Source organism: Natator depressus, chromosome 6 (genome assembly GCF_965152275.1).
Source record: "Natator depressus isolate rNatDep1 chromosome 6, rNatDep2.hap1, whole genome shotgun sequence".
Taxonomy (NCBI): Eukaryota; Metazoa; Chordata; order Testudines; family Cheloniidae; genus Natator; species Natator depressus.
In genome coordinates this window covers 124389252-124627283 of record NC_134239.1, presented here as the reverse complement: position 1 = coordinate 124627283, position 238032 = coordinate 124389252, and the positions used below count along the sequence as shown (strand labels likewise).

The 238032-nt window shown below is 47.5% G+C and overlaps 3 protein-coding genes and 1 long non-coding RNA gene across 9 annotated transcripts; 2 read left to right on the top strand and 2 right to left on the bottom strand.

Moving 5' to 3' along the window:
- The first annotated feature begins 53194 nt into the window (after positions 1–53194).
- Positions 53195–139427, top strand: GNG2 (G protein subunit gamma 2). Of its 6 annotated transcripts, none has more exons than XM_074956521.1 (6): positions 53195–53404; positions 105535–105653; positions 108633–108775; positions 129681–129745; positions 132196–132311; positions 135965–139427. In XM_074956521.1, exons 5-6 carry the CDS (start codon positions 132225–132227, stop codon positions 136091–136093), a joined length of 216 nt encoding a protein of 71 aa, XP_074812622.1. In that variant the 5' UTR covers positions 53195–53404; positions 105535–105653; positions 108633–108775; positions 129681–129745; positions 132196–132224; the 3' UTR covers positions 136094–139427. The 6 variants fall into 6 exon arrangements, with proteins under 6 accessions (XP_074812622.1, XP_074812621.1, XP_074812625.1 ...); XM_074956522.1 differs by lacking the exon at positions 53195–53404 and adding an exon at positions 102876–102899; XM_074956520.1 differs by lacking the exons at positions 105535–105653; positions 108633–108775.
- Positions 139428–155237: 15810 nt separating this feature from the next.
- Positions 155238–177432, top strand: RTRAF (RNA transcription, translation and transport factor). Its single transcript, XM_074956519.1, has 8 exons — positions 155238–155409; positions 158883–159007; positions 161109–161208; positions 162187–162273; positions 165611–165699; positions 169762–169830; positions 176160–176208; positions 177076–177432. Exons 1-8 carry the CDS (start codon positions 155349–155351, stop codon positions 177228–177230), a joined length of 735 nt encoding a protein of 244 aa, XP_074812620.1. The 5' UTR covers positions 155238–155348; the 3' UTR covers positions 177231–177432.
- LOC141989620 (uncharacterized) lies at positions 156458–171448 on the bottom strand. The gene is made up of 3 exons (XR_012640015.1): positions 171401–171448; positions 156842–156972; positions 156458–156665 (listed from the first exon to the last, which is right to left on the bottom strand). It is a non-coding gene; the product is annotated as an uncharacterized LOC141989620 (long non-coding RNA).
- Positions 176276–230832, bottom strand: NID2 (nidogen 2). The gene is made up of 21 exons (XM_074956518.1): positions 230606–230832; positions 229338–229649; positions 213554–213786; positions 209536–210251; positions 207109–207258; positions 206773–207018; positions 205201–205401; positions 203681–203911; positions 198135–198278; positions 194672–194800; positions 191789–191932; positions 189723–189842; positions 188306–188548; positions 186385–186606; positions 185562–185731; positions 183673–183802; positions 182779–182950; positions 181637–181794; positions 179401–179524; positions 178427–178539; positions 176276–178330 (listed from the first exon to the last, which is right to left on the bottom strand). Exons 1-21 carry the CDS (start codon positions 230813–230815, stop codon positions 178320–178322), a joined length of 4179 nt encoding a protein of 1392 aa, XP_074812619.1. The 5' UTR covers positions 230816–230832; the 3' UTR covers positions 176276–178319.
- Positions 230833–238032: the final 7200 nt, after the last annotated feature.

The window sequence follows — 238032 nt, the reverse complement described above, 5'->3', positions numbered from 1 at the left end:
TTTTTTTTTATTTCTATTTACTTGTATTTCTATTAAAAGTCTTTTTGTAAGAAAACTGAATGCTTTTTCATTGTTCTCAGATCCAAGGGTCTGGGTCTGTAGTCACCTAGGCAAATTGGTGAGGCTTTTTACCAAACCTTGTCCAGGAAGTGGGGTGCAAGGTTTTGGGAAGTATTTTGGGGGGAAAGACGTGTCCAAACAGCTCTTCCCCAGTAACCAGTATTTGTTTGGTGGTGGTAGCGGCCAATCCAAGGACAAAAGGGTGGAATATTTTGTACCTTGGGGAAGTTTTGACCTAAGCTGGTAAAGATAAGCTTAGGAGGTTTTTCATGCAGGTCCCCACATCTGTACCCTAGAGTTCAGAGTGGGGGAGGAACCTTGACAAGATTCCACGGAATTCCACCAGCGGGCGTATCCTCCTCCAGGGAAACCTGCAGGAGGAGGGCTGAGGGCAGCCCCCCCTTTCAGGTCCCCCTCTTCAGTGGGCCAGCATTCCTCCCTCCCTGCAATGACCCACAGCTCTGTCCCCAGACTGCTGATCCTCACAGACTGGCAGGCAGGCAGGCCTGTATGAACCAGGCCCCCCAGCCTCCATGCCTTACCCAGGGTCGTCACATCTCCCCCTCCACCTCTTGACGCAGCCTCAGTGGATCTGATTGCCTCCCTGGCTGTGTCTGGATCCTGCACCCTCCACACAGCGAGGCCTTAGAGCTGCATTACTTTTCCTTAGGAAAAGGTAGGGTTGCCAGTTGTCTGACCGATCCCCTCCCTCCGCCCCACTGCGCCCTGATTGACCCCGGCCTGACTTCTCCGACGCAACACTCGGCAAAGGTTGGAACGATGGAGATCTTGTATTAAGAGTCTATGTAGGACAGAAAAATGAATATGATCCTGTTGTAGGGAATTCCTTGCACTGTTTTTTTATTTTATTTTGTTTTTTAACTTCTTCTGCCATGTAAAGAAGATAGTTTGTAAGAAATGATTATGCTGCATCTGGTGATGTCCAATAACTGAAAACTTGGCACCTACCTGTATATTCACGTGTGCGCACAAAAAAGCAACCTGATTTTCAGAGGGTTTTGTGGGTGCTCGGCACCCCTGAAAATCGACTTCGCTTTCTTAAGGTGCCCAACGGGGATGCCTGATTTTAGGTAGGGAGGTTTGAAAGGTTTTACCTCGATCCTTCTTGATAAATTATTAGGTTTCAATAGACCTTTATTGATTCTGTTGTAATGTTGTTTTTGGTTATCCCTGGAAAAAGTTTAAACATCTAGCTTGCGTTTATGCAAAGAGCGTTGCACAGATCAGATCCAATCAAACCATCAAATCTCACCATCGTTTTCTGCTGTGCGATGTTACCAGGCTCTAATCCCATTACAAGTCAATGGGGGAGGTAACGGGAAATCAGGAAAAGCTCAACACAGTTGTACATTGAAAGCGAGAGAGTGGGACAGGGGAGTGTCAAAAGGCTGCAGAGTTTGCTCACTAGGCTCCATTTCGGAGCCACAGCCCAAGCGCTGTGCCCCGATCGGGCAGGCTCCACGTCCGCTCCTCCCAGCCTGTGTCTGCAGGAAGCAGATGAGTCCTGGGGGAGGGGGAAGGGGAGAGGAGTGGAGTGAGCAGGGGCGGGGCCTCGGGGAAAAGGCGGGGCAGGGCAAGGGTGTTCAGTTTTCAGCAATTAGAAAGTTGACAACCCTAAGAAAAGACCACTGGCCATCTTCTCTGTGGACTCCCTGGCCCATCCCCCATGAGGATCCTGACCACAGAGAGCTGTCCAAAGAGTCACACTATAGAAGCAGGTGCTAATCCCTTCTAAAAAGAGGGGCAAAGTGGAGGAGGCGTAATCCATAAATCAAGGGCATGGGCTGGCCATTTGATCCTGCCGCTGCCCAGGGGGCTGGACTTGATGATTTCTCAAGGTCCCTTCCACCCTACAGTTCTGTGATTAACCCACTTACAAATTGCAAGGTCCACAAGCCAGGTTCTCTGAGGCAACAATCCAATTCTGGCCCCTGCGCCTTCCTGAAGCAGGGGGTTTTCATGTGCAATAACCATTTGTGTTTAAAAATAAACCAAAGATCCTAAATAATTAACTCTGTGTGCATGTATGTACCTGACAAGATTTAGGCTTTTATACCCCAATAGAGCTGTGTGAGTAATTATTAATAATGATTTGTGTTCTGTCAAAATTTGGGCATTTAATGTTCGCCTCGTAGAAAAAGGCATGATCATTCCCCTCTATTCAGCATTGGTGAGGCCTCGTCTGGAGTACTGTGTCCAGTTTTGGGCCCCACACTACAAGAAGGATGTGGAAAAATTGGAGAGAGTCCAGCAGAGGACAAGAAAAATGATTAGGGGGCTGGAGCACATGACTTATGAGGAGATGCTGAGGGAACTGGGATTGTTTAGTCTGCAGGAGAGAAGAATAAGGGGGATTTGATAGCTACTTTCAACTACCTGAAGGGGGGGTTCCAAGGAGGATGGATCTAGACTGTTCTCAGTGGTAGAAGATGACAGAACGAGGAGTAATGGTCTCAAGTTGCAGTGGGGGAGGATATTAGGAAAAACTTTTTCACTAGGAGGGTGGTGAAACACTGGAATGCGTTACCTAGGGAGGTGGTGGAATCTCCTTCCGTAGAGGTTTTTAAGGCCCAGCTTGACATAGCCCTGGCTGGGATGATTTAGTTGGGGACTGGTCCTGCTTTGAGAGGGGGTTGGACTAGATGGCCTTCTGAGGTCCCTTCCAACCCTGAGATTCTATGATTCAATGATTTGTATTACTGCAGTGCCCAAGAGCTCTATCTACCAGGGCCCAATGGCAATTCTAGAGTGGGGGGAATTAGTTTTGGGTTGACTCAAGAACAATTTTTTAAGCTATTTTTGGTGAATCAAAACATCAGCAAACATTGTTCAGAGTCGTACAAAACACTTTGTGCTTTTTTCCTTTTTAATTTTATTTTAAATGAAATTGGTCATTTAGAAAGGAGCAGGCGTTTCAAATCAGCATCGAAATGTTGCATGTAGAAGACGTTGACTTGAAATGGGTTCACTTTTTGGAAAATTTGTTTTGAGTGGTTGGTTTCGAGGGGGGGGGAGCGGGGGCATTGGTTTTGTTTTTTTGTTTGCCTTTTTTACTGAATCAAGTTGCTGCAATTGACATGACTTCAGGAAATGTTTGACGATCCAAAGCTGCATTTTTTTCACCGAAAATGTTTTGTTTGAAAAATATCACCAAGCTCTACACCCAAACACAAGCCTCTCCTTTTCCTCCCCCCGGCCTCCAAAAATCCTGGAGTTCTTACTCATCCCAAACTCCCCTGACTTGGAGGGGAGTTGCACGGCCACTTAGAACCTACACACACCGACTAAGAGTGGCAAAAGCAACGAGTGATTTAGGGAGCCTCCATTGTTTTGGGGCCCAGGCTGAGCCCTGACGTCAATGGGTGTTTGGTATGAACGAAGACCACGGAGCTAGAGCAAAGAGAGCTATGTGGCGTGTCACTGATTTAGGGGGGCATACTTTTAAAAAGTCATTCCAGCTCCTGGATATCAGCAGTTCCACTGTATTCCCTCTTCTGAGCATAGGAGCTATGGCTGGAAGGAGCAAATCTTCTAATGCCTGAATAATCACATGGGTAAAATCCAGTGTGGTTATTGCTACAGAGGCCGGCACCGACACACAGTCAATAGAGGAGGCTTGGGGATGCGGAGGCAAGCGTATGCAACAGGACCGCTACTTTTCATGCTGATGGTAACATCCCCTTGGAAATGACAACCAGCGGCTCAGACTCTTCAGCTCAGTCCCTCCGCCTGACGCTTGGATCACCTTGGCGACGGCGTAACCGGGTCCGCCTCCCAGCAGAGCGGTGGGGAGGCACCAGTACCCAAGTCCAGGCGCTGCGGAGGAGTTCTGCTGTGACTTCGAAGCAGTGCACTGGCCACGAGTGGCAAAAGTGACTAGTGATTTTTGTGGCCCGAATGGTCAGACTTCGGGTGCTCAGTATTTTCAGCAGCTCAGGCCTCTCCATGGTCAAAAACTTGGTGTCATACATATAAAGGGAAGGGTAACCACCTTCCTGTATACAGGGCTATAAAATCCCTCCTGGCCAGAGGAAAAACCCTTCCACCTGTAAAGGGTTAAGAAGCTAGGATAACCTCGCTGGCACCTGACCCAAAATGACCAATGAGGGGACAAGATACTTTCAAATCTGAAGGGGGAGGAACAAAGGGTCTGTCTCTGTGTGATGCTTTTGCCGGGAACAGATCAGGAATGCAGCCTTACAACTCCTGTTAAGTTAGTAAGTAATCTAGCTAGAAATGGGTTAGATTTCCTTTTGTTTAATGGCTGGTAAAATAAGATGTGCTGGATGGAATGGATATTCCTGTTTTTGTGTCTTTTTGTAACTTAAGGTTCTGCCTAGAGGGATTCTCTATGTTTTGAATCTGATTACCCTGTAAGGTATTTACCATCCTGATTTCACAGAGGTGATTCTTTTACCTTTTCTTTAATTAAAATTCTTCTTTTAAGAACCTAATTGCTTTTTCATTGTTCTTAAGATCCAAGGGTTTGGGTCTGTGTTCACCTGTACAAATTGGGGAGGATTCTTATCAAGCCTTCCCCAGGAAAGGGAGTGTAGGGCTTGGGGCGATATTTTGGGGGAAGACGTCTCCAAGTGGGCTCTTTCCCTGTTCTTTGTATAAGATGCTTGGTGGTGGCAGCATACTGTTCAAGGACAAGGCAAAGTTTGTACCTCGGGGAAGTTTTTATCCTAAACTGGTATGAATAAGCTTAGGGGGTCTTTCATGCAGGTCCCCACATCTGTACCCTAGAGTTCAGAGTGGGGAAGGAACCTTGACACTTGGCCACCCTCATTTCTAAAAACCATGTAGGTCAGCTTCAGCATTGGTCACGTGAGCCCTTCCATCACACAGAAGTCAATGGACATAGCACTGGAGAAATGGGGGAAAGCCGAAATGTGAAGCACACTATGTGCCATTGGGTTAGTCGATTGGTCTCCAAGCCCTTCAGCCCTATGTAAAGCTGCCATGCATGTGATAGTATCAGCGTATTGCAGCTGGGTTAACAGTACTCCTGGCTCCTGAACAAAGCATTTGCTTGCTTAATGAGCCCTTGACTCTGTGTGATATCAATAACTCTGTGCTGTGAACGGCCAGGCCTTAATAGGGCATCTGTGTGAAATGGAAACAAGTGAAGGAATTGTACCATTGAATTTCCTGGCTGATGCATGTGACAGGCCAGCTCTAAAGAAGGGGTATGTGTGGACAGATATGGTGCATATGTGGAGGTGATACATTTTTAGCACCAGAAGGTAGTCCAAGCAATAATAATAAATACCACTAGCTCTTTTCATCAGGAGATCCCAAAGTATTTCACAGTCGTGAATGTACTTATCCTCACAACTCCCCGGTCAGGCAGGGCTCTTACCCCCATTGTACAGATGGGGAACTGAAGCACAGACGGACTAAGTGACTTGCCCAAGGTCACACCAGAAGTCTGTGGCAGAGAAGGGAATTGAACCCAGTGCTCCCTTTGATAGCTTCACCTGCGCTCTGCCCATTAATCCCTCTCCTCTGGACTTAGTCTAACACTCCAGCTCCCTGACCAGCTCAGACCCCTGCCTTTGTGGGCTGTGTTGACTTTGACTTTGATCCTTACAGCTGAGTCAATAAGGTTAAGTTCCTGTTTAAACAACAGCCAGGTCTGAGAGTGTCCTGCTGTCCCTCTTCAACATGTAACTAATGTTGTGGTTTTAGAGTGAATGATCTATACATGATCGATAGGCCAAAGTCCTGTAGCAAAGACTAGCTGTATTGCACGCCAGCTGGGACAACCACCGCGTAAGCTGAGTTAAGAAAGGAGAGAATGTAGAAAAACAGAAGGAGCAGTAGAAACAAGGATGCACCTGGGGCCATGTTAGGAGAGGACGGGAAGATGCTGTCCCGTGGGGGTGTGGAGAGAGAACTGTATAGCAGCCTGGATTAAACAGCAGGTGGTCGGGGCGGTGGCAGGGGGTGGGGGGGTTATTCTTCAGGTTCTGTTTTTCCCCTGAACGGGGAGAGCGGCCCATCTGGCAAGAAGGCTGCCCGCACCCCAGGCAGCCAGCGCTCCATGGGGATTCAGCTCTCCAGTTACTCGGCCCGAAGGCCATTTTGTACCTCTTGGGCCAGATCCTCCCTGCTGAAGTCAGGAGAGATCTGCTGATTGGTATCCACTGCGGATCTGGGCCCCAAAGTTACTGTCTGGCTCTTGCAGCTTCTCCTACTGGCGGGTGGCCAGCAGCAGGCGAGACTCGGCCAGAAGCCCTAGCCCTGGTGTGGGAGTTGTGCTGATGTGTGGCCATTAACAAAAGTGCCTCTGGGAGCCCTTTCCCTCCATGCACCGCAAACCAGCAGATGGAGTCCCTGTAACTTGATCCAGCAGGGGCCACAGGTGGGAGGACAGCATCTGGCCCTTTAATGGCATCACTGTGGTTCACCACATCACTGTATCCTCTGCACCCTGGAGATTCCCTTGGGCCTGTTTTCCTGGTGAGCCTGCCGGGGCTGTGCTGTCAGAGCAGCTCTCCAGGCTGGTTCCTGCGCTCCACTTGTGAGCATTAACCCCTCGTCTCCTGTGCAAGCGGGGTTAGGAAACCCCCACCCTCTGTGCTGTGAGCGCAGTTCCCCGCTCCGCAAGGGGGAGCGTTTGGATTTCAGAGCCGGGCTGAAATTCCAGGCACTCCGGCTGTTGTTTGTTGCCTCTGCTGCTGGGTAGCGTTCCCCTGAGATCATTTTTGTCATTCACGCACGTCAGCGCACAACGTGGTCGGGTGTGAGGGACTCTGGCTGGGTCTCACCTTGTGGCCTTGACCACAAGGGTCTAATAAAGGTGGAAGATGCAAAAGCCAAACTGGGGAGGAAGGCGTGGGAACCTGCCTTTGATAAGACAATCCATAGCACTAAATCGTCGTCCCACTCACAAGGAGGCAGGGCTGGCTGCAGGGAGCCACTTCACCATTGCGCCCTTCCTGTGCTGGGGGCTGGAAAAGAGCAGGGAGAAGAAAGGAGCCACCTTTGTGCGTCCCAACGTCAGGGCCCGTGCAGCCATGACACACCTCCCAGCTTAGAGCAGCTCCCGGGCTGCTCTACATTGAGGTGTCTTGCAGAAGCCAGCTGTGGGCCATTATGCCAGGACAGAACAGCTGGAGTGGTGCTTCAGCCACAGCGTCTCATCCCCAGTATGTCCTCTTCCAATCCTGGCCTGACCGCTGCACCAGGGCCTGCAAGTTGTCTATGCTGGAAGCAGGAACCTCGCTAGGACAGAGGGATTCTGTCATGTCCACCCTCTTTGACGCCCCCTTCGTTCTCCAACTTGTGGCAAACCTTGCCATGGTCTGTTTCACCTGGGCATACCTGAGAGAGCCCATCTGCCTGTCCTTTTCTGTCCTCCCCTTCCACCAGCCACACACTCTTCTCCCCTTCCCTCCTCCTTTTGCTAGTCTCTTCCCCCACCCCCGCCTGCTCATTGCCATTTGGAATGTGTTGGGGGCTAGACACGGCTTTGGGGCTGGGTTCTCTCCTAGGGCCCTGCTGATTATATACAGCTTATGGCCTAGAAATCAGCATTTGGCAAAAGGTTGCAGAGGGGAGTGAAGCAAAGGGAATCAATGAGTGCGAGCACCTACATACCTGCTTGCAAATCAGCTGGTGTGTAACTGAGGGCAGAATCTGGGCCAAACATTGTCTATTTATTTCCCTATTCTTCATTTACAAAGAGACCAAGGCCCTTTTCCTACCTTCCTTTGTAAGTCCTGAGGTGATTGAATACATCCCCGAGATCTCTCATTCTCATTCGTGCGGTGGGGTAGAGGAGTGCAGAGGGGCAACCCAGCACCTGGCCTTTTCCTTTGGTTATAGATTTAAAAGCATTTGATTGAGACGGGTTGGGGGTGGGCCCCTTCTGCAGGGCTTGGCTTGCCGGGCCCCAGACCAGGGTGTATCTACACTGCGAAGACAAACCTGGGGCACCGACTCTGAGCCGGGGTCAATTGACTTGGGCTTACAGGGCTAACAATAGCAGCGTAGACGTTCCTGCTCGGGCTGGAGCCTGGGCTCTGGAACCCAGCCAGGGGAGAGGCACCCTCAGGCCGCTTTGCTCTGCTCAAGGTGGAGCCAGACTCGGCACAGCACGCTTCACAATGAGTGCCTGGTACGTGTGCCTTGCCAGCCCTTTACGCTGCCGTCACACAAAAGAGGGGCTTTGCAGGTTCGTTGCTCTAAAGAGCTGCCCTGGGGTGAAATCAATTAGGCCAGGTTCTGATCTCACTTTCAGGCATTTGACAGCACTATGACTCCTGATTTCACTCCCAAGCGAACCCATAGAGATGAGCCGCCCTCCCTGTATCACCGATTGCTGTGAGACAGCTGATCCCACCCCAGCCATAGGGATAGAAGGGTAGCAATGGGCTTTAGCATGTTCTTCATTATTTGCATTGCCCCTGCCCCGTTGCGCTAGGTGCTGTACAAACATAGCACAAAGAGATAGGCCCTGCCCCCTGGAGTTTACAATGTAAGTACAAGATGAACCAACAGGTGGATACAAACAGACAGTGGGGGAGGGACAAGGTAACAGGGAGATACAACTGATCTGTCTGATAAGCAATGACCCTAAAGCTTATTTATCTGGGGCAGGGAAGATCAGCTCGCAGTAGGACAGAGACTCTTACACCATTGCCCTCCCCTCTCCGCCCCTGCCGGTGTAGAAAGGGGAGGTGGCCAATAGACCCTTCCGCTACACCAATCCATGGCTGTAATTTTGGCCCCTTGTGGCCTTTAGCAGCCAGTGTAAATCACTGCAGCGGCTCTCAACTTTTCCAGGCTACCATCCCCCTTTCAGGAGTCTGATTTGTCTTGTGGACCCCCAAGTTTCACCACCCTTAAAAACGACTTGCTTACACAATCAGTGATAAGTGTCACAGCACCCTTGTGTTGAACAATGGCTGACTTTCTCGTGGCTACCATAAAATTCTTAAACGAAGCAATTGGAATAGAAATACTGCACTTACATTTATTTCAGTGGAGAGTATGTAGAGCAGTACAAACAAGTCACTGTATGACATTTTAGTTTGTACTGACTTGGCTAGCCCTTTTTATGTCGCCCGTTGTAAAACTAGGCAAACAGCTTGATGAGGTGCTGTACCCCCCGGAAGACCTCTGCAAACCCCGGGTTGAGAACCAGTGAGTTAGAGAAATTCTCAGGCTGCTGTAACTCTATGCCGAGGGATCAGCCCTACAAATGTGTGGCAGGGGGCTCCGGGGAGTGCAAAGAGGAGTACATAGGCGACCGTCCCGGTCCCGGCTGACTTGCTGTCCTGCTGTAGCTGAGAACCTGGCCCCAGGTATTGGTAACAATTGACTAAGACTTACCATTAGAAAGAGGATACGTGGAGAGTGTTTTGGAACACTGGAGTAGAGTTAAGGTTGTTTCCACAAATGTAGTTATGAATTTCCAGGTTTTCAAACCTTCCACCGCACCAAAGCCCAGCCATAGGCCGGGAGCTCTAGGCTGTCATGGCAGCTCATGCGTTCCATCAGAAGACTCTGGTTTCAGTTGCTTATGACTTTGCCAAACCTTAGCAAACAGCACGAGAGCGGCGCAGTCCCGGCTCTGGAGCTGGAAGGGTTAACCGAGGGTCTCACACAGGGCTTGCCAAGGAACCCAGCCCCCAGTGCGACTGTCAGAAGAGTGAGCACGCAGGCCTGTGTTAGCACTAGGGGCTGAGAAGCCCTTTCTCCTGCCTGTTTTGCCTCCTCTCCCTTTACAGCTGCAGCCTGGTTTTCCTTTGCCCAGCCCTCCCGTCACCCAATCTGTCATCCAGCGTTCCTTGCTGGGCCACACGGGGTAGCTCCATTGACTTTCATGAAGTTCCACCCTTTTTTTAGCAGCAGCTGATTTGGCCTCTTTATCCCAATCCTGCTGGGGCCTGGGAGTGGGAGCAGTGCAGCTGACCGTGCCCAGGGAGCAGAAGAACTGCCCTGCAGTGGAGAAGCTGCTCAGAGGCCATGGGGATGGGCACCGATATCGGGCAGGAGAAGCGTCTCTCCAACTCTCCAGGCCTCCCTCTGGTCTGCGGCAGCATTTCAGTTACTGAGCCCTTCCCCGGGGGTGGATCTGTGTAGAACTAATGGGGCGAGGCAGATCGCGGAGCGGTACAAGGATTAGTGTTACTCTCAGTCTTGAACCCGGACACCAGGCCATCTTTAAGGTGCAGCCAGCTGCCTCCCTCTCCGTTCTGATTCCTCAAGGAGCCGGTGATCCTCTAAGAACCGGCTGTGCCCCCACAATCAGAGAGACTCCTTCTACTTCCATGGGTGTGGCTGCACTGGTCCTTTTATCTGCCTCTGTGATGTCACAATGCCCCAGGATGCACTGGGCTATACAGAAACCCCACCCCCTTAACGCCAGCTGGGGCAGGTTAGGCTCAGAGGCTGCTGAAGTGGGAGCTGGAGCTTTTCCTTCCCAGCTGATCCAGGCTTAGAGGGTCAAGGGCTCAGGGGGACGACGTTGGGCTGAGACAGGTAAGAGGGAGGGGGCGCTGGCTGGGGATTCAAGAGACCTGGGTTCAGGTCCCTGCTCTGCCCAGGCTCCCTGTGTCACCCTGGCCAATCGCTGGGGTGCTCAGTGCCGCAGGTCTCCAGCTAACAGCACAGCCGGCTCCCATGGGTGCCATCAGGATAAAATCCACTGTGGAATGGGTGGCCCTCGGCCGACATGCCCGTGAGGACCAGGAGAAACCTAGAGAAATCAAGAGAAACCAAGGATTCCTACGCTGACCCAAGTGCAGCTTGAGCAGTGGGTCTGGTTTTCATTACACTGTGGTGCAGGCACTTCTCTCTCAGGGCCTAAAGTTTTATTCAGCCTCCTCTCTGGGCTGGGAAAGGACACGCACGAGGCTTTTCAAATAGAAAACCCCACCGTCACACCTCAGGGCCCTTCAGCCTGCAAGCCTCCAAGGTTTAGCCCCAGCACAAGAAGCTGGGCTGTCCCAATGTTTCAATGACACAAGAACAGCCACCCTGGGTCAGTCCATCTAGCCCACTGCCCTGTCTCCTGACAACGGCCAATGCCGGGTGCTTCTGAGGGAAGGAACAGGACAGGGCAAGTATCAAGTGATCCACCCTGTTGTCCAGTTCCAACTTCTGGCTGTCCAAGGTTTAGGGACACCAGCGCACGGGGTTGCGTCCCTGACCATCTTGGCTATAGCCATTGATGGACCTCTCCCCCATGAACTTATCCAATTCTAATGCCCACACTCAAACCTGGGCCCTGTTCTTCTCTGGCCATCTCCTTTTCTGACTGACCCCAGATGCTGCTTTCTTCAACCTGGCCTTTCAGAATTAAATCAAGGCAATTACCTAGCTCTCTTTTCTGTCAAATTGTGAAGGCCACCCAACTGGTTCCCACATATCCTCATTCTCTGTTGCTCACAGGAAAGACACGGCGGTGGGACAGGAACTAGACAGCAAAAATGCTGCAGTGTAAATAACCACAACGCGGGGGAGCAGGGGCACAAGACAAGATGATCTTTCGTACTCTAGTCATATCACATACACGCATTTAACCATGCCACTAAGACTTATAAACTACAGAAGCCGGCCCTAGTGTATCCAGCCTCGCACAGCACCAGACAAACCCCCCATAGCCAAGCCGGGAAGTGACACCGCTGAACACATTCTGCTGATGTTGATCATGCCACAAAGGCCACCTGGGACTGTGGCGCCTACTCAGAGTTCTTGCTAATATTGGATCCCTTCCATTGCAAGCTGACCGCTTCCACCTTCCCCTAAGGGGAGAGAGAGAAAGAGGACTCCGATGCCATCTTGTGGTACTAGATGATCACAACCGTCCAGTGCTGCTCAGTTCTGGGCATCTGTCGTACAAACAATAGCAAGAAATAACGAAAGTCAGCGAGAAGGGCAGGACACTGGGACTCCGAAAACCTGAGTTCTGTTCGCAGCTCTGCTGTGTGACCTTTGCCAAATCGATTCCCCACTCTCTCTCTCCTCCTGCTGTTTGTGCCTTTAGACTGTATTTTGCTCAGGGCTAAGACTCTCTCTGTGTCCAACACCTCGCCCAGTAGGGCCTTGATCTTGGCTGAAAGGAGGCAGCGAGCAGAGAGCCTGGTAGGGTGACCAGATGTCCCGATTTTATAGGGACAGTCCGGATATTTGGGGCTTTTTCTTATATAGGCTCCTATTACCCCCCACTCCCTGTCCCGATTTTTCACACTTGCTATCTGGTCACCCTAGAGCCTGGCATTTCACTACTGCTTAGACTGCAAGGTAAGTCTGAAATGAAAATGAAAATGAAGTGTGAGTTAGTATGGGAAATATGTAAATGTCAGAGTCAAGTGAGGCAGGAGCGGGAGAGGTGTGTCTAAAAGCAATCCGGCCCTTGCAAAGGACGTGACGTGGTTTGTTTGTGCTCCTCACCCCAAATCTGGGAACATCCCCCTCCATTCTGGTCCCCAAATTTGGCGGGGATGTCTTTAAGCACCAAATCCTGTGGCATTTGCTGCTGGCCCATCCCCCCGGGTGCTAGGGTAGTGGCTGCACGGAGAGCCTGGCGCCATCATAGAGCTAGGAACAGGGTCTTAGGGGCAGAAGACTGGGAAGGCAAAGATAAGCTGCCATCAGCAGCACGGCTCACTCTGCCAGCTGAGCTGGGGGGAGAGTGTATTGGGGGGGAGGGGGGCTGCATCTGATTGAGCAGCTAGAGGCTAGGGACTTGATTTGCAGAGGTGCTGAGCCGCCATGGCTCCGATTGACCACGACCGCAATTGTGCGCGCTCAGCACCCTTCCCAATCTCTCCCCCCGCCCCTGGCTGCTGCATGACGGGTATTTCTGGACTAGCCAGGGACTGCCTCTTGGCTGAAATGCCTGCCCTTTGCAAAGATGCTGGGAATGGTAATTCTTTGTGACAACATTGCTCAGGCCACTGCTGGGTGCTCCTCCTACTCCAGCACGGGTAGAAATTCAGGCCTAATTCTCATTGGTCAGAAGGTCCAAACAGACTTATTAAAGTGAGATAAGATGTAGTCCTCCTCCTCCTCCTCCGGGTAGAAGTGACCAGCATTCTCGGAATGCGTCAGGGCAGCTGCTAAACGCTACCAGAGATGGCAACTAGCAATCTGCACTGTGTACACACCGTTTCATGCATCGTGCCATTCCTTGCAATGGGTGATCTGCCTGGGGAAGGAGAGGAGGTGTGGGCCCTCGATTTCTAACCTCCTGTAGACCTGCCGTGACATGTAATGGGCCAAATCCTGTCTTCATTCTCATTCTGTTTTAATATTTATATTGCCCTGGGCTGCTGCCACTGGCACAAAAACCAAACGGAGAATCAAGGAGCTGTAACCAGTTGGGAGAGCTCCACCTTCCCCTTAGCCCACTGAAGACTGCACAGCAAAGAATCTGGGCTTCTGCTTGCAAAGACTAATTGGACCAGGGCACATCACCCGAGGACACCAGCCAGCGGGCTATGATTTTGATCCAAGTTCCCTGTTGTCCCTCCCTACAAAGTGGGGATGAAGGACAATCTTGCTCCATAGTGGTGGTTGTTTTTTTTCTGATCTGCTTTGAGGTGGTAAAGACTTTGGAGCAATTGCTAATGTTTAAAATGTTTTCTTTGAGCATAAATATGTCTTGAGGAGATTGGCATTGATTATCCTCTCCAACGAGGGCAAGAGATTGTGACAGCAGCATTAGGGGGCCTCAAATGCAGCAGCCAGGAGCATTATCATGGGCCGATGACAGTTCTCCATACTGCTCTATGAAATCCTCCCAGGCTTATGTGTGGAGGGAAGTTGTCTGTTTTTCCATGAGTAGCATGTGAAGTCACCGGTCTGTGCTGAGCCCTCTTCACTGTTCCCTAATATGGGAGGAGACCCGGTGTCTTCACTTGAAACCTGCATTTGTGATGCATGTAAAACACAAACCAGCAAAACACAGAATGGCCAGTGAGTTCTTGGAACGTATTTGGGTCAAAGTTTTGTTTCAGAAAGTAGCGGAAGTAACCAGGGGGACAGCCATTTTAGACTCAATTCTGACCAATAGGGGGGAATTGGGTGCGAATCTGAAGGTGGAAGGCAATTCAGTTGAAACTGATTATGAAATGGTAGATGTCATGATTCTAAGGAAAGGCCGGAGTGAAAGAAGCAAAATAAGGACAATGGACTTAACCCCCCCCCCCCACCAGATTTTAACAAACTCAGATTGCGGGTAGGTCAAGTCCATGGAAAGAAGAAAATCGAAGGGGAAAAGGAGTTCAGGGGAGCTGGCAGTTTCTCGGAGACAATATTAAAGGAATCACAGCAAATTATCCCAATGTGAAGGACAGATGGGAAGAATAGTAAGAGGGCAAAATGGCTCCATCAGGAGCTCTTTAACCACCTGGAAATCAAAAAGGAATCCTACAAAAAGGGGAAACATGGATGCATTGCTAAGAAGGGGTACAAAAGATTAGCACACGCATGCAGGGACAAAATCAGAAAGGCTAAGGCACAGAATGAGTTACACCTAGCAAGGGGCAAAAAAGCAGTAAGAAAAGATGTTATAAATACATTAGGAGCAAGAGAAAGATGAAGGAAAGTGTAGGACCTCTGCGTGGCAAGGAAGGCAAGCTAAGAACAGATGGTCTCAAGAAAGCTGAGGTGTTTGATGCCTATTTTGCTTCAGTCTTCCCTGTAAGAAAGTAAATTGTGACCAGAAAATTAACAAAATGAATATTAACAACAGGGGGGGGGGGGAAGGGCACCAGCCACCACAGGGAAAGAACAGGTTAAAGAACATTTAGAAATGTTAGCTGTATTCAAGTCAGCAGGGCCTGATGAAATTTATCCTAGAATCCTGAAGGAACTAGCTCGAGCTAGTCGTTAGTGATTATCTTTGAAATCTCATAGAGGCTGGCTGAAGTCCCAGAGGACTGGAGAAGGGCAAACATAGTATCTATCTTTAAAAAGGGGAACAAAGAAGACCCCAGGAACTATAGACCAGTTAGCCTAACTTTGATACCTGGAAAGACATGGGAATGAATTCTTAAGCTATCAGTTTGTAAGCACTTGGATGATAATAGGGTTATAAGGAATAGCCAGCATGGATTTGTCAAGAACAAATCATGCCAGCCCAATCCAATTGCCTTCTCTGATGGAGTTACTGGCCTAGTGGGTAAGGGGAGGCAGTACATGTGATAGACCTTGATTTTAGTGAGGCTTTTGACACAGTCCCACATGACATTCTCATAAGCAAAGTAAGGAAATGTGGTCTAGATGAAATTACTATCAGGTAGGAAGACTGTACTCAAGGAGTAGTTATCAGTGGTTTGCTGTCAGACAGGGGGACATATCTAGTGGGCCCCACAAGCGTCTGTCTTGGGTCTGGTACTATTCAATATTTTCATGAATGACTTGGATAATGGGGTGGAGAGCACGCTTATAAAATTTGTGATTAACACCAAACTGGGCAGGGTTGCAAGTGTAACACCGACAGACCCCAGTTGGCGGCGGGCAGGATCGAACCGGGGACCTCTGGAGCTTAGTGCATGAGCCTCTACAGCAAGAACTAAAAGGAAACTGTCTGTTAGCTAAGGCTGTAGAGCAGACTCATAATTTCTCTCTCTCTAAGTGGTCTTGGTGCCACTAGATGGGACAGAACGCCACACCCAGGAGGTGTGTGGGTTACACAAGCACTTTGAAGGGTAGGATAAGCATTCAAAATGACCTTGACAAATGGGAGAATTGGTCTGAAATCAACGAGATGAAAGTCAATATAGACAAGTGCAAAGTACTTCACATAGGAAAGAAAAATTAAATGCACAATTACAAAATGGGGAATAACTGGCCAGGTGGTAGAACTGCTGAGAAGAAGCTGGGGCATATAGTGGACCACCAGTTGAACATGAGTTAACAATGTGATGCAGTTGCAAAAAAAAAAAAAAAAACCACAAAAAACCTAGTAGCATTCTGGGGTGTATTAACAGGAATGCTGTCTGTCAGACACAGGAGGTAATTGTCTGCTCTGCTTGATATTTGTGAGACCTCAGCTGAAGTATGGGGTCCATTTCTGGGCAGCACACTTTAAGAAAGACGTGGACAAATTGGAGAGAGTCCAGAGGAGAGCAACAATAATGATAAAAGGTTTAGAAAACGGGACCTCTGAGGAAAGGCTAAAAAAACCTGGGCCTGTTTAGTCTTGAGAAAAGAACATGGGGGAACCAGATAACAGTCGTCCAATATGTTAAGGGCTGTTACAAAGAGGAGAGTGATCAATTGTTCTCCATGTCCACTGAAGGTAGGACAAGAAGTAATGGGCTTAATCTGCAACAAGGGAAATTTGGGGTTAGATATTAGGAAAAACTTTCTAACTATAATAATAGTTAAATACTGGGATAGGCTTCCAAGGGAGGTTGTGAATTCCCCATCATTGGAGGGTTTTAAGAACAGGTTACACTAAGACCTGTCAGGGGTGGCCTCAGTAGAGGTGCAGGGACTGGACTAACCTCTGAAGGTCCTTTCCAACCCTACATTTCTATGATTCTGTGTAATATTCAATCTGAGGGTTTGTCTACACTACCTCACGGGGTCGATCTAAGATACGCAACTTCAGCTATATGAATAGCGTAACTGAAGTCGACGTATTTAGATCTACCTACCGTGGTGTCTTCACTGCGGTAAGTCGACAGCTGACACTATCCCATCAACTCTGCTTGCGCTTCGCGTTCTGGTGGCGTACCAGAGTCGACAGGAGACCGCTCAGAGGTAGATTTATTGTGTCTATACTAGACTCGATAAATTGACCCCTGCTGGATCGATCGCTGCCTGCCCATCTGGCGGCTGGTGTAGACAAGCCCTGAGTATGTGCAGAGGAAAGGGAGTCTTATCTGGAGTATGCTGGCTATTTAAGCTTCCAAGAGTAATGCCTCTATATGTGTTTCCTGGCCCCAGCAATGCAGCCCCAACCAGCATTCCACTCTGACTGTGGTTGGGCAAGCCTGGGTATTTTGGCTGTTCTTTTTCCTGAATGTTCTTGCCTCCATCCTCACTCGGTGTGCCCAGGCATCTAACAGAGAGATGGATGGTCAGTTTCAGCTAGCTTTATAGGCCATAGGAATTGCTGTATTGGGTTGCCCCATAGTCCATCTAGTCCAGTGTCCTGTCTCCAATGACGGCTGGTACCAGATGCCCCAGATGAAGTAGCAAGAAACCCCACCGTAGGCAAGTTTGGGATACTTGGGCACGTCAATGTGGGATTATGGTCCGCTGCTTGGTAGAGTCTTTGACTGGCATCCTTTTTATTTTTTCTAAGTCAAAATAAAATATAATAATTCTTTTCAGCGGGCGGGGTGGGGAGGTGTATATTCAGACATTCAACCTCAGATTTTCTCCGTTTGCACTAAACTGAAGTGTCCTGCTGACGGCCGGCACCTTCTCCCATTTGAGGGGAGGAAGGATGCTCTTCATGTTAAACCACAGGGCCAGACAAGCTAGACCATGGGGGTTGCATGGCTAGCTCTCTGGGACCTGGGGCACGTGGCAGAGGCCCAGGCTTTCCGACGTGGCCGATGCTTCCATTTTTGCACGCCTGGCTGGAGACATGCACAGCAGAATTAGAAAACAACGGGTACAGGCTGCAAAAACAGACCCACAGCAGCCAGTCTCAGAGTCCAGCTCACCTGATTCGCGAGCTCATGTGGCTCACACTGTAATAGCTGTGTAGACGCTGGGGCTGGAGCCCGCGCTCTGAAACCCGGTGCGGTGAGGGAGGGGATCAGAGCCCGTGCTCTGAAACCCGGCACGGTGGGGGAAGGGCTCAGAGCCCAGGCTCCAGCTCAAGCTGAATGTCTGCACTCCTTTTAGCCCCGTAGCCTGAGCCCAAGTCAGTTGACCCAGGCTCTGAGACTCATTGCCGGTGGTTGGGGGTTTTTTTTGCTGTGTAGTCGGACCCAAAGAGTCTTGTGCACATCCGTGAAACGCCCAGGCAGGGTTCCAGCCGTTGCACCGTCCTCCGGTTAAAAGGGGAGGGTGATTTAAACCCACAGAACTGGCCACTTGAAACATGTGACTAGAAATGTCACTGTGCTGGTTTTATTCCCTAATCGCAGGATGCAAAGCTCCCTCTGAGAGGGAGAGCAACTCCCCGTGCTCATTGCTAGGGTTCTGTCCTACGTCTGCTCAAATCCAATGCAGATGGCATGCACGAAGCGTTGCCCAAGTTGACAGCCTCTGACAGGCCTGATTAGACGCATGAGAACCATTATGCAGGCGGGGGAGTAATGGAAGCTGCAGCAGCGAGCTATTAGCCAGAGTTTCAGACTGATTAACCCACGACCTGGTAGCGTGCGATGGCAAGGAAACCTCCAAAAATAGCCCCAGCAAGCCACTGGGAAATGGGGCTGGAGCCATGCGGGAAGGTTCGCGCTGAGATCTCTGCGTTGGAACATGATCAGGTTGGATCTGGCCTGGGGTTCACAATAGGTTTAAGAAGGCGAGAGAGAGTAGATTAAACTCCGGAAGTTGGCGGGGGTGGGGTGGGGGCGCGGCAGGAAGAGTGTGAATTTAGCATCACGAGAGCCTGTCAGGGATCTCTCCCCATCAGATGCTACATGGAAAGTGCATTCACACAAGTCTAGTCCTTCCGGAGCGCACGACCGCCGTGTTACACGCACAAAATTCTCTGTTACTCACCCACTCTAGGGACACCCACCCTTACCCTGTTCCTAAGAGGTCAGGCATAACTTTACATTCTAGGACACCCACCCTTACCCTCTTCCTAGGGCTCAGGCGTAACCCTCTTAATTTAGGCATTTAACTTTACCTCTCCGTGGGCGCCGGGCTCTACTCCTCCAAGCTCTGGGTAAACACCCCTTCCCTCTGGACTCAAAGCAAACACCAATTCCCTCTGGACTCAGGGCTTAATCTTTTGCGGGTTTACGGGGTCTTTTACCAGTGAAAGAGCCTTACCCACTAATATCCTACTTAACCTCTATTTAGTAACAATCACCAAAACAGAATGCACACTCTACACATACAGTGCTCACCACTCCCAGTAAGACAGATGAACTTTTCTTGATGTCCAGTCAGGATCAGGTCATCTGGGGGTCTCCAGTTTCTGCACGGTGTCAGTGGCAGAGCGTTGAGGTCTGGCAGCTCTGAGCTTGGGTCTGTGTCCTGGAGCTGGTTCCCAAAGAACTTCCTTTGGGACCCCCGTTTATCTAGTGAAACTTGAGTCCTGCTTAGCTCTACCTTAACCAATCATTTTACTAACCAATCCTAACATACTGAAACAAAATTCGCTAACCAATCCTACCCCACCACCTTAATTGATTTACACCTAGCAAAATTAATTATGTAGCAGACAGAAACAATGAAAGAACCAGACAGAGACCACACAGACAGACAATAGGGAAGTGGGGACCATAATGACAAAATGATAAAGAAATGAAGATTTCACACCCACAACTGTTGATAAGTAGTTTCTTGCCAGACAGAATGCTATCAGACAGAGTTTTGTTTAAACATCTTAAGATCCGTTTCTTTATCTGGTGATAGTGGGTGCTATTAGGACAGGATCTCCTTCTGAACAGCCGGATCTTATAGTGTTTTAATGTCATTTAGCTGGAACGTGAGGATGCGACTTCCTGCTTCTGAGCTAAGGGCTGCTGCTCTCCTAACATGGCTGCAGACAAAGGCCTTAGGCCTTACAATATGGCTACAGGAAAAGGCCTTATCGTTACAGCTGTCAATCTAGCAATGACAGGCTCTCCCCCCTCCCACCAAGGGCTTCTGACTATTTCTCCCCTTTCAGAGTCCTAAGTGAAGCAAACGAGCAATCCCAGGGCAGCGAAAGAGATTAAACAAAAAGGCGAAGAAGACAAAACAAGCCCGCAGGCAAGTCTAGCCAGGATATTTGGCCTCTTGTTCTTCAGAAGGGCCCTGGACGGGTCATGGCCTCCCCAAAGCTTTCTGGGGCTCCAGTGTTAGCCTGAAACAGATTTTAAGGTGTATACTTTGAGGCCGCTCAGAAGATGGGCTAATCTGCAGGCCCTTCCCGCTCCCATACCCGGGGTAGTTAAGAATAAAATCAACAGGGTAAGGTGCAAATACAGCAAGATTTATTAGACCAACGTGGTCTTAAAAGCAGACGCCTTGTTACAAAGCTAAATAATATAAGCACAGATAATAGCAAAAGCACAAGTAATAACAAATGGCTTGGTTATTAACAGCAGATGCTAATGGACTTGTAGTCCGGAGCCCACAAACCTGATACACTGGGATAACCAAAAGACAATAAAAGGAAACTACAGTACCAGGTCTCTCCTTGTCCTGGGCTCGAACCCCGATCGTCCAAGGGATGAACCCCGACTGTCCCACGGAACGAACCCCGACACCGCAACGAGGACGGTTCTGGAATCCTGGACAGAGCCAATGAAGACTGGAAACGCTGGACCACGGGAACGCAGGAACGGGATGCGATGATCACGAGGTACGTGGCTTGTCTTCTGTCTTCCGTGCCCTGCGCGTCGTCCTGAGCGGTAGTGGGCGGACTCGCCGGTGGAAATGGAAACAGGTGCGTGCAGTGTACGACACCGCTGGAACCCGACCCCTTACGCTATGCTCCTGGCCTAGCTGGACTCCTTCCACCGACTGGTAACGTGGGAGACGCTGGCTGCCACAAGGCTGGACAGCCCCGAGCAGCAGTGCGGCTCCCACCTAAATAGTCTGCGGTTGCTGGGCAGGCCACGCAGTCACATGATCCTAACCGCTCCCTGCCTTTCCCGCTCTAATTCGAAAAAGGCAAAGGGCGGGGCGGGAAGCTCTCCATGAAGGAGGGCGTCCAAAATGGAGTCCAACTTGTTGATTTTACAGAACAAGATGGAGGCTACAGGAGAAACATACCAAAACAAAGATTTTACCTCAACACCAGGACAAGCTCTACGAGTCAGTCTCCTCCCCATTTTTGGGGACAGAGGATCTGTGTTCCCTCTTCCTCAGAGAAGAACAGGGAAGCTCAGAAACCTGCTCCCTCTCCAGGGCTGCTCCTGGCACTACTGAGCGGTGCTTCCTCCTTTAAACTCCTCTTCCAGTCCTGGCATGACTTGCAGGTGCAGCAGGGTGAGGCAACTCCAGCCCAAAGCAGCTCCTGACTCTCTTCCATGCTGGTGTGGGTTTATACACCCCGTCCCAGAGCCATCATCATTCCCTGGCCCAGGAGCCAGGCTGCAACCCGCTGTCAGTGATCCCTGGGATACCAGAAGCACGTCGGCCTTCCGCTCGCATGACAACAAAACACTTGGAGGAGGGGACGATCTCCCCGCACGCCCGTTCAGCACTCGGCTTCACACTCTGCAGCCATGTATTTAAGCTGTCCTCGTTTCCATTGTCTCGCCAGGAGTTTCAATGCAGCTGGGGAATGCAATTACTAACCAGTAAGGAAATGCAACCATTATGCATGTACAGTGACTGTGATGCTGGCAGGCCAGGGGCTAGCTCATGCCAAGGTCTCAGCTGGACACTGACAGATACACAGCTGCAATCTGCCTGTGGGTTAATAGTGGTACAATAGGTGTTAGAATGATAAGGAAGGTGTAACGAGGCTGGTTCTGGTGGGACCCAACTGAGGGTGCCAATTCAGGACAAATTGCTTCAAGCAGGGCAGTTACAGCCCAGGGCTGGGGTTTCTATGCGTACCAAGGCAAACCAAACCAGCCAGACAGAGAAGACTTTGGTTTTACCCCACTGGCTAACCACAAGTCACACAAGCAATTCCCCTAGACATTCCAGTTTCCCAATATCACCACCAGTGCTGCTCGTTATGGGGACAGATGGTTATGAAAACCAACACCCCAGTAAAAGAAAAACGGTTCTCTCGATCCTACAGGACCAAGCCCCAGATCCAGGTCAATATACAAATCAGCTCTTACCCACAAATCACGCTGCTGCCAATCCTTTAGAATCTAAAATCTAAAGGTTTATTCATGAAAGGAAAAAGATACAGATGAGAGCTAGAATTGGTTAAATGGAATCAATTACATACAGTCATGGCAAAGTTCTTGGTTCAGGCTTGCAGCAGTGATAGAATAAACTGCAGGTTCAAATCAAGTCTCTGGAGAACATCCACAGCTGGGATGGGTCATCAGTCCTTTGTTCAGAGCTTCAGCGTAGCAAAGTCCCTCCAGAGGTCAGAAGCAGGATTGAAGACAAGACGGAGGAGCTGCAGCAGCTTTTTATATTCTCTTGCCATGTGGTCTTTGCTTTCTTTGTCCCAAAGACAAGCTGCCCATCCCATGGCCTGGAAAAACCTCAGGGTTCTCTCCATAGGTATGTCCCTGCATGCCTTGCTGAGTCACAAGGCCTATCTGCCTTCTCTCAATGGGTCAGTTGTGTAGCTGATGGTCCTTAATGGGCCATCCAGCAGGCTAGACAGAGCTGACACCAACTTGTCTGGGGTGTCATCCAGAAGCATAGCATAAGTTTGAAATACAGACAGTATAGAGCCAATACTTATAACTTTAAATACAAAAATGATACAGGCATAGAGATAGCATATTCATAACCAGCCAACCATAACTTTGTCTTAGACACCTTATTTGACCCCCTTTATACAAGATTTGGTGCCACTACAGGACCTTGGTTGCAACAATGTTCTGTACAGTCCCAGTTCAAGTCAATAACATCATAGAATCGTTCAGTGTCTGGACTCTGTCAGATACTTGTGCGTTGGTGCCTGTGTTAAATCTTACTTGTTAATATCTGTGCTCCATATTGTAATGTAATATTGGAGCGGGTGTTATGTGACTGTACAAATCACCAGAAAAGAGAGGGACATTAATTAGTGGGAGGAGTTGCTCATCTACAGAAAGCATCACACCCTTCCTGAAAGACAAGACCCCTTAATACCAGACGGGCTACCGCTGGATCTTACAACTGGAAAAGCGCTACATCTGAATGGAGAAACCATCAACAACACGACTAAAGACCCTTATTGTTGCTGTGCTCTCTTCTCCATGTAGAGGAGTCATGTGAGTGGACTGCTGCCATCATCTGAGTGTGCAGCTCAGCGCACGTCAGGAGGGAGATAAAAACTCCAGACCAATGGCCCAAACGATCTCAGTGTTGCTTGGACTCTGGGTGGGCAGGGTGTTTCTAGGCATAAGCAAGAGATCCCCAGCTGCTTAGCCTGGGGTAGCCCTAAAGGAAAAATAGAGCTTGCTGATTATAGATGCCTACATTACCTTCTGAAATCTAAGGCCCGGTCTACACTACAGACCTTAATCGATAGAACTACATCGCTCAGGGGTGTGAAAAATCCACACTCCCAAACAACTTCGTTATACTGACCTAACCCCCCATGTAGACATTGCTATGTCAGCGGGAAAGCTTCTCCTGTTGCCGTAGCTACCGCCTCTCGCGGAGGTGGGTTAACTAGGCCAATGGGAGAGCTCTGTCAGCTAAGGGCATCTTCATTAAAGCATTACAGTGGCGCAGCTACATCAGTGCAGTGTTTGAAGTGCAGACTTGCTCTAAGACTGTAACTCATTCATGTGTCTATATTTGCTGCTTTAACCCTGTAAATAATGCTCCAATTTCCTTTTCCTAGGTACTATAGGATTGGCTTCAAGCCTTGTCTTTGGTGTGAGACCTAAAGTGCAATTGACCTGGGGTAAGTGACCTGTCTTTTGCGATCAGGACTCATCTGAATATTGCTGTGATTCTTGGTGTAAGAGCCCAGCTATCTCAGAGCTATGCTCACCTGGGGAGTAAGACAGACCCATGTACCCCAGGGGAGTGTCTGAGTCTCTGTATTAAGGCCATTAAAGGGCCTGAGGAGTTTGCCCTTGGTACAGTGGGTTGGTGAAATCGAAGTTTAGAACTCACACCCACTGTGGGGCTTGTGCCCTGGTTTTTAACAGCCTGCCCCAAGGTTGGTACTCATGCTTTTGTGTCACCATTGGGAGCATCACAGGATGGGTACATGTGGGCACCTCCCTGAGAGAACTGCTTCTCGCGATGCTAATATTGACCAGTGCTGTGGAACAGCAGTTTTGGACAATGAAACAGGGGGAACCCTCTGACCATATGTCTTGGTCCCAGTTTCAGGACATACAGTGCTACCATGAGAATGAATGGGCTACTTCTCAATGCATGGGCATATGATTATTTCCTAACCCAGAACTCACCACTGGCCTAAATTGTGTATCCCAGAGGAGGTCGAAGCAGGTTACAATTCATTATGTGTATTGCAGTAGCACTCACGAGCCCAGGGCTCCCTTGTGCCAGGCGCTGCACAGACGCAATGAAAATATGGCCCCTGCTCCCCTGCTTGTGGGGATACAGACAAACATTTTGAGCAATGGTGTTTCTTCTAGGAAAAGCCCATGTTACAATACAACTCCTCCTGTGTCCATTGACAATACCAGGGAGGTCAGGACTGCTGCGTACTCATGCTTATGACTAGATGCCGCCCGTGAACTCGTGTGGTGTGGGGAAAGGGTCCTTGTGACTACAGAAAGGAGCAGGCAGACACAAAGGCCGCCAGGATGCTGAGTGCAGTATTGAGCCCTAGAGAGTATAGAATATAATGTCACTGATATCTTGTGGCTGTCACGGACCATAAAAGGGGAGTTGGTGCTTTTAAGCCAGTTCCATTGGCATCCTTGTTGGCAGTTCCAGTAGGTGCATGGACTCAGTAGGCCATGAAATCTGAGCTACTCATGCACCCCTAGAGATGGTCTCTCTGGAACAAGATCAAGGTACACTGGGGAGGTGGCGGGGGGGCAGCCTGCGTTGCTTTTGTCACATGGCACCCCTTTTGTAGATGAGCGTAGGACTAAAGGCTGGGATTGTCCCAGGAGCCCAAGGGAGTTAGGCACCCTACTCCTATTGAATCCAGTGGGATTTGGGCACTCACCACCTGTAGACTTCATTCACCCTCCCAGCCGCCGTCTCCCGGCCTGCTCAGCTGGTACCTGCTGGGATTTAGTATTGACAGGACTGTGAAATGATCAGGGAGCAGACGATGCGGAGGTAGCAAGGACGGTGAGAAGTGCTGGCGTTCCCCAGCTGGCGTCAGCGGAGCATGTGACGCACGGAAGGAGCTCATATTGCACTTGTCTTCTGCAGAGACCGAGGCCCCGGAACGGCGCCTAGACGGTCCCCATGGCGCTGTGCTCCGTGGACTCTAACGAGCCGACAGATTTCCAAAAGATGTCCCCCTTCCTGCCTGAGCAGAAGGCTGGCAATGGACCCTCAGCAGTCTATGTCACGGCCCTTGACACCAGCCCTCTTGAGAGTGTCCCGGGAGTCTCGGGATATTTTGTGGCTTTTCTGGATGCCCCAGCTCCCGGAGTCGTAGGTGAGAAGCTTGGCTTTCATTTAAAAATCTGAGTTTCTAGAACGCCTCGTTCTAGTGAAAAGCTTGAAACCCTGAGCCCAAAGGCTCACTAAAGAAGCCAATTGAAAGAACCCTCAATTTATTCTCATTGTTTAAATAGCATTGTGAAGCCAGTGCCGTGGCGTTCACGTTTGGACCTGGCCACATTGCCATGGAGGGTCTAACCTCTTTCCAGGGTGTGCTCTCCTCTCGAGGGATCCTTTCCTCCCCAAAGGCTTTTATCGCTGTGTCCGTGCCCCTCTGTGTAGTCCTGTGCACCTGTACAAAGCGGTGTGAAGTGCTAGGATATCAGGATAATAGTGTATACCAAGAGATGGAACGTCTATGGCCCCATCCCCATCGTACCTGCATGCCTCAGCCTTTGCTGTATTTACCCTCCCACCACCTCTGTGAGGGAGGGAAGTAAGAATTATTATTCCCCTTTTACTGAGAGGCAAAGTGGCTGGCCTTAGGTCACACAGGGAGTCTGTGGCACAGCAAGGACTTGACCCCAAGTCTCCCAAGACCTCAGCTAGAGCCCTAACCATTGGGCCATCTTTCTTCTCGCTTGCACTGCTATTAACACCTGCCCAGCGTGCAGAGCAAAGGAGAACCTGTTTGTCACAGCTCCAGTCGAGCCCCCTCTTGGCCACTCACTAGACGGCTGTGAGGGGATCCTGCTGTTGAGTCCCCGGGTGTTTCAAGCCCATAGAGCCCAGGCCCTGATGCTGCCTTAGGGCCTGCAAGCACTCACAGGGTGCAGATTTTCTATCTGGCACCCTTCCTATGAGCTTAGACCATGCAGCCTACTGCCTAGCTGCTGGACCCAAACTTCCCCTGTATCTTATGCCCACGCTCTCTCTGAACTCCAGGTGTGCACCATACTGGCTGCAGTTTAAGGCTCTCAGGGGCACAGGATAAGGTGGAGCACTTAACGCATTCAGACTTTGCGCTGGATGCTAACCCGTTATTGCTCTTTCTTTAATAGCACAACAAATACAGAAACCTATCCAAGTGTGATAATAAACTCTACGCACACTTCCCTGCCTCAGTTTCCTCACCACTCCAGGGCACTCTTCTGGCTGGGGTCAGGGTCATGTGGAGCTGTCCAGGGTCCTTCGTTTTGCAGTGCATGGCTTGGAGCCTTCTTCCCTCGGCTCACCTACTCTGACCTTGGCCAGTCTGTTCCCTTCCCCTGGCCTGCCCAAACTTCCTGTGTGGCTCCTTGTTGACCCATTCCCCATGAGTCCTTGTATAACCTCCTGCTTGGTCACCTCTGTCCTGCTGAGAGAATATCCACTCACTCCATTTCTCGCCCTTCTTCAGACACGAGGAGAAAGCCTCTGCTCCCAGCTTGAGCAAAGACATTGTCCCAGGGACCTTGAATAGACAGTCGAGTTCTGATGACCCACCGCTGTCCCTGGGCTGGGAGATACAAGCTTAAAGTCTTGACAGCAATGTCGGATGCACAGAGCCAGAGAGGCCTTCCATCCTACAGCAGTTTCATAATAGCAACTTCAACGTATCAACCAGATAAGTTATACAGAGAGACTCCCCAAAACCATTACACTGTCCCAGAGTACCCAGAAGGTAGAAATAAGAAAAAACAGCAAAGGGACTACAGTTAATCTCTGCAAACAACAGCCCAGTGCTTGCGCTGGTAAAGAACAGTAACTGGTTACCAAGGGCTTGATCCAAGGCCCATGAAAACCCTTCCATTGAATCAACTAGACTTTGGATTAGCCCCCACGTGCAGGTGCCCACTGCAGAAACATCACTTTATAAGGGTTCAGGAAAGGGATAGTCAACTATTTTTTGTGGCGGTCCAAATTTCTTGGTCAAGGGAGAATCAAGGTCCAGACTCCAGAGAAAATAATTCAAAACATAATAAGTAAATAAAAAGATTTTGGGGTCTGTTCAAAAGCGTCTGGGAGTCCGGATTTGGCCTGCAGTCCACCTATTGACTACCCCTGTGGGAAGTGGAAGGGGGTGGCATTGTGGGCATCCCATAGTTATTTGGCTAATCAAATGAGACCAATCAGCCAATGCCCCATCTCTTTTCTTTGGCGTTGGCTTCCCCTCCGGAGCGTGCTTCCTGGTTTTATTTCTTCTTTTCTTGCTTTCTTTTGTTTTTCTTCTTCCTGCATCTGGCAGGAGTCAAATGCACTTGAATGGCCATCCAAAAATATCTACTTTCCGGAGGAGATTCCAGGTTCTCTTCCTATTGTCTGCCTGAAACACCTGGCACGTCACTTGGCCTTGTGAATGAATGCCAGGAGCAGAAGCAGCATTTGAATAGGTAAGGGTGAGTCATGGGCCAGCTGAGCTTCCAATAGCTCTGCAGGACAAAGGGAGAATTTGGGCAAGAGGGGGGACCAGTAGGTGGCAGGATAGGAAGAGCCAATGGATGGATGGGGTTGTAGGATCATCTGTTTACAGCAGGTATGGGGAAGGTTTGAAGTCACACACTTGGGCATGCCGGAAGAAGTGATTCTACCCATCTCCTCAGCTTCCTGCAGCTGTGGTTCTCATGAGGCCATCAAAGGTCTTGTTTCAATTTGGGAGCCAGGACAAGTTCATGCAAATCTGTCTCCCAGTACTGGTGAGGTTATGTCTGCAGTCTGCTGTCCCAACCATAAAGGAAGCATCCGTGCCTGCTCGAAGGAACAGTGGCAGTCTAACATAGACAGTCCAGACACAGGCCTAGTTTCAGATGCTCCCTCTGCTTTCTGGGGTGGGCGTCCATGTGGTTGTTGGGCATGCAGGGAGCAGGAAGGAGTTCTGAGAGCAAGGCGTGGCGTGGCAGGAGGACTCAAGACATGGGTGGGAGGAAGAGGCAAAGGAGGTGTTGAAGAGGTCTGTGTGGGAGGAGGGACATGGGAGTGGGGGCAGAGATGTCCTGGGGTTCAAAGGTGAGCGGGAGAGGGTAGAACCTGAGGCAAAAGGCAAGAGAGATGGGGGGTGGGGTTGGATTTGCAAACACTTCTTTTTTTCCTGATTTTTTTTTTGACCCCAAAATTGCAATTTGGACAACGTTGCCCAGCCCCCAATGGAGGGATTTGGAAGCAAGTGCGAGCGGGCAACAAGAGAATGGAGATGGGGGAGATACTGGAGATACTGTGCAGTAAGAGGATGACCGAGGGCTGCAGAGAAATGTGGGGATGGCTGGATTGGAGATCACCAAAGGGTGGAGCACCAAAGGGTGGTCCACTGGATTGGAGATCACCCAAAGGGTGGAGGGATGAATGGTGGGGGGGATGGGAGATGTTTCTACAGATACAGCAGCACCCTGAAGCTGAGAGATCAGTGTTCAAGCCCTCGTGTGGCTCCCAGGATGCACCATGCATCTCGGTCAGAGGGGACGAGACCCATGGTGTATCGGAGTGATGTAGTCAGTGAGCTCAGCCCATCAAGGAGCGGGACTACAACTCCCACAAGCCAGTGCAGACCCCCGCAGGAAAAGGTGGTATAATGCTGACTATTTCAGTTCACGCTGAATGGAGATTTCGTTTCAGTTTTTCCCAATGGAAAAATCAAAACATGTTGGAAATGACACATTCTATTGGCTGGAAAATGCCCGACCCGCTCTAACCCCAGCAAAGGGACCCAGCGAAGGACTACGTGCTGTGTGCGGCTGCCCGGGCATGGGCCTGTTATTTTGATATAAAGGCACATAACACGTAATGCAGAATGCCTGGGCACCAACGAGAGAGAGACCGACTGAGCCTCCTCTGGCTGGGAGTGTTTAACTGGATCAAAATACAGACACTAGACACCTGGTCCGCTTTGCCCAGGATTCTCCACTGGCCCATCCTCTTGTTTGGGATGCAGTGATTCAAACATCAGACCCAACTGCCTCTCAGATACCGAAACCTGCATGTGACCAGCATCCGCAGGGACTCTGGCACCTCCCCAGTCTAAACAACCAGGATCTTTTGCAATGGACAAGGCGGCTCTGAAATAAGATTCCCTTATGGCCTGGACTGGGTTTGAAGTATTCAGGTGCCTTTTCTGCCTCCTGTTGCCTTGTTCTGGTCCTCCTCAGGTCACTTTGCATACAGCTGCCCCTGCTGTGAGGAGATTCAGGCTGAGGCCTGTTGACTGGCTGCGGCCTGCTGCTAGCCAGCAGGGTAACATTTGCCAAGTGCTGGATAATGAGAGAAGATCAAAGGAGGTGGATGTAAATGTTATTCACGCCAGGGTACAACAAGCACTCACAGAATCAAGGTCCAGAAGGAGATTTGCCTCCCTGGTTCAAGGGGGAGGACTGAGTGGATTCGAACAGTAATTGACTGATGGGTCAATTCCTCTCCTTGTAGCAGTTCATCACAGGTGAGCTTAGCTGAGGCCACCTGGGAACCCAAGACTTTGCCATTTCAGTTCTTTCTGTAACCCCAGTTGTTGGCGGGTGGGATCGAACCTGGGACCTCTGAAGCTTAGTGCATGAGCCTCTACCGCATGAGCTAAAAGCCATATAGCCCTTAGCTAAGTCTGTAGAGCAGACTCATTAATCTCTCGCTAAGTGGTCTTGGTGCCACTAGATGGGACAGAACACCACAGCCAGGAGGTGTGTGGGTTACATTTCCACTTTCTCATCCCGCCAGCCTTCTGACTGACAATCGACTGTAGGAAACAGCTACTGGCAAGTGGCCAGCGTCACCCACTCCAGATCCAAATGTCTTTAGAATTCAGGGGTGCTCCAGGCCTGGCGATTTGCTTTGAGCCCATCTCCAGTTGCTACTTATGTTCTTCTTCATCCTCATCCTCATCATGCCCTTTGACTACTACTCTCTCTTCGTCCCTGGCCTTGTCGCCAGCCACGGTGCCCCCTCCTCCCACCCACCCCAAGTCCATTGACAATGCTGCTGCCAGGATCCAAGCCCTGGCTCATTGCTCTGGCCACATCACCTATGTCCTTCCTCTGGCTCCTCCTCATCAGCTAGAGCAAACACAGGCTCTGTGTCTACGAAACTCTTATCATTCAACCCCACCTTCTCCATACCGTCTACTAGTTTACTAAGCTGTCGATGCTGGCCTTTGTTCTGCCCATGATGGTGGCCTCAACCACCTGCCTGTCCACTTCTCCTCTAGCACCTTTCTGACGATCTCCCTCCCCCACAAAACCGCCACAGATATGGGGGGAAGCCCTGTCAGGATCCATAAAGCTGCCACTGTCACGAAGCCTGGGCCCCTCCCCGTCTGCCATTGGCAAGGCAGGGGGTGAGCCGTGACCCCTCTGCTAAACTTTGTTTTAGCTTTCCCCTGGCCTCCCATCCAGCCCACCCAGTTGGTCTGTTTCACGCCCCTGTTGTGGCCAAGCTGATGTGTAGCCTGTGAGCTCGCTGAGACAAGGACTGTTGGCTTTGTTCCATGTCAGCACCAGGCACAAAGGGGGCTTGACCCTTGATTGGGATCTTGGCGCTCTCTCGTAAGACAATACACAGTCCAGTGGAGAGCATGTGCCGTTTAGCAACTCTAGTTACCAGGATGCAAACGTGACAGCAGTTGACTTTCCTACCCTGCCCTTTAATGGGGTTGAGTGGAAGCTGGAGCGTTCCGCAATAGGATCTTTCTGTTCCTTCATCTACATTTGTGCAATTCTAAGACTACAAACAAATCCACTCTGCAAAACAGAGGCTGATTAGAAACGCCCCCCACCACCCCACCCCTCTGGATGTACAATTGACCCCCTGGGAATTCTGTAACCCACTGGTGTTAAGGACGATCCCCCCCACCGCCCCAGGACTGCCATGCTGAGCTTCATAGAATGATGTGCACCTCATTTACGATTTCCTAAAACAATTGCCGCTGACGAGCTTTCCTTTTGTGCCCCAAGACTAGAACTGGCCCCAAGAAGAGCTGTGCCCAAAGACGGACAGTTGAGGCACTAGCCGTTACAGGTGGGCTTCAGGGGTTGGCATACGGCCCACAGTAGTTCCTTGCTATTTGCCCGTGCAACAGGAAATACCGAGTGTAGCTAATTGCATCACTCAGGAGGCAAAGGCAGGAGGAGAGAGAGAGAGAAACAGACTCAGAGGGTTTTTTTAATTGTTGTTTGTTACTAAGAATATCCTCCAGATTTTATTATAGTCAGATGAAAACTTAGATGGTTTCAAATTATGATCAGATAGTTCCCTGCGCACAGACCTTCAGCCCTGCTCTGCCTCCTTTTCCCAACCACCGGGAGCCACCTCTGAGGGCTGGGGAAAAGAAAGGTAGGTTAGGGTGTTTCAAAGAGCTCAGCAATGGCCCAATTCTGCTCCCAGTGAAGCCGGTGGTAACCCTCCCATTGACCTCAGTGGTGGCAGAGGTAGGTAGGCCAGTGCTGAATGCTTCTGAAAATCCCCACCATGCAAGGAATGGCTCTAGCCCTAGCCCAGACAGTTCTGCGCTCACCAGCATCGCACGCTGCTGCCCAGCCAAAGGGGGGCACTACACAGCATTCTGACTTAGAAGTGGCCTGACACGGCCCTCGTGTGAAGCACTGGGAGCATCAATGTTCAAGGACCTTCTCTTGGGCTCCACGGCCCTAGGAAAATGGTCCATTGTTCACCGCCATGGTGCCCAAGAGCTCAGTCCCCTGCCAGCTGAAGTCGAAGGGAATCTTTCTATTGACTTCAGTGGAGGCTGTGGATCTGGCCTATAGTTCCCTCCTCCCCCCTCCCCGCCCCGCTGGGCCAAGAGACGTATGATGGTGATAGAGCGAGTCTTTGAAAATGTGCATTGAGGTCTGTGACCAGGTCATCTGACCCTTAAGGTGAGTCCTCTCCATCCCATGGCATGGCTCTTTAAGAGGTGGAGGTGGTCTGATACACAAGGCCTGAGGAGATATGGGCATAGAGGTCCTGGGCAGATGTAGCATTTAGATGGACTCCTGTTACTGTACCTTGGAGTCTTGCAGAGAGGGTGAGGCAGGGCTTCCCTCTCACCCTCCGTCGTATCAGGACAGATGCCTGTAGACACTCATGGGAGTAAGGGGACAGCTGCAGGGCCCTGCGTTAGCTGGGAGAAGCCGGAAGCCGGGGAAGGTCTGGTTACTGAACCCACCCAACCTGAGGGTAGAAGGATGGATTGGGGAAAGGGCCAGCTGCACGTGCTTCTACAGCTGTCTTAAAGTACAACACCTGCTATGGAAGGAGAGTTAGGAGGCCCCTGTCTTAAGGAGAGGGGCAAAAGTCCCGTGTGAAACGCAGCCCAGCTCCAGGAGAAGGGCTGGGACCTCCTGAACAGGGGCGGCAACTCGCCAGGATTCTTATATGGACCTAGAGTGGGTGTGAACTGGAGTTTCCCTCTGCAGAATGAGTGAATAAACCAGTCCCCAACGGGGACTGTATACAGTGTGCCTGCAGGGCCACAGCAGGCCACAAGGGGGGATAAAATCCTCGGCTTGTCCTATACAGTCAGCCTTTAATGATCCCTGATTGTGCTGTCCTGAGTAGCACTGCACGGTCTGCAGTGTCTTGTTGAGAATCTTTTAACCCCCCCTCTGGGTATACAGAGGTGTGATTTGCAGCTTGTGTAGACACAAACCGTGCTACCTTTGATCCAGCTAGCCTGGCTAAAAATAGCCGTGAAGATGCAATAGTGTGGACTGTATTCGCCCACCTGGTACTCCTGAGTTCGAACTCCCATCACTAGCCCATGCTGAAGCCCATGCTGCTGTATCTTCACCGCTATATTTAGCGAGCGAGCGAGCTAGATCAAAGCTGGCCCGGGTACCTCTCCACATGCTGCAGTCACACCTCTGGTTGCAGCGGCTAGTGCTGTATAAGGGTGTGGGCAATTCTAAGGGTCACCCTTCCCCTGGTCACGCAGCAGGAGCTCTGTGAACGCTGCCCAGAGCAGAGAGCTGGCTACAGCCAGGGACAGGCTTTCGCTTGGGTGCTGTTATGTGGCCGCAAAGTTACAAATGACATTAAAAATATTTGTTTAACACAAGCGCTCCTTGCATGGACACTGTGACAGGGTGGATTAGGCCCAGAGGTAGGTTAGGCTGGAGGCCTCAGGGTCCTGCCACACTTGTCTCGGGTAAGCAGCAGTGGAGAGGTCCTCCAAGCAGGCTAGAGGGGCTGCAGGGGAAACAGCCAATCAGGACCCAGGAGGGCACTATAAAAAGGATCTACAGAGCTGGGGAGAGGGAGCAGTTCTTTGTTAGAACTGGTGGAGGCTGGATGGTTGATGGAACTGTGGCACAATGGCCAGCCCAATGCTTATAGGGACCAGGGAAGCAAGGAAGAGCTCCTGGCTGGCTACTGGGCCTCAGGTTAGAAGAGCCCGGCGCTGAGGGTAAGACATTGGTAAGGGCTGGGGCCGCAACGAAGTGGCTCAGGGAACTGAAGACAGTTTTACTAAAGCAGTGAGTGGCTGCTATTCTTAGGGTTCCTGGGCTGGGACCTGGAGTAGTGGATGACCCAGGGTTCCCCCCCACCCCCCCGCATAGGTCACTGGGGAAAGGCCTACAATTGGATGTCAGTAAACCCCCAGAAGGGGACTGAACTGTCAGGAGGCCCAGCTGAAGACTGAGGCCAAAACAAACTAAGAGGGCAAAACCACTGCGTACAGGAAGGAAGCTCTGGTGGTACAGCCCAATGGCAGGGCTGGGACTGTTTAAAGACTGTGGACACACCCAACCTGGGGGGGGGCATTTGTGCGAGGTGGGTGCCAACCCCATTACAGACACCATGAGCCAGACACCCTCCCAGCTCCTCTTCATCCCACATGGCCACTTTAGCTCTTTGCTTTAGCTCTGTGACTATTTGTAATATCCCCTTGGCCTGGCCTGGCCAAATCATCATGGAAAATTTGCCAGGTCAGCCACAAAATCTATACATTCACCCTTCACTGTAATGAGAAAACTGTTACTTTACTCTCAATGATCCCCCTCGGCAAATGGGTGAGTGGAATTCTGCACAGCTGCTTGATCAGGCTGTGCTACGGGGAGGTGCTTCATGGAACAAATGCCAGCTCCAAACCCTGTGACACAGAGGCACATTGGTGGTTCACTACTCTGTGTTAGCAACTCTGCTCAAGTCTGACAAACTCACTGCACCTAACACACTGTTGTCGTGATATATACCCAAAAGGTGACATGTAATATCTCACTGGAAAGCTAATAACTCACTGATCATTAATATTTTTGGGTGGTGTATGTACAGGGTGTGTACAAAGAGTTATGGATAAAGTATGTTTGGTAAGCAAGACCTAAGTCCAGTCTGTCCTGGACAAAGGAATGTGTATTTGCTTGTCTGGCCAGGCTGGCTGGCAGACAGAGACAAGGAAGGTACGTTTACATGTAAGGTAAACAAAGCTAACAAGCAGGAGAGAAAACAGCCTGGCTTCTGTATCCCAGCTGGAGAGAAAAACTTCATCTGGGGATACGCCTCAGAAGAATACATTGCAAATGTTTACTGGGCTATAATGAGAGGGGGGGCTGAACCTCAAATGATAAGCAACTGAATCAGCTGCTTGTATGCAATATCACTGTATTATAAAAGTGTATCAAATAAGGTTGTTTTCTGCGATGCACCGGTGATTCATCTCATTGTGAAATATCTCTGTTAACACTGTATGAGGAATTATGGATACTCACTGATATTCTGCTTTAAAGTCTGACCAAACACAAGGAGAAACATGTTAGCTGCTTTCACTCCTGTCTGGGAGCAATCCAACATCTCCAGTGTAAATTAAATATCATGGGATCACAAAAATGGAAATCCCATTTACACATGAATCAGCAGGGTGATGGGAAGTCAACAGGAAGGGGAGAACAGCAGGAAATCTTCCTTCCTCTGATAACAAGGTGAATAAACTTTGGGCAATATAAGCAGAAATAGAAAAGTATTTTGGTATCCATCACGTGGGAGATTCAAAGGGCCAGAGCTCTTCAAATCACAGAACACTGGATAAGTATCTAACAGTAGCAAATGCCAGGTGCTTCAGAGGGAATGAACAGAACAGACAATCATTGAGTGATGCATCCTCTGTTGCCCATTTCCAGCTTCCAGCAATCAGAAGCTAGGAACACTTCAGAGCATGGTTTTTGCATCTGTGCCCATCCTGGCTAATAGCCATTGATGGACCTTCCTCCATGAATTTATTCTTCAGCCAAGGGGGCTGAAGTCTCTGGGAAATGAATATAGGTGAGAAACCTGCTTAGGAAAAGCAAAAATTTTCAGAACTTGCAGAAATTAAGTTTTAGTCTTAGAAGTTCTGTTTGCTTGTCACCCTTTCTGTCTTTATTCTTTATACTAGGTATCCCTTAATCCTATGTCCTTTTGTTAAATATACTTTTACTATTAAATGAGTTTTTGGTGCTTGAAATAAGAGTGTGTGTTTGATGCCAGTTAAATTGATGAGCCTGCAGTGTGTGGTCTCTTTAAAGGAAAAAGAAACTCAATAACTTCTGAGAGTGTTCCAGGAGAGGGCTGGACACTGCAGGGGGATATCTCTGGGGAACTTGGGAATTGGGGTTCACGATTTGTTACCCAAAAGGCAAGGTTTAGGCTGGCAGAACCCTGAAAAGTTTGCTGGTAAGGCAGACAGGCTGGTGTCACACTGCTGAGCAGTAGCAAAACTCCCCCTTGCTGAGGCATAGGGATAACACTGTTACTCACAGTTCTGGGTGCCTCAGCAGATTGTCACATTGGCAGACAGCGTTGGGGAAATTCGGGCCTGGGAGGGGATTGGGATCACCCTGCAAGGAGTAACTGGGCAGTGGAAGCGAAGGTGGGACCTGCATACGTGTATGCTGGCGGTCGGTGCCCAGGCTGTGAACCTCAGTAGCCTAGCATTGGAGGCTGAGTTTCAGGGCAGGTAGTGACACCCCCCTCCCCTTCCTGGTCTGCAGTGAAGACATGCTCTGGGCACTGCGAGACTATTGCCTGGGACCTGGGTCACACCTGGTGTGAATCAGCAGTAAAGCTGTTGAACTCAGTGAAGGTCTACTGGTGAAAAATCTGAGTAAGATCAGAAGCAGGCCCTACTCTTGATGTGAGCTGTGGTTTCTGTTTGGGCTAATATGTCAGTGTACATTTGTTTGGGGTAGGTCGTGTGCCCTATAAAACCAGGACTGGCTAGGAGCTCTTCTTTGACCTTGCTTTGCTATTACAACCACAGAGCATGGTGAACGTAGAACGTATTACTTTGTTCTTAGAAATAGAAAAGAATTCTAGCTCCGAACTGATTTGGCAGGGGTGGGGAGCAATTAACCCAGCAGGAAAAGATTTGTATAACTGTTGCTTCAAATACCCTGAGGACCCCTTTCCAGGTTCTGCAACTGGCAGCTGACACCGAAACCTGTTGGAAACTGAACCACCGAAACTGCAGTTAGAATTGGTATCATTTGGTATAGCAAGTCCCCGGTGACTCCTTCCACTACCGATACCTTTAACTTATGAGAAAATGTGTTGAAGTATTCTTGATTTCTCCAGACCACTGCATAGTTCTTCCCTTGCTGCTTTGCTTATTTTAGCTGCCAGTGGCATGATGGCAAAGGACTCGCCCATATAAAGCAGAAGATGAGGCTAGCCACTTCAGGCCAGTAAAGCATAAACTGAAAGCATGTGGGCATGCTCAGTTAAGAACAAAAGTTCTCTGAAGATAAATGTAAAAACGTCATTGGAGTAAGGAAACCACAGAGCAGAACTCCTATGACAGCAATGTCCAATACGTTCGCCACTAGCCACATGTGGCTAATAGGCTATTGAATTGTGGCTAATGCATGTGGCTTTTTTATAATGTGGCTAATAAGAAAAATTAAAAACCACAAGTCTGGCTAGCAGTGTGGCTAGCATCGAATTTCTATTGGACACTGCTGGGGACTAGAGAACTGAAGCAAGACTTGTCTCAGCCTCCGCTTGTGTTTGAATCTTAAACAAAGAGCTTTTCTCCCAACTGGCTGTCAGGAGTTTGAAGTACATAGAAGTTAAACAAACTCTTTGGTTTTTGTTACCCCCAAACGCCTTCCCACTCTCCGTTGTTCAAGCTTCAGTCTCTTGTACGTGTGATGTCAAAATTCCATAGAGACTCTTGGCAAAATCACAGTAAATTGGACTGGCTTTTTCTACCGTGGCAACAAGCAGCCCTCACCCACTCTTAAAGAAAACACTACAATTTCTATATACATCATAAAGAAACCAGTGGTTTGAAATAGAGCTGGGCAAAATTAAGAGGCGGGGAGCTGGGAATTTTACAATTTTTAAATTCCCCCCCCTTTCCAAAATTTAAATATTTATAGCTAGCTGAAGTTTTTCAAATTTTAGAGGTGGTTTTAGAAGTGGAACAGAATTCCTGAAAAACTCATCAACATTATTCCTGATTTTCTTTATAAAATTTTGAAATTTCATCAAAAACTTTAAATTTTCTTCCCAGCTCTGTTTCAAACACAACTTCCCCCCTTAGAAGCATTTCCATTTTTTTCAGCTTTTAAAAATTAGATTTCTAAAGAACACAACGCTTATAGTGGATAGTTTTCTCCTGCAAAACTACAGTAAGTGTGGAGTATAAGATATATTTTTGTAATGATGTGACATCATTAGTAGAGACAAGGGTTAAAGCTGGTTTCTACTGCAAGGGGTTTTATGATAGTGTTAATACAAAAATAATTCCAGTCCTGATGTTTTGCTGTAGAAGGATGATAGAAAAATAGTTTTTATATACATGTTCCTTTGACCCACTCAGCTGCACTCTGCCCACTAGTTTCTCTCCTCCAGGATTTATTCTGGTGTTCCCAGTCACTGAGCAGCTTCAACCACTTAAGATATTTAAAAACAAGCTGCCACAAAAATATTTTCTCCTCTCAAATGATTCTATGCTTCACCCCAGGGTGCTCTTGGTATTTCTGCAAAGAGACTAACAAATCCATGGCTGCCCTGAAGAGTCTCTGGATAAGATGGTTCAGGGAGAGTTCTCCTTGGGTATTCATTTCAACAGTGCCCCAAGTGTGTCTGACCATGGCACCTGGTACTAATCTAGTAACCCCCGGGGTACAGCTGAAATGATGTGCAATGCTATTGGAATCTGAAGATGCATGTATAACTGTAGTCATGGATTCCTGTGACGGGTCATTGTCGCAGCCTGGTCCAAGCCCCCTCTCTGTTCGAACACCAGACTGTTGTGATCGGATCCTGGTTCCCCCTGGGGTTCCACCTGGAACTGGGGTACCACTGAGCCCCCTGAACCACCAGCCTGGACCCTCTCTCACATTGTACTGCTGTGACAAGCTGCAAAGCCCTCCAAGCTTGCACTTTCACCAGCATTCACACAGGTAGGGACACACCCTGCTGCAGTTACATGCAGGCTCTCTAATCGCCAGCCTCCCAGCCTAGGACCCCAGAGCAGGACCATCCTGCCCTGGTCAAATCTGGCCAGTACATGGGTTTAATACCAAGTCCACCTGTATGTGAAGAGGACCATGCACACTTGTGGTAACCAAGCTGAGATTTTTCCCAGACACCTTAGTCAAATGCACACTGGTTTGGATTAAAACATAAAATAAATTAGATTTTCAGTGATTATAAGTGATAGGAAACAGATCAAAGCAGATTACCTAGTAAATAAACACAAACCACAAACTGAGCTTAACATACTAGATAGGTAGGATATGAATTAGCAAATTCTCACCCTGAGTGATAAACAGGCTGGCAGATTCTTAAGTCACAAGCTGCTTTTGCTTTGCAGCTTGGGTTTCCCAGGTTTACATACACAGGATACCATCACTTCCCCCTCGTTCAGTCTTTGTTCCTCAGGTGTTTCCAGGTGTGGTGGTGTTGGGAGAGTGAGGTCCCATCATGATATTTCCCCTTTTTATATCATCTTCCCACTTGTTGGAAAGCTCTTTTGCTGTGACCTGGGTCAAACAGTTCCCATGGCGCAGTGCTATCTCAGAGAGGTTTCTGTTGCCCACAGTTCCTGGGGAATCCTGGTGCTTGTGGCATTTCCTCAATGAGCCATTCACATTGTTTGACCTTTTGACTGTCGTACCTGAAAGGCTGTGTGTGGGTGTGTTCAACCTCACTACATGTTTCAGTATCACATACGTAGCCTAACTTCACGTACGCCGATAGCACACCCAATCCAATGGGATATTACTGTCTAGCAGATCAAGACTTTTAGAATGATACCTCACAAGGCACACTTTGTTCAAAACACTTCCTAATTACGTGGCAGTGGTGAACAGACGTCCTGTTTTTAAAGGGATAGACCTGTATTTAAGCCCTCCTGCAGGTGTTCTCACGTTTTCTTAAACAGGCAAATTGTCCCATATTTTATCTCTCCCCCCACATCAATACTGGTGGGTCCTGCTGCCAGCTGGATCCCTGTTTGCCAGCTGCCCGCCCACCAGTGGTAAGTGGGGATATCCAGTGGCCAGCGATGGGGGTGGGTGTGCAAGGCTGGTGGCGGGGCGAAGATGCAGTGCGTGGGGGCCAGATGCTCCCCCTGCTGGCTCATCAGCACAGCCAAGGCTGCGTGCTGGCTCTCAGCATTTCTGGCCAGCACTGGCTGGACTCTGCAGCAGCCGGTGAGTGCGGGCAGGTGCCAGGTGGCGAATGGTTACCTGTTGCCTCTGCTGCCATCCATCGTCCCTTTATGTTCTCCCCTGCACTGTCCTCTCCCTGCTTTGCCCCTTTGCCCCCCAGCACCACTGCTCCTGCATTACCTACCCCGCCCCACAGCAGAGTGCGTCCCGTTCCCAGCGCTGTGTGGAGAACCAGCCGCTGGTCAGAGCGCTCAGCTCACCAACAGCCTAGCCGGCAGCTCCTTCCTTCCCCCACTGCCTCTGGCTGGGCTGGTGCCCTAGGAAAGCCCCAAACCCTCCGGCCTGGGGTGCTGGCCAGGAAGAGTCAAGCCTTGCATGTGCCAAAGTCCTGCACCGTGCTGGCATGGGGAAGGCTCTCTGTCCCTCAGCTAAGCTCTGGGGTGGGGGTGGGGATGGGGGAGGAAGCAATTTCCAGCCTCTTCATGCCCCGAAACTGCAGGCTCCGCAGCAGCCCCCGCAGCAGGGGCTTAGCACCCTCTTTAACTGCCTCCCGCCCTGCCCTGGGTCCTGCCCCCAGAGAGCATGGGGCTGCTGCGTCCCCTAGGCACTTTCCCCTGCTGAGCCACCTCTTTGGCCAGGTTCCCTGAAGCCCCTGCAATCAGGTTCCCTGGTGCACAAGGCATCCTTAGGGCTTAACTCCTTCCTGCCCATGCTGTAGACAGAGGTGGCTGGGCTATGTTGGTGGCCTACAGCAGCCTGGAGGTGTTAGCTGTCTTTCAGCACTGTGCGGGCAGGAAGGGACAAGTGAGGAGGGCGGGTGCGGGAGGAGAGAATAGATGAGCTGTAGCGGCCCAGGAGCCAGCAAACAGAGCTGTAAACAGGGGAGTTTGTAAGGGGAGTTTGTACTGTGGTGCTTGTTTGGGGTTTGTTTTGGTGTGGTTCCTGTTTCCCAGATTAACACGATTTAGGGGGGAAAACTGAGGAATTCTGAGGGGAGACTGGGTGAGGAAAGTGGTCAGTGGAAGCATGTGACTAAAAGAACCCAGCAGAGGAAAAGATGGGCTAGTGAAGAGAAATAGAGCTCAAGAATAGGTTTGTAGAGTTGGAAAATGAAGAAGGGGCTCAGCAGGTAGTCACTGAAGGTGGAAGGGCAAGGAAGAAAAGAAGAGCGGCTAGTCCTATAGGAAAAGGAGAAGAGTCAATGGAGACTACACCAAAAATGAGCCCCAGGAGGATACAGGATGGGTTGAAGATTACAAGGGAGAATAGGAATGGAAAGAACTTGCAGCCAGAGGGAACAGAGGATAGACTGGAGAATAGCACCGTCACCAGGAAAAGGCAGAGCTATGTGATCAGGGACTCTTTACTGAGAAGAATAGACAGGCCTGTAACCAGAGCTGATCCAGAGAATAGAAGGGTGTACTGTCTTCCAGGTGCTAAGATATGGGATGTCAACCTGAGGTTGAAAAGGATCCTAAAGGGAGCGGGAAAGAATCCCCTAATTATCCTTCATGTGGGAACAAATGATATGGCTAGATTCTCGCTGGAAAGTATTCAGGGAGACTATGCTAGGCTGGGGAAGACGCTTAAGGAAATCGAGGCTCAGGTGATCTTCAGTGGGATTCTGGCTGTTCCTAGAGAAGGGCAACAAAGGTGACAAGATTATGACTATCAACAGATGGCTTAGGCAATGGTGCTATAAGGAGGTCTTTGGGATGTATGGCCACTGGGAGGCATTCATGGACAGAGGACAGATCTCTCGGGATGGACTTCATCTGAGTAGGGAAGGAAATAGACTTCTAGGATGGAGGCTGGCACAACTGATTAAGAGAGCTTTAAACTAGGAATCTGGGGGAGATGGTTGGGAGATTTTAGCATTGAGAGGGAAGAAAACGAAGTAAGAAAGGATACAGCCGTGAGTAGGAGAATGGATATAGGGAGGAAGGGCAGTGTGGATACCAGTCTAATAGGTTATACTGGCTGTAGAATGACTGTGCCTAATTGGGTACAGAATGTGAGCGAGGCCAAACAGCAAAAATGAAGATGTTTGTACACCAATGCGAGGAGCCTAGGTAACAAAATGGAGGAACTAGAGCTACTGGTGCAGGAAGTGAAACCAGATATTATAGGGATAACAGAAACATGGTGGAATAGTAGTCATGACTGGACTACGGGTATTGAAGGGTATGTGCTATTTAGGAAAGACAGAAATAAAGGTAAAGGTGGTGGAGTAGCATTGTATATCAATGATGAGGTAGAATGTCTTATCCATTCCATCGCTTCTTATTTCTTTACAGAGTCCGTCTGGGCAAAAATTAAATTGGGGAAGAAAACTATTAGAGCCTCCCCTGGGATAGTGCTTGGGGTGTGCTATAGACCGCCGGGATCTAATTTAGATATGGATAGAGCCCTCTTTCATGTTTTTAATGAAGTAAATACTAATGGAAACTGCGTGATCATGGGAGACTTTAACTTCCCAGATATAGACTGGAGGACAAGTGCTAGTAATAATAATAGGGCTCAGATTTTCCTAGATGCGATAGCTGATGGATTCCTTCATCAAGTAGTTGCTGAACCGACTAGAGGGGATGCCATTTTAGATTTGGTTTTGGTGAGTAGTGAGGACCTCAGAAGAAATGCTTGTAGGGGACAGTCTTGGCTCAAGTGATCATGAGCTAATTCAGTTCAAACTGAACGGAAGGATTAACAAAAATAAATCTGCAACTAGGATTTTTGATTTCAAAAGGGCTGACTTTCAAAAATTAAGGAAATTAGTTAGGGAAATGGATTGGACTGAAGAACTTATGGATCTAAAGGCAGAGGAGGCCTGGGATTACTTTAAATCAAAGCTGCAGAAGCTATCAGAAGCCTGCATCCCAAGAAAGGGGAAAAAATTCATAGGCAGGAGTTGTAGACCAAGCTGGATGAGCAAGCATCTCAGAGGTGATTAAGAAAAAGCAGACAGCATACAGGGAGTGGAAGATGGGAGGGATCAACAAGGAAAGCTACCTTACTGAGGTCAGAACATGTAGGGATAAAGTGAGACAGGCTGAAAGTCAAGTAGAGTTGGACCTTGCAAAGGGAACTAAAACCAATTAGTAAAAGGTTCTATAGCCATATAAATAAGTAGAAAACAGAGAAAGAAGAAGTGGGACCGCTAAACACTGAGGATGGAGTGGAGGTCAAGGATAATCTAGGCATGGCCCAATATCTAAACAAATACTTTGCCTCAGTCTTTAATAAGGCTAAAGAGGATCTTAGCGATAATGGTAGCATGACAAATGGGAATGAGGATATGGAGGTAGATATTACCACATCTGAGGTAGAAGCGAAACTCGAACAGCTTAATGGGACTAAATCGGGGGGCCCAGATAATCTTCATCCAAGAATATTAAAGGAATTGGCACATGAAATTGCAAGCCCATTAGCAAGAATTTTTAATTGAATCTGTAAACTCAGGGGCTGCACCGTATGATTGGAGAATTGCTAGCATAGTTCCTATTTTTAAGAAAGGAGGAAAAAAAAGTGATCCAGGTAACTACAGACCTGTTAGTTTGACATCTGTAGTACGCAAGGTCTTGGGGGCGGGGGGGGAAATTGAAGGTAGTTAAGGACATTGAGGTCAATGGTAAATGGGACAAAATACAACGTGGTTTTACAAAAGGTAGATCTTGCCAAACCAACCTGATCTCCTCCTTTGAGAAAGTAACAGATTTTTTTTAGACAAAGGAAATGCAGTGGATCTAATTTACCTAGATTTCAGTAAGGCGTTTGATACCGTGCCACATGGGGAATTATTAGTTAAATTGGAAAAGATGGGGATCAATATGAAAATTGAAAGCTGGATAAGGAATTGGTTAAAGGGGAGACTACAAGGGGTCCTACTGAAAGGTGAACTGTCAGGCTGGAGGGAGGTTACCAGTGGAGTTCCTCAAGGATCGGTTTTGGGACCAATCTTATTTAATATTTTTATTACTGACCTTGGCACAAAAAGTGGGAGTGTGCTAATAAAGTTTGCGGATGATACAAAGCTGGGAGGTATTGCCAGTTTAGAGAGAGACTGGGATATCACACAGGAAGATTTGGATGACCTTGTAAACTGGAGTAATAGGATGAAATTTAATAGTGAGAAGTGCAAGGTCATGCATGTAGGGATTAATAACAGGAATTTTAGTTATAAGCTGGGGACGCATCAATTAGAAGTAACGGAGGAGGAGAAGGACCTTGGAGTATTGGTTGATCATAGGATGACTATGAGCCACCAATGTGATATGGCCGTGAAAAAAGCTAATGTGGTCTTGGGATGCATCAGGCGAGGTATTTCCAGTAGAGATAAGGAGGTTTTAGTACCGTTATACAAGGCACTGGTGAGACCTCACCTGGAATACTGTGTACAGTTCTGGTCTCCCATGTTTTAAGAAGGATGAATTCAAACTGGAACAGGTACAGAGAAGGGCTACTAGGATGATCCGAGGAATGGAAAACCTGTCTTATGAAAGGAGACTCAAGGAGCTTGGCTTGTTTAGCCTAACCAAAAGAAGGTTGAGGGGAGATATGATTGCTCTCTCTAAATATATCAGAGGGATAAATACCGGATAGGGAGAGGAATTATTTAAGCTCGGTACCAATGTGGACACAAGAACAAATGGATATAAACTGGCCATCAGGAAGTTTAGACTTGAAATTAGACAAAGGTTTCTAACCATCAGAGGAGTGAAGTTTTGGAATAGCCTTCCAAGGGAAGCAATGGGGACAAAAGACCTATCTGGCTTTAAGATTAGACTCGATAAGTTTATGGAGGAGCTGGTATGATGGGATAACAACATTATTTTGGCAATTAATTGATTTTTAAATATTCATGGTAAATAGGCCCAATGGCCTGTGATGGGATGTTAGATGGGGTGGGATCTGAGTTACTACAGAGAATTCTTTCCTGGGTATCTGGCTGGTGAGTCTTGCCCATATGCTCAGGGTTTAGCTGATCGCCATATTTGGGGTCGGGAAGGAATTTTCCTCCAGGGCAGATTAGAAGAGGCCCTGGAGGTTTTTCGCCTTCCTCTGCAGCGTGGGGCACGGGTCACTTGCTGGAGGATTCTTTGCTCCTTGAAGTCTTTAAACCACGATTTAAGGAGTTCAGTAGCTCAGACATAGTTGAGAGGTTTTTCGCAGGAGTAGGTGGGTGAGATTCTGTGGCCCTTATTGTGCAGGAGGTCAGACTAGATGATCATAATGGTCCCTTCTATGAATCTAAGACACGGGCCAGGTCATCCCTTCCCCAACTCCCCTTTCCCTCCCGCACAGTGCCGAAAGGCTGCTGCTGGCCACATCCTGGTGTGAACCCTGGCAGAAATCTGAGGAAACGGGGCATGTGACCTTGCGCATGCACACACCCACACCCAAACCCATATCCCTGCATGTGTTGCCTTGGGAAGACATGGTACGAGGAGAGGTGGGTCCATCCCGGAAGGCAGAGAGCACTGGGAAGGGAGGGTCATGTTGCTCAGTCACACACACACACACACACACCCTCCGCTCCCGTGTGAGAGAGGTGTATGGGAGTGTGTGCGCGCGGGGGGGGGCGGGGCGTAGGGGTGTGTTTGTCACCCCTCCCCCTGTGAACCCTAAAGCCTTAAAGCTAAGAAGGTAATAAAAAGAACCCGACTAGGCAGTATTTCTTTTTAACAGGGGCTCGGTCAGCTTAATGTTCATTTGAAGGTTTGTACTGCATAGTTCTGATTGCCGTTGAACTCACTTGAATAGGAGTAATTTTACCAGTGTCCCATATTCAGCATAGGGAAATATGGTCACCCTATGAATAAGAAGGTTGCCAGGGTGTCACAATGGGTAGTGGTTGAACACTGGTCGTAGCTCTGGATCTCTCAGACACACTCCCAGGTGTGGCCCCTGTGTCCAACACCTTCCTTGGGCAGTGGGACCCTGCAGTCCAGCTGCCTAGACCCTGGAACCAGAACCAGGGCCCTCCCTGGCCTCCTGTTGCTTAGTGCGTATTCCCAAAGCCCACCTGGCTGTGGGAGCTCTGGTTTGCCAGTTAACCCCTTCAGGGACAATGTGGCGGTAAAGCCAGGAACATGGGCTTAGCAAAGGAATTTCTTAGCCACAGACACTTTACTCTCAGAGCACAAGAGAGTCACTGATCTATGGAAACCAATAAACAGTCCTGAATGCCATCCCCCCCTTGCCAGTCCCAGTTAAGCCAGCCTAACCCCTGGTGTAGACAGCCCTAGGTTGCTGAAAGAATTCTGTTTCTCTAGCTGCTGCCTGTCAGGGAGGGGGATTACCTGTGCTGATGGGAGAACCCCCTCCTCTCAGTACAGGTAGCATCTACACTGAAGTGCAGCCAAGTCCCTGAGTCCCATTTGACCCTCCCTGGTGTTTAAAGACCGAACCAGTTGGACTCAATTGAGAGTTATCTGCGATGACTAGAGCTGAAATCTCACCAGTAGAGTGATTTCAAAGCAGCTCTCGTAACTGGCTGGGATTCTGGCATCGGAGGTGCTGTTCCTCCATTGGCTTTGGTTAGATTATTGGCATCTGCTAATGCTGTTGAGTAGGGCGCTGAGAAAGCGTTTATGAAAGTCCTCTGTGCAGCAGTTATATGTAGCCAGCCTTTGACCTCCTGATGGCCAGCAACGGTCGTCACGCTCGGTCCATTAAATGTTGTAACAAATCCAGTTACAAAATTCTCAGTTGGTACCAGGCCTCGTGGCAACGTTGGGGATGGCCTACAGCTCCTCCGGCTTCAGAAGCACAAGCCCCTCCCTCCTGGGCTAATGAAGAGTATCCATTAGGGGTTGGCAGTACAGGACCTATGACACAGATGAGCTGTGTGCGTGTGCACTGAATTAAAAATGAAAATTTGTGAATCCTTTCAACTGCAATTAAAATGAAGCCCGACACGATCAGATGAAAGGAAAAATCACGAGAGCCACATTGTGGCTATAAGTAAAGTGGATGTTCAAGACTTCCAGTTTGGTGGAATTAGTCACCAAAAAAAAGGCATCTGTGTAATTCTCCTGTTATCTGTCCAATATGCCTGGCAAAAGGTATTCCCCCCCTCCTATGCAGGCTCATGATCATTGAAAAGGACCTCCACTCCCCGTCTGGGACAGAAAAAGATTTACAGTGAAAATGTTTTTCCCCTCTCTTGGGTGTGAGGAAATAGAATTACAGGTTGTTGGAGAGGTTTTTTGTTTGTTTGTTTTTGTGGATTTTTTTGTTTTTTAATTACTGCCTGCCTTGTGTTGCACAAAGGCTGACATCATCCACTGTATTTGCATGGCAACATAGGAAATCAGTCATTCAGTGTTGCCTTGGTAACTAGAGGGGAAACCCATGTTATCACAGTCCATTGCATCCTTTCCAGGAAATCTACAGAAATTCTAGATGAATGCAAGAAGCAAAAGGGAGGGGAAGCTCAAAAGTTCTTATGACATGCCCTAGCAAGACAAGCTGATTGTAGCCTGTGTTTATGCAAGAGTTAATCAATGGTATTGCAAATGATAGCTCTCCATCAAAGGTTTGTCTCCTAAACCCATGACGCAATATCAGGCCCAGATGGTCTAATTTCGAATACTCCGTTACAACATTTCGAACTGAATTGAAAAGGGGCCTGTTTCCGGTCCATGCTCAGGCAAAGGCACAGGATGCAAAAGTCACAGCAGCCGTGTGTGTAACCCCAGCAGTGCAGCAGATAGAGAATAAAAACAATGGTGTAACTTTTCATACCACCAGTGACTGACTTCAATGGCACGACAATGATTTTCCCCACAGGTGGAGGATATGGTCCTGTGAGCGTTGAAAAACGCTATGAATCTAAGACACGGACCAGGTCATCCCTTCCCCAACTCCCCTTTCTCTCCCGCACAGTGCCGAACTTTTCCATTAGACCAACTACAAAATCAGTCCCCTGCCACATTGCTACTTGTTCTTTATTCAGATCTGTGCTCGTATGAGATGTCTGTTTGCTGGTCGGTGAGAATTTCCAGAAATCATGGAAGGAAAGTCTTGTGGTTAAGGAGATGGAGTGGGAGTAGACCAGGGTTCGATTCCTGTCTCTGTCTCTTGTATTCCTTTGTGCACACTATTTAACGTCCCTCGACCGCCATGTCCCCATCTGTAAGAGTGGGATGATTACGCTCACCCACTTCCGTGAGGCTTTATGAGCCTTCTTCCATTAAGCTTGTAAAGTGCTTTGAGGTCCATGAGGGAAAAGCTCTAACAGAAAAGCTAAATGTTGCCATTATTTCATTAAGATTGTACATAAGGTGGATAGATGTATTCCAACAGCTCTGTGGCATAGGTCTGAGAAGGATGCTTTAGATAGATGTGTGTTGTACTAACAATTACTAAATGATACATGATGTTCATCACAACCCAACTAAAAGACGCTAACTAGAAGGGCATCTCCTTGAGCTCCGTCTCCGCGGGTGATCCTGTGTAGCAAGCTGTGGCTGCGTGCATGCATACCGGCTGTCAACAAGGATCGTGTGTTTGATCTGCTGTACCAAACGGCCCAGGGCCCTGCTACTTATGATCAAGGAGCGATTGTTAGCTGTGAGTAAGCAGGAGGTTGATGTAGCCCCAGTGGGTAGCCACTCGTGATAGACATGCACTAAACCAGTGCATTACACTGGGCTATTTTGAGTGTGTATAAACTGAAGCCATTAGCTTGGTTACAGAGGTAGGCTCTGACCCCGGTGGGAGACGTTGCTGTGTGTCCTCAGAGACCCAGGCTCAAGCTTAAGGGTCAACTCTTGGTGATACAGGATACTGGTCATGGGTCCACCCGTGCATCCAGGCTTAGAAAGTCCCCTTATTAGTAAACATCCCTCCAAATGATTTCATGCAGCTAAACAGTCCCCACGGCTCTCAGAGCGCCTCTGAAAATCAGGCTCAAAGTGTCCCAAATGAGGCCCCCCCCAAACCAGTGACCACTTCTGAACATTGCTGTCTCTTTATCCTGCTAATAAAGGGTGTCTCTTCTAAAATGCATATTATCGTTATAGATGGGTGTTGCCAGAGCACCTAGAGGTCCTGACCAGGACTCCGTTGTGCTAAGCACTATGCACTTGATCAGGGGGATGGAGCAGCTTCCAGATGAGGAGCGATTAAAAAGACCGGGCCTGGTCAGCTTAGAGAGAGGACTAAGGAGGGATATGACCAAGGTCTATACAATCATGAATGGGCAGGGGGGAGAAAGTGAACAAGGAAGTGGTGTTTACCCTTTCACATAACACAAAAACAAGGGGTCAGCCACAGAAATTAATAGGCAGCAGGTTTAAAACAAACAAAAGGAAGTTGTTTGTTTTTCACACAGTCAACTGTGGAACTCATTGCCAAGGGACACTGTGAAGGCCAAAGTTATAACTGGGATAGATTAATCAATTAGCCAAGATGGTCAAGGATGCAACCCCCATTCTCTGGGTGCCCCTAAAACTCTGCCAGAAGTTGGGACGGGATGGATCACTTGATAATTGCCATGTTCAGTTCATTCCCTCTGAAGCATCTGGCATTGGCTACTGTTGGAAGACAGGATATTGGCCTAGATGGACAATTGGTTTGACTCAGTATGGCCATATACTTTTACATTCATATAAAAGGAGTCTCTGACTCAAAGAGCTCTGGTTCTTGCTAACAGCTCTGTGGTCTCCCACATTCTTTGGGGCCAGTACCCCTGGGTTTAGAGAGGATTCATGATACTTTTCAGTAGATTGAAGATTTCAAATCCCTCATATCATTCCTTCTCTTTGCAATCTTTTCTGCTAGTCAGAAACACAATCAGCTCCGTTAAGCTGCTTGAGCCAATCCAGACAATGAGCCCATTAAAATATTACAGCTTTCATTAAGAATTTTAATAAAGCAGCAGCATGTAAAATGCCACCTGATTCCACGGAGATTCTTGCTTCACAGCCCCCGGGGGCATGTCTACACTGCAGCAGGGAGCGAGCTGCCCAGCCTGGGTAGTCAGACTCACACTAACGGGGCTCAAACTAACTCAATAAAACCAGCAGTGTGGACCTTGCCGCACTGGCAGAGGGTCAGGCTGGCCACCCACACTTGGACCCACCCGACCCCCTGGTGAGCTGGTATTTAGCAGCTCAGACTAGCATTTTGAACTTGCCAAACCTGCCAAAATCCAGCAAAAATCAAAACGTTTTACATCTATAAAGCATTTCATTCCATCTTCAGTGTGTATAGTTTCCTGCAAAGAACAATTGTAGACATCTTTTGCTCTCTGTGCCTGTAATTTTGCAGGTGCAAATAATTATCCTGGTGTGCAATTTAGGCTATTTACACCTACAAATCAGATATTTAAAAGTCTCTAATCAGGTGCTGACAGCTAAGTGAGCTAAATTGTGTCTGGTTATTTTTGGGTGCAAATACTGGGTGCAAAAAGGAAGCCATCTTTTTAAAAAAAAAGAAAAAAAAAAACCAGCAATAAACCCTATCTCAGTGCTTCCCTATGGTAGTTTTCTTCCCAAATGTTCCCCTTTAAAGCTTTCAGACTTGTTACAGGACATTTTAGATTAAATGACTAGAAACAGAGTTATATTTGTTCTTATAACATCAAAGAAAATACGAGGGACCAAATATTCAAATAGCCTCCTTACAGATGTAGTGTCACCACCCAAGGCAGTGCAGCTAAGTGGACGGTGCACTGGACTGGGGCTGAGAAGATCTGGGTTCTATTCCCAGCTCGGCAATGCTAGGGGAGAGGGAGATGGGGACAAACCTGCCCGGCCTGCAGTTACCTCATTCATGAGGATTCACTGCTCCATTTGGAAAGGTTTGCTTAGAAGCAAAACACTTTATCTCCTACAGGCAGCATGGTGGTGGGTCAGGGCCAGCACTGTGAAGGGGGTGGGGACTGGTGGAGCAGGCTGACAGGGTGTATGGGGGGGGAGCAGGGCTGCAGTATGTTTGGGGGGGTCAGGCCCGAGAGGTGGGGGAGCAGAGTGGGGACAGTGCAGGGGGGGAGATAGCAGTGTGTGTGTGGGGGGTCAGGCTACCAAATTGGGGGGGAGGGGGAAAGCAGTGTGTGTAGAGGGGAGACCAGCAGGTGGGGAAGTGGGGGGTCAGCATGGGGGGTAGTAGTATGTGGGGGGGGGCCAGCATGAGGTGGGAGTGGTAGTGTGGGTACAGGATGGGGAGGAGATGGAGGTGGGGGCAGTGTGTGTAGGGGGTCAGGCCAGAGGGATATCCATGGGGCAGAGTGGAGCGGGGGGCAGTGTATGTAGGGGTCAGGCCGGCCTGGGGGGGATATCAGCGGGGCAGAGTGTGTTGGGGCTCAGACTGGGGGATACAGGGTGCAGTGTGTTGGGGGTCAGGCTGTGGGATGCTGGGGGGCAGTGTGTAGCGGCAGCTGGGGGATATGGGGGGACAGGCTGGCCTGGGGGGGATATCGGTGGGGCAGAGTGTGTTGGGGGGTCAGGCTAGGGGATACGGGGACAGTGTGTGTAGGGGATGAGGCAGAGGGGGAGTGTGTGTAGGGACAGCTGGGGGATACGGGGGCACAGCGGGGGGTGGCAATGTGTGTAGGGGGTGCGGCCAGGGAGGATATCCGTGGGGTGGGGGGGGCAGTGTGTGTAGGGGGTGCGGCGGGGGGATATCTGTCGGGCAGAGGGGGACAGTGTGTGTAGGGACAGCTAGGGGATATGGACGGGCAGCTGGGGGGTGGCAGTGTGTGTAGCGGGTGCAGCTGGAAGGGATATCCATGGGGCAGAAGGGGGGCAGTGTGTGTAGGGGGTGCGGCTGGGGAGGGATATCCGTGGGGCAGAGGGGAGGGGGTGGCAGTGTGTGTGTAAGGTTGCGGCCAGGGGGGGATATCCGTAGGGCAGCGGGGCTTGTGGCAGTGTGTGCAGGGGTTGCAGCCGCGGGGGATATCCGTGGGGCAGCGGGGGGGGGGGGGTGGCAGTGTGTGGAGGGGTGAGGCTGGGAGGGGATATCCGTGGGGCAGAGGGGAGGGGGTGGCAGTGTGTGTAGGGGTGAGGCGGGGGGGATATCCATGGGGCAGTGTGTGTAGGGGGTGCAGCCGGGGGAGATATCCGTGGGGCAGAGGGGGGGTGGCAGTGTGTGTAGGGGTTGCGGCCGGGGGGGGGGGATATCCATGGGGCAGAGGAGGGGGTGGCAGTGTGTGTAGGGGGTGCGGCCGGGGGCTGGGGGGGTGGTGGCAGTGTTTGTGTAGGGTTGAGGCGGGGGAATATCCGTGGGGCAGCGGGGGGGGTGGTGGTGGCAGTGTGTGGAGGGGTGAGGCTGGGAGGGGATATCCGTGGGGCCGTGTGTGGAGGAGTGAGGCGGGGGGAATATCCGTGGGGCAGTGGTGTGCAGGTGTTGCGGCCGGGGAGATATCCGTGGGGCAGCGGGGGGTGTGGCAGTGTGTGTAGGGGTGAGGCGGGGGGGATATCCGTGGGGCAGTGTGTGGAGGGGTGAGGCGGGGGGGGATATCCGTGGGGCAAAGAGGGGGTGGCAGTGTGTGGAGGGGTGAGGCGGGGGGGATATCCGTGGGGCAGTGTGTGCAGGTGTTGCGGCCGGGGAGATATCCGTGGGGCAGTGAGGGGGATGGTGGCAGTGTGTGGAGGGGTGAGGCTGGGAGGGGGTGGCAGTGTGTATGGAGTGCGGCGGGGGGGGGGATATCCGTGGGGCAGCGGGGGGTGGGGCAGTGTGTGTAGGGGTGAGGCGGGGGGGATATCCGTGGGGCAGTGTGTGTAGGGGTGCGGCCGGGGACTGGGGGGGGGGTGGCAGTGTGTGTGTAGGGCTGAGGCGGGGGGATATCCGTGGGGCAGCGGGGGGGGGGGGTGGCAGCGTGTGGAGGGGTGAGGCTGGGAGGGGATATCCGTGGGGCAGGGGGGGCAGTGTGTGACCGGGGGGGGGATATCCGTGGGGCAGGGGGGGCAGTGTGTGACCGGGGGGGGATATCCGTGGGGCCGTGTGTGGAGGGGGTGTGGCCGGGGGGGGATATCCGTGGGGCAGAGGAGGGGGTGGCAGTGTGTGGAGGGGGTGCGGCCGGGGGCGGGGGGGTGGCAGTGTGTGGAGGAGTGAGGCGGGGGGGATATCCGTGGGGCATCGGGGGGGGTGGCAGTGTGTGTGTGGCCGGGGGGGGATATCCGTGGGGCAGCGGGGCTGGCAGTGCGTGTAGGGGTGCGGGGGGGGCAGCGGGGCGCGCCGGCTCTGCGGGGGCCGAAGCTGCGGGCACCGGCCGACTGGGGGCCCGCGGGCGGGGAGCGGCCCGTGGGCGGAGGCGGCTGCGCGGGGCCGGGCCGGGGCGGGGGCCGCAGCGGGCGCGGGGCTAGTGCGGAGCCAGCGGCTGGGAGGAGGAAGTCGGAGCCGCGCTGCTTCCTGTCCCCGGGAGGATGATCGCAGACAAGGCTGGGTGGGGACGCCGCTGAGCCCGCCGCCCCTCCCGGAGAAGGCGAGCTCCAGCTGTTCCCCTCGGGCGAGCTCCAGCTGTTCCCCCTCGGGCGAGCCGCGGACGGCGCTGGAAGGTAAAAGCACCGATCTCAGGGCGGCTCCGGCCCCGACTGCTGCTGCTGCTGGCTAGCGAGGGGGGCGGGCTGGGCGAGTCTCAGCCGCCGGGTCCTTTTGTTAAACCAACCCATTTACACCGGGGCAGGCAAGCGGCGCGACGCTGTTTCCACCCAGTTCCCCGCGAGCCGGAGCCGGGCGGCGCGTGTGCATCGCTCCCCGTGAGCCGGCGCGGGGGCTTGGTACGGTCGCTCGTTTAAACCGCCTGCTCACACACGCTATACGGTTGTGGAGTGAGGCTGCCGCTGGAGGATGTGAATTGCAATCATCACGGGTAAAAGCGTGCGCGGAAATTGCTTTGCTTGACAGCCATAGGTGCAACTGGGCTCGAGAGATCCGGCTTGCGTGGCTGCAGTTTGCAAACGGTCTGGTCTTAGGGACTGAGGATCACAGGAAAGTGGCCGCTAGACATGCATACCCTGCTCAGATAGCCACGGAAACCGCCCACGCTCCGCTGGTAGGTGTTAGGTATATTTGAAGTTGTTTACTCTAAAGCAAAGGAAGAAACGGATTCGTTCGAACCCGTAACCGTGCGTTGGTTTCAGCTGGAAATGCTCCGCTTTTGGAAGCATTTGCAGAGTGTTCACTTCAGCTTTCTCGACAAAATGGGCCGTGGCATTCAACCTGATGATGGTGAGATGGAGCACCAAAAAGTAGAAGTGCAGATTGCTGGTCACTTAGCAGAATGGTGGCCAATAAACAAGGTGCAGAATGCTTTCCCCTGGAGAGATCCTATGTTAAGTCCGTTTTAATTTTAAAATACCAGTGTCTCGTACTCCCCTTTGCAGTGCCATTCACAAATCGGAATACAGGGAAGGGACTGTTTTGGGAATTCAGATTGTAAAAATTTTGCATGGAAAAACAGATTGGGGATTAGACTGTCCATAAAAATGGGACCTTTTACAAAGAGTCCAGTCTCCTCAACAAAGATTTAATTTAGAATTTTTGATCCTCAGTTAATCAGTTGATTTGCCATTGTAGGAAAAGCTTTTTCATGGATGAATGCGATCTAGTGTTCCATTTATTTATTTGTTTGGGGAAGGGAAGGGGAGGGGAGGAATTTTCATTTAACTGAAATCAACCTTCCTCCCCGAAATAGTCAGTATAAAACCAAACTCCAGCATTTCAATCATACATAAATGTCTAATTCCCAATCTCTTTGGATTAGAATCTTTCCACCCCTTAAAGTTTATCATTTTATACCAAAGATGGAATACCAAAGTATTATCCACACCCTCACTCCACCGCCTCATACAGAAGCAGTTGGACAAAGCACAAAGGAGCATCTGTACAAAGGATCTGAGTTCAGATTATTTTTATTACTGGGATTTAACAGGAAATACTGGCGATCTGTAACTGTTTAATGAGGAGTAACCATGGCAGAGGAGTATTTTGTCTACATTGCTGTTAGAAATATATGCAAAACTATATAAATGATATACAGATGCAGGTGGAAACGAACTTGGGAAACTTAATTCCCTGGGTTTGTTTTTCAAATAAGGGAGTCGATGGAGGAGAATCCCTTGAAATATAAGTCTTTCTTGCTACCTTGATTGAAAACGGCTTTGTGTATACAAAAATCCCCATCTCTCTCACACCACCCCCAAGATATTATTAAAGTTAGAGAATAATCAACTAAAAGGTAATGATCCTTAACTTGTAGGACAGAAGTAATTTTCATACTGTGATACCTGTTGTATTTAGCTCACTGTAGTCAATTAAAATTCAGTTTGTTTCCATATTTTATTTAAGGAGTCAGAGACTGGCATAAAACTGATTTTCTGGCCAACTCCCAGTCAGGATCCTCCCACTGCTCTCCCTAAGACAACACCGAAGCACAGCTTGTAGTTCTCTGCCCAGTAAACAAACCTCTGAATTGTCAGATAGCTTGGACCAGAAGATTAACCTGTATTTCTATGCTGTATAAGGGAAAAGGTTTCCATGTATACTGGCAGCATGATATGTCCAGTGCAATAATGGGTTTTATTTTTGGTTGTTTTGGGGTTTTTTTTTTGCTTATAGTTTGGCTGTATTAACTGGATTTCACTGAATACATTTTGAGACTGAAATTTTTAATCCTCTTTTCTGCCATATGGCCAGTGGATGAACTGAAATATGACTCCATTAATTATCCCATAGAAAGCACTAGGGTGAAGCGCTTGTTTTTTAAATTGCCTGCATCTCCTGAGTAGATATGGTGTGTTAGAAGCACTCAGTGCAAAAGCCTGTCTCTAATGCTGTAAAAGAGCCACGCGGAGATTCTTGATCAGTTTAATTTAAGGCAGTAATCTGAATGCAGGCCCCATGTGCTGTTGAAGCACTTATTCAGAGGATTATAATAGGTCTTTTCTAATACACCACAAATCTTTTGATTATAGCATTTCTCAATTCAGCACAGCATTGTGGTTGGTACCGTCCGTTCCCTACCCCATTGTTCACCATGAATATCGACATAAATCAGTACCACTAGGCTGCTGATCTATTCTGCCTCAGTCATGGTACTGTTTGGATGAGATTCCTCCCCACCACCCCGCCCGGAACCAAGAAGGGACCAAAATATATTAGTTTTTTTGTTTTGCTTTTGTTATGTTTTCCTCAGAAAATAAACTTCCCCTCCCCCCCCCCCCTTTTAAAGCTGGCCTTAAGAAGAGCTCTGTGTCAGTTTGAAAGCTTCTCTCTTTCACCAACAGAAGTTGGTCCAATAAAAGATTACCTCACCCACGTTGTTGCTCTAATCTCCTGGAACAAACATGGCTACAACAACACTGCAAACTACATAAGGAGTCATGTCTACATACTAAACATATTTTTTTCTTCTCATTACAGTATTAGTTACTGTACCAGGAGCCTATCAGAAACAAGTGTGGAACCGATGAGTGTTTCCAGAATGGGGGATCAGGTCATGGGATCCCGTGTCCTGTTGGTTCTTTAATATATTTTTTCCCTTGCACAGATGCATTTTCTGTTTTTGCTTTAGGCAAGGAGGGGATGGAAGAAAGGGCAGGCAGGGTGTCCTGATTTAGGGAGGGCGTTCTGGGTATAAGGAGCATCCTGGAATATGGTGCATCCATATCGCGTGGGAGTGGAAGGAGGGCATTCAGAGTGTGGGAGGAGTTGGCAATTGTAGTGCATGGGTGGGGGGATAGTGGGAAACCGGGCTGGAGAGTTAGGGAGGAGCCAGGCTGTGCACAGCCTTGGAAAAGGATTTGAACTGGATACAGAATGATCCATTTTCTTTACTGGGGCTGCTAATTGCTTTTAAATGCTGCATGAGGAAGGTTTCTAAGCAGCATTCAGGAACGACTTGGCTGGCACTGTGAGTTTCTTGCTGGACTGCTTCTCTCCAAGGCATGCTTCCTGACGCTGTGCTTTTCCATCCCAGTTATCCTTGTGACTGAGTGTTAAAGGAGGGAGTGTCCACTTTACTTGCAGGAGTTGCAGTGTGTACCTTCTGCTTGTGTTCGCCAGTGGTGTATTTAATTTCCCATATCTGCCAACTCAGCCTCCCCCTATGTGATGGGGATGTGTCTTCAGGCAATGCACAGGAGGTGAGAAATATTTGTGGTCCTGTCTCTTTGTTTGGGAAGCCTTTTCCCTACTCCTTTGGGGGTAGTGTAGGTGCTGTACACCCAGGGGTAGATGGCAATCCTATCATAGAATCATAGAATATCAGGGTTGGAAGGGATCTCAGGAGGTCATCTAATCCAATCGCCTGCTCAAAGCAGGACCAATCCTCAATTTTTGCCCCAGATCCCTAAATGGCCCCCTCAAGGATTGAGCTCACAACCCTGGATTTAGCAGGCCAATGCTCAAACCACTGAGCTATCCCTCCCCCCTATGGAAGGTGGTATGGTGTATCTCTTGAGCAGGAGTGATGAACAGAGCGAGTTCAACCAGAAAATGTCTGGGACTATAAGCAGTACGGAATTGAGGACCCCCCCCCCCCCCCAAAAAAAAAGTCCTGGATTTTGCTGCCTGCAGCTTGGGAACTAATCTTGAAACGTGGGAGAGCAGGTGTAGCAGTGAGGTTGTTTCCATACCCTAGTGAGAGTCTGGTGTGGTACCTCTAGGGAATCCCGCTGGCACAGCTCTTACTCCCCAATCTCACCGGGGCCAGCAATTTATTCGGAACATATTGAGACTAGCTCTCCAGACGCAGAACAAGCAGCAGAAATCGGCTCACCTGAGATCTTGGCATGAGCAAGCACTGCCCTAGTGGGCTGCTGCTGCAGCGTGCGCGTTCCAAGTTCAGGGAGTCTGGGAGCCTCCACCCCATGCCAGCTGGAAGCTCCAGGGAGGGGTCAGTCCTGGTTAATGAAAACCTCTGTCCCATTAGAAAGCGACTGTAAAACACAGTTCAGACCAGACAGGGCTGCACTTAAAGTGCTGCTCTGTCTCAGGCAGTCTGCAGAGACATACGTTAAAGGAAACCTTGGGAGCTGCCTTGGCTTCCCATTCAACTGAAGTAACTAACTTCAGATGGGCTCAGCCAGTGCCCAGGCATCCATCTCGGTGCCTTCTCTAGCCATCTGTTTCTCATGCTGGCCTTTGAGAAATTGGCTCGGAACTGGACTTCGATTTCAGGGAAAGTTATAAACCTAGTTTCCTCCCTGTTGTTGAATACTTCGGTGTGTGCGTTTCCTGGTGGCACGGCACTACCTCTGGGTGTGTGTGTGACGATGCGAGGAGCCAATACCATCTTAACCTCTTCTGGATGATGAGTCAGATTCTGCCCTCGCTTACACGCCCATGCCACCGCAATGTGGCCAAAATCTGGCAAATCTCTCCCCCGGTGGGGGAACCTGGGGTACTGTAGGGTCACCATATCTGCTCTTAGGCCAACCACTCTGCCCACTCAGCTGCTAGCCTAGGATGTGTGGTCAGAAGATAGAGGGGCGGTCAGGCCTCCCCTTCACTCCAGTGATCCCCAGCCATCATAACCGCTCCTTGAGGTCCCCACCCACTGGTGCAGGTTAGAGTAGCCTAACCCATAGCCGGGGACTGGCCTGGTGAAGGGCAACCCCTGCTTATGCAAACCCTCTTCTCAGCTGCACCGAGAACTCCTTGGCCAGAGCTTAGGATCTAGCTCAGTACCTTTATCTGCTTGGCTTCTGGCCAGTGAGCTGGCTTACCATGAAGAGTGAGCAGAATCCACAGGGTTTTTTGTTTGCGAGTTATTTGCCTAGAAGGAATCAGCCAGTTAGCTGCCAAGAAAAGGCTGATTTCAAAGATGTGGAAGATGTAATGCAGAGGAAGAAGCATTAGCCATTCCGGCTGGATTCAGGCCAGGGTGACGTTCTGCTCTCGTTTTGAAAGGTGATGATGTTAGGCTGTGAGAGAAGAAAAGGGTTGGTTTGTTTTCTGGCAAGCTCTAAATCCTACTTGGTCCTGCAGTAACTTAAGATCAGCAGAGCTTTCCATAGTGTGTGTCTAGGTGAATGATTCATGATTTCTGCTCTGTATTTCCTAATTTGCCAATGAAATCTGCTTTCCGTAGATGACAGCTGACAATGAGCCTTGGTTCTTGTTAGCAGAGGACAGTAATTGGCAGATGCATTGGAGAACAGCTGACTCTAGCCTTGGGGAAGATAGAATTAGAAGCGAGTAAAATGGACTGAGTGCCGGGTGAACAGAGCTTTGAGCTTCCACCGAACAGTGCTGAAAAGAGGCTAGTGAGAGCCAGTGTGAGCATAAGCCAAGCCAAGTGGCCTGGAGGATGCTCCTTGCATGCTGGGGGCTGGGTTCTCAGGGCTGCTGAGGCCCTAAGCAGTGGAAAGTGGCTTTAAAGCAACCAGAGATGGCCTCTGGAGCATTTGCTCTGTGCAGGGGAACGCTGCTTGCCAAAAGCTGGCAGAGTCCGTGCAGCTGTTTTGTGCACCCCGTTCACTCCTCATACTGGGTGGGAGGAGGGGATGGTTTTGGGAGCAGGGAGGGGAACTCTGCTAGCCCTGATCCTCCACTGGCATAAGTTAGAGCTGCTGACCTGCAACTTTAACTTGTGCCTAGGCCCTTTGGCTCAGGGTTAGAGAACTGTAACCAGGTTCCTTCTGGGTTTGCCCTCTACTTGGCTGAGTTTGTTTGGGGCGGAGAATCTGCCCCATCAGGTTAGAATTCCTTCCATTGTATTCTCTAATCCACTAGCAAACATCATGTCCTTGCTTCTCTTGCTTGTTTTAGTTCTACCTTTTAAAATAGGGCCACGAGATTGCAAACTGTTTGCAACAGAAGCACATATGTTATCTCTAAACAATTGACAAAGTCCCATTAATTGGATTATGGTGTTGGGACTTGCATGGATTTATTTTAGATGGCTGAAGGGTTGTTTTTTCTCTGCTCACACCAAGAGGAAGGCAGACCCAGATTCTGTCTCCAAAGATCACAGCAGCTGTGTTCCACGATAACTGAGGGGACAGTATTCCTGCAAGGCGCGTGCGTGTGTGCGTGCGTGCGTGCCGTCTTCAGCCTAAAAACGGTGTTTCAGAGGCAAAGCTTTTTTTCTTTTTAAAAATCCATGAGTCATTTTAAGAGACAACCACCTCCAGTACATGTGGTTACCATAGTAATTAGGCCTGGCAAGATGGCGGATTGTGCGATGTTAAATCCCTGTTGAAATCTCCCACCAGGAGAGACCTGTAGTTGTGTGGACTCTAGGAGAGACCTTCAAGAGTTTTGGGGCCCGATCCTGTATGCCCCACCCAGGTGAAAGTCCCCAAGGAAGGTAGTGGGAGTTTTGCCTTTTGTGAAGAGCGCAAAACTAGACCTGAATGGTTTGTAAATTTTGCCCTCGACTCCACAGCTGCAAAAGCCACCGTTGCCTGAGGTCTCCTCGCACACAGGACCCTGGAGCTGGTTGTCCAAGGTTTTCAAGAAGACAAGCCCCCTTTCATCCCCCGCCTCTCGGGAGAGCGTCTGTTACTAAGGGAGTTGAAACGCTGAAGCAAGGAGACAGGCTGGGGGAGCGGGTTCCTCTTCTTCAGAGGGCAGATGGGAGGTGGTGTCTCGGCATCCTTGTGGCTCTCCAGTCATGAGTGCAGCGGGGCAGGGCCTGTGTGCTATGCTCTGGCTCTTCCCTCCCTGTTCCAGAGCAGCATGTTGGTCAGCGGGTGAGGCTGATGGGGGGGGGGGGGGGGACTTTGTTTCTAAGCCACAAAGCTGGGAAATCTGGAAGTGCAATGCCTTGATGCCTGTGGGACACCGCAGCGAATGTCCAGAAGATTGGAAGGGGGTCGGGGCTACCCTGCCTGTATCCACCCACCCCAGACACAACCTCACGTCGGAGGGATTTTCCCTCCAATACTGCTGCTTGCTGCCACCCTCACTTTGAACGTTTTTCAGGGCTATTCCCTGAGCTTGGTTAAAAAGCCAAAACAATACGCGGACACGGTGCCTCGGGCCCGACTGCAATTCTCCCGCCATGGCTAATGCTCATTCTTTTACTTCTGTTTCTTTCGCTATATCCTTATGGGGTCCGTTTCACTTCCTTGTTTCCACTTGTCTCATCTTTTTACTTTTTGCTGATTGGCTTATCAGTTCGGTGAAGCTTGCTTTGATGTATCCCCCCCTCCCCTTTCTAAAACCTCGTCAGATGTTTTCTCATTACTGGCTTCTGCTTCAGTGTGTTGCTTTGCTGAAGTGCAGGCAAATCGGATTTTGAAGTCCTCCTCCCTCTACTGGCTCTCCTAAGATGGACAAGAACTTGCGTTGTAGCGATGGAGGGAGACGTACTTTAATGCGTTGAATGTAGGCAAAGAATGGCTCCTTCGCAGAGTGGATCTGTGTAGGCTAGAACTCTCATACACCTAGTCCATGGGCTGGATCCCTGGCCTGTTTGATGTCTGTATGTGGCTTGCATTGTGTCCAATTCTGGGGAATCTAAGCTTTCATTTTAAAACCCCCGCTATTTTTAATCATCAGCATTGTGAAGAAAGTTCCTGTTTGAATGTCACTGGTACAGTGTTCTCTGCCAGATTTGGAAGATACCTCTCAAAGCCCGTGTTTCAGGCTGTGAGCTCCTCACTAGCACTAATCGCATGAACTTGAAAAATTAATTCCAGGTGAGGAAGACTAAAATTTCATTTGCCACAGGAAGGCCATGATCTCTGGGCAAGCGTCTCATTGACATCAGTGGGAGATCTGCTGGGGATTTAGGATATAGCTCTAAATTGATACCCCTGCTCATGGGCCATAGTTAAACATGGGATTTGACCCTCTCCCCTGAAAGAGTTTGACAGCACTCATGTAAATGTCACTGTTTCAAATGATTACAAATATGATGCACTGGCAAGGAGGGGGGGCATTATAATGGAGTGGGGAACAGTTCCATTTCGGCTGCATCTTGCACCCTGCCTTCAGCTCGACTTTTGCAGACGGAGCACCACTCACTGAAGGAAACATTCCAGCACTTACAAACAGCCGGCCAGCTTTCAGCTCTTAGCCTAACTTATAGCAGGAAGCAGGAGGTTAGGTAAAAGTTTAAACTCACATGAGCTTCGATGGAAGCAGGAGTAGCAATAGGCGTCTGGGAGTTACTTATGTTGTTCAGACCCTTTCCTCTTTTCTAGCTGCTGCTGTTTCTTCTTTTTGGTTCCTTATTCATGTCCGTTTCTTCTTGTCCCCATCTACAATAACAGCTGGAGGAGTCCTAGGGAAACGGTGAGATGTCACCGGTGAATGCTGAGGCCAGATCTAATGAGCATGCAGCGCTTTGGGTGTAGAACCTGTGACTGAGGGGGGGCCCCTGAGAATTTGGATGTTTGAAATCTAGCCCTGTCACCTCCGCGGAGAGCAAGGCCTGACAGCTTAAACACACAATTGCTTCCCTCCCAAGGGCAACGCACAGGATGCCCCTTAAAGTGGCCATCTTGCAGCAGCAGATGTACGTACAAATCTAATTCACTGGCAGAAGTCCGAGGGGGAACTACTGCTTCGCAGGCAAGTGCTCTGTGGCTGTGCTAAAGCAACAATGATTGGGGTTCAAGTCGGTCAAGACAGCTCCAGCCAGAATCTGTGCTCTGCCAGCCAAAATGTGCTTTTATTTAAGACCAAGAAACGTAATACTCAACGTGGGAGGAAAGTTAAGTTTGTGCAACATTGTGGTGAGCAAAGCATCAGTAAATACAGTGTTACGGTTCCCACGCCAGCCGTAACCGGGGCCTTGTGTTGCTTCATATGCTGTTAACTTGCCTGGCTTTATGTAAAATATGACTATTAATGCAAATACTATATATACCCAGGGGAACCAGGTGATGGTTGCTGTGGGAACCAAGACTTTGAATTTCCTGACTGGTGTGCAGAAAACCTCACTCATCATTTTGCATTAACAGTTTATGGCGCTTACCTTTTCTAAAGGCCAATCTGTGATGAGTGATGTGAACTTCAAATGTATGCACCAAACACTTATTGCAACTCTTAATTGACTGCAGCTAGGGTCTGGCTCCAGCTGCATAGGGGGTCTGATCCATTGAAATCCTTGGGAGCATTTCCATGGACTTTGATGGGCTTTGGTCAAAGCCCATAATTCGTAGATTAAGGCTGTTTGAAAGTGGAGCTCTCTCCAAAGCTTTGAGGGTTTGGAGAGGGCAGGAGCCTGAGGCAAACCACTCCTGGGTTTGGGTTACGAGGCCAAAGCCCAATTGACGAAGTCTGAAAAACCCAAAGCCACTTTGGTTTTGTTCACTGTTCCATTCAGAGCTCCCCAGCTTGCTGCACTGTAAAGCAGTTAGTGTCCAACAGTGTGCAGCACGGTCCAAGTCTTGGACAGCTCCATCACTTTTGTTTTATTAACCATACTACTTCAGACATGTCCAGGTCATGTGTCGTCCCACGGCAAGTTTAAAATCTATATTTGGAGATATCTGAATTCAACGAGAGTCTCTCAAGATTGACTTTAGCCAGGAAAAAACACATTTCTCCCTCCTTCCTCCTGCCCAGTGAAGAAATGAGCAAATGGAATTGTTCCAAGCTTTACAAACAAATGAATCATCTGCCTGCAGAACACTCCATGGTGACTGGGCAATGGATGTACTGTGACTGCTGCTTATTAAGCCAAATCAAACTAGTTTTCATCCTTATCTTGTCCTCCCCTTGCTCCTCACTCATTAATTTTCTTCACTTGTTATCTCTCACCATCATTGTCGCTCAGTCTATGTAGTTTGTCTGAGAGAGGATCAAGAGGTGACTTGACCATGGCCTACAAGTACTACATGGGGAGGAGATTTCTGATAGAAGATGGCTCCTTAATCTAGTAGGAAAAGGTGTAACGAAATCCAGCAGTTAGAAGCTGAAGAGAGACAAATTCAGAGTAGGAATAAGGTGCAAATTTTTAACAGTGTGGTTGGTGGGCAATTAAGCATTGAACAATTTATCTAGGGAGATGGTGGATTGTCCAGCTCTCGCAGTCTTTAAATTAAGGCCGGATGTCTTTCTAAAAGAGATGCTCTAGTTCAAACTGAAGTCATGGGCTTGATGCAGATGTTACTGGCTGAGGTTCTCTGGCCTGTGTGATGCAGGGGATCGGACTTGATGATCATAACGATCCCTTCTGGCCTTAAAATCCATGAATCCTCTGGTAAGGTGGACAGCTCTTTGAGGAAGGGTATGTCTCTTTATTACACAGGTACCTTGCTCTGCACAATGGGACCCAGATCCCTGATTGGGGCCTTTATGTGCTACAGCAATACAAATAAATAATTATAATTAGGAACATAAGAATGGCCAGACTGGGTCAGACCAAAGGTCCATCCAGCCCAGTATCCTGTCTACTGACAGTGGCCAACACCAGGTGTCCAAGAGAGAGCGAACCTAACAGGTAATGATCTAGTGATCTCTTTCCTGTCATCCATCTCCACCTTGTGACAAACAGAGGCTAGGGACACCATTCCTTACCCATCCTGGCTAATAGCCATTAATGGACTTTATCCAGTTCTCTCTTAAACCCTGTTATAGTCCTAGCCTTCGCAACCTCCTCAGGCAAGGAGTTCCACAGGTTGACTGTGCGCTGAGTGAAGATAGACTGAGACAAGTATAAGCCTGAGCGGTTTTTTCTCCCCCAATTACAAGTGCTTGGAAATGGGACTCTTATAATGAAGTGTTCTCTCGGTCATAACTAGCATCAGACTTTGTATGTAAATGTCAATATCTTCCTGGTGCCAGGAGCAAACAACTGACTGTCTAGTGATTAGATTACTCAGAGAAGTTGAAAGTGAAATCGGTCTTGAAGCAGCTCATGGTGAAAGCGACGCCCTTTGCCACCCTGGCTGAAGTTACAGCAATCCAGCTACACTAGTCACCGTAATTGATTTAAGTGTATAGCTTTAAATGGGTTATTGTGATCCACTTGTTCGGTGTGACCGCAACATGAATGGGTGTTGCAGGACTGGGAAGCAGACAAATGAGAGAGATACTGTACTAACTTTTCACACTTGTTAGATAAGCTCTTCTAGCTGGTGGGTGGGATCTTGATCTTGGTAAAATAGGTTTGTCAAGCAGTCCTGTAGTCCTACCACAGCGGCCTTAGGGAAGAACATTTCCCATAATTGTTACTAAAAGCAGTTTTTCTTGCTGGAAAAATTGCTGGCCACAGCTAGGCTCTGATAGAGTAAACCTAGTCCAAGAGATAATAGGAGGATATAAGCCAACTACCAAATTCAAGTAAGATGTCTGAACATCAGTTAAGGAAGTGTTATTTTACCCCAATTGTTGGATCCTCCTGTCTCCGTGCAGCAGAATGCTCACTTGATTTCCTAGGGAGTTATGCACACTACCCAGTCTTTCAGTGTGATGGGTGTGGATGCACTTGTGTGTCCAGGCTGAGTCCTGTAGAAGTCAGTGTTGTTCACCAAAGGTGCAGGGCAAGGTCATGCAGGGCCAGACACCAGGAAGATTTTGGGGGAGATTTTCTTATGGTTTTGAAGCAGAGATGAGAATGGACTAACAGAGCATTGCTCTGCATTACCCGTTGTGATAAAACACCCAGTGCACGAAATCCAATGGATAAGTAAAAGGAAGGAGGAATATGCCTATGTGACATTGTGGGTAAGATTTTCTATGGGATCTGGAATCCAGTTCCCATAAGGACCTCCCACACAAGGTTAAAATGAATGGAAATTGACTTCAGTTGCAATAGGGGGATTGGATGTACAAAGAGGATGAGGTTTTTTTAAATGGTAATTTGTAGGTAATTTAGGTTTGCTCAGAAGTAGGAGAGAATCTCCCTCTCCCAGGTTTTCCCTGTGTGTAGAGCATTTAGACAAAGAGAGGCTTATTGCTATACCGTTGAAATTAAACTGTGCCCTCTCAGCACTCTCTGGAAACTGCTGTGCCCTTTGGAGCAAAGCCAGTCCCGGAAAGTGTGCTTCAGTCTCTTTAAAATGCCAAGATTATTCAGCAGCACCTAAGGAACGTGAGTTTTAATCGCTGCTGTGGTCTGTCAGCTGTGGAATCTAGGAGGGGTTGGGTACAAAGAGATGGGAATCAAAGTAGTTTTAGGGGTCACAGTCCTAGGGTGGCTGGCCCTTTAAGGGGAAATGGGGCCTGAGCCCCACCTGTGACTAGATGTGCTCACCTCCCCAGGTGGGTAATAATGAATGAGGTGGTGTGATTAACTCGGGCCAGGCCTGGAGAGAGAAGGGAGGAAGGGACAAACTCCTGGGCTAGTTCTTGGGGTAGGGGGTTTAACTCTCTCACCAGGTAGGACAGAAGCCTGGGAGCAGTTGATGGAAAAAGCGGGAAGTGGCAAGGCTCCTGCAGGAACCCTGGAAAACCAGGGGGAGAGCAGCAGAGGCGGCTGGTTTGCTGACCACGTGGAGCCAGATGGCTGGAAAAGGCAGGTGGAGGCCTGTGGAGAATTCTGACAAGATAGGGCAAGGCATAGACACTGGCTCCGTGGGTACTATGGGGCTGGAGCACCCATGGGGAAAAATTAGTGGGTGCTCTGCATCCACCGGCAGCCACGCTCCCATCACCTTCTTCCCCACCCTGAGCCTGCCGCATCCCTGTTTCTCTGCCTACCTCCCAGCACTTCCTGCCACCAAACAGCTGTTTGGTGGCAGGGCTTAGGACTTTCCAGGGGGGAGGGGGCGTGGCGTGCTCAGGGGAGGAGGCGGAGAAGAGCCGGGGCAGGGGCGGGGACTTGAGGGAAGGGGGTGGAATGGGGGTGGAGTGAGGGCAGGGCTAGGGGTGGGGGTCAAGCACCCACCAGGAACCGTGGAAGTCGGTGCCTATGGGGGCTGGGTGTAGCTTATTTTGAGACTTGACTTTCAGGATTGTTTTAAACTGTTCTGTTAATAAAACCTGCCCCCCAGGAATGGTGTCTCTGAACAAAAAGCCTTTGTGGATTATTCCTGGGAACTGAGCAGAAGGCAGCTGAAGCAGAGTAGCCGTAAGGTCGGGTCTCGGGAGGCAGTTGACCCCGTTAGTCATCAACTGGAAACTTAGTCAGTTTAAAAAAAAAAACAACAACAAATAAAACCTAAGTAAGTAGTGGTGTCAGACACTACTCCTACCCCTGGGTCCCCCTCCCAGGGCTTGTGGCTTACAATCACGTTTTCCTATTTTAAAGTGCTTTTGTTTAGTCTGTTGCTTTGGGAAAGATCTGTGCAGAGCCAGCTGATGGATTCTGCAGGGGAAGCACTGAATTAGGGAATCTGTCTACACCGAAAGTGCTGTCAAATGCAGAATGAATAAACTGGAGGGGGGCGGGGGTGGGAAATGGGGAAAGAAAACTTGTTGTTTTCACATTTCTTTCACGTATTGCCATCTCGGGTGTTTAAAAACGTCTGGAGAGAAGGAGGAGTTCTTAGCTTGTTGGTGTCCCTTAAGTTTCAGGTGGCTAACGCAGCATGCGTGTGAGGAAGTAAACCACCATTAAGACCAAAAAAACAAACGGACTCAACCAGTTTGCTGGTGTCAGCTCAACAGCTAACCAGGAAACTGTTTGCATTGCTTCTCTGTATGTCTTGTCCCACTTTTAGCTCCCGCTGAAGTGCTCCATGATGTCACCCTAATGGTCTCTGATAGTTTCTGGGGCCTAGGGGAGACTGAGCAATATAAGGCCACTAAAATGATTGGGATTCTTGTTTCTCTTTGAAGCTGCTCATCTTACACCCCACAAAAATCTTCCTTCCTGCACTAGAGGATCTGTTCTATTGCAAGCAATCGACAAGATGAAATCCTGTCCCTCATTGAAGTCCATGGAAAAACGCCCATTGACTTAAATGGGCCTAGGATTTCACCCACTGCACATGTGGGTAAACAGGACTAGAGCCCTTATGTTTAAGCCCCATTAATATAGGCGTCTGCAAGTTGAGCTAAGGGAGAATTCCTGCAGCTACTACTGGTAGTAATAACACCTAGCTTTTATGTAACCCCTCTTCATCAGGAGATCTCAAAGCGCTTTACAAAGGAGGTCAGTATTCTCTCCATTTTATACATGGGGAAACTGAGGCACTGGGCAGTGGAGTGACTTGCCCATTGTCACCCAGCAGGCCAGTAGAGGAGCTAGGAATAGAACCCAGGTCTCCTGAGTCCCAGTCCAGTGCTCTGTCCACTAGACCAGCAGTCCTTTCGGTGGGGGGGGCCTGGGGCCCCCCTGCTGAAACCCTGAGCCCTGGCGCCCCCCTATGGAGCTGAAACGGCGCGGTGTGGGGCTGAAGCCCTGAGTTCCCCTTCCCTCTCCCCCCTTAAGCCAGGAGCAGCATGAGGCTGAAACCCTGAGCTTCCCTCTCCGCTGAAGCTGGGAATGGTGGGGCTGAAACCCCAACCTCCCCTCCCACCCCCCACTGAAGCAAGGAATGGGGCTGAAGCCTTGAGTCCATAGGCAAAGTTAAAGGGGCACAAGGGTGTTGCCACCCCCAAACTGTAGTGTCTTACCCAGAATGGGCCTGTCCTGGGGGCAGCTCCACCCCCACCACATCCCTCCTCTTCTCCCTCAGGCCCCCACCTCTGGTCAGATCTAGGTGGGAAGCTGGAGCCAGGCAGCTGCTCCTCTGGCTGCGGCGGTGCCATGGAGTGGGCAGCTGTGGCATTCCCCTGTCTGCTGCTGGTGCCCGGGGTTGCGGCTGCTCCTCAGCTCCTAGCCCCCTTTGACTGCTCGCGCAGCTGATCAGAGCTGCCCAGGCTCCGGGGCTGGCAGAGGCCTCAAAAAGAAAAAGTTGAGAACCCAGTAATAGGCCCTCATCCTCTCTGTGGTCCGGCCACTAGATGGCAATGCCATGTGCACCTTTCACTTCCCTATTGGGTGTGTATTGTCTGCAGCCCGAGCATTAGTTTCTCTTCATCCAGGGAGGAGACGTTCCCACAAGCCATGAACAGATGCACTATGCTGTCCAGCGTTTGCCAGTGTCCAGCGATTGCGTGTCTTGCTATCTTGTGTTACCCCTTTTTTTTCTGAGTCATTGAGTATGTGTTAAAAATCTGACCGGTGAGCCTCCAGTTTGGAATATATCCCCCAAGAGGAAATTGACACACTCACCATAGAATTTAGCTTGCAAAATGCTCGGCTGTGTACAGACACCCAGTAAGAGGCAGTCCCTGTCCCAAAGATCTTGCAGGGTAAACGGATAAAGGGTGGGATGGGAAACAGACACAGAAATAGATTGTCAAGGTCATGCAGCAGGCCAGGGTGGCATTGGGATTTGAACCCAATTCTCCTAATTCCCAGCCTACTGCCTCATCCCATGGACTACGTTCCTGCAAGCTGGAGTTCTGTCATGTGTAAGTTTAAGGATTATGGGCTATCAGAAAGGTTCAAACATTGGACCTTCAGGTCCCCAGCATGTACCTCTACCACCTGAGCTTAAGGGGTAACTGTTTCACGTCCCATGACAGCTCACTGTAATAATGACAGCTGGTAGCATTGCTATTAAGGTTGTCCAACACTTACCATTATAAGACCCTGTTTTCAGTGCCATGTAACTTTATACCTCAGTTCCCCATCCATAAAATGGGGCAAATACCCTCTCATCTCATAGGGGTGCTATGAAAATAAATCTGTTCTGTATTTGTGAAGCACTCAGATAATGTCGTGATGAGGACCACAGACAAGCCCGGGGGGAAACTAATCATTCTGATTTCAGAGCAAGGTTTGAGTAGCATGCAGTGAACGAGGCCTTGGGACGCAAGGGGGGGAGGGATAGCTCAGTGGTTTGAGCATTGGCCTGCTAAACCCAGGGTTGTGAGTTCAATCCTTGAGGGGGCCACTTAGGGAACTGGGGCAAAAATTGGGGATTGGTCCTGCTTTGAGCAGGGGGTCGGACTAGATGCCCTCCTGAGGTCCCTTCCAACCCTGATATTCCATGATTAGGTATGCTATGTGGTTAAGAAGAGAGAACCAAACTGGATAGATGCTCATTCCCGAGCACTGTCCATCCTGTGCACTGAATGAGGCAGGGGTCCTGTGAATAAAATATGTGATCATGTAATTAAAGACTGTCAAATTAAGCTGCACAGGCATCCTTAATTGTCACATTTCCTACATGTTTAGTGCTTGGCTTTGCAATGTTCCTTTAACACAGTATTCTACAGAATACGCAATGCACAGTGAGGGGGTGTGGCATAAAACTCAGCATGAAATAGCAATACTGGTGTTAGCTGGGTGTGCAAAGCCATGAGTGAGGTTATGCAGGTTGTTCCAAATGCATGCTGATAAAACCTCCATACCGCACCGCCAGGTAGTTCGTGTATACCCAGGGATATTACAGAAAACCCACTTTCGAAATGTTAGACTTCTTAAAACTTTTACTGGCACTATTGCTTGTGTCCCTCCACCTGTGAAACCAGAGTGGTCGGGGAGAGAAATCTCTGTATGTCCCCTGAAATAGCTTTTCTGCACTTTGCAACATCTGAGCTTAAAGAAACCCAGTTGCTCAGGGGTTTGCTGGGAACCTCCCCTTAAAGTGGTTTAAGTTCCTGTTTCTAGCTCTGTTGCAGTGCTAGATACCAAACCTTCAACCAATCACTGGCTCAGGTCTTCAGAGGGGGTGTGATACTGGGGGAGGGGAAGTTCCACACTGCGGGAGGGGGGGACTATTTATGCGCCAGGCTGCTTGTATTTTTCTGAATGGTGGCTGTGTGAAGCTGCTCAGAGGTTTGGTATGTTAAAGGAAGTCTTTAGGATATGTCTGTGTGCAGTTAGACACCCACAGCTGGCCCCTGCCAGCTGACTCGGGCTAAGGGGCTGTTTAACTGCGGTGTAGACCAGTGGTTCTCAACCTTCACAGAGCACTGTACTCCTTTCCGGAGTCTGATTTGTCGTGTGTATCCCCAAGATGCACCTCACTGAAAAAACTGCTTGCTTACAAATATCGGGCATAAAAATACAGAAGTGTCGCAGCCCACTAGTCCTGAAAAAACCATATAATTATAAAATAAATTAATGGGAATATAAATATTGTACTTACTTCTCAGTGTTTAGTATAAACAAGTCATTGTCTGTATGAAATTTTAGAGTTTGTACTGACTTTGCTAAGTGCTTTTTATGTTGTTGTAAAATTAAGCAAATATCTAGAAGTGTTGATGTACCCCCTGGAAAACCACTGTGTACCCCCAGGGGTACCTGTAGCCCTGGTTGAGAACCACTAGTGTAGACGTTCCAGCTCAGGCTAGAGCTGGGGCTCTAGGACCCTGCGAGGTGGGAGGGTCCCGGAGCTTGGGCTCCAGCCCGAGCCTGAATGTCTACACCGAGGTTAAACAGCCCCTGAGATCAAGTCAGCTGGCATGGGCTAGCCACAGGTGTCTAATTGCAGTGTAGATGTACCCTTTAGTGGGCAGAGTGCAGGTTAGAGAAATCTAAGGTTCACTGTAAACCCCTGTTTATTACCCACAGAGATCAACCCCATGTGCAAGGAGTGGTTAGTGCTCACTGCCAGAGCAGCTGTTCGCACAAAGCGCCTCTGCAAATAGACACAGACATTTAATTATGGAATCTCTGGTGTTTACAACACTTCTAGAGATCAGTAAGACAAGAGCTGCTACTCTTAACCTCCCCACACAGACGGAGCTAGGCGACACGTAGCATTTTCCTGGTGACTGAATGACTCCAGAAAAATAGTGGCTTGGTTAAGAGTATGTTTGTGCTAATTATAGCAAGGTCCTTCCAGCTCTGTCATATATATGCTCCTCCGACAGTATCATAGCACTGTTCTTGGGAAGCTAGCTTCTTCTGTGTTTTAAAAAAAAACGGGCATTCTTATAAGGAGGACCGTGCTAAAGAACGGAGAATTTTAAAATTGGGAATGACAAGGACATATTTTCCTCTTAACCACCTGCAATAGGGAATGTGTGTAACTCCCATTCTCTACCCTTCTGCAGAAAGCCTGCAAAGTCCTATGCACCGCTAAGTCCCTAGCGATGCCGACTGTTGCGATTTTATCGCATGTCTTGTGATACTTGGAGGCTTTCTTAAAGCCCCAACTCCTGGAGGCACATGATTAGGAAAGAATCTAAGCCTCTGTTTTTTTTTTCTTAAGTAAGTTTTTAGCCACCATGGTTGGGGAGAAAAGCTTGAAAATGTGACCCTGCTGCACCCCAAATGCTGTAAAACAGAGGCAAATAAAATAACCCCCAAATCACTCAGATTTTTAAGCCAATATCCTGATTTTTGGGAGCCTGACTCATGCTTTTTGAATACTTGTGGGTGGCAGTTCTGAGTCCGTTGGTCATTTACTGTATGAGTGTCCAGTGTCTAGTACGTTGGGACCCTGATCTGGTCGAGGTCTGTAGAAACAATATCATAGCAATCGTAGGAATGTAGGACTGGAAAGGAACATGATAAATCATCTCGTCCAGTCCTGTGCACTGAGGCATGGCTGAGTGTTAAGACCATCCCTGACAGGTGTTTATCCAACCTGTTCTTGAAAACTTCCGATGATGAGATTCCACAACCTCCCTGGGCAATTTGTTCCTGTGCTTAACCACCCTGACAGAAGTTTTTCTTAATGTCCAATCTAAAGCTCCCTTCCTGCAATTTTAAGCCCATTGCTTCTTGTCCTATCCTCAGTGGTTAAGGAGAACAATTTATCAACCTCCTCTTTATAATAACCTTTTACGTACTTGAAGACTGTCTTCATGTCCCACCTCAGTCTTCTGTTCTCCAGACTAAACCATGTCATGTTTTCCAGACATTTAGTCATTTTTGTTGCTCTCCTCTGGACTTTCTCCAGTTTGTCCACATCTTTCCTGAAATGTGATGCCCAGAACTGGACACAATACTCCAGTACTGATATGGGCTCAACTGAGTAGGGTAGAAGAATTACTACTTGTCTTTCTTACAACAATCCTCCTAATACATCCTAGAATGATGTTCGCTTTCTTGTGACAGTGTTACATTGTTGACTCATATTTAGTTTGTGATCTACTGTAACCCCCAGATCCTGTTCTGCAGTACTCCTTCCTAGGCAGTTATTTCCCATTTTGTGTTTGTGCAACTGATTATTCCATCCTAAATCTAGTATTTTGCATTTGTCAGTGTTGAATTTCATCCTCTTTATCAGACGATTTCTCCGGTTTGTCACGATCATTTTGAATTGTAGTGCTTGCAACCCCTCTCAGCTTATCGTCCGCAAACTTTATAAATGAAGTCTCTCTGCTGTTATCCAAATCATTTTATGGAGATATTGAATAGAACCAGACTCAAAGCAGATCCCTGCAGAGCCCCTCTCAATACGCCCTTCTGGCTTGACTGTAATTCATTGCAAACTATAATATATACTAATATAAATTACTATGTCCCAAAAGCATGTTTTGAACGTTTGTGGCATTTAGTGATGCATAGGCCTTATGCACTGGGACTTGTGGGAACTATGCTTATGCATAGAAGGGAAGGGGGACAGAACAATTAGGTAGAGCTCGTTGAGGGGGAAAATTTACCAAAAATGTTGAATTTTTTTTCCTCCCCACCCCCACCACAAATTTCAAATTTTAAAATATCACAAGTTGTTGGTTTTTTTTTTTTTTAACCTTCTCTCTACTATGTATATTATAGTCTAGCATTTTAAAAAACTGTGGGTACAGATTTATCTAGCCCTTAAGAATGCCCTGGCTGGGGATAGATTTTATAGAATCATAGAATATTAGAATTGGAAGGGACCTCTGGAGGTCATCTTGTCCAACCCCGTGCCCAGAGCAGGACCAATCCCCAACTAAATCATCCCAGCCAGGGCTTTGTCAAGCCGGACCTTAAAAATATCTAAGGAAGGAGATTCCACCACCTCCCTAGGTAACGCATTCCAGTGTTTCACCACCCTCCTAGTGAAAGAGTTTTTCCTAATATCCAACCTAAATCTCCCCCACTGCAACTTGAGACCATTACTCCTTGTCCTGTCATCTGCTATCACTGAGAACAGTCTAGATCCATCCTCTTTGGATCCACCTTTCAGGTAGTTAAAAGCAGCTATCAAATCCCCCCTCATTCTTCTCTTCCACAGACTAAACAATCCCAGTTCCCTCAGCCTCTCCTCATAAGTCATGTGTTCCAGACCTCTAATCATTTTTGTTGCCCTTCGCTGGACTCTCTCCAATTTCTCCACATCCTTCTTGTAGTGTGGGGCCCAAAACTGGACACAGTACTCCAGATGAGGCCTCACCAATGTCGAATAGAGGGGAACGATCACATCCCTCGATCTGCTGGCAATGCCCCTACTTATACACCCCAAAATGCCATTGGCCTTCTTGGCAACAAGGGCACACTATTGACTCCTATCCAGCTTCTCATCCACTGTCACCCCTAGGTCCTTCTCTGCAGAACTGCTGCCGAGCCATTCGGTCCCTAGTCTGTAGCGGTGCATTGGATTCTTCCGTCCTAAGTGCAGGACTCTGTACTTGTCCTTGTTGAACCTCATCAGATTTCTTTTGGCCCAATCCTCCAATTTGTCTAGGTCCCTCTGTATCCTATCCCTACCCTCCAGCGTATCTACCACTCCTCCCAGTTTAGTGTCATCCGCAAACTTGCTGAGGGTGCAATCCACACCATCCTCCAGATCATTAATGAAGATATTGAACAAAACCAGCCCCAGGACCGACCCTTGGGGCACTCCGCTAGATACCAGCTGCCAACTAGACATGGAGCCATTGATCACTACCTGTTGAGCCTGACAATCTAGCCAACTTTCTACCCACCTTGTAGTGCATCCATCCAGCCCATACTTCTTTAACTTGCTGAAAGGAATGCTGTGGGAGACCATGTCAAAAGCTTTACTAAAGTCAGGAAATAACACTTCCACTGCTTTCCCTTCATCCACAGAACCAGTTATCTCATCATAGAAGGCAATTAGATTAGTCAGGCATGACTTTCCCTTGGTGAATCCATGCTGACAGTTCCTGATCACTTTCCTCTAGTCTAAGTGCTTCAGAATTGATTCCTTTGTTGGGATTTGTTGACAGATTCTAAGGGTCAAAAAAAGAATTTCAAATTCTAAGTGCCCAATGTCATCTATCAAAGCTGGGTCTTACTGCTTTCAAAGTAAAGCCCACAGTGATTTAAATAATTTTTTTAAAAAGTGTTAAATTTCTACACGGTATTTCAACCCTTACTCCTGGGGGAATTCTGGACATGCGCAGAATTCATGTCCCCCCACAGATTTCTTTGCTTCACTGCAGAAAAATGACTTTCTGATGGGGAAGCAAAGGGAAGCCACAAGAGCGGCTATGCAACCCTCACTGGCAGTAGGCTTTTGGTGCCCAGGGCAGCAGGCAGAGAGGTAAATCACTGTGGGGCAGGGTGTGGGACTGGGGAAGACCCAACTGGTGGCTCCTACCCTGCGCCAGGCTCAGCTGCTAGTCCAGCTGGGCTAAGGAAGACAGAACTTCCTCTTCCCCTGCACAGCATCCAGGGCCAGATCAGACCCACCCCCAGATTTCTCCCCAGGCATGAGGAAGCTCTGCAAACTACTCCCCGCTTCCTGCACCCATCACTCCTCAGCTGCAGGGGGAGGGATCTCTGTACAGGGAGCTGCTCCCCCATCCGCCCAACCCCTGTGCATCCAGACCCTCTCATACCCAGACCCTCCCACCGAGCCTCACCACCCTCTTGCACCCCCCTCATGAGCCCCACCTCCTCTGCACCTGGACCAGCCTGATGAGCCACCCGCATCTGGACCCCCCATACTCGGACCCCCCTGCCGAGCTCTGTCCCTCCCCAGGTGCCCCCCAACCCCACTGAAACACCAACCACCTTCTCCTGGACCCCCACTGCAGAGTCCCATTACTGTTGCACCCAGAACCCCTCAGCAAGCCCCTGTGCATCCAGATCCCCCACTGAGCTGCCTGCATCCAGCTTACCCCACACAGAACCCTCTCAACCCACATCTGGATTCCCCCCCACACTAAACCCCTCCACACTTTGATCCTGCAGGGCTGAGCCTGCCTGCCCGCACCTGGCATGGAGGGGCAGGACCCTGGGGTGTTTCTGGGGCAGGCCCGGTCCTTGCACTGTGTCAGGATTGGGTGCAGTCTCACCTCTGAGTCCATGTCCTGGGGGCAGAGGGGAAGCAGCTGCAGAGTGATCTCCCACCTCTGTGCAGCCAGTGGCCTGTGTTTCCCCAATGCCATGCTGGAGCCTCCACATTTATTGGACAAATAAAATTTACAGAATTTTGCAGAAATTTTAAGATATTGTGCGCAGAATTTTAAAATTTTTGGTGCAGAATGCACTCGAGTAAACCCTGTGTAACCTATGCCTGCTTGGCGCTCTGTCCCCCTCTAGTGGCACTTAGCCCAGCTACAGATTGATGAGTCTGCTACAACCATGGCTAATAGTCATGCAGCTTTTAGCTCATGCAGTAGCTGCTCATACATTAAGCTTCAGAAGTCCCAGGTTCGATCCCGTCAGCTGACGAGAGGGGTCTGTCATTTTGCACAAGGCAAAATGCCTAAACCTCCTGAAAAATAGAGTTTATAATGGGGAAAAAATGGAAACTGACCATGGATGAGCGTCATAGATGAGATGTTTTATTATTTAAGTGAAACGAGTGGAGGAAGATGATTTTGTGCTCCTAAAGCAAGCTGTACTGAAGCATTCAATTATCTCGCACCCTTGTGGAAATAAGTAGTCAACAGAGAGGTCCATTGTCTTTCACTAGGTTGAGCTGTTGATGCTCTGAAGCAAATGGAAGAGGCATCAAAGCCTGGCGTAGGCACCGACTCCATGGGTGCTCTGGGGCAGGAGCACCAACAGGGGGAAAAAAATAGTGAGTTCTCAGCACCCACCAGCCGCAGCTGTTTGGTGGCACCCCCGACCAGCTGTTTGGCAGCTCGGGGAGGGGTTTGAGGGAAGGTAGAGAGCAGCTGTGGGCAGGGGCCTCGGGGAGGGGGCTGGAGGAGGTGGCGCGTGGGTGGAGCCTCAGGGGAGGGGGGCGGAGTGAAGCCTTGGGGGAAGGGGCAGAACAGGGGCTGGAAGAGGTGGAGCGAGGGGCAGGGCCTTGGGGGGGGGGGGAAGGGTGGAGTGGGGGCAGGGCCTCAGGGTGGAGCCCTTCCCCGGGAAAACTAAAAGTCGGCACCTATGCCTGGTGCCATTGCAGGAATGTGAATTGCGGCCATAATGGGGATAGATTTCTGCAGCATCTCTCACCCTTTAATAAGGGGCTTGAACACAACTTCTGGCCATTTCGTTTGGATCTTGCGTGAAGCGTAACGTTAAGTTGCAGAGGCGTTGCTTGTGCATCTCCTCCAGTTGCTCCAATTTCATCACTGCAATGTGAGAATTGTGTCCTGGATGCTAAATCCAACTGTTGTGCCACCCAATGTGTGTTTCTTGGCTCCCTAGCCAGGACTGAATAAGAACAAGCAGCTACTCACATTTGCAGAGCAGCTGCTGCTGTGTTTTTGGACCAGCAGCTTGATATTATGTGGGTTAAGTGCCTGGCTCAGGCAAGGCAACCGTGGATTGTACTAAGAAAAGAGTAGCAAGGGAACAGCACTTGGGAAAAGAGACCCGTGATGTGGGAAGGGGCAGTATCACATTGTACTTACTGTGACAATTTGGGAAAAAACAGGGGTGAATAACGGAGCCGGGATTTGCCATTTTATCTAAATGTAGGGGTAGCTATTAAAAACCGTAAGGACTGACCCATCCAGGTTCTCTTGAATCTCAGGCTAGATTGCTTGCGGGAGGAGGGGATGTGGATGTGGGGAGATGGGTAACGAGATAGCAACCTTTCACCTCCAGGTTACTGGCTTATTCTGGCCCAGGTCTGTAGTCACTAGGCTTAGTCATTTCACTTGTTTATTCATAACCCTGGAAGCTGCTCAGGTACCATGGTGATGCTGTGAAAAATATAAGGTTTCAGAGTAACAGCCGTGTTAGTCTGTATTTGCAAAAAGAAAAGGAGTACTTGTGGCACCTTAGAGACTAACCAATTTATTTGAGCATGAGCTTTCGTGAGCTACAGCTCACTTCATCGGCTGCAACTCTTTCTGGCTCTGTCACCTTTCAATAAGATATTATATTACACTCATAACATCACACACCCCTACAGCTGTTCCCTTAAAGCTGACGCTGCGTGCCTTGTTTGAAGTGATGGCCGTTGTCCGGTGCATCCTGTACAAGTATTTCAGGAGCAATCGTACAAAGATTCACACACGCTCATTCCAAGGTGTGATTTGGTGTCTCGCATTCAACCTTATGGGTTGCTTTCCCTGTAAAAAATACACGTTGTTTGTCTTTTTTGTACAATCCCCCTGTGTTTTTCAAACCTATGTGCTCACCATACAGAGTGCAGCTAGACAAACTAGGCTAGAAAAAAGAGGCAAGTTTTAACTGTGAGGGTAATTAACCATTGGAACAGCTTTCCTAGGGATGTGGTAGATTCTGTGTCACAGGAAATTTTTAAATCAAGGTTGGGTGTATTTCTCAAAGGCAGGCTCTAGCTTCAGCAGGAGTAATGGGCTTGGTACGTGAACCACGTGGTGAAATTTATGATCTGCGTTCTATGCAGAGCAGACAAGTTGATCCTAAGCATTCCTTCTGGCCTTAGAATCTATGTATCTATGAGTTGGTTTGCACGGGCTGCCGGTCTGATTCATTATGCCAGCACTAAGTGTTTTAGGTTATGCTTCTTGCCTTGCTCTAGTTAAATGTGTCCGTCATAGCCCAGTATAAGATATTCAGTGTTCATTTAGTTCCTTTCTGGTCCAAATTCTTTGACTTTACCTTGTATTAGTCAAAGATAAGGGAAGAGGAGTGCGATAATGAAATGTACGATCTGTTCTGTGCCGAAAATCGAATACGTGTCAGAGGCCCAAAGAAACATGTTTTAAGATTCATAATATCAGAAGACTGCCATGCAGTCTTTACCCGAAGTGAACTCTGTGTGATGTAAAGTGCTAAATGCAAGACTGCAATGCCCAGGTTTAGGTCACATCAGGGGTCAGATTGGGCCCCCCTGGTGATCCTATACTTTTCCCTGGTAAAAGAGCTCTTGTGCTCCAGAATCTGTGTATTTATTTTGTTTTAAAAATACAAATGTCTAGCCCTTATAGTTGCAGAAATAATCTACTGAACATGGACCCAGGCAGTAATGTCTGCATGAGTCTTCAGGCAGCTTGAAAGACTAGCTTTAAAAGATGTGACTGCTTCATTTATCACATTGGGTGGTTGACTCTGAAGCCTAATGATTACAGTGTAAATCTAAACGTTGTCTGTTTCACTGCTGACCCAGGCATGCAAGGAAGAAAAGGGATGGTCATAGTATGAAGATTTGCATAGTCTATTATGAGAGGCAACATCTTTTGGCATCATTGGTGGGTGGGTCTTTAATGGGGGGTGGAGCCTGGGGGGCTACCAGCACTTATTTTTTAACTCTGCAGTTTGATGCCTGGCTGAAGTGGACCCAATTCCTGCTCAAAGCCAAGAACTCAGTCCCTGCATTTGGACGTAGTTGCTCTTTCCTCAGCCCCGTTACGTCCGGCTCTGACAACTGGTTCCAAATGAAGAGCGTGATCCTGGTGTCCTATCTCATTGCAATCAGTGGGAGTTTTTCCTGAATAAGGCCTACAAGGGCTGGGCCCAAATGGATTTTTCCACTAGCCGAGCCCTATTTAAGAACAACATTGAAGCCTGAATAGAAGAAATTAATTTGCATTATGAAACCACTGGAAGACTTGGCAGTGGGATGATACAGCCAGAGCCAGCAGACTGCAGAAGCAGTGAAGGGAGTGAAATCTGGACACTGCAAATGAAGCCTGGCCTTAAAATGGATTGGACAAAGACATAGTGTGCCTCAGAGATGAGGGGGTAAAACTGCTGGCCAAAACTAGGGGCAGAGAGGCAGCCAATAGATTGAAGGGCTAACCCATCTTCAGTGCAGCCTTTGCATACGAGAGAGAAAATGCTTCTTGAATTTTTACATAGAGCCATCTCCTGGGTCGTAACCCTCCGTCTGAGGAAACTCTGGTATAGCTCTCGAGAGCCAGGGGCAAATACTGATTTCAAAGTCAAAGGTGGTCCTGCTTTATGCAGTTGCCTCTGATTGCCAGCATTAGGGAGCTGATCTCTTCAGTTACGCTCAGATTTTTGAAAAGGCCCTCACTAAGGGGTTCATGGGGAAATTGCCTAGACGTGGTATTTTCATATGTCAGTATAAATTGAGGTTTTCCTTTGAAAGCCCAGATAACATGCTAGTGAAAAGACTAATGCTTGAGAAGCTGAAATACAAACAAAACACAGTGTGGTAATGGTGAGTCCAGCCAGTACTACAGAAGCTTTCATGCTGGAATGGAAGGAATATTGCAAAACCCCAGGGCCTTTATAGTAGCTCAGTTTCCCAGAACTGCCTCTGAGCCCTCATGTCTCCTTTCCCAGGATTTAGCTTTCAGTTTAAGACTGTTTCCCAGAATCCCCCCCCATTCGAGCCTCCCCCAGTCAGGTGCAAACTGGCTCCTTACTCTGAGACCCTTCAGCAAGGTGCATCATTTAGAGAGGAAAGACGTGCTTATTGAAGGAGAATAGGTGAATATGCTCAGACTGGCAGTATGAGTCTTCACTGCAGATTTAACTCGATTCAGAGCAGCTTCACTGGGATATAATTAGGTTCAGTAGAATTGAGTTTTAATTTTATTATAAACAACGAGGGGTCCTTGTGGCACCTTAGAGACTAACAAATTTATTTCGGCATAAATTTGTTAGTCTCTAAGGTGCCACAAGGACTCCTCAGTTTTTTGCAGATACGGACTAACACAGCTGCCCCGCTGAATTTTATTATAGTTTCTATGTTTATTTTTAAGCATTGTTTCCCCCTATTTTTATATATTTAAGCTTTCACAGTTGCAGGAAATCCTGGATGGGGGACAACAGTAAGGATTTAATGACAGCCGATATTGAGGTTCAAAAAACCACAAATTGTCAACATCACATGTCAAAACTTACAAAGTAAATATCCTTAAATCAAACCCCAATAAATTAAGTAGCATTTTTCTTACTTTCTTGCTTTGTAAATCTTTATCATCATCTATGGAAATATTTTTTTTCATCGGTTGGTGTGTGTGTGACAGATTAGCAATTTCCTTCAATCTCTGTGGGATATCTTCTTGTACTGAGTTTATGTACCAATTGTGGGCCAGGGATTGTATGTAATTTGGGGGAGGGTGTCCAGAGTCCCTCCAGGGACTAAGAGTAAAGGGATGTGATTAGGCAAATTTGCTCAGGATGTAACACCTCCAGAGAGGTACCACCCCCTGGAGAGGCTCGCATAAACTGGTTCAAACTGGATTCTCCAGGGGCAAAGACCAAAGAAAGGACTTCTGGATAGACAGCAGGCCCTTTAAACACAGGCTGTCTGATCCAGCAAGTGGGCAGGACCCTCTGTCCATGGGAAGCCCCAATCTTTGAGGAAGGGCTGGAAGGACCAGAACCCTTTTGGGAGACTGGGGGGCGTGGAGTGATCTCTGGTAAGCTCATTAGCATGTGTGTAGGTTTTTAGTGTGTTTAATGTTTTCTCTGTAGTGCTTTTACCTTAAGAATAAATGTGCTTGCTTAGAAAAAGCTGTGTGATACCTGAAAACCGTGGGCGATCACAGCTGTACATAGCCTCTGAAGAGAAAGCAAAGCGCAGAGGCAGGCCTGCTTAGGCAGTCTGGCCTACTGGGAATATCACAGTCTAGGCAGGGAACTGTGAAGCCTGGAAAAACCCCAGTCAGGAGGGAGAGAGACACATGTCTCTACCCAAGAGAGGAGCTCAGAGAGGATGCCCTGCTGGGCCGCGGAGGAGGAAATACAGGTGCAGTTGCCCTCCGTGAAATTGGCATTGACTGACACTTCACGATACAAATCTAATCCTTCCGAGCCTAGCTCTGACACTTGGGTTGCTGTGTCCACACCGGCGCCGCCCTCGCTTGTGTGTGCGTGGTGCTGAGCCTTCCGGGAGTACAGCCCAGGGTTCTTAGAAGTGCTGTCCGCTGAGCCCTTCTAGGAATTCTTTCCCACGGAGTTGTGGGAGTACTTGTCCGTCCTTTTAGGGCACATGGGGGAATTGTGGGAAGGCATTGGAGCACTAGGAGCACTCGAGTGGTTCTAGCTTGTGTCCGCACTACAGAGTGGTCATATTAGCCGCTGACAACTTGTGCTAACTCAAGTTTTAGCCTGTCGCTCCTCTTGGGCCCACAATGGGAATTAAAAGCACCACCGCACGTAGGGGTTTTTGTGTGTGAACAGGACTTGTGTGAGGGTAACATCCGAATTAACTCTGCAGTGAAAACAAGCTCACAGATGGCAAACTCAAATACAGCTCAAAGCCAGGCAAGTCAGCGTTAAGGTGGGGAGTCATCCTGGCCCCCAACTAAACTTAACAAGCCATGGGCTTCTCCAAGCACCAAGCTGTGGGATCTGTGCCTTATAAAGAGTTACTCATCAGCTTTTCAAGGACACTTGGAGCAGGAGACAATTACAGTAGACAAGAGAGCCCATTCACACTGAAGAAAGGGATTTGATTGTTTCTTCTACTCCCAGGGAGGCTAGGCTTGGGGGATTCCCATTGGTTTACTTAGCCTGTAAGCTCTTTGGGGCAGGGATTTTTCTTTACTATGTTTGTACAGCACCTGGCGTGATGGGCAGAGGCAGCCTCTGGGAGTTATCACATTGCAAATAATAAACCTGTAGGCTCATGTGTGGCATATCCTTGCCAGAGGAGTGACTCTGGCCCCGTACTTTGATGCCCCATCCTATGCCCACTCTAGAGAGTATTGTTATCAAGGTGGCATTGGATGTTTATTGCCTTCACATTTGCTCGTTGCTGCATGCTGTTAGCTGACGCTCTTGTTGCTCTGCTGGGGTGTGTGGTAATAGTCTGGCGAGATGTAACTATGTAAATTAAACCTCCATACAGGTGCCGTTACCCTTCCGATCAATCTCCGCATATTCCTGAAATAAACCCTAATGCTACCAAGGCAGAGCTAACTGAGAATTTCAGACTGATGTTTATCACTTTTAACCAGACAGCCCCATTCTTGCCGTATCCATTTTCCGAATGGCTAGGCAGCCCCCCAGCACTGTTTCATATCAATCTGAAATCGGTTTCCTTTACAGAGCTTCACATTTGACCTTCAATCTGGCGTGCTTAAAAAAGAAGCAATGCAACCGCCTACGCTAATAAGTTTCTTGGCGTTAAATGTAGAACTTGATTGTCAGCAAGTGAAACGTCAGTGAAACACACCCACGTTAAACGGCACACAAACCCGGCTCTCAAACCTTCCCTTGTGAATTACTCCTCCCAATGGAGCGTGTCCGGGAATAGCAGAATCCTAATTGCCAAACAGGCCAGAAAAGAGAATGGATGGAAGAAAAGTCTGGACTTTATTTTATATTCCAGTGGTATGAGTTTTAATAAGACAATTACCATAATTTGTGATTAAATTGCCCTAGCCAGGCATGTACACGGCATGTTTTCTTAGCAGGTGCAAGGCCTTTCGCAAATATATCGGCTATGGCTTAGCAGTTGTGAATGCAGCTCACTGGTCAAAGAAGCTGCAATGCCCTCTGATTCTCAAACACTTTGTAGCCCTTTTGATAGGTGGCAAAATGCAAAAACAGGAATGCTAGATTATGAGGAAGGATGTCTCACAGATGTGAGACTTTGGGAGCCGGGAAACTTCAAAGACTGTTCTACTGAGATGTGCCAGATGCTGTGTGCGCATGGGATATTCATAGACTATTGTACCGATGTATCTGCATGTTCCTGGCTCGCTGGGTGGATTTCCTATGGAATCTGGACTCGCTGGAGGGTGATTAATGCAGAGTCCTGACGCCGGTTAAGCCGATACCCTGCGCTTTGAAGCGTTGCCTCCTGGGGGAAGTGGCATTGACTGTTACCTGTTTTGGGAGGCCAAGGCCCCAAACTGATCTGACTCAGGGTTCTCCTGCATCCAAGAACTAACAGGAGAGCCCTGCTGGAAGGGTTTGAAAGATTTTGCAATCTACTGGAGTCCCCAGGGTGGAAGATGGAGAACACCAGGGACAGCAGGCCACAGATAAGCTCCTCATTGTTTTCAAGAGACATTTTCTCTGTAATGCTTTTTGTTCTGAATTAATACAAGGCTTTATGAAAGCTGACTGGCCGCTGGTTAACCTTCTCCTTGCCTTGGAGAGAGAGCAGGATGGCAGGTGCTTAACTAAACTCCCAGTACTAAGGTGATAACAGTGAGCTGCAAGAGCAGATTGCAGCCTGAATCCCTAATCTTGGGGGAGGGGGTGTGATTTCCTTCCCTGAGCAAGGTGACAGCCAGAGACCAGAGCCCTGAGAGGGGGAGGAGGGCAGAAGTGAAGTTAACACTGGAATTGGGACGGAACAGGCCTGTGGTTAGTGCACTAGCATGGGACTTGGAAGACTTGGGTTCAAGTCCCTATTTTGCCACAGACTCTTTGGGTAACCAGGGGCAAATCATTTACTCTCTGGGCTTAAGTTCTCCAACTGTAAAATGGCATTTCCTTACCTCCCAGGAGAATCAACACCTCAAAGATTGTCAAGCTCTCAGATACTTCGGTAAATACCCAGTACATAGATCCACTGGTCATTAGTTTTTGGATGCCAGAGACAGCAAAGGTTGGGGTGGGAATTAGATGCCCCATTGGCGTAACACTGTGACCCATTATGTGGAATTGCACGTTATGAGCAACTTATTTTGAAACTAGCCGTTATATTGGCTCAGTCCTATAATTAGACAAGTTTATTCCCTTTTTGATTAGGTCTTTGAAGGAACAGGCAGGTGTCGGTTATAGGAGAGGGGGGAAAAAAAACACCTTCACAATTACTATTCATTGTGATGGTGTGGACAATGTAATTTACAAACCTGTCAAATAGTCTAGTGCTACTCATGGGAGCGTTAATGTAAAGTAACCTCAGGCTGACAAGTGGTTCATTAGACAAACCTCGCTATTTGGTAGACATGCATTGAATGCACTGTAGTGCCTGGTGGTAAATAACAGGCTGTACACTTTTTGGTCCATAATTCAGGCCTGTCTGAATCCACAGAAGGAATTCCTAAGATTGATTTGTCTACCTCCAATAGTGATTGAATAATTATTCAAATTGCCCTGTAGGTAATCCAGACACCGTATGTAATTTAAGGACACATTCAGTATATTAAAGATTTCTGGCATTTGATTGAATTTTACTGGTGAAACCTATTGGAAAACAAACAGCATTCAAATTGTGGGTAAATTTGATCGTACAGTGGTAGCCCCTGGAAAAACTTAGCACAATTACTAGGCTCTGCATACTGGACCGTAGTTCAAACAGAAGTTATACACTTGATACAGAAGTTGCAAGGTGAGGTTCTTTGGCCTGTATTATGCTGGAGGTCCAGCTAAATGATTATGATCTGGTCATTGTAAATCTGGCCATGAATTTCAAACTGGACCAAGCCGCACTGCTCAGCTACTCTATGTGTTGCCATCCCCACTCCACTAGGCTTGCCACAAGACTTAAATCCTGCAGCAAACCTCCTGCAACACAAGCTGAAATCTACCCGTGGCTAACAGAGCTGGAAGAAGCTGGCTGTTGAGTGTCACCTTATTTCCTCAGAAACACTGAGCCACATTCTTACAGTGGTATGGCACGTCCTCCATGGAGTTACATCCAGGATACGTTTCCATGGAGTTCCATCAAGGTTACCTCAACAACTCAGCGCAAAGGAAAAACCTGGCAACCCTTGGACATGGTATCGTTGCATTTGTCCCAGAGACTTCCATGGGAGTTGCATCTGCTTATATCCAATCTGAACTTGGCCCATCACAGCAGAAGGTGGAAAAGGAGATTAGAAAGGTAGGGCAGTAAGTTGGGATAGTTTCTACCCCACTTAGGGCCTTAATTTAGCAGCCAGAGTGGGGCAAAGGGGCCAGGCCTTGTCATATCTAAGAATCGGGACCAATCTACTTTCTAATACTTAAAAACTGGGAACCCAAACGAGGGAAATTGTTGAAACCCCCCACCCCCAAGGGAGATCCCTGTAGGATTTAGGCAGGGTGGTCACTTCACTGCATTACAACTGATTTGAATTACTGACGCATTTGCTGGTCTTACATACCTGGAATATAGTCCCACTAGCTGATCCGGACAGAAGACACAAACAGAGGGTGAAGCTTTACTTAAGTCATGACCTATGTAATGCTAATTTGAGAACTTTGCCTGCTGAGACATTGAAAGCCCAATTTAAGCTGCATCTCCCCCTGCATCAGTTTATTCTTAATTTCCTGATTTGCTTGTCTGCTGTCTATTTCCCCAAACATAATACATATGGTTTTTTTTAATATATTATTTGTATAATTCCCACAGCGTGTCAGGCACTGTGCTAACAGGTCTGCAGACTAGGTCCTTCACCCAAAAAGCTGGCTATCGCAGAGCCAGATCCTGCAAAGCCTTATATGCGTAACATTCGGGATGCTCAGGTTCCCAATGATTTTCTATTATTTCTATGCCACTGGCATCTAGATACCCCATTGTGAAGCGTACTCTACAGAAAACTGTGTCCCTGTTCCAAAGAGCTTAATATTTAAGGGGTATGTCTACACTGCAGTCTGAGGGGTGATTGTGTCTACATTGCTATATTAATTCATGCCACAGTGGCACTGGCTCCCATGGTTCTATTTTTAGCTGAGCTAGTGCTGGTAAAGCTAACATAGGATTGTCTTCCCATGCTGCAGTCACACCACGGATTGCAGTGTAGACCATGCCAAAAGACAAGACAAACCAGAAAGCAGCTTGCCCAAAGTACTTGCCAAATGATCTCCTGTCTTTGTGTGAGATGCCCCGAGTAGATACTTTATTGGTGAAGATTGAAGGATGGGATGCCATAGGAAGCAACGTGCATGGCCAGTGATGTGTCATGTGCCTTATTCATTCCAGAGCTGTTAGATGTGAGCAAATGGACAGGAAAAGAATTTATGTCTTTGAAGGGAGAGCAGAGGTTTATGGGTCTCTGGGGAGAAGGGTGTGTTTTAAGGAAGGACGTGAAAGAGAAGACCACAGAGGTAGGTGAGCCTGGATAGGAAGTGAGCTCCAGGATGGTAGGGGAGGGCTATGAAAGGCAAATGGAGTGGCAAAATCCACAGTATCAAAAAGCTCAGACATACAAAGGCGCTGGATTATATGCAGAAAGCTTGCTGGGGCAACTGTGGCTTCTGCATTGGCCGTGCCCAGAGGGTTCAGCAGAATTCCCATCGGCTCAAGCTCAGTGGTTTGAAATAAAACCTTCCAGAACAAAGGACCCGATGTTTTTTCTGAAATGGTGCCATTCTCAAGTCTGCAGAACCTTAAACGGCTGGAACTGATGCTCTTCTGCCTTGTGTCCTGCATGCTCGTTTGCACAAATGACTGGCTTCAGTGCAGGGCAGTGGGCATCGGGTGCAGAGCGTTCTGCGCCCGCTGCCTTTCGGGAAGCAGATTGTTAGGCTTTTGTTACAATTCACAAAACCTTAAACAGGCTGAGTCCCAAGTATCCAGCTGAGGTTCTAATATCCTGTGTTACTTCTGCCTTCTAAGGCAGGTGTGAGGTGAGAGAGGTGGTCCTGAGGACTCATGGGTCGAAGAATAGACATAGCTCACATCTGACTCAGCAGCCAGGGTCCGTGCAGTCCCTTCTTACTGGAGTCGGGAAGTACCACAGATTTTAGGCCCTGCCATTGAATCTGTTTGACATCAGCTGGACATCATACTGGTGGAGGGGTCTGCCAGCAGGGATCCAGTTGGAGAACTGGGGGCTTCGCTTGTTCTAAGAGAAGAGCATAGATCTTGCCGTTTGCCAGTTTTCAGCCAGGCTTTTATTTCAATTATTTGAATGATTTTTGTGTCATGTTTCATCCATTGTCTGGCTCACTGTTGTAGAGACACAAGGGGTTTGTGAGATGCTGGTACCATAAAAATAAAATGCAATATTTATTAGAAGACTATTATAATTGTCACTCATACATTATTCTTAGAGGATCCTGTTCTTAATTTATGTCCATTATTTCCCTCCCTTCCTGGCTGATGCTTAGAGATAAATGCCTGTAAGGAGGATTTTTTCCTCCCTCTCCTTCCTGCTTTCCTTCGTTCTTGGATCCTTCTCCTTTGTTGATGTGCTGACTGTTGTTGTGGATGCATCAGCTCGCAATGAAAAGACTAATCTCTCAAGATCATGGTAGAGAGAGAGAGAGAAAGCTGCTCTTAAAGCAGAAACCTAGAACAGAGAGAGAGAATAGCGAATGATAAATTTAGATTTTTTTTTTAGGGTGGGGGAGGGGTTCCACAGACTCTTAAGTCCAATAGAAACGTTTCCATTCATTTTTTAAAAACACCAGTAGACCGTGGTTTTTTAAATCCACCCCTTGCACCCAGAAGTACAACTGACTTGAGTGATTTTCATAGTTGCAGTTCAGAGGAATGCAGTGAGCAAACGGCATTAGTAGGCTTTCAATTTTAATCACCTCTGGTGTTTGGTAGTTGTATGGGTAAGGAACTGTGTCTACAGAAGGAAAAACTGTTTACAATGTTCCGTTTCAATACAATTAGAGTTAGAAATCAAAGACTGGGCGGGGGAAGAGGGAGAATAGATGAAATTGTCAAGTCTCGTGGCATTGAGATATTGGAGGCTGTGCTCTAGTGGTCCATTCATATCCATCTTAGCTGGCAAAAAGCACTCCTGAGCAGCCCACAGTGCTTAATGTTCCTTAATGCTGCATGAAAGACATGATCCTAGAATGAACTAACTAACTTTAACAGGACGGTAATTGCATCATTGTAGAGAAAAGTGAATTGGATTTGGAAATGTCCTCCTAGGCTGGTGATTCGGCACTATGGATTGAGATTTAAGTATGGCACGTTGTCCTTACATGTGTATTTCTTTGCTCTTGTCGTTTGTATCGCAACTGTAAAGACGGTGTTGAGGCTGGTAGGTTCAAATATTTTCCTCCTCCTGTCTGTTTGCAAAGTCCAGGTCATTTTACACTATTTGCTTTTTCTTCTGATGAGACATATCCACAACTGGAGGTTTGCAACCCTGGCAGCCTATTCTGTACGGTCATCTGCTAATCTCTTCGTGGATGAATATTGTCCTTTTGATCCACCCAGGCTAAAACATTATCCATCCAAGATCTTTTTTCTTTTTTTCTGCCTCATGTTCTTCTGCCATCAACTTTCCCTTCCAGTGCCCATAAACAAGTATCACCCACTGAGCCCCCTAAAATGTGACCTTTTCATAAGATCTCTTGACTAGCTTTTGCTAGAGATCCCATCATTTCCAATACTTTTTCCTTGGTTATGCAGTCTACCATAGTATTTTCAGAATTATTCTATAACACCATCATTTGAAGGACTGTGGGTTTTTTTATTGATTGAATGTCCCATGTTTCATAGCCATAATTTCACATAGACCAAATGTAAGTTTTTAAGTCTCAGAATTTAGATCTATGTCCTTTGTCATCAGATGTTTGTTCTTCCAGAATGTCTCCTTTGCTCTTGCTCTTCTGGTGTTGACTTCAGTATCTGATCATGCGTCTTCTGTAATGATCCCTCCTAAGTAGAAATTATTTCTCACTTGCTGTATGGCTGTGTCATTCACTGGAACCTTACATGTTTTCCTAGGATCTTTGCTAACACGACAATATTTTTTTGTCTCATCCACATTTAGCTCTAGACCATATTCTTTGCCATATTTATATATAATCTCCACTAACTTCATCAGACCCTTCTTCTGAATCAGCCAACTGTGCTGTGTCATCTGATTAGCGATTTTCCATTTTCTGTTCCTCTTAATACCACCTTGTTTCTTTGCTCAATTACTAACTCTAAAAGTGTTGCTTAGAGAGTTAAATTCATTATCATCAACTCAGCAGGAACTATGGGATGGAACTACCCAAGGTAGATTGATTTAAATCACCAAGTGGAAAGCCTCGATTTAAATCTTCGATTTGTATCAACTTTTCCATTTGTACTTCTTACCTAAGAAAGGTGCGTCCCCATTGGTTGATATAACCATTACAACATGTTGCTTTACAACTAAGTAGAGCCTTGACATTATATTTGGTACATATTTTTGCTACCTAGGAAGGTACACTAATAACTGTATTATTATTTATATTGCTTGAAGTTTTCTTATTAATTGTACATTTTTTAGAATGTTAGAAAATAGTGAATGATATGCTGCTTATTAACGAGATAATTAATTTTTTGTCATGATTTGTGTCAAGCTGCAGTAACATGGTAGAAGGAATTTAATTAAACACACAAAACAGCATATAAAATTTATGTTTGTTGAACAATCCTGTACCCATAGTACAGCCTGAGAGTCCCCCACAGGATCAAGCCCTTAATACAGTATTTGACTTTTTTTGTCATATTTATAAAGCTTAACCTTAAGTTAGATGTCCCCCCGTCCCCTCCCGATTTTTTCTTTATCTAGAAAAGCAGCCTTTAAGTCAATGTTTTCGATAAAGCCTCATGGATTCAGCATAGTTAGTTTTTATTTAAATGTTTTAAAAGATTATAATATGTTTGGGCCTTAACGTATTTTGCATTAAATTCAGATTTCATTTTAAACAAGTTTATTTTTAAAACGAAAAAGTTGTTGCAATTTAAATAATAAAAAATCCAATTTTTAAATAAAAATCCAATTTTTATTTTTATTTTTTAAATCCACTGCCGTAGACTTTAGTATACTTCCACTGGGTTATTCTAAGTAAATGTTTGTGGGCTTGGAAGAACTTGTTATAAAAAGATATGGAAAAATACTTTGACTGCACTTTAAAGTTACCTAAGGTTGGTTTTGGCCTTAGATAAAGAAAGTATCTATCTATCTATCAAAATGGCTAACATAAGCAGTATAGATTATTGTTCTGATAGATCCATTTTAGTTTTAGCTATATAAATTCTTATTTAATATCACATTGGTCTGTAATGAGGACTGTTACAGCATACAGACCTACATACATTTTGTATGGAATGGAGCTGGGCATTTGACTAGTCCAAAAATAACTAGTCAATTGAGGGGTCAAATATTGTCAAAAATAGTCAAATATTTTTAAAACACTAATTTATTAGAACAGTAACAATAGTAATAAAAAAGAGTAAGACTTTATGGTCGCCAATAGGCTTAGCCTAAAGGTAGATACTTATGCCTAATTAAAAACCCCAACAAATAACTGAGTTACTTTAACTCAGCAAAATGCAAAACCCAATGAAATGAAAAATGAAAGGATGATTCCTAAAAAATGAAAGGATGATGATGATTTTTTCGCAGTTAGGTTGGCATTTAAATGTGAGCTTTCTTCAAGATGGAACAGTTACAAAAGGAAAGAATTAAATTAAATAGCAATAAAACAAACATTGCCACTATAAAAGAAAAAAAAACATTTTAAAATGTGCGTAAACTAGGTAGGCAGCAGACCACCTCTGCTAGCATGTTAATGGCTGTGCACTTATTCTTTGTGTTGCAGGAGGAGGTTTACTGACTGTGAACCTTTCTCTCCTTCGCTCACTCCCTTCTGAGTTAATTTCTGTATGTTTGTCTAGTCAGTTTAGGTCCTGTGCTCTTCAGAGCAGGGATTTTTAGCTTGTTTTAGCCTAGTAAACCACCCTGTATGTTGCTGGCCTGGTATCTAAATAAAGATCTATAGACAACGTTTGTTCTGGAAGATGGCAGTGAATCATAGAACTGGAAGGGACCTCGAGAGGTCATCTAGTCCAGTCCCCTGCACTCAAGGCCAGACTAAGTATTATCTAGACCATCCCTGATGGGTGTTTGTCCAACCTGCTCTTAAAAATCCCCAATGATGGAGATTCCACAACCTCCCTTGGCAAGTTATTCCAGTGCTTAACCACCCTGACAGTTAGGAAGTTTTTACTAATGTCCAGCCTAAACCTCCCTTGCTGCAATTTAAGCCCATTGCTTCTTGTCCTATCCTCAGAGGTTAAGAAGAGCAATTTTTCTCCCTCTTCCTTGTAACAACCTTTTATGTACTTGAAAGCTATTATCATGTCCCCTCTCGGCCTTCTCTTCTCCGGACTAAACAAACCCAATTTTTTAAATCTTTCCTCATAGGTCATGTTTTCTAGCCCTTTAATCATTTTTGTTGCCCTTCTCTGGACTTTCTCCAATGTGTCCACATCTTTCCTGAAATGAGGCACCCAGAACTGGACACACTACTCCAGTTGCGGCCTAATCAGAGTAGAGCGGAAGAATTACTACTTGTGTGTCTTGCTTACAATACTCCTGCTAATACATCCCAGAATGATGCTTGCTCTTTTTTTTTTTTTTTTTTTTTTTTTTTTTTTTTTTTTTTTGCAACAGTGTTACGCTGTTGACTCATATTTAGCTTGTGATCCACTATGACCCCCCGATCCCTTTCCGCAGCACTCCTTCCTAGGCAGTCGTTTCCCATTTTGTATGTGTGCAACTGACGGTTCCTTCCTAAGTGGAGTACTTTGCATTTGTCCTTATTTGAATTTCATCCTGTTTACTTCAGACCATTTCTCCATTTTGTCCAGATCATTTTGAATTTTAATCCTATCCTCCAAAGCACTGGCAACCCCTCCCAGCTTGGTATCGTCCGCAAACTTGAAGTGTACTCAACAAGTGACTCATGTTGCTCAACTTTCAGTTAGTTCATCTTTTTTCCACTGTGCATAGAGTAAAGTGATTGATCAAGACGTTTTAGCAGACTTGTTAACAGATAGGTCATCACCTACATCAAGGTATTCTTCCTGGAGTATTTGACAGTATTTGACCTTGGTCAAATAATAGGTAGAGAAAATTGACTGGTCAGTTGATTGGCTTGCCAAGCCTAGCATGGGAATGCTGTAGTGTTGGCTAGATGGCACTAAATTATTATTTATTAAAATAATGTACAGTTGATCAGATGGTGCGGTGGGGTGGTTGTTGTCTCTCTGGAGACCTGGGTTGATGTCAGAAGCAGAACAACTTGCCTTGTCCTTCGGAGGTATTTCACCCCATTACAGCACCTGTCAACACAGCCGAGTTTGGCTGAGGAAATATCTAGCAGAGGCATAACCAGGGTGTTGCAGATTACCACGCGGTGTACCGGCAGAGCTGTCTGAGGAAGCCTGGGCCATCTGACAGTGCTGTCAGATTCACCTTTTAGGAACTATGAGATCCACACCATCTTTTATGAGAGTTGTGGGTTGGGGAGAGGGAAATCACTGCTCAGTGAAAAGTCAAAATACCTTAAGTGTTGAGCTTCAGCCTGGACCAAAGGCTTGTAAGTGGGTTGTAAATCCTTTAAACCTCCCCAGCCCTCCAATGAGTGTCACACTCTATTTGATACGCAGTAAGTGAAACTGAAATGGTGTCAGAGGAGCTAATGTTTTTGTCCTGAATGTGGCCTGATAGTATGTTACCCAACCTCTGTTGCCTGCAGGGGTGAATGAACAGATATTCTGTTAATAGGTTGTGTGGTAGAGTTTTGGGTGCTATACCGTGGCCGGTATAAAACTGCCATTGAAGTTCACATCTCTCTGTAAAGGACACCTATGAAATGGTCATCAAAAGCCTGGGTCAATGCAACCTAAGTTAAGTGTAGTGCTGTGCATCCAAGGCTGGGCAGGACCTGATGTGCATAACGTACCCACACAACACAAGACTGCCCGAGGACCATGCCTCCTGGGGAGCCAGTGATTGTGATGCAGCCCTGTACAAACAGTGTCACTTAGTGGGCATATGATGGGGCAAAAAGGAGTTTATGAAGGATGCCTGAGGGGCTTGCCGTTGACCACCGGGGTAGATGGTACCTTTGGAAGAGTAACAGCTATGACTAACAGGAGGAGGAAATGGGGTGTCATCAGGCAAGCAAGCAGAATTCCATGAGCGCCTGCTACGAATCTGGGTGTCTGAGCCAGGGGCCGATTCAGTATTGCCTCAGAGGCAGTGCTGTGCAGTTAAATCAAAGGCTAGCCAGCCCATACGACTGCTCCTCTATTGCACGAACTCCAAATTGTAACTAGAATGCAACATACAGTGTACTCGGTGCTTCGTTTGTGCCAGGGTTGAGCCCCACGGGGCACCTCTAGACTCGGCAGTTCATAACTCTGGCCCCTCTGGGCTTTCTGCATCCGTTATGAATGTAAAAAAATTGCTTGAGCCCTGGCACCTCTTCCATTACAAATTAAGCACTGAGCGTAACGGTGGATGAGGAACTACTGTAGTTACTGTTAGTCTTGCTATCAATGGGTGTCACTAGCCTGCAAACCACATGCCCCAGCTGGTTATGCTTTGCGTGCCTCCTAAATCATTCCACTCCCGATAAATCAAGTCCTATATGTTTGTCCAAGGCAACAGCAGGGGAAGTTTTAAAACCGAGCTGTCTAATGAGAACACAGATGTTGCTTTACGAGAGTGACACAGAAAAGGGATTCATCCCTACAGAGCGGGGAAAAGTATTTGTGAAAATGAAAGGACTGTACCATAGCTGCAACATGAGAGGCCAAGCTTAGATGGAAGGCAGGGGGATGGAAATTCCCCCACATCAGCTTTACGGTGCTTTGTGATCCCGTCCTGTTATTAAGGACTTCAAGAATGCTGCCCTGGGATGTTTAATTAGAGTGGACTGACCTGTTCAATATACCGTACCGGGCGTTCTAGATAGGACACGGAGCTGACTTGGGAGGGGCGCGGCAGGCCCTGTTTTAGGGGCTGCCTAGCCTAGTGGAAGCAGATAAAGTGTTGATTAAGACACACGCATGATCTGCCTCTGTGTACGAACTGGGAAGTAGGTCCTGGTAAGCTACTCCTCTGGGCCTGGCACAGGGAAAATCTCCACCGGTTCCCACTTGGATTGTCTCCAGCTGCTTAACGGTCACCACCGCAGAGGGGCCTTTCTCATGAGAGCGCTGCCGCCAGGAGGAGCGGGAGTGCCCCAGGACTCCCTTTACCACCCCTGACCACCAGGCTGCTACCCACTGAGCCACTGTGCTTGTGGGGAGTAGTGAGAGAGGGTTACGAGCCCTACTTGCCAGGCCTGAATGGGCAAAGAGCTTTGTGTGCAGCATCGGAATCGGCATGTGGTTGACAAGGCAGCCTAGGCCTTGTCTGGATCCGTGTTTCATCCTTCAGTGGCCAGTGACTGGTGTAGCTGCACTACTGCAAATCCGTGGCCTCACCGAAGAAAGCCGTGGTTGTGCACCGTCTGAACGGATCCTGGTTTTGAAACCAGGATTAGTTCAACCAATGCACATCCCCGTTTTTCTTGTCTATGCTTGGGCTTAGCACTGGTGCAGCTGTGCTGATTGCTGGCTGCTGACGGCTGAATTGGGGCTAATGCTAAGTATGGACCAGGCCTGAGCCCTTCTAGACACTTCATGCAGCTGAAAGTTACTTGTCCCAATTTGGTGGCCCGGGCCTGTGAGAATTGCAGCAGAAGTCAGCGCCCAGTTCTTTTAATTGCATTAGGAAAGACCCAAGGTGCACCAACTGCCACCTTAACCTGTTTCTTCGTTAAACTAAAAGGCTTTCACTGAAAAAGAACACAGCCGTGGGGCTCAGAAGTGAAATTTAATTGACATAATATGGGTCACCCCACCTACAGAGAATTAGCAGGGAGGCTTGTGTGAGCAACCTACTTCCCTTTACCCAGCCCTCCCGAAATTGGCTTGCTGCACCGCTGTTCCAGGATTTTACAAAGGGAAGTGACTTTTTAAGAAATTATAAAAGGTAGATCTGGGGGAGTAGCCTGAGGCAAACGCCCCCTGTTCTAGGCCTTACAACTCTTCCAGCATGTTACCTGCAGAGTATTAGGAAAATCCAAGTCAGTGCCCTTTGCAGCCACGTTTTATGAAAGCCTAAATGTGATCTTTACTTGGCATTAGCAATGCCTCTTGGGGCTCTTAGGACGCTACAGTGACCTCAACAGTGTGTAATCTTAGGGTATGTCTACACTGCAGCATGACCTGGGCTCAAGGCTTCAAGCACCAGTTAGAAAGTTCTTAATCTAGGGTTAAAATACAGTGTGGACGCTTGAGTCCAGGTTCCCTAATATAGGGGAGCTGACTCGAGTCTCGCTAACCCTGGGCTTACATTGCAGTGTAGACCTACCCTTTAGTCTCCTTTTTCCTGCTGCGTTTCTTTCTCCTTTTCTTTCTTCTTTCTTTCTCGACTAGGGGCAGCCACAGACATGGACCCCTTCCCGAGGTTCGGGTATGTTCTGCTCCCGATCCACTCCTTTCCCCTGCTCCTTTCCCTCTCACATCCTTTTCTCCCCAAGTCCCCCACTGTGTTCTGCTCCCCAAACCTTCACCTCCGGCTGCTGGCTGCCCTCCATCAGTGATCGTTCCTGGTAAGTACAACCAGAAACGAGTTAACTTGGTTCCCACCGTTAACTCGGCTCCATTGTGCTTTCAGTTAGCTTCTCACATGCCTGCATGGGGTTAAATAGCTCTTGCCTTCCTGGCCCTGAGGGGTGGCTGGACAGCTGTCCTTGCCAAGAGCTGAACCGCGTGGATGATGGGCAGTGTCTTTTGAAATCTGTGAAGGATCTTCTTGTCCAACACCTGGACTGTGAGCTTCCTGGGACAAGGACTGTCGTCTTTGCTACTTGTCTGAACAGCACCTACTACAATGAGGCCCTGATCTTTGGGTGGGTTCTAGGCACTTCTGTAAGATGAATACATAATAGGAGGTCAGGATAATATGAGCTCTTCCTGGTCTAGATCATTGACAGACTATCCTGATTTGCATTTTTATTTGCATCTTCCCCCTCCTCCAGAAAACCCATCTATCCATCATAGAAGCGTGGAAATTTTGGACTAGAAGGGACCTCTGTAGGTCATCTAGTCCGTTCCCCTGCATTGAGGCAGGACAAACTATTATCTTGACCATCCCTGTTAGATGTATGTCTAACCCGTTCTTTAAAACCTCCAATGACTGAGATTCCACAACCTCCCTAGGCAGTTTGTTCCAGTGCTTAACCACCCTTATTGTTAGGAAGTTTTTCCTGACATCTAACCAACACCTCCCTTGCTGTAGTTTTAAGCCCATTGCTTCGTGTGCTGCTCGCAGTGAATAAGAAGAATAATTTATCACCCTCCTCTTTATAACAACCTTTTATGTACTTGAAGAGTGTCTTCATGTCCCCCCTCAGTCTTCTATTCTCCGGACTAAACAAACCCAATATTTTCAGTCTTTCTTTGTATTTCATGTTTTCTAGATGTTATCATTTTTGTTGCGCTCCTCCTGGACTTTCTCCAATTTGTCCATCTCTTGCGCGGAGCGTGGCACCCAGAACTAGACACAATGCTCCAGCTGAGGCCTTATCGGTACTGAGTAGAATGGAAGAATTACTTCTCGTGTCTTACTCACAACACTCCTGCTAATACATCGCAGCATGATGTTCGCTCTTTTTTTTTTTTTCTTTGGCAAGTGTTACACTGTTGACTCACATTTAGTTTGCAATCCACTATAACGCCCAGATCCTTTACTGCAGTACTCCTTCCTAGAGAGACGAGGTCGGTGAAGTAATTAATCCTTTGCTGGACCAACTTCTATTGGTGAGAGGGACAAGCTTTCGAGCCACACAGAAGATATGACCTCACCCGACTTGTCTCTCTAATATCCTGGGACTGACACAGCTACAACTACCCTGTGTACTCCTTCCTAGGCAGTCATTTCCCATTTTGTGTCCGTGGCCCTTGAATCACTACTAATTGGCTGTAAAATCAGTCCCATTAAATATACAGAATGTTTTGCTCATTTAAGCGCTGCCCTTGCAGTCAAATGCAGGGTAAGAAGGATAATGTTTGAAAATCATTGGTTAGAGAATTTGGGGGCGGGAGAGCAGCACCCATCTGCTCTCTGCATGGCAGGCAGGATGACGTTGGCATGTGAGCGCAGGGCTTTGCTTCTCCCTAGAACTGTGACCAGAGTTGGGAGACCTTTGGCTGAACCTTTTTCGCCAAAAAACGCAGACTGGGTCGATGGGAACATTTCACGAACTTCGGTCGAATTCATCCAATTGTTTCTGTTGGGGGCGGAGGACCTGTAAAAATAATCAGAAAAAAATCAAAACTTTTTGACATTTTAGATTCTCAATGACTTTCGTTTTGAAATTGACTTCAGTTTTATTTTTGAAAGCTTTTAAGACGTTTGAGAGCTCAACAGTTCGATTCAAAAAGAATTTTTCTTTTCCAGTTAGCCGAAAATTTCAAAACCATTTCATTTCCGCTCAACCTGAAATGAATTGTATTTATTTATTGTATGTCCACTGAACCGCACTATCAGTGATCTGTGTGGCTCTAATTGTAATATTACCGGCGTCTTGCATAAGATGCAGTCTTACCGTTGTTTACGTTGGACTGGGGGTTGTGTAGTTTAGATGTGGACAGAGGCACTGTTTCCTGAAATGACACAGTTCAGTAGATATGTGCCTTTAGCTCCCAGTGATGATGACATCGCCTCAAAGCCACTTAATTCTCAGAGGCATTAACAAACACCCCCTCATGCCTACTGCTGGTACTTTACCACCAGACTGATGAGTAAACTGGATTATGTTTCAACGGCCAAGGATTTTTATTTTATTTTGCTAGCAGGTGGCTGCCTTGATTGGTGCTGACCATAGGCGCCGACTCCGTGGGTGCTCTGGGGCTGGAGCACCCACGGGGAAAGGAAATAGCAGGCCCTGCCGATCAGCTGTTTGGCGGCTGGCAAGAGGACTGGGGGGAGGGAGCGGGGTGGGAAGAGGCGGCGTGAGGGTGGGGGGTTGGGGAGGAGGGGCAAAGCAGGGGCAGGGCATGCTGGGGGTGGGGGCAGAGTGTGGATGGGAAGAGGCAGAGCGAGGGTGGGGCCTTAGGGGAAGGGTCAGAGCCCCAGGGCAGAGTGGGGGTGGAGCACCCACCCAGAAAGAAGCAAATGGGTGCCTGTGGTGCTCACCCATGGGGGCCACCAGAAGAACATGTATGTGGGTGGCCCTCCCATTTTCCAGGAGAGCTGCAGTGGGGGTTCCCAGTCAATCCCATTGTGGCCCCTAATGATCTTTCTCCATGCAGGAACTAGGCCTCTGTGTGATGCTTAGGAGAATTTGCAGTTGGGAAGAGAGTTAAAATAGATGGGGAATTGCCCCTTCTGCCTTTGGTGCAGCCCTTTTCTTGCCTATTCTCATCGATGTTGCTCTGCCTTCTGTATCCAAGGCCAGCGTGTGAAGCAGGGCAAAGCTGCTTTCCCTCTGCCCATGTTCATTCTTCACAGCCGTGCTGTCCTCCGAATTGGAGCTAGTGCATGTGTGCTGCTCCCAGAGCTTTGATTCTGAATTAGAGGGCTGGGATCACGTGCAGTGTGGCCGGAGATGGCTCAGTCCTGCAGATTGTAACAGCGGCTAACTCATTTGAGGAAGGGCCTTCAGACACTGATCAGAAAATGGTTACGGGAATGTGCCACTTTCCGTTTGTATTAATGGTTTTGTGGCGGGGGCGTGGGGGAAAGCAACCGTGGCTTTGTTTTGTGCCCTCTGTTCTGCTTGTTCTGCCTTTCCACCGACCAGAGACTGCATTATGCATCACAGTGCTGTGATAACTCCCACTCCTAACTGAGCCTGTCCTCCGATTAAAACTTGGAACACGCTTGTCTCGGTTAGTGCACCGAGCATTTTACCCTCAAGGTATTGATTTAAACAATGTACTGACTAATTCCAGGAAGCATGTTCTTTTAACTAAAGCGGCCAGAAGTCCCTTGGTTTCATAAACTCAGTGATTTTTATGGCCAACTCGGGGACCATTATGATAATCAGATAATGGATGAGAAAATGAACAAACCGCACGTGACAGATGTTAGTCACGTCGCTTAGTGCACATCTGCCAGGTGCTTGGATACTCCAGTGATGAGGGCTGAATAAGAACCTGTGTAGAATAAAATAAAATAGCATGACTCTCTCTCTATGTATAGATTCTAAGGCAAAAAGGATCGCAGTCCCTCCTATAGATCGCAGGCTCTTACGTTTCATCCAGTTACCCCTGGATTAAGCCCAGTGACCTGTGTCTCGCATCCAGGGGTGATCTGAAGACATCGAGAGATGGAGAATCATCGCTTCCCTTGGGAGTTTGTTCCAGTGGTGAGGGTGATTAACCCTTAAATATATGGGCCTTATTTCTGATTTGAATTTGGCTGCAGCTTCCCGCCCATTGTTCGTTTTCTGCCTTTCTCTGCTAGATTAAAGAGCCTTTTAGTAACCAATATTTTCTCCCCAGGAAGGTGTGTGCGCATTGGCATCAGGTTATAGGATATTTTCTCCAGTCCCGGTGTGTTGTTTTTCTGGCTCTTTTCCGCCTCCTCTAATTTTTCATTATCCTTTTTAAAATGTAGACACCAGAACAGTACAGAGCAGGGGTGACCAAACTGCAGCGTGGATTTTTCACACCCCTGAGCGATGTAGTGAACCCAACTTAATTTTCTAGTGTAAACCAGGCCTGAGACACTGAAGCTTTGTTCTGCTTTGATGCACTAATGGGGTGTGACCTGTTTGGTGTATTTGAAGCTTAAAATAGATTCTTATGAGTAATGCACTTCAGGTGCTTATCACTAATTAATTAATTCATTTGTATGATGGATACCTAATTAAAACAGTCTAAGAGAACTCCTCTGAGGCCTTAAACTAATGGGACTGCTAACAGGGTTGTTTCTTTGCTGATGTAACTTGTTGGATTGATTCCCACAGGCTGGGCCGGTTTATTAGGCTTTGTTTGAACGTTACTTAAAATGAGACACCGGTGAAGGTGTGAGTTGGGTGGTATCATTTTGAGAAGAGAAAACTCCATTAGGGAAAAAGAAAGATCAGGCCGTAATTCTAAATGTGATACGATGTGTAAGTGACTTGCTGTAAGAGGGAAAAGCAAAAAGCCTTACCTATGAGCAGAAAGGGAACGGTTTTGATTTTCATTGATCTGGAAAAAGAAAACATGCTCACAGAAGCAGAAGAAATCGCCCAGCAGTGGGCGATTGTGGAGGCAAATGTAGGCAGCCCTTTCAAAGAGCATGTGCCATGGATCAACTTGTTGATAAACAGGGTTAATGATCAAGCGGCCGGTTCTCGGTTAGATACGGAAAGTAACCTTTGTTCACCAGGAAAAGGATCTGAAGTATCTGAGTGGCGTAAGAGTGTCTGCGTATTGGTTGTACGTTTAGCGCAATTAATGATACTTACACTAGGGGGTTCCATTTTGCTTGAAGCATCACTTACCAGGGCAGATAATAGAAGAAAAAGAGAAATGAATTTGAGAGAGAATTTGACTGCAGGCACTTGTGATTTGTACCCTTGTGAGAGGGGAAACGGCGGCCCCAGTGCCCCAAGGTGATACACAAGCTTTAGACTCTGTTCCCATACAGAGTGGCGCCGTTTTAACTCCGGCCAGGTTTACGCTACAGACTTTTGCTGGCATACCGTGTCGGTCGGGGTGTGACGGGCTGTGGCTTGTGACCGACGTAGCTGTGCCAGCGAAAGCCCCTAGTGTAGACTTGGCTCTACCAGCAGAGCTGCATCTTTGCTGGTATCGCTGATTTTGCTTCCGGTGTGGGGGTGGGAGAGGAATAACTAGACTGGCAAAAGCACGGTGTTCTGCCCGCGCAGCTGCGTCCACACAAGGAGTTCTGTGCCGGTAGAATGATACCGGCAAAGCCTTGCACATGTAGACCTGGCCTGAAGGTCTGATGTCACACCGATTTCCTTAAAACCAGTGCAACTTTGTGTGTAGACCTGCCTTGAGCTCGTTGCACCGGGAAGCAGTGTACATGTCACAGAACTAGCCGTGGGTCTTTACATAATCAAGAACACCCATTTCCTTTCGCCAGTTTCAACTCCTGACAAAATGGCTCTCTTCATAAAACATATTCATTTTATTTTTTCTTAATGAACACCTTCCCCAAACTTCTATGCTTTGAGACTAGCAAGTATTTAAGAGCAAGCTGTTGTAAACAAAACCCAAGAAAGGATCGGCTAATTAACATGAAATAAGTGCTCTTGGCTGCTCCCATTAATTGAGGGTCAGCAGTCCAGAGTTGTACTAAGAGACACTGTAATAATTTTGCGATTATAGGAACTCGTTGCTTCCAAGCCAAGACTCTTGTTTTCCCCCGGGGACACTGGGGAGGGGAAAATGGGGTTGCTGATCCAGCTGTGTACTTGTGAATTTATTGTACAGTAAAACATATTGGTGCTTTCTATTGGGTATATGATGAAAGCTGTAATTAAAATCAGATTTTTCAAGGGAGCTATTTGTAGATAGTAGCTATCAAGAGGTTAACTTTCGTGGATAAACACCTAGCACCCAATCAGGCACATTTTGAAGTTGGGAGCTTTCTCTAATGAGACCCAGGATTTTAATGCAGACAGGTGATCTTCACAACTGTCATACAGTCATTCCCAAAGTAAAGACTTCTATCTGCTAAGCAGGCTAGTCTGGTCCTAAGGAGCATTGACAATCTCAGGTCAGAAATATGTATTTCCTAGATCACCACGTGGTCAGCCAATGCTGGTTTTTTGGCAGAAGTCTTCTCCACACTTTGGTGCCCAGGAGAAGATGAATGCTATATAATATATCTGGGTTTGGATGTCCATATTTAAAGGATTGTGGTGCCCGGAGGCACACTGCTACAAACATCCATTGTAATCGATCTGTGGCCTTAGGCGCAGTGAAGAATAGGAAAAATGACCTGGGCTCCCCTGAAAATGTCCTTTCTATGAGTAATAAGATCCACTGATCTAGCTCTTCCTGAAGACACATGCATGATCCAGAATACAGATAGAAATGGATATCCCGGGATTTGGGTTTGTTGTCACTGGAGGGGAATTTCCCGTGCTCTGCAGCAGGAGTAATAGTAACACAATCTGTAATGTAGGAAAGCACACTAGCCTGAATCTCACTTTGGATTGATCTCAGCTGGAGGGAATTTCAGGGGATCTGCCCTTGACTGACAGGTCTGCTCTCAACCCGCCCCAAGCTGCAAGCCGACTGACACTCCCATTGTAACGGATCTGTGGACATCCTTACTCAAAGAAAGGAACCTTCTCAGGTAAGCACAGATACGTTTTCCTGTTGTGCATGAAGTAGGAACGGCTCCTGCAGCAGCTCTGAGGAAGCACAAGCTACAGTGGCCCCAACCCCCCACCCATGGGTCAGCTTTGTTGGGTGGGGCCAGACCTTATTTTTGTCCCTTTCCCTCCTGTGCATACTAGCCTCCAGGACAGATTGTGTTGCTCTCTACCTGCTTGGAGGGGAAAGGAAGGCTCCTTGCACCCTCTTTCTCGCCTCCCTGCAAAAGATGCAGCTCTTACACCTGTGCGGGCAGGAAATTCAATCTGGACCTTCATTTGCAACTGACCCCCAGGTGATGGTAGATTGCAGGAAACACCACTTGCCTTTACTGTGATGCAGCAAAATGTGGTTATCAGAGCAGGCTGGTCCAATGCTTAGGGCACTCCTCTAGGACTTGGGAGAGCAGAGTTCAGGTCCTTACTCTACCACAGGCTTCCCGTGTGACCTTGGGCAAGTCACTGAGCCTTTCTGGGGGGTTGTGAGGCTAAATACATAAGGACTGCAAGCTGCTCAGATACTGTGGTGCTGGGGGCCTAAGATAGATAGGCCAAACCCTGGAGTTACTGGGCGCAAACACTGCCTGTCCCAGGGAAGGAAACTTACGTCCATCATTCAGATACTTGGACTTCCGTGTCCTGGGTATGCTGAACTTATATACTGAAAAATTCCATCTGCAGTATGGTTTAATAATCCCCCAGTACTATTTAGATGCTGTGAAACATTCCCCTTTTGTGGTTTTTGCATTTATTTCCCTTTAGTTGGTCTCAGGCACTGTGTCCTATGGAAATAGTTTTTGTCAGGGGGATATGGTGTGATTAGACATCATAGCATCTGAGCTATTGCTCCTGCTACCAGGAACTGTTCACTTCTTTCTGAAAGGCTATTGCACATCGACAGGACGTGAATGTGCCGTGCCTGCGTTTATCTCCTTGCTGATCTGTGCATTTACTAGTGAACGAAAATTATAAACTAAAAAATAACCATTTATCCCCCAGATTTTGCCTGCTTCTTTTTACCTCCATTTTCTCGGCTGCTGTAAATATAACGTAACCGATCCTAGTGTGATGGGACAAGAGTGAGGAGCATTGCAGTTTGCGTTTGATTTCCGTGTCCACAGCTGTCAGCTGTGCAGGGATCCAAGGTTCTCTTCAGCTCGAGGATCCCAAGCTATTTTCCCTGTGCGTTCCTGTTCGGTTACCATGCCAACAGTTCTTAATTCTGTTGAAAGATTCCAGTGTTTGACTTTCGTTGTGAGATAATTGGCTTCCAAAGGTGGCCCAGATTCCCCCCTCCTGTTCCAGAATTTCAGCCTAACTGGCCAGCTGAGAGGTCCCTTGGCCCAGGAGTTCCCATCTGGTATAAAGTGGCATAGTTGGCTCCTGTGTCAGTTACCCCTCCTCCACGCCACCCCCCTCCCCGCGCACACTCTGGTGTACCGATGACCACTATGCCAATTCACAAATGGTGTGTGGTCATCAGTTGGCATAAGTTAGATCAGCCCGAAACTGCTCTCATTTCAGACATAGGGCCCCGGCAGGCACAAATGCACCATGAGAATCAGGGAGGTATAACTTGCCCCGACCCCCCCCCCCCCCGACTCTCCTGCACTCAGCTGATCTTGAGTTTTGAGCTCATGTTTTTACTGTGAACTGAATTTTCCTTATTCTATCTGGCCTCCACTGACTTCTCAAAAGCATCCCAGTGGATGGAGAAGGCAGGCGGGATCAGGCGACATTTGAGCTGGAATGCAGAAGTGGATGTGTTCCCCCCTGTGGTCTACCTTGCCGCCTGGCAGCCGTGAGAAAGGAGGCTGACAGGCAGGAACAGCTTCAGGACTCCAGGTTCTGACACCCTCCCCTGATAGTAAAGCTCCTCTTTAAAAATGAGTCACTCCAATGTGTACAATCAGCATTTCCCAAACTCCTGGCAGTTTAAACCCTTTTCAGGAAAATGAAACCATTTGTGTCCGATTCTCCTCCCCTGCTCCCGCTTCCACGTCGACCTTGCCATGTGGTGTTAACGATGAACACGTGTAGTTAAACATCTTCTTCCACACACTCCCAGCCAAGCCCTCCATGGTTTTCCCCAGGATCTGTGCTCTGTACTCTTTGACAAACATTGTCTTAAATGTTAATGGCGACCATTTTCCCGTGTAATCTTACACCTAACTGTTTCCAAATCGGTTTCTTACACTGCTTCTCGTGTCATGTGTATTTAGCCGTTCATTTCTTCGAATCACGAGATGTTCCGGGCTGTGTGTTTTTTTTGGTCTGATGATCATGCTGCCTTTGGCCTTGTGTCTAACCACCACAAAGACAAAACGTCACTGGAACCTGAAACGCCCGGTCATCTCTTCATAAAACCACTGTTTGCGAAAGGAGAAATTGAAACCTTGAAAGGCTGTGGTGGGAAAGCCCGTGATAACACAGCAGCTTGTGCTTCTAGCTTAATTGAGTGGTGTCCATGCCCCTAACCACTCCTACCAGGAGATTCAAGGGAGGCAGATTTTTAAATAGTGCACGCCAAGATCGTGCGCACAAACCATGCCGACAGACCCTTGCATGTGCATGTACAATTAAGCTCATGCACAATCAACTTTTGCAATCTTTCAGGCACTGCTTTTCAAGAGGATTAGAGCTGCCTCCAGTACAATACAACGTTGTTGGCATGACAGGCTCGACTAGTGGTGCCTGAGAATAAGAGCGAGAGACCCTGCAAGTTTGTGTTGTAGGTAAGGGCCACACAATGTTTGGGGTGTCAACCTCTGTGTGCGTTTGTCAGCAGTGTCCACTCCCAAGCCAGTGCAAGGTTCGCAGTGTAGCGTGGTGCCATCTCTCACCTTTCTCCTCAGGTCAGGCACAGTTTCCCCTGATTGCTTTTTGATGCCAAGTCTTTTGTGATTCCCAATAGTGAGAGGGAATTTCTCTCTCTGCCCTGTATTTGGCACGTTGGAGTAATAACAGCAGCAAATTCTCCTACAGCGCTTTTCATTAAAGCATTTACAAAGGCGGTCGGTATCATTATCCCTATTTTACAGATGGGGAAACTGAGGCATAAGAGCGGCCACAATGGGTCAGACCACTGGTCCATCTCACCCAGTATCCTGTCTTCGGCAGTGGCAAGTGCCAGGTGCCCCAGAGGGAATGAACAGGGCAGGGCAATTATTGAGTGATCCATCCATCCCCTGTTGTTCAGTCCCAGCTTCTGGCACTCAGAGGCTTAGGCAGAGCACGGATTGCATCCCTGATCATCCCTTATACCCATTGATGGACTGATCCTCCAGTTATAGTTTTGGCCTTTACAACATCCCTTGGCAACAAATTCCACAGGTTGACTGTGCGTTGTGTGAAAAAGTACTTCCTTTGGTTTGTTTTAAACATGCTGCCTTTTAATTTCATTGGTTCTTGTGTTATGCGATCGGTAGATAACTTTTTCTTAATCACCTACTCCTCACCAGTCATGATTTTATAAACGTCTATCGTATCACCCCTTAGTTGTCTCTTTTCTAAGATGACCAGCGCCAGTCTTTTTAATCTCTCCTCATATGGAAGCTGCTCCATACCCCCGATCAGTCTTGTTGCCCTGGCCTCTATGTTTTCCAATTCTAATATATCTTTTTTGAGATGGGGTGACCAGAACTGCATGCCGTATGCAAGGTGTGGATGTACCGTGGATTTATGTACAGTAGAACCTGAGAAAAACACCTCGGGAATGGAGGTTGTTGATAACTCTGAAATGTTCGTAACTCTGAGCAAAACGTTCTGGTTGGTCTTTCAAAAGTTTACAACTGAACATTGACTTCATACAGCTTTGAAACTTTACTATGCAGAAATAAAATGCTGCTTTTTACCATCTTCATATAAATGAAGCAAGCACAGAAACAGTTTATTTACCTTATCAAATCTTTTTTTTAAACTTCCCCTTTATTATTTTAGTAGTTTTCATTTTACTGTACTGGATTGCCTTTTTTTAGGGTTATCAATTAGTCACAGTTAAAAAAAATTAATCACGATTACAATAATTTAATTGCGATTAATCACAGTGTTAAACAATAGAATGCCAGTTGAAATTTATTAAATATATTTGTATGTTTTTCTACATTTTCAAATATATTTCTATTACAACACAGAATACAAAGTGTACAGTGCTCACTTTATCTTATTTATTACAAATATTTGCACTGTAAACATGATAAACAAAAGAACTAGTATTTTTCAATGCACTACAGTATGTGTACGAGGTGAAATCTCTTTATTGTGAAAGTGTACCTTACAAATGAAGATTTTTGTTGTTGTTACATAATTACATTCAAAAACAAAACAATGTAAAACTTTAGTGCCTTCAAGTCCACTCAGTCCTACTTCTTGTTCAGCCAATTCCTAAGACAAACAAGTTGGTTTACATTTACGGGAGATACTGCTGCCTGCTTCTTATTTCCAAGGTATTTATGTGCCAGCTATGCTAAACATTCGTGTGCCCCTTCATGCTTCGGCCACCATTCCAGAGGACGTGCTTCCATGCTGATGGTGCTCATTAAAAAAATGTGTTCATTAAATTTGTGACTGAAGTCCTTGGGGGAGAATTGTATGTCTCCTGTTCTGTTTTACCCACATTCTGCCATATATTTCATGTTATAGCAGTCTCAAGTGATGACTCAGCACGTGTTCATTTTAAGAACACTTTCACAGCCGATTTGACAAAACGCAAAGAAGGTAGCAGTGTGAGATTTCTAAAAATAGCTACAGCACTCAACCCACAGTTTAAGAATCTGAAGCGCCTTCCAATATCTGAGAGGGACGGGGTGTGAAGCGTGCTTTCAGAAGTCTTAAAAGAGCAACACTCCGATGCAGAAACTACAGAACCCGAACCACGAAAAAAAAGAAAATCAACCTTCTGATGGTGGCATCTGACTCAGATGATGAAAATAAACATAAGTCGGTCCGCTCTGCTTTGGATAGTTATCGAGCAAAATCCATCATCCGCATGGACGCATGTCCTCTGGAATGGTGGTTGAAACATGAAGGGACTTATGAATCTAGTGCACTGGCATGTAAATATCTTGTGACACTGGCTTACAATAGTGCCATGTGAACGCCTCTTCTCACTTTCAGGTGACATTGTAAACAAGAAGCGGGCAGGCTTATCTCCTGCAAATGTAAACAAACTTGTTTGTCTGAACAATTGACTGAACAAGAAGTAGGACTGAGTGGACCTATGGGCTCTAAAGCTTTACATGGTTTTATTTTTGAATGCAGTTGTTTTCTGTACATAATTCTACATTATTGTTTAAGAGTGCAATTAATCATTTCCCCTAGAGTGCAAATATTAAAGATCAGTGAAGAAGGCGTTGTTTGCTCTTGGGCACTGGAAAACAAGATCACTTCTCCACCAATACACAGACGGCAGCAAAGCTGGTTTGTTTGTTTTTTTTCTTGTGAAGGAAAGCGCCCCCCCCACACACTCCACCCAACTATTTCCTAACCAACAGCCAGGCACAGCAAGATGGTAAAGTCGACAATAAGGAAAACTGCAGCTATTTGATAATAAGCCTGGGGAGATATGGGACTGAGGGGGGAGCAGTGTCCCAGAAACACTTTTTTTTTTCTTTTTTTTATGGGCAACGTTCAAGAACACATTCCACTGTTAAGTCATAACCTTTTGTTGGCAGAGCGGCTCTGGGTGTTGACTACCAATGTTTATGTTTCAAAAGGAGGGAGAGGGGACACCCAATTCAGTATTCCAGATCAACCAGTGACAAACGGGCCCACGAGAGAACACGCTCCTTTTATTCATCCAATTATAACATGTTACGAAGTAAGGATCCTACTGAATTTCATGGTGTGATCACATTAGGTGAGTACAATACGTACAGTGTACCCCATCTCCATGGAAGGCTTTTCCAACAGCAATAAAATGTGTGTGTGGGGGGGTGTTCATTGGATCCTAGCCTTCCCTGTATAACACTAACTTTGTCCTGGACTTAGCACCTTCCCCCTCCTTTTTTTTTTCTATCAAGGGCTAATAAAATAAGCTAACTATTTTCCCTGACAGTCGACTGCATCTTATGTAGCAAAACGAGGGAAAACATTGACTGAAACGAATATTGGCCAGGATACCCTTGGGTATGAAAACGGAGCCAGCAGGGCAAGGAAAATGACTACTTCATCAGAAACAGGCATGCACCTTGATCTGCAAGCTCGACACGTTACATCCACTCTGTTTAGCACAGTTCTACATCAGCAGACACGCTGCTCAAGGACTGTAAAAATGACAGAAAAATTCCAGAGCAGTGTGTTTTTTTTCAGTGTGTAATTTGGCATTTGGAAGATCTGGAGATCGTTCAGATGCTGTTGTGGCTTTGTACTGGAGAGTGCTTAGAGTCCCCAGTCAGGGGACTCCTTGTGCGAGGTGTTGAACACACCATTTACATTCCCATACGTTCAGTATTCTGACAGTTATTTGCACAAGTATTCCTATCATGGCCAACAAAATTATGGGCTTTCACTCTTTAAAACAGTTGGATATAGAAAATTGATTTATTTTTTAAATCAAGACGTCCTACAAACCGGATCCCCCCGGCATTGCGTTTTCTCTGTAATATCCTCAGAACCTAGTGTGGCTGCAACTTCAGTTGAGTCTTCTGAACTACCTTAGCGGCACAAATAGCCACATGGAAAAAGGTCAGGACTGGAGCTGGTCACGTATATTTTCTGCAAATGTTTCAGATGAAACAAACAAACAAAAAATGGTTTAGCGTGAACTTTTGCTTTTTTGCCTAAATGAAAACAAAACGAAAGAACAAAAATCTGTTTTCAGCTATCTCCACCCTGAGAAAAGAAGAGTGAGAGAACTCAAAACTGAACATTTTTCATTCTTTCACTGAAAAACCAGAAAATTTTGACCAAAATGAAAATCTCCACAGGAAATTTCCGTGACTGTTGAAAAGCTGCCTTTTATCAAAAATATGTTTGTTTGTTTGTTTGGACAAGTTTCCACCGGCTTTAGTCTCGACCTATTCTAAGGCACAAGCTTAAAAAGGTGATAAATCCTGGAAAAAAAATTTCCTCTCCTGTCATCCGTCCATCTGGCTTTCCTTTATTGTTTCTATCCCATAGCATGGGCGACTTCAGTCGGGTGCTCAGATACAATGGGGATGGGCCTGGTATAAAAATGTCTATAGAATAGAGGCACCCAAAATCAGTTGCTACTTTTTTGACAGTCTAGGCTGAAGGACTCAATCTGCAGGCACAGACAGAGCCTACAGTGGGCAGCGGCTGCCCATGTGACACTCATTGCGGGACCAGGGCCTAAGTGACTTGGCCCAGGTTATGCGGTGCGCCAGCAGCAGAGCTGAGAATCAGAGTCAAGAGGCCTGGCTCCCAGTTCCGTGATCTAACAGCTAGATCATGCTCCTTCCCCAAACTGCCCCACTGGTGCCCTTGAGCCTGGATCTGCAGGGAATGCCTCTCAGGTTGAGATGGTGTTTTTTGTCGATGTAAAAAGCTAAACCCGGTATCATGCGTGCGGTCTTTTATTAAAGTAGTAGAAGGGCACACAGCAGGAAAGGAACACGTCAGCTGTCCCTGGGTTAGGAAAACATTCATATGCATTTGGACTTAATCTATGTGACCTTCCCTATTGTTTACTATTTAACGATTTGCCAAAATCATGCATTGTGCAGCCAGTGAGGAAGGAGACGCTTGGTCTTACACCTACAAAAAAGTAGCAACTCTCACACACAAGATCTTGGCTAGCTGTTAGCGTGGCCTTCAGTTGGGCAAAGTTTTAGTGGCCCCTTTAAGTTCTAAACAGTGGTTAACTTTTTAAAAAAGCATGCTCCAGTGATAAGGCTGTGGTGTTATCAAGTATTCTGAGGACGATATCAACCAGGAGGGCAGCCCTGAAGCTGTTTGTACATGCCCCGCTGCATTTTGAGGCCGAGTATGGAGCTGTGCAGTGTGGACAGTCCGGGCGTGTTTTCAGTGCCGGTGAGAACACTGGTGTCTAAACTAAAGTTTTTGTCTGTGTCCTACCATTTGTGTAATTCTGCAGGAGGATGGCAGGAATTAATATCTAAGGGTATGTTTGATACTCCAAAAAATTCTCCTCTTAAGAGTAAATAATAAATCTGGGGACTTTTTGAGGAATATTTTTGGTGGTTAAGGAAAGGAAAATTCTGCTTGAGTGCTGAGGGGTGATGTTCTGCTGTCAGTGGGCACATGTGGGTCCCACTGAGGGCCGAACAAGGTCAGCCCGTTCTGTGACGGCAGAGGAGCTCAGTTCTGCCAGGTACTAGAGCATTCTGGGGAGCTGTAACATTCCCTCCAATCTCCTTGATCTCAGTGAGAAACGGTGGGTGCTCACTAAGGCATGAAGTGGGACAGCCCATTCTGAGAAAGCTAGTGTGCGAGTCTCACCGTCCTCTGTACATCTGTACCAGACCTAAAACCAGACATTTCTCCCTTTTAGTTGGGGTGCTGTTAAGGTTACTGCGATTTAATAAGCCTTAAAAATAATGAAAAGAAACCCAACCCCATCCTGATCCTGAAGTGTCTTCCAAGCTCCCCAAAGCAAAGGTTGCAACACTCTGACAACCTGCCTTCTCTGTTGCATGACCCACCAACAAACCCGGGCGCTGGGTTTCTTAGCTGTATGTCCTAAAATCAGAATCCTTGTTTGTTTCATACAAGAATGGAGTAAAGGAATGGAAGTACTTAATAGCAAACCCAAAACCCGGAGGAGAGGTTTAATCTTAGTCCTGTAAACCTTGCAGATATCCCTTAATGTGAGTTTTCGGTCACCAGAGAGCTAGATACTGTTTTACCCAAGACCTGTTCCCTTGAGATAATCACTGATGTACTCTACTGTGGCGTACAGAGTAACTGCTTAAAGAGCATCAAGTAACAACGGAAAGCTTCCAGCGAGCAGATAACATTCATGAGTCTCATATTCATTTGCCTTTTCTCTTCTTTTTTGCAACCAGCTAACTTTCAGAAGTACTCGTAGCTTTTTATTTAAATACAAGAGCCATGGTTCCCATTTGGGAACCTTTGGGGCGGGAGGCTTAATTCTTACCTCTTCATTCTGTGAGAAACGAATAGTAGAATTTCAGCACTTCAGTTACTGGTTTGCCTCTGAGTAAGTTTTAACATTTGATTAGGTTTAAACCAGTCCCTTAAGTTATTTTTCATTTTCCATTAAGAAAGGATCGGGGTGACTTCTTTCCCTCCCCCAAATCAGTGTTGTCCTCAATGAAATTGTCAACGACCTTGTGTTTGGGGGGGGGAGTCCTTTGCTCCCAGAGCTTTAGACCAGAGGACAAAGGCACTAAGGGAGAGTGAGATTAAGAAATTCTGGTTATTTTTATTCTCTGTCCAGCCCATCAAACAAAATGGAGACTAGAATCAGGCTTGGCTTAGTTCAGTTAATTTCACAAACGTGTCAATCTCCTAAAACACCACCACTGTGGCAGGTTTCAGAGTGGTAGCCGTGTTAGTCTGTATCAGCAAAAAGAATAAGGAGTACTTGTGGCACCTTAGAGATTCACAACTTTATTTGAGCATAAGCTTTCACGGGCTAAAACCCACTTCATCAGATGCATGCAGTGGAAAATACAGTAGGAAGATATATATATACACACAGAGAACATGAAAAAATTGGGTATTGCCATGCACACTATAATGAGAAAAGGAGTACTTGTGGCACCCTAGAGACTAACAAATTTATTTGAGCATAAGCTTTCGTGAGCTACAGCTCACTTCATCGGATGCTACAGCTCACTCTCATCTGTGAGTTCAGAGTCAGACTGCAGGCAGATGTGTCAGCCCCACTCCATCTGAGTGCAATCGCAGTTGACCTCTCCGCTGGGTCCGTATTTTTATAACCTTGCATTTATAAGGCAAACAAAGATTCTACAAACATTATTGTATCATGTGCGCTGTTAATTCTTTTAGCTGCCCAACTTCCATTAGCCTAATGATGATGGTGTTTGTAGTTATTCGATAGCCAGTCCAATTCTATCTACCATGTTTATATGGCCTGTTTCCATAGTAACCTCCCAGTCTTTTAATGTATTTCTACTCACAAAAGCCCCGGGAAGTAGCACACGTATAGATAGGGAACTGAGGCACAGCGAGACTAAGTGGCTTGCCCAAGGTCACACAGGGAGTTTGGGGGAGGGACGGGGAATTGAACTCTGATCTCCCAAGTCCCAAGCTAGTGCTGTAGCCACTCAGCCATTCTTCCTCTCCGCTCCCTGCTTTATATTACCTTTTACTTTCCCATCTCATTAGTGGCTTTTCCTGCTACACTCGTCTTGTGACCATTTACGTGTGGTTCCCTGGACCAAATCTGGAGGAGCTGAGTAGGTGGGTGCGAGTCTAGCGACTTGTCTAGATGTAAAGTTGCACTGGTTTAACTAAAGGTGCGAGGTAAAGTTGGTTTTAGTCAAACAGGTGCCAAAGGCAGCCTGGACACCCTTGGCCGACGTCCACACTACACACTCGTGGTGGCGGCATGTAGGGTCCGTGTAGCTACACGCCGCAGTGAAAAGCCCGCTACATCCAAACTGCGTTGTGTAGCTACACGTGTCCGTGAAAGGCTCTGGCAGGGGAAGGAGTGGGGAAAGCTCCCGCCTCCTGCGAGAGCCTTTCCTCCCCGGGGGAGTATTTTCCCAAGGAGGGAAAAGGCTCCGATAGCAGAGGGGCCTCAAGACACTACACTGCTCCTTGTGGCACTGCAGATGGGGAGGCTCAGCTTGGGTGAGTAAAACCATGCCTCACCCTCTCCTGCTCTTTATACCCCTGCTGGGGGGCTACATGGGTATGTACTTGACACGCTGCCCAAAGGTACACGTGCCTTTACCTTGATAGAAACCTGATCTCTATGTATTTAGCTTATGGCAACTGGGAACCACTTTAAGCTAAACTGAAATAAGAATGTGCAAACTAACCAAATTAAGTTAAACTGGTGAAACTTCGGTGTGCAGACAAAGACATGGGGGAGTGTAAATCCCATTCATTGTCAATGAGACTTAGACTCCTAGGGACCAGAATCAGTTTTGAAAACGGGAGGCAGGCTTCTAAATCACTTTGGCACTTTTGATAATTTTATCTGAGGCCCAAGGCAGTTTGAGTATAGCTGAAATTCACGCTGTGACCAGTTACCGTGTCTCCATCACTGTGGGTCTGTATGTCTCCAAGGGCTTAACTGTATTCTCTGATTCTAAGGTTTTTACTTTCCCAATCCGCAACTCCGTGTGTGTCGTCAGTTTGTTTTCTGCCTTTCGTCTAACTTGAGATTGGACTGTTGCCCACCTTGAGTGTTTAAAACATCATGTGTTAGGCCTGCCCTGGAACCATGAGACTGGCTGAGAAATCGGGGGATTTTAAAAATTAAATAAATGGGGGGTTCTGTGTGCCTTTTGGAGGATTCAGGTCACACAAGCTTTTCTCTCACCTTCACATGACTCCAGGAGCTGGGGCTTTAAGAAAACAAAATCGTGACATTTGCACCCTGGAGATTGTAAACTCTCCACCTCAGAGGCCTTGTCTTTCTATTTCATCTCAAAAGTCCCATGCACACCTATGGCACCATATAACTATATTAGAATTATTGTTGGGTTTTTGTTCAATTTGTATGCCTTGTTTTCTTTCTTTCTTTTTCAGGTCTTTATACTCTTGATTCCTCTGACCTGATTTGTTTGTATATTTCATAGTGGCCTGTGTCTCCTCTGGGAGCCGTGTTCCATATATTCTGGCTCTGCCATACAAGAGAGCTCCCAGAACTTCTTGATTTCCTCAGAATTTTTCCACTCTGCCTCTCGGGGCCGTATAGATTCATAGATATTTTCAGCCAAAAGGGACGACGCTGATCATCTAGCCTGACTTCCTGCATAACCCAGGTTACAGAATGTCACCCAGCAATCGCTGTAGGGGAAGGAATTATTTATTCTTCCCCATGACATAAAGGAACAATATCAAGCCCAATAACTTGTGGTTGAATTGGAGCATGGCTGTAGCTTGGAGCATATTCATCCCATCTGGATTTAAAGACTCCAAATGCACCTTTTCATTTTGCTTCACCATTTGAAACGTAGATCTTTATTTGCCGTTAGATATGTCCTAACTTCAACTTCTAACCATTAGACCTTTTTTTTGCCTTTAGCTGCTAGATTAAGAACCTCCTAAAATCAGATATCTTCTGCTTGTGAAGGTACTTTCAAAGGTAGAAAGATAGAGTATTCTATAGACTTGTATATTGCAGCTCATTGATAATTCGGGTCTGGGACTGTCTTTTGTTTAACACCTGGCAAAGTGATTGGTGCCAGTCGGTGCTACTTGAGCGTAAATAAAAAAACACGCATTGTTACCTTTGATTGTTTGAATACTATTGCCATTTCTATGCCTTTGATGGTGTGACTCCAGGAAGGATGTCATTACTGTTGTGCTTGCTGAAATCTTTGCTTCTTGCCAACACTTGAGGGAAAATATGTGAACTCCTTAAAATAAAAATGACTCTGTTTCAGCGGTAGTCTGTTTCATCCAATACTGGGTACCTACATATGACTAGGCTTGGAAGGATTAGATTATGATCAGTAAATGTCAGTGAATGTCAATTTCACTATACCCACCCACACCCAAACCACCAAAAAATTTCCATTGATAATCATCAAAATTTACAGATAAGCAACATAAGAAAAATGCAGCTTGAGAACTTAGTAGAGCTTGATTTAGTGATACTTACTTTGTACATGTTGACAGGTGATGTTGACAATTGTGGGTTTTAATGGTTATAACACTTTCATTTTTTGAATCTTAATGTCTGTGGTTATTAAATAATTATTGTCTGACACCTTCCCTCCCCCCATAATTTCCCGCAACTGTGAAAATTTAAATCAGTAAAAATTAAAACCCATAACTTTATGCAACTGTGAACATTTTAATTGATCAAGTTGAAAAAAAAAATGCCGGCGCAGGGTCTGTCTGTGTTGCAATACTAAAACCAGGAGCCTGAGCCTGCAAGCCCAGTCAGCTGACCCGGGCCAGCCACCAGAGGCACCGAGTTCCTGAGTTCCTGGGGGTGCTCGACCCCTTCTCCACCCCGCCCCCCCTCTTCCCACCCTGTTCCTCCCCCTACCCCCCAGCACCACCTGCGTGCCACTGTACAGCTGATCACTGGTGGCTGGGAGGAGCTGATTGCTGGGACCTGCCAGCGGGTGGGAGGCGCTGATTGCTGGGACCCGCCAGCGTGCAGGGGGTGCTGGAGGGGGAGGAGCTGATTGCTGGGGCTGCCGGTGCGTTTGGAGAACCCACTGTTTTTTCCCCATGGGTGCTCAAGCCCCAGAGCACCCACGGAGTCAGTGCTTATCCACCACAGCCATGCTATGGGTCTTTTATCTCCGTGTAGACATACCCTTCGTGCCCAACTTCCATTGACTTTCAATGGGATTTAGGTGCTTAACTCCTTTAGACTCTTTGAAAAACGCCAGCTCTCGTCTCTCTATGTGCTGGAACAAAGTATCAAACTGTCCTTGGTTATTTCCACTCTCAGCCACCTACCATTTCTGTAATACCCCTTGAGAACTCTGCCTGCTGCTTCTATTAACAGCCCCACGGCCTGTTTTTGACACAATGTTTGTACCAGTGTGACTATCAATTAGGGGCGTGATTATTTTTTTACCAAAATAGTTATACCAGTACAGTCCCTAGTGGGTGCAGTTCTACCAGTGTGAAGGTGGCATATGCTGGGATAGCTCATTCCCCTTCACATATGGGAATAAGCCCCTTTATACCAATATAACTGTGTCTATGCTATGGTGATTGTACTGCTTTATCTATAATCAAAGTGGTGCAACCTTTGTGTGTAGACAAACACTAAGTCACTGCTGCATAAATGCCACTGGAAGGAATTATGCTGCCGTACACAGCGTACATGGAGGTCTTGCAAATAGGAACGCCATCTGAGGACGTGGGCATCCAGGGGAAGTGTCTCTCTCTCTCCCCCTTTATGGATAGCAGCCTAAGTGGGTGTCGCTGATGCCAAAAGGGGAATTGCAGGGGCGGAAGAAACTTCCGTTGCTGTCCCAGTGAAGGAGTTTCTCTGCCGGTGACCCTCCTGGGTGGCCCCAGTCTAAAGGAAGAGCTACTTCACCTGCCCAATCCCACAGCACATCCCTGGGGTAGAGCAGAGACAGAAACACGATCCGCCTTCCTTAGGGATGCATTTCTCCTGGGGCCCAGTGGGCTGCATCCTATGCACCAGCAGTGCTGAAGTTAACCCAGCTGTCTGAGTTTCTCTCTCTCCCAAACCCAAATCATCATTTTCTAACTTGGATGATACCAGTCCCAACCTGGACAAGCAAATCTCTCTTTGTATGGTGTACTACACTTTCAATCGAAATGCTGAAGGTTTATTCAGTATTCTTTATTAAACTCTACCATGGGGTGTACCCCAAAATGCTTTTTGTGCCCTTTAAAAACAATCCACCTGGACTCGCTTTGATCGCTTGCCTTTTCAGTGACATTCAGTGAAACTCTGGGATTGCTTACCAAACTGTCACAAATCCCAGATTGCTCTGAAATCGCTGCAAGTCCTTATTTGCAGGGGGGCTCGGTGGACCAAAATGTCCCATCAAGTGCCCTTTGGCCTGCTTTAAGCAATTGTTCGCACAATCACCATGCCAAACATGCCAAAAAACCCAGCCCAAGTGGGAGACTTGTCCAGGAACAAGACTCAGCAACAAAACAACATTGTTTTTAAAGACCCCTATGATGATAAACTGAACTTTTCCTGGGACCCTCCCCCGCTCCTGCTCTTGCTCTCAGAAGGTATCCGATGCTAGCATGATAGTGAACCCATTTCTATGGAAACTCCCTCGTTACCACTCTTTTTTGTTGGCTCCCCTCCAATTTGTGAACTGCTTTTCAAAATTGAAAGACCGCCTCATAAATCACACACAAATACAGACTGCATTAAAAAGAAAGCATCCTGAAGTGTATGAACACTAACCATGATTTATGAATCAAAACCTTTGTTCCAGTTAAGGAAACCCCTCGGCCCAATTTCAATCTGTTTCATTTTTTTTCCCTTTGTTAAGAAAATAATGAAATACGTGTCACTTGGGCATCATTAAATCTTTCATACCTTTGGGCTGGATCATCAGCTGTGTTGAAGTGAATAGAACTGCACCAAATTACTCCTGCTGGAGATTTGGCCACTGGCTTTATTATTTTGGTCAGTGCAGGGTGTTGAAGGGGGGGGTTAATAAAAATTGTTTTCAAACTACGAGCGGCTTATTTTAGAGGGAAACCTTTTCAGAAGCAACAATAATACTGAAAAAAAAAAAAACCCCAACCAGCTGTCACAGCTTAGCCTGAGGGATTCCCACGGCAGAGAGAGATAATAGTGGGGGGAATTATGTAGATGGGGGGAAAAATAGTTACTTATTTACAGCTGTCCTATCAGATCTGTGGGTCTGTGTTCTTACACTAGACTCATCACCCCATAACATTAGACTCAGTCCTCTCACCGGTATTTCTACCTTTCTCACCTCTGGTCTGCAGGGACCGGACTTTGGACGGTGGTTGTGGTCGTTTTGTGAACTAGGCTTGGGAACTGGGATTTGCTTTTTGCTGTCAGGTTACCAAGTTTCATGGTCACGCCTGATCCCGGAGGGCGTGGGGGGCAGTTTCTGAGAAAGCACTTGCACGCGCACGCTCTCTCTCTCACACACACACACACACACACACACACACACCCGCCCCCCCAAAAAACAACCAACTCCCTCTTGAGGATAACAGTGCCGTTATTTCTGTGGACCGTGGCTGTCGTGGGATGGCTGAGGTAGCTCACAGTCTTAACACTGTCTGGAGGCTAAATACATTGTAACATCCCCATTTTACAGATGGGAAACTGAGGCACAGAGAGGTCAGGGCCTGGTCTATATCCGGTTAAACTATTTCAATGGGGAGGGAGGTTTTTCCCCCATTACCGAAATCGTTGTACCCGTACAACCCTGAGTGTGGATCCCTCCTTGCAGGAATAAGCTATGCTGCTATAAACACCTCCAGTGTATAGAAAAGTTCTGTGTGCAGAAATGTCTGAGGGCCAGGTTTGCCAAGGTATTTAGGCACCGAAAGCTGCAGGCAGGGACCTAGTGAGATTTTTAAAAGCATCTAGGCTCCTCGCTCCCATTGCAATCAGTCTGGTTCTAATTAACTTTGCCAGGATCACACAGGAGTAGGAAATTGAACCCTGCTGGCACCCTAACCATTGGGCGCTCCTTCCTCTCTAGACCTGATCACAAGGGGTGAGGTGGTTTCTGGGTAAGCTGAGCCAGTCCTTAGAAGATGGGGGCTGGAACCTGGAATTCTGGGCAAAAACCTTCCAAACCTAGTTACTATTGGACTCTTCATCCAATGTGGGCCAGGTATTGAACCCATTTACACAGGTGTAAATCTGGAGTGTATCTACGTGTTGCAGTGGAGGTGTCAGACCAGAGGGTAACTGAGTGCCAATGCTGACTCATAAAGCCAAAGTTTCTCAAGGACCCACCCCTGCATACAATGAATAACTTACCCTCAGCCACAAAAATAACCCCATGGCCAACAATGAGCTAGAAAGGAAACAGCCTTAGGCCTGCCTGGAAGGATGCTACAGATCCTCCCAGAGTGCTGAGCAGGAAGGGCAATCTGGAGTGATTGTCCCTTGGTAGGAGAGACCAAGCCACCTGTCCTTTCTGGGCTGTACCCAGGATATGGCGCAGTCTGAACCTCACCAGTTCCAAGACACTTTCAAGTCCCATGATCCATGTGGTCCCACCCATTCATGCTGTGTGGAGGGGAGCCCGCTCTCCCAGACTGTGAGGAGGGGGGAAAGGAGCTGTGTGACAGCATTTCATCTGGTAACTGCCTCTCCCCGCCCTCATTTGGGGCACATCTGGCTCTATGGGTCTGGGGAAGAGGGCAGGAGTCAAAGGAATAACTGCTCTACGTCGCATGTTCACCTCTCAGAACAGCAGGGTTTGCGCTGTAAAATGCGCCATGAAGTCACCTGGCTGCAGCTCTGAGCCTGCAGAGGAGTGATGGGTGGGAGCTGAGCGGGAGGCAGGTTAATGGCACTGCTAGCCCTGGCCCCATCGCTACAGCGGGACTGGAGGGAGCACAGAAGCAGATGGCATCTCGGCACTTGGGGGCCTGCCTTCTGCATGTATTCCCTTGGGTCTCTGCCTAGTGTGGGCTGTGGTGGCCTTCCCCACTCCAGGGAAGTGGCACCATCTCCTGGAGGCGGGGGAGTTGGTGAAACCGGATTATAAACTTGGTGGACTCACATGGGCCTGGTCCTCAACTGATATAAATGAGCATAGCACCATTGACTTCACGACCCATTTACATTTCTCTTTGCCATTGCTGAGTTCTTCTAGAGGGGAAGATACAGGGAAAGGCATGGTTCTTATTAGCTAGAGTAGCTCAGTGAATCTTAACACTCTACAGACTTGTATTGGATAGGGAGTAGCAGGCAACTTTGTAAATTAATCTACCATTGATTTAAAAAAGTCTCCAGTGGTTTGGGATCAAAATGAAATTAGACTTTCTGTTCTGTGCATGGAGTATGTTCCCATTAGTTGGTACCATCATGGGCCATTCTAGAAAAAGGTATTTTCCAAATTTAGCATGAGTTAAATGACTGCTGCAGGACTGGAAAGAAGTCATAGGAACACGATGGAATATAGCGTTGATTAACATTCGGAAAAGACACGTTAGGCTACAACCACCATTCACCTGGGTGAAGATACGGGGCGTCCGTGCAATGCAAAACAAAGGCAGAGACGAACAAAATTCACAATAATTGTGGGGAAAAATAGGTTCTCTGTGTTAGTCCTAAAATGATGGACTGAGTACAAATGTCTTCTGAGGAAGAGAGAATCAAGCCAAGGCACTTCCATACAGACAACTGCTTGATCCACTGAACACTTACATAGCAAAGATGGATAAACAGAGTAAGTGATGGGCCCCCATGTTTAATGCTCACCTGAAAGCTGCCCGAATCATCACGTCCCATAGGTAAAACGCTCTCCAAGTTCTAAGAACTTGCTGGGTCAGAGTCTAAGTTTAAGTACATACATAACTCTAAACATGTGAGTATTGCCAATGATGTCGTGGGCTTAAGTTTCTTGCTGAATTGAAGCATTGGGTCATGATCCTGCAGTAGGATCCATCAGAGACGCCGACTCCATGGGTGCAGAAAAAAATTAGCTAGGCGACCTCCTCTCCTCCCTGCCAGCGCCTCCCGCCTGTCGGCGCCCCACTGGTCAACTCCTCTCCCTCCCTCCCAGCGCCTCCCGCCTGCTGCGATCAGCTGTTCTGTGGCGTGCAGGAGGTGCTTGGAGGGAGAGGGAGGACTGAAACAGGGACAGGTTCGCTCAGGGGTGGGAACAGGGAGAGGGTGGAGCAGGGACAGGAAGAGGTGGGGCAGGGGAGGGGCCGTGGGGGTGGGGGCTTAGGGGAAAGTGTGGGGTGGGGGCAGGGTCTGGGGCAGAGCAGGAGCAGGAAGAGGCAGAGCAGGGGTAGGGGCTTGTAGGAAGGGGTGGAGTGGGGGCAGGCCTGGGGCAGAGGTCAAGGGGGGGTCGAGCACCCTCTGGGTAGAGAGGAAGTCAGGGCCTAGGGGATCCATGCAGGTGGACCCGTTCACCTGGGCTAAGGCCCACTGACTCCTGTAGGGCTCTGCATGGCTTATTTGCAGGATCGGGGCTTTAAAGGGCAATGACAAAATGTTCATGTAATTTTTAAATTTGAAGGCAACAAATGTAAATGGCCAAATAAGGGTGTTACCCTGAGGATAATGAACAACATGAAAGGTGTTTTTGGTAGACAGCACCATTTTAAATTCCATGTATTTTCAAACTCTAAAGTACGGCGTGAAATAAATTCAGAAACACGGGATTCAGATGAATAAAGCCTGGTCTAGGATCCCCAGCTACCATAGTTCAGGGGGGGAAGGTCTTAGTTTTTCTGTTCAGATGGAAGCATTTTTCCTCTGAACACAAGTGGCCGGTCTGCAGTTCTGGAGCCAAAAAAGCATCAAAGAGGAAAATGTTGCTCAAGCATACAAAGCGCTCTTATTCATTTTTTAAAAACTGGAAAATTCAGACAAGTCGGTTAGCTCTTCTGAGTGTAGGCACTGGGGAGGCCAACCCAGCTGGAAAGTTTTAGGGCCTGGAGAAGTGTCTCAGTTTTTTGTGTTTTGCTTGTCAGATGAATCCAGCCCATTACAAAATGCCATAAATAATCCACAATCCCTGTGTACACAGGATAAGGAACAAAACAATCGTGAGAAATACACAGCTGTAACTGAAGTGTAACACCCCAGGGACATAGTACCTATATACTATACTTTATAAACATCATTATCATGGATATAAACAGTATCCTTACTCATTAACCTGCGGTCTCCAAGGCAAGAACCCCATTATCCGAAACATGTGCATCATTAAGCTGCAGATAGAAGAGGCTGTCTGTATTCCATTGTGAATTTCACTAAAAGGTTTCTTTTCCCTGCAAAGAAGAAAAATTCCTTTCTTTGTTATAGAAGGGATATTGCTATATTTTAATGTGGTTTTCTTATTTATATTAGATATTAAAAAAGTTCATTCCTCATTGGGATTCAGGAACCGCTGTAAAGTTAAGTTGCTTCTTAATATGTTTTCTTAAGATTCAGGTAGACTATTGGTCTTGGATTTTCTCTTGACTTCCCTTTGGCTCTGATTAAATTGGTTCCAATTTACCACTGGAAAATGCTGTCCTGCATAATTACTACATCTGTGCTATGAGAATCTTATTCGAGATAATGGGTGGCGTGTATTGTCTAACAAAAAAGCAGGAAAGTGATACTGGGAAATCCCAGTAACACAAATAGGATACCTAACTACACACGCATGCACACATATTCTGCAATAATAATCTCTGTGTTATTGTTTATGCACAAATGCACCCAATGGCAGCTGACATACCACTGTATTTGGACCATCTTTGGATCTTACCAATCATCCAGCTAGTTCAACATCCTGTCTCTGAAAGCGGCCAGCACCAGATGTTTCAGAGGAAGGTGCCAAAAATCTTAAGTGGATAATTATGCAATAACCTGATAATAGGAGAAGTTTCTTCCAAACACTCAGGAGTGGTTGGCATATTCTTTGGAACCTGAGGTTTATAGCCCTTTTTATACGCTTTTTCCTTTGTCTAATATGACTGTAGATGCTCTTGTTATCTGTATAAATGTCTATCCTTTTTCAATCAGCTAAGCTCTTGCTCTCAATATCTAGCCGTAATGAGTTCCACAGGGTAATTATGCATTGTGTAAAAAAGCATTTCTTTTCTCCAGCTGTGCTTTGTTTCCTTTTAATTTCATTGAGCGCTCTTGTATCTGAACTTGTTATTGACCAAAGATTGTCCACGGTTTCCTGGAGGTGTATGCTCGTGCGTAGTTGTGTGGTTGGTTGGTTTGAAAATAATGTACAAACTTACATTCAGAAAAGCTCCACAGTGAAACTGAACTGAGAAGAATTAAAAGCTTTGCAAAAGTAGAGTTGGTATTGTCGAAATAGCAATTTAAATCAACGTCCTATAAGATGAAAAGTGTGCATTTAAAATTGTGGTTGAAAAGATGGGTATTTAAACATGGTGGGTAGTATATGATTAGCACTTCAAAATTTATAATCTTAAAAATTTGCTGTGAAGATGAATTACTGAGGGAAAAATCCTAGCCCCTGTGCACAACTTCAGTAAATGTGCTGTGTTTGATGGAGTTTCACCCTGGGAAGTAATTGGTGCAGAGGTTCGGAGCTGCAGTTTCTTCCTTAGCTGCTGCACCACCCCAAAATCTTCTTGGCAAGATACACAGAGTCATAGTCCATCTTCAACAGGATGCATTTATTGAGCAAGGCAACTGCAAACTACTGACACACACATGGGCTTCCACACAGCTTGAGCTCTAGCTGTGTCTCCTCTGCTTACCAGGGACTGCACCCTGGCTGAATCCCGGTACAGCATACAGAGACATCTAGTGGCCAAATGACAATATTGCAAGTAGTTTACACCTCACACTTCCTCACTTGTGGGCTTACTTACTTGGCCTGCAGTCCACATGCCACAGAGCCGTGGAGAGTGGTTTGGGCAGCACGTCCCCAGCAGAAGGAGCCCCTGCTACGTAGCACATGAAGGCTGTGGACCTTCTGAGTACCTCCCTGAGGATCAGAGCAACATCATTTCAGCTACATTCAGAGTCTTCCATGGCCAAGGATGGTGCTGTTTCAAACTGTAAATCTCTAGCTAAGCAGAAAGGAAGCTTTGATAAGAGCAAAAGATGGGAATTGCATATAACACCCTGCTTTCACACACTCATACTTGATAAGGAAAAAGTGAACGAAAGCATCACTCACTGCAACATTTTTAAATTTTCCTTATTGAGGAATAGGGTCACTGCTAGCTTTGGGAGATCCCAGGAATGTAGATAGTGGATTTTTCTTTTTGCTTTTAATTCAGGTCACAATTTTGCTCCCTGCAACAGGGCGCGCTTTCACATAACTTCTTTGCAATTCTCCCTCTCCGCCCCAGTCTCTGATTCATAGCCTCTGCTCAGAAGTACCTTTCTACCAACTGATAAGTTTTTAATTTCATCTCTAGTCAGACACTTTGAAAGGCATGTCAGTAATGGTCTCAAAGAAAAACACAATTTTATATTCGTTCTGTTCTTTAGGAATATTTTCTATCTGGAAATATCAAATATTAATATGTTAAGGTAAATGCCCATGTTCGTGTCCTATCAGAGGCCCCAATCCTGCAATTTACAATTGGGGCTGGAAGAAAAATTTCAAACTAAACATTTTCCCATTGGGAAATGGGGTTTCTTTGAAATAAAAGTTTTGGGAAAAGTTGATGTCTGGAATTTTCAGCCAAGAGAATCAAAATGAACCATGTTGTTTAGTTTCAAGTCGACGTTAATCCCTGTTTCTGCCTGAGGTGTCACCATCCCTTATACAAGTCATAGGTCTGGGCATTTCTACCCCCATCTTCCCTATCAGCCCCACTCTCTGGTTGGCCATCATTTCCTGGGATTCCTCGCAGCCTCTCCCAGCAGCTGAGCCAGCGCTGAGCCTCCTGGAGCCAGCGGGGGTCTGCCTGCATTTTAAATGGAAGGATCCGGGGGGAATGATGGAGGCGGAGACGGGAGCTTTAGCTCAACGGCAAGGCCTGTTTTCATATGCCCTCAAATGAGAAATGGCATTCACGCATGGTGAACAGCTCTTGAATAGCGTACGAAAGGCATTGATTTTCTGTCACTCTTTTTTTACTTCTGATTCCTCCTTGATCACTGAGCTATGACCCTCTTCAGATAACAGAGCTAAAAACCACCTTCTACAGCAAATCCTACTCACCTTCGCATGTGTAACCGCCCTGAATCCAGTGGGTTTGGCCCTCTAACGTTGCTGTTTTCTTAGGGAAACCAGTCGGAGCATCGCAAAGTCAGGCTCTTCACTTTACCAACATAAACAGTAACATGCTCGCGTGCATATTTCAGAAGGGAGGAGGGAAAAATAAAAATGCAACACAGCTAAATGAGCACGGCTGTGGAAAATTGAACTAACATGGTCCCTTCATTTTTTTCTGATTGACTTTGCGACAGCAGCCCCCAATCTTGCAAACACTTACAAAGGTACTTTAACTTTACAATCATGCATGTCTGCACCCCCTGGACTCTCCACTTTGGGGGCTGTTCCTGGTAGGAAAGGGGTAAAAGGGGGGGAAATAATGAGAAAAGACATTCAAAGGTAGAGCAAGCTGGCACCAGTCAGTGGCTATTGCACTTTCTCGGTAGTTTGCACTTTCCAGAGCTTGTGTCTCAAAGTGCGAGCTGTCAGACTTGCTAATGCTTTCTGCTGTCTATGTACACTCTGCAGTCTTCAAATGTTAATTCCTTTCTTCCCCCATCCCGTACCTAGCTATGGACTGTGGTAAGGTGCACAAGCTCCGCCTCAGGTGAGGGCAGCAAGGGGTTAATGATCTGGCTTGGAGACAAGGAGTTAAATCAGGAACACCTGCCAGAAGCATCAGACCTGGATGGAGGGTCCTCCAGCTGCAGTTAATAATCAAAGGGGACCTGGATATAAAGGGAGGAGGCTGCCCTGGTAAGGGGAAGCTGCAGCTTTGGAGGGGGACTGATGTCACAGAGTGATCACCCTGTGAGTAGGGGAGACTGTACAGGTCTCCCTAAGGGATAGCATAGACAAAGGGATTTTTTCCTCTAGTTCTGTCCCCAGCCTGTAGACAATATAGGCAAGGGTGCTTTTCTGCTTGTTTTACTTGCCTGATTTATCAAACCTGCCTGCCTTTTGTGGCCCCCCCCGATGTGATCTCTGCCTATGGGCTTGCTTCTCAATGAAGACTATTTACATGCCAAATCTCCTTTCCCCTTCTTTAAATTATGGGGAGGGGGGAATGTGTAGGTTTTTTCATGGTGTGGAAAGGAAATATTTCACATCCCAACTCAAAAATGGTGAAAGGGACTTTCTAAAAAAATCCCTTTGAGCAAAGACCAAGTGTCTGTGGAGAACATCACCCCACCAGGTGAATTCTTCAGGGCTCTGAGCTAGTTGGGTTGTAGCGGAAACTGTTTTGCAACCCTAACTGTCCCATTTCACTGTGAAGGAAATGCTGTAATAATGCTCTGTATGTACAGGAACACTTTTCATTTGAGGCTCTCAGGGCACTTGAGAGGTAGTGCAGTGTAGTGGCTGGATCACTTGACTGGGAGTCAGCAGACCTGACTTCAACTCTGCCGCTGACCTGCTGTATGACCTTGGGCAAGTCACTTTCTGTCTCTGTGCCTCTGTTTTTCCTCCTGCCTTTGTGTCTTCAGACTGTAAATTCACTGGGCTAGGAAGTGCCTCCTGCTTAGAGTTCTCCGGTTTTTGACCAGAAAGACCCCTTGAAAAGGAAACCTGACAGTGTCCGGTCAGCTGTACTGACCGGACACTAAAAGTCTGGTTACTGCGGGCGGGGGAATAGTGGTAGCCTGTTGCCCAGCCCTGAAGCGGCAGGTCCTGCAGCAGGACGCCAGGCACCAGCTCGGGCCGCAGGCAGCCTCTTTCAGGAGCATGGTTAGCAGGGTGGTAGCGGAGGCCAGAGTGCAGGGCCCATGGCAAGTGGGGTAAGGAGCTCTCAGCAGGCACGGGTTCCCCAGGAGGGAGAGAGGCGAGCTACCCCGCCAGCCAGTGCTTTTTCTGGCTGTGCTCTGGGGTGGGCAGCGCAGGGGGAAGGGGGCTGCTGGGCTGCTCCTGTGTGGCTGCAGCGCTCTTCTGACCTTTACTCCCTGGCAGCCTGCTGGAGCTGGGGTTTGCAAGTCCCTTGGGGCTATTCATGCTGGAGGTGAGGCAGGGAGAGGGGCGGGACCTCGGGAGGGGCTGAGTGGGGCCTTGGGGGCAAGACGTGGGCTGGGGAGGGTCTGGTTTTCAGACATTAGACATTTGGCCACCCTGCTGCTGCATGTTTGGACAGGATCTAGAACAAGGGGAGCCTGAGCTTAGCTGGGACCTCGAGATGCAACTGCAGTAGAAACGACTCGGTCTTCCCTGTGGGGTAGACAGGAATCGCTTCTCCCACCAGGTCCCGCTAGGGAACACCGCATTCAAATGTTAGCAGCTGCTGAAAAGCTTTTCACAATGAAACTGGGCAAATTTACCCAAACTAGGTCCCAGTCTGTGTTCACTGGCTTAAAAAAGCCTGCACTGTAGAGAATGGCACTTAGAGACACATCTGTAGCCAATTAGTTCATTTTCTCATCCATGTATCGATCTTGGTCAAACATTTTCTTCTCTGAAGTAGCTCCAGGTGTGCAAGGAGGAGCAAGTCTAAAGTTGAAATGAACTTACTCTGAACCATGCAGAGAGCTGCACAGGAAAGCTATCTTGTTTTCTTCCAGCTCTTGTCTGTATTTCTCTGTCACAGCGGTTCACTGCTAACCGCAAAGCAACAAGTTTGTCAGTTTACACGTAGATTAGCTAGTGTAAATGCGGACATCTGTACGAAAGGCAGACTCTAACCCAGTGAACTCCTTCCAGCATTCCAGGCTCCTAAATCAACAGGAGGTAAACTGTAAACAGTGCTTGCTCTGGGGGTTGGCTGGAAGCAGTGAAATGGTGAAATTGTGGGTGCACTGGTCCCTAAAGGGCTTGCTTCTCCAAGCAGATCTCCAACAAACCATCTTTCAGCTACAAATCTAATAGAATTTAATGCACTCTGCAATTCAGTGAGGAAGAGGTCAACTGCTGTTGTAGTTATGTATAAAGTATTGTCTGAAGAGGCTTAACAACTTATATTAAATCTCAGAACTCTAGCTTGCTTCTTAAAATGTCGTCTTATAATTTCCTTATACAGCTCCGTGTTTGTCTGTATAATCTGTGTGCATATCACACAATCTATATAAAATAGAATACATGAAGGGGTGCTGTAGCATGCTATTACAGTTCTAATAGCAGGAATATGGAGTGGCTGCATAACTGAGCTATGCAGGAAGAAAAGGAGGACTTGTGGCACCTTAGACTAACCAATTTATTTGAGCATGAGCTTTGGTGAGCTACAGCTCACTTCATCGGATGCATCCAGTGGAAAATACAGTGAGGAGATTTATATACACATAGAACATGGAAAAAATGGGTGTTATCATACACCCTGTAATGAGTGATCACTTAAGATGAGCTATTGCCAGCAGGAGAGCGGGGGAGGGGGAGAAAACCTTTTGTAGTGATAATCAAGGTGGGCCATTTCCAGCAGTTAAAAAGAACGTCTGAGGAACGTTGGGGGGGGGGGGGGGGGGAGGAAATAGTTTTACTTTGTGTAATGACTCATCCACTCCCAGTCTCTATTCAAGCCTAAGTTAATTGTATCCAGTTTGCAAATTAATTCCAATTCAGCAGTCTCTCGTTGGAGTCTGTTTTTGAAGTCTTTTTTGTTGTAATATTGTGACTTTTAGGTCTCTAATCGAGTGACCAGAGAGATTGAAGTGTTCTCCGACTGGTTTATGAATGTTATAGTTCTTGACATCTGATTTGTGTCCATTTATTCTTTTACGTAGAGACTGTCCAGTTTGGCTTTCCCAACTGAGGGCCACTGACAATGTTATACCATATCGCCCTCATGTATGCTATGTAATATAAATTGAATGCACATGTAATGACAGATCTCCTTCATTGTCAAATGTTTTTTTTCCTCTTGAAACATTTCTCAGTCCATTCCTGACCCAAGTGAATTAAATAAGGTAAATGTAGTGTAACTTCTTCCTAGTCTAGTGAATTGGAATCTGTATTTGATCGGTCTGTGTACCTATCAGTCATCCTCTGATGCTTATGACTAGGCCGGGCCTGCTTATATGAGGAATGAGACAAGTGGAAGGAATTTCTGTCGGAAATCCTGAAACTCCGCCCTCCTAGTCTCACCCCTGTTGCAATACGGAAAAGTGAATAGAATAAAAATCAATATATCCTCTCACCAAGCGTCTTGGAATAACCCCACCCCCCAGTACATTCTGCCTTTCTGAACTGAGTTTTAAAGCTTGCTGAGCCTCTGAATGATGTTTTGACACCTCTTCCTTTCCAAGTACTGTCTGTGTACCATTACAGTCGTTCAATGACCTTGATCTAATGTAAAGTGTCAGTCTAATAAATTTTCTTTTTTTTTTTTCCCCTCCCCCCCCCCCCCCCCCAAAGGTATTGACTATTGAAGATCAGCAGACCTTTCACTAGAGAAGCAAATCACGGAGAAGACCGTTTTGGTAAAACACTTTGTTACTTAATTCTAAGTGGAAAGGGTACATTGGGTGTGGAGAAGGCATGGGGATCAGGAGGGGTTTTTGTGGAGAAAGCTCTTCCTCACAGTTCAAGGTCTCCTTGAAACACATCCTACCTACCAGCCTGAGTCACAGACTCAGTGCATCGTCCCCATAGCCTGGTGGAGAGTCATTTAGCCATGGGTGGGCTTGCGCCCGCCCACTTCCCAGAACCCACTATGAGCTTTCTTTGCCACTTGCTCCTCGTTGCTACCCCAGCATATCCTAAGCTGACAGGCCTGAATGGGAACTGCACTGCAGTGGCTTCATGTCAGGCTCTGGTTTTCTCTGAGCAGGCCCCAAGATGAGTTCCTGAGTTGAAGGATTTAACACAAGCGCTGTAGGGTGACCACCCTTGGATCCTTCCCTTTAAGCTGGCTCAGGTTAAAATGGCCAAAACTAGACCTTCTGACAGTTTTCGGAGCCAGTTGGAGATCCCTTGAGGGGGGGTTGTTTTGAAGAAATGCCTTTCTGCCCCCTTACTCGTTATCTCTCTGAAGGAAAATATGGGCCATAGAGAATACAGAGCTGACTCTAGCTTGGTCTTTCTAGCTCAGAAATTCGTACGTGTGCCCATGGAGAAAAGATAAAATATCTGGATAGTCATTGCCTGGGAGAAAGAGTGAGAACGCCTGACTGTCCCCAGTTGGGAGCGGGGGGGACATCTGGGTTCCAATCCCTGCTCCAGTGACTGTTTGTTTGGACAAAGTGGAACATCTTCAGCCTGTGAGATTGAGAGAGAGACAGCCCAGAATAGCCAATAGCCTGGTGGTTTGGGCACATGCCTCGGGGGGGCAGGAGCAGAGATTCGAACCTGGCTTTCTCACATCCCAGGTGAGTGCTCTCACCACCACGCTAAAGGCTATGGGGGGTGCATTACTGCCGCCTCCTCAGCTTTTATGAATTGAGCCTTTCATTTTATTAAAATACCTGAAATAAAATCTTTCAATTCTCCAAAAATTTCAGTTTCAGTTGGACACAAACTGATTTCCCGCCACCCCCTACCCCGGAACTGCCAGAAATCTGAAAAGTCCGTTTATTCTCCTAGCTCCGCCTGGGATAGCCCAATGCACTTCAACTGTGTCTCATGTCTTACATTGATCATGTCTGTGCTTGCAAAGTACTAATCCTGCTTAAATGGGGCCCTTGCTGGAAAGATGCACACGCTGTTTTTTCTGACCAGTGCAGGCAGAGCCAACTTAAAAAAGCATGCTTTATAGAGACTGTGTAGACTTGGCAACATAACGAACGATTGCAGTTATCCTTTTGTAGGAAACCCTAAAGAAACAGGAAGTGACAATATCCTGTTTTGCATCTAAATGCTCACTTGTTGTGCGGACAGTGACATGCTAGACCAATGCACCGTGTCTGTCTCCAGAAATCGGTATATTACAGTCAACTACTTAACTGCACGGATGCATATTTCCTAATTATTTTATAGTAAAGCTTGGTATTTAAATACAGCATAATGACTGATATTACTGCTACAGGCAACTTGAAAGACACTTCCAGCTGCCGACTAGAGACCTTGTTGAAAACATCCGTTTGCTGTCATGTAAAGTTGGAACAAAGTAGCATCTACTATAAAAGCCCCTCTCAGTTTCAAGTGCTTGCTTGCATTCTGTGCATAATTATAGTGTTGTTTTGATTGGGAAGGTAATGGGAAAAGTTTCTCCATTAGTGATGATACTTCTCTCTCCTACCCACCTGGAAGTGAAAATCCTAATTACTGATTTAACTATATTCTCTCTAGAAAGCTTGCTGCATTACACCAACAGTGAAAACACCATTGGCTTTACAGCTGATCTGCATCAGAGCAACAGCAGTAGCCAAAAGAGCAGGCTAAGTGCAGTTTAAAAATCTACCATGGGGAACAACAAGGTGATGGATGGTTACAGCACTGGAGACTCAGCCCCATCAGAGCTGTAAAACTAAAGTATGTTCCCGTCTGCCTCCAACCCCAGATCTTCTTCCCTTTCCCTGTCCAAGTAAGGATATAAACGGTGGGCCTGCTTCTTTCACCTAACGCCAACAGGCAAATCTAGATTTAGCTTTGTTGGTGTGTAGTGGTGTGATGAGAGAACATTGCTCAATGCTGGAATAGCGCTTCTGGCTATGGGACCCTTTTATAATTTTTGACTCCTAACCACTATAGACACTGCAAAGAGGAGGAACATTGCTAGAAGCATGACAATGTTACTACATCCAGGCTTTACATCTTTTGAGGCCATTTACCTATATAAAAAATGGATTGAGACCACACTAAACTTCACACACACACCGACATCTCTGTTAATCAGACACCCTTTATTAGATTCCATGGCACTGCGGCGCTTGCGTCAAATCCAGTTTATTAGTTCCCTGATGTATTGCCTTAATTCACTTGGTTTCCACAGCACATCTGAAAAGCGCAACCGGCACTCAGATGGCCAGCAACAACACCGCCAGCATCGCACAAGCCAGGAAGCTGGTGGAACAGCTGAAAATGGAGGCCAACATTGACAGAATAAAGGTAAAGCATGGTTGAAAGCACTGGGTAACTAGCATGTTCTTTGTGGTTCTATGATGAGTCTTCTGCAGGTAAGACTCAAGTCATAGATTTTAAGGCCAGATAGGATTACTGAAGCCATGTAGTCCGACGTCTTATAAAACACAAGCTAGAGATTTGAGATCTAGAGTGTCCCTCAAGTCCTAGAGCTCTATGTATTTAGCTTATTGAACAAAACATTAAGTCGAATTGATCGTGTCCTACAGTTACCTAGGGAGAAGAGATCTGATATTCGAGAGCTCTTTAATCTGGCAGACAAAGGCATGATCCAATGGCTGGAAGTTGAAGTAAGCAAGTTCACACTGGAAATGTTTGTTTTTAACAGGGTAATTAACTGCTGGAATGGATTAGCAAGGGGTGCGGTAAATCCGCCATCACTGAGTCTTTAAATCTAGACTGAATAGTTTTTCTAAATGATGTCAGGCTAGATGCAGGAATCTCACTGGGCAAAATCTCTGGCCTGTGTTCTCTTGGAGGTCAGACTAGATGATCATAATGGTCCTCCTGTCTTCAAATCTGTGACATTAAGAAAGTTTCCTAGCTTTCCTATTCGGTGATGGATACTTTGCTGGTGTGACCATGAACTGTAGCCAATGGGCAAACTAGAGGGTTTGGGAAATTCAGTTAAACCAGTTGTAATTATATGGCCTTTTAGGAAACAGGAAGATGCTCTTTCACAATGAATTGGTATTGTTTGAAGACGACTGCAGTTGAGCATCTCATTTAATGTATTTCAGACACTTTGTTCTTCAGATAATATTGTTAATGCATGAAATTGGGCTCAATGGTTTACCTGGACTTGCTTAGAGAAATGCAGCAAAATGAAAAGCAAAGTTATCCTTTCAAGTCTCTTTTCCCAATGGGGCAAGGGGGAAAAGAGTGATCCTTTCGGGGAGGTCTTCCTCTGCGTTGGCTGCATATAGGTCTCTTAGTGCTGGTCCGTACGTTACTACACTGGAATAATGAGCCCCTATAATGTTCATCTGAGTTGTAGTAAGTGGGCACAATTCTGCCTCTGCCCCTCCAATATTTACCAACTTCTGTCCTTAAACGGTGAGCTCCTCAGGGATTGGGCTGTCCCTTCTTGGTTTGTCCAGAAAGCCTCTAGCACGTGATGAATGCTACTATAAACAATAATTACAATTGTGATCATGGACAGATTCGGTTTTTAAAGGCCAACATTCCAAACTGGGTGCCTGTATTGAATGTGTGGGCACAGACACGTACTGGTGCATGCCAAAAAACCAGCTGCCTGCACAAAAGGAGAATTATGCAGCTATGGCGGCTGCTTCTTCAGCTTAAGTACCAATCTGATGCATTCAACTGCATGGTTTTCATGCTCTGGTATATATTCCGAATCTTGTGTCCCCCCCCCCCCCCCAATACATGCAGGTTTTGAAAGGCGTAATGTAACTCTGCTGCTTAAACTGTATTCTGTGTTCAAGTTGGCTCCAAGTCAAATGTAGCTGATTCCCAAGTGGGACATACCAATATCTGAACTTCATCACTTGATAATGTCTTCTCGCTGCTCCAGAGTTTCCACTGAGCCAGTTTCCTGTTCTGAATAGATAACTGTATCCACCAATATTTGTTACCGTGGCAACCACAACCCTCCACTGGAAGGGGTCGACATGGTATAAAGATGACCTGCCACATCCCTTTTTTATTTTTAATCGTGGATAAATATTGTAGCATGTATTTTTTGCAAGCTATTTGCAGTCTAGTGTGACCTGCACAGTGTGTGAATTTTTTTTCTTGGTAAGATCAAATCAGATCAAAGGTATTGATGGATCAAAAGCCTGCCTGTAACTCAACGGAGATAAAAATAGATTTGCAGCCCGCATAGGTTTTCTCTTAGTCTTTGCTAATAGGTTTGTGTTAGCTGTTAAATGCCTTGAAGAGAGGCTGCGTGGTGGGGGGGGAGAGAGAACTAGAAGGCTGGATTGCCTGAAAGAGATGCAGATGAAAACCATCTTAACATCAAAAGAAATCCACACCAAGTTTTGGATAGTGGATAAAATGCATTTTATTGTGTAGAAATTTGTTTTGGATTTGGACATCAAAGATGCTACAGCAAAAATGCACTTTCAGTATAAAGCTGAAGAATAAAACAGAGACCTGCAAGTTACCATTTGATCAGGTGATCTTCTTTACTAGGTCAAATCTCCCAGCTGGCCTGCCCTGACCTCTTACTGACCTCATCAGGCTCCTGAAACACAAAGTAAACTGGGCTTCAGAATTGATTACACGGGCAGTGTCTGCTCCTAGCAGTAGAGGGTTGGCTGGAGAGTGGCCCTGTAGTAGGTTTTTCAGGTTCTAGGAGTCGGAAGCCTAGTCAGATCAGGTGGAGGGTCCCCTAGCCTCCAACTCTGGAAGATAACTGGTGGAATCCAAGAGCTAGGAGATGAGACAGGAGGTCTTGCAGGGTAAAATAACCATAGCAACACCCTGCCTACAAGAAAGCTTGTGCAAAGATTTACATCGATTGTTCTTAAGTTTAGACTAAATTGGGAAATCTCCAGGGAGCGGATGAAAGTTTGGGACACTGAATCTGTGCATGTGCAGTGCTGAGGGGGTGACCAGCCCATTTATAAGGCCAGGAGAGGATCTTCAACATTCAGGCCATGTCTACACAACCACCAGATCAGCGGGTAGTGATCTATCTATCTGGGATTGATTTATGGTGTCTAGTGTAGACGTGATAAATGCAAATACTCCATACTGGGAAGAAAAACAATGGAAGTTCCAGTTATTACAGCACTAGCATCTAGGAAGGGTGAAATTCAGTTTGCATTATGTTTCCTGGTTGGAGGTCTTCCCTCAGGCTTCAGTCAGGCAAATTCCACTTGCATGAGTAAGGACTGAATAAAGCCTGGGCGAGGATCTCCACTTTGGCCTTTATGTCTACACTACAAATAGACACCCGCAGCTGGTCCATGCCAGCTCACCTGGGCTGGGGCTGCTTAATTGCAGTGTAGACATCCAATTTGGGCTAGAGCCCAGGCTCTAGTGACCCTGGGATGTGGAAGGGTCCCAGAGCTTGGCTGCAGCCTGAGCCAGAACGTCTACACTGCAATTAAACAGCCCCTTAGCCTGAACCCAAGTCAGCTGGCCCATGTGTTTGGCACTAGTCACTTAGGGTATGTCTACATTGCAGTTAAAGTGTTGGCCCAACTGCACTGAAGTTTGCTGATGCTTACAGCTGCTTCCAAAGAGATTGTTCTCTAAGTAGAAGAGTAATGCGGTTTAAAGGGGGATTTCCCCTGTTTCTGCACCATTTTAAAATGGATCGTATAGTTCAGGAGTACTTCAGATTCCTAGCCTATTCCATTCTACCTAAGAGTATTTTACCTAAGGGATGCTGTGAATGCCCAGTAGTGAACCAGGACAGTGCTATGATTATTGTAATGTCTAGCTAGAAAGTCCATCCATTGGTAGTGAGCAGAGTGGAGGAGCAAGTAGGAACTTGAGGCAACTTCTCCATATTCCATTCAGCCAAATAAGATCCTTTAATTCCGTGCTGCTGAAGTACTCCCTCCTTTGTGTGCTCTGAAGTGGAGGCGCTCCAGGCAGTGTAGTTCATCCAAGGCTTATACAGTGTGTGCATTTATTTTCAGGTGTCAAAAGCAGCGGCAGACTTGATGGCATACTGCGAAGCCCATGCCAAGGAAGACCCTCTACTGACCCCGGTGCCAGCTTCAGAAAACCCCTTTAGAGAGAAGAAGTTCTTCTGTGCGATTCTGTAAGCCCTCCATGAGCCTGACATGCACTTGGCCCGCTCTGAACACTGATGTAGCGTTTTTAGCAACGTGGACAACTTTCTAGTCCACGGAATTTAAAAAATAACAAGGCGTGGAAGCTCCAGAGATGTGCATGTTTAAAGAAACTGGTCACCTTTTGGGGCATAAGATCTACATCGTGAGGCTGAAGATCTGAGGTAGAAAAATATGTAAAGATTAAACGTGTGTCACTTTTCTGCTCACAAAAAACCCCAACAAAAAACAAACCCTTGTTTGATTGTTCCCATCTTTAAAAAAGACACTTGAGCTGAGCAAGGTAAAGGCTGAAACTGTGTATAACCTCAATGGAATGATTATCGTTGGGTTTTTCCAAATAATACTCTTATTTAAGTTGACTTGTCAAATATCACAACAGGCTAGATTACTATTATATTCATGTTCGGTCTTGTGCTTGTTTGTTTGTTTTTGCATTAGAGTAGCCCAGAGATGGATGGGATTCCTCAACAGATAACAAACTAAACCGTTTAGCAAGGGCTTAGTCAGTGATACTTCACATCTGCCGTGTGAATGCTGTCTGTCTGTGTTTCTAGCAACCTATTACCACGATTTCTAACACTTGTATATGGTAGCTTCAATTTTGCAAGTAAAAGTAAATCAGGTGTTGTGATTGGTGCTTCATATTTTTGTGACTACTTTTAAGTAATAGTGCATGAAAATATCCCTGTGTTCACTCCATTTAGAAACTTCTATTGTTTGGAGCCACGTGCTGGTGGAAAAGCTGTAGAGAAAAAACAAAAGGTCTTCTGACAGCAAAGAGAAATGACTCGAATGCCTTAGATGTGCCTGAAATACCTCTCCTGTTATGTAGGGTTGCCAGCTATTGAAGCCTATTCCTGAAATCGGGATGGTTTATACCAAGAGTTCAGGGTCACTCAGATCCCTGGAGGTCACAGGGTAAAACTAAGAAGAAAAATGATATACATTTATTTTGACCAAGTTTTCTCTGGTCCTCCCAAACCCTTCTGTGCCTCTTCTTTCCCCATATATCTTGATTTTTTTTTTTTTATATCACTCGATCTGTATTAACTTTTCACAGCAGCACATCTTCTCTGAACCATGTCCCTTAAGCAGCGTGACAGAACCAGCACACAGCAAGCCAGCTGCTCCACTGTACTAAGTGGCTGATCCAAGCACGGCTTGACTCAGAGGGGGGCTTCAGCTGGAAGGCACTGCAAGCTTGTCCACCCCCTGCCCAATTCTCTGCTTCTGCTATGCTGCCCTCAAGGGGTATCTTTTCCCAACTCTGGCTCTAAACCTTAGTGTTTACAAAAGTCCCTCTGCCATCGAATCTGACTGCTAAATTCAGTCCCCTCTTCCCCCACTGATTATTCAGAAAATGCTTTTAATAACAGAAGGGCCATAGCACTCTGTACCCCAACAATGGCAAATGCAGGTGGCAAATGTGCATATGGTTATAATAGTGAGAGGACTCCATAGTGAAGGACTACGGGTGATCTATCAACCCCTGAAATTTTTGTTAATATGTTGGACTCCTGTTATCCAGTCACTAACTATCCAGCCCTTTCTGAGCTCTCACCATGTATTTCTTACCGCTTTAACATCCCAGCAGGAAACAAGACAAGAGTAAAGAAAATCGGGTGCATCTTTCAATAAAGCCCCCAACTACAGGATGGCATATTGACACACACGGCTTAAGGCGGAAGCTTGCAACTTCCGTGCTTTGTGCATGTAATGTTTTGAGCTGCTTTTACAGGTGTGCCTCCATTTATAAGCCTACAAGCGGGATAATGAGGTGTTAAGAAAGATGTAGAAGTGGCTCCCTAATCGATCGGATGAGCCCTGCCAATCAGGGCAAAGCCAAACCATCAGAATGGTGTCCTGGTGGTAGCACCCAGTGCTTTGCTTACATGTAGCCTGAAACTGACAAATTTGTTTAATAAGCTTTAGGAAACTCTCCATAACCAGATGGAGAGTGAGAAGACAAGCCCATAGGCTCAAACATATCAATTTGAACACCACAAAAACCTAATATTTCAGGTAGAGGCTGAGGCCATCTGAAATGGCCCCATAAAGAGTTCTGAGAGACGGGTTACAGTATCGGGTACAGTATATGACTCAAAACATGAATCTCCTCAAGGTCGGCTTTGCCTTTCTACTGCTGTTAAAATTGTGTTCTGGCCTTTGGCCTGAAGTGGGACTGCTGTGATTGCAAAGACACCGATACGCCTCAAACCTAAACCGCATTAATAAAGGATCTGATCATAAGGCTCTGCCACTGGTTGAGAGCGGCTCTAGCTTTTCATGCTATTCTGAACCCTTAGAACACTTTCATTTTTGGCTCAAAAACCCAGCAGCTATAAAATTAGGATAATTCCGGATCCATGGCAACCCTGTTAATATGAAGTTCCAAATCAGGTATGAGTTCAAATTTTTGTATTTAAAAGGACAACAGAGTCTTAAGGTACCTGTCAGAAAATCTGTATAGCCTGTAACAAAGTAGAAATCTATTTTTTTTTTTTTAACTAACTTTTCTACTTACATCCTTGTGTACAGGCAGAAGGGTTTCTGTGGCGAAAACCACTTACTGTAACAGTGGATTCTCTCTTTCTGATTCTCGGCATCTGGGAATATGTATACAATACAACCAGTAGCTAAATGGTGTACGACTTGCCTTGCTAGCTTTCAAATACAAGATCCTGTATTTCAATCTTTATACTGTATGTTTGACTAGCTTAGGTTTCATTTGACCAATGAGTAACTCTACAGCTGTTTTCACTTGTAGTGGTAAAAACAATGTAAATTGCAACTGTTCTTTTTTTTTTAATAAGATCTACTATAACTGACAATGAAGCATATCTTAATTAGCCAAGACCCTAAATCTCACTAATCCTGGAACAGTACTCCAATCCTGTCATGAAGTTTTGTCATAACTTTTTAATGACTTACATATTTTACAGCTTAAATTCTTTAAAAGAATGCTACATGAAATGAATATAAGGAGATTTTTAAATTACACCAAAACATTCATTGTCTCTTTTTTGTGTTAGTTCTGATTTTTTTTTTTTTAATTGGGGAGGCAACCAGAAAATCTCACCCTAGTATTTATATTTACGCAGACCCGCTTTCGTTAGCAAAGTAGAAATTTTACCTACCACGAAAATTTTCCCCCGTAAAAAAGTAAAATTAGTATTTCAATATTGAAAATATATTGATTCTGTATATTCAACATAATTTTTTTTTTTATATACTGAAGGTCTTTTCAATAAAAATATCCCTGTGTGCGGGCATGTGATTCTCCTTCCCCCGCCCCCTCCCCAGCCTTACAAACTTTATTCATAGCAGTGGTGAGTTGCAACATGTACATTATATCATGTCAGCCAGATAGGTGGATGCATCTTCCTTCACAAGAAGCGATCTCTTTTCAGGAAGAGGATCAGTGTAAATGTCAGTAGGGGTTTTTTTGTTTTGCTTTTTGTTTTTGTTTTTGTTAAACAGGGAAACTTGAAGTTGTGATATAGTGCACACACTCATCCCATGTGATCAATGTATGTGTATGAAATAAAATTTTGGATTCGTTTCAAATATTGTCTGTTTGCTTTTTAAAGTAGCAGTGTTGGGGGGGGTTTCTTAAGCTTACTCTCCTGCTCCTAATGACAGAACCAAATGTGTTTGGGGTATGATGTTGGTTTAGGGAACTTTCCAAACTAACAGTAAACCACAGATTTCCCCCCCAATGTATTAAACGAGGCTGCTGGTTTCAATAGCAGCTTTTGTGACGGTGTGAAAGGGAAAGAGGCCTTTCAGAACCTCAGCTTTCCCAGGACCCTCTCTAAGCCCCTGTCTACTTTAAGGAAATTTCCACTGATGTAGTTAGCTGCTGCAACCCCCTAATGGGGACATGCTGCCCCAGAGTTTATGCTGACACAGTTTACTTTGGGATGTTACCAGCTTAAGCTGCATTGGTGTAAACCCATCTTTTTGCCAGTGCAGCACATCTGTACAGGTGTGACCACACGGATCTGGGTACACCAGTGCAAATCACCAGTACACAGGGCACAGTGGGTTGTAAATGTTTAGAACCTACCTCCTACAGAGGATGGTGACTATATCCCACTGCAGGGAAGCTGAAGGTTCAGTCTGTGCAGGGAAGGCCAGTTGTCATCCTCATTTTCTCCCCCCCCCCCCCTGTTTCTCCCTCAGCCCCTCCTAAACGTAAAAATGGAGTCAAGCACGAAAAGCCGCAGCTGCTGCCTCCTGGGGGTGAGAGGGTATTGTCAGCCACATCCTAGCATCTGCCTCTGGAAGAAGCTGGTGACTTGGCTCAGCTACTCGACACTGTCACAGGCTTTGGAAACGGAGGATAAATTCTTGGATCTATGAGCAAGGATTGAGAAGAGGAGAGAATCTCTTTCCCCTGTTCCAAAATCCCTGGGACACGTAATGGAACTAGAGTAGAAAGTCCAGCCCAGCAGGAAATGACCAGTCTGCCATCAGTAAAAGGTACCAGGAAGCAAAGGGTTCCAGGTTCACCTCCCCATCTCCAGCAGATGCTTTTGTCTCCCAAAAAAAGGCGCATCCCCTCTCCTGTGGGGGCACATGTCTCAGCCTTTCCAGGACGAGACTCCAAATTCCCAGTTGCTGCATGGGAGCTCTGTGTGAAACACCAGCTTAGTGTCACTCACCTAGGTTCACTTAAACTGGCCCAGCATGTGGTCATGCCCCTGTGGAAATAGTCCAGATTCCATTCTTTTTTCACCTATAAACTGTCTCCCCTTCCATACAAGCATACATCCACCCAGTGTGTGCAGCTGCCTTCTTCCTGGGGAAGCTTTGTTTTCCCACCATCTTCTCCTAAGGTCCTCACAGCATGAGTGGCTGCTTTACTTCCCCTGTGCAGACAACATAAGTGCACTCTTTCCCAGTCCAAAGGAAAGGCTCCCACTCCCTGTTGCAATGACCTTTCAGCTGGTCAGTGTAAGCTCCTTGTACTGTCTGTGTCCTGTACAGTGCTGAGCATGCTGGCACTTAACTAATAGCCTCTCCTTAACAAGAGGAATTAAATCAACATTTATCTTGGAGGGTGCTGCATTCCCCTGAGTCTCTCTCTATTGAAGCACTAACTGGAAATGAAATGCTTGCTCAGGGGATCAATACTGGCCCAGGATACAGAAAGCTTTCACCTCTTGCTCATAGGCTCAGATATAGGACAGTAGAATAGTAACTAACAGTCTTTACTATACAGAAGATGTATGTGAAATTCAGTTGGTCTCAGTTCAGTTGTTCCTAGGGGATGTGTCCACCTCACAAAAGCTGACTAGTTAACTTGTAGTGAATTATTTGTTTTTGGTTAATTTAGCGTCTTTGTTCCCCATATGGAAAAGAACCGTAGAATTCCATTAGAACGATCCAACAGCATTCCACAGAAATGAACATAAGAATGACCATACTGGGTCAGGCCAGTGGACCATCTAGCCCAATATCCTGTCTTCCAACAGCGGCCAATGCCAGGTGTTTCAGAGGGAATGAGTAGAACAGAGCAAATATCAAGTGATCCATCCCCAGTGGTCCAGTCTCAGCTTCTGGCAGTCAGAGGTTTAGGGAGAGCCAGAGGATAGGGTTGTCCCTGACCATCTTGGCTAGTAGCCATTGATGGACCTATCCTCCATGTGTTATACCAAGAAAATAAAAAACAGCAGGATCTTATTAAAGGGAATAAGGCAAAATGCCACGTTTATTGTGAATACAGAAAGAATCAGAGTAAGCAATCAGTTATCGCTATAACATCTCATTCACTCACACACACATAGCCACACAAGTTCTGCAAAGTTGCTATAGTTACCAGCCTAGGAATTGCTTATGCCAAGTCACTGGCCAGGTGGCCTGGACACGAGGGTGGAGCAGGGCCTTGTCAGATGCACATCCAATGCTCCTGGAGGTTGGTTTGCAGAATCAGACCCAAAGTCTTCAGGGTCTGTTTTCATAGGGATTTATCATCATACAAGTTTATAGGGTTTGCTTCATCATTCTGTTCTCATGTTTGAAGTGATAGTCAATCACTGTTCTCACGTTTGAGGTGATAGTCAATCATGCAGATGGCACGGCAATGACGGAATGACAGTATGTTGTTATCTTGTTCTTCGGCCCTCCTGTCCTTGGGGCAACTTGCCCTCAGGGTTATCGGGCTATCTCGTCCACTGTATTCTTCAGCCAAACAGTCTTATTTTAAGGCTGGCACCTCAACCTTTAATCTTTCATTCCTCATTCAATCATACATACATAGATACAATCACACTCGCACTCCAATGTATATCCTGTTACATCTGCATTTTATCACCTACCCATCCTTTAACATAACCATTCTAAAATCAGTGGGACGTGGCAAACTTCAATAAGTCTATTCATCCCACTTATTATATCTAAAAGGAAATGAACAAGATAAGCATGCAAGGGTGGGGGGTTCACACATCATATTCCAGAGGTCAGGAAAACAAAGCTGTACCAACCATAAAGGACAGCTGTTATCTTGTTACTTTTGGAACAATCTCTTTGTCTCTGGATGTGCTTCTGCAGTTAACAGTGACCTTGTAAAACTGACAGGCAATTTCAGTCAACACAGACTCAGCAGGGTGGCTGAGAAACATATTTCTTTCTGGTTTCAGAGTAGCAACCGTGTTAATCTGTATTCGCGAATAGAAAAGGAGTACTTGTGGCACCTTAGAGACTAACAAATTTATTTGAGCATAAGCTTTCATGAGCTACGGCTCACTTCATCCGATGCATATTTCTTTCTAATGGTCAGACCAAATTCTGGGGTCTGCTGTGGAGTCACTCTTTCTTACATTTCCCATATCAGAAATATACCAGTTATCAATCTAGTCCAACACATGAAGGTATCTGGGTTCAAAAAAGAATTAGATATGATATTGGCCTTCACAACATCCCCGGCAACGAGTTCTACGGGTTGACTTTGTATTGTGTGAACAAGTACTTCCTTTTGTTTGTTTTAAATCTGCTGCCTATTAATTTCATTGGGTGACCCCTGGTCCTTGTGTTATGTGAAGGGGTAGATAATCACTTTCTCCACACCATTCAGGATTTTATAGCCCGCTATCATATCCCCCCTTTAGGCGTCTCTTTTCTAAATTGAGCAGCCCCAGTCTTTTTAAGCTCTCCTTGTATGGAAGCTGTTCCATACCCCTCATCAATTTTGTTGCCCTTTTCTGTCTTTTCCAAGATATATTCTAATATATCTTTTTTGAGATGGGGTGACCAGACCTGCACGCAATATTCAAGGTGTGGGTGTACTATGGACTTATATAGTGGCACTATGATATTCACTGTTTTATTATCTATCCCTTTTCTAATGGTTTATGTTACCTTTTTTGACTGCTGCTGCACACTGAGAGGATGTTTACAGAGAATTATTCAGGGTTCTGTGTAACAGGATTTTATATAAGGAACTCTATGTGACACTCTGTACCCCGGGGGAGCACCCTGTAACCTCCATGTTCCTCATTTATATATAATTGTGATCTTGCATATAAAGCATGCCATGTATGGTATCGGGGAAAGGTTAGGATCTGCTGAAAGTCACTGTTCTATCTAAATATGTATATCATTAGTGCACATGAAGTTATGAGATTGTGTTGTATGGTTGTCAGTCACACATGCTGTAAGTTGGGGAATCAGCCAGATATTATCTCCCCTGAGACAACAGCAAGGAAAATAACCAATGCCCGGGCAGGTGTCAAACAACCATCAACAGCCATTATCCAGCAAGGGAGATACAATTCCATGACTCACCTGCATAAGGCCACACCAGGGGAATTGCTCAACCTTGCATGGGGACTCAGCAATGCCCACCAGACATAGTTGGCCCTGGACTTGTATTCTCCAAGCACACAGACTAAGGGTATAAAACAGAACACAGGGGCCCCGTGCTTGGCCTTTCTCCTTCCCCCACCTACGCTGTCAGTAACAAGGACACTGAGAAGACTGAAGTCTCCAACAGAAGGGACTGGCCCAGGTTTCAAGGGTGAAACCTGTGTGCTATGAACTGCAGTAGCCAGTGGGGTGAGAAAAACTGCTTAATCTAGATGTTGCCCAGTCTTATAGGGTTGCGAGTTTAGACTGACTGCTTATATTTTCTTTTTCTTTTGGTAAGTAACTCTGACTTTTTGCCTGTCACTTATAATCACTTAAAATCTATCTTTTGTAGTCAATAACTTTGTTTAACTCTTTATCTTTACTGTAAGTTTGCCTGAACTGTTTGGTAAGGGTATCTATCCACGTTCCACTGATGAAGTGGTGAGCCAATTAATAAATTTGCACTGCTTGTCTTGAGCAGTGCAAGATGTTATATTCCTGAGGTACAAGGTTGGGAGTTGGGGGGATTAGGCTGGTGCCTTTCTCTGTGTGATTCGTGCTTGGCTCTGGGAGCATTCATGCAATCTAGCTGGGTGTGGGGTCTCCACATGTGGTTGTGCTGAGTGATAACAGTACCTGGAGAGGCTTGCTGCTTGTCACTAGCAAAGCATTGTGAGAGACAGCCCAGACTGGAGAGTTAAGGGGGCACAGCAGTCTCATGGCCCCAGGTGGCACCCCGGGGATCCTGTCACATTCTAAAAACCTGCAGAATTCAATAGAGAAGGATACCCTTTCACCGGTGCTTTGAATCTTCCTATAGAATGCTATAGCAGGGGTATAATTCTCTTTTAAATTCCATGCCAGTTCCAAAAACCTCTAGAAAAGCTAACACGATCAAAAAGACTCCAGAATTCCAATTGAATTCTATAAGGGTCATGACTTTTCACTGTTTTATTGAATGCATTTGTTAGAAATTACTTGGTGAATGTTTTTATGAAGAACTCTTAAAAGTGACCCAGGAAGGTCTTAGGCTGCAGTGTGTAGTCAGCATTTGAAATACAAGTCATGTTGGTTCATTTTGATTGGATATACGATATGGTTCAGTTTCCTGAATGGATGAGCTCTAAGAATGAGGTTTCAGTTTCCAAGTCTCTTGTTTACAAATTGTACTGGCACCATTCTGAGAACTACATCACTGTCATTTGGTACTTCTGCTTCCAGAGCGGCATGGAATGGAAACACAGCAGTAATATTTATGGTATGATGTAAAATACACAGTAGGGTCTGGTAGTCATCAGGCAGCAAATATTGGCATTTCCAAGGCCATATGGGCCATTTCTGAACTCCATGCCCTGGAGACTACCTTATATGAGCTAAACAATTTTTGTAATACAATTTGGTGCAAAGAGACTTTAACTCAGCTGGAGTTACTTTAAATTCACTCTGGTGCAACAATGGCCAAATAAAAAGGCAATTTTTGCTCACAGTGAAAACTTGGTTAGAAGCCACATGCTATCATGGCATTTTCCTTATCTGGTAGCTTAGCTTCCATGCACCTTAATCTGCCTAGCTGTAAAAATAGGACCTCCCTGAAAAGTGGATGTTGAACTGAAGTTGATCTTAGGAAAATAAATGTAAAGGAAAAGATGGGCAAAGCTAAAGCCAATAAAAGGAAAATTCTTATTTCATATCCATGGGCCTTGTGAGTTTATTATAGGAACAAGACTGCAATTGGCAAGTGTCTTAACAGAACTGCTCCATGGCCATGTTTTTCCTAAAAGATAGGGACAGTGAGAGGAGGAAGTGGATTGTAGCAATAACAGGAAAGGTATGAAGAGAAGAAAAGGGTGTGCAAAATCATACGGTGTGTAGCCCTTTTAATATTTATTTTTTAAATGCCTGATAGAAATCTAACTTTCATCCTCATCCTCCCTTCTTTAATTTTGGTCATAAAACTCCGTATTTAGCTAGAAAGCAGTGTTTAAGTTCAGTTTTATGAACAGATGTTTGCATTTGCACCTAAAAGATGCATATCGTATCTAATTAAAATACTGTGAAAAACATTACTATAAAGGTATCACGCTTTTCTTACAAATGCACTGTAAAGAATCAGGAATCAGTACATTTCTCAAAAGCCCTCTGCTGGCCAGTGTGGACTTCTGCAGGCAAATTCTAACTTCATCCACCTAAAGCAGGCAGGTAAGGGAAACTCAATTCTTTCTCTTGTTTCCTGGCACAACAGCCTCATTGCCCGTCTATCTCTGCGACTTCTACTGTACACAGCCTAACTGCTGCAGCACTTACCTTCCGTGGAGAATGCTGCAGCTTTGAAACACGTGTTCTAGTCTTATTTGAACTCAAATTCAAAAGGCGGTGAAAGCCAGAGATCCATGAATGTAAATGTATTTTCTTATTTATAAAAAACCCACCCAAACTGTGCTTGGTACTGTCCATATAGCTAAGTTAAGATGGTCCTTGCCCTGGAAGGTTGCACACTCTAAACAGCCAGTGACTAGACAAGGGACAGCAAATAGGATGTACCAAAAGCAGATGAATGAATAGTGATGTTAAGCATGTATCTTCCCCCCCCACCCCCACAAATATTTATAATTTGTAAATACTTTGTGAGGATAATTTGGGCATGTAGCTCTCTCAGAAGAAAGTGTTTGCAAGGAGAATGTGCAGGCAGATCAGCTTCGGAAAGGGCTCGAAAAAAGTGTCTCTCAACCTTTCTAGACGACTGTACCCTTTTCAGGAGTCTGATTTGTCTTGCGTACCCCCAAGTTTCACCTCACTTAAAAACTACTTGCTTACAAAATCAGACATAAAAATACAGAAGTATCACAGCGCAGTAGTACTGAACAATGGCTGACTTTCTCATTTTTACCATATGATTCTTAAATCAATCAACTGGAATATAAATACTGCACTTGCATTTCAGGGTAGAGTAGATAGAGCAGTATAAACAAGTCCTTGTCTGTACGAAATTTTAGTTTGTACTGACTTCGCTAGCGCTTTTTATGTAGCCTGTTGTAAAACTAGGCGAATATCTAGATGAGTTGTTGATGTACCTCCTGGAAGACGTCTGCGTACATGTACCCCTGGTTGAGAACCGCTGCTCTAAACCCACAGGACCACACGGAAGAAAGAATAAGAAAGGACACAAGAGGGGCAGTTAGACATGCAGTTTTGGCAGAGCAAAATGGGCACGAGCAAAACTATGAGAGCAGAAATGTAGGAAGGAGCTAAGTAAAGCGGGACCTTGAAGGCAGGGAGAAAGACTTTGAATGCAATAGTTTTGGGACGTCAGTAATGGAAGATAAAGAGAAGCTGGACATGAATTAGGGAGGTGGGCAAGTTGTGTTTTGCAGCAGCATTTGGATGGATTACAGAGAAGTCAAGGCTGAGAATGAGGGTGGCCAGCGAGAAGGAGGTTATCGAGTTCAAGTTGAGAGACTACTAGGGTGGCATGGCTGGGAATGGAGGGGAAGTGACAAAACTCAGCTTTATGATGAGCCTGGGAAGTACTTTAACTATTTTCCCACCTTGTCAATTGATCATTAGAATTTTGCCTTCCACACCCCACGGTTCCTCTGAGTCCTACACAACCACACATTGTAGTTCCCTGCCTTCTCTTGCTTGAGGTACCGATGCTCAACCACCATGCTGCGAACTGTGAGTATTTGGAGGCCACCCTAGAAGTGACCCAGGAAGGGCGATACAGAGCACAACAAGGTGTTTACAAGGCTGAGTACATTTGTCTCTGCCACTTTTCCTTCCCTCCTGGTCATTTCCTCCCTCGCTCAATTTGGGGCCATGCATAATAGCATGTAATGCTGTCAGCAGGCTTCTGGGTTGATCCATTCATGTTTTTTTTTCTCCATATATTGTTCATTCTTTAACAAGGATAGTGTTATTTGTTGCTCATCATGCTGTAGTAGAAAGAGGGCCTGAAACATAAGCCCTTGTATCAGAGGCCTGGTGTGAGGCCTAAGCTAAAGTAGTGGTAAGCTTTGCTGATGTAAAGCAAAGTTAGGTTGTGAGCAAGAGGCAGGCCCTGCTCACAGAACCTGGCAAGAACGGGGCTAATATTGCAGAAATACTCATTCCTAAGAAGTGCTAGGCACAGAATACACACACAAACACATTCCAGAAGGGTGGTACCAGGACTCCTCGATTCCTCAACGCATTCCCCAAAGAGAACAGGAACACGCTGACCATCTTAAAGATAAGGTCTGGATAACAGCATAATGAATAAAGATGTTTTGATTAAATCAACATGTACAAGGTAATGGGTGGCACCTAGATATGTCAGAGGGTGGCACTTAGCCAGGTCAGAGGGGCAATATGTAACTTGTTTGTATCAGGGTAGAAAGACGTATCTCAGAGGGAATGTCTTTGGCCAGCCGAGGGGGGAATGGAAAGTCCCGCCATTCACTAAGCTGCATCCATTGTCACAGGCATACAAGTGCTAATGTAACTGTAGACATTGATCCAGGGAGCTAGGGCCATGCTTCGTTGACAATAAACCTGGCCAGGTGCCTTTGTACCTTAACGGATCTTGTGGTCACTGGGCGGTTCGCTCAGGGTCTGCTGGGCCAGCTACCTGCACAGAACTGGGACGGCACACAGGGTGAACACACACACATGCAGCCAAACATCTGACACATGCACGTAAGTTCTCTTTTGGTTTTACCCTTGAGAGCTCATAAACATTAAAATTAAATTCATATTGATTTATTGTAGATGCCAATTTAAGTATTGCTAAACTACTCTATTTATTATTTGTATTGTGGTGTTGCCTAGAGACTCCAGTCCCATCATGTTGGGCACTGCAGAATCATGTAACAAAGAGATGGTCCTGTGACACAGGCCCAGTGGTGGTTCACTGCGCTATGTCAGCAACTTTTGCCAGGCCAGACATACTCACTACATCTAACACACTGTTGTCATAATCTATAACCAAAACGTGGCATGTAATGTATCAGTGGAAAACTAATAACTCACTGATCATTAATATTCTTGCATGATGCATGCATGGCAAACCCACAATGGACTTTATAGATATATGCCGGAAATAGGTGATTAAATTGTGTTTAAACCAGGTACGTCAGGGGGAAGTTGATAAACCGGTTTTCTCCAAAGGAAAGATGCCAACACCTGAAACCAGGTGTGACCAAATTCAGTGGGCTATTCCTTTGTATTGGAGGTTGCAGGAAGAGATCATTTGCATTGTGAAAATTACCAGTGGGAAGAAGACAGCATGGTGTTCGCACCCAGCAGGGAAAAGGAACTCTATCTGGGGATACATTTCAGAAGAATACATTTCAAAGAGCGGGGGAGCGAACCCCTACATTATCCTTCACATAAGGAGACAAGGAAAAGCAGCACCTTGGACACTGTGGGGTGACTAAGAGCTAGTCAGCCACTGCTGGAAAAGGAAAATTGGTGAAGAAACCACCTTGAACAAAGACAGCAGCTTAAGTTAGGTCATAGCCATTAGCAAGAGTAGTTTTACTTTGTTTGTTTGTAACCCTTTCTATCTCTATCCCTTACATGTGAACTCCCTTAAAACCTGTTTTACTTTTATCTGAACCAATCCAATGCTTTGATTGAACTGATTTTTAGCTCCAGTCAAGATAACAAGTTGCTTTTTCTGTCTTTTTAAAGGAGCAGGGTATTTCATTACTTCTGTGAGTGTCCAAGGGCTGGATGTTGCAGGGAGACAATTTTGGGGAAATTCAGGACTGGGTGGTGTTGGGGTCACTCTGAAAATAGCAACGGGACGGTGGAAGCCAGGGTGTGATCTGCATGCATGTATGCCAGCTGTTGGTGTCTGGGCTGTGAGCACCTTGGGCTGCAGGGCAAGTGGTGACACAACCCTTCACTAATCTGGGATGAACCCCAAAACATCACGGGTCCTACCCCAAATAGTTTACAATCTAAGTACAAAATGATAGCCAACAGGTGATGGGGGAGCACAAGGAAACAGTAAGAACAAAACTCATACAGTTACTTGGCTTCTGCTCTCTAAAGGCAGTGGGAGAAGTGCCCATCTTTCCTAAATGTGAGCTGGCTCGGGACTGAAGATCTAAAGTGATTATCTTTACATGAATAATTTAATAATGCCAGCCACATACAGTGTGTGCTTACAGAAGGGAGTTTCCCTGGACATTTTAGTTATCCTACAATCATAACTATCGTTTTAGCTTAAATGCAAAGTGTGAGTGTAGATACTGGACTCGGTAACTTTCTTAATATTAAATGAGTGATATTTGACTCCTACACAGTTGCTGCCTTAAATGTTAAATTACTGTAATTTAGACTTCATATTTGAGGAGGAAGTCCATCTGTCTCTGATGGAAGCAGTCCTCCTAAAATGAATATTTAGAATAAGGTCAAATCTTGTCTTCAAGAACGTGTGCAAAATAAGGCTTCGGTATTGCAGTGGCATATGCTGCGACAAACCCTGCACTGTGCCATGTTCCATTAACTTCAGCAGCACAGAGGTGATCCTGGGGAGCCTACAACAGGGCGTGAAATCTGACTTTATAACAATTATAAGTCATCTTAAGGTGGCATTGGGCTTGGTTACTCAGTTGCCATCTATGGGAAAGCTCTGCCATTGCCTTCTAGTTCATGAAATGGATTTTTCTACGACTATGTAAAAAACAGAGGCTTGACTAAAGGTTTCAGAGTAGCAGCCGTGTTAGTCTGCATCTGCAAAAAGAAAAGGAGGACTTGTGGCACCTTCGAGACTAACACATTTATTTGAGCATAAGCTTTCGTGAGCTACAGCTCACTTCATCGGATGCATTCAGAGGCTTGACTGTCTTTTTGTTTTAAAAGGAGTCTTAATTTTGCCTCTAACTTTTCATTCATATTTCATCGACTGCATATGCATGCCTAGCACTCTTCCAGCCTTTCACCACATTAGAAGCAAATGGACTTGGTCCAGTTATGGCAGGAGTAAAAGCAGATGGAGTGGCTTGAAGCCTGTATACTCGCTGACAGGTGTAGAGAAGTTGCTGGCAGATGAAATGGAAGAAGAGAGTAATAGGGTGTACACAAGATCTGTAGAGCCATTTGGTGGATGGGATGACTAGTCCCAGGCAGATGGAGAAGAAGGGACTACCCAGATGGAGACAAACACAGAGCAGAAAGGCAGCATCCTGTTGACAAATCCTCAGATGACCCTGATTTTTAGTTCACTGTTTTCGTTTTTGTTTTGGACTCTAACACTGCGGAAGGAGTAGGACTCTAGTGTGCCTTCGCCAGAAGGCTAAGGCACTATGGCACTAGATTGGTGTGGGGTAACACCCAACAGTTGGAGACCCGCAGCGGTGAAGTCATGCCTGATCATAGAATCATAGAATATCAGGGTTGGAAGGGACCTCAGGAGGTCATCTAGTCCAACCCCCTGCTCAAAGCAGGACCAGTCCCCAACTAAACCATCCCAGCCAGGGCTTTGTCAAGCCGGGTCTTAAAAGCTTCAAAGGAAGGCGATTCCACCACCTCCCTAGGTAAAACATTCCAGTGCTTCACCACCCTCCTAGTGAAAAAGTTTTTCCTAATATCCAACCTAAACCTCCCCCACTGCAACTTGAGACCATTACTCCTTGTTCTGTCATCTGCTACCACTGAGAACAATCTAGATCCATCCTCTTTGGAACCCCCTTTCAGGTAGTTGAAAGCAGCTATCAAATCCCCCCTCATTCTTCTCTTCCGCAGACTAAACAATCCCAGTTCCCTCAGCCTCTCCTCATAAGTCATGTGTTTCAGTTCCCTAACCATTTTTGTTGCCCTCCGCTGGATGCTTTCCAATTTTTTCACATCCTTCTTGTAACGTGGGGCCCAAAACTGGACACAGTACTCCAGATGAGGCCTCACCAATGTTGAACAGAGGGGAACGATCACGTCCCTCGATCTGCTGGCAATGCCCCTACTTATACATCCCAAAATGCCATTGGCCTTCTTGGCAACAAGGCCACACTGTTGACTCATATCCAGCTTCTCGTCCACTGTAACCCCTAGGTCCTTTTCTGTAGAACTGCTGCCTAGCTATTCAGTCCCCAGTCTGTAGCGGTGCATGGGATTCTTCCGTCCTAAGTGCAGGACTCTGCACTTGTCCTTGTTGAACCGCATCAGATTTCTTTTGGCCCAATCCTCCAATTTGTCTAGGTCCTTCTGTATCCTATCCCTACCCTCCAGCGTATCTACCTCTCCTCCCAGTTTAGTGCCATCTGCAAACTTGCTGAGGGTGCAAACCATGCCATCCTCCAGATCATTAATGAAGATATTGAACAAAACCGGCCCTGATCCATCCTCTTTGGAACCCCCTTTCAGGTAGTTGAAAGCAGCTATCAAATCCCCCCTCATTTTTCTCTTCCGCAGACTAAACAATCCCAGTTCCCTCAGCCTCTCCTCATAAGTCATGTGTTTCAGTTCCCTAACCATTTTTGTTGCCCTCCGCTGGATGCTTTCCAATTTTTTCACATCCTTCTTGTAACGTGGGGCCCAAAACTGGACACAGTACTCCAGATGAGGCCTCACCAATGTTGAACCCTGGGGACTCCACTTGATACCAGCTGCCAACTAGACATGGAGCCATTGATCACTACCCATTGAGCCCAACAATCTAGCCAGCTTTCTATCCACTTTATAGTCCATTCATCCAGCCCATACTTCTTTAACTTGCTGACAAGAATACTGTGGGAGACCGTGTCAAAAGCTTTGCTAAAGTCAAGGAATAACATGTCCACTGCTTTCCCCTCATCCACAGAGCCAATTATCTCATCATAGAAGGCAATTAGATTAGTCAGGCATGACTTGCCCTTGGTGAATCCATGCTGACTGTTCCTGATCACTTTCCTCTCCTCTAGGTACTTCAGAATTGATTCCTTGAGGACCTGCTCCATGATTTTTCCAGGGACTGAGGTAAGGCTGACTGGCCTGTAGTTCCCAGGATCCTCCTTCTTCCCTTTTTTAAAGATGGGCACTACATTAGCCTTTTTCCAGTCGTCCGGGTCTTCCCCCGATCGCCATGAGTTTTCAAAGATAATGGCCAATGGCTCTGCAATCACATCCGCCAACTCCTTTAGCACTCTCGGATGCAGCGCATCCGGCCCCATGGAGGGGCCACAAGGGGGCACAACCGTACAAACTTGGTGGAGAATGTGGACATTGATCTAGCCGCTGGAGAAGGGAGCAGGTCAGGACTTTAAATAAAAAACAAAACATAAGAAATGCATCCCCAGCAGCAGGGACATGGATCAACTGCTGTAACAGACGGCAGAGCAGAATGCCCCACACCAAGAACACCTCCAGCAGATGGTTACACCGCAGCAGCAGCTGATCCAGGATTTAGCTGCCCAGGAGCAACCGCAACAACACCTAGTGCAACAAGTCATGAACAGATTGTGATCTCCCACAGTGGCAGGGCCTTGCCTTTCTGATCCTATGAGACCAACAATGATGTGACCTGAGGATGATTCAGAGGGTCTTTCTCAAAATGTTTGAAAGGGTGGCAGTGGCAGCATGGTGGCAACCTGAGCCATGGGTAATCTTTTTGGTCCTGTACTGGACCAGGATGGCGCAAACAGCCTCGTATAAGTTACATCTAGTAACATCCTGAGTTTATGCGGGACTCATATTTTGGACCCCTTGGGTATCTTGGAGGAAACATTCCACCAGCAATTTCAGGAGTGGTATCCTCCAGGGGCCTGACCCTACATTGTGGCACAGAAATTGTGAGATCTGTGATGGCGGTGGCTCAGACCTGAGACGAAGACAGGGGTCCAAGTACCAGCAATGATTCTGCTGGAACAATTTATGTAGATACCCCTCATCATGTGAGAAGACTGAGTCTTATACCACTGATCCAAGTCAACAGCTGAAGCCTTCCAGCTAATGAAGAATGATATAATGGCTAGGACAGCTATAGTGACATCCCAATAGGGACCCCTTAGGGCCAACAGATGGGCTCTGGTGAATGGGAACCTGCCTGGGGGGCTCCTAGGCCCAGTTGATCCTGCCTTACTAAACCTACAGCCAATGTCAGGTGTGGAGAGGGAGTTAAAAGAAGGTGACCTAGACCAGTTGAGGGCTGACCAGCAAGGACAGCAGAGCTCTGCTACTTCCTCAGTGAGGAAAGCCTGGTTCCAGCCAAGAGTGAAGAACCTAAGGAAGCTTGCTACCTGGATGAGTCATTTGGGGGTTGGGATGACTTGGCCCAGGCAGACAGAGAAGAAGGGACTCACCCCATGGAGACAAACCTGGTGCAGAAGGGTGGGGTATAGCTGACAAATTTGGGGATGATCCTGATTGCTGGTTCACTGTTTTTCCTTTTTGTTTTGGACTCTAACACTGCAGAAGGGGTAGGAATCCTATGTCCCTTAGCCAGAGAGCTAAGGCACCACAGCACCAGATTGATAAGGGCCAACACCCAACTGTTGGGGATCTGAAGTGGGGCAGCTGTGCTCTAATGGGCCAGAAGGGGCTACTATCTCGACATTTCCTTCTTCTCTTTGGAGGCCCTATTTGATAACGAGCCCTAGCATTAATATGTTTAAAAGAAATATTTTGCATCTGTCTTCTCTCCCAGTTGAAATGGTCCAAATCTAGATTGGTCAGACTCTCCCGTGACTGAATGCTAAGATTTCATGATCTTGTGTGTCCACATGGCTAAGATTTTCTCTGACACCCCCTTCCAAAACAGAAGCTGAAGCCAGCTGAGAGATGGCTGGGGAGTATTCAAGCTGTTGGTGCAGAGGGCAACCGGGGGCTCCTCCTGCATCCCTCACCCACCTCTTCCCTGCCCCGCTACTCTGTGCCCCTCACACATCCTCCTTCCCCTCCCTAGATCCTTCCCACAGCAGCCGGCTCCCACCCCATACCTCTTCCCCAGCCACCTCCCCTCCCCTGCCATTTCCCCTCCCCCTATCTGTACCCCTCCCCCAGCCACCTCCCCTCCCCCTATCTGTACCCCTCCCCAGCCATTTCCCCTCCCCCTCTGCCTCGCCCTGTGCCCTAATTGCCCTTCTCCCTCCCTAAGCTCCGCCCACATCCCCCACCCCCTCTCTCGGCCCCGCCCCCCGCCATCTATCCCTCTGCCCCGCCCCTTCGCTGCCTGCCCGTGTCCGCCTGTGGCGCTGTCAATAAAGTTGGTTGAACGCGAGACCCCTCTGCCTGCCTCCTCGCTGGCTTCGTCCCTCGTGCTCGCTCCGCGGGCAGCCGATTGGTCGCTGCCGCTCTCGGCCTCGGGCCAGTGGGCGGCCTAGGCCGCCCCTTTTTCCCCGCCCCTCTCCCGCTGGCCGGCGCTGCGAGCGAGCGGCTGCTGCGCGGAGACTGAGGCGCTGCGGCCCGCGGAGGGACCATGTTCCGCCGAAAGCTGACGGCGCTGGATTACCACAACCCCGCCGGCTTCAACTGCAGAGGTGCGGGGCCGGGCGCCGCGAGCGAGGGGACTAGGCCGCGGGCCCCTCTCCCCGGGCGGGCTCCGCCTCCCGCAAGCTGCTCCGGGCCCTTCTCACCGTCCGCGGGCTACCCTGAGCCATGCCGCTGCCGCCTCCAAAGAGCTGCCCCGCCCCTTCCCCCTCAGGCCTGCTCTGCCTCCTCCCCCTACTCGCCCCTTCCCCCTCAGGCCTGCTCTGCCTCCTCCCCCCACCGACCCCCCCCCGCGGCCCTTTCCCCCTCAGGCCTGCTCTGCCTCCTCCCCCCACCGACCCCCCCCCCGCGGCCCTTTCCCCCTCAGGCCTGCTCTGCCTCCCCCCCCCCCCCCCCCGCGGCCCTTTCCCCCTCAGGCCTGCTCTGCCTCCTCCCACCCCCCCACCCCCCCGCGGCCCTTTCCCCCTCAGGCCTGCTCTGCCTCCTCCCACCCCCCCCCCCCTCCCCGCGGCCCTTTCCCCCTCAGGCCTGCTCTGGACTGGGGAAAGGCAGCGTTAGGAATGGTGTTAACTAACAATCCATGCAGACTAACACAGCTGCTACTCTGAAATCCATACTTTGTCCTTCCTGGCAATCAGGCTATGAAAGAGATGTTCCTGGACAATGTACGATAAGGCTGTTTCTGGTCAAAATCTGTGTTTTTATTTTTTAATTCATTTTAAATTTAATTCATGAAGGTGGTGAAGTGACACTGTCAAAAGTTAGCAAATGCTAGAATTCAAGTTGCCTGTGCAACCTTACTTCAGCTGGGTGTGTGCATTGTTTTATAGTGTGTAATTACTTGATCATGTTCAATTTTTTTTCCACAGGCTGCTGTCTCCGTGCATAGGATTTGCTTAGTTAATGAGCAGCTATTCTATATTTTGTTTCCTCTTTGTTGTTAAGGATGTGGCCTAGACCTACCTTACTGCACACTATTTAAACCCTTCCCTGATCACAGAATTATTTCCTCATGAGTTTTTCCATGGTGTTTATCACAACAGTACCTGAGTGCTTCCCAAACAGTAATGAATTTATTTTCGCAAGACTTCTGTGGGCTAAGGTGGTGATATTATATACCCATTTTGCAGTTATCGACCGGAGGAGGCACAGATGTCCAGTTTGAGATGCTTAGTAACTGATTTTTCAGAGTGCTTTCCATTATATATTGCTTTATGTGTTCAGATGCAGCTTGGATTGACTTTGGTTGCAACTGTGAGTGCTCAGCACTTCTGTAGTTCAGATCCCAGGATCTCAAGTTGGGCACCTAAAAAAATGAACACACAATGTAGTTGCTACCTGTGAAAAGTCTGGTTTTAAGTAACCTACCAAGCCTGCTGTAGGAGCTCTGTGTCAGAGGCAGGGATAAAACCCAGTTCTCCAGTGCACCGTTTGGCTGACTTTTTACCATAAGACCATCCTTTCTCTTCCTGCAATCCCTACCTTGTTCACTACACACCTTCCAACATCAACAACCAAGGAGGTACAGTTGTCTTGCAGACAGGTCTCATTCACACATAGCCCTGATTCATTCCCCAGAGCAGGTCCAACCTTCACTGAATCAGGTGGTGTTCCTATGGAAAAAATAGTACGTGATCATGTAATTATAGACTGTATCATAATGCATATGCACAGGCATCCCTACTTCTGGCACTTCCTAACTTTTCAGCGCTTGATTTTTGCAGCCTTAATGTTCTTTTACTGTAGTCTTTTGGGAGATAGACATATATAGATGGATAGATGTGTAGTTTGGCCTGTGTGTTCAGTTTTAAGCTTCAGGTGGTTTGTTTTTTTCCACGGTGGCTCCTTCAGAAAGTGGAAAAGAGATGTTCTTGCATACTGACATTTGCCATCGTTGCTTGTCTAAAGTGCTTGTGGTGCACCTTGATCACTGTTGAGTCTACCTTATCAAATCTATCTTGTCAGGCAGTTCCACTTCATTTAGGTTGGGAGCACATCTTTTTTTTGTGTTTTCCCTTCTGCTTTCAACAGGATTAGGGTACATTATTCTGCCAAAACATTTTTTCAGGCATTGGGAACATCGATTTCCACCCCTGCTGAAAGAATGGCTCGCTGCAAGGATTGAAAATTAACCCTGGTCTGAGGTCCAGGAGTAGAATTTGCTACAGGATATTAAGCACTGAACCAATGCAAAATAGCCCTGCTGCTTTGAGGGGCCAATGTGAGATACTATAGCTTAAAAACATCCATCAACTGTGTGTAGAAATTAACGTGTTATATCACTGAAGAGCAGGTTTTTGTTTTCCGGATCTCATGGCCAAAGAGATAACGATCTTGCACCCCTCCCTCCATCCCCAGACCTCAATTTGTCTAACTTAGTGATTGTTCTGTAGGACCTGTTAGATTTGAAATAAGCATTTTACATTGAATGAGAGCCAGGAAACCCAGGACTACATTCACCAAGGGGCTTAGGTGCTTAATTGCCAAGTTAAGTGCCTAAATCCCAGAATCAAACCGGACTGGGATTCACAAAATCCCTGCTTATCTGCTCTGAACCCTGTAGGTGCCTGAACTCAGTCAGTGCCTAAGTTTTTGCAATAAAAGTTTCCTAGACATATGTTTTTCTGCGTCTGAGCATGCACAGTGCTTCCTCACTCGAGACATCCAGATGCCTAAGCTCTAGTGTGATGGTACACTAGCTTGGGACACTAGCCTCCCAGAACCTAGGCTGACAGGATATTTTGAAAAGCGAGATAACACCCATACTCTAAGCACTGAAATTTTGCATTCTGACTAAGAATGCTTTCGCAGATCGATACAGATACTGCTGGGGCCATTATGTGTTTCTGAATTAATGTAATTTAGCACAGTATCTTAATTATCTCACCCTAAGAATCTGCATGGACAGTTTTTAATATTTTAAGTTTGTTCATGTCAGTCCTGGATCACTGATCAGGAACAAAATTCTTTCTGCACTGCCTCATGAGGGGGTAGAGGGGCGTGTACATGTATCATATATATGAATGTTGTCTTTACAAGACAGTGTTGATGCACATTACAAAATGTAGCATCCTTGTTTTAGTGACCTGCTAGCCAATCTGTCTTGTGACCTGTGACTTGATAGAGTATTGAATTGCAATTTTTTCCTATCATTGCTTTGTTCTCCTTTTTCTTCATACTTCGTTTAGTTGTAACTATAACTACATTTTCTGACAAAAATCTGTTCTTGTTATTGACTGATTAGAAGTTTTCAAGCCTATTTTTAACATGATTAAAACACTCAAGTAAATTCTCACCAAGAGACCACATGGTGAAAGATTATAAATTAAGGTGTATTATTGGAATCACTGGACAATAGAATTTAAAAAGAAAATTAATTGGCTGGGGACACAGGTATTTAAATTACCTCCATGCAGTGGATCAGAATTTAAGGGCCTGCTCCTTCCCTCATTGACTTCTGTTTCTAAGAAAACATTACTTTATTCTGATTTATTATTTAGCTTATTTTTATTTCTGGCTTTAGATGAAACAGAATTTAGAAACTTTATTGTCTGGCTCGAAGACCAGAAAATCAGACACTACAAGATTGAAGACCGAGGAAATCTAAGAAACATACACAATGACGAATGGCCTAAAGCCTTTGAAAAGGTAACTTTGTACCTGAAATAGTAGAACACATTATAACCTATGTGTGGTGGTAGTTTTTGGTGATAAACCATTTCTCTTTTTACTCAATTTATATGTTACAACAAATATATTTGAGAGAAAAGGTGGGTGAGGGAATTTTTTTTTTATTGGACCAATTTTTGTTGGTGTGCTTACACAAAGCTGAAGAAGAGACCAACAGAAGTTGGTCCAATCTAAGAGATTCCCTCAACCATACTGTTTAATATCCTGGGACCAAGGTGGCTATAACAGCACTGCATACAACAAATATATATGAAAGGGGGAAAATGATGAATTCTTTATTTGCTAGAAGTCTAAATATTTTACAGAAACCAAAATGCAGGGGTGATTGAACGCTGTAATTTGTTGTACATAATTTCCACTTTAAACACTATCAGTTTTTGCAATATTTGGTATCTTTACCTCTTTCCTTACTGGGTAAGGTATTTCTGCCTTTGATGCAGAAGGAAAGGGACTAAAAATAGTCCGTTTTTCTCTAAATGAAACTATACACCACGGTGGAAACTGACTAGGATCAGATAATCCTAGTTTTAGCAGCATATAAAGGTCTACTGTAGCCAACTCCATCTGTTGCTACTTCTGATGGATGATTGTCCACTGCCTGCAGAAAGCATGGTAGACAGCCATCAATTTGTGGCAGACCTGCTGTGCATGAACACTTTGACACTCTCCTTACTGTCTGTGTGTGACATCCACATTCCTTTCTGTCTGAAGGCACAGTCCTGCAAGGTGCTGAACACTCTCTGGATCTGATGCTGCAAAGCAGTTAGTCTTTCAGCACATTTATGGGGCTGTGGGACTACTTGCATGCTTCAGTGTCTTGAGGGATGAGGCTAAAGTGCTCAGGACTTTGTAGAATTGAGCCCTAAAGCACTGGAGGTGTAGTTCTTCAGTTTTTCTGACCTGTCCTTCGCTTTCCTGCTTGTGCTGTTGGAAGAAATGTGGGGGGTCAGGGTGATGGCATAAAATATAAATTTAATTAGAATGTTTTAGAGTCTTAAATCTCTTGTGTATAATATTATAAGGAAAACATCAATTATTCACTAGTTCAGAAGCAGATATGATTCCACGTAAAAGCTGTGTTATCCGGCCCTATACCAACTGGAAAGCTCTATAAACCGGCATTTCTAATCTTCATAGAAAGTACAGTGTATAGTCCAGTTGGCTTCGGGCCAGCAAGGCTGGCTCCGCGTGGCTCTCTGGAAGCTGCTCCTAGTGTGGGAGAGGGTGCGGGGCTGGGGTCCAGGAGGGGGTGTGGGGTGTAGGCTCTGGAGGGAGTTTGGGTGCAGGAGGGGGCTTGGGGCAGTGGCTTGGGGTGTGGGAGGGGTTTTGGGATCTGGGGGTAGGGCACTCACCTCAGGCAGCTCCCCACAAGCCGCGACCTGTCCCAGCTGCTCCTAGGTGGCAGCTGTATGCTGCCTCTACCTGCATGCACCAGCCCCTCAGCTGCCATTGGCTGCAGTTCCCAGCCAATGGGAGCTGCGGAGCTAGTGATCAAGGCGGGGTAAGGGCAGCACGCAGAGCCGCTTCCTGCGCCTCTGCCTAGGAGAAGCCGGGACAGGTTGCCGCTTGCAGGGAGCTGCTTGAGATGAGTGCCCCCCCCCCCCCGATCCAGCACCCCAAAACCTCTCCCACACCCCAAGCTGCTGCCTCGAGCTCCCTCCCAGAGCCCATACCCCCTCCCGTGACCCAGCCCCGTGCCCCCTCCCACACCCAAACTCACTCCCTCTTAGTTAACCGGCATTTTTCACTCACTCATCGACATTCCACCAACAAGCCAGATGATAAAGCTTTTACTGTACTAAGATGAGAGACATGGATGAATTGTGGCATGGGAAGCACTGAAATGCCTCAGAGGAACCACAGTGGGAATATAACGTATTTCAGGATGACATCATTCATTAATACTAGCCTTCTGACAAAACAGAGCTTGATAGAAGAGGTGATTGTCCATAATGCTTATTTATCAAAGCAGTTGTGCCCTGTTGACTCGTTCGTGGATATGTTCTCTCCCAACCAGCCATGATGATGGATGCATTTTCCCTTTTTTTCTCCTCTACAGTATCTGAAAGATGTTAACTGTCCCTTCAAGATACAAGAACGACAGGAAACAATTGATTGGCTTCTTGGGTTAGCTGTTAGGCTTGAGTATGGAGATAATGGTATGGTTGATTTTTTTTTTTTTAAATACCTTTACTTAAAGATGGTAGGGAAATGGTTTTGAATGATTTTTGTTAATATTTTACAGGATTTTTCAAACTGAAGCAAGGAGAACACACAGTTTGTTTATTAAAAAGGTGTAATTTACTTTCAGCATTTTTATGAATTCCTATTTTTATTTTGCAACATTCGAAATAAGAGTTTTCTCCTTTCCAGAGCAACTTCTCTGGGTTGATTTTTTTAACAGCAAACTCAAAATTGGTTTCCTAGTTTGTTAGCAGAGGAAGGATTGAAGTAATACACAGGGTTGACTTCACTATGGGATCAATGTGAGGCACAGAGGTGCAGAAAAGACATCTTTGTCTGTCTTCAGCATATCTTTGATCTTCAGAAATAACAAGTCACATGTTCTTAGCAAGATATACTTAATTTTTTCCCCAATATGAAAGCAAATGGTAATAGTCCTGTCATGTTATCTAATAGGAATGGTGTCAGTTGTATAGTAAAGTGTCATACTCTATCCATCCAATGTGCAAGGATCTGGGTCAACTGAAATGTGTGACTAATGGTCCCATCTAGAGTGATTACTGAATGTCACCTTCATTAATATTGAAGGGGCTCTAGCTTAGAAATCTAGTTGACAACCTTTTTTTATAGTAGTTCTTAACTCTACAAGAATCAGTTGAATTGTTCCTTTGAGCTAGTACGTAGGCAGTAGTAACAACTGCTACTTGAGCAAGATTTATTGGAATCTTACTCTTCTGGCGTTTCAGTAGTGGGGAAACAACTGAAACATCTACAAACTGATTTGGCTGCCAGTCTTCCACCGTGTGCTGAAAATGCAGTTGGCCCAATTGCAGCTAACAATGTGCATTAATAATGCTTTTTTCTATGCTTTTGAGCTCTATTAATTTTTAACTAATTATTAGCTCTCACTTGAATTTTACATTCATGAAGCAAAACTGTTTTTATTTTGGCAGCTGATAAGTATAAGGACTCCACGCCTGACAGTGCTAAAAATACTGATAATGCAGCAAAAAATGCAGAGCCACTGATAAACTTGGATGGTAAGTATGCAGTAACTTTATCTTTTTGATCTCTAGAAAAACGTTTTGTTGTTAATCTTCCTTCAATCTGTTCCACTTAAATCTACAACCTCTATGTATATTTTAAGCGAGAACCTGAGAGTCAATATTTTAGCATTTTGGATACCAGATAGATTGAGAAAATCATCTTCTGAGTTTTTGAAATTTGTGGGTTCTGATATTCTAATGCTGTACTGAAAATACCTATCTCGGGGCATGCTATGTCTTTTGATGTTCGTTTTGAAAGCTTTATTTCCCAAGATTCTGCATTTATACTGAAGGATAGACAAGTGCTAGTGTTTTGCTCCAAAGTAGCTACTCCATATTAATTTCAGTCTTTTTGAATTGGATTGATGAAGAGCTTGTTTTGGTGGGAGAATCTTTTTCCTGTAGAGCAAAATACCTAGAGTTTTTTTCGGGCATGAGGAGGAAGGAACGCAAGCCAGAAGAAGGGGGGTGGGGGGGAAAGAGAATATTCTAAATAATAGTCTAGTCTAGATGTAGTGTAGTCGGCAGGGCCTGATGAAATGCACTGTAAGTACTTAAGGAACTAGCTGAAGCAATGTCGGAATGATTAGTGTTCTCTTTGAGAACTCAAGGAGGATGGGTTAGGTCCCAGAGGACTGGAGAAGGGCAAACAATAGTACGTATCTGTAAAAAGATGACCTGGGTAATTACACTATAATTTTGATCCCTGGAAAGATATTGGAGCAAATTATTAAGTGACCAATTTGTAAGCACCTAGTGGATAATAAGTTGATAAGTAATAGTCAACATGAATATCAAGAACAAATCATGCCAAACCAATCTAATTTCCTTCTTTGACAGGATTACTGGACTAGTGGACGGGGGGGAGCAATCAACATGCTATGTCTTGATTTTTATTAATGCTTTTAACGCAGTCCCATGTGACATTCCCAGAAGCAAACTGGTAAACACAGTTTACCAAGTGATCCAGATCCCTGTCCTCTTCATTATTTACCATTTCCCCAATCTCTGCGTTGTCTGCAAACTTGATCAGTGATGATTTTGTTTGCTTTCAGATTATTCATAAAAAGCTTAAATAGCATAGGGCCAAGAACTGATTCTTGCGGGATCCCACTGGAAACACACCCGGTTGATGATGATTTTCCATTTTACGGTTACATTTTGAGACCTATCAGTTAGCCAGTTTTTAATCCATTTGATACGAGCTACGTTAATTTTATTTAGTTCTATTTTTTTTAATCAAAATGTTATGTGGTACCAAGTCAAATGACTTACAGAAGTCTAAGGATGTTATGTCAACACCACCTTTATCAACCAAACTTGTAATTTAATGAAAAATATCAGGTTAGTTCGATATGATCTATTTTCTAAAAACATGTTGATTTGCATTAATTACTTTACCCTCCTTTAAGTATTTGAGTCCCAGGATCGATGTCAAGCTGACAGGCCTAAAATTAAGGCTATGATTTTGTTATGGATATTTTTAGTAAAAGCCATGGACAGGTCATGGGCAATAAACAAAAAGTCACAGAAGCTGTGACCTGTCCCTGACTTTTACTAAAAACATCCCTGACAAAATGGGGAGGGAGAAGGGTCCAGCGGCTGAGAACTGCGGCCTCCCACTACTGGCCAGTGGCTGGGAGTTGTGTGTGGGGGGTGTCCCCCACTGCTCTTGGTAACTAGGAGCTGTGGGACGGGGTGCTGCCTGTGGGGGCTGGGAGCTGCAGGGGTCCACACAGCCGGTAGCACCTGGGGAGCTCTGGGGTCCCTCTGCTGCCCATGGGGCTGGGAGGGATCCCTCACTGCCCTACAGGGCTGGGCAGCTTCCGGCTCCCCCTTCACCCCTGCCTGTGGCAGCTGCTGGGAAGCTGCCTGGTCCTCCCCACAGCAGCTGGGCACCTGTGGTGCCCCAATGTCTTGGAGGTCTCTGGAAGTCATGGATTCCGTGACGTCTGCAACCTCCGTGACATAATCTTAGCCTTACCTATAATTACCTGGATCATGCCATTGAGCCTTTTTAAAAATTGGCAAAAGATTAGCTTTCCTCCAGTTTTCTGTCACTGATCCAGTGTGCTCCTCAGCCAGCTCTTTGAAAATTCTTGGATGCAACTTATCTGGACCTTCCGATTTTAAAATGTTTTACTTTAGTTGCTTCTGTTTATCTTCCTCTGGAGATACTAGCAGAATGGAAAAAGTGGTTATCACCATAGGATGAGATTTTATCATCTGTCTCCCCCTCCCCCATAGAAAAGACAATTTGATTGAACACTTCTGCCTTTTCTGCATTATTATGATGATTCTACCATTTCCATCTAGTAATAGACCAGTACCATTGTTAGGGTTCTTTTTGTTCCTTGTATATTTAAAAAACTCCCTCTTATTCTCTCTCTCTGCTGCCCATAGATTTCTCCTTGTGTCCCTTTGCTTCGTTTGTTCAAAAATTCTTAACTTCTGATTTATATTCATTATTGGGATGTAAATATTTTAAAAATTACCCATTGAATCTATTAATTATATCTGTTTACTAATATTTTACGTCCCTAGTTGCTACCCCGTCAACACCCCCTCCTGAGCACTGTCATGGCAATGGGGGGTGGGGGAGGGAGACACCATCACATGATCCGGGAGTGTTATGGTGGTGGGGAGAACCTGTCATATGACCGGGAGGTGTCATGGTGACATCAGCCTCCCCATCACATGACCTGGTCTCCCTCGGTACCTTGTGGGACTTTGGCAGTTGCCCGTACGATAGGAGTCTGGATGATGTCCAGGGGCCTGGGGGGGGGCAAGGGGTATTCTGGGGGGCCGGGGCAGTGGCTGCTCCCCAGGCAAGGGGCCCGTGTCTGTGGGGGAGGGGATGTGCCTGGCCACGGTCCCTGTGCTGGCTCCTGGAGGGGAGCAAGACACCCAGCCCTGGGAGCTGGTGCTGATCGCCCAAGAGCACAATGCATTCTGACTGCCTCTGGTCCCTGCTGTTCCGGACTGGCCTTCTGCTTCTTAAGACGTTTCCATGTATTTAACATGCATAGTGGGTTGAAAATAATGCTAATTACACTTTATTGCCATTTTTATATAATCAGTTTTCAGAATACAGCTTCACTTTAATTGCTCAGCAGTTCTCAGGGTTTGCTTGCTTTATAAAATGAAATGTAGATTAAACAAACATATTGCCAGATTGTGAATCCCTTACTCACCTATGTAGTCTTGTGGGATTACTCATGCAAGTTACTGTGAACCCCTTATTCAAATTTGTGATCAGTCTGATACATGCAGAGCAAGAAATCTAACCTGCATTTTAGAACCAAATATGATGACAGTATTTATCTTGCAGTGAATAATCCTGACTTTAAGGCTGGAGTGATGGCTTTGGCTAACCTTCTTCAAATCCAGCGACATGACGACTATTTGGTAATGCTTAAGGTGAGGTTCACATCTTTAGTTTTTCATCTTTTGGGAATCTGATCTGAGCAACTATTATCTACCAGGAAACAAACTCACCCATAACATGGTGTGTGAGGACAGTAACTTTTGATTTTTTAGGTGCAAATAAAAGTTTGTCTGCTAATACATTTTGTACTTAATTTCTGGTTGGAGTAAAAGAAAAATGATCTTCCAAATTGAAGATATGGGCATTCAAAGATTTTCAACAAATGGTGGTAGAATTCCTGAAGTCGTTATCTGAGAATTCGTGTTCAGTACTTGGAATGCTTCTGAGCCATCTAAAGCTACTGCTTTGCACTTATTTCATGCCTCTTATTCCAGCATCTCTGAATGCTTTAAAAATCTTAATGAATGTAAACCTCACAACACACCTGTGAGGTAAATAATGGTATTCTAGTCTAGAGATGGGAGAAACTTAAAGACAGATGCTAGGTGATATGTCCAGAGTCTCTCAAAAAATCTGTGGCAGAGCCAGAATTAGAACCTGTTTCTCCTGACTTCCAGTCCTGTACTTCTTCCACATGACTGTCATTCCACTTTGCCTTAACTAAAGCAGATTTTATTTTATCCTGTAAATTAATCAGACTTTCTAGTGGCCAGATAAAGCAAATTGGCTGATTAATTTGCTAATTTATGCTCCGATCCCAAGTACTAATTGGAAGGCACAGAAGATCTGTGGTTCAGTGATGGAATTCTGGAAGTCTTCTATGAATCTCAGTTCAAAACTGTATTCTTACATCATTGTACTGGATTGGAGCAAACTAACAAAATCATTTCCACATTTTCTTATAAGCTTTGTTTTGTTCAGCAACCAAAAACATGCTAGGTATTTCAGACAAATAAAAGGATAAGGTCCCTGCCCTGCAGAGTCTACAATCTAGTATAAATTTGTTTGGGAGATAGTGTGGATTTAGAAGTTTGTAATGGCTTCTTATGAAGTATATGGAAACCTATAATAGCTGTGTTAAAAATGTAGTTTTTACATTTTCACTATATCCAGTGCTAGACAGCAATAATCACTATATTTTAGGGCTGTCAGGCAATTTAAAAAATTAATCGCAATGTTAAACAAGAATAGAATAACATTTATTTAAATGTCTTTGGATGTAGTCTACACTTTCAAATGTAATTGAAATCAGTATAACACAAAATACAAAGTGTACAGTGCTCCCTTTATATTTTTGATTACAAATATTTCCACTGTAAAAAAACAAAACAGTACTTTTCAATTGCACTACAGTGCTTGTATTAGGTTAATCTCATTATCATGAAAGTTGAATTTACAAATGTAGAATTATGTACAAAAAATAACTCCATTGCAAAAATAAAATCATGTAAAACTTTAGAGCCTATAAGTCCACTCAGTCCTACTTCTTGTTCAGCCAATGACCAAGACAAACAAGTTTGTTTACATTTGCAGGAGATAAGCCTGCCCGCTTCTTGTTTACAGTGTCACCTGAAAGTGAGAACAGGTGTTCACATGGCACGGTTGTAGCTGGTGTCGCAAGATATTTACGTGCTAGATGCTATAAAGATTCATATGTCCCTTCATGCTTAACCACCATTCCAGAAGACTTGTGTCCATGCTGATGGGTTCTGCTCGATAATGAACCAAAACAGTGCAGACCAGCGCATGTTCATTTTCATCATCTGAGTCAGATGCCACCAGCAGAAGGTTGATTTTCTTTTTTGGTGGTTCGGGTTCTGTAGTTTCCGCATCGGAGTGTTGTTCTTTTAAGACTTCTGAAAGCATGCTCCACACCCCATCCCGATCAGATTTTGGAAGGTGTTTCAGATGCTTAAACCTCGGGTTGAGTGCTGTAGCTATCTTTAGAAATTTCACATTGGTAGCTTCTTTGCTTTTTTTCAAATCTGCAGTGAAAGTGTTCTTAAAACCAACAACATGTGTTAGGTCATCATCTGAGACTGCCATAACATGAAATATATGGCAGAATGTGGGTAAAACAGAGCAGGAGACAGACAATTCTTCCCCAAGGAGTTCAGTCACATTTAATTAATACATTCTTTTTTTAACGAGTGTCATCAGCATGGAAGCATGTCCTCTGGAATGGAGGCCAATGCATGAAGGGGCGTCCTAATGTTTAGCATATCTGGTACATAAATACCTTGCAATGCTGGCTACAAAAGTGCTGTGCGAACACCTGTTCTCACTGTCAGGTGACACTGTAAATAAGAAGCAGGCAGCATTATCTCCCATAAGTGTAAACAAACTTGTTTGTCTTAGTGATTGGCTGGACAAGAAATAGGACTGAGCGGACTTGTAGGCTCTAAAGTTTTACGTTGTTTTGTTTTTGAGTGCAGTTATGTAACACACAAAAAAGTATATTTGTAAGTTGCACTTTCATGATAAAGACATTGCACTACAGTACTTGTATGAGGTGAATTGTAAAATACTATTTCTTTTGTTTATCATTTTTACTGTGCAAATATTTGTAATGAATAATATAAAGTGAGCATTGTACACTTTGTATTCTGTGTTGTAATTGAAATCAATATATTTGAAAATGTAGAAAACATCCAAAATATTTAACAAATTTCAATTGGTATTCTATTGTTTAACAGTGAGATTAAAACTGCGATTAACTCAAATTAATCTTGATTTAAAATATTAATCACAATTCATCGCGAGTTAACTGCGATTAATTGACAGCCCTACTATATTTGTACTATGTTCTTCTATGTAAATGTGTTTGGGGGAAAAAAAATTTGAGAGAAGCAGTGAATAGGACCAGAAATGCGGAGAGGATGACAAAACAAATCAGGCAAGAGGAGAGTACGGCAAAGAACATCCTGAGAGAGCTCTTTTGCTTTTAACTGGGTTAATACTAAAATTCCATGTTGGCGTTCTGGCTACATAAACCACCCTAATTTTGTTCTCGTGGCTTGATATTGCTAGAATGTGTCGGTGAAATTGCGGTTTGTGCACAATTTTGTGATACATAATTTCTGTATGTGAACAATGTGATAATCTAAATTAATACTTGGATGTTATACAATGGCTGCTTTAGAAAAGCCTAAGAGAACGAGTTCCAGCTAAAATTTACTAAACCTTAGTAGCTAGTAAAGCAAAAATTCCTTTATGTTCTCTTTGCCCAACTAACATTTTGAGAAGTTGGCCGGGGAGAACATCTTCCTCACAGGTACCAACTGTGCTAAAATAATTTTCTTTTTGCTACGTCTCATTATTTTGATGATCATCCGAGATGTAATGATTTCATGAGGTATACTAAACAAATTCATATTCTTAGTCAAATTAGTCTCTCTCAATGCTAGCTCCCCTGGTTTGAAAGAAAATTCTGTATTGCCTTAGATCAATTTGTAATGTCACATGTCAACTTTAATCATATGCCAAGCAACAGGAGAAATAGAAAGTGAAGTGATGCATGAAGTAATTTCAGTGCTTTTGTCAGACTTGGATAACTCAGCAAGGAAATGGTGAGAGAAACTGCTGTAATGAGCAGGCTTTTTGCTTTGTTATGGTCGAATTCTGGCTCGCTCATATCCCTTGTTTATTTTTAGAGGCCTTTATACAGACGTGTATCAATATGAATAGTCCTGGAGTGGTGCAAGTTGCCAAGTGCAGGAGCCAGTAAATTAACCAGATGGGCAGAAGGATTCTAAGATATCCAAGATCAAGGCTAGACTTTTTTCCCCCCGTTTTTAAATATTACAGGTCCTTTTGATTTTAGATTTTATAAACAATTCAATAGCCAGATTTACTTCAGATTCCGTGCGCGTGGATGAGGGCTTAGATCGTCGCAAAGGACCCCCAGCTGCAGAAAGCACATTCAATGGAAAGGTTCCAGTAGTGCAAAATTTTGGGGGCCTTGCAGCTGACAGCATAGCCTCAAAGGTAGGTACTGCTGACTTAGGAGGGGACAATGGCTAGTTCATCCTGGGGATGAGCTAGCCTCTGGTAGAGGTTAAAGCTGCTTCAAGCTGTTTGACTTCTTTGGAGTACTGGAGAGACATGCATCAACATGGAATTCTTAACATTGGTCTTCAAATTTTGTTTCCTAGGCAATTCGCATTTTGGTTCAAGAGCGCTTGACTCAGGACGCCATAGGAAAGGCAAATCAATCAAAGGAGGTATGTGCATGTAACACAAGTCCACCTGATGTAATGAGTCTTTACAGTGTTCAGTCAAGTACATTTAAATATAGAAATGGATGTTATTTGTGTGTGGTAGCATTCAGGTAGGAGAAGTAGAAGATGATTTATCCACTTCATACAGCAAACCTGAATCTGAAAGAGCAAAGGAAAAGTCACAAAGCATAATCAAATGCATGTGATTTTTCATATTACAAATATAGCTATATTTGTAAATGATGATTATTTAAACAAAAGTTTACTGCTTAATGGAGTGTAATCACAATCCTCTAACATTACAGTAATGTACACTACGACAGGTTTCAGTATCATTTCAGTGAAATTGGCAGAGAGGTCCTGGGCTGACTCTTGTTTCCAAGTAGTAGTGGTGGCTAAATAAACAAGTGGAAGTATTTTATTTTCTTCCCTGTAGTGTAGAATATGCTGTTTCAAGCTTCTCATGTGACTTTTGTGGGAGTTTGGGAGGGAATCTAGGCTTCTTCCTCCCCCCCCCCCCCCCCAATCCAAGAGAAATGACTGAGATGTATAATTCCATAATTAAAGAATTGCATGAATAATATATCTGTGAAAATACGGCTACAGAGCAATTTTGAATACTGATAGGTTTGTAAGGCATTCAGAATGCTTTTGGACAAACATCGCAGAAGGAATATTCACATGGAATAATTCTGGTTTATCAGAGTCGTTTCTTAAACATTCTGGCCATTCATTCCATTACTTGCAGTACGAGCTGCTGGTGTGGTGTACTGAGTTCAGGTAGTAAAGGCAACTTGTACACCTTTAGGGCAAAGCATCGTCCAGAACTGTTCCTAAAAAGCATCTATATGTGCTCAAGAGTAGCAGGTCCCTTCATTCCTCATAATATCTACATCACAGCAACACATACTGTATGATAAATAGATGGCACTTCTTGTACTTAATAACTGATGACTACAAATGAGTCTTGAGTTGTAACCCACACTGACTTAGTAAGCAGTGGTGCAATAAACAAAGGCCGTAAATGTACATGTGATGGGTTCCACCCAAGGTGCCACCTGGAACTGGGGTTCCACTGAGCCCTCTGACCCACCAGCCTGGGCTCCCTCTCACACTGTGCTGCTGGGACAAGCTGTAGACTGCGCCCAGTTCTACACTCCCACCAGCATTCACACGGGCAGGGACACACTGAGCTACCGTTACATGCCAGCTGTCCAGCCACTGCATGAACCAACAATAGAGAGGCTACAGCCAAGATACCCCCAGCTTCCCAGCCTAGGACCCCAGAGCTGTACCGCCCTGCCCTGGTTGAAACTCCAACCAGTATGAATTTTATTTCCCGGTTCACCTCTCCCTCAACATGGAGAGGAATATGCAACAAACTTGTGTTAACCAAGTTGAGATTTTTTTCCCCAGATACTTCACTTAAAGGCAAACAGGTTTAGGTCAAAACATAAAACAAAGATTTTAAGTGATAGCAAACAGATCAAAGCAGATTACCTAGTAAATACACACAACCACAAACTAAACCTAAGATACTAGAAAGATTGGGTATGAATTAGCTATTTCTCACCCTGATTGATGATACAAGAAGGCTTGCAGATTCTCAAGGCGCAAGCTGCACTTGCTTTGCAGCTGGGCTTCCTGCCTCCATTCCAAGTCCTTTTAGCGCTTCTTTCAGGTGTTGAGGAGTGAAGAACAGATGATGTCACTCCCTGCCTTATATAGCTTTTCCATATAGTGGGAACCCTTGGTTTCAAACTTGGTTCCCAGACCAGTTTGTGGAAAAAGGAGTATAGAGTCATGTGGTCTGGTCAGATGCCCTTGAGTCATAGCAGCCATTACTGACAGGCTGTCTGGAGTTCTCAGGAAGGCTCACCAGGTGGGCGATAAGCTTCTCCTAAGGCTTATTGTTTTTCCTAATGGCCCATTATCCTGAATAGGCCCTTCACCACCAGCTGTCTAGGCTGGAAGCATTTTGCCTAGTGGGTGTTACCCAGGTGTAACCACATTCGAAATACAGATATATATAGTCAATATTCATAACTTCAGATACAAAAATGGTACATGCATACAAATAGGATAATCATATTTAGCAAATCATAACTTTTCCAATGACCTCTTACATGACCCATCCTGTATGAAAGGCATCATTATTATGCCATAATCCTATCATCATAATATTACTATGACCAATATGAGATGCAGTGTCACAGTACGTTAGTGGTTGAATTAGATTTTAAAACTATTACCAGAAGAGGAAATGTGAACAGCTGAGATTACTATATCAATTTCAGTTATAGGATGTTAAGCTTGTAAAATTGAAAGCTAACCCTCTGCTGCTGTGACTTGCGTCACTACAGTGTTGGAGTAGGAAAACAGAAGTTTGATTTCTCCCCGCCCTGCCCCCCCACTAGTAACTGCTATAAGAAAACATAACCCTATTCTTTGGGAGAGGGTAGAATTCCATTTTGTTCTCTACTTTTGGCAATCAGGGTTATCTGTTAATATTTTGTAGTTCCCAGAGGTGTGTTTGGCTCTTCACAGAAGGCATAGAACGAGCCAGTAACTAGCCCAGAGTTCTTATGGACTAAATTGTAGAGTGATGCAGTAAGTGACCAAGACAAATAGTAAGGAAGAAATCGGTTTGTGAGAGGATGAGCGTTTTGGTAACATAACCACTCAGATACTTAGTTAATGAATGTACACAACTTGGTGGTGCTGCATAGAGTTGGGAAATCAGATTAGCAGAATAAATAGATTATATAATGAACTACTGGATCTTCCACAACACACCTTCTAGGAGGAAGAAAGACCAAAGGTGCCAAATTGATCAAAATGTCTTTTAAGAAGCTAAATCATTAGGAACTTAATGGGATAGAGAGGGTAACAAACTTCTCAGACTTTGCCCAACTTTGGACACTACCAACCTGAGCTATCTGATGGCTGTTAAATAACTGCTTTCAGTGAAGCTGTGGTCTCTTTCCTGTGCCCCTTGGACAAGACTCTGCATAAGAATTGTTGTACTGACATTCTTGGCAGCCTCAACACAATGGCTAAGGATTAAATGGATGTAGAAATGGAACTCCTAGAGATGATTTCTCCAGCTGAAGGATGAGGCATGCTGCCAGGACTCTGTGGGGAGACTTGCACAACCCCACCTGTTTTTTACCAGCTCTGTGAATAAACTGAAAACTTAAGTTGGTTAGGACTGTCAAAAACTACATCTTTTAAGATCAGTAGATTTACTTACTTAAATATGGACTAGGATTTTTTTTTAAACTGACACTTTATAGCTCTAGGTCAATATTTAATCGGAGTCTAGACTAAGATTCTGATTATACTGTTAGCTGAAGAGAAACGTTTATCACTGACTTGAATATGAACACTTTCCAATTCCTGTAATGTACCTTAGGTATATTTGAAATATGAAAACAAATTCCTTCTATAAACATAAGAAACTTTCAGTACAAGATCATTTTATCTGTATTACAGTAATTAAAGGTTTGCAATCAGTGTCCATACTGTAAAGACTTTACAGTATGGACACAAGGGAGAGGAAGTAGTTACATTAATTATTTTGGTGTCTTGCCACAAGACCACATTCTCATCCCTTCATAAAGCCTCTTTATGGCACAAAGAGGATATAAAGCTGCCTTAAGACAGCATCTGATTCCTGGGGTTTTTCTGACATAGGGAGTGTCAGAGGTAGGAAGGGGTAGGCCAAGTCCAATGTGCTCCAGTGAACCTGGCCAACAGAGTGGCCCTTTGAGAGGGCCATTAATGGTCAGCACGAGTTAACTAATACCCCAGGGGCTGGTTCAGGAGCTCAAGTGTAAAACGGACAAGGGCATTTTTACCACCATATTGTCTAGACCTTGTTGTACAGTGCACATGATTCAATGCAGCACTGCTTGCTTCATCTGGTATAAATGTATACTAGAGTCACTGGAAAACAATAACTGTCTTATGTAACAAATTGTATAATGGCATCCCTCAGTGCTTCTAAAGAAAAGATAGCCCTCTATTTTAAGGGACTAGTATTTAAAATTTTAGTGACACTTCCATGCTGGATAAAACGTGCATGGAATGGCTAGTCTTGAAGCAAAGGTTTTGCACAGCCTGAAATCAGGCAGGCTTTCATTTTATTTGCACTGGATTGCAAAAACGAATAGGTGACTTCAGTTATTTTTGGTCACACAAAATTGAAATTGGTTGCTTATTAAATTTGATTCTTCCTGGACATGAGTCTGTAAAGTGAATTAGTGTATTGGATGGAGGGGATTTTAAATGACCACTTGTTTCCTTTTCTTTATGTAGTCAGGGCTTAATTTCAGGTTGCCAGCTCACCATTAGAGAACTAAAAATCACTTTGGGCAAAAAGCCTGGAGCCGCTGGGGGAATAAGAGCACACCCACTATTGCTGCAAAAGCATCTGTTGCTCCCACAGCTCCTTGCCTGCCCCAATAACAGTGCTAGATACCACATGATCCAGGAAGAGAATGACTTCCCTGCCGCTTTGCCAGGATGAACAGCTGCTGTGAGAGCCATAGATCACTGTGTATCACCAAAAGGACTCTCTGTTCCAGGGACAGAGAGCTGACACCATGTCCATGTGGGAAGGAGGCATTACCAAATAGTATTTCTCATCAGAAAGGTAACATTAGTGGCCTCAATCCTCCAACACACTTTAAAACTAACAAGTCACCAGTTTACTACTGGTTGTTGTCATGTTTACGTTGTAGCAATATTTTTTTCGCTTTGTTCCGAAATGAAGAATTTCACATGGATTATCTGGCCCCTGGAAGCTAGGGGCTTTCATATATGGGTAACAGCTTTTTGAGTAGTAGCTTCAAAGCCTGCTGTAGATCTTGTATGAGTAGTTTTTAGTTCCTAAACACTGAATTTGCATTGAAACATTGGGCCATGACTGTTTTGAAAGCGTGTCCATGCTCATTCAAGACTGAAGATGCTAGTTGTAGCTTTGTGGGGTTTCTTTGTATGTGGGAACCAGTCCACAAGGAACTGACTGAGTTCACTTATGTCCACAGGCCTCTAAGGCCCCATAAGGCAATGAGGGTCAACTTAGGTCCCAAGTTTGGGGTTTTTTTAAATGCTTGTTTATAGAAAACATCTATAGCGGTTCACAAATTTTGTTTCCATTGAAATTTAACGTTCTTCTGGAGCGTTTGCAATCCAAACATATAGCATCCTGTGAATGTACAGTATGATACTGATTAGAGAAAATTGTTTTCATTGTGTCAGATGAATGTAGTAGAAGAGGTAAACAGAATAAATTGTGGGAAAATAACACTTTAGATGATTACAAGTAAAGACTTAAAAAATCTAAGAGGTAGGAAATTTAATATAAAAGTTTGAATCTGACAGTTACCCTTTACAGGTTGGAGGAGATGGAGAGAACATTGCATATAAAGGACCACTTACTTTCCTCATGCTCTAGGAGCCTTTGTGTAGCTGGACTGAGGGTGTTGTGCTACATTTAACTTAATTCGCTTGGTTTGGCTGTGACCTCTCAGTCTTACATAAAATTTGAACTGCCTTTAGTAATTGGATTGTTCCCTCTTGTGTTTAAGTAGTCTTGTATTATCATTGTCCATGGACTTCTGTCTCCCAGCCAGTAAAATTTCAGTTGAAACTATTAGGCCTGGTCTGCACTTAAAACTAAATTTTAATCTAGCCACGTCACTCAGGGCATGAAAATTTTTCATAGCCCTGAATACCATAGTTAGGTAGACCTAATCCCTGGTGTAGATGCGTGTAGGCCTTCAGAAACCTTCTTCCATTGATGTACCTACCACTTCTCAGCGATGTAGATTATCTCCGTTGAGGGGAAAAAACCCTTTTTGTCAATGTAGGAAGTGTCTAAACTGGGACTCTGCAGTGGCGTAGCTGCGTCACTGCAGTGTAGACATAACCTTACAGTGGTGCTGCTAGTGCCACTGTAAGGTGGTCTTGACATTTCTATTAGCAACGCTGTAGAAATAGGACTTAGAAACTTGGCTACCGCAATCTACTTGAAAGCTGGAAGGTGATCCAAAGTGTGCACTCTGTGCTCTACGAGCAGGCAAGATAATGAATGAAGGGAATGGTGTTAAGGATGAAACTCTTTCCCTTTGATGTACAGCTAGATTACACATTGCACTAAACTGGGTCAAATGCAGTCCTTGTGAAGAACATGGTACTCAGGTGGGTTCAACCGGAATGATCACATTTGTTTTAGTTGGGCAAAATTATGGTCCATTTTACTCCAAAGTTTAGTCTAATTTTTTCCCAAGCATTTCTAATGGCATTTTCATTTTTTTTCCTTCAAGGGTTTGCCTGTTGCTTTAGAAAAGCACATTCTTGGTTTTGACACAGGAGGTAAGATTTTATTCTTTATATACTGTTTTAAACATGATACTGCATTGGACTAAGTACATAGTTAATTTCTAGAAGTATATGACATGTACAGTAAAAAGGCATAATTTTTCCAGAAGCTGATAGAAGCCAAAAAGGGATGGTTTTTCTTACTTGCAGGAATTTGTTTACAAAAGTTCTTCCATCTTCTGCTGGAGCATAAAAGTAGAAGACTACTGGTATATTGATAGAGTAGAATAATGTCTCAGGATAATGTTTACATGTTGCTGCCATATAAAGACTGACATAGTTTATTGCAAGAGGGATTTATCCTTTTGAAAGTGTCTTGTTTATAAAACCTTGTTTCTCCTGGCAGAGGACTTCTGTTGATTTAATGGTTGCCAAAGGAACCAGTGTTGATCTGCTGTGTTTTGATTATTGGTTTGCAGGTAGCATGCTTTAGCCAGATGTAATAGTACAAACTGATGTGCTCTCTGTTTGAGTGAATAATGGTTAACTGTCTACAGTCTAGTCTACTCTGACTGCCACAGATATCACTTTTACCATTAAACTACTACTCAGAACTAATTCATTTTCAGGTCTGCTGCAGCTCCCTTGTTCACTTAGTCCTGGGCAGCTTCAGATTTGGAGTACCACAGAGGTTGTGTAAAGCCATCTTAGGTCTTGCACAGAACATGCTGGCCAGGCCTGAGAATCAGGCCCATTATTACAAAAGGGTTCATGGCAAATTTGGAATACTTTAGTTTGTGCTCTGAGCTTTTCATACAACTGTGAATTGTTTTAGAAATTATTCTTGTCTGAGTGTCTCCATGTTTAAAGGGAAAGTGCTTATTAGCTATTAATCCATTTCTCCTTTTGCCAATGAACTAGATGCTGTTCTTAATGAAGCTGCCCAAATTCTTCGATTGCTGCATATAGAGGAACTCCGAGAGCTGCAAACAAAAATTAATGAAGCCATTGTAGCAGTTCAGGCAATTATTGCTGATCCAAAGACAGACCACAGACTGGGGAAAGTTGGAAGATGAGCAAGTGAAGACTCTCTAGTCTCCTGTGTACTTAGTACAGTTAGGAGCTATGTACAACTCTGGCATGCATTTTGAAGTGGATATTCCACTCTTTTGAAAGAAAGCAAAGAGGAAATGGAATCTTGACTGGTCTAGTGAATTACCATCATTTTTCTTTTAAATAAAGTTGGGGAAATGCTAAACAGAACAATGTGTATCTATGAGTTGCCAAGTATAGTAGTCCTTATTCCTTGCTTTGTTTTTGTGTTTGCAAATCTTTATATAACATGCCCTTTTAGAGTTCTGTGTTGCTATATTCTGCATTATGAAATCCTAGTTTTGGCACCATTACTACTACTCTGCTATGCAACAAAAACCTAGATCGTATGGAAAATTCAAAACATACTTTATTTAATTACTGAAATAACCTAGAAAAAGTGAAAGTTACATTTCAACAGATATTTACGAACATGGATTGGTCAATAATGGGTAGGTCTCTGGAGTCACTTAAGGACCATAAAGTTAGCATATTCTTCTAATATAAATACTAAAAGACATGCATTGAGGCAGAGGGAAAGATATCTAGAACTGTATGTTGGAAAATCTTTAATGCATTTGCCATTTCCCAGCACAGTTTCTAAAATACACACAAGATCAGGGCTGTAGATTAATTGACCCAGGTAAGACACTGCATTAAAATCTTTCCATTCACATTTAAGTTTTTGGCTAAAAAGAACCTATTGGTCAGATTGTTGATTTGTTTTAATTTCCTCCCATAAAATACTGGATTAAGAAAGTTACACTACATTTTTTTTAAAATTGCTTACATAAGCAAAAATTAGAGTAATGGCATAGTATTCCCAGAGCCATTATATTTTCTTGCAATATATCAAAATGTCATCTTAAAAAAATACAGTAGTAAAGATTGAGGTATAACTTAAATACTTGATAATCTTTTGCATTAAACTAGATCACTTCATTGCCTTCAGTAAATATCAATGGCCTTTTCTGTAGTTTCTTCCCCTCAGTGGTGTGCAGTGATAGTTTTCTGGGTCTGGAATTCTTCCTCCCAGTGTAAAGATTGAACTTTTTTTCACTTGAAGTAGCAAATTATTTTCTTGCTGCAGAGGGAGAGGAAATAGATGGAAGTTCATGTTAAGATAGTGAAATTTACATATTGGCAGTAGCTGGTCTACACTAAACAAGATGGACTTTACCTCCTGGGCAGTATGGGTAAACTGCAGTTATTCCATAGAGATGTGATCTCTGCTCTGGAAGATACTCATCGGTAAGGAAGCCATTGTCTTTATTCACAGCTATAACACCGTCCCTATGAACAAAAGTGAGAAATCCTTTAGTCTCCCACAGAAATAAATCCTCTTTCAATCTTCAGAATAAATTATAATGGTTCCTTGTGTCTTAAATTCTGACCATCTGCATAACACAGGCCCGAGAACCTCACCCAGTAACTGCATCAAGCCAGTTTGTTGTCCTAATGTTATTTTAATCAGCACAGGGCAGAATCACTAAGGGAACTTTCAAAGGCAGTGGTATTACCTCCCAAATGTCTGTCATTAAAAATTTGGAAAGGACATACACGTTTAAACTGAAAATAATGGAATGAGGTTGGGAGTGGTTCCTTGTTGCCACTACAAGGGTTTTTTGGAGTGGGTGGAAGAAACAGGAAGAGGGCCTTAGGTATGGGGCATGTTTCCCATTTGGAAATGGGAGTCTCAAGATTTTTCCTAACACCAAGAATGTCATATAAAAATGTAGCTGTGGCCCTATTCATACTTTTTTTGCACTGATAATGTGAAAGCTGGGGTAGGTGCTTTTAATACAAAGCACATATTCCATTTGGGCCTCCATTGAAAGGACTACTAAGCCAAACTGGCTTGAAGAATATGGGGTTGATTTTGCAGTCTATTTGACGCAAATGGTTTCTGTAAAAATGACTAACTTGTATATTAGTTAAAATTCAGTTGAAAACCCCTGCCTATAGTACCAAGGCAACTTGGAAAACAAGAACCTGATATTCTAGTGAGTTAACATCATTCAGTGTAGGCTGAACAATTGCGATGGAACAGAAAACTTCCCAAACCATGCCATAACTGTTACTCTCAGAATAGGCTGGCATTTTGCCTTTTAAATAGTTAGGTGACCATCCAGGGTGTAATAGTTACTAGCCTACCTTCTCCAGTCAGTGTGATAAAAGTGATTGGCATAACTAACAATGCTGAAGGGGTAGTTGAGGTTATTCTGAATGACACGCCTTTGTGTTCCGTCTGGTAACGTGCACTCCAGCTTTTTGGTACCTTTTACAAATAAAACATTTAATCAGGCAAGAAATAGTGTATTTTCCATGGAATTCTACTCAAGCTAGAAGTTGATAATAATTAGAACAGTCCTGATCAATAAACTTGTATCCTAGGTCCCTTCCTTCTAAAGAATGTGAAAATCCACATAATTCAGGAGGACTAGAATTTTGGTTTTCTAGGGTGTTTTCTTTACCCTAGAGGAATTAGAATCATAAAATATCAGGGTTGAAAGGGACCTCAGGAGGTCATCCTGTCCAACCCCCAAAATTAAATCATCCCAGCCAGGGCTTTGTCAAGCCTGACCTTAAAAACCTCAAAAGAAGGAGATTCCACCACCTCCCTAGGTAACGCATTCCAGTGTTTCACCACCCTCCTAGTGAAAAAGTTTGTCCCGATATCCAACCTAAATCTCCCCCACTGCAACTTGAGACCATTACTCCTTGTTCTGTCATCTGCTACCACTGAGAACAGTCTAGATCCATCCTCTTTGGAACCCCCTTTCAGGTAGTTGAAAGCAGCTATCAAATCCCCCCTCATTCTTCTCTTCCGCAGACTAAACAATCCCAGTTCCCTCAGCCTCTCCTCATAAGTCATATGTTCCAGTCCCCTAATCATTTTTGTTGCCCTCCACTGGACATTTTCCAATTTTTCCACATCCTTCTTGTAGTGTGGGGCCCAAAACTGGACACAGTACTCCAGATGAGGCCTCACCGATGTCAAATTGATTCTATACTGGGAGTATAGTGACAAATGGCATTCCCAGTTTGACTGGGTACATATGCATGCACCTCTACTCAATCCACTATAGGGATGTAAAGGAAATACATATATACTTGTTCATAAGCTGAATTTTTTTGGTTAAAAAGTGAAGCATTAAAGAGAAGGGGTTGGCTTATTGATGGGTCTACACCAAAATTTGACGATTTTAAGCTCTATTGAATATCTAATACATTGTTGTTTTGCTTACCTGGAGCGTTCACAGGCACAGAGCCCCTCAGCTCCCAGTGGCTGCGGTTCGCTGTTCCCAGCCATAGGAGTTGTGGGATATGGTGGCCAGCATGTTCCTCGGCCCGCAGCTCCCATTGGCTGGGAATGGCAAACCGCGGCCACTGGGAGCTGAGGGGCTCCGTGCCTGCGAATGTTCGAGGTAAACAAAATGTCCTGACCCGCTAGCAGCCTACCCTGATGGGCCGGGAGCCAAAGTTTGCCAACCCCTGAAATGAAAGGTTCATACAGTTTTTGCCATTTTTACCTATCCATCTTGGGGGGTTCGGCTTATAAACAAACGGGCTAATGAACAAGTATATAGGGTACTTTATTTTTGTCTGTGCGCCTGTGTACAGAGGCTCAGTTCTTCAATCTGTGCCATATATACAGTATTCACTGAAAGACCCATTTAGACTCTAAACTCGGTCCTAAACATGTCTCAGTACAAAATGCATCTACACATGCATTCTCCTTAGATGCTGTATAGGTACAGAAAATGTCCATCTGTGTATAGCAGCCAATACGTTCTTGTGATGAGGAACGAGCTGTTGTGTGTTAAATGTTACAATTCCACATTAATATTCATGACAGTCAAAACAGCATGCAAAAGAACTGTGGAGAAATCTATAAAGGGGCATCCCAATTTTAGAAGTTAAATTATTTCACCTTTCCTTTAAAAATAAAAATCTATCTACGCTGAGTTTCTACATTCTACTGCTTGAAGTTGGAAGCCTTTGTTCTGTATACAGCCCTCTGCCGGTGGCTCTAAAGCTGGTCTGCCCTACGCCCACTTAACCTGTGAAGACATCCACACTTTATTCACATACATAATCCTAATGCGTGGTAGAGGAATATCGTCCACAATCTTTTAGCTGACAGAGGCCAGCTAACACACTTACACAGCCTCAGCAAGACCATATTATTCAGTAGGACATTTTCAGAAGTCAGTAAAGTATTTTTTGCCTTTTCAATCTAAAATTTGTCATGTTTAGACAGGCAATGTGTGAAAAAAGTCTACTGTGTTTGTTATGGGGGGATGATGGGAGGTGAGGAAGCATAAGGAGAATTTTTATAGCTGTGCTTTGTTTCCAGTATGTTTCAATCTGTATTAGCTTAAGTTACCTGCGTCTGCCCAGCAAATCAGTTTGGAGAAAGGGTCAAAAGTCAAACCATTTGGTAAGCCAATGTCCTTATTCACCAGAATCCTCCTGTTAGCTCCATCTACGGTTGAGGTTTCAATTTTAGGTGCTTCACGATTCCAGTCAGTCCAGTAAAGGTTGCTGTGAGGGAACCAATTAACAAACCTCAGTCAGGATGCACAGTGGGTGAACCAATTTAAAAAAAAAACAAAAACAGAATTTGCAATAACTATCAGAAAAGTCCCAGACCTCTCAGTCTGCTTTCTGGAACAGATCGTTAGCTGATTTGAAAGTCCGTAAAAGGAAAGCTGAACAAGCTCCAGAATGTTTTTTTACAACCAATCATTTGCAATGATTAGATTAAAGATATTCTTCTGTGATTAGGGCCAGTCCCATTAACTTTCTAGATAGCAACTGTACATACATGGGGGGTTATAACAATCGTCATAAAACCTGTGTTCCAAATTTGCACAAGATTCAAACCTTTCAATAATATTTTAAATCTGAACACAGAATATAATTGGCAAATTTAGCCAAATACTAGATTAGTAAATAAAAGGGGACAATGCGTAGGGCAAAAGTGTTTCACGCTCTGACTGTTGAGATTTTGAGAGCTTCCTTCCTACACACCCTTAAGGAAATAACTAGCTGGAGCGTGTGCACATGAGAGAAATGTCTATCATGCCAGACAGTACCACTATTACTTGATTTGCAGCTAGGTAGCATTTACTCATATTATTTAGAGCACAGAGAGTTTTGTCTCAGGCCAGTGACTGATTAATAAATTACTGTAGGGGGCAGCATGTACACGAGGAAAATTTAGATCACTTAGCCACCGGTGCTTTTCCAGCAGGGTAGCCAGGATGCCAATGTATTTACTAGCAGGTTTCTCTAACCCTGCTCTGAGACTTGTCTACACTACAGCTTCCACTATTGCAGCAGTGCAAGTGGTGAATTATGGGTCTGACTTTTGACACTGAAAATGCGGCTCCTAGGTCCAGCATTGTAGTCAGTGGCCCTGTAGGTGAATCTCATTTCATTCCAACCCACCCTACGAACATAATGACACACAGGTCTGTGAGAAGACAGCCTTTTACAAAGCATGGGTGCTGTGCTGCCATTTACCCTCTGATTGCATCCACAGTGATTGCACGAGGATTCACAAGGTCTGCATCAAACAGAACTCGGCGCTCAGAACCATCCAAGCTTGCACGCTCAATTTTGTCCAGGCCGCTATCTGTCCAAAACATGGTTCTGCGGAAGTGGTCGATGGCGAGTCCTTCGGGACTCATCAGGCCTGGAAGGATATGCAAAGAGGAGCATGGTCAGTATATGTGCAAGGGAGTATTTCATGCTCAGACTCCCTTGGTATTTATGTACAGTAGAACATCAGGGTTACGAACACCTCGAGAATGGAGGTTGTTCGTAACTCTGAACAAAACGTTCTGGTTCTTTCAAAAATTTACAGCGGAACATGGACTTAATACAGCTTTGAAACGTTACTTTGCGGAAGAAAAATGCTGCTTTCCCTTGATTTTTTTTAGTAGTTTACATTTAACACAGCACTGTACTGTATTTGCTTTTCTTTTTTCTTCCCCCCGTCTCTGCTGCTGGCTGATTGCGTACTTCTGCTTCCAAATGAGGTGTGTGGTTGACTGGTCAGTTTATAACTCTGGTGTTGGTAACTCAGGTTCTACTGTAATACTTTACATTTTGTAATATAATGTAATTAATCCTCCCTGTACCCTGTCTGGCGGTTTACTATTATCCCTGTTGTTCCATCTTGCTCGGTAATCATAGTTCTCCTCCCCAGAATCTATCATAATTTGTGATGCCTAATTGGGAAAGCCAGGCAGATAATGGCTTGCCAAAGGTCATAGAGAGTGACCGCGTCAAAGCTGGGATTGGAGCTCAAAAATTCCTCATTCCCAGCCCCACTGTGATTCTGCTATGTTGACAACAGCTTCAATGTCTGTGTTCAAACCCGCCACATTCAATCCCAAGGAAATGGTGATTTACCTGAGTTAATAATGGTTTCAGGTTCAGCCCCTGGTTCTAAACTTGCTCGGTTAACTGTCCGACCAGCAACGTCTGTCCAATAGACCATTTTTTCTCGACAATCATAATCTAGTCCAACCACTATGGAACCCTGTAGGGATAAATATATCTATAAATTATTTTTACTTATTTTCCTCCACTGCAAAGGTCTTTACGTGGCTGCAGCTGATGGGAGGCAGAGCTGACGCAGGCAATCCTGCATGCCTGGCTCGGCGTTCTAGCCGTAGCTTGAGGTTTGTCACTTTAGTTCTGCTGGGTACAATTTGGTTAAAACGAGCAACTTTCTGCGTGCGGGAATAAGGTTGTAAGACATCAAAGTTCAAAATGGGCGGTTATATTTTAATTCAACCAGCGGGGCCAAATTCTGTGCTGCTGTAAGTGGCTGCAGCTCTACCAACTTGAGTAGCGTTTCAGCCAGCAGAGAATTTGAACCGCTCTATTTGTCTGACTTTGGTTTGGTTTGAGAGACTCAAGCTGGAAGAATGTAGAAGTGCTTCCTTCTACGCTGAAGCACTGGTGTGTTACTGTCCAGGTTTTGTTAGTTGCACGGCCTAAGGGTTTGTACTGAAATCTTTGGGAATTCTTGTTTAAGACAGATGTCCAAGCCACATGTCTGTCTCCAGCTGGGCTATAAAAAAACCTCCGGGATCAAGCAGAGACTTGTACAAGATTGTAGCCAACACATGTAATGCCCTTCAAGCTTTCAGGAGGGAATATTTCGCAAGTATATTTTCCACCAAGATATAGATTTGATAGTCATGCCCCAATTCTTAGTGTCTGTCTGCCTGTTTAACCCCTTCTGAGATATATGTGACTAAGTGGCTTGTCTCTAATGGGGGGAAGGGGAGGAGGAGGAGGAGGAGGGAGAAAAGATATAAGAGGAGAAGGGGCTGGGGAAAGGTTCAAATACTTTCTCAACGGAGTATCTGAAGCAAAAGCTCAAATGGATGTTACATCTTTGAATCATTTGTATAGTTGAGAGCAATCTCTTATTTGGCCTGAAAAGAGGTATTTACAGAGTGACGATGTGGATAGTGTCTTAAAAACAGACTGGGGCAAAGGGGAGAAAAAGGCCGCTCAGGAACATTGAGAGGAGGGAGACGAATGCTGCCCATGTTGCTGGGGCAGTGGAGGCAAGTGACTGGGAAAGAGGAGGGGCTGTGTTTCATACAGTAGGGATAACTGACTGGTTTTGCCTCCTGTTTTCTGGTCGTTGGAACCTCACCGCCTCCGAGTCCGGTTTTATTTTATCGGATGGAGAAAGAGGAGAGAGACGACAAAACTGAAAATATTATCCTGATACACAAGCCAGGCCCACTGGGTGAGGGGCTTTGTGTCCCTCTAGTGATGGCCATGCCACAGCAAGGTCGATGAGTCTACTACAGCCTTGTCTCCAAGACCTGGGTCTTGAAGCAGAAGCACATACATTCAGAGCCGGAGGTTCAGTCCCCGGCTCTGACAACACACGCAGGGCATGGCAATACAAGTGGTGGCCTGTACAGAGAACTCAACTGGGAAACCTCAAGCTCAAGCTGGCCAGGTGGAGTGCGTAAGCCATGTCCGCTTGGCGTAGTGCTCGGTCTCCTTCTGGTGGGGGCTAGGCCGCATTGCGATTGATTAGCCTGCTCCAGTTTGGGCAAGAGAGTTGGGTTTGTTTTTAAACTTAGTCAGACAATTCCCATCACCTGGCCCCTCTCCCCGGGGTACTGGTGTTACATACATATACATTACTTATACAGACAGAGCTCATCTCCCGAGGCAAAGATTCTGTATCGACTTGTCACGACAGAATACGCATCCTTTAAAGCCTGAGCTGCTGGACTCAACGCATTCTGAAGAAGATACTTTACATGCAATGAGAGCAGGGTCTTTGCCATCTCTTTCTGAAGCCTTGTGCCGTTCAGCGGTAAATAGCCTATTTGCTGTCCCTGAGCATACAGCAGGAAGGTGCCTGCAGCGGGTGGAGTCACATCAGGACGAGGAGAGGGCTGGACCGTGGGAGGAGCAAGGCTGGGGAGACCTGTCAGTCAAACACAAAGATTACATTCCTGCCTGACCTCACACAGAGAGACTTTAAGGATGCAGTGACCTCTGGAAGGGGACGATCAGCTGTTCTGAGCAGAGTTCAAGTTGGAGACGCGTGCGTGTGTGTTTGGGGGGAGGGGGGGGAACACTCTCGTTTGCCCCTCGTTCCACCACCATTTTCTTTGTCAAAACTTTGTTTTGATGGGAATTTTCCACCCAGCTCTAAGACTGCGTGTGGGGAAGTGCACGCACGCACAGAGACAATGTGGGTGAGGTCGTATCTTTTATTGGACCCCCTTCTCTTGGTGGGAGAGAGACCAGCTTTCAAGCTACACCGAGTTCTTCCTCCGGTCCCACACTTCTGAAATCTACCACACTGGAATCATTGCTAGATGGATGACAGTTCAGCTTCCTGATGATTGATTTAGGGCCTGATCCTGCACTTGGAGCGGCACAGACATCTGGATCCCATTGCAGCATCAGGACCTTAATCAGTTATATCCTCTGATCCGCAATGTCTATAGACCCTTGGCTGTGACCCAAGTGAATCTACGAGCATTAGACTAGCAGCCGTGTGACTGTTTTCCTTGCCCCAACAAGCCTTTTGTTTCATACACCATCCCCCCCAGCAAATCATTGCGTACTCACATGGAGGGGGAATGCCAGGTTGCGATCTCGTTCCTTGAACCTCTCTGCCGCTTTCATCCACGCACCAACAATACCCACTGTTGCCATGACACTGCAGCGGGTTAAAGTTGCCCAGAGCATCACACTGGGGTACGTACTGGTCTTCATGTGGCCTGCCACCGTAGTGCTCAAGAAGGCTTTGCCTCCAGCGTTCACACATCGTCTGCGGTCTCTGGGTGGGCTCTACAGCGAAGGGTAAGAGGTTCGGATGGGAGCAGGGCCAGACTCTCCTTACAACACACACAAGCCCTACGCACAGGCTCCACCTTGCAAGGCTCACCGGCGTTCCTGCACCAGGCCCATCAATGACGCTAAAAAAAGTTTAGCGCCCAAAATAATTAAAATTGACTCGAGCTTAATGGAAAATGTGCAGTCATCTGAAGTATTTTCAGGCTGGTTTATAATAGCTTTCAATGGGATGGTGTCCCTTTAAGGACTGACTCATCGCTCCCAACCCAGGTCATTCTAACCCGTACAATGCCAGCCTTGGCAATCGGTATCCATGAAAAGAGACCGTGGCATTTACTACAGTAAAGAGAAGATACATTTTGAGGACCGAAGCAGGGTCAAGTACAGGAATTGGCAATTTGACTCTGGGCTCTGGAAACCGTCTGAGCCAATGATAAGCCCTGGAGAACGGCCGACTGGTTTATACAGAACACAGTGGGAACTCTTGCTTCACCTCTAAATACTTTCCTAAGCAAAGGCTATAACCTTACGGCTAAAGAAGGGGGGTGGTTTCTGTTTGAATTATTTTCTGAACAGCTTTTGGCACCGGTTACACAACCCACTGAGCTGAGTGCAATTTGGAAATGGGGGGTGCTGATCGTAAGCTGGGCCATCCCTGATCGCGTGCCCAGAAGGGCAAAATATAACCAGCCAGCAAGCACAGTGATGGGATGGGAATGGAAGGGAGAATGGAGAAATCCCTTTTGTACCAACGCAGCTCTGACCCCAGGTGTGAGCACTGGGCATCTCACAACCTCCCTAGGAAGGGCCTTTGCCTTAGCTCAGGAACGGTACGAGAAAAGGCTCCGATTTGTGGGGCTGGGATCTCAAAGGGGAGCTGAAAACAGAAAAGGTCACTTTGATTTGGGAAGCTCCTCGGTGACCTTCTTCCTCCCGCAAAGCAGCAGGGGGCTGAGGCTCAGCACCTCAAAGGGATTTAGGTGCTTAACTTCCAGAGATTTCAATGGGAGTCAGGTGCCACAATATCCTTAAGCATCTGGGCCCGAGTGGCTTCAGCCTGCTTGGACTTCACCGGGGGGGGGGGGGGGGGGGGTTGTTCCATTATGGGACAAGCCCTGCTCCACGTACTTTGCCTTACTCAGCAGACAGATTAGTAACCCTCTCTGTTCACTCTCATCAGAGGGACCTTAATACACCTGCTGCTCTGGGCCTGATGCCGAGAGGTGTGGTGCACCCACAGCTCTAGTATATTATGACAATAGCTAGTGTGCTAGGTGCTGTATAAATACCTAGGGAGGGACCGTCCCTGCCCCAGAGAGCTTCCAATCGAAAGCGGTAAAGTGAGTTACGCAAGCTCAGAGGCAGAGCTGGAAATAGACCCTCTGGCACCTGGAGCCCAATCCAGTGCCCGGGCCCCACTGCCAGCAAATATGGAGGAGCAGGAGGGAACAGGGCTCAAAGCCTCAACATCAGCTCCTAAGCCAGGGCTCAGATCTACAGCGCCACCTCCCCCATTTCCACCCCCCGTGGGGCAGGCGGAGGTGCCCAGGGCTGGGGCTGTGCAGTACTCAGGAACGCAGGTGCATTTTACACTAGAGATGGCTGTGCACGCTGAAAAGCAGGTGTCCTTGGTACCGGTGTTACGGCCCCCGGCAGGTCTCACGGTGGCCTCAGGAGGGCGGGGCTCACTCACCCGGTGTCCTGCAGCGCGGCGGGGCGGTGCCCGGTGGGCGTCTGCTCCCAGCGATCTCCTGCCCAGCTCCGTCCACACACCAGCAAGAGCCAGTGCTGCTGTGACACTGCAGCGGCCTGTAGCGCCCCTCGGCGTCGCACTGGGGTCTGTGGAGCCCCGGGCGGGCGGAAATCCCCCCAGGCCCACGGGCGGGCTTTGGATAGAGGCGCTCCTGCTCACACGGCGTCAGGCGCTGGGCGGCTTCTGCCCGCAGGCACGCAACGGCGAGCAACCGACACAGCAACGAAAGAGGGGTGAGGCCAAGGTAAAATCAAACACTCGTGGACAGCCCCGGACAGCCGGGGCCAGGGGAGGCTAAGTCTCCCCAAACAGTCCGGCGTGACCCTGCCCATGCTCCACCGCAAGAGCCCCCTCCTGCCTCCCGCTCTTCCCCTGTGGCCCCAGCCCAGGCTGCTCCTCTGCCCACCCTTGCTCAGCCTCTCCCCCGAAGCGGGCAGGGGCTAGGGTGGGCCGGCAGCCTGGACTTGGGGTGGCTGGGGCCGGTGCTTGGGCTGGCCGGTTGGGGCCGGGGCCGGCCAGCACTCCAGGCTGGCTGGTGGGCCAGGACTCAGGGCTCCTCTGGTCGTGGTGGGGGGCTTGGGGCTCTGGCGGGGGTGGGGGGGGGAAGGGGGGGGCCTCAGTCTGAAGGGGCGGGGCTGGGGACTAGTCCTACCACCCATGTGGACAGTCGATCCCCCCCCGGCCTCTCTGAGCTTATTCTGGGCAGTGCTCCAGCATTAGGCACCTTTGCATGGGAAGCAAAAAGTACAATCCCCTTTCTATTGGTAAACTGAGACACAGAGAGGTCGGGTGATCAGCCAAGGCCGCACAGCACGTCACTGGCAGAGTCAGGACTAGACCCCATGAGTCGCAACTGCTGCTCCCTTGCTCTAACCACTTGACACCCCCCCTCCCCACCTTGCAATCCAGCTTCCTTTACTTGGCCAGATTTTGGGTATTTGTTTTCATATTGCCCCCCATGGCGAACATTGGCCAAACCAGACAGATAAGCTTTGGCCACGTACATACTCATGCTGTACATACGCCACCAAAAGGGTGGGTGCTTTGGCCGCGGCCCTGCCACCACACCCCGCTCCAGCTCATCCTCCTCCCCTGAGGGGCGAGCGGCGGACGGGGTGGTCAGGGGTGGGGGCCTTGAGGAGGGGGCCGAGCAGGGCCGGCGATGGAGTGTGGGTGGGGCTTTGAGGGGGAGGCGGCTGAATGGGGGCGGGGCCACAGTCTGGGCACGCACCGCCTCCCCCCCCAACGGAGCAGTCACACGCCTCCCACGCGAGCAGTGTTTATATGATGCTCAGCAGACGCATGGGCCAGTCCTGACATTCGTACTGCATCAGGCCTTCAGCCCGTGAGCCCTTACCGGGTGTGCAGTGGAAGCCGTCCCCTTGGTAGCCTGGTTTACAGCGGCACGAAAAGGAGCCGGGCGTGTTGTAGCACGCGGCGGCTTGGTGACATCTGCCTTCGGCGCATTCATCCACATCTGCAGTAGAGTCAGAATCTCAGGGTTGGAAGGGACCTCAGGAAGGCATCTAGTCCAGCCCCCTGCTCAAAGCAGGCCCAATCCCCAATTTTTGCCCCAGATCCCTAAATGGCCCCCTCAAGGATTGAACTCACAAGCCTGGGTTTAGCAGGCCAATGCTCAAACCACTGAGCTATCCCAGGTAGTAGTTCACAGCTGGTCTATACCACCGTGTTTAAGCCTCCCCTGCCCCACCCCAGGTGCAGGCTCAGCGGTGCCTTGGTAGAGCCCGGGTTGTCGGTTTCGCACTCACCCACCCGGGGGATGCAGCAAGCGAGGGCGTACTCCTGCTTATTCCCAGACCCAGGCTGCCGGCACAGGAGCGTGAGTGGGGGACTGACTCCCTTGCACGTCACCCTTGACCCCACAGAGCGCAACCCGCATTGAAGACCCGATTGAAACTGACCAACCCTGTTGCTATCGATTGTCCCCAGCCCAGAGCTCTGTGTCGGGAAGCAGGCCAGCGTCCCATCCCATCGGTTTCCACGGCGGCTAGGAATATAGCTACAGCCTACGGCCTGCTTCATTGATACATTTCCCTAGTCGTGTTAGAGCAGTACACTGGGATCAGGAAAGTGCAAGGCACATGTGAGCGTTTGGGTTCCTGCACGAGGTCATTCTGCCCATCCCTTACGGCTAGCCCAGGGCACACCCGTCGGCACTGCTCTCGCTGCCCGGCTGGCCCAGCGGCACCTCCAGCTGCAGAAAGGCAGCGAATGTATTGGGCACAGTAAATTCAGATGTGGAGCAGGACAGAGCCGGAGGGGAGGGGAGGAGAAGCCCCCCCGCAGAAGAATGTTCAGGGCCTCCGCCAAGACGCTGGCTTTCCCCCTTCTGCAGGGAGCGGTTTGGCTGTCCACGGCCCCGGCTGCGGGCATCACCCGAGCCTCGAGGGGTGGACTCGATTAACGGGTTGCAAACCCTCCATGCTGCAGAAACTGATCCCCTCGACAGCTGGCTATGGTGATGCGTACCACGGCAGCCCCTGCTGAGCCCAGTTGTACCAATCTCTCGGGCCATGGTCTGCAGGGGCTTGTGGAGAGGAATGCAGTGAGTTCAGACCCTGGACTATGCATCTGTGTAAGGGAATAAAATCCCTCTTTACGCTGGATCTCCAGTCCTTGGGCAAGGGACTAAACCGGACTAAGCATCCTTTTGCTCCATCCCTGAAGCACGGGGATGGGGAGTGGGCAGGGCCTTGGCTCATCCCACCCACTCACCAGCCAGCACAGCTGAGTTGGCACGGGGGTTGGGATTGCCATAATTTACTCCTGGTCCAAGTCAGCAACAAGTCGCTACTCCATTCCCACGCCTCTCCACAGGGGGCAATGAGGAGGCAGAAGAGGATTCTGGGTCTATAGTCACAACCCAGTCCTGAGGCTAAAGGAGGATCCAGTCCTGCTCCTGCTGAAGACACTGGCCCAATGCCCACTGGCATCAATGAGCATAGGAGCTGGATCCTGGGCGAGGTGCCCACTTGCGAGGAAAATCCAACAGGCATAAGGCTCGCAGTAACCCTGCCTCCTCCTGCCCAGGCTGTAGGTTCTGTAGCCCAACAAGGGCCAGGACATGCCTGGGGACTTCAGGCTAACATGGGGATAAGTCAATGTACAGATGGGCCGTGAACAGCCCCTCAGCTCCAAAGGACCCCGGCCTCTAGGGGTGTTCACAGTCTGAACCCAGAAACGTGGCTGAATTTTGCAAATGGCCTCTCTCTTTGGAATGGGGCCATACCAACATCCCCTGAATGTTGAGTCCAGATCCAGATTTTGCAGCGTGTTATCACCAACCCAAACTGGCATCTCCCCCTGACGGTCCAAGCAGAGAACAGTGGTCCTGACAGGGGAGCACTCCAGAGGGAAAGAGGTAGGTGGGGAACCCAGCCAGGCCAGTCTGAGTGTACGTACCAGAGCAATTATGCCCGTTGCCCGTATAACCCGAGAGACACACGCAGCTGAATGAGCCGCCTCCGTGGTGAACGCAGCGGGCCCGATCTGCCGAAGCGCAGGTGTGGCTGCCGTCTTCACAGGGGTTGGACGGCGGGGGGATTGCTGGAAAGGGAACAACATGATACGAGGATTGTGAGTGGCCTGGGGCTGCCTGCTCTCTCGGACTCCTAGACTTTAAGGCCAAAAGGGACCATCGTGATCATCTAGTCTGACCATGGAACCTCACCCACTCCTGGAATAGACCCCTAACCTCTGACTGCGTTACTGACGTCCTCAAATCATGGTTTAAAGAGTTCGAGTTACACAGAATCCACCATTTACACTAGTTTAAACCTGCAAGTGACCCATGTCCCACGCTGCAAGGGAAGGTGAAAAAGCCCCAGGGTCTCTGCCAATCTGACCTGGGGGAAATTCCTTCCTGACCCAAAATCTGGCAATCAGTTAGACCAGGGGTGGGTAAACTTTTTGGCCCAAGGGCCACATCTGGGTGGGGAAATTGCATGCAGGGCTGGGGCAGGGGGTTGGGGTGCGGGAAGGAGTGCGGTTTGTGGGAGGGGATGCGGTGTGCAGGAAGGGGCTCAGGGCAAGGGGTTGGGGTGCAGGAGGGGTACAGCAGGGGGCTCAGGGCAGGGGGTTGGGGTGCATGGGGAGGGGTTCAACAGGAGGGGCATGGGGTGTGGGAGGGGGCTCAGGTCTCAGGGTTGGGGTGCAGGGTGCACGAGGGGTTCAACATTCACACTCCGGCCTGACGGACTCCGGGATGGCAGCAGCATGCAGTGGGGCTAAGGCAGGCTCCCTGCCTCCCCTGGCCCCGCGTTGCTCCCGGAAGTGGCCAGCGTGTCCAGCAGTGGCTCCTGAGGGTTGGGTGGGGCAAGCGGTTCTGCCCCACGCTGCCCTTGCCTGCGGGTACCACCCCCAAGCTCCCATTGGCCGCCGTTCCCCGTTCCCGGCCAATGGGAGCTGAGGGGGCAGTGCCTGCAGGTGAGGGCAGCACACGGAGCCCTCCGCCCCCCAACTCCAGGGGCCACAGGGACGTTGTGCCGGCCACTTCTGGGAGCGGCATGGGGCCAGGGCAGGCAGGGTGCCTGCCTTAGCCCTGCTGCGCCACGGGGCTGGCAATCCCGTGGGCCAAATTGTAAGCCCTGATGGGCTGGATCCGGCCCGGACCCTAGTTTGCCCTCCCCTGAGTTAGACCCTGAGCCTGTGGGTGAAATCCCCCAGCCAGGCACCTGGGAAAGAATTCTCTGTAGTCGCTCAGAGCCCGTCCCATCACCGGCCGTTGCAGATATTTGCTGCTGGCAGTGGCAGATGGGCTACGTGCCATTGTAGGCAGGCTCATCAGAGCGCTGGGTACAGCAGCGAGAGGGCCCAGCCCTGGCCCGTCTGCCATTCAAAGGAATAGGCCCCACAAGAGCCCCTACAAGGAAAGCATCTTCCCCTGTGGGAGTGGGTTTTACATTGTCACATAAATGACCAGCAGCCAGCCAGCCCTCTCCATCCCACCGCACTGTCACAGGGCAAATGGGTCAGGCCCTGGCACAGCATCGCCATCTCTGTGCTTCCACTTCCATAGCACAGAAGGGCCTGGCAGGGCTGCGGGGGGGCCTGGCCAGACTGTGCTGAGCTCTGGTGATGCCCACTGGCTTTACAGCCCTCGCGGGGGCATTACAAGCCATTACAGCCCTCAGGCTGCTTTAACTTGTGCTGTTGGCCTGCGCCAGGCTGAAAGATGGTGGAAGGCCACCTTTGCCCCATCCCACCTCCCTGGGCCTGGGTTATTGCAGGGTTAGCCCGGGGAGTTGCACCCGGGTCCGAGCTCCAAGTCAGCCTCGCCCAGGTGCGAGCAGCCACCCTGCAAAGCCCTGCCTGCGTGACTGGGTCCTCCCTGGTGCTGCGGTCCCCCGTGCGTGTCGGCAGGGTTTCTGGAGAGGGGTGCACCCCCTGGCGCGCAGGGTGCTGAGCTGCAGTGAGTGGCGGGAGAACGTGTCTGTCCTTCTGGGTGCACAGGGGGCATTGTGGGAAGGCGATGGAGGACGAGCAGCACTCGGGGGAGCTACCTGCGTGAAAGCAGCCCCCGAGATCAGGGGAGAGGGCTCTGCGTGCGGGCCAACACCTTGGCAAGCGCCAGCTCTAACTCCACCACCCTTGAGCACGGTAATTAACAAATGGTCACCAGGGTGGTCCCCTGGCAATCTACGGGGGCAGCTCACGGGAGTGCAGCGCTGATCAGGGTGAATACGGGTGGCCCAGCTAGGCCCCAACTCAGGGGTGGCCAACCTAAGCCTGAGAAGGAGCCAGAATCTACCGATGTACATTGCCAAAGAGCCACAGTAATATGTCAGCAACCCCCCTCCCCCATCAGCTCCCCGCGCCTCCCGCCCACCAGCAGCCCCGCCAATCAGCGCCTCCCCGCACCTCCTAATCAGCTGTTTCGTGGCGTGCAGGAGGCTCTGGGGGAAGAGGGGAGGAGGCGGGAAGGGGTGGCATGGGGGCAGAGCCAGGGGTTGAGCGGTGAGCGCCCCCCGGCACATTGGAAAGTTGGCGCCTGTAGGTCCAGCCCCGGAGTCGGTGCCTAGACAAGGAGCCGCATGTTAACTTCCGAAGAGCCGCGTGTGGCTCTGGAGACGCTGGTTGGCCACCCCTGCCCCAACTGAACGGGCCCCGGCGAGTGCTTGGGGCCAACTCTCGATTAACTGCCAGGCGATGGCAAAGCTCCCTCCGACTCCAGTGGGAGCAGGATCCTGGGAAATACGCCTTTGACCCGTGCTGTAGCATGCAGGGAATGTACAGCTGGGCTCGCGGGGGGCAGAAGGGAGACTCGCAAATGGGTTTGACACTTACGCACGCAGGTGTGTCTGTCAACAGCCAGCTGGTACCCGCCGGGGCACTCGCACCGGTAGCTGCCTGGAGAGTTGACACACATGGAGCGGTGGCCGCAACTGCTGAGGCTCTCCGCACACTCGTCGACGTCTGAGCAGGAAGAGAAGAATCCGGTTACACAGACGGATGGGTAAAACATTTGCTTTTAACACTTCCCGGGGGCCTCAGCGCAGGGGTCTCCGTTTAAACCGGCTGATCAGGAGCGTAAACGTTTCCTTCCTAAGCACTAGTTTGGCTCTCTTTCAGCGGGAACATTTCGCCCCCTTCCACTAGAGCCAATAAAGAGGGAGAGAAATGTCTGCAGATGTTTTTAAGGGGAAGCAGATCTATGAGCTCCTTCCTGTACTAACAAACATCAGCTCAGTCTGAGAAAAACACCAACTCGGCTCAAACGCACAGAGCCCGAGCCAGACCTCGCTTACACCAGTGTAACCCCACCGATGTCAGTGAAGCTGCTCCCAAATTCCATGACAGTCACTGAGGGCAGAATCAGGCTCCGAATATCCCGCTTCCCCCCAAACATGTGTCTATAATTTCCTCCCTTCCAGCAAAGTTCTTGGAAGACTTTTTCCCGCCCCGCTCTAAAAATGTTCAACATAATTAGAGCAGGATGACGGGGCTACACCCTGGAGCTGGGCCAAAACCCGCAACCAAGCTCCCGGAAACTTTGGATTCCAGTTCAGCAGGTAGGCCCAGCACTACTAGACTTCAGGGAATCTATTCCCGCCTCTGTCACAGGCCCACAAAGGCAGCAGCATGGTCCAGGGGATAGAGCGCAGGCCTAAGCATCAGGAGACCTATGGTCTATTGGCCGGAAGAGTCACCACGGGCAAGTCATTGTGCCTCCCTGCCTCAGTTTCCCCGTTTGTACAATGTGGGTACTGCTGCTGCTGACCTTCTCTCGTAAAGTGCTTGGGGCTGCATGGACGAAGGATGCTACCTACTAGGTAAGTATTATTCTATTATGACGCGGCTTTTGGCAAGTCGCCGGCCCAGATCCTCCAAAGCACATAGGCGTCGCTCGGCAGCATTGCAACACCTCCCCCCTCGGCGGCCTGAGGCATTCTCTGCCCCAAGCGAAGCACCCGTGCTCTCTGTACAACGCATGGGGCGAGTGAGGCTCCTCCGACAAGGATCCTCAGAAGCCAGCACGTTGCGGGGGGTGCTGCCAAAGCTAGCCAGGAGGGAAATGCCAAGGAGCGGGGCAGGGAAGGAGCAGGACTCAAGACGCCTAGGCTGTTGCCTGATGTTCCAGGCTGATGCGTCAGAGATGGGCACCTTCCTCTGCCACAAACCTGCTCCTGGAGACAGGCCCCTGAACCAGGTCAGTCGTTGAGGCAGCTGATACCAGTCAGCTCTGTGTTCTTGGGGAACCAGGGTGCAGTATCCAGCCTGTCAGACTCATGAAAGACACCCCCTCCCCTCGTTTAAACCAAAATCCATCAGAGGAAAAACTTGCAGAGAGCAGGGAAGGGTGTTAGGAGACACACCTAGACCCCTCCTGACAAGGGTGACGAGATTAAGACATCTCCATTAGCAGACAGAATGAAGAACAGAAACAACTCCCCTAGCCTCATCTGCATGAGAGATGGGACAGGGAGACATCTCAATTTGCATACAGAATGGAGACCGGAGAACCGCACTGAACTCTGGGACCAGAAAAGCAGGGACGCACTGCATCATGGGAATCTCTGCTCCAGATGTTAATGAACCTACGCCGGCCCACACCCAGCTCAGCAGTTATCAGACCAATTCTAGTAATAAATCCTTGACTGATAGCCCAAAATACTGAAGCAGCCTAGTTGCACTGTGAACTCCCTGGAAGAAAACACCGCCAAGAGTGATCGGCTTCTTTTGTCTAGCCTAAAGAAAACCCTTGAGTCATCAGTTTACCTATAAACAAATCTAGTGTTCGCCCTTGAACCATTGTATTTTCTCTGTAAATACCTCTACCTATGCCCAAGTAAGTGTTCTGATGCTTAGATCCAAACTTTGCATCAGTTCCACTGGGGATCCATCTTCTCCTGACTGATCGTGCTGGGGGCTCTGCCTGTCTCCAGCCCTCAGCACCTTGAGCTACCACCATCACCTGGGAACCCCGACCAGTTCAAGCCTCCTGGAGTGGGTGAGATCCCCCTCTTTCTCTCTGTTTTCCTTTCTACCTCAGGTATTAACCTTTAATCATGTACGTTATGTTAGTTTAGCCCTCCTTGTGTAGTGATAACCATAACAGTTATTTATTGAATAATAGTGAAGCTGGTTGCTTCTCTCTCTGAACTTTACTCTTTTGTGTTTTTAGCTTCCCCCATTTACTCTGCAGCGACGCTAGATCCCTGGAGTGCCCCAAAATACTGTGGGGTTTGCTCATCAAGTGGTACTATCAGTACAATTGTGAGGTGAAAGTGGGATAGGGACGTGTTAAACCTGTGGCCTTGACAGTGCTGCTCAATCCAGCCCCTTGAGTACAGGGACAGATAAGGGGATCAGCAGGAGAGAGTGCTGATTGACCCGGTCAGACTTGCTCTGTTAGAGTGTGGGCCCATCTAGTTCTAGGGCTGGAGGAACCCAGCCCCGGGGAACCTAGGGCCTGCAGGATAGCTCCATTGGGAGGGGACTTGCAGAAGGAAGGAGTAGAGCTCCATACGAAGACACAAGTGACATAAGCAGTACATTAATAGAATTACAGAATCCCCCCCGCCCAGAAGAGTAACCCTAATAAATGAGCATACCCCAAAGTAACGGGCACACCTGGTAACACAGCCCAGGCCCTAGCAGTCTGCTGCTCACACTCTCCCGCCCACCCTACATTTCCCTGGGCACTGGCGGTCTTTGTGTGGGTGCTGTGAGCACCCCCTCATATCAGCGGCCTGCTTCCAGCCCTCCTCCTGACAGGTGTCGGGCCTGAGGCGGACTCAGAACACGCCTCTGGGGTCAGGCCCTGCTGGTGAGACAGGATTCCTGCCTGGTTTGAGAATCATCCGGGCCTACAAGGCTTCAGCTTGACCAGGGCTCAGAGCAGCTCGTTAGCTGGGAGGTGGCATCGGCGGGGAGGCTGCTTTGCGGAAACTTAGGAGCTTGGGGGATTTAGGCACCTCCTGGGTTAGGCGGCAGCTGAACAGTGGCTTTGGAAATGCCAGTAGCACCTAAGAGGCGGATAGGCACCTAAATACCTGTGCGGATCGGGGCCATACCTGCTGGGTGCCTCAGTTTCCCCATGACCATGATACTGACCCTGCTTTGCGCTCATCCGGTGAAAAGTGCTGGGTCCACTCTCACTAAGCGAGTATCATTATAAATCTCCCTTCGGCCGTTCAGTAAGGACATACAGAGACAGGCAAGATGGTGGACTGTAGATCACGATGCCTGACCCGCAGAATTGAGCCTGCGATCGGGCGAGCAGCCGCTAGCGGGGTTCTCCACTTACCCACACAGTCTCTGCCATCTCCCCGATAGCCGGCCGTGCACTCACAGGTGTAATCCAGACCGGTGCCCGGCTGGCACCGCGCTGTCGTGTCACACACATGGGTGCCGTCATAGCAGGGGTTCACTGTGCTCGAGTCGGCGCCACCTAGATTGGCCAGAAAGCAAAAGGCAAAGCTGGATGAGGAGCCACGGGACGGGTATTTATATTACAGGAGAAGCCAGAAGCCCCCACTGAGATCAGAACCCCGTTGTACTAGGCACTGCACAGACACATAGCAAGAGTCTCCCTGCCCCAAAGTGAAGGAAGGAAAACAGAAATGAGGTGCCTTGCCCAAGGTCACCCAGCAGGGCAGTGGCAGAGCTCAGAACAGAACCCAGCTCTCCCGACTCCCAGTCCAGGGCCTTACCCACTAGACCACACTGCCTCCCCAGGGCACGCAGCTGTACGGCATGGGCTAGGCAATGAAGATGCCGCTGGTGCCACTACAGCTTGCCCCTTGACCACCGTATCACTCGCGCACAGAGCAGAAGGGCGAAGTTCTCTAACCCACCAGGCAAACCTGGCCTCTGGCATTCTGCTCCCCTTACATGCATCGGATGCAGAGAGGGGGAAGAACATCCCAGTGCCGTGCAGATCGGGAGGATAATGGTGTCCTGGAGGTGCAAAAAGACCCAGGCACGCAATGGTGAGTGAATGCACCTTGCCTGCTGGCACTTTCTAAAGCTAAACCAAGCACAGCTGGTTACCCAAAATAAAGGAAGAACTACAGTACATGCTGCTGGGGATGCAGCTATTGGCTAATTTGGGGCTGGACGCTGCTCTGTCCTGCATCCCATATAGACCATAAGGAGGTGGAAGGCACCCCCTTAATCCGCTAGACGGGCTCCCCATCGATAGGCTCCTCCTGCACGTGAAAGGATGGGAAACGGGTGCAGCTTTGGCTCGAGACTGCCAACACAACAGCCAACGCACCAGGGTGCCAGGGTGCATGTGCCAGGGTGCATCCCCCACGGAGCAGGGGGAAACCAGGACGCAGAGTGTGACTCCAGAACAATCTGCCCCCAGCCTGTTCCTATGCGTTGCCCCCTGCACGGTGCCCAGGCAAAGCCAGAACTGGCTCTTGAAGTTCCTTGTTTAGGGAAGTCAGGGAGAGATTGAATTCGGCTTTGGACTTTGTCTCTAGGTTACCTCTTAATTCACTGGCAAGATCAGTTCATAATGGAGAGGAGCCTGACCCAACACCCAGTGGAGTCCAAGGGGGTCTTTCCCATGGAGTCTGCATGGCTTCAATGGGTGCTGGATTGGGCCCTTGAGTAGAAATTTCAAAAGCCCCTGAGTGATTTAGGATTCTAATTCCCATTTTCAATAGCACCTAGGTGGCTTAGGAGCCTAAGTCTCAGGGAAGTCATTGATTTCAATGGGAGTTAGATGCCTGAATGCCTTTGAGGATCTGGGCCTAGGTGACATAGGTGCTTTTGAAAATGTTTCCCCTGACCAGTTGCAAGTTTGCGAGGAAATCGAGAACTGTTGGTTAAGGTCTCCTAGAAACAACCCTGAAAAACTCAACGAAAGGACTTTCCAGGATGGTAAAGTTCCAACAGCTTTAAATAAATACAGACCAGGGAGGACCAAACCCTGAAGTCTATATTCGGTTCTTACACAAGCAAAACTCCTGTTGACCTCACCTTACGAAGTGAGTAAAGACTCGCCAGCTTTCAACCAAGATCGTAATTCAAATGATTTAGCCTCCTCTGCTTCTGCGTTTTCATGGGTTTTCCTGATGGAACTGGCATGATCTACATTGGCCCATCTGAAAACCAGCCGGAAGAACACCCTGATTTATAATGTTATCATCTCGACTCTAGAGGGAGCAGGTGTGATCTACTGTACATTTGGACAGGTCCCAGAATACCCCTCTGGGTAACGAATGCAAACCACAAAATCATTCCAATGGCTGGAAGTTGAGACCAGAGAAATTCAGACTGGAAATAAGGTGTACATTTTTAAGGGTGAGTGTAATTAACCAGGGGAACAATTTGCCAAGAGTCGTGGTGGATTCTCCATCGGTGACCATTTTTAAATCAAGGTTGGCTGTTTTTCCAAAAGCCCTGTGGCAGGAATTATCCAGGGGCAGTTCTCTGGCCTGGGCTATGCAGGTGGTCAGATTGGACGATCACAATGGTCCCGTCTAGCCTTGGACTCCATGAATCAGATTCCATAGGGCTAGACTGTGTCTTCACCAGAAGCGCTGAGTAAGGGACTGGGTGTAGCTGTGCTGGCCAGTGCACGGGGGCTGGGACTTCCCCCACTCCCCATCAACCTGCACAGGGACCAGGGCCTTGCAAGGGCTGCTCTCCTACCAGGCAGTGATGTGTGATCCAGGAAGCCCACACGGGGGAGCACTCAGGCATTTTACAGCTCCTTACTCACCAGGGCGCATGCTCTGGGCCAGAGACAAAGCTGCCCGGCCCAGCGTAGATTCAGCCCAGCACGCAGCAGAACTCCCACTAGCGTGGGACTAACGTGACTCCGGCAGCTCCAGCCAGGAGCCTATTGCTGAGAATGCATCCGACCGGCACTGGGAACGTTCCAGCCCAAGGCCCCCGGGCACACACTGCCTGGCTTTAGGGAGGCTGCTGGGGCTTCTGCTGGCTGTGGCCGGAGCACAGCCCCACCTACAAATCGCAGCTGCTAACTCCAGCCCCAGCCCCAGCCCCCCCGTGGACCCGGTTTTGCTTTGCCCCTTTACACTGAGAAGGGCTGGCTGCGGAGCAGCCTGCGGATCTGAATCTCCCCCAAGTTCTGGGGGTGCTGGGACCTGGGTTCTCATGCCCATCTCTGCGATTAGCCCAGGTGGGCGCTACGCAGTCTTGGCCGTGATCCTGGTGTAATTCGTTTGCTACAAGCCCCCGACAGGGAGACGTCCCTGAGACGCAGACTCTGAATCCCTCTCACATTCGGTCCCGGTTGTGCTCTCAAAAGGTTCCTCCTCTATCTCATTATTGCACTTGGCTAGCCAACAGGAGCATCCCCCTTTGGATCCTTTATGGCCTCTATTCAATGGCTTGACTTCCTGACCCCAAGAGCTGGAGCTAATTTACTTGCTTAGAGTAGGAGGCTGGGGAGGCTTTTGTCCAAGGAGCAGCTCCTTAAGCAGAGCACATACACCCTGCATGCTCCCTGTCTCTACACCCTGTAGGGGGAAGAGCTCTCCACTCCCAGGTGATTGCCCCCCGCGAGAGTCAATGTGCCCTTTAAATTCCACACGGTCAGGAAGGGAAGAGGAGGGTCAATAGCTCTGGCTCCCAATTACTGATTCAGGAAGGACACGGCCCTTTGACTCCATCCTCCTGGAAACAATGAGGCTCCCAGAAAGCGCAGACAGCTGTGTTGTCCTACACGCATTCCAATTAGATAACAGCTCCCTGGGGACCAACAGGGAGATTGGGTTTCAGGCTCCACTCAGAGGAAGACCCCTCTTCGGAGGGATTACCAGCTTTCTACTCTGACGGCAGCGGGAGACAGAGAAGAGCCAGCGTCCCCCACCTAACCAACCAGACGGTGGCTAGCACCCACCCACCTGGCCTTAATCAGCTCTTTCCCATGGTATATCCACACTTCAGGCCTTCCGGCTTCTCTGTCTTTTCGCCACCGATGGTGATATGCAACTCAATAGGTAACGATGCAGACACAGCCGGGGCCTGATCCAGCGCCCATGGAGTCTTTCCTCTGCTGCCGGACGCACCCAGAACAATGCCCACTGCACGCACGGTACTACGAAATACACTCGGCACCACCTCTGATCACCCCACTCCCACTCTGGGAAATCAAAGGAATACAGCATCTGGCTGCCAAATCTGGTCCTGTACAGACATAGAGAGAGCTTTTCTTCTATCTTTTCTTGAGCAACTCCTGGGCCAGTAGATTACTTACACACACACACACACCCCTGTACACAGAACTCCCAGTAAGGTTTAATGTAGAATCTGCTTTGGCTGGAGAACAAAAATAATGAAGCAACAATGTGGAATTTCCACCCCACTCTAACGGGCTGTCCTGATGCTGTGCAAGAAGGGATGGAAATGGCTAGATGGGTAACACGTGGATGTCCCGGTGCATTTTTGAATGAGGAGAGACCAAGTCCGTTTGTAGCTGTGTTACCAACCTAGCTATTTCATTCTCCTCTAACACAGGACACCACCACAGTAGAGTTGGGTGGAAAAAATCCCCATTTTTGCTATTTTACTTTTGTCTTAGAGCCAAAGCGGAATCTCGTGAAAGCTCACAAAGCCGGGGTAAATGGTACCACTTTCTTGACTAAAGTTTTGAAGTTGTAGGAAGCAGCAGTGGCTGCTGGGAAATGGGGTTCATTGTATTTAAAACTATGGGCCACTGTGACATCACTGGCTATGCCAGCCTGGAGACAGACCTCTGCCAAGAGAAGGCAGGAGGAGATGGGGGTGGGAGGTGTGGGGTGGGGAGGGTACTTGCTTTCCACCTGGCCTGTCACTACATTTTTTCATGGCTGGGGAGGGGTTTGCAAGTCCAACAAACAAACCAGACCCCAGAGTTCTGCCTTTCAACACTGAGAATAAAACTCAGCACGAAGCAACACTGTGTGGTGATTCTGGGCCAGCTCTGTCCGCAGCGTGGATAGCTTTGTACCCGGCCGTGCAGCAGAGTTTACAGTGGGAAAAAGCTGCCTACAAACAACGTGTCTCAAAGCACAGCATAGGCCTGCCAGCAAAACCCTCGCTGGTACCCCAGGCACCCAAACTAACAGCTTTTGCTGTGGGGCGAATCCTGAGCGGATGAAGTCCTGCAGGGATCTATCATCATGGCAGGTGCTTAGCAGGACAAAAAATCCAATCCCTTCATCTAACAGCAGTGGGGAAACTCCGCCTGGGTGAAAACGGGGCAAAGCCAGAGAGGTCAGCGGCGTCTGGCCCCTGTGCACACGGCCTACAGGAGCTCCACAGATATTTTCTACAGGGGTGTGTTATTGGAGTGTGTACAAGCCTGGGTGTGCTCACAGGAACTGTATCATTCCACCAGCAGTTACACCCAGGGCCAGACTGCCACATGGACCATGTGTCTGTGCAGAGGAGGAAAAATTCACCTTGCCCTCGCGCATGGGCTACCGAGACTTTTGGTCTGGGGCCACTGGAGTCAGCCGGTCACTCCTCCTAGAGCAGATGAACAGAGAGCTCTGACTCTATCCCGTCCACCCCCTGCCCAGCCCCGCTGAGCCACTGCAGGGGGTGGTGCAATTTACTGCTAGGAAATCACAACCCCCAGGGACCCAGGGGAAGCAGGGGAGGGTTGTGACTCAATGGCACAAGGCCCCCCAGATCTAGTCCCGCTGATGCAGCTCATCGCTCCGCTCACAGCCGTGCCTGTAGTCACAGCAGACTGACACTGATCTTCCTTCTCCTTGCCGCCGGCTGTTTTCGGCCATGCTGAAAGCGGGGGCGTTGCAGCGGCAGGGAATTCGGCCCTTGCTTTCAACAGGCCGACGGAGTCGGGGATGACTCGGCAGAGCTCACCTTCGCTGGAGCCAATCTGGTTGGTGATGGCGTAGCGCAGGACCCGTTCCTCGTCGTTGTACAAAGCGAAGATCCGATCCACGCTCAGCTGCTGAACGGCAGGAACGACCCTGTGGTGGCGGGCGGGCGGGCAGTCCTGGAAGGTAATGTTCTGGTGCAGTCGATAGGCAAAGGTCTGGTTGATACTCCCGAAGGTGAGGAAATACTGCCGGTAAGCTGTGGAAGTCACGGCTGCAAAACAGTGTAAAGGACCCTGGTCACACAAGCATGCGGTAGCTTGATGAATTATTATTATTTGCACCGCAGCAGTGCCTAGAGGCTCCCATCAGGGATGCAGGCCCTGCTGGGCTGGGCACTTTCCAAACATGGAGTCCCTGCTCCAAGGAGTGATGCAACAACTGGTGGATAAGCCCAAGCAATGGAGAAGGGGTGGGGGAGAAGATGAAGAAAGGAATAAATACCACCGTGTTTTCACAGACTAATTCTGTGCACTGATGACTGATACTTTCGCTCTCTGGAGATGCGAGCACTGGACTTGGGCCAATGGCCTTTGGTTAGCCCTGAGCACTGCCATGCAGGAAATAGGGTGGCCACATTGAAAAGTGGACCTGATAGCGTCCAGTCAGATCTACTGACCGGACAACCAAAGTCTGGTTACTGCGGGTGGGGGAAGCTCTGGGTCATCACCCACGCCGGCCCCTACTCAGCCAGAGCCACTTCCTACCTGCATTGGGCGGCTGCAGCTCCCACCCCAGCTCCGCAGGACAGTCCCTCCTGAACCAGGCTGCGGGGGGGGGGGGGGGGGAAGCCATGAAGAGCAGCGAGCAACAGGGGGAGGGGGAATGAGGAGAAAATGGGGGCAGGGCCTCGGGGGGGGGGGGGGGGGAAGAAGAGGCAGGGCGGGAGAGATTCCATTTTTAAATATTACGAAGTTGGCAACCCTAGCAGGAAACGTAGTGATTTCACGATGAGCAAGCATGCACAGCACAGGGTGGGGGAGGAAGATGATGGGAGGGAGGCGGTCTATCGCTCAAACGTGACTCCTGCAGCCACGTTACAATGGCAGCCATGCCAATCTGAGATTACAAAATCCGAGTCAGGGCTCAGATCTGGATTCCAAACACCCCAATATTCTGGACTCTTCAGTTCCTGGCTTTCGGCTGATCCCTTTAGCGAGGCAGAGCCCATCTGCCAAATTCAGGGGAGGATTTTGATCTGGGATTTGGACTCCATCTCTGCAGTCCAGCCCTTTTCGGCTGGGAGAATGTTATGGGAGACCCGGAGTCCCAGAAATGCACTGAGTCCTGCTGCCTAGAAAAGGGAGAGCGTGAGTGCTGCAAGGAAGCAGTTTCTCAGCAGATAATGGTGGAAAAAATTTAAAAATGACCATTGGTTACTTGAAAAGACCCTGCAGAACACTGCGGAATTCCAGTGTGTATAACAAGCTGTGGGCAGCCTGGCTAACAACATTTGCTCTGCAAAACAAAAACACACAATGAATGAGAGTCCTTCAATCATACCTGAGTGAGAGTAGTGGTAAAGCTCCTTGTAGGGTGCAATGTGGACAGTAAAGTTCTCCGGAATAAAAGGCACCTGACCCTGAATATTTGTCTTAAGGCTTAGGTAATTTTCTGGACCCAGGCCATCAGCTGTTTGAGTGATATGGACCTTCTCCTCTCCTGGGTAGAAGGTGACTTCCAAACTGTGGGTGAATTTAGCACCTACAATGAACAGGGAAGAAAACCAAGCTCTGCTACAGCCGTTTTAATGGATAAACGAACAATCTTTTTAACCCAATTCTTAGAGTATATTCGAGACAGATAACACAAACCGATCATTAGCACAGAGCGGCACCAGAAAATACCAGTCAATAATACCGACCTTTTCTGAAGCCTTTTGATTCAAGAGGCTGTTTTAAAGATCTGCATGTGCTAATATCACACCCCGCCTACCAAACTGAGAACCACATCGCATGCATCTACAAAGGGGAGACTAATCAGTTACACATCCGAGTCGTTACCCAGCCCGGAATAGGTCAACGCTGCTAGTCACTTGGAGTCCAAACCCAAGTTCGCACTACGCGTTCAGAAGTTTTTTGGCAATAATGTTTTCGGTGTAAAGGCTGGGCCAACACTGGTGTAATGGGATCACAGGGAGATGGAGATTCTGCATGGTGCTTTAGCTTCCAAGTCTGCGGGGCCTGGGAGCACCCAGAGACAGCACACTTAAGCCCCAGTACTCGGAGGTATTGCGGCACCTACCTCCCACTGGCTATGGGCCTTAGTCCCAAAGGGGGGGAATGCCTCTTGCCCCTGTAGTGAACCCTCTGGCCACTCCAGGAGAGCTCCAGAAAAGACCAGCCAGAGGACAGCGAGTGTCACATAAGGGGAATAAAAAGGAGGAATGGGGGTTAAGGTGCTCAGGGTTGAAAGGCATCAGGTGTGAGGAGAGGAGGGGAAATTTAAGGAAGTATATAACCATTACACAAGACAACTTAATACCCCTGTCCCAGAGGCCCGAGGCCTAGCCTGGGTTGGATCAGGTGGTCCCACCAGAAGGCTCCCACAGTGACGGCAGTCTGGAGAGTTGCTGAGACCACCAGGGGCAGGGTGCCTGGCCATAAGCTGGGGCCAGAGCCTCAGCCCAGCAGGGGAATAGTTACGGTGTCAGATGTAGTTCTGGTTTGCCGTATGGGGAAAAGGAAATAAAAGCCTGGCCAGGAGGGCCTGGAGGAAGGGAATGTAATGGGAGAGCCCTGAAGAGGGGAGAAATTGTTAGCAGGGCACCACAGAAGCATGCCTGGCTGGGGGGGGAGGGTGTGCATGGCAGGCAGCTAACCCTACCACAATCCCCCAGAATAACTAGTTTCCTCCATCAGTAGAACCAGCCCCATAACTTTGGAGATTCAGAAGGAGAAAACAAGCAGCAGCTCAGAAGACACTGGGCGTTCCTGACGATTAGCTGTTCCATGCCACCCCTCTCACTCCTTGAGAGCCCCCCAAAGTCAACGGGAGATGCTCCCCTGGGGAGCAATGGGCCCCAGCCCACGCCCTGTTTGCACTGCGTAGTCAAACGTGATGCATTCCACTTACCAGTGACACTAAAGCCGTTCTCGTAGCCTGGTTTTTCCAGAGCAAAAAGCCACCCGAAGAGACCTCCGATTGGAGTCAGCGGCATGAGCGCACGAGCTGCCGGCTGAGGTACATGGCTAATGGCGGTGTAGGCTCTCCCATCGTTTCCAACTATGTAGGCATGTAAGTCAACGGCACTAAACCGCATGGGTGTTCGTCCCACCAGGAGATTCCCACTTACTTTACCGTTGAGACGGTGAGCGGCCCCTGGGAAGAAGACACAACGCCTTGGATCAGTCTCAAAGAACAAGTCAATGCCAGAAGCTCTGAAGCCGGCAAACACCCACTACAATTTACCTTCTGGCAAGCAGTGCCTGCCGTTCCCATAGAACTTGGACTGGCAGTGGCAGCAGAAGCCGGTGGCGTAGTCCGTGCAGAAGGCATGCTGGGAGCACTGGCTGTGATTCCACTGGCAGGTTTCCTTGCTGGCGGTATTGTACGTGAACCCTACACGCAAAGCACAGGTTAGCATGTAGTAAGGAACCATGCCTTAGCACATCGCTGTTTGCACAGCGGTCTACTCGCAAAGCTGTACCAACAAGGACAAACCCTTCAGATCTGAAAGGAAACCTGACAGCATCTGCCATCTCGCGGTCGTTGTTTGGAGTTGGACAGTCAGCTGTCCCTTCAAGGTGGGTGGGATTCTGCCCAGACAAAGCTCTCGCTGACCCCAAAGGGAGTTTAGCCTGCAGCAGGACTGAAGGATCGGGGCCTGAAAACACCTGCTACAACTGAAAACACGATAGGTGTTCCACTGGGGAACAAGACAATAGGTGCCTTATAAATGCCCTAGAGAGACAGCCAATGGTTTCCACCATTCCCCAGTTCCACCCAGGTGCCAGGCATGTAGTCATGGAAAAATCCTTCCCAAGGAGAATTGCAGCGGTACAGGAAACCTGCGAACTCTATTCCATCATGGGGTCTGCAGCCAGCCAGTGTCCCCATCCACAGGGGTGAATTCCCCCCTGCCACAGACTGGGGTGGGATGGGTGACTGCGTGAATGATGAAACCCAACACCTCCACTGGCCATTCTCAAGGGTGCACATGGGGAGATGTTCTTAATTAGCACCCTGTACTGTAGGAAGGGACAGTTGTAAAATTCATGTAGGCTGGGAGGTTCGAAGGGGCTTAGGGAGTTAGGCACCCAACCCCCACTGAAGATCAATGGGATTTTAGCACCTAACTCCTTAGCCCCAAGTGAAAACTCCAGCCTGCATCCCTCCTAGATACTGAGAGACACAATCACCATTGCACGGGCCCAGGGCAGACCGTGACCCCATTTCGTATGCCACGATTCACTAGAGCGAAGTGGCTTACAAAGCTGCAGCCTTCGTGGGCATCACCGTAAAAGAGCCGAGGTCCTTGAGTTCAGTGCAATCACACCTGGGGCGAGATTGGCCCAGCGTACGTCAAACTTCAGGCGCACACACAACTACAGCCGGCCTTGGTGCTCTCGAGCATTTGCCTTGGTAAGGGCCAGCTCTCAACTGCCCGTCGTTGCAATGGCTGAAAGGTTCAATTTCTGGAATTTCTTGCTTTTCACCTTCCTGGGCAACTTTTTCCAATGCAGCTTGTAATTCTCACCAAACAGCCAGGCTACGTCCTTTATCTGGCAGCTGTTAAATATCATGCTTCATCCTTCAGAAGGGCTGGAATCCCCAACCCCGCTCTCTCTGCACATTAATAACAACAACTCCTTACTCTCCTTCCCTGTCACTCAGCTCACTCAGGAGGACATCTGGCAGGCTCCCCCCGGCTTGTGCCAGCTGTCATAGGGACAGACAAGCACAATGAGCCAGCCAATGCAAGCTTCTCACACAAAGACGCTACCTCCCGCTGAGACGGTTCCGCTGTTGGGGACTCATTACCTTCTCCCACATTCCCGCCCCCCCATCCCCGGTGTAGGACCAAGGGATCCGGCCCCATTACCATGTCCTTAAAAAGTCTCCAAAAAACTCTCAGACAATCTCGTCACCTCCACCTGGTCCTTGTGGAGTATGAAGCTTGGAGTAAGCTTGGAGTTCGCTCTGTTCTGGATCATCCAATCCCCCTAAGAGTTCACGTAGCTCCCCTGCCTTTTGGGAGCCGGGGTGGCCCCTCACACCCTTGTTACAGGAAGTTAAAAAATAAGATTTCTGAACATTAGAAGCATTTGTCAAATGTGTTATCTCGGCAGTTAGTTCCCTGCAGTGGAGAAATCTCTCTCGCCCAAAGCCAGTGTAGGGTTATACAGTGACCCCCTCCCAAAATAACAATGCTCCTGCCACTTATTATCTGTACTTCCCCACTCCGAACCTTAAGCTAAATCTCCCTTCCCTTTGATGTAGCTGAATTCCCGCTCTAGTTAAGGGTATCAGAATCTGGCCTTGTGTGACTCTGCTTTCAGTTCACACTGCTGGGGTGAAGGTCATTTATTGCTCAGTGGATATGAGATTCAAAGTTCTGCGGGACATCGCCAAGTTAAATCGCTCACGATGGGCCACATCCTCAGCTGGTGTGAATCGGCGTCGCTCCCCGGACTTCAGTGGAAGTCAACTCCTAAGTCCAGCTGGCTTCAATGCAGTCGATGCCAGTTTACGCTAGGGAAGGTTCTGGCTTGGTGGACCTTAATTTCACTCATTTCCTGATCAACAAACAGGTCTTTTTGGTGAAAACGTTGTTAGCTACAAAGAAACCCAACAGCTGGAAATCAGTTACAGACACTTTGGATTCACATCACTTACCCTCCCGGTTAAAGCTGCCGTCTTCGTCCACACCAACTACCTGCCTCCCACGATTAAAGGGAGGGGAGTTCTCTGGGTAGCCCTGAAGCATGACCTCCCCCTGTGGGTAGGCTGGAAAGATGTCCGTCTCGGACGGTACAGTGCCACTGTCTGGGTAGGGCTGGGCATTGTCCTGTTCATGGTTTGCTGGCAGCCCCTGGGTCGTTAGCTCCAGCAGGCTGTCCTCGGTCTCTAGTGAGGACGGGTTTCTGATTCCTGTTTCTTGGGAGGACTCCACTTCATCTTCCAACGCGGGAGGCAGCTGGGATGGGCCTTCCTTCGTCCCGGGCACTTCAGGATAGGCCGGGCGACGGCTGGACACCGGATACGGCAATGTGGATTCCAGCTCCGAATCCAGCCTGGCACCGGAGTGTCTTGGCTCGCTGTACAAAACATCAAGTCTCGTGTAAACATCAGGCACCAGCTCGGTCGGGTACTCAATGTCGTCTTCTTCGTTCTCATCGTAAAAGGGCTCGGCATAGTCTATGTTCTCATCGGGGTAGTCAGCGTCCAGGACGTTCTGCTCCAAGGCGGCACTGCTGAGCGTGCTCTCCGGAGTTTGCTGGGAATGCCCCTCGGAAGGCTTTTCACCACCTCGAGCTGGCATGACGTTGTCCAGCGGGGAGGTGCTGCCAATGTGGAAGGCCCATACACCAGGAATCCCTGAGTTGCTGGTTCTAGAGACAAATCACAAACAGTTACATGCCACTGCTATTTACAGCTGCTCACAAATCACAGAGTGTCCCATCCAGCAACTCCTGCTCAGACAAAATCTCCCACTGTGCTCGATGGGAGATCTGCCTGAGAAAAGACTGTACAACTGGAGCTATGGGTCAAAACGGTCAGAAATGGCTAGTAATTTGGGGGGGGGCAAACACCTGAAACACCTTAAAGGGGCCTGATTTTCAGAAAGTGCTAACTACTCACCCTCTCAATAAACAGACCCCTTTAATAATACCTAGCCCCCTAGCCCCGGTAGATCTCCAAGTGCTTTACAAAGGGGGACCAGTATCATTATCTCCATTTTACAGATGGGGAAACTGAGGCATAGAGCAGGGCAGTGACTTGCCCAAGGTCACCCAACAAGCCAATGGCCAAGCCAGGTCTCCTGAGTGCAGTATTCTCTCCACTACACTGCCTCCCTTAAGGGGCCTCAAATTGGCCCCCCTTAATTTGGAATCACTCGTCCCATTTGAAAATTTCGGCAATGATCTTTCTGGCACAGGAGAGGGTCAATATTTTATTAGGTCAGGAGGAAAAATCAAAGTTTATTTCTTATAAAATCCCATTCCATATGTTTTCACAGCTGTTTTTTAATTCAATTTGATCAGCTCTAACCAGCCTGCGATTTGAGCTGCGCCAGGCCTTAAAAGGCACTAGCGCCTTGTGGGAAAAAACATTTCTTTAGAAACAGTTGTGCTTTTATGTCACATTTTCTGCATTTTTTTTCTTTTTCTTCCCTTGTTCTTTACGGCTGAGGTCAGCTGCGTGCAGAACAGCTGGTCCTTGAGAACAGTGATAATGTACAGAACGGCTGCCATTTCACAACCTCAACGGCTCCCATTGTTTGGATGAAATCCCCCCTCTGTGCAGAAGGCCAATACAAGGCCTACAGGACACTTCAGGATCATATAAGCCCAGCTTTGACGGCTTCACCGGTGTCCTGCCTCTCTGTACGTGGGTGAGTTTCAGCCCTACTGAAGTCTGTAACGGGTTGGTGACATCACCATCGCTTCCACAGCAACCGATTCTGATGTCTCCGGCTCTTTAATGTTCTCAGAATTCATACACTCCTAGACACCTAGGGCTAAAAGGGAGCTCCAGAGGTCATCTAGTCCATCCCGTGTGCTGATGCAGAAGTAAGTACACCTCAACAAGCCCTGACAGGTACTTGTCTAACCTGTTCTTTAAAACCTCCGATGACGGGGTTTCCACAACCGGCCTTGGTAACCTATTCTAGTGCTTAACTATCCTTAGAGTTCGAAAGTTTTTCCCTAATATCTAACTTCAGTCTCCCTGGCTGCAACATAAACTGATCACTTCTTGTCCTACCCTTGGTGGACATGGAGAACAACTGATCGCCTAAGTTCCCTGTAAGCCGTGTGGCCATGCAGCCACCTATTTAGTGCCGCGCAGGCACCCAGGGAACCCGGCCAGACCTGCTGCTACGGGGCATCCCTCCTCCAACCCCAACTTAGCCTGCGGCCCGGACCTGCCGCGGCTGGGGCGGCATGGCCAGATCGGGCCCAGACGCAGCCAGGGAGGTGTGGCGCAGCCCAGCCCGACCCCGGAGTGGCCTGGCCCGGACCCAGGCATGGCAGGGGCGGCCCTCCTCCAGCCTGGAGCTGCTGGGGTGGGCTGCCCCTGCCATGCCTGGAGGGATGCCTATCCTTCAGCCCCAGCTCCAGAGCTGCTGTGGAAGGGAGAGTGCGGGGGGGCAGGGGGGAAGAAGAGTCCTCTCTCCGCACCATAGCCTCTGATCACCCTCCTGCACCCCAAACCCCTCATTCCTGGTCCCACTCCAGAGCCCGCACCCCCCCAGCTCCCAATCCTCTGCCCCAGCCCTGAGCCTCTCATCCCTGGGCCCACGCCAGAGCCTGCACCCCCAGCCAGAGCCTTCACCCCACCCCGCACTCCAACCCTCTTCCCCAGCCCTGAGCCCCGGCCCCATCCCAGCCACATGGATGTTGTTATGTGCACCACTATGGAGGTGATGTGTCAGACATATTGATGCACATAACAAAATTCATTTTGCACATGGGTGGGAAAAATTAGAGGGACCACTGCTGATCACCCTCCTCTTTATAACCACCTTTGACACACCTGAAGACAGCGAGCGCGTTGCTATAACAATAGCCTGTTCCACAAAACTTGGACTGTGTTCTACCTCATCAAAAGCGCCGAGGAGCATTGGCAAGAACAGGTGAAATCCTGGAGCCGCTGAAGTCAACGGCAAACCTCTCATTGACTTCCGTGGAGCCGGGGCTTCACCCAACATATGGGCTTGACCAATGTCAATACAGCCTGCTTCTTTCCACATTCTCCATGTCTTAATAGCACCTATTATGTCCTCCAAGCCAGCCAGCTCCTCAAGTGATCCATCCCCTGTCGCCCAGTTCCAGCTTCTGGCAAACAGAGGCTAGGGACACCATCCCTGCCCAATCGCCATTGATGGACCTATCCTCCAGGAACTTGTCTAGGTCTTTTTTGAACCCTGTTATAGTCTTGGCCTTCTCTAGCAAGGAGTTCCACAGGTTGACTGTGCATTGTACGAAGAAATACTTCCTTTTGTTTTAAACCTGCTGCCTATTAATTTCATTTGGTGACCCCTTAGTTCTTGTGTTATGAGAAGGAGTAAACAACACTGATTCAGCTAGTCCAGTGGTCCCCAAACTTTTTAGCTCGCGACCCCCAAAGCCCTGTCCGCACCCTCCCCCACAGGGCCGGGAGCGGGGTCCCGGCTCCGGAAGGAGGGGTAAGGGTGTCAAGGCTGGGTCCACAGCTGGGGCGGGGGCAGCGCTTCGGCCAGGGCCAAGGCCGACAGTCGGGACCCCAATTGTGGGGCCAGCAGCCAGGACCAGCAGCCGGAGTCGGGGCCAGGAGCAGAGCTGGGTGGCGCTCGCTCCCTCCCTGCCCCGCAAGGGGGCTGGCCTGGGCCCCAGACATGCCCCCCGACATGCCCCCCGAACGTTCTTCTAGACCCCCGCAGGGGGACCTCTGAGCTAGTCATTACCTAAGTGCAATAACAGGGGTAAGTAAACAGTAGGAAACCAGCAATCAAGGCAACAGGATCAGTATGCATTTCTGCGTAACAGGATCCCAAAGCAGAAGACTGTTTCCAAAGGGGATGTTTTCCCGGAGGCAGCCTCTGCTTTTAGCTCTGTCAGATCCAGCATTTCAGCAGCCTGGGGTTTTAACTGATGAAAGAGCCGCGTTATACAGACACGCCGTTCAACACGCTCCCATCCGCGCTACTTACTGGTAGAGATTTTTCACAGACTGCTCGCTGCTGGTGACAGTGTAATACGGCCCTTCTCTCTTTACGTAATCCGTTTCACCTCTGCTGAAACCCACTCTGGCTGGCAGTTCCAGTTGGACATTGTAAGACTCCTTGGGCCGAGTCCCAAAGAACTGAAGGCCGTCATCAGGATAAAGGAAAAGGGCGTAGGTGTCGGAGTCATCATAGGCTAAGACTGCCTGGAAGGTATTCAGCTGCAGAAGAAAGCATCACCACAAACGTATGGGAGACTTGTTAAAGGCCTGGATGCGTGAGAGAAAGCCCTGGAATGAGGGACACAAACTGACTTCAGCTACATGGGACTTTGGTTTTGATGCAATTAGTTTACAGCAGTGGTTCCCAAATTTTAACAACCTGTGTACCCCTTTCACTAAAATGTCAAGTCTCACAAACCCCCTCCTAAAAATGAATATTTCCAGGGATTTTCTCCTTTACCTGAGTATAAATGATAAAAGCAGTGATCTTGGAAATATAAAATTTGTTTTTATGACATGCTTATTACACACTATTTATTATTAATTATTATTTATCATTACAGTATTTTTATTACATTATGAAAATGGCAACACTCTTCCAAGATCTCGCTTTCGTAGCCTACATCACTTTGAATAAGCCTGTTATAAGACAAGGCTCCTATGGTTCGTCAAGGAGTATCAGATGTGAGACAGCATGACGGGATTTAAGAAGCCAACTCAAAGAGTTCCTCCTGCACAAGCATTCGGGTCTTGAGCAGTCCAGGCAAACGACGCACGGTACAACAAAGCTTAAACTTGTTCTTCATAATAATTTTAGAAAACAATACTAGCTGCCTATTTAATTTTAAAAACAGCAAAAAATATCCACCTCCCTTTCCATTTCTTATAAGGAGTCTTGAAGTTTAAATCTCCTCAATGTGACAGATATGCTTGCTTTGATCTGCGTAGTTCTTGGAAGTCCAGGGGCTCCGGGCTGCTGGCCCCGTGCTGCCCGGGGTCCCAAGCGACAGCTCTGTGCACTATTAGGGAATTTTTTCCCCTGAGAACCTCCTGTAACATTTCACGAACCACCAGGGGTTCAGCAATTAAAAATAAGTGTGCATCAAAGGGGCTTGGGACTTTGGGACCAGACTGGATAACATCTCCTGTGACGAAAACTTGAGAGGTAGGGACAACGGCTATGTTAGGGTTCCCTCCCCACTCTGAACTCTAGGGTACAGATGTGGAGACCCGCATGAAAGACCCCCTAAGCTTATCTCTACCAGCTTAGGTTAAAAACTTCCCCAAGGCACAAATTCTTCCTTGTCCTTCGAATGGTATCGCTGCCACCACCAAGTGAGTTAGACAAAGATTTAGGAAAAGGACCACTTGGAGTTCCTGTTTCCTCAAAAAACATCCCCCAAAGCCCTTCACCCCCTTTCCTGGGGAGGCTTGAGAGTAAACAAGATGAGCACAGACCAGACCCTTGGGTTTATAGGACACTACAAACCCCAATCAGGTTCTTAAAAGCAGAACTTTATAATAAAGAAAAAGTAAAAGAAGCACCTCTGTAAAATCAGGATGAAAGGTAATTTTACAGGGTAATCAGATTCAAAACACAGACGATTCCCCTCTAGGCAAAACTTTAAAGTTACCAAAAAAAAAACAGGAATAAACCTCCCTCTTAGCCTAGGGAAAATTCACAAGTTAAAACAAAAGATAATCTAACACATTTCCTTCCTATTACTTACAATTTGTAATCTTAGATGCTTAGTTCAGGTATGGCTTTAGGAGATGTATTTTCCCTGCCCTGGTTCCTCGCTGACCCGGAGAGAACACAAAGAAACACAAAACAAAAACCTTCCCCACAGATTTGAAAGTATCTTCTCCCCTTATTGGTCCTTTTGGTCAGCTGCCAACCAGGTTATCTGAGGTTCTTAACCCTTTACAGGTAAAGGAGGGATTTTATGCTACCCTTAGCTGTATGTTTATGACAGACTAGGATTTCACAGGAGAGTTATGCCTCTCTGAAATTCTCTGGGAACTGGGAATCTCATTCCCTTGGAAAATCCCATTCAACGTGCTTAACCAGAAAAATGTGTCAATAGCAATGTCTCTCTTTCCCCCTTCCCCCGTATGTCCAGCATTAGAATTATTACAAACCCCCATGTCTCTTTCATTGAGGAGAGAATTATTACAATCATCGCCTTTGGAATCTAGGAAAATAATTTAGTGTCACAATCTTACACATGTTACAAAATGATCCGTAAGTGTGATCTGTTCTGGGTATTTAAAACAGGAAAGAGGGGAAATTGTCTCCGACACACAGAGAAAGAGAGAGCGCGCGCTGGCATTCAAGAGAAGAGAATGAGGGCCCAGAAGATTAGCTGGAACTAAAAGAAATGTGCAATCTGGGGCTTTAACCCTGAAGAGAGACCTCCTAGCATATCATAGGGAACGCCATGCGAAAAAATTGAGTCTGGAATATGCTGATAGAACTGCTGTTACCAACCCCAGCACTGTACAGAGGAACAAATGCAGTGTGTGCCTTCCACTTTTCATGTGATGTGTGTTTGACTGAATGCTAACATTGAATTCTTGCCTCAACTCACACAGGAAAGCAGCCAGAGATCAATAACGGCTCAAGAAGAACCAAAACCATACCACATTCAGCATTCGTTATTTTGTATGAGAGAGAGATGGCTCACTGGCTCAACTGGATGTGGTTTAAATTTGGCTTAATGAGCTTTTTTGTGGAATTGGTGCAAATGGTCCACTTCAAACAAGGAGAGAATGATCAGTTCACACCACAATGATCCCATCATAAGGAGTTTCCACTGTTTGGAAATCCAGGCATAAACTTCTACAGTACTGCCCACCAGCCAGTCAGACAACAAGACTCACCATCTGTCCGTAGATTAGTCCTCAGTCTCCAGACATGTTACGTGTGAAACAAATTTTGCTGGCCCCAGTCACAGTCTCTAGGGAGCAAGACAACCCAGATGGCAACCTCTGGTCAGGACAGCAGAGGACCAAACAAGGGCAGGAGAACAGGGCTGCGGTCAGGAACAGAGATCATTCACCAGACTGTGTGGGGACTATGGTTTCCACAGCTCTTCCTCCCATTACCCACCTGCCTTTCACGCTGATCTGATGTTCAGACATAAACAACCCTCCCAAGACTGTCAGCATCCCTTGTTACATAAACAGGGGGCTGTGTAGGAATTAGCGATGACGAACACAACACCCTAGCTCACCCCCACCAAGTGGAGATGACTCAAGCTTCTGTCCAACTGAGACAGGGGCAAGAGAGACACCTGAATTTGCCACTGTGAGCCAGGAAATGCCCCTGTGAAGTGTTTTTGAGCATCCTCCGGCTACAGGAAGACACATTATTAACAACGTGAGGCTAGATTCTGTTCTCACTTATACCTGGAGTCCCTATCTCTAGTTTCTATATCTCTAGTCATAGAATCATAGAAATGTAGGGCTGGAAGGGATCTCAAAAGGGGGGCCAGCACCACATGATGAGGCAGAGTTAAATATACCTAGTCCAGGGGTTCTCAAGACAAAATTTTTGGTGGCTTCAGAGTGCGGCCATCAATTCTTGCTGGTGGCCACTCTCACATTTTTTCCTACAATACTTCATTAGCTTTAGGAAAAACAAACAAATATGCACAGAGACACGTCCAAATCATTTTAGTTTGTTTATTGCTAGCTAGTAAGACTGCTGTGAAAAGTGATATTAACAAACATACAAGTATCACTTTTCACAGCAGACTTACTCAGCCCAGGCAAGCCTGGGGACAAATTCAACCCTGGGTAAGGGTCAGGGGAGGCAATGAGGGTGGGTGGGTGGCTGGGGTAGGTTGGAGCATGAAGCCCTGTAGTCAGATCCCAAAGCCCCACGGCTGGGGAACTGGGCCCGGGGACAGAGCCCGAAGCTCTGTGGCCGGAGCCCAGGGCTGGAACATGGACCCCGTGGCCAGAGCCTGCCGCCTCCCCAGGGCTAACGCCCAAAGCCTGAGCTCCACCACCTCTGGGATGGTGGGGAACTCACTGGCTGCCTGCTCCTCCAGTTTTGTGTCCCAGATGTCTCCAGACCCAACCCCTGCTGACAGCCCCAGCAACAGCCACCAACACCAAGGCAGTGCATCCAGCAGCAACAAGGAGTGGCCTCTACTTTCCCTCTTCCCCACCCATCACAGCCCAGGAGATTGTGGCGTCAAGAAAAGCCCCTTGGTGGCTGCATGCGGCCACATTTGAGAAACGCTGACCTAGACCAGCCCTGACAGGACTTTGTCCAACCTGACCTTAAAATCCTCCATGGATGGAGATTCCACAACCTCCCTAGGTGGCCTCTTCCTGTGCTTAGCTACCCGTAGCGTTAGTAAGCCTTTCCGAACATCTAACCTCAATCTTTCTGGCTGCAGATTAAGCCACTTCTTGTCCTGCTGGATGAACATGGAGAACAACCGATCACTGTCCTCTTTATAACAACCTTGGACATACTTGAGGGCTGAGATCATTTCCCCCCTCAGCCTTCTCTTCTCTAGATAAACATGCCCAGTTCTTTCAACGTTTCCCCAGAGGTCAGGTTCTGTAAACCTCCTCTCCTTTCTGCTGCTCTCCGCTGGACTCTCTCCAATTTGTTTGCGTCTTTCTTCAAGTGTGTTGTCCAAAACTGGATCCGGAACTCCAGCGGTGGCCTCACCAGCCCTGAGTAGAGGGCAACCATTAACTCCCGTGTTGTCCATACAACGCTATTGACTTCAGTGGAGCTACTCCAAACATACAACTGGATCAGATGAGATCAGAATCTGTTCCAAAATCCTGAGATTGTCAGTTTACGACTACTTAGGCTATGTCTGTGTAACCCACACACCTCCTGGGTGTGGCGTTCTGTCCCATCTAGTGGCACTGAGACCACGTGGAGATTAATGAGTCTGCTCTACAGCCTTAGATAAGTGCCATAAGGCTTTTGGCTCATGCACTAAGCTCCAGAGGTCCCAGGTTCGATCCCACCCGCTGATGACCAGGGTCCGTCGGCGTTACATCTACATTAGCAGCGCTTGACCGGCATACTCTACTCCCAGTGTGGACGCAGCTACACTAGCAAAGCCGCAGTTTGTATGAGTATTGTAAAACAACTACACTGGTAAAAGGGCAGTTTTGCAGCTATATCTACATTGTGCTGGCACGGCTCAGTCGGTCAGGGATTGCACCTCTTTGCACCCCTGACTGACACAGCCACACCTGCAGAAGGTTGTAGTGTGGACATGGCTGTAGCCCTTGTCTACACACAGGTTTTGAACCGTTATCAATGTGAATTTTTTCCCAACATAGTTCTACTGGTACAACCCCACATGTGGACATAATTGTATCAGTATAAAGTGTAGCTTATTCCTCTTCCCAGTCACTGTACGATATCCCAGTATAAACACATTTATACCGGCATAACTGTCCCAACACCAGTGGCTTGGTACAACTTCTGTGTGGAGACAAGGCCCAATGCACTGGAAAGGAAGCTGCTAATTCCTCAGAAGGTGACTCAGTATCTCACAGGTCTCCTTGGAGGAGATGTACCTTGTAACCAACATGGGGCCATGTAAATGGCATCGCTCCAGTGAAGCCAGTAGACCTGTGCTGATTTACACTGGCATTGTCTAAAAACTAGTTATAAGCAGGAATTTTTAGACTAATCAAGGAGCGGCTCCAGTTAGCGAAGCTCATAGGGCGTCCCAAAATTAAAATAGGTCCCTGGTCCATTGTCCTTGGGTGAAATTCACCCTGGGCAGCCACCCAGCACATCTATTTGATTTCATCCTCAGTCCCCATCTGAGCTATGGCAGTGCTATTAGCCCCCTGGGAAACTGACGCTCGGGGAAGATTAAATGACTTGCCCAAGGTCACACAGGAATTCTGTGACTCAGCCAAGAACTGAGTCCAAGTCCAGTGCCCTATCCCCATCCTTCCTCCTCAAAAGAAGTGCTGAGCAGGTCTCGTGCTGGTCCTCTGTCCAGGGCTGAATTCAATCACCTGAGGGGCGATCAGCCACATAACAAGCACTGCATTGTGACACTTGCATGGCTCCAGGGTGAGACATTCATCTGCTTCAACGCCATCCTAAACAAATTCCACTTCTCTCCCTTCCTCCCCACAGGCTCCCAGTGAGTTATTACCAGGACGTTCTATTCCCCTGCAATGGGGCTCTTCCATCATTTTCTCTACTTTATCTTCCTGGCTCTTAACCCCAGCTCTTCTTTTCCCGAGCACACAGAAACTCCTCCACAACATCTGATTTTTCCTTCACAACCAGGAGACTTTTATCCTTCTGCCGTCACCTAATCTCCCAAACTCCCTCTCCCAACTGAGCCCCGAGGCCCGGCTTCACATCAACACCCTTGGTCAGAAGAACATTGGGAGAATAGAGAGAAAACACATCGCTGGCCACATTCTGGACTCAAGTACGTTGCTAGCTCAGAAGCTGACCCCCTAGTACAAGATCATCAGGACCTGCATAAAACTGCTGTCTCTGTTACCACAGTGCGCTGCTACCAGGTGGGCATTTCGAGAGGCCCTGAAAATTTGGGGTGAAATCCTGGCACCAGTGCAACCAATGGGAGCTTTGTCACTGACTTCGGCAAAGCCAGGAGGTCATCCTTAATCAGGTGCATGTTTCCCCTGAATGTTCCGCGGAGCGCTCATGAGCAGCGGGCATTCACAGCTAGCCCCTCGCAGAGTAACTAGTCCTAACTCATCCTGAGCGAGCTACCTTGCAGGACAACCCACACCCCTGATATGCTGAACTCCTTTGGACTTGCCTTTGAACCTTGCCTCTAGGTTTAAAGGAACCTTTGTACTGCATTCTGAGTAATCCCGAAACACGATTCTCCTGTATCTCACATCAGCCCTCTCATGGCTGTAACCCCATTGGCTGCTTTGGAGTTACTCCTTCTTTGCACCAGCGGGAAAAGAATCCGTCCCCCAGTCTCTACTAAAACATTTTTTCCCCCCTGAGTTTTGGGCTCTCTGATTTAATGAGGCTGAATCTCTGTGTCCATCAATTCTCCAGCTGGAAATTGCATGATAATACTTCCTTTCTCACTGTCTTTGTCTTGTCTTTTCATACCGGCGGGGACCGTCTCCTACTATGTGTATGTACCACGTGCCTAGTGTAACACCAACAGACCCCAGCTGTTGGTGGGTGGGATCGAACCTAGGATCTCTGGAGCTAAACACATGAGCCTCTACTGCATGGGCTAAAAGCCACCTGGCTCTTAGCCAACGCTGTAGCAGACTCGTTAATCTCTAGGTGGTCTAGGTACCACTAGAGGGGACAGCGCATCACACCAAGCAGGCATGGGTTAGGTACTTCCCCTAGCCGAGGAAGCAGACCCCAAGCTTCTGAGACTTCCCAGTTGATAGCCCAGACGAGGCCCCACTTGTAACACTGTCGGCAGGTGGGATCAAACCTGCGACCTCTGAAACTTACTGCATAAGCCTCTACTGCATGAGCTAAAAGCCACACGGCTCTTTGGTGGCTGTAGCAATCTCATTAACTCTAAGTGGTCTAGGTGCCACTAGAGAGGGACAGAGCCCCACATCCAGCAAGCATGGCTTACACTAGCACAAAGGGGCCCTGCTCTCAAATCGGGTCCTTTAAGGGCTACTGAAACATAAGTACAGAATGAGAGTGAGCTGCTAGTGTTTTATTTGAGGGGAAGGAAGGAATTGAAATTATGTTTTAAAGCCTTTTCAGAGAAATGATGGAAAATAAAATCCTACTAATGATCCAATTCTAAGTGTGACGATGTGGGTAAAGTCACGGAAAGATGCCCTCCCACGTCGGTTAGCCTTTGGCTTGACAGACACTCAGCAGCATGGACTTTTCTCATTACAGTAATTTCAACAGCCAAAAAGGGGCCCCAGCTCTATTTGCAGAGTTTCTTAGCATTTCCACAAGGCAGTCATCATCCCTCCTATATAAAGGGAGTTTGTTGTGAAGGACGCACACCCACACTCACAACCACAGGCATTTAGGACTATGCCCCAGTGACAGCAGTTCAGCAACACAAACAAAGCTACACTGAAAAAGATCTGGGGGGGGAGTCAAACACATTACAAAGCTGGGCAATCAGAGACTGCACCAAATCCATCCCTGGTGCAACCTCACTGCAGTCAACAGAGTTTACTCTGGAGCTTGATTCTGCCCACTAAGTCCTCACTGAACAAACTGAGGATAATCAGATGGGAATCGCTGCTAAAGTTTGCCAGAAGGGTTAGAGAGAAATCGGACAGATAAGAGGGATGGATGGAGTGTAAAGGACAGAGGTCAAAGAGCAAGAAAGGTTAGCTCAGAGCTTGTTACTAGGCTGATCTCAATGGAGTCTGGCCGTTTAACACTTGTTAAAAGAGCCATAGAAGGCAAATTCCACCTCAGTGCAGCTTCCCAGAGCTCCAGCTAAGGGTAAGCCAGATTTCAACTCGCTTCACTGTGCGGGCTGCCAGAGACCATACTGCTCACAAACACTGTTGCTGTTTTCAGTTACTCGATCAAGAGTGTGCCATTGTATAAAAAACACCATGGAGAAATGTCTGTGAAATGCCGTCCCTAAACAAACTCAGTAGCAGCATTGTCAGCAACAGTATATTGATCCAGCATTGCTACATCTTGCGGTTTTATCGCAAGTCTCATTCGGAGTCTATTTTAAAGCCCCTGCTCTTGGAGTCATGTGATTATGTGAGAATCTCAACTTTTTTTTTTTTTTAAATGCAAGTAAGGTACTAACTCATGCATGCAGAGAAAAGCTTGAAAATGTGACCCTAAAGGTTCAAAACCTAGAAGGCAAACAGAACCCCCCCTTTTTAAAAAAAGCCTCATGATTTTTAAGTCACTCACAATTTTTTTGAGTTGGAGGGACAGATTCTTGAACACTTGAGTTCAACAAAATTGTTGCTCCTTGAGTGATCGATGCTTGGCATGTCACAAGTAGCTGATATTTTAATTAGTGACCGTACGATTCTTTTCCCTGATGCATATAGCAACTTCCTCCTTCAAAAAGAACATACTTTTCTTCACTCCCATTTGGTACCAGGTTAGGAAGTCCTGAAATGCTGTCACTCCATTTCTCTCTTGCTCTTTCCCAAACCGGCCATAAAAACCCTCAGCACAAACCCCACCGGTGACCCTCACTTCCTATGTCAGACCAACATCCTGCAACGGAGATGCACTGACATGGCCCCAAAACCCACAACTGGGCCAGGCGGCTCCAGCGACAGCAACCCTGCTAAGCAGTGGACTTTTTAAGAAGATGTGTTGTGGGGAGGACTGCACTCCTGTTCGCTGCTTGGCACGGTGTGGGATTTTTCTTCCAGTCAATCAGCCAACCTCCAGGAGACCCACTGGGTCCATAGAGGAAGGCAGTGGACGATACTGCTCCACTTGGGAATGGGAGATGCATTGCCAAAGGAAAAGAGGCACTTTGACAGCTTGAAAGGCAACTGGACATTCAGCCAGACTGTTCATCACAAGCATGGAGAGGCAGCAGAAAGGGCTGACAAACAACCTAATAAGAGCCCATGAGAAGAGAGAAAGAGAGGCTATTTGTAAGGTTCTTGGAGCAAAGAGGCCAGGGGCCAGTGCTTTGGAGATTTCTCGGTCCTAAAACAGGCTGTTCCACAACCCATGCTTGACCTGAAGGAGGAGCTGCAGAAAGACATTCATGGGGAAGCAACACTAGCCTATATGCTGGATGGATGAGGAGAGTAAAGGTCAAAGGAGACCTTGTTTTCTGAAGACACCCTTGACTGTTGCAACCTCTTAATACTACAGTACAAGTAAGTGCAGAATAGTGAAATTCTCTCACCACATGGCAATGCTGGGCCACATTATCTCCACCACAGGATCAGGCTCCTCTATTTGCCTTCTCATCATCATACAAAAACAAGGGGATGGCAGCAAATTTAAAACTTGATTAAAGGAAATATTTTGCATATACAACATGTGGCTGGTTAGCCGGCGGAACTCATTGCCACAAGGTTCCCAGCGAGGTCCAGGGTTTAGCAGGATGCAAAAAAGGATAGGGCACTTGTATAGACAACTGGATAATGAGAACATTCAGCGTTACATTACAGTAGAACCTCAAAAGATATGAACACCAGAGTTCTGGACTTATTGGTCAACCAGACACCCTCTGGAACAAGAAGTAATCAGGCAGCCGCGGAGACAGACAGACAGACACACAAAGCAAATACTTTATTGCCTCTGGGCTTTAGCTTGCTCCGGGCAGGGTCAGAGCTTCTGACCCTCGGGAGCACTGGGCTCAGGATTTTAGACCTGGGGGAATGCTGGGGCTTGTGGCTTCAGCCCCGTGGCTCCGTTCCCAGTTTCAGTCCTGGGGGGGGCACTGGGGCTTGGGGCTTTAGCTATGAGGGGAGCGCTGGTTTCAGCCCCAGCGCTCCCCCTATAGCTAAAGGCCAGGCACCCCTCCCCCCACTCAAACCAAGAGCAGAGCCGTGGGGAGTCCCGAGCCCCGGTGCCCCCCAGGGCAGAAGCCAGGAATGGAGCTGCAGGGCTGAAGCCCAGAGCCCTGGTGCCCCCTGCGAGGCTGAAACTGGGAGAAGAGCTGTTGGGCTGAAGCCCCGAGCTCCTCCCAGATCTAAAGCCCAGAGCTCTGGTGCTCCCGAGGGTCAGAAGCCCTGACCCCGGCCACAGCCCTAACACATACCCCCACCCGTGGCTGCAGCCCCAACCCTCCTTCTCCCTCCCCATGGATGACGGCTGTAACGTCTTGTTCAGAGTTAAGGACATTTCAGACTTATGGACAACCTCCATTTCCGAGGTGTTCGTAACTCCGCGATTGTACTGTAATATTTTTTTGAAAAGTCGGGGGGGGGGAGGGGGGAATATATGCAGCCTAGATGTAGCCATGATATAAATATCATGTGTATATATAAATAATCATATAAATATTCATGCTTCAGGGTACAAACCAGCTCCTAACTGATAGGGTTGGGAAGAAAATTCCCTACTGCAATTTATTCAATAATTGCCCATCTCTGAAGCATCTGGTACTAGTCACCGTCAGAGACAGGGATGCTGGATTAGATGGAGCACTAGGCTGACCTGGGATGACAACTCCTATGTTCCTATCATGTTGCAACATGATGTTAGCATGTCATCAGCAAGCTGCACGCAGGTAGCTCAGAACAGCAAATCAATGGTATTGTTCAAGAAGTTTTTTCTCTGCAACCCAAAAGAATTCCAGATTTAAAAAACAAAAACAAAACAAAAACTACAGCCAGGCTTTCAGGGCACATGAGAGATGTGCAAATAGCACTATAAAAGTCAAGGAGCGGGGCAATGACAACACTAGGAGCTCCCTACCCCCTCAGTAAGGAATCAGACCAGTGAACAGCGTTCATCATGACAGCAATTTCCGCCTTCATGGGCCAGAGCCATGAAATGACTTGGGAATCCAAGTGCTGTGAATCTGAAAGCGTTTCAGTCTATTCATGAGTGTTATCAGTTCGTGTCCCTGAAAAGCATGCATCACTGCAGGAAGTTCTTGAGACCCGATCTAAGTGGTGCCTACTTTCCATATCAACCCACAGTGGAAATTCTGAAAGCTATTCCCCACGGACATTTGTTAACGAGTAGCTTGGAAAACAAACCCCAGAAAAGGAGACTAGGAGCCCAAATCATCACAAAATGTTTGGAGTGCTTAAAAAAATTTTTTTTTTAAAAAATCAAATCACAAATCCTGGGCCAAACCCTACCTGATATACTCACAAGTATCAGTCCCTCTGAGCCAGATTCGGATCTCAGTTACACCATTGTAAATCCAGAGCAACTGTACTGAAGGTACATTTGCAGCTGAACCTTTCAGCAAAGGCCAGTGGGGGATTTCTGCACCACCTCTAGCTAATACCATCACCCGGAGCATTCTAAGCGTCTGGTTGGTTCTCTCTTTGTCTATACTTAAGCCCCTTCGTTTTTCGTTTAAACCGATTTTTACAAAAAAAAAAACAACCCCAGGTTTTACAAAAAGAATTACTTGTTTCTTTTCTGATTGTCAACCTACTTTTGTATCATTCCAATATATTTAAAAAAATCAATCGTTTTATTAGGGAAATACATCTCTCTCATGCAATGGATTGTTGTACAATAATACACTAGTCTGTGTGTATATGCAAAGCTGTCTGTTGAAATAAGGCTATGTATTAGGCTAGACGATACACACAACAAACTGGCATGCACACAAGCTCTGAAGTGCGTGCGCATCTGAATGTACTGATGAATATTACGCCCGCCCCGCACACATTTCAAGCTGTTAGCAGATAATGGTTTAAAGATCTGATACACTAACATGGGAAGAAAATGAAAATCTGTCTCAGAATACGTTTCAGAACACAAGGATGTATTTAAAATTAAAAAAAAACAAACAGGCGAAAAGGATGAAGTTGAGTGTATGCGCTGCAAATGATGTGGCCCAATTATTAAATGTAAATATTTATAGGCTAATAGTTCTAAGTCTACAACAGTAAACTGTTTATTCAAATGAAAAGATTCATCGGGGGGATGAGAGATGTATTGTTTTCTTAAACTCAGAGGTGACACTTTGTTTTCAGTTCTGTTTGAGTTCTGCAGCAAACCACATTGAATTCCACTCATCAAAGCTACTGGAGACTTTTTCCCCCCGAGCTGCCAAACACCAAAATAAACCCCGATATTTACCCAGAAAAATTATTAATCGTTTTTTCCACCTGTTTACGTTGTTGTAGTAATAAACACCGATAAATTCCCAGGAAAATTAAATATAATAAAAACTGAAAACAAAAGGCCCTATCTGTACTGTACTGCAAGGTCTTTGCAGCAGGGACCACCAGAGTCTTTGTATATGTTGAGTGGATGCTGTTAGTAGTCAAATTATAATAGTTCATGACCGTTGATTTCCACCACTGGTGTTTGCAAGAGAGATGGTGAATCCCCTGTGAGGAGTGAGTGACAAGAGTAGCCCAGCTGACTTCAGCACGACTCCTTGGAGTCAGGGTCTCACAATCGGTCCTTAAGGGGTTTGTGAATGGTATTCTAGCCTCACCAAGAGAGATCCAAGCTGTGCTGCCCTCAGCCGTTCAGTTGTAGTCCCTCTAGACCACGGAGTTTGGGCTGAGACCCCAGGTCTGAGCTCTGGCTCAGCTGATGCTCCATGAGATGTTAGAGAGCACGCGAGTGAACAGGTCTTAGGGTATGTCTACCATAGCTGCCAATTTCTCCTGGTGCCAGTGGGTGCTCGTGCCCCCGCACCCCTGGCCCCGCCCCAACTCCATCCCCCTTCCCCAAAGTCCCCACCCCGGCCCCGCCTCTTCCCCACCTGCCCCCCTGAGTGTGCCATGTCCCCGCTACTCCCCCCTCCCTCCCATAGCTGTTTCGCAGCAGCAAGCGCTGGGAGGAGAAGTGAGGAGGGCGCGCCCAGCGGAGGAGACGGAGGCGAGGCAGGGAGCTGCCGGTGGGTGCCAATTTTTCCCTGTGGGTGCTCCAGCCCCGGAGCACCCAGGGAGTCAGCGCCTAGGATGTCTACACTGCACAGTTAAGCCAGAGGCACTTTAAGCCCAGGCTAGCCAACCCAGCTGGGGGTATGGGTTAGAGCCTGAACTCCACTTTAACTCAGGTTGAAAGCCAACCATTTTGCAGTAAAGATAAGGGCTAAATCACTCAAGTGCTGATTGTCCTCTGGGGGGAGTTGTGGGAAGGGCATTGGAAGACTGACAAGTTCTTCAGTAATTGACATAACTTACAGGGAAGGAATCCTAGAGTGTCTCAACACAGAAAGCCCTCCTGCGATCTGCCCCCCCACACACACACACGGGTGAGGGTAGAAACACGGGACACAGTAATGCAGGTAGGACTTTGTGTAACCCACACACCTCCTGGGTGTGGTGTTCTGTCCCATCTAGTGACGCCGAGACCACTTCGCGAGAGATTAATGAGTCTGCTCTACAGACTTAGCTAAGGGCTACATGGCTTTTAGCTCATGCGGCAGAGTCTCATGCACTAAGCTTCAGAGGTCCCAGGTTCAATCCTGCCCACCAACAACCAGGGTCTGTCGGCGTTACAAGTGGGGGCTCGTCCGGGATTTCAACTGGGAAGTCTCTGAACATGGACTTCCAGGTAGGGGAAGTATGTAACCCACACATCTCCTGGGTGTGGTGTTTTGTCCACTTTAGTGGTACCGAGACCACTTAGAGAGAGAGAATAATAAGTTTACTCTACAGCCTTAGCTAAGAGCCATGTGGCTTTTGGCTCATGCACTAAGCTCCAGCGGTCCCAGGTTCGATCCCGCCCGCCAACGACCGGGGTCTGTCAGTTTTACATTTGCAGTGGGCATGCTCACACCTGAGTAAGGCTAACCAGGGTGCTCAGACCCTGGTGCCAGTCACCTGGGATAACTGTGCAGTGTAGACATAACCTTAGTCTGGAAAACTGGTACAGATGCTCAAAAACAGGGGCCATTGACGTGGGTAATATTTGCACGATGCATTTCTGGTTAGAAACCTTTTCCCAGCCACATCTCTCTCTGGAATTACACTGTTTCTTCAGATCCCAATGGGATCACAGCAGCTAACATTAACATTGGCAGGTTTCAGAGTAGCAGCCATGTTAGTCTGTATCAGCAAAAAGAACAGAAGTACTTGTGGCATCTTAGAGACTAACCAATTTATTTGAGCATAAGCTTTCATGGGCTACAGCCCACTTCATTGGATGCACAGAATGAAACATATAGTAAGAAGATATTTATACAGGTGATTTATTGCAGGTGAACACGCCCCGGATGGTGTGGCTGATGTGATTAGGTCCTATGGTGGTGTTCCCTGAATATGGGGACAGAGTTGGCATCGGGCTTGGTTGCCAGGATAAGTTCCTGGGTTAGTGTTTTTGCACTCTCACAGATCTTGGGAGACAAGCCAGTCCTCACTTACAGACAGCCCCCCAACCTGAAGCAAATACTCACCAGCAACCACACAACAAAACCACTAACCCAGGAATCTATCCTGGCAACAAAGCCTGATGCCAACTCTGTCCACATATCTATTCAGGGAACACCATCATAGGACCTAATCACATCAGCCACACCATCCAGGGTTTGTTCACCTGCACATCTACCGATGTGATATATGCTGGCACATGATGGCAATGCCCCTCTGCCATGTACATTGGCCAAACCAGACAGTCTCTATGGAAAAGAATAAACAGACACAAATCTGACATCAGGAATCATAACATTCAAAAACCAGTAGAAGAACATTTCAACCTCTCTAATTACTCAGTGACAGACTTAAAGGTGGCAATTTTGCAACAGAAAAGCTTCAGAAAAAGACTCCAATGAGAAGCCGCTGAACTTGAATTAATATGCAAACTAGATACCATTAACTTAGTTTGAACAGAGACTGGGAATGTCTCGGTCATTATACTAATTGAATCTATTTCCCCATGTTAAGTATCCTCACACCTTCATGTCAACTGTCCGAAATGGGCCATCTTGATTATCGCTTCAGAAGTTTCCGCCCCCCCGATAATAGCTCCTCTTAATTAATTCACCTCTTACAGTTGGTATGGGTACTTCCACCTTTTCATGCTCTCTGTATGTATAAATATCTTCTTACTATATGTTCCATTCTATGCATCCGATGAAGTGGGCTGTAGCCCACGGAAGCTTATGCTCAGATAAATTGGTTAGTCTCTAAGGTGCCACAGGTACTCCCGTCCTTTTTATTAACATTGGCCTTACCTTCTTGGAGGGCTCCGAGTTTCGAGACACTTCCTCATAGGCACCCACGTTCTCCCAGGTGGCGACGAAGGCATGGGTGGGAGCGAAGGCAGCCGCAGCTGCACTAGGAAATCCAGCATGGATAAGGCGAGCGGCCTGGCCCAGCACCTCCGTGGACTCATCCTCCCGGTAATAGATCTTCCCCCTCCCGCCGCTGGTGTCAATATCGGACATGAAGGGGGCGATGGCTGGGAAGTCAGTGGGGAAGTCATCGTCCACATATTGGGTTTCTCTGGGGAAATCCTGGGTGGAGATGATCCCATTGGTTCCTACCTACAAGAGACAGCAAACAACTCTGCTCAAAGCCCTCTCCACCATCTCGTCCACCCACACAGGACTCCTGTCAACAGGCAGCAACAGCTGCAGTGCAGAAAGATCCCATTCAGTGCAACACTCCCACCCTGCCTCTGCATCACCAGTTCCTCCCTCCGAGCCAAGTCCTTCCACCCACCCCATCCAGGGGCTTTCAGTCCAGCCGGGGCCCAGCCACAAGGGACCTCACTTACCCAACATTACGGGGGAGGGACGACAAAGACTCAGCTTCCTCCCTTTCCTCTCCACCCATGTAAGCTCCATCCCCAGCTGCAGGCTCACTCCAGGCAACCCCCCCACTCCAGAGGAAGCAGCTGGGCACAATGTTTTCCAGCACCATTAGCTAGACAGAGGGGTAGGGATAGGGATAGCTAGGTGAAAGGGGAGCACGTAAGACAATCTACGGATGCACCGAGTTCTTAGCAACTTCCAAGACCAGGGCCGGGCAAACTATGGCCCACGTCCAGCCCATCAGACCCTTTAATCTGGCCCTCAAGCTCCTGCCGGGGAGCGGGGTCGGGGGCTTGTCCTGCTCTGTGCGTGCCGTGGCTCTGTGCAGATACCGGGAAGCAGCAGCGTCTTCCCCAGGTCTGGCTCCTATGTGTAGGGGAAGCCAGGGGGCTCCACACACTGCCCCTGCCCCAAGCGCCGGCTCTGCAGTTCCCATTGGCCGGGAACCACGGCCAATGGGAGGGACGGGGCGGCCCAACGTGCCATTTCCATACCCAGATGTGGCCCTCAGGCCAAAAAGTTTGCCCAGTCCCGGACCAATAACCCTGCTGCGGGCTGTTATTGGCCCTTCAGCTTTAGGTCTAGCCGCCGGGTGGCTGTAGCCTGGGCATGCCCGGGAGCCCCGGGGCGAGCGGCCGCGGGTTCGAGCCCGGGCCCGGGCCCTCAGCCCCGCGGCGGGCACTCACGTAGAGGTGGCCGAAGCGCGTCTCGTAGAAGAGCAGCGGCTTCCCGAGCGTCACCACGGCCGAGGTCTCGTCGTCCCCGTCCTGCAGCAGCCGATCGCCCCGGGGCGCCCCGAAGGGGAGCAGCTCCCGCCGGGGAAGCGCGGCCGCCCAGCCCAGCAGCAGGCAGGGAACGAGCAGCGGCGGCAGCAGCAGCAGCGCGGGCAGCCCCATGCTGGGCCCTGGCGGGGCGGCGGCGGCGGCGGCGGCGGCCCGGGGCTGGCTCCCCTCCCGGGCGGCGGCAGGGGCAGGAATCTCCAGCCCACGAGCCGCTTCCACCACATCCGACCTGCGCTCCCGGCGCTGGCCGGGGCGGGGTCTCGGCTCTGCCCCAGCGCCGCCATTGGGCGCCCCGAGCCCGGCCGGCGGCCAATCGCGCCCGGCCCCAGAAACCGGAGCGGCGCCCCGGCTGGTTCTTGTTAAGCCCGGCGGTGCCCTGGGCGTCCCCCGCCCCCGGCAGCGGCCCGCTGGAGCCTAGGGCCCCCCAGCCCCGCGTGTGGGGGACACGGGTTGGCCCGTTTGCCGGGGGCTGGAGAAGCAGAACCCGGCCCCGCTGGTGCGCTGCACACTCCGGATTATAGGGGGGGAAAGGTCGGGGTTATGATCAACCCCTCTGTGTATGAGACACCCCCCCCACCACAGCTGTGGGGCGGTGGAGGGACTGAATCAGCCCCCCGAGGTGCTAAGGGCTGGACTGCGCACACCCCCGCCAGGGAGGGTGACCAGATGTTATAGCTACAGTCCCGATATTTGGGGCTTTTTCTTATATAGGCTCCTATTACCCCCCCCCCCACCCCCTGTCCCGATTTTTCACACTTGCTGTCTGGTCACCCTACTGCCACGGCCAGCCATGCACTGAGGGGCTGGTGTGCCAACGTGGCTCTGGTGTGGGGAGCCCTCTGGGCTGGTTTGGCCCCCCTGCGTTGACTGCCGGTGAGGTTCACTTGACTCCATCGCCCCCCAGGGGCAAGGCAATCAGAAGCTGCAAGGCTTGGAGGAAGGCTGGGCAGGTCTCTTGGCCAGCTGACGACAAGGAAACACACACACACACACACGCACACACACACGACTGTGGGTTGATGAGTCCGTGGAGATTTTACGCTGGCGTTTTGCAAACCTACAGCGTGCAGCTGGTTGGCCTTCCTTAGACCCTGTTCCCGCCCATCCCAACGGGGGTGCAGAAAGCCAGGGAAGCCAATCACTCAATCAAATGTTAGACAGCTGAGAGTTTCACCAGGGGTGAGTCCTTCTGGGGGGGGGCCTCCATTTTTGGGTGCCCAAGTTGATCCCCCATAAAGGAGATTTGCCAAAGGAGGGGTGCTCGGCACTCTCCAAGACACAGGCCCCTCTAAGGTGTCTCAACTTGGGCCCCCAAAAATGGAGGCAGCCAGTAGCACCAGCCACTTTTTGAAAATCTTGGCCTGATTCTTTACCGGGCATGTTGTAAACCTTGATCTTCTTCCGCTAATAATCTGACTATACCTTTCACATTCCCTGCTCATGCCCCTTTGGCCTGAAACATTGTATTATCTATGCACAAGCACCTACAGACATCCCTTTGGACCGAGCAGAGCCGGCATCCGGGCGGAGCAAGCGGAGTGGCTGGCGGGGCATGGAGCCAGCAGCAAGAGGCTGGTGAGGCAGCCAGTGGTGCAACTGGAGTGGCTGAAGGAGTGACCAAGGTGCCTTCTCCACTCCCTTCCCACCCCCCCACCCCCAGGTGAACTCACACTAATGCCCTTCTGAACTCTGGGTCTTCACTGACCAAGGACAACAGCTGTGAGTGGGGTGCGGTAGAGGGAGAAGGGAGGGGCACATTAAAGAAACTTTTGGTTGTTGGACTTAAGAACCCGTGGCAAAAGACACTGCCCAGTGGATGGACTCTTGGTTGCGGGTTTTGTATTTCCAATAGCTAACACCGCAATCTTTTTCTGCGCTTTAATTGTTTTAATAGTTCCGTCTTAACAAAGAGACATGCTTATTATCAACCAAGTGTGTTCCTTTTGTTTGGTCCTGAAAGGTAGAAACAGATCGGGCTGTCTTTTTTTTCAAAGGGAATAATATGGAATACATTTGAGTACAAAGAAGATTTTTAACAGCCATGAAAGCATTCAGGAGGGCAGTTATCAAGTCTAACATCCTCCGCCTTCTAAAGCTGTACGCTGGGTAGAAACAGGCCGAACACCGCGCTGATTCATCACTGCTGTGTCTGGCCATCACTTGGACTGTCCCCGTTCAGCTCGTAATTTGCCGCTTTGAGTGGCCACATAATTGGCACTTTCCCACCTGCTGATTTGCAGTGGGTAAAACCCACAGATGATCAGCCCCTTTTTCATGCCATTCTACAAGCATCATTCAATACAGTTTGAGAGGGAGGGGTTGGTTTATTTCATCAATGGGTTATTCCGGATAGTTCGTACCTAATCCCATAGTCCGTTATATTATCCGCCACTTGTAAAGCCACAGACTTTGGTGGCCACTGGTGTCTTACAAATGCTTAGCTAGCTACTTCCTTAGCAGCCTTCCCCCCACTCTGTCTGTTATCTCAGGCTGCACTGTGACTCCATATCTGCATAGCTCCCAGCAGGGCCCCATTGCCATACCATGCAAGGGCCTAAATTAACACCTCCTCACACCTTTCCCCTAGGGAGATTAAGCGACTTGCCCAAGATAAAACAGGAAGAGGATTGAACCCAGCTTTCCTGAGTCCCACTCCAGTGCTGTAACCTCAAGCCCTATGGTTCTTAACGCCGCAGCTTGAAGTAAGGGGCAGTGTGCCCCACTGGGAACTTCTGGAATGGGAATGGGGCCGGAGTTAGGGGCAGGCAACCTAGGCGACCACCTGGGGTGCCAGGCTTGGGGGGCGCCGCGCTCGGGGTGCTGTATTAAGGTAATAAGGTATTCAAAAGTTTAACAAATGGAAGGGGGAGGTGCCAAAGATGCTCCTCGCCTGGGGCACTATTTGGTCTAGGGCGGGCCCTGCATAGGAACATGGCTGGTGTGCCATTTTCGAGCAGGGTGCAGCGTACACTCCCCCCCAGCGCAGAGATGGGCATGGCCCTCGCCCCCTTTGGAGAGCTAGCAGCACTGGGCTGGAGCACACTCAGAGGAACACAAGGACGGAGACTATGCCTGGAATGAAAAGGGAGGTCGGGTGCAAAAAGGCCTTCCCCCTTCTTCCCCACCCCAAACACACACACTATGCACCCAGACACGACCAGACACAATCAAGTCTTTATACTGCATGCTGCTCTGGACAGGGACCTCGGTTTGTACCCGTCTGCAAAGTGCCATCTGCACCGATGAGGCCTGATAGTCAACAATATTTACCCACGCACCCTGGACCCACGGAGGGAAAACTACAGCTAGACTCGACACCGGAGAGCATGTGAGAGTTTGTGGGGCTGCAGCATGGACAGGAAATCCCCACAGCCCTTGGAGAGTTGATTAGAAATTGCACCAGGGGAAGCTAAGAAAATAAACAGGAAATGCTAATTTCTCCTGGGACGTTTTGAAGACAAAAACTGATTCCAAGTGATGTTGTCATTGTGCTTCTATTTGAGGTTTGTCATGTTACGGCGTAAGGACCATGCGGAGAACAAGCTGGTTTGGGTTATGTTTTGATTCTACAAGGATCAGAACAGGGGCAAAGGATTCTTCGTAATAGTGGGGGAGGGGGGACCACCAGGCCCCGCTCCTGCCCCTCTTCCCCCGAGGCCCTGCCCCCCGGGCAAGCCGGAAGCTGGAGCCGGGTCCCCACAGCTGCCTGGGCTCCCTTGCCCACCCTTACTTGAGCCAGGCTCCTGCTTCCAGCCTGGTCGGGATGGGGGGGCAGGGCCTCAGGGAAGAGGAGGGACAGAGGGCCAGGCCCACGGCGAAAAGGCCTGTCCACTTTCAGAAGCGGAAGGGTCATGGCCCCTTCCCCCCCGTTCCAGCACCCTTGAATCAGAACAGAAACAACGTTGAGTTCTTAAACCTAACCTCAAAGCCTAATCATCTTCATCTGTCTGCCTTAGGGTATGCACTGGGTGCCCATTAATTGTTATTAATTTGTATTACTACAGGAGCCCTACTCATGGACCAGGACCCCATTGTGCTAGGCGCTGTACAAATGCTGAACAAAAGACAGTCCCTGCCCCCAAGAGCTTCCAATCTAGGTAGAAGACGAGAGCTGCAAATGGATTCAGACAAAAGGGAGAGCACAAGGAAACAGCGAGATGAAATCGGTCAGCATGATCGGCTGCGGTCTCAGCACACTGGCAGTCTAACCACTGTTGCAGCACAGCAAAGGAGCGTTTGGAGCAGGGATTTGAAGGGAAATATGGAGGTAGCTTTGTGGCCGTTTACGGGGAGCTCCTCCCAAGCAGGAAGGCCAGCATAGGAGAAAGCAGGAAGGTGTCTGAAAACGTAGCAAGTTTTTCAGTGCCTCCTAAATTAACAGATCGGCAGCACGAGGTTGCTAGTGTATTTCATGTGGTCTCCTCCCCTCATCTGCTTCCCTGGTTAGAGGAAGCTCTGCCTGGGGTTGATTTCTTTGAAGGGGGGGGCTGTGGTTACTGCTTTAAATGTTCTTCTGGTCTTGGTGGAAAAGTTTTGCTCAAAGAGGAAGGGCTTGCTGTTAAGTGTTTGGACTCTGGCATGGGGTTAGTTTCACTGGTACTATTTGTGTCCACATTTGGTCTCGGTTTTGTATGGGTGTGGATTTAAATGCCACCACATGGTGCTCACTTTTGAGGTCAAGACACAGAGACAGTGAACACAGCCATCCTGCTTCACGTTCGCAGGGATTTTTTAAAAATGTTTGCAGGGATATAAACCCTCTGGCTTCAAGTCATAACCCAAGCGCTGGGAGTAGGAAGAAACAGGAGATCTCAAAGCACTCTACAAAGGAGAGATGGGGAAACTGAGGCAGAGGGAGGTTAAAGTGACCTGCCAAAGGGCACCTAGCGGGCCAGGGGCAGAGAAAAGAACAGAGACCAGATCTTATGAGTCCCAGTCCAGTGTGTTACCCACTAAGGGAACACTATGCTCCTAAAACAGCTGGACTGAATTTATGGATGGGAAAGCAAAAATTAGTTCAATACTTCTGTGCTCAGTAAAGCTGAGCTTGATCCAGTATTAAACCCAGAGGGTGAACTCCTACTCCCACTGAGATGAGTGGGAGTTTTGCCTTTAGTGGGACCAGGATTCCCCCCCTAACACAGGCGTTCAGCCTGACACGATACCTGCAGTAGCTCTTATCAACGCTTTGACAGAGTGCAGGCAACTGTTGCTTCTGTTAACCCGGCAAATATTGTACACGCACAACATTCAGCCCCGGGTCGGTTCGCAATCTGTGCTGATGTCATCCAGGAAGGAAAGGGAATGTTTGTCTGAAGCATGTCAATTCCAAGAGGGCTTAGCAGACGTCCCTGCGGTGACATACCGTGAGAGCTTCGCACTCTCATGCACGGCTCTAACTTCGCTGGTAAGGAGCAAGGCCGGGAGCATTTTTTAAAGGGGGAAAAGCATTAAGATGCTTAAACAGCAGGAGACCGCACCACATGGCAGAGGCGCTCAGGAGGGGAGAGAGGAAATGTACGAGACGGATGGGGGGTATTTCCTCCATTTCCCCTCTTCATATTACTAATCTTTTGGCTTTTGAGTGAATCTCTTACAGCTGCTCGATCTTGCGTCTTGGCCAAGGACCCTTTGTTCGTCCGATCTGCACCCACGTACGTCTTCGCACACAAAGTCCGCAGCTTTGGGAGCAATAGATGCTGTCACCTCCAGGCCTGAGCAGCACAGAACCGCTGCAGGATTCCTCTGCCAGCAAGTGAAGCACACATGGGCCCGTTTCCTCGCCCTTAGAGCTAGGGGTGAAATCCTGGCTCCACTGAACTCTGTGCGAGTTTGGCCACTGAAGCCAGGATTTCACTTTAGATTTTCAAAATGGTGCCCAGCCCCCAGATACGTATAGATGGCAATTGTGTGCACACGGACACGGATGATGTAGCTGAACGACTTCCCCAATGTGTCTTTCTCTCTATTTCACCTCGTCAGATACATAGGCCCTGATTCAGAAAAGCATGCCAATCCGGGAGAGCATTACGCACACGCTTACGTTCCACTGGCTAAAATAACACCCAGTGGTTTAGCACATTCTTAAGTGCTTTCCCCTGAAGCAGGGCCTTAGTTGTATGATCTGGGGCATGGTCTATTTTTTGTTGTGTGTACAGGGCCTGGCACAATAGACCCTGATCCCTAAGTCAGGACCCCTGGGTGGTATCGCAGTATAAATAGTAAATAATGTTCAACCAAGACCGGATGACAACTAGCTGAGTCAGACTCGCTCTTGTTAAGGCAGAGGTCATGCTTGGAGCTGTGGGGAGCAACTGGAATCAAAAGCAGAGATGCTTTAATCTACCACATTTCTAGGGAAGACGTCCACTATTTGTTTGCCAGGTTCATGCCCCAGGGGCGGGGGGAGGTTGGGTGGATTTCTAGAGTGATGGTGTTTTTGTGACGTGCACAACAGACCCATTTCTTGGATAAATGCTTTGGGCCAGAGCAATAATTTGCTCTGTGTTGTACAGTCCCAACTGGCTGAGACGTTTGGCAGTCATAAAATAACAGAATACGACCAACAACTCCTTTCATGTTGGGTAGATCACTAAATAGCTATCAAATGACAACAACTTGGAGTCATGATTGATATCAGAGAGCCTACATTTAGTCCATTTGGCCTACTTCATAGCACTGAACTTTTCTTGTGGCGAATTTGGCTACCACTCCAAATCCAGAACTCCACAATATCTTCTACAAAATAGGGCAGCAGCTGCTGATTTATCTTTAGTAATGATTGCAGCTGATTGCGTCCCTTTTTTTTTTTTTAAGTGAATGTTTTTGCCTTCTTTTTGTTGTTGTTCTTTTCAGTGAGAAGTCGATGATTGTCTACTACAAAGATACACGCTAAGCAAAGCCACGGGTCTGCAGGATTTATAGCTTGTCTGAGTCAACATTCACAGGAGAAATCTATTTTCTTCACTCTTGTCCAACTAGTCCTTCCTCAGCATTCCCAAAAGCTGGCAGTGCCCACTGGGTTCTGCAGTCATTATTATATCATGGCGCCTAGGAGCCCCAGTCATGGACCAAGATCCCATTATGCTAGGCGCTGTACAAACACAGACCAAAAAGAGAAGTCCCTGCCCCAAAGAGCTTATGATCTAAGTATTGGGAAAGAGGCAACAGACGGATACAGACAGGTTCTCACTGCTCTATATGGTCGCGCACACTAAACACTACAGTGTAACTAAGTCACACTATAGGCCACCCACTGATCTCAGTGACACCCAGTGAGTGGGGGTTACACAGTGATATCTACAATCAGGATTTGGCTCGGTGTTTCTGCA

Excerpts from the sequence above, each read along its gene's own strand:
- GNG2 (XM_074956520.1), top strand. The coding sequence starts at position 132,225 with ATGGCCAGCAACAACACCGCCAGCATCGCACAAGCCAGGAAGCTGGTG. Across the intron at positions 132,312-135,964 it reads CCAACATTGACAGAATAAAG|GTGTCAAAAGCAGCGGCAGA; the intron begins GTAAAGCATGGT and ends ATTTATTTTCAG.
- RTRAF (XM_074956519.1), top strand. The coding sequence starts at position 155,349 with ATGTTCCGCCGAAAGCTGACGGCGCTGGATTACCACAACCCCGCCGGC. Across the intron at positions 161,209-162,186 it reads GCTTGAGTATGGAGATAATG|CTGATAAGTATAAGGACTCC; the intron begins GTATGGTTGATT and ends TTATTTTGGCAG. Across the intron at positions 165,700-169,761 it reads ACTATTTGGTAATGCTTAAG|GCAATTCGCATTTTGGTTCA; the intron begins GTGAGGTTCACA and ends TTTGTTTCCTAG.
- NID2 (XM_074956518.1), bottom strand. The coding sequence starts at position 230,815 with ATGGGGCTGCCCGCGCTGCTGCTGCTGCCGCCGCTGCTCGTTCCCTGC. Across the intron at positions 207,259-209,535 it reads CGGCAGCTTTAACCGGGAGG|GGTTCACGTACAATACCGCC; the intron begins GTAAGTGATGTG and ends CTTTGCGTGTAG. Across the intron at positions 182,951-183,672 it reads TGAAACCATTATTAACTCAG|GCCTGATGAGTCCCGAAGGA; the intron begins GTAAATCACCAT and ends ATATCCTTCCAG.